This window comes from Nothobranchius furzeri, chromosome 12 (genome assembly GCF_043380555.1).
Source record: "Nothobranchius furzeri strain GRZ-AD chromosome 12, NfurGRZ-RIMD1, whole genome shotgun sequence".
NCBI classification, from domain to species: Eukaryota; Metazoa; Chordata; class Actinopteri; order Cyprinodontiformes; family Nothobranchiidae; genus Nothobranchius; species Nothobranchius furzeri.
The window spans coordinates 5,448,548-5,731,097 of record NC_091752.1 but is presented as its reverse complement, the minus strand read 5'-3'; the positions used below and the strand labels follow the sequence as shown (position 1 = coordinate 5,731,097).

The following is a 282,550-nucleotide window of genomic DNA, read 5'->3' as shown; positions in this document are numbered from 1 at the left end:
TCTAATAAGCCATTTTTTGTCCACTTTGATGTCAGAAACCATTCGTTTATTCTCATGAAAACGGCAGCATTCTGTTTTTCTGTGAATAAATTCGCTCTGCAGTTAAAAAAATACAACATTCATTGCTGGGTTTTTTCTAACTGGAGAGCGCATTTTCAGAGCGGCAGATAAAATTTACAAACGCTTTATTAATTGGGGGCGTTTATTTAATCTGCCGCTCTGAAAATGTGCTCTCCAGTTAGAAAATTAGAATGCAGCTTTTTTTTCTAATTGCACAAGAGCGCATTTTCAGAGCAGATTAAATTTACAAACGCATCCAATTAATATAGTGTTCGTAAATTTCACCTGCCGCTCGAAAAATACGTTCTGTTAGAAAAAAAAGCTGCATTGATGCTGTTTTTCTTTCTTTTCTTTTTTTACTGCAGAACGCTTCTTACAGATAATTAGAACGCTGAGCATTTATCACACTAAAACATTATGAAAGGTTAAAAAAAAGTCGGGCTCAGGTCGGGCCAGAGAATCCTGAAAACCTTTTTGGACCGGGTCGGGCTGGGGCTCCACCTCCTCGGGCCGGGCCGGACATGGGCTCAGATTTTAGGCCCGTGCAGGGCTCTACTATGAAGGAAGTGGTCATGCGTACCTATTGTTCGCTAAAACACCTTCAACACTAGAAGATACACGTGTACACAACACCTCAACAACACCAGAAACAATCATTAATATACATCATAAACATATGAACAATCGCTGACTTTTCCATGAAATCATAAACAAATACAGCCACACAGAAAACCTTCTCCCTCGCTTCTTCGCGGTTCGTTCATCGCGGATTCGCTGCTTCGCGGATTTTTTCTTTGGAGCATTTTTCAGGGGGAATTCGCAGATTCGCGGTATTTTTCACTGATTCGCGGTATTTTTCTATGCGAAATATCAAGAAATTCTTGTTTTTTTTAATCAATTTCATCATAAAATGCACTTTTTCTAATAAAACTAAAAAAAACAAGTAAAAAAATTGTTTTCTTGAGTTTTACCCACAAAAAGAGAATGTGATCATACGATAATTCAATAGGGAGCGTGGTTTCACAGACGCGGAAGTGATAGCTTCGGTGAAACGCCGGCTAATCTAGGAAACCCCCGAGCGTTCGAGCGTCAACGAAGTGACACGGAAATGCCGGGCTTTCCAGAAGTAAGTAAGATAACTTACTATGAGCTGATAGTTCGTTGGATTGATCGGTAGGTTGGAAACTCTGATCATGAATCTGAAGAAACGATGACTGAGTGGTGAGCTGGAAAGGCGACTTTCACAGACGTAGGTGCGACGTGGAGGGAATCCCCACGAGGGGCATGCTGGGAGTCCCTACTTCGCGGATTTTCACCTATCGCGGCCAGGTCTGGAACGCATCTACCGCGATAAACGAGGGATTACTGTATAGTGTTGCAAGGTTAGCTAAAGTTAGCGTTAGCATTTCCAGCGGCCAAACCCTGGACTGCTGCGGCGGTTGAGGGTTGACTCTCTTCATCCAGATCCGTAGGTTTTTGTGGGTCTGAGATCGCTTCCAAAGATTCATTCGTTTCTGACTGAACCCGTGGAAATGTGGGCAACAAAACCCGACCCATTTTACCGCTAGCTCTACATTTCACTCGTTCACAGGTGGAAAAAGAGGTCATAGGTTAACATCAATTTCCTGTTTTGGTTTAAGTTTTTACAATCTATATGATAATTTACTGATTATTTTTGTTTTGTTTGTTAAATATTTTCACATCCACACATTAAATTAAAATTAAAGTGTAAAAAAATATATAATATTTACTTGGGGGTGCTATGGGGGTGCTATGACTTATCCAGGGGTAGCTATAGCGCCCCATGACGCCGCCACTGGACCCGCTGCTCCTCCACATCGAGAGGAGCCAGTTGAGGTGGCTCGGGCATCTGGTCAGGATGCCTCCTGGACGACTCCCTGGTGAGGTTTTCTGCATGTCCAACCAGGAGGAGGCCTAAAGGTAGACCCAGGACACATTGGAGGGACTATGTCTCTCACCTGGCCAGGTAACGCCTTGGGATTCCCCCGGAGGAGCTGGCCCAAGTAGCTGGGGAGAGGGAAGTCTGGGCCTCTCAACTGAGGCTACTGCCCCCGCTACCCGACTCCGGATAAGCGGATGAAAATGAATGGATTCTAAATATTTGGGTTTTGTTTATATATTGTTTTAGTTCTAAATATGTAATTATAACTTTATATGTTTAGAAATGTCTCTATCTTCGTATATTTAGTTTGGTCTTTTTGTTAAAAATTTTATTGTAAATATTTAGATTTGATATTTTCAGTCTCTATTCCAAACAGATAAATTAAATTAAGGCCTTATATTCAGATTTGAGTTGACATTTTTAAATGTCTTTGATTAAAATATTTCACTATAACTTTAATTATTAAATGTTTGTATTTAAAATTTTAGATTAAGCTTAATATACATACCTGTACAGTAGATTGGATTAAAAATATTTAGAATTCACAATAAACTGAATTTACTAAACAATTTCAATTAACTTCATCTAAATGCGTTATGTTAACTGTTACACATTTAGATTGTAGTTTTTAAATGTCTGTGCGTTTATTTTAAATTTGTTTCTAAAAGGTTATATCAAAATGATTCTTTGACTGTAGTCAAACATCGTTTTCGTGTTTTTTGTTGATCCAGACTTCACACATTTAGAGGTAGTTAGTTAGAATACACACCCACCCCCACCTCCTGCTGGCTGTTAATGAGATGACTGGCCTGAGGATAAATGATGCTCTTATTTCCTGTAGATGCTGACCTACCTGCTGCTGCGGAACCAGCGGGCAGAGAGCGGTGGAGCAGCAAACCTCCTCCCTTTTCCTCCCCCTCCTCCTGCCCCCCCCCCCCCCCCCCCCCCCCCCCAGTCAGCCAGCCCCTCAGCAGCCGCAGGAGCTCTTCTGTGGGACGCGGACTCCAGCTGGGCTCCCCGGACGCAGGACGCACACCTTCAATAACGCATTTCTGCGCTTTTCTCTCGGTTTTACAGCTACTCCTTCTTTATTTAGCTCATCTGAGGGGAACTTTTCCAGGAGCGACTGGATTTTCATTGAGAAACTTTCCCTAATGGTTTTCTAATATGGAGTCAAGTTGTGGCTTCTGTCGGGGAAACGTCGCTGCGCTGCAGCTGCTGCTGCTGCTGCTGCTCGGAGGTGAGCTCATCCTCATTTTACTGTTTAACAAATTAAACAACGGAGGAACCTACACATATTTATAGAATTGATGTTTGACTAAAAATCTGAAGGGAAGGCGTCACTTCTTAATAATTAAATAATTATGATTAACCATAAATCTGCAGAACAGTTCCAAATTTAGCCTTTAAGGTGATTTTGGCGACAATAAAATCAGCCAATCAGCTGTTTCCATTACTTTTCCTGTTACAAGAGAAAAATGCGTATTTTTATGTTATTGCAGAATCATAAATTAGTGCCTGTGCCAAACTGATCCAAAAACAAGAGAAGAGGTTTCTGAACTCTAACCTAAAGCTGAACACCTTTTGGAAGCTGGGTGATTTTTTTAAAGCATTTTTTTCCCGGAAGTAACCTGAAACTAGGACCCAGTGGTTTTGTTGTGGAGAACTTGCTCCATAATATTCTAATCCCATCCAATCCCACAGCCCAACTGCACAAACATGTCCTCTCGTGAAGTCTATTTAAAGTGTGGCTCTAAACTCTTGACTGCAAATCTTAGCAAGCACTGTGGTCCTATTAGAGGTCAATGTCAGAACTTTATCAGAGACTTTAAAGAATCTGATGCTTTTATGTGATTGAGACCATTTGGTATCAGAAGCTCTTCCAGTTATTTAATTAGCTGAATTCCTGCAGTCTGTTTGGACTGTTTTGTCTCTGGAGCCGCGTGGTTGCTCCTGATGTGATGGAGATGAAAGGGGCGCTGAGACCTTCAGCCTTCCTAACTCATCACCTGTCTGCTCTAAAAGATCCTCGTTTGCTCCAGGGAGAAGGAGAGGTGAGCTGCAGGCAGGTGTGCAGCAGCTGCGCTTATCTCTGGGCAAACACTGGCTGTTTGTTTTCTGCAGGGAAATATTGCCTGCCCTGTTATATAAGTGCGCACGGTGATCCAACTGCAGGACAGAACCAAACTTCTTGTAAAATGACCCATTAGATTGATCACTTCTGCTGCTTTTTAGTGATTATGATTATTTCACTAAAAGAGACATTTTCTACCAAAGACTTTAGTAAAATGGTAAATTTTACAGTTTAACAGCATGTTTGTGCTTATTTATAAGAGCTCTACGTCTTTAACAGGATCAGTACTTTCTGCAAAAAGGGCTTATTTGAATCCTCTTTGTTTTCGACCATCTGGTGGAGGAAATCAGTACTACAAGTGTTGTTGTTGTTATAAATGCACCTATTCTGGTTTTGAGGAGTTTAAACCAATTTCCGATTTTTTTTTTACAGATCTGACCTGCCATTACCAATTTTGTCTGATTCTGATCCTCAAACTCTCAAACAGTAATAACAGGAAAACTAAAACAATTATTCCAGAATTAAAATGTCTGCATAGAAAATCAGTCATCGCTAATAGGCTAACGCTTGGTAATGATGCGTTCACAGACCAAAACGTTTATTTAAAATCAGATTTTTGAGTTTCGGATTGGTCTTTGCATTTAATTCTGAAACCAATTTCAATGAATGACTCTTTTTAAAATTATTATTGAAGCTCTGGTTGATGTTTTGTCATTAAAAACATAAAATTTGTTTTCATCTATTAAAAATAGAACTTACCTGACTTTTATTTCATGTGTGAGAGCTACAATAATCAGGTTCTGATCCTTTTTTGGACATTTGTGCCGCTGATGTGGATGATTAATGGGAAAATAAGTTAAGTGGAGCAAGTTTTAGTTTCAGGATTCCAGTTTGGTGCTTCTGGTGTATTTTTACTGCAAGAACTTGAAAATTATATTTAAAAACTAACTGAAGCATTTTTTTAATCAAGAGTTTTCAAAGATTTGTGTGTGTGTGTGTGTGTGTGTGTGTGTGTGTGTGTGTGTGTGTGTGTGTGTGTGTGTGTGTGTGTGTGTGTGTGTGTGCGTGTGCTTGTGTGTGTGTGCGTGCGCATGCGTGTGCATGCATGTGTCCGCATGTGTGTGTGCGTGTGCATGTGTGTGTGTGTGTGTGTGCATGCATGCGTGTGTGTGTGTGTGCTTGTGTGTGTGCGCACGCGTGTGCATGCATGTGTCCGCATGTGTGTGTGTGTGTGTGCGTGTGTGTGTGCATGCATGCGTGTGTGTGTGTGTGTGAGAGAAGAGAGAGAAGTTTAATGAGAAATTAATGAGAAATTAAAATCAATAGTGCAATATAATATAACAAAGAAACATTTGCAGGTTTACAAGCAAACACACAACTTACACAATGCTAAGAATGGGCGCGGGCAGAAGCATAAGCTTATAAGCCCAGCCCCCCAAACCCTTTGAACTTAAACAAAATTTTAGAATAGCGTACCGATTCCATAATTTTTACATCATGTTTGAAATGTATGGGAATATATTCAAATCCCCATTCTAGCTTCATAAAAAAAAAAAAGACCTTTAATGTTTTATGCATTTTTTCATTGACTTGATTCATAATATTTAATCACATTTGATTTAAACATACCCTTAAACTTTACCATTGTTGAACAATCTTTTTGCTCCTGGTCTAATTTATTCCACACATCAACCCCAACACAAGAAATACAAAGTTGTTTCATTTTAGTTCTTACTTTAGGCTTTCTAAACATTTTATACCCTCTGAGATCATAAACACTCTCTCTGATCTGGAACAGATCCTGAATTTGTTTTGGCATCAAATTATACATCACTTTATACATAAACTGTGCAGTTCTTAATGTAACTAATTCTCTTAGCTTTAATACTTTTAAATGAATATAAAGTAAATGTGTATGCTCTCTACAAGCTGCTTTATTTACAAGTCGGATTGCTCTCTTTTGAATTATAAACAAAGGCTTTAAGTGGGTTTCGTAGGTATTTCCCCACACTTCAACACAATACATGAAATAAGGCAGAAATAAGGAACAATACAAAAGATATAAAGCTTTTTCATCTAAAAATTCTTTAACTTTATAGAGAACTGCTAATGATTTCAATAACTTTGCTTTAATTGAGTCAATATGCGGTTTCCAACTTAACTTTTTTTCTATGGTTACGCCAAGAAATTTTATTTCATTCGCTCTTTCAATTTCTGTATTATTTATTTTGAGATTTGTATCCACTGTAATTGCTCTATTAGTAAATATGATAAATTTTGTTTTATTTAAATTTAAAGTTAATTTATTTAAGTTAAACCAACACTTTAATGCATTTAATTCTTTCTCAAACTTGTCCATTAATGTTATTAAATCTTTCCCAAAACTTAGAACATTAGTATCATCTGCAAATAGTATGAAATGCAATGTTTTAGAAACTAAACATATGTCATTAATATAAAGAATAAACAACAAGGGACCCAACACTGACCCCTGTGGGATACCGGTGGTCACTGTCAGTAGCTGTGAATCAGTGTTGTTAATGTGGACATATTGGAGTCTGTTCTCTAAATAACTCTTAATCCAGTCATAGGCCACACCCCTGATGCCATATCTACACAATTTTTTTATTAATAAGTCATGATTAACAGTATCAAAAGCTTTGGTCAGGTCTAAGAAGACCCCAACAGCATATTGTTTGTTGTCAATTGCATCAGATATTTTCTCCACTAGATCAACAATTGCCAGAGAAGTTGTCCGATCACGTCTAAAACCATATTGCTGTTCAGAAAGAATATCATGATGCTCAATAAAGTCATACAATCTTTTATGAAATATTGTTTCTAGTATTTTGGAGAACTGAGATAAAATTGAAATTGGTCTATAATTAGAAAAGTCATGTTTGTCTCCAGCCTTATAGATAGGAATGACTTTTGCAACCTTCATCCTTTCAGGAAATCTTCCTGATTGGAGAGACTGGTTACAAATATGTGTAAGTGGTTTGGCTATAATCTCAATGATTTCTTTTACAACCGACATATCAAATCCATGTAAATCTGCTGACTTTTTACTTTTAAATGTTTTAACAACTGTTATAACTTCATTTTCATTTGTGCCTTGAATAAATATGGTTTTGTCTAAATTTGTTATTTTACTCACAGCATCAGCATCTAATTTAGTATTTGATATATCCTTTGCCAAATCTGGCCCAATTTCGGTAAAATACTTATTGAATTCATTTGCTATTTCTTTAGACTGATAAATTTCTTGATTGTCTTTTGTTAGAAAAATATTTGGAAGACTATTGGTTCCACTACCCTTTTTTATTACATCATTTAATATGCGCCACGTATTTTTAATGTTAGATTTATTTCCTTCCAATAATTTGCTATAATAATTTCTTTTACTAGATCTCATAATACTTATTAATTTATTCTTGTATATCTTGTAATTCTGTTCTGCTTCCTCCGTTCTTTTCTTTAAAAAGTCTTTATACAGCTTATTTTTTTTTCCTGCAAGCCTTCTGAATCCCCTTAGTTATCCACGGCTTTTTAGCATATTTATTCTTATCCACCTTATAAAGCAAAGGGCAGTTTTTTTCATAAAGAGAAGTTATAATATTTAAAAATTTTCCATAAGCCATATTTACATCTTCCACATAAACCTCCTCCCAATGTTGTTCCATTAAGTCAGTTTTAAATGAATTTACTGCTTCTTGATTTTTTAGCCTTGTAACAACCACAGATTCACTTTGAGTAGTTACAGTTGTCCTTTGTACGACTGTGAAAACCGGTAAATGATCAGACATATCGGTAATTACAAGACCACTTAACACATCATATTCAAGAATATTTGTAAAAATATTGTCGATCAGTGTCGCACTAGTTTTTGTAATTCGAGTTGGCCGAGTTATTAGTGGATACAGTCCCAAACTAAACATGGAATTAATAAACTCTGTATTTGCATTTTGCATTTGAGGATTCAACAGGTCAATGTTAAAATCCCCACAGACAAAACACATTTTTCTGTTGATTATATCATCATACATATCAACTATTTTTTCTTTAAACATTTCAACACAAGATCCTGGTTTCCTATACATACAACTGACTAACACATTCTTAGACTTTTCTCATTCTTAGACACTGTGTGTGCATGCATGTGTGTTTGTGTGCACATGCATACGATTGTGTGTGTGTGTGCATGCATGAGTGTGTGTATACATGTGTGTGTGTGCATGGATGTGTGTGTGTGTGCATGTGTGCGTGCGTGTGTGTTCATGTGCACATGCATACGTGTGTATACATGTGTGTGTGTGTGTGTGTGCATGCATGTGTGTCCGTGTGCACATGCAGACATGTGTATACATGTGTGTGTGTGTGTGTGTGTGTGTGTGTGTGTGCGTGCATGTGTGTCCGTGTGCACATGCATACGTGTGTGTATACATGTGTGTGTGTGTGCATGCATGTGTGTATACGTGTGTGTGTGTGCGCGTGCATGCATGTGTTCAGGTGCGTGTGTGTGTGTGTGTGCGTGTGTGTCCGTGTGCACATGCATACGTGTGTGTATACATGTGTGTGTGTGTGCATGCATGTGTGTATACGTGTGTGTGTGTGCGCGTGCATGCATGTGTTCAGGTGCGTGTGTGTGCGTGTGTGTCCGTGTGCACATGCATACGTGTGTGTATACATGTGTGTGTGCGCGTGCATGCATGTGTTCAGGTGTGTGTGTGTGTGTGTGTGTGTGTGTGTGCGTGCTGCTAGGTGCTGTTGATTAACTAATAAGCCTGCAGCAGCTTTTGATCAGTTTAATTTGATTTGATTGGTTAAAACTTGATGAAGATCTGTGACAACAATAAAAAACAGGCTGCACCTGGTGGAGATATGAGACCATCTATTATATCCACCAGGAGCCGCAGATGTTTTCTCATACAGGAATTGATGTGTTTGTCTTCTGCTGTGACCTTGCTACAGTATCTCTGACCCGCTGTTGCCCTCTGACCTGTGAAACCGTCTCTCTGAGGCAACCTCCTCCTCCTCGTCCCCAGAGGAGGCTCATAGCCGCATCAGCTGCTCCGCACTTTCTCCCAGATCATTTTCATCAGCCTCCTTAGAGAAAGATCAGACAAAAAATATCCAATTCATGACTTGGTTTGGGTCTTTATTACATTAAATTAGTAACGTAGTAAAGCTTCTGTCTTGTGTTTCTTTTAGAGGCAGAATTTTATTAAATTTTTCTAGTTTTGCAGTCTTTATTAGTTCAAATAGATGACGTATAATATAATGACTCAGCCTGCAGAATGATTAAAAACTTCTTCTAATTTCTCTATTTGTGGAGATCTGTTCTAACATTTTGTGTTTGGATCAGTGGAGTTCCTGATCGTGTCGATTCTCCTACCTGTCGAAGCGTCGCCTCTGATCTTCTTGTCAGTTCAGGGTCACGCTCCCTCTCATGCATGGGCAGAATCTAATTTGCTTTAGTGAAAGGACAAGGAGACACTGATTGAAATCTTTCCCCGGGGGCATTTAGGCCCCTGGTTTCACATGGGTTTTGACAAGTTATTTTCCAGTCGCCTGGCTGGACTCATTGCGTTTGACCCAAAACTTACAACAGCATCAGAAACAAAGTGGGAGCCAGGCTCATGTAGCAGACTTGTGATCTGTATGACGCTGCAGGAATTAACAAGAGAAGTTGAATACAGCGGTCCTGGTTTTTATTCGTGATCATCGGGTTCTTAATTTATCTAATCACAGCCCTGAAGATTGTGTCCTCGTTACATTCAGCTGTGGGATGTGTCATCACTTCTAATTGTTACCAGGATGGCAAATGTTAAATCTGTTAGTCACCATAGCTAAAACATAGATATCACAAGTGAATTCAGCCCAAACAGGCCTAGAAACCTGCGTCACTCTGGTGTTTTTATGGTGAAAAACAAGGTCGTGTTTATTCCCAACTTCTAAATCACCGCAGTTCTGGGAAAACCCCATGAACACCAGGTCTAAACTTCCAGACCCACCCCAAACTGTCACACACGTGTTGCTCTGCCAGCCGACAGAGGGCAAGCTCTGTTCACAGACAACAGGTCCATCACCTAAACGTTTTTAAGAACAGAACCAGGCTCCAAACAGATCGTGGGACACCTTGTTGTGTTCTTTCCATGTTTCTTTTCTATTTTCATTGTTTTTCTGTTCTTATCTGACAGAGAGTAGCAAAGTTTTAACCTTATTTTGTTGACAGTTTCAGCTACTTTCAGTTGCCTTCATCAAAGGAATGGCTGAAACGTTCGACAAAATAAGATAAAAAACATTGCTGCTCTGTATCAGATACGAACAGAAAGCCAATGGAAGAAAATAGGACAGTCAGAGGGCAGTTTGATGGGTGGATCATGATCCAATCGTTAAGAACTGGACGTTCTCAGTGATTGGAAGAGGGTTTTTTGAGGATTGTATGTTTCAGCGGAGATTAAAACTATTACTGGTTGCCATCGGTATAAAAATGCTTCAGTACAACATTTCTCCCTCCACCAATGACTTTCTCTATCTGCTAGCTGCAGCTACAGACATTAGACTGCTCTGTGATTATTTCACTGTAGAATTCGTACATGTTGCTCCTTTAAAGATGAATGTTTGTGAGAAAGCGAGGGATTCCATGTACATAACGGCATTGTGTGAAACAAGCGGTGTGAGAAAGAACATTTAATGGCTCTGCAAGAGCAGCTTTAACATTTTGGAGGTTGGAACTTTTTTTTTTATTTAAACGTACTTCGCTGAACCACAACAGGAAGAGTAAGAGACTCCTCCTGTTGTGCAGTTAACTTTATAGAATTTGCATGAATGATAGGGTGAACGGGGGTTAGAAAGGATTCAATTCATTTTAAAAATGGAGGCAGCAATAATGACTGCAGAACAATAATAATATATCGAACTTATTTAGCGCTTTTTAGGACACTTGATGAAGCTTTCATGCACTCTCACATTCACACACTGCCAGTGATGGTAAGCTACTTTGTAGCCACAGCCGCCCTGGGGAGGTCTGACAGAGGCGAGGCTGCCATTTGGCGACATTGGCCCCTCTGACCACCACCAACACAGGCAAGTTGGGTGAAGTGTCTTGCCCGAGGACACAACAGAATACCCCTGGCAGGAGCTGGAATCGAACCCATGACCCTCTGGTCATGAGGCAACCCGCTCTACCACCTGAGCTACTGCTGCCCCGACAAACTAGAGATAAAATAGTTTAAGACATTTGAGCTCATCAGTCCCTCATTAGGACGAAAACATGATTTCTATGCATAGAGGCCACTCGTGGAAGTTATCTGTGAGTAAAATATTCTTTATTTGCAACATTTGCGCTAAATATTCACAAAATAAAATTCCGTGAAAACATGAACTTATTTAGATGGTAATAAAATATATCTGTTTAACCACATGAAGTACTGGGTTTATCCCTAGCGTGTTGGGGGGGGGGGGGGGGGGGGGCTCATCTGGTGTGATGATGGTCTGAAGCTGAATTTTTAAAGCCACACTCATCCCTGGAGGAATCCATAAACTGAATTTCCCCTCGCCGTTACGCCTTAGGGAGATTTTCTATTAGATTTCTCGATGACTGATGAACATGAATCATTGGATCTCAGCTTCTGTATTCTCTTGTATTCTCTCAGGGGTAATTAGATTACATTACAAGGTAAATGATTATTGTGTTATGGTATGCATCATGGGTAAACGGAGTACCTGCAGCCTGGCTGGCTCCTCCAATGTCCGATCCAGTATCATGTTTCTGTGATGAAAAGATGGATGCTAACAGGAAATGACTTCTGTCTTAATTGCATCTTATTGTTTGGAGATCAAACACATCACGGATGTGATTGTATTGAATGTAACTTCTGAACTGTTAGATATGAGGAGGTGATTGTGCATAATGGCACAGAAAACTGAACATTTTGATCAATAATGGCTTTTGCAGCTTTTTAGTTAATTGGGTTTTCATAATAAGAGCTGCTTGAGTCTCTTTCACAGACAGATTACAGTCTTTGTGGTGTTTGTACCACTGTGCTTGTGTTGCTGGATGTAGCTGATTTGTAATCAATGTAAAGACAGATGAACTTGGTATGCATCTAGCTGTAAACCCATTCTGAAGACCTGATGATGCACCAGATGCCTAAAAAGTGTGCAGCAGAGATGAGGGCACATGCAGCATTCTGCACCCCCCTCCACTCCCCCATCTGTCTAATCAATGGGAAATGGTTGATTAGTACGGTCATTGACTGTTTCGGCTGCCTGATATATCGACTTTCCGATAGAATAGCAGGAGCAGATGAATCTCACATTCACCTTGGGCACGTTGACCAAGCATCTGGATCCTTTTGTTCCGATCTGGAATTCTTTCTGAGGATGTTTTGTTTCATTGACCGGTGGATTAGTAAGCCTGTTTTAGCACATGAGCTCATAGCTGGTAAATCTGTCAGCTGAAGCACACGTCGAGGTAACTGGGTTCCTGTCTTTGTCTGGGACGACTCGTAGAGGGCGTCCTGCTCAGTGTGCCCTTACCGGCTCTAGACACCCTTGGTTTCAGGTCCTCTAACGAAGCTTCTGTCTCTTGTTCAGTTGCTTTTAAAGCAGGACAAAATATGTGGAGAGAGAAAGAAAACGTGGTCATTAACCAGAAGGAGAAGGGCTGTCCTGCACTGTGACACCTAGGTCTCATTGTGGCTGCACAATGGTAGAGAGGTGCAGAGGGGCGGGGTTAAGTTGGTACAGAAGACCATCCGGTGCAGTTCATCCATGACGGAGGTGTACACCACCAGATGCAGGGACAAAGCCACCTGCATCCTCCAGGGGACCACCCCCACCCAGCTCATAAAATCTTGACCTTAAAGGACTCATTCACTAAGAAACTGAGCTTCTTGAAGTAGGATTGGTCACTCTGAGTAGCACATGCGTGGTGATTGTGAACATTTTCTCCAACCCCTATCGGCTGCATCAGCCGCAAGGTGGAAATGGGCGGGAAAATGATCGAATCAGAAAAAGCCAGACTCTTTTATGTCACAGCAAAAATTTGCATCCTGACCCCGCCCACCATGGATTGGGGCCGCCCACCGAAAGGAGGGAGCTGGGCGTGTCTCCGCTAGCAGAAGGTAACTATTAACTCCACAACATGGTGGAACCTGTTCTGGCTTGTGTTATTTGTGGAGATAAAAGAGTGGAAGAGTCACGTTGCTGTTAGCCAATCAAATGTGATACATTTGTATATCTTGAATATTAATGAGTAAGACTTGTGATCATGCCCCCCTTCCTCCCACTCCTCCGACAAACTTCTAACCTCTGAAACAAGAGCGCCAGAGCTTTTTTTATACAGAAAAACTCATTCATGCTACCACAACGAATTTAGTGTGGATGAGACCCTTAATGCCCTCTTGGTCAGGGACGAGGCCCTACCCAACTGGAGGAGTTCAAGTATCTACGTCTTGTTCACAAGAGAGCGAAATCGGTCTGTCGTGGTGAAGAGAGATCTGAGCCGAATGGAAAATCTCTCGATTTAGCAGTAGATCTACGTTCCTACCCTCACCTATGGTCACGAGCTTCGGATAGTGACCAAAAGAACGAGATTGTGGATACAAGCGGCCAAAATGAGATTTCTCCACAGGGTGTCTGGACTCTCCCTTAGAGATAGGGTGAGAAGCTCGGTCATCCAGGACGGGCTCGGAGTAGACCCGCTGCTCCTCCACATCGAGAGGAGCCAGTTGAGGTGGCTCAGGCATCTGCTTCCTGGACGCCTCCCTGGTGAGGTTTTCCGGGCACGTCCAACCGGGAGGAGGCCAAAAGGTAGACCCAGGACATGCTGGAGGGACTAGGTCTCTCACCTGGCCAGGGAACGCTTTGGGATTCCCCCGAAGGAGCTGGCTACAGTGACTGGTGAGAGGGAAGTCTGGGCCTCTCGACTTAGGCTACTGCCCTCGTGACCCAACCCCGAATAAGCGGATGAAAATGGATGGATAGAAACATAACCCAAATAAACATAAAATACAATTTAAAATATTTTTGTTTATTGAGTTAAAAAATCTATCCAGGCTCACCTGGCTCATCGGGCCCTGTTCAGAACACTCTAGGTGATGGCGAGTCTCTCACGTTGTTATTCAGTTTCCTCTTCTTTACAGATGTTTCATAATTCAGCCACATTGGGTCAAAGGTTAGATGTTCTCCTTCAGGATGTTCTGCTATAGAGCAGTAGCCCCAGATCATCACACTACCACCACCATGTATGACTGTTGCTGATGGTTATTGGTGTTAGTTTGATTCCAGAATGCTCTGCTTCATTTTATCAGATTACAGAATAATTAGCCAGAAGTCCTTGTAGATTGTCTCTTTTTTGCTTATTGGCCTCTGACCAGAACAATGAGAGTCCTTCAGAGCTTTGGATGTGTTTCTGGTTTCTTGTGTTCTTGAATTTCTTTGGAACGATGCATACTATGTTGCCTTTTGAGATCTTTTAGCCTGTGTCAGGTTGTGTTGAAGTCATTTCTTACTCCTACAGGTCTGGTAGTGATGCGGTCTGGGTGTGGCTGGTGGGACTGAACTCAGATTAATAAAAAAAAAGGGTTGAACAAAAGAGGAAATTACTTTTCCCCACAGAACTAGATTGGCAAGGATAGATTTAATTCTCCTAATGACTAAAATCATGATTTGAAACCTGCATTTTGTATTTAGTCAGGTTGTCTATCTGATATTTAGTCACTGATATAAAATATTAAAAGGGCAAAAAATAAAAAACGGAAGAGACCATATGAGAACATACTTCAGGGTGTTTTTTGTTGTTGTGTTTTATTTCAGGCAGTCCCACTTTCGTGATACGGATATCTAATTGTTCAAATACTGGCTTTGTTTGTAAAATCTCTTAAAACTCTGCTTGTGGAGCGTCTGCGTCAGATTAACATGTGATTGATGCAGTAAAACGTCTTTTTATGACAGAAGATCGACACTTTGGTCCCTTTCAGGCTAGTTTTGCCCGTGTGTGTCTACGTCATCTTCGTGCTTCAGGTGGAGAAAACAATGCGTCATGCTTTCTTTGCTAAATTATGGCTTCACAAACCGAAGCAGCACAGGGAGGCCTGCTGGATCCATCTAATTAATTAGTTTTGATATAAACGACTCAGTTTCTGTTGGCATCCGTCCTGGAAAGAGATTGAATTTTGAATGATATAAACAAATTGTGTTGCAGGGGTACCGGCCAAGCCCTCCCTGCACAAAATGTTCAGCTCCAACCGGTTAACACGCTGGTGCCTCTAGCTTTTATTTATAGGGCTGCTGTCATCTGCTGGGTCTAATTTATGAGTTCCCAGACTGGCATTAATCTTATTTATTTATTTAATATATACAGGTTTTTAAGCAGAAGTTATAATTTAATACATCTGATCTTCTTAAATGTTTTCAAATAAATAATGAAAAGGTTTCATTTTTGTTTAAGCTGTATTCAAGCGCCTTAATTAGTGGGATCAAAGCGCCCTCTAGTGGGCATTTTGGGAACCCAAACAGGAACAAATTAAAGTAATATTTTTAATTCTCCCAAAAAAAAAACCAAAGGAATAAGTTTCACAAAATTCATTATAACCATTGTTTAAACAAACTTAATTCATTTAGCAGAGACATGTCAGTGTTTTTGTGTGTGTGGACAGATTGGATTGTGACAGTAAATCTTCTCTGGAATATCAGTAATAATAAAACTGATTCTTTCCGCAGTCGAGTGTCCCGATGTTTGTTTCTCGCCTCAGGAAGACTTTTAATCAAAGAAGGTCAGCAGCATCAGGGAGCGTATCTCATCCTTCAGGAAGGACGGTCACATTTTATCCATCAGCTCGCCCTTCTGTCATCTGAGCCCGGCCAAATTGAATCAATGCCTGAAACCAGAGCCGAGGCCTCAACTGCACCAACAGAAATAGAAAATCTAGTTTTGCTTTCTTCTAATGACATTAGTGCATTCCCTAAATGGTTGCCTACGAAAGGAGCATAACAAGGATATAATTACAAGAGGAACACGTCTCCTTTTTCCTGTAAAACACTCAGCCTGCTTTAGTGCTTTATGGATTACTCAGTACACACACACACACACACACACACACCGTCAGGTAATGATTCATCTCTCATCGGTATCATGTTATCTTTTGTAAATAAGCTTCTGGAGGTGAACACAAGGAGAACAGGAAACCACATTATCGACCACAAGAGAAAAAGTAAAGAATAATAAATAATGGCAGCACTAAGTGTCACCAGATCCCTTCTTTTAATTTCCGCTAACAAGCAAAATTATAACAATTTCATCAAAGCAAAAAAATAGGGATTTTCCACCTCGTTCTTCTGTGTGAAAGTCATAAATAACTACGATCCTACCTGTTTTCTGAATGGCTTTTGTTTGGAGACATAGCGATCACATTTGTTTAGATTGATGTGCTATCGGCTAGTCTGAACCAGAGTTGATTCCTAAATCATTGAATCGTTTTCTGCTCATTAACTCTAGGAGAGCACTTTGTTCTGTGTCTGTAAGACTTTTTAAATAAAAGGTGAAAAATAACAGATTTAAACAGTCTTATTAATATGTAACAAAAATGATGAAAAAAACATAATTGTTTATTTATACTAAAAAAACACATTTTCCCCATCAATCTTACAAAACAAAATGTGTACGCAGCCACAAAACCCAATCAAAGTTAAGTCTTTTGTATATGTTTTTTATTTTTACTTGAACAAATTAATAAACTTTTATTAAAGTTGTGTTCAGTGTAACACTGAAAAAACATCTTATTTCTGATTATAATGGGTCACTCTGAGTTTTTCATGCAAACTGAACATGGAAATAGTCTCCTACACCTATCTCCTGCATTAGCTTCTGATAGAAAACAGACGGTGAAACTCTAGGATTAGAAAATCCTGACAGATCTACGTCACACTGTCACTTAACACTCATGGACTCACCCATCTTGACTCACGACGGGGAAGTCCGTTGTGGGTTTAGTGTCCAGGAAACATCAGAGGACATCTCAGCTAGTAGAAGCTAACTGTTAGCATTAGCTACTCCACCACACAGCAGAACTCCGCCAGGATTGTGGTATTTGTGGAGATAAAACCTCAACTAGAGCAGAGTCAGTGGTAGAGTCGTGTTGCTGTTAGCCAATCAGAGGAGAGATGTGCGTATATCCGGAAATAAGACCAAATCCTGTCATCTGAAGCTCAGCTGTGATTTGGCTCACTTCTAGAAGAGAAAGAGAGACTAGTTCTGATCAGACAAATGAGCTAACAGGCTAACAGCTGGCCATGATGAGGCCAGTTAAAAAGTACCCTAAAATGACTAAAACGTCTCAAATTCTTCATCTAAGTGTAGTGGTATCAAATTGTGAAGATTGGGAAAGGAGAACCGTTCCTGCCCGGACCGTTTTAGACTTAACACACTCTGAGCCGAATCATTTTAGCCTGTATATTAAAAAGAAAGCAACCAATGCTGTAATGTTTTTAGCTCTAACCTAATAATGTGACTTAAGTGTGAGCTGAAAATGTTCACACTTACACATCACATTGATGAGCAGCTGTGGAAATATGTTAGCATCACTTGCACATGTTAGCATAAGGCAGCTAATTGTTAATCAGAGCTTTTTACTTTTAAGATTTATTGGACTTTAGCAAAAACGTGTGCTTACAGTATTGAGTGAGAAATGAGTTTAAAAGACACTAACTCTAAATAAATTAATCAGTTAATTATGATTAATTGTGATTTCACTGTAAAAAGTCATGTTTTGATATTTTTGCCACATCACTACATTTATGCTATTTTATGATTAGGCTATGTTGACATTAAATTCACACTTCAGTGTTTTTTTCAGCTACAATAGTTAGCTCCATATATCATTTTTTTACAGCCAACAACTACACAACTATATGTGAATAACCATTTATTGTCATATTTGTTATGGTTTGATTAATTTCTATGGAGGTTTTCAGGTAGCCGTTAGCTTGTATGTCCAGTTAGAGGCTTTCTCCATATCTGGCTCATCCTCCTGCTGCGTTTTCTTATGAATGTCTTCGATGCAGGAGTGGCAGGCCTGTACTTCCCTCAGAAGGAGTACATGGAGACAGTGTATGTTGGCCAGCCAGCCGGGACGTTGGTCCTTCAGGTCCACGCCATGCTGGACAATGACTCCGAGCAGCCTCATTTCACCCTGTGTGGTAGAAAGCAGCGCTACAGCTCCTGGTTCTACATGAATGGGAATACTGGAGAATTATTCCTAGACAAAACACTGGAGGACACAGACCTTGCCTCACTTGGTGAGTGGCTAATGAGATCAACTTTCTGACTTTTATGCACCTTCCATACAAATAGGCTTCAAGCTGTTTGTTCAGGACTTTGCCATTGGTATAGAAATGTGATTACAAATCTGAGAGAAGAGCTCAGTCATCCAAAAGAGCACTGTCTGAGATTAAAATGTTTTTGTTTTGGCTCTTGGTCTAATTAGATCATAATTCCTGGTTGGAGAAGAAGCTGACATTCCAGGTCATGGTTTTGAATGGATTTACCAAGAGGTCCCAATGCATCCCCAGTAAAGCAGCTAAAATCACCCTGGACTTTGTCAACGCCTCAGTGCCACAGTGTTCTCAGATGGATATGAAGGACCTTTGCTTCCCACCCAGGGATGCATCCAGCCCCCACATTATGGAAAATAGGTTCCCGGGAACCTTCAGGCAGCTCCGACGACTCACCAGACTCGGTGTCTGCCCGAACTACACCATCTCTTACAGTGTTGAATCAGGTTAAAAGCTTTTTTTCCAACCAATATTATATTCCTTTTCATGTGCATTTGAATTTATGAGCAATGGAATTGTTTGCTAGCCTAGACCATCCGTTTGGTCTATTGTAGCCTCAGCAGGTCTACCATTGGCCCGAACTGTTTTGTGTCTGGCCAATCACAGCACTCTATGATTTTTGGGTAGGTTTAGCACTAGGGCAGAGACGGAGAAAAACTATGAAGATGGCGTTTGGTCAGGAACGACTCTTGTTTGAAACGGTTTTGGCATCAAATTTGAACGATTTAGACTTGAGCCTTATTAATAGAGGTTCTTAAGTTACACTGAACAAAAGTATAAATGCTACACTTTTGTATTTGCTCCCATTTTTCACAAGCTGAACTCAAACATCTGAAAATATGTCTACATACACAAAAGACACATGACTCAAATATTTTTCTGAAATCTGTCTACATGTGTGTTAGCGAGCACTTTTTCTTTACCAGGATAATCCATCCCACCTCACATGTGTAGCATATCAAGGGGCTGATTAGACAGCATGCATAATGTACAGGTGTGCCTTAGACTGCCCACAATAAAAGGACACCCTGAGAAGTCTACAGTTTAGCTTTATGGGGGTGGTGGAGTGGAAAACCAGTTAGTATCTGGTGTGGCCACCATTTGCCTCACGCAGGGCAACACATCTCCATCATCCAAATATGATGCCAAAGCTGTTTCAAACGAGTCGTTCCTGAGCCAACGCCATCTTTAGTTTTTCTCTGTTTCTGCCCTAGTGCTAAGACAAATTTTTAGATGTTTGAGTTCAGCTCATGAAAAATGGGAGCAAAAACAAAAGCATTTATATTTTTGTTCAGTGTATTTGTTCAGTGTATCTTGAAAAAAGAATTTATTTTCTTCTTAGACGGTGTCATAGTCATACTGCCCCGTTGACTGACATCCGTAGTGATGAATATGGTCACGTTGTTCATTACTCTGATTGGTCCTAGCGCTGTCCAATTGCATGCAAAAACTGTTTGAAAGACAACCGTAGATTTTGCCCCACAACTGGGTTATTTCAATGGCTCGCTTGGCTAATTGTTTGTTGCTTTCTACAGAAATCTCAGCACCATTTGCTGTAGACGGGAACACCACAGAGCTGGTAGTGACCGCTCCGTTGGACCGGGAGGAAGTTGAGTGCTACCGACTCCTAATAGTTTGCACAGTTCGAAGAGAAACTGTCATCACCAAAGTGAAAACGTCGCTGGATGTTTTTGTTGATGACGAGGATGATAACGCACCCTACGTGAATGGAACTGGTTCCACAGATGTCATCATCAGCTTCAATCGGACAAAGGTGGGAATCAAATCAGATCGTTTTGAAGGGATGTCGGATAGATTTGTCTCAAAAGTCTCACCTTTTCTCTTATTTTATTTACAGGGTGCAACTTTTGGCGCCTTGTTTGTGTTTGACAGGGATTTAACCACCATCTTTCCCAAAGACCAGAGTCACAACAGGTATGTGGAGACTTTGCTCAACAATGACACCTGGGTAAAGGAAACGTTTGACATAAAGAGCACCTTTAACGAAAGAAAATCTCCCTATGGTGGTGTTCGAGAGTCTGTTCGTGACTATCGTAAGTAGTAAACTTAATAGGTAATTTTTTTAATAAAAACATGCTTTTTTAATGATCTTTCCTTCTACTTCAGAGCTAGTTTTAAAAAAGAACCTGTGTGTGACGGAGAACCGGAGCGTGTACCTGGACTACCAGGTCAATGATGCCACCTATCCTGGTCTAGACGGAACAGTGTTGCTGCGCTTCAATGTCACCATCTTACCGGTCATCATCCACTTCACCAACATTACTCACAAGTTCACTGTGTCACGCAGGGCTTCAGTTTATGCAAAGGTACTCATCAATACTTCACATATAAAGCTGTTTTTAAACAACTGGTATCTCTAATAACATCCATAAATATCATAAAGCCATTTTAATATCAATAGCAAAGTCTTAAAGTCTTTGCTCCACTGAAGACAATATCAGAAAAGACTTCTACCACAGATCCAGTGGTTATTTATCAGCTAACTGAATCTTGTTTTGTGCTAAATTTATAAATAATAAATATCTTACCTGTTGTAGACATAAACAAGCTATCAAGCACCCCCTAGTGGCCAGTCCCAATAATGAGTCTCCAGTTTCTGTTGCTCTAATCTCAAAATTTCACAGCACTTCTCACAAACTCTAATTTTTGGTGTATGGTAAAATGCTGATGGTGGTCAGAGGGCCCGGTAGAGCCTGTATACAGCAGACTCGCTTCTCCAGGTCCGCTGTGGCTACAATGTGGGGCAGCAGTAGTTCAACAGGTTGAGCGGGTTGTCTAGTAATCGGAAGTTTGCAGGTTTGATCCCGGCTCCAGACAGAGCTGTTATGTCCTTGGGCAAGACACTTAGCCCACCTTGCCTGCTGGTGGTGGTCGGAGGGACCGGTGGCACCTGTGCTCAGCAGCCTCGCCTCTGTCAGTGCGCCCCAGGGCAGCTGTGGCTACATTGTAGCTCATCACCACCAGGGTGTGAATACGTGAATGACCAATTGAGTCCCAGGACTCTAGAAGGTGCTATATCAAATGTAGGCCCTTTACCACCTAATTTTTAAAACATTTGTTCTCAGACAGACGGTTTGGAGTTACTTTCAGGGGACATGTTAAGAATTTCCTGCAGGACTTTGACCCCTGGAAGCACCGGAACTTAAAACTTGTAAATCAACAACCATAAAATAAAAGAAGATGTAAAAAAAATCTGTCAGTTGCATACTATGAATCTATGCCGGTTGCACTCCGTCTGGTCCTCTTGATGGAAATGTAATTACCGTAAATCCTCTAATACAGGCCCAGGCCTGTATTAGAGGATTTACGGTACATACATACATACATACATACATATATATATATATATACCGTAAATCCTCTAATACAGGGGCCTGTATTAGAGGATTTACGGTATATATATAGGTATGTATGTATGTATGTATGTATGTACTGTAAATCCTCTAATACAGGCCCGGGCCTGTATTAGAGGATTTACGGTGATCAGATTTTGTTTTTATGAAGGAAACTCGGTCCTCTAGTTTTCCAGTAAAACGGACATGAAACAGAATTTTAGGAAAACTGTGCTGACGCTCAGACCTTTGTAGCTTTATAAGGACAAAAATAATTACAGAAAAATAAAGCGATAAAAATAATGCATCCACAAAAACATACAAGATTTTGTAAAATGACACGTTAACCCCTACTAACCTATTCTGTCAGGTTGGCAGCATCTGTGTGGAGAACTGCCTGCAGTTTGATGGCTTCAGTGTGACGTACCAGCTGGAGGTGCCGGATAGAAACACGTCAGCCGACCCGCTGTCCTGCTATTCTGCTATAAGCATCACTCAGGCTCCAGACGGAAAGTGGGGAATGCTTTACGTGAACAACACCGAGGCGCTACGCAGCCCCAGCTGCCAGGACCTGCTGTACATTGTTGTAGCCCAGGAGGGGCTCACACAGCAAGAGGCCAGCACTCAGATCCAAATCACGCTAGATGGTGAAGCATTTCACACCCAACATAAAGATGGCTTTTTAGATTGAAGTGCCCTTATTACTGTCTTGCTTTGGATTTTGTTGTGATATTTAAACTTCTTTTTTTGCTCTTTATTATGAAAAGTATGTAAGTTATCCATCCAGGCATTCACTTTTGATCAGGAAAATTGCAATATTGCATTTGGTAGCAGTTTATCACATGATGTAGACAAAATTAGCATAAAAAAACAAAAATGTGTGAAATTTCCCCAAAAACAACATGTTTTGGTAAAACAGAAGCTCCCAACCTCATGCAGACCTCACAAATGACCCTTTGCACGTGACGTCACGCCACTCATGAGACCGCCCCCTTTGCCATGATGGACGGCAAAAAGACCATTTACACCCGTAGAAACTCCAGTGAAGGGAGTCAAAACAAGCCAGTTTGTAGCCTTTTATCGCTTTTAGTTAGTTGATTTGACAGTAAAATGGTTTTAGCTTGCTGCGTGGTCGGCCGCATTAAGAGACAAGGACGTAAACTCAACTCGTTTTTTCTTTTTAATAACTTTGATGGAGACTGAGGACGGAGATGAACTGCAGCGATCAATCAAGCAGACTAGCAGGCCTCAGATTTGCAGCGAACATGTTTTTACCGTGTAAGATTAACGTTCATTTATTTCATGAGGAAGACAGGGACAGGGATACATGTGATGTGTTTATACTAGTTATTGATAATCCTGATGGATGGATGGTATTTCACCACGGAGACTGCACTCCGTCCACTGTAGTGTAAAGTGAGATAATTATTATTAACAATATTAAAGCTCCTATGTATGATTACGTGTGTTAAAATTATGTTATTTATTTATAAGAGCGTCGACGTTCAGAGATCTTCTCATTCCGGTGTGAGAGCAGCAGCTGAACCCGGTAACACCACCAGCAGCAGAAGCTGGTAGGGATCCGGACTTTTTAACAATCAGCTTTGGTGTAAAGTGAAACGCTGTTTACAACATGAAGTTATAAATCCAGAGGGGTGAATTTAGGCAAAGTCAGCAACATGTTTACATCGGTGAACAGCTGCAGGGAGAACGTAAGCTAACGTTGTAAGCTAGTTAGCATACCGCTCTCAATGAGCCCCTGCTAGATGCGCTACTTCTTCTGATAACTGAACTGGGCATGAACTAGTTGAAGGAATGCTGGAGGAGTTTTGTTTTGATCGCAAAAACAATTTCAGGCTCTACTTTCCCCTTTGTTTAGTATTCGTGTCGCTCACTGTTTACATGCTGCCGTCCACCATGGTGGACCCACGTGATTAGGTGACGTTGGTGCAAAGGGTCAATAAGAACATCTCTCAGAATTTAAATGGCTGACAGAAAGTTGAACTTTGTATGACTAAAGAGTTTATATATATATATATATATATATATATATATATATATATATATATATATATATATATATATATATATATATATATATGCTTTTTTTTTTTTAAGATTTTTCCACAATCTCACTTTAAGTTTAAAGAGTTTTGGAGATTTTGGAAAGGCAAATTCACGATTGTGATGATGTCTCACACACAACTTCTTTAAACTCTCCAAACTCTTTTGAACCCCACAAAGACACTTTTATAACAGGTTTCAGATTGAAACATTGGTATTTTTGTCTTCTTTTACATCGCGTTTGTCTGATCAATGTACTTATAGAACTCGTCTCTCAGATTCCTGCAGAGTACAGAGCGTGCACACCAAAGTTCCTAGACTTCCGAAATATTTTTGACTTTTCTTGTCAAAACAGGAAGTGAACAGGAAGTGAAACAGGGGTCTTTTTTAACTCATATCTCATATATGGTAGAAAATAATTTCATGATCTTTTTCAATGCTGCATAGTTTTTGCATAGTGGTTTTTGTTTGTTTGATGTTTAATTTTTATCCAGAAGCATCAACAAAAAAACAAAAGTTGTGCTAATACTTAGTTTCTGTTTGACTGTCGTTTAAAGACCTGCATCTAGGGAGTGAGAGAAACAGATGTGTGGTTACTATGGTGATCCTAATAAGTCACTGGGAGTAGCTTTAACATTTTTATGTCAGATTTGATACATCAAACTCTTGAGTGTTTTGTTTTTCCCTTAGATTTTTACTAGAGTCGGTTCCAAAATTAAAGTTTCTTCTATCCTTACAGACATTTGCTTACATTTCTAAACCAAACACATGTTTTAACATTGTTTTATTTTTTCAGATTATATTTTTATTAAAGAATTAGTGTGTCTTTGGTTGTTTGTACATAGGAAGCATGGAAGAGCTGCAGAGCCAGTCGTTGTTGTCTTGTGCAGAAAACAGACAACAAAAAGAGTGTGAGTCTGCCCGAGGCCTAGGAACAACGATGGGGACCTGTCAGTGGAGGCAAGGCATTGATAAAGGTTAGTTTCATTAAGCAAACACTTCATTTTTAGCAGTTACTCAGAAAAATGTGTTCTGTTCTGTCACAAAATATTCTGCCATTGCTATTTAAAGGCACAATATGTAAGAATTCTACAGTGAAATAATCACAAACAGGGTTTTTCCTGGCTCAAATTGAGGCAGAGGTGGTACCATCCTGACTATGCGCTAGCACATGTGTACTCTGTGCGTTCAACTGCCTCACTTTTTAAAGGCAAACAATTTTTTAGTTAAGCGTTCTAATTAGGGATGCACCATCGGGTGGCGAAACGCTGCAACTGCAGTTAAAATAACATCCATATAGCTGGGGGCAGAGTGAAATCAGGCGGGGGTGACACAAAATTAGCTGGAGGCGACCGCCACGCAAATTTGAACGCAGGAAAAACTGCAAAACTAATGTCTCAATCATGTTGGAAGAAAGGTTATACTGAAACAGATGACTTCTCAGCCAGTTGGGGCCTTGTTCGTTTTTCTCCTATCATAAAAGCTAGAGAGGGACGTAGTAACTGTTTACTATCTGTGATCCAGCAGAGTTGAAGAGTGCTGAGCTAACATTGTAGCACCGGCAAAACGCAGCTGCATTTTTTTAAAGAACTGAGCCAATAAATAGAAGCGACCCTGAAGTTATTTCTTGTACCCCTAAGAAACCACAGCTTCCTTTTGTTTTACTCTAATATTGGGTAAAAAAGGCTTGAGGCTAACGTTGAGCTAACATTGCTAACGGTGAATTAGAATCAGCTGGCTCTAAGAACATCTCAAGCTACTTTTTTCTGTTACCAACAACAACTGGATATAATAGTGAAATGTATTTATCTACTTATCAACTTACTGTGACTCCTTTTCCGTAAATGGCAAGCGCCATGAAACTCACGGGACGGGAGTGAGATAGTGATCAGTTTGTTTATTAAATAAGCAGCAGTAGCCAAATTTGACCACTAGATGTCCTTCTTACTTAATTCTTAAATGTTGCACCTTCAAATGTAGCTCCTGATTTTTCTTCTCCAGTTCCGTCTGACCTTTACGTTTGAATTTCAGGAATATCTGAAAATTATTCGACGTGCTCCCCCGATTTGAAAACTTGTCCAGACAGCTTTTGCGATGCAGTGGAAAGCAAAGATTCATCAATATGTCCGCAGGACTGCACAAGTAAGATCAAAGAGAACCAGCTTAAACACCCTGATGCACATTGAAATATAAAATTTTGTTGAATTTATGTGGTTTTGTTTTGCTCTGCAGCGGGCGATGTAATTGGAGGCTTTGAACGAGGCACGAGTGGGATTGGCATCAAAGCCTGCCATGGAACCTGCTACTGCTTGTCCAGAAATTGCTTTTGTGAAAAAGAAGATTTTGAGGGTAACGTGTTAATGTTACATTTAGAATCAGAAAATGAACGTCTTCCATCTTTCAAGTCTTGAGTTGTAGGTATCAGGACAAAAAGAGTCAAAGATAAATGATAAGTAGATGCCCCTCACACCACAAAGGAGGTTTTATTTTGAAATACATGTACAATTAGCCCACCAATCTCATGATAAATATGGGTCATACTGGACAATACCTGGTGCAGAATGAATTGTATGAATTGAATATTATTTAGGGTATTGTATGTATTATACAATTAAGAGGGCATGTTATGCAAAACTCATATTTTGCACTATTTTGTGTTGCAGTGTGGGTCTTTACTAAATCTATTAACACGCTATTAGCACAAAAACCAGCCATCCGTTTTCTGTCAGTGTTTGGTTGTGCCTAAAACGAGTTGTTTTAAAAAGTCCCAGTTTGTGATGTCACAAACAGGAAAGTTAGAACAGAACCACCTCTCACGCGCAAGAGAGAGCTGGTTTCAGAGGAGCAGCGGCTCTACTCCGAGCCCCTCCAGAATATTAGAGCTGCTTATCTTCTAGCAGCCTGAGCGAGGGATGGGTGGGCGTGGCCAGCAATAGCTTGTTTTCTTAAAGTGACAGAGCCATGAAACAGCTCATTCTGGAAGGTACTGAAACTGCTGAAATTGCTTAATGTGAGAAGTATTATGTGTAAAGAATAAAAATGTTTTGTATTGACCATAAAACTATTAAACCTTAAGAGTAAAAGTCATATGTCCCCTTTAACCTTCACTCAGCCTTTTAAATATGGTGCAAATTGAATATTTTGTACCTGAGTTAAAGGGGCATTTTGTGGCAAAGCAAAACTTGTACATTTACTTGGTGACTAAGGAATTTGTGTAACATTAATGATGTATTTGCAGTTGTGTCACAAATATTTGCAACAATGTAATCTTCCCCATTGGCCAATAACATGGCAGTTAGTGCTCAAGTGTCATACTTGTCAAATCAGTGTGATTTCAGCTGAATATTCCTTGATTTGCTCACAATCCTCACAGTCACCACCCTGTGGGACACTTAGGGTCTTTTCTGAAGTCTTTCTTCCCCCGCATTGAGTCAACACACGCCCGTAGTCTCCGGACCCATAAAAGCAGCTTTTATAGAGGTGTGAAACAGCTCATAAATGAGGACATAGTGGTGTATGTTGTGCATTTTGCAATCCCGAGTTTAGACTTGAACACATTTAGAGTCTGCTGACTCCTTTTCATCCTGCCCTGATACGAAACTCTAGACCTAAAAGAGCTGGGGCGTAATTCTCCCAAATTCCTCCTGTAATAACTGAGATGGTTTTATGCTCTCCTCCAGAGGTGGTGATATGTGACGAGATGTGTAAGACCATCTTCGCCAGCTCCCTGCTCCTCTGCTTCGTGGTTTTCATCATCCTGTCCTCATACCTAATCCGGCTGTACAACAAGAGCTCGCCCAAGCCCCCGATCGCATCGGCTGAAATGACTTTCCGTCGACCGGCTCAGGTCTATCCGATCAGCTTTCCAGGCAACAACGTTCGCCGAGGCTCACAGGAATCTATTGAGACGGACACCTTTAAAATACCTGTAAGGATTTCTCAGCCTTGTGTCCTCTTTGTGCATCACGTTGGATCCTTTGGTAAGTCAAATATTGCTGTAACGTTTCAACAGGAGGATCCAAAATGGGAGTTTCCACGTAAAAACCTTGTCCTTGGCAAGACTTTAGGAGAAGGAGAGTTTGGGAAAGTCGTCAAAGCAACAGCGTTCCGACTGAAAGGAAAAGCCGGTTACACCACAGTGGCTGTGAAAATGCTTAAAGGTAAAACAAACCAGAGAAGGCAGGAAACGTTAACGGGTGTGAGACGAGTGAACTTCTGGCTTCATCCATACCATGTTCTGCTTTTCTCTGCTGCAGAAAATGCTTCTCACAGCGAACTGCGCGACCTTCTGTCTGAATTCACTCTGCTGAAACAAGTCAACCACCCACACGTCATAAAGATGTATGGAGCATGCAGCCAGGATGGTGAGGCCTTTTGACTTCCTCCATTAGGAGCGGTGTGGCGCACAAACAGTCTTAAGTGCTGCGTTTCTCTCAAAAGGTCCATTATATCTCATCGTTGAGTACGCCAAGTATGGGTCTCTTCGTAATTTCCTGCGTGAGAGCCGGAAAGTTGGCCCGAGCTACATGGGCCGGGATGCAAACCGAAACTCCAGCTACCTGGAGAACCCAGATGACAGAGCTCTCACCATGGGAGACCTGATTTCCTTTGCTTGGCAGATATCCAGAGGCATGCAGTATCTGGCTGAAATGAAGGTAATTAAATAACAGAGTGAGAGCTTGACTGTTGGATTTTCCAGCCTGAAGCAAAAGATGCAAGCAAATACACCATTAATCCCCCGTCATATAACGCGCGCGCGCGCGTGCGTGTGTGTGCGTGTGTGTGTGTGTGTGTGTGTGTGTGTGTCAGGAACAGAGATCCTTTGGGTTCCGCGAGGTCTAATGGGCTCGACACACGGGAGGCGACATCGCCTCTCCTCCATTCATTTTCAATGAGACATGTGCGACAAAGCGATAACCGCGGGTCTCTCTCCTACTAAGCGAAACGCGAAAAACGTGCGTGTGAAAGTTTGCACTCGTGCACGTGTCGTGCACGTACGACCCAGCGACGCGATCCCAGAAAGTTGAAACATTTTCAACTTTTCATCGCTGTCGCTCGGGCGAGGACCAATCAACGGAGGTTTCATTCACTGACCAATGAGCGGACAGGATGCTCCGCACATCTCCGAGCAAACATGAAGGAGCAGTTGATTATTATTATGTTTTATAGTAAAATCACAAGTAAGATTTCACATAACTCTAGCAACAACTTGTGAAACATCATATCTACCACTTTATTAACTCTGAACCACTCAAATAACCTTAATTCCCTCCAACCTGACACAGCCAAGCAAAACAACGGAAGTTTCGATTTCGCCATGGAACAGAACGCGTAGACAGGTTTGCCGCCGGCCGCTGCCGCGGATCGCCTCCCGTGTGACAGGTAATAAAAGCGACGGCGAAAAATTTCGCTGATCGCGGTCGTTTGTCGCCTCCCGTGTGTCGAGCCCATTACTGCAAACATGAAGGTTGTGTGTCATAATGATCATCAGGACTTATCCAGATCATTAAAGACCAAGTTCACTAAGAAACCATATTTGTTATTTAGAAATATGATCGGTCACAACGAGTTCAACATGCAGGCTCAACATGAAAATAATCTTCTTTCCCTATTTCCTGCATTAGCCGCCAAAAGAAAATAGACGGGGAAACGCTCAATTAGAAACTCAGTGAGATCCACATCACGCTGAAAATTTGCATTCACGAGAGAGCATAGCACGTTTCAGCTAGTAGAAACTAACCATTAGCATTAGCAACTCCACCACACAGCAGACCTCTCCTCTGGCTCATTTCCAGTTCCTGAAACAGGAGCACAAACACATTCTTCCAACAGAGTTAAACTCACAAGACGTTCGTTCATAATAGAGACCACTATGGGAAAACAAGTGAACTTGGTCTTTAATGCTTTAAAACCCAGGACTGTGGCATATCTTGGTGATGAGTACCTTTACTTCTTCAGGCATGTTCTATTTCGCCAAGTTCCTTTAAGAAGTGTGCCTGTCTAACATTTCCCTTTGCAAGATAATCATTTTTGGAAACATCGGACCCTTTTAGCTTCTGCTCCGGTTTCAGTGGTGCAGATTTATGCTTCCTACCTCAAGTGCAGAATTTTCACGTATCTCAGGGTCTTTTTCACGAGTAAGAGAGCAGGAGTTCAACAAGTGGGTCGGGGAAACATCCGCAGTGATGCGGATGCTAAACCAGTTGATTGTGGTGACGAGGGAGCTACACCGGAAAGCAAAACTCTCAATTTACCAGACGATCTTAATCCCAATCTCAATCCTCACCTACGGTTATGAGCTTTGGGTTGTGACTGAAAGAGGAAGATTGCGATACAAGCGGCTGAAATGAGTTTTCTCCATCAGGTGGCTGAATTCGGTCTTAGAGGTAGAGCTCTGGAGAGACTCGGAGTCGAGCTGCTCCTCCGTGGCGAGAGGAGCCAGCTGAGATGGTCTGTGCGTTTGATGACATTGCCGCTGAACGCCTCCCAGAGGAGGTGTTTCAGGCATGTCCTGCCAGCAGGAGTCCCCCGGGTTGACCCAGGGCACGTTGGCACGGGCGAACACCTGGTGGAGATCGTTGGGAAAGGGAGGTGTGGGCCTCTCACTGGAGCTGCCACCCTTGTAACCCCAACTCAGATGAGCGTGTGAAAACAAAGATTTACGTTTCCCATCGGTGTTGATCTACAGCTCATTTTAGTTCCCTTGTTGCTCCGCGGAGGCAGTATCCTGCTCACTGGGCTGTCAGCGGTCACAGCCGGAGCATACGCACAGGGTTTAACATGAGGCCCAGTCACAATCATGTCATTTAGCCTTCTGCTGCTCTAACCACACCCTTTTTGTCCTCCAGCTCCTCAATATACTTGTCTTTTTATGGATTTGGAGCGCTGCATCATCCTCCACCTTCTCCAAACGGCTTTCTGTTGCTGTTAAAACAGTAAAAGTCAATAAATAAAACAGATGTATGCTCTTCACAGTCGGTAGAATATTATAGCAGGGTATCCGCGGGTCCTTAAAAAGTCTTAAATTAGCTTTTCCTAATTTAAGGCCTTAAAAGTCCTTAAAAATGACAAATAATCCTTAAATCCAGTTTCCAAAGGTCTTAAATTACCAAAGACCCAATAAACAAGATTCTTTTATTTCTATAAAAATTCCGTGAATTTCTAGTTAGTGTTCAGCATTTTTTGTGTGTGATGTTGACGTAAGCGGAACCGTATGCAGTCAGTTGGTTGTGAAAGGGGGCTATTTTTTTTTTTAGATGAGCACATTAGCTGGTTAAGCTAGTGGGAGCTTGCGCCATGGGAAAGGGCAAGTTTAATGGTAACTGGATGGCTAATCCCACATTCGCAATGTGGTTAGCACCGGTTCCAGGCAATAGCTGGAAATTATAGCTTAAATTTAATTTTTAAAATAGCTCAAATTTGGTCAAAGTGGCCTTAAAAAAGGTCTTAAAAAGTCTTAAATTAGCTTTTCCTAATTTAAGGCCTTAAAAGTCCTTAAAAATGACAAATAATCCTTAAATCCAGTTTCCAAAGGTCTTAAATTACCAAAGACCCAATAAACAAGATTCTTTTATTTCTATAAAAATTCCGTGAATTTCTAGTTAGTGTTCAGCATTTTTTGTGTGTGATGTTGACGTAAGCAGAACCGTATGCAGTCAGTTGGTTGTGAAAGGGGGCCATTTTTTTTTAGATGAGCACATTAGCTGGTTAAGCTAGTGGGAGCTTGCGCCATGGGAAGTGCAAGTTTAATGGTAACTGGATGGCTAATCCCACGTTCGCAACGTGGTTAGCACCGGTTCCAGGCAATAGCTGGAAATTATAGCTTAAATTTAATTTTTAAAATAGCTCAAATTTGGTCAAAGTGGCCTTAAAAAAGGTCTTAAAAAGTCTTAAATTAGCTTTTCCTAATTTAAGGCCTTAAAAGTCCTTAAAAATGACAAATAATCCTTAAATCCAGTTTCCAAAGGTCTTAAATTACCAAAGACCCAATAAACAAGATTCTTTTATTTCTATAAAAATTCCGTGAATTTCTAGTTAGTGTTCAGCATTTTTTGTGTGTGATGTTGACGTAAGCAGAACCGTATGCAGTCAGTTGGTTGTGAAAGGGGGCCTTTTTTTTTTAGATCACATTAGCTGGTTAAGCTAGTGGGAGCTTGCGCCATGGGAAGTGCAAGTTTAATGGTAACTGGATGGCTAATCCCACGTTCGCAACGTGGTTAGCACCGGTTCCAGGCAATAGCTGGAAATTATAGCTTAAATTTAATTTTTAAAATAGCTCAAATTTGGTCAAAGTGGCCTTAAAAAAGGTCTTAAAAAGTCTTAAATTTGGCTCCCTTAAATCTGCAGATACCCTGTGTAGGGAAACCTGGTTGACCTCCAGACACTCTACATGCGCCCGTTGGTTAAGGTTTTCTGTTTCCGGGCATTTTAAGACTTAACTGAGCATTTATTTTGTTTGACAGCTTGTACACAGAGACCTTGCAGCTCGAAACGTCCTCGTAGCTGAAGGACGAAAGATGAAAATCTCTGACTTTGGTCTTTCAAGAGATGTTTATGAAGAGGATTCATATGTTAAGAGAAGCAAGGTAAAAAAAAAAAAGAAATTTCATTTGGACATATTGACATTTTTCTCTAAACGAAAACTTGAGTCTTTTTCCTTTCACCAGGGCCGGATCCCTGTTAAATGGATGGCAATCGAGTCCTTGTTTGACCACATTTATACGACACAAAGTGACGTGTGAGTATGATTACATATTTAAAGGTACCCGCGAGATGCAGACCAGTGCACTTCCTTATGGGTTCTCTTCTAGCTCTCTGATTGATGAGTGCATTCAAACGATGGGTTGAATAAAAATAAAATTTCTATTTTCCTTTATTTTCTTCCAGCTGGTCCTTTGGTGTTCTGCTGTGGGAGATAGTAACCCTGGGAGGAAATCCATACCCTGGAATAGCTCCTGAGCGCCTGTTTAACCTCCTTAAGACTGGTTACAGGATGGAGCGGCCGGAGAACTGCTCAGAAGAAATGTGAGCTCTACTCTTTACTTCGTTACGCCCACTCCGCCGTCCAGTCGCTTCTATTAAGTGCTCCGTTAAGCTCCCAGCCTGGGAAGGAGGTCGGCTAGGGGAATGTGCTCCTTTGGGAGGATGTAATGATGCATGTGTCGCCCCCGTAGGTACAACCTCATGCTCCGATGCTGGAAACAAGAATCAGACAAGAGACCAACGTTCTCAGACATCAGCAAAGAACTGGAAAGGATGATGGTGAAAAGTCGGGTACGGAGACGCACGGAATGTTTGTTTCTACACGTGTGTGTGTGTGTGTGTGTGTGTGTGTGTGTGTGTGTGTGTGTGTGTGTGTGTGTGTGTGTGTGTGTCCAGTACTCTATTAAGCTTTATTATAGAAGATTATATATAAATAATATAAATAAATAAAACATAAAATCATGTAAAAAGCTAATATAACGCGTTACCATGTAACAATAACATCAAAAAGACATATTTCGCTGACGGGTGAAGATTATTTTAAAGTTTTAAGATGTGGAACCTTGAAAACCCTTTTTTAAAAGATTATTTCTGATTAGAAACGTTCACTGTGAGTGTTTCATGCAGGCTGAACATGAAAATAGTCTCCTACACCTACCTCCTGCATTAGCTTCTGAAAGAAAAAAAAGACAATGAAACTCTAGGATTAGAAAATCCTGACAGATCTCATCACACTGTCACTTAACATTCATGGACTCACCCATCTTGACTCACGACGGGGAAGGCTGCTGTTGGCTCAGCGTCCAGAAAACAGCGGGGTACGTTTCGGCTAATAGAAGCTAACTGTTAGCATTAGCAACTCCACCACACAGCAGAACTCCTCAAGGCTTGTGTTTTTGTGAATAAAACATCAGCGTTGCATCGTCAGTGGTAGAGTCGTATTGCTGTTAGCCAATCCAGGGCGAGTTTTCCAAATATCAGGAAATAAGACTCCAAAACCTGCCGTCTGAAGCTTCTTTCTCCTCCAGGTGAATTCTCCGTGCTGATACAGGCACTTCTGGGGTTTTTATCCCCTGAGTGCGACTTACAAGGCATTCATTCCTACCAGAGACCACTGCAGGTGTATTGATTAAAATGCGTAAACCACACCTTTAAAGGGTGATGACTACAGAGAGGAGTTGTGGTATGCTTATGTGATGTCTTACTGTGGTAATAGTTATGTTGAGTTAGTTATTGAGGTTGTATTTTATGTTTTATTAACAATCAGATATTAATAATAAAGAAGGGCTGGGGTTTAACTACAGGGAGTGCAGAATTATTAGGCAAATGAGTATTTTGTCCACATCATCCTCTTCATGCATGCTGTCTTACTCCAAGCTGTATAGGCTCGAAAGCCTACTACCAATTAAGCATATTAGGTGATGTGCATCTCTGTAATGAGAAGGGGTGTGGTCTAATGACATCAACACCCTATATCAGGTGTGCATAATTATTAGGCAACTTCCTTTCCTTTGGCAAAATGGGTCAAAAGAAGGACTTGACAGGCTCAGAAAGGTCAAAAATAGTGAGATATCTTGCAGAGGAATGCAGCAGTCTTAAAATTGCAAAGCTTCTGAAGCGTGATCATCGAACAATCAAGCGTTTCATTCAAAATAGTCAACAGGGTCGCAAGAAGCTTGTGGACAAACCAAGGCGCAAAATAACTGCCCATGAACTGAGAAAAGTCAAGCGTGCAGCTGCCAAGATGCCACTTGCCACCAGTTTGGCCATATTTCAGAGCTGCAACATCACTGGAGTGCCCAAAAGCACAAGGTGTGCAATACTCTGAGACATGGCCAAGGTAAGAAAGGCTGAAAGACGACCACCACTGAACAAGACACACAAGCTGAAACGTCAAGACTGGGCCAAGAAATATCTCAAGACTGATATTTCTAAGGTTTTATGGACTGATGAAATGAGAGTGAGTCTTGATGGGCCAGATGGATGGGCCCGTGGCTGGAGTGGTAAAGGGCAGAGAGCTCCAGTCCCACTCAGACGCCAGCAAGGTGGAGGTGGAGTACTGGTTTGGGCTGGTACCATCAAAGATGAGCTTGTGGGGCCTTTTCGGGTTGAGGATGGAGTCAAGCTCAACTCCCAGTCCTACTGCCAGTTTCTGGAAGACACCTTCAAGCAGTGGTACAGGAAGAAGTCTGCATCCTTCAAGAAAAACATGATTTTCACGCAGGACTATGCTCCATCACACGCGTCCAAGTACTCCACAGCGTGACTGGCAAGAAAGGGTATAAAAGAAGAAAAACTAATGACATGGCCTCCTCGTTCACCTGATCTGAACCCCATTGAGAACCTGTGGGCCATCATCAAATGTGAGATTTACAAGGAGGGAAAACGGTACACCTCTCTGAACCGTGTCTGGGAGGCTGTGGTTGCTGCTGCACACAATGTTGATGGTGAACAGATCAAAACACAGACAGAATCCATGGATGGCAGGCTTTTGAGTGTCCTTGCAAAGAAAGGTGGTGTAGAGAAATAGAGTGATGTAACGATCTAGAGTTGTATTTTAATATACCACTGTAGTTAGATCACTTGTTATAATCAGAAGAATAGGATGTTTTTATCATCAGGGAGTTCATTTAACACTCTGTATTGACCTTGAGACAAGAAAAGAGAGAGTTGGGATCGTTTAAGAATTTTATTATAAATTCTACAATCTATCAGGACTAACTCTGTGTTGTTTGGAAATGAATGTGATGTTCGATGTGTGTGTGTGTGTGTGTGTGTGTGTGTGTGTGTGTGTGTGTGTGTGTGGGTGTGGGTGTGGGTGTGGGTGTGTGGGTGTGTGTGGGTGGTTCAGGCTCCTTAGGCTGACGTCATTGAATCTGGTAGTCTTTGTTATGACTAGATATCACGAGGCTTATAAAGTGATGACATGAGCTGCTATTTTGCCGTGTACGTACCCAGTGGGGGCCTCCCAGGTAGATCAGGAAATGCCAGGTCTGAAGACCTCGGATGTGCGCTGGAGCTGGTCGAAACAGCGGTCGCAGCGTTTCAAAGCCCGTCTGAAGGGTCGACCCAGGTAACAATCGGCAGCGTCAGCAGGTGCTCTTATTTTGAAAGGATGTCGTCTGGTTGTTAAACGACGAAAATCTCCAACTTCTCAGTTCTTAGTTTAAAGAAGAAAACACATCTGGCCAGGCTGTGCTTCTCTTTGGGATGACGGTGAATAGAACTGAAGTCAAAATGGAACTGAGCTTAAAATGGCGTTGCCTTGTTTTATATGTCTGAATTGTTGATAAGTTTTAGTAAAGCGGATTGGACACTTTAAGTCAACAAGCCAGATTCTCTTGCGGCAGCCGAAAGCTCTGATTGGTTGGAACAATGTGTCATGCTTTTCTATGGAGATGAGGGTCAGTCTGTCTGTGCAGTAGTCCTGTTTTCATTAAACACATAAATCATGACATCTTTATTCCACAGATCATTCACTTGATTATTATTGATCAACATCTGTTTCGACTAGCTTTAATCACAAATTAAGTACTTTGATTATTGAAAAGTGTTCTTCTTCTCCTTCTGGCTCTTCTCCTGGAATGTAAACAGTCTGAGGAACACCCGACCTTGGCGTTTTCTACACGGGTGTTACTGTGCACAGGGGCAGCTGTGTGGAGCTGAAAATAATGAACTTCATAACGTTACAGTGGCTATGTTGGTCGCTGATTTGTTTTTGTATTGTTTTTGAATGTCAGAAATGTATATTTGGGAATGTGGAGATGTTATATTGGTTTCACTGGTAAAAATAAATAACTGAAATGGGTATATATTTGTTTTTTGTTAAGTTGCCTAATAATTATGCACAGTAATAGTCACCTGCACACACAGATATCCCCCTAAAATAGCTAAAACTACAAACAAACTAAAAACTGCTTCCAAAAACATTCAGCTTTGATATTAATGAGTTGTTTGGGTTCATTGAGAACATGGTTGCTGTCCAATAATAAAATTATTCCTCAAAAATACAACTTGCCTAATAATTCTGCACTCCCTGTAGTGTAGACTTGAACCCACGCCTCTGCGAGCATGGCATCCTATAATCGTGTTTTTTAGTGATCTCTTCTTTATCTTGTGTTTTCTGTAGTTTTATGATGGACTTATATTTTTTAATTCAACTAAACTAAATCTGTAAGGATCACATGATCACAGACAATAGGAGTTAAAGATTAACACACTGAAAAGAGCGCAGGCATCCCAGAATGCATCAGTCTTTTCAAAAGAAGAGTAGTGGATTTAATTACGTGAAGGTTTCTGGACCCGGAGCTGCAGGGTTCTGTAGCCTAGATGCCGCTGACCTTTAGCCCTCCTCCCCCCGTACTAATCACGCCCCTGTCTGCTCTTGTCAGGATTATTTGGACCTGGCGGCGTCCACTCCAGCGGACGCCCTGCTGTATGACGACGCCCTCTCCGAAGAGGACACCCCTCTAGTGGACTGTAATAACACCCCTCTCCCTCGAACCCTCCCCTCCACATGGATTGAAAACAAGCTCTATGGTAGAATCTCCCACGCATTTACTCGATTTTAGAAACAGGACACACAGCATAAGCTCTCTTTTTTTGGCAGGATGTGATTGGCTTTTAGTCAAGTGTGTGTGACTGTGATCTAGGCATGCTTTTGGTGTTTAATTCTAACATATCTCCCATTTCATTGTAAATGAGAGGAGCAGTGAAAAAAGATCCTGTGTCTTTACTTTTGCTTTGTTTTTTTATTTGGACCTGCTTCTAATGTATGCCGACCAAAAATACTACATTTGTAAATACTGACTCTATACCCTTCACTCCTATTTATATTACATTACTCATCATCACACTTCAGTCATTTTGTACATTTAGCTCATTTCCCCACTCACATCCAGATTTGGTTTTCATTGTTTTATTTTGGCGGGAACAGAGTGTAACATTTGAACAGGTCCTCACTGATTCAGTCATTCATTGTCTCAGATGTCCTGTCTTTCTGATGTGTAGTGGTGATTCATCTAGTTTGAATCCACAGTGCTGAGAAACAGTAAGGCTCTTGAACGCAACTCTTACGGTGGAATTGTTTAAGCTAGCCGTCTCGCTGGACAGCGACTGCTGGCGAGGAAGTCTATATTTCCTTGCATAAGCTCGCAAATGAATGTTCTCGTGTCACGGCGTCGTCACGTGGTTCTTATTTTTGTTTCAGAGTCCAAAAGTGTGAGAGATAAGAGACAACTTTGGGAGGGTTTGAGACACGATCGAGACACTTTGCACAAAGTTCAAGCGGCTGTCGTAATTTGTTTTTCCACCTTGCTAGTTCCAAGTTGCCAACTTCTTCGTGGTTGAGGTCTTGGTCCATTCCGACCTGATCGTTCGAATGTTGCAGATGACATTCAGACTCATCAGACCAGGAGGGGCTTTTCCGGTCTCTTCTGGTCCAGGTCTGGTGATCCTGCGGGAATTGTAGCTTCAGGTTCCTGACTGGAGCGAACCCCGCTGTGGGCTTCTGCTGTTGTGGTTCTGCGGACCCTTGTTGGAGCCTGTACTTATTTCAGCTTCTGTTGTATTTCTGTCAGTCTGACCATTCTCCGTAAATGATGGTTGTTGGTGAAAATCCCAGTAGCTCAGCAGTTTCTGAAACACTCAGACAAGTTTGTTTTGTACCAAAAATCATTCAAAGTCTCTTAAAGGCCAAGTTCACAGAGAAATCATTTTTAATTGTTCTTTTTAAAATATGATCGGTCACTCTGAGTTTAACGTGTAGCCTAAATGTGAAAATACTCATCCACCCCTATTTCCTGCATTAGCAACCGATAGACAGTGAACGGGGAACACTTTGATCAGAAAAGCCTGGGACACCAGCACACCGTCAAATCAACATGGTCATTGTGGAGCTAAAGCATCGACGTTGCAGAGCTAACGGAATCCGTGGTAGAGTCTCGTTGCTGTTAGCTTATCAGAGGAGAGATGTCCAGATGTCAGGAAATGAAACTCCAGATCCTGCCGTCTTTTACTCGCCTCTAACGAGGCTCCCTTCTAGTTCCTGAAACGGGAGCGCCAGAGCTTCTTTCCCCACAGAGCATTCATTTTTGCTAGAGGCCCCTGCAGATGTGTTGAAAACAAACAGGGAAGTTGGTTATTAATCATCAGCCAGTAGCTGATGAGTTCCTTCCATCTGTGTGGCTGATGATTTGTGTTTACGAGCTAAAAAAAGTGATCGTTCTCACTGAGAGTGTGTGTTTTCTCACCGTTCTTAATGTCCAACAGTCCGCCCAGTGAGACGCCGTGCAGCTCGTGCTGGAGCAGTTACTAACATCTGCATTTTTCAACAGTTACTGGAAGGCAGCAGGAATAACATTTATAGCCTTCATACATAATAAAAACAAACCCAATCAATAATTAATCTCATTGCACAAACTTTCTACCTCCAGGAGGACCCGTTTTCGCCACCACCGAGTTTGATTTGAGAGCCTTACTGTCTGCACGCTGTCTACCTTTCAATGAGTGCAGAAAAATGATATGTTCTCATTTTTAGGCATGTCATACCCGAACTGGCCTGAGAAGAGTCCGGTACCCCTCCACAGACACGATGCCACTAATCCAGTCTTTACAAGATATGCCAATGATAGTGTTTATGCAAACTGGATGGCTTTGCCCTCACCTGCAAAAACTGTGGACAATCTCGATAGCTAAAGGCAAATCAACACTAGAAAAGCGACTTAACTGGTAGATGTATTTCTAGACGCCTGTACATAATCTGATGGTGAAGTTGGTTCCCCTTTTATTTCTGTTGCACGGGTGCTTTTTAAAACAGGCTTCTTTTAGCTGCAGAATCATCTGGATGAACGTGGGCCAAGCTTCTTTTAGATGTTAATTATTACCCTTAGGTCATGTTGGCTGAACTGTATCACTGCATGACTATTGTACCAGATTGTATGTCAGTGTCAATGTCTTGAAAGTGCCTGTGCTGCTTCTACAAAGCCTCCAACTGACCGTGTGTGTGTGTGTGGCGTTGAAAATCCGTGTCCCAGCCCAGGAATCCAAGGGGACGTCTGTACCATCGGTAGTGGGAGTGAGAAGCACTGAGCTGGGTCTGAGGACCTGAAGTCTCTACCTTACAGGATTGTTCTCCTCAAAAACCTCCAAGACCTGCTTTTTTGTCAATCTTCCGCTACATGTTTAAAAGCTGCCAAAGAAAAGAAATATTTGATGAACTCTTCCTTTTTTTTCCCCGATTTTAATAATATCATCTTGTTATTCCACTGGGAGGGTGTGATACCTCCGCTGTCGGACTACAGTTCATGTTTCCATAAGCTGTAAAGATCATGTACACCAATGAGTGGTATTGCTGTTATGTTATTTGATTTTTGTTATTAATAAAAATGAAAAAGAGTTTGTTCACGGTAATTTGTTCAGTATTTCATATAGTTTGTGTCACAGAAGGGTCTATTTTCTTCTGTGCTCTCACATTTTTAGTCATTTCTACATAAATAAATAACGGTCATCATGACTACAGTGCTGTGAAAAGGTGTTTACTTCCTTTAAAGTAGCCCCAGATTATCACACTTCCACCACCATGCCCAGCTGTTGGTTTGATGCTGTTTTCCTACACAAAGTTTTGTCTCAACAGTCCAAGGAATATTTCCCCAAAAGGCTTTGGATCGACAAGATGGTTTTTGGGAAAATGTGAGTCTGTTTTCATTTTTTGTTTGTTTTTGGGCTAGCAGAGCTGAAACAATAAAGCGTAGAAAAAAAAAATAACAGAAGCATTGTTGAGGGAGCAAATCATTTATGATATCTGATGTCTAAAATAGAATGGAATGGTACACTGTCTGGCCAAAAAAATGTCTCCACCTGGATTTAACTAAGCCTCCTATAGGATAATTACTGCATGAGCAATTATCATGGTATTTAACCCCACTGGTGCAATGAGTTGCTTCTCATTTCTTAACCAGCCATGTGGAAAGTCACATCTGGTGGTTGTGGAAAAGCTGTTTGTGTGAGAAGGGTCAGATCAGTAGCATGCATCAAGCAGAGAAAACATCTAAGGAGGTGCAGAAACGATTAAAACTGGGTCAAGAACTGTCCAACGCTTCGTTAAAACTGGTCTGAGTCCAGGTGGACCCTGTTCCAGCCCAGAGGGTAAGAAGAGATGCAGATGAAGTGATGCACCCATCATGCCTAGTGCCTACTGTACACGCCTGTGGAGGCAGTGCTATGATCTGGGCTCGCTGCAGTTGGTCAGGTCTAGGTTCAGCAACAGGATGTGCACCAAGAATGAGGTCAGCTGACTACCTGAACATCCTGAATGACCAGGTTATTCCATCTTCCCTGATGGCGCGGGCACATTCCCAGATGACAATGGCAGGATTCATCGGGCTCAGATAGTGAGAGTGGTTCAGGGAGCATGAGACATCATTCTCACACATGGATCAGCCACCACAGTCCAGACCTGAGCCCCATTGAGAATCTTTGGGATGTGAGAAGGTTTTTTTTGCAGCGGTCAGACAACCATCATCAATGCAAGATCTCAGTAAAGCATTAATGCAACAGTGGGTGGAAATAAATCTGGTGACGTTGCAGAAGCTCATCGAAACAACGCCACCGCGAATGTGAGTCGTAATCAAGGCTAATGGTGCTCAGACAAATGTTAGAGAGTGATCTTTTTTTTTTGCCCTTGCTGTGTATTAAGTATTAGTTCAATAAAGCATGCTTAACATGAATATAAGCCTTAATTTAACTCTTGTTTGACCTGTAATATGAAAGCTCGCTCATTTTTCCACATAGTCCAATTACTGCTGACTCTACTGCAGCTGTGAGGAATTTGTTATCAAAACATAGCAGATAAGAAAAGAGTGAAGACAAGAAACTGATTAGAAGAATAAAACACAGGATACAAGTGCACGGCCCTGCACCATCTTCCTGGCGCTGGTGATTGACAATGATAACAAAGGAAGGAGCAAACGAATGATTCAATACAGAGCCTCGTGGGAACATTTCCTAGTTTATTTTTGGAGTTGTAACGATAACAGATGATATATCTGAACATTAAACTCGTGATGCATCGCCCCTCTTTAGTGTTAAATCAATTATAACTCGTAAGGCAGTGCACCATCAAAGATAACAACTTTATTTCATTAGTTAGCACAAAAATGACACAAAGCAGAAACAATATTGCAATGACTTCGTGATGTGTTTAACTAAATCCAGGTTGTTTATGCTGCACTTTAGCTTACATAACGTCATTTATGATGTGAAAACAAATACAATCAAAATAAATGTGTTTGATATTGTGGTAAAAACAATAATACGGTTTTCTTTTGCTGAAATTACAACAAAGCTAAGATTTTAATGAAGGCTGTGGTTCTCTTGTTGGCTCTTCCTTCTTCCATCTCAGGAACGTTGCTAAGCTGAGTCCCATTCTGTCCCGCTCTGAACTTGAGACAGTTCTCCACACCTTCATCTCCTCACGCTTAGACTACTGTAACTCTCTTTTCACGTGTCTGAGCAGAACCTCCCTGAACCGTCTACAGGTGGTTCAGAACGCCTGTGCTCGGCTTCTGACCAAGTCCTCCAAACACACCCACATCACCCCACTTCTCCTCCAGCTTCACTGGCTGCCAGTCAACTTCAGGGTTCATTTCAAGATCCTGGTTCTGGTCTATAGGGCCTTACATGGACAAGCACCATCTTACATTGGTGATCTTCTTAGTCCCTACACCCCCAGCAGGTCCCTGAGGTCCAGTGATCAAAGCCTACTGGTTGTGCAGCACCAGGCTAAAGGTCAAAGGTGACAGATCATCTGCTGCTGTGGCCCCCAGACTCTGGACCTCTCTCCCCCTGAGCCTGAGATCAGTGGACTCCTTTAAAAGCAGCTGAAGACTCACCTGTTCAGGCTTTGGTGTGACCTTCACCACCCTCTCCTTGTTCTGCTCTTATCCCGCCTTTCCCCCCATCCACTGATTTCCCTCTTTCCTATTCTTTCTCTCTCTCCCTTTACTTACATTTTCTTACAAATTTTTATTTTCTTTTGTCATTTAAAACCTATGTTCAAAACACATTTTTAATCATTTGAAAAAAATTATATTTTAAATTGTTTTTGTGAAGCACCTCTTGATTTTTTTCTTGAGAGGCGCTATATAAAAGATCATTTTCTTTCTTTCTTTCTTTCTTTCTTTCTTTCTTTTATTATGAATCAGGAGAGGCGGCGTGTTTGTTTGCGTCACAGGACAGATTAGAAATCTGATTGGTTCCTCGCTGACCGGAAGTAGGCAAACACCTACTCTTTTCTCTGTGCTCCGTGGCGTTTATCAGGAGTTGTCCGGCGTCGCTGTGCTTCCGCTAAACCGCAGCCGGAGCTGTGGCCGCGAGAACAAATGGACACCGACATAACAAGGTGGGTAACGCTTTAATCATCACTACTGCTGCGAAATGAGCCGTTTGTCGGCACAAAACAACAGAACGCATCGCCGCGAAGCCCTGAAACGCTGCTAAAGTAGCTGCAGAAGCGTCGGGGCCACATCCGGTGTAGCTTTTTTCAAAATAAATGTAGACGTTTTATCGTGTCTTTTTGTGAGCAGTTTAAATGTGTAAAATATTTTCTGAGATTAATTAGGAATTCAAACCGTTTTTGTAAGACTTTCTTTTGGGGTCTGTCAAATGTTTGTAAAGTTTAATATACATCTATTTTCCTTGATTTAATTTTTTTTACAAGGGTGAAAACTTCTACCTGCTCCATCAGAGTTGGGTTTTGTCCTCCACCCTCCAAATAATTGTTTTGTCCTTTCTCACCACATCCATGAATCTCGTTTTTGTTCTTCCTCTCATCCTCCTGACTGGTGGCTCCAACCTCGGCATTCGACCTGAATCATCGTCTCTTTTTGGAAATGTCCTAACCATCTCAGTCTGGCCTCTCTTGACTTTATCTCCTAAACATCTAACATGCGCTGTCCATCTGATGGACTCATTCCTGATCCTATTTGTCCTTGTTACTCTCAAAGAGGTCCTGAACATCTTGAACTTTGCAACCTCCACATCTGCCTCCTGCCCCTTCCTCATGGACAGTGTCTCCAGAGCTTATCGCATGGCTGGTCTCAGGCTGTCGTTTACACACACCTTTTATCTCATTCTTGCTGAAACTCTTTACCTCTCATCACATCTGACACGTTTAGCTGCTTCACCTCTCGTCCAAGGTTTTATAAACCAGTTGTTTTTGAATCACTATTAGATACTTTTTTTTTACAGAGTATGGGGGAATCATTTCTATTTTAAAACAAATTGAAAAACATTTTTTTTTTACTTTTAAAATTAACAAATAGACTATTAAGTGTTTTAAATGGTTATGTTCGTGTTTGGTTACTGGTAGAAAAATATGAAAATTTGAAAAGGCTTTGCACACAAATATACTGTTTATTTCAAGCCAAATAATTGATATAACACCAATTCACAACATAAGTGATGACAGAAAATTATACCTAATCTATATTGAATCACAACTTAGTTTTTTAGTTCAACAAAAACAATTTGTTAAAAACAAGAAAATGACCAATAAATAAATATGTTGTAACACCCAATATCTATGGTGAACCTCTTGTCTCACCCACCCTCTGGTTGTGCAGCACCAGGCTAAAGGCCAAAGGTGACGGATCATCTGCTGCTGTGGCCCCCAGACTCTGGATCTCTCCCCCTGAGCCTGAGATCAGTGGACTCAGTGGTCTCCCTTAAAAAGCAGCTGACGACTCACCTGTTCAGGCTTTGTTGTGACCATCATCACCACCCGCTCCTTATCCTGTTCTTATTCCACCATTCCCGGGATCCACTGATTTCCCTTTCCTTACATTTATTTAATCACAAGTTCTATTTCTTCTCATTTTGAACATATTTTAATCGAGTAGTTTTTACATTTTGTTTTCGTGAAGCGCCTCGTGATTTTATCTTGACAGGCGCTATTTAAAAGATCTTTTTCTTTCTTTCACCACTTTGCGGGTGTTTTATTTTGAAGAGGAGCCAGGTGAACCGGAAGTGTAGTTTGTGTAAACTCGCTGGTGGAACCACCGGGGTTTTCTCCTGAGCCGTTGTTTGGGGGTGCTGCTAGCTCTCCAGGTGCAGCTAACCCCTCCTGTTCTCTGCTTTTCTGGACTAAACCTTCAAATCGAGATTTTTTTTCTGGAAGCTGGAGATTCTTTGAAAGGTTTTTGAGGAAATCATAATGAAATTGGCAGGCAGGCTGACTTCAAACTAAAGGTTTGCATCATGATATAAAATATTGCTCTCTTCCTGTTTTTTTTTTTTTTTTTTGTCTGAAAGCTCTTGCAGGTTTATTTTTTTGTCTCATATATATTAATATTTTCTGTATTTTCCACAGGTAGAACCAACGTTTGAACACAAGAAACCAGATTTATGCATTTTGATGTTGCTGAAAAGCTATGTGGGAACATTTAGTGAGTGATGTAAGCAGAGGAAACGGGGAATGCAGACATCCTTGCTGGGTTTAGGTTTTATGTGGACGTGATGCCCAGGCGGGGGTTACTGTTCCAAGGCCGGGTTCGCTGGCTCTTCCTGGGCCTCCTCCTGCTGCTGGTGTTGCTGCTCTTCATGTACCTGCTGGAGTGCACTCCACCTGCAGACGTCAGCCTGGTCCTGCCTGGCTTAGCGGGGGAGACCTACGGGAAGGAGTACTACCAGGCTCTGCTGCAGGAACATGAGGAGCGCCACCTTAGCCGTGCTTCCAGCCTCAAGCGGCAGATTGCCCAGCTCAAGCAGGAGCTCCAGGAGATGAGTGAGAAGCTGAAGCTGATGCAGGAGAAGAAGGAGCCTCCGGGGGTGCAGGGTCTGGGGGAGAACAAAGACCAAGAGCCAGGAGACCTGCTGGAGTACCTGCACTCTCAGATCGACAAGGCTGAGGTCAACACGGGAGCACGCCTGCCAAGCGAGTACGCTCTGGTGCCCTTTGAGAGTTTCACCTCGTCTAAGGTCTACCAGCTGGAGATGGGACTGACGCGGCACCCGGAGGAGAAGCCGGTCCGCAAAGACCGCAGGGATGAGCTGGTGGAGGTCATTGAGGCTGCGCTGGACATCATCAACAACCCTGATGAGGAGGATGGTGTGGAGGAGGACATGGCCATGCAGAGGAAGACCTACACAGACGGTCACTTCACAGAAGGTAAGACCTGCAGCATCTCCTGCGTCGCCTGTGCTTCACTCCGTCGTTTTTCTGTTCCTCAGGATTGTACAGGACGGAGCGAGATAAAGGGACGCTTTACGAGCTGTTTTTCTCCAAGGAGGATTCCAGCAGTTTCCGCCACGTCACGCTCTTCCGGCCGTTCGGTCCCGTCATGAAAGTCAGGAGCACATCCGTGGAAACTTCAGGAATGACCATCAACATCATTGTGCCTCTGGCGGGCAGAGTTGAAACTTTCTCACAGTTCTTGCACAACTTCAGGTGAGGCTGAATCACTAATTTCTGTTGGGGAGACATGACCCATCACGTTGTTCTGCTGCCTTTCAGGTTTTACATCAGTCTGGTTTTTATTAGTGTGCCATTTTGAAATGACCTGCTTTTCAGAGAGGTGTGCGTGCAACAGGACAGACAGGTTCATCTCACGGTGGTTTATTTTGGCCACGAAGGTCTGCAGGAGGTCCGATCATCTTTGGACAAAATGTCGAGGTCGGTTCTTGGTGCTCCTCTCACATTTAGACGTTTATAATCCATAGACACGAGGTGTGTTGTTCCACAGGGAGGAGAGTTTCTCCAATTACACCCTCATCCCGGTGGACGAGGAGTTCTCCCGAGGTCGAGGCTTGGATATCGGAGCCCACACGTGGAACAAAGGCGACGTGCTGATGTTTTTCTGTGACGTAGATATTCGCTTTACGTTGGACTTCCTTAACACCTGTCGTCTGCACACTGCACCAAGTAGGCATGGATCCGATTGTTTTTCTCTCGTTTTGGTAACGTCGTTGTTTTCACATCATTTTGCTTGACTTTGTTTTGCAGACAAGAAAGTATTTTACCCGGTGGTGTTCAGCCTGTATAATCCTGCCATCGTTTATGGAAGTTTGGAGCTGGCTCCGCCTATTGAACTCCAGTTGGTAAGAAATGAAACGTTCTTGTGACCCAACCAGGGCCGCTTCACATGAATGTGAGCCCAACTTCCAGCTTCACCTGCTGTTTCTACACTGAAAACCGTAAATAGCAACACTCCTGTTTATAATTGCGTTGGTATGTTTCACAACTGTTAGCAATTAATGAAGATACTCATGAATATCAGACACAAGGTTCTAAGTATGGTTGGTTGAACATGCAGTGGTGCGCCCGAAAAATTTAATGGGGGGGCCAGTAAACATTTTGGGGTGGCACACCAAATGGGTCCCTGTGGTAAATCTGAAAGTTTAGCCTGTAGCTGTTCATTGCATTGTTCCTTCGTTCATTTTCAATAAAAAAAACAAGTCTTACGCGTCCACCCTAACCCTCATCTTTAAGCTGAGAAATACAAACGTTTCAGATCAAAAAGAAATGCAGTGTTTCTCTGACATAGGCGTAGCCGTGGCGGCCCGCCACGGCTGAAATCCTGGCGTCATGCCTACAAGATCCCGTTTTATGGATTTAAAAAAAAAAAAGAAAAAAAATTTGCGCTGTTTCCCGAAGAAGCAGCGGGAACCACTCTGTTGTTGCTTGTGATCACAGCCGGCAGGCAGCAAGGAGGAGGAGGCAGGGCAGGGTGGTTACAGCTAGGGATGAGCCTATCCGGTACGCATAAAGCATTTTTGACGAATACTAGCATGAAACGAGTAAAACTCGTAAATATCTGTAATTGTTCTGAAGAAAAATCCTCATTGGGTAACTGACTGCTTTCACGCTCTGTGATTGGCCAGTCACATAGAGCGCCCGCCCTTCTCTACACACAAAACTCTGCAGCAGTCCCTTGGGAAGACCGTATCGAAGAAGCCAACGAGCGAAAGAGGGAGCTCAGTTCGGCCCACACACACAGTTGCTCACGTTTCTTCAGAACTCCCTAGGTTTTCTTCAGCTCGCCTCTTTTTCGATTTAATATTTAAAGTTACTTTTTTCGTAACGTACGTGGTGCATTTGACAAGACAGAGCTGAAAACGGCTCGTGCTGAGTCGGTCACTGCCTCCGCTCCGGTCGGGTTTTTAAAAAAATATTTTATCTCTCTCTCACACTCACACCTTAATCAACATTGTTTTGTTGAACTTTGTGTGGGAAAAATGCAACAACCTTAGGAAAAGATCAGTTTAATCAAATTCTGGAAATTACTGGGATTAATACTTTTTTTAGCCTCGGCTACAAACAAATTTTCAATTTTATTTATCAAATCAATAAAATACATTCATTGGTTTTAACATTCATGTCTTGATTAAAGATTAATGTATAGTTTTTATTATTTTGAATGTGATTCATCAAGGGGGGGGGGGGGTTGAACTACTTTCCAGGAGTGGCCATGGCCCCCCTAGCCACCTCATAGTTGCGCCACTGGCCAACAGTTTTGAGAACGGCAAAAAAACTTTTTTGATAGTTTCATATTTTAAATAAAATAAAACTAATAAACAACAAACCAACAATCCAAAGGAGGTTCAACAATCTCAAAATTAATTTTGCTTTTGTCAGTCAGATCGTTTTAAAAAATGGTCACCCATGTAGGAAGGGATGAGTAGAAACCCAGGGATTTTTCAGTGTTGCCATGGTAACAGACTTAAAGATTCACCCATTTCCTGAACAGAAAACTCATCAACAGGAATCATCCAGGAAAACCCCTCAGGTTTTCATGTAGAGACCTGATTGTTGCTGGATAAATAATTCAGATTTTTGTGTCTGATTTATATATATTTTCTTTTGAAGATTCACAAAAAAGATGCTGGATTTTGGAGAGACTTTGGATTTGGGATGACGTGTCAGTATCGCTCAGATTTCCTGAATATTGGTAAGAATTTAATTTACTGAAGTTTTCTTCTACATCAACATTTTCAGGAAATTAGATTCCCCCCCCCCCCCCCCCCATTTTCTGCAGGGGGGTTTGATCTGGAGGTCAAAGGTTGGGGTGTGGAAGACGTCCACTTGTACAGGAAGTATCTCCGGAGCGACCTGATCGTGACCCGGACTCCGGTGTCCAGTCTGTTCCACCTGTGGCACGAGAAGCGATGTGCGGACGAGCTGACGCCGGAGCAGTACCGCATGTGCATCCAGTCCAAAGCCATGAACGAGGCCTCCCACTCTCACCTGGGAATGCTGGTTTTCCGAGAGGAGATCGAGACTCATCTCCGCAAGCAGGCCTTCAAGACTCAGAGCAAAACCGAGGACTGAGGCAGCTGCTGGCGTGAAGGCGCCACCGTGAGAACATGTTTGCACGGATCCCGCTGCGTTTTGCTGCACAGCTGTAGACGAGTGAATGTACGAAAATGAGGAACGTGAAACTTTGTTAGAACCAATTTTTGCTGCAGACATGATCCAGTTAGCTGTTTAAATTGAAGGAAGATTTAGAAATGAAAGAAACCAGTCTTGTTCCTTAAAGCATGCAGGTTTTAACCGTGGGAACACCGGTGCTGGTTTCTTCAACGGTTAAAAATGTGAACTTGATGCCAGAATCTCAGCTGTTTGGGAGGATGTTCACTTCCAGAAGGGTGTCAGTGTCGGGACGGGCTTTTCAAATTCTAGCCGAGGTATTTATCGAGTGGAAGAATGAAGAGAAGTAGCAGTTTGTCCACTGATGGGTCTTTCGTTTGCGTGAAACTGGAGGTTTTCTTGGGACGTGTTTTGTTCCGTCAAGTGATTTTTATAAAGGGAGACTTGTGCGGTTTTTGTGACGTCATTAGGTCATTTTTATTCCGTTTCATGACTTTGTGAGTTTAACAGGAAAAATGTTGAAATAGTTTAGAAAGCTGAAGCAACGGTCAGCTTATAGCATGCAGTGCTAACATAGCTAATAACACCTATGCCCAGAGAGCATCGCCCTCAGAAGTATTCTCCTGAAAGCCGGTGTTCCAGTCACACTTGTAAATAGTAAATAATGCTTCTTGCGTTACGTTGAAGTCTCTAAAGTGACATGTTGACTAGGACGTTAAAAGGTGACTTGTTTTCTGACAAATACGGCATCACTGTTGTGTACAATCTGTTTTATTTGCGAATTCTCCCGCTTTTGTACAGTGTGTTGAGGTCCGCCAGCTCTACTGGCAAAAAACACGTCTTCCTCTCAGCAATATGCAGAAATCAAAGCTGGCTCAGAAAAACAAGCAAGGAGATGATTTATTATGACATTCTGGCCATAAATAAAGAGACTCTTCCTATGCTGTTAGTTCCAGTAACCTTTGATCTGCTGATAACTTTTATAAACTTGACAGGTTCTATGTTTTAGCTACAAAATGAAATCTCAACTCGCTCATTTCTTACTTCAACACCAATTGTATAATTCATCTGTGCACACAGAACTAGTCCCTAGATGATGAAAATCGGTGGAAACATGACTCGTGCGTTAATGAGCCATCTGTTCCGGATGGATCCCCATCGTTTTGTAGATTTCTTTAAGAATAAGAAGAGTCGTGTCTTCAGATTGCCTAGAAAACAAACAAAACAGGAATCAGCAGCGGGACTGCAGAAGCACGCAACACCCGATTCTTCAAAGGCAAACAGGAGGAAAGATCATTTCCATCCCAGTAAACGACACTTCATCTGCACCAGAGTTTAAACGTCTGCATAGTCACCAAAAGAAAGATGTGTACCAGTAGCAGAGGTGACTCTGAAGGGCGAACAGATACTCGTTGAAGCTCTCGATGGGCTTCTCCTGCAGCACGTAGTCGATCCGATTCCCTCCATTTAACATCCCAATCTTCACCTGAGGCTCCTCTTCTTTGGGAGGCTCGTGGATTTCTTGGATTTTATGCTCTACAGCGAGAGAGAGAGTTTGTAAACCCACAAAACTAAAGAGTCTCGGATCTCGGGGAAACTCACCCTCTTGCACGTGCTTCTCCTCCTCTGCGATTTGATTGGCCACGATGGCCAACTCTGCCTGCAGAGCGGACGAGGTGTGAGCCCGGGCGAACTCGTTGAGCGTCTGCCAGGCGCTCCTCAGGGAGCTGATGAAACCCTGCTTCAAGTCTGAGCCCATTCTGGAGAGACTCTCCTTCAGCTCTGAAACAACAAAGGTTCAGAAAATGTCTTTTTCTCCAGAAAACAAAGATCGGACACTTCCTACCGAGGTGAAGCCTCTTCCTTCCTTTGTGGTGTGGGATCAAAACAGGCTTCAGGTCCAGGTCTGGCACTATCAGGGGCTCGATCCTGTACGCCACCGGATCCAGCTAAAACAGATGATTAATGGTGGATGAAGTGAGTCGGCGTCCGCCAGCTTCAAATTTGACTTTTTAGCTAGATGGTATCGTTCTGTTAGAAACACTAAATCAGAGCAGAGTTCAAACAGCAGCAGAACTAACGCTAAACCAGATACACACCGGATGGTAGATGTTGAAAAACCCCTTGCATGTGGGCAGCTGGTAGGTCTCCTCGATCTTCTCCAGCCCACGGACCGTCAGAAACATGCCGATGGGAGAACCCAAAGCAAAGAAACTGTCTGGCTTGAAATCCAGTGAACGGTAGGCCACTGAAACCTGCACAGAGGGAAACGAGGAACATCAACGTTCAATAAAAGGTTTGGCAAAAATCTCAAACTACCAGATATCCTTCCATCCATTTTCCTCCTTATCTGGAGCCGGGTTGCGGCCTAAGCAGAGAGGCCCGGACCTCCCAGTCCCCAGCCAACTGGGCCAGCTCTTCCGGTGGAATCCCAAGGTGTTTCCTGGGCAGCTTAGAGACACACGGTCCCTCCAGCTGTGCTTTTAGATCTGCTCCCGGTTGGACGTGGTGATGGAGAGATGAAGTTTCCATCCAACTGGTCGACTCTTGATTCGAGGCACCGTGATGATTCATTTGCTCTATGGCGCCATCACGTGGACGATTCAAGTAAAACTTTAAACTGACTAAATAAATGCTTATGATGGAAATATATTCTTAATATCGTCTTTAACGGTCCTTTTAATATACTCTCTGGTCCAAAAGAGAAAGGGAAGGGTTTCCAAAGCACAATGTGGGGATCAGCAGTGTTTGGCTGCCCCTTCGGCGCAAACCGGCGAGCCAGTTCCTGAATCGGTCACGTGGTACGGACTGCAAACGAGGCCTCAAACGTCACTGCTTACGTAATCAACACAAGCCTCGATGCGTGCTTCACAAAAAATCTTCCTGAATACCCGACACACGCTTGGAAGCCTCGACACATCAGACACATCACTAGTTAGACGTGCCCAGAAAACCTCACCAGGGAGGCGTCCGGACCAGATGCCGGAGCCACCTCAACTGGCTCCTCTTGACGTGGAGGAGCAGCGGGTCTACTCTAAGCTTCTTCCGGATGACCGAGATTCTCACCATCTGCAAGGGAGAGCCCAGCCACCCTGTGGAGGAAACTCATTACAGCCGCTTGTACCCGCAGTCTCGTTCTTTTGGTCACCACCCAAAGCTCATGACCATAGGTGAGGGTAGGAACGTAGAACGTAGCCTTCCGGCTCAGCTCTCTCTCCACCACAAAAGACCGGTACAACACCCGCATCACTGCAGACGCTGCACCGATCTGTGTCGATCCCCCACTCCATCTTTCTTTTATCTGTCAAGAAGACCCTGGGATGCTTGAAGTGCTCCACTTGAGGCAGAAGCTCGTCCCTAACCCAGAGAAATCTATGACAGTCTTCCTCTGTACTGTGATAACCCAATTTGTTTTGCTAAGCCCGCCCCCCCATCCCATAGAGCCCCATGTCATTTTACTTGACCACCATTCAGCATTAACCAATAGCATTAGACATCAGCTGACAGATGTCAATCACAAGCATGTGTGCACGTCTGCAAAGGTGCCTTGTTTAAGCGTCGTCGTCAAGCCGTTTACAATGATGCGGCGAATCACAGAGAGGCTAAAACCGCCACAGAACATCCTGACTGCCTGCTTCTACTTGAGGACAGGAAAAAGTAAAGAAAAGACCACGGACTACATTTGCTGAAAAGTGCCTGAACGATCAACTTGAACATTTTTTTTGGACGCTGGGTGGTGCCCTCAGAAAAAAACTCTGGATTTCTGCTTTGACACATCAAAGTACAGAGGAAGACCATCGTTTGCCGGACAAAAGCTCATTTCTCTCATCCGATTTAGTTTTCTCTCAGAATTTACTCGCTTCACACACGATCAAAGTTTACCGGCAACACGAGAAATAAATGACAAGACGTAGAAAAATGTGTTTGTTTCTAGGGCATCACGCACCCACACCAACGATCTAAAGTTGTCTTACCTGTCCAGTACCAACTTCAAAATAATTGTAGTCGACGTGAATGGAGGAGACGGTATTCCCCACGGGAAGCTTCTTGGTGGTCGGATCAGCAGCTGGTGGAGGCGCCACAACAACCTGACTGTCCTCTTTGGCTTTCTTCTCCTGAGCTGCAGCCTGTAGAAGCCATAAAAATAATGAATCAAGCATGTGGCTCGTCGCCCGTTTCATCAAAGGTACGGAAACAAACTCGCCTGTCGATTCAGTCTTTCTTTAACAAACTTGGCTATTTTCTTCCTGGGACCCAGTGGGATGCCCATCTCCTTCAGGTCCTCCACCGTGCACATGAGCTGGGCGTATGTTAAAGGGGATTAATCAGATAAACGTCTTCAGGAAATTAAAGTGACAAAAACACGACTGAAAGCTCACAAAAGATTCTATGTCAATCTTCTCTTGATCAAAGGTGCTTTTGTACTCGGAGAGGCCCAGATGTTGGAGCATCACTGCGAGATCCTCAAACACCTCCTCCTCTTCCTTCATCTGCTCCTCCACAGCGGGGGAGGCAACGGCGTTGTTTGGCTCCATCACAGGAGCTGCCGGCTAACGTGAGACAGAAGACGTATATTTAATATATGAACTGAAAAATAAAATCAGCAACATTCAACTAAAGACACAGGAGCAGACTTCTGATTTTTGAACTGATTATTTTAAAACGAGTGTTATATTTGACTAAGCTGAATGAGAGCGGTTTGATGTAGCGTCCATTTCTGGCCTAAAAGGCCCTGCTCTACGGCGCGGTATGGAAGCCAACATTAAGACTACTGCCCAGCAGCAGGAGGCTATATAAATTCTGAAGCAAACTACCGACCTGATTAATGATAAGCTGGCGCCGGTAACTGAGAGGCTGGCGCTGCTTACTGAGAAATAGCACCTTTACCGGCGTTATTACTAGATACGCTAGGGACTAGCAGCCCTCAGCTGGTCATTGACTGGTTCACACACTCCCTCTGCTGTCTATTAGCATGGATAGGCTAGCGTTAGCCTGGACGGGCTGGTTTTAGCATTGGAGAGGCTAGCCATTAGCGTGCCTAGGCTGGCCACTAGTTGACTAGTGACTCTCTGAGACATGCTAATGGCTAGCCTCTCCGATGCTAATGCCAGCCTATCCATGCTTAAGGTCCGTCAAGGGGGTAGGAAATCCAGCTAGTGGATTGCCTAGGCACGCTAATGGCTAGTCTCTCCGATGCTAACGCCAGCCTATCCATGCTAATGGTCCGTCGAAGAGGTAGGAAATCCAGCTAGTGGCCAGCCTAGGCACGCTAATGGCTAGCCTCTCCAATGCTAACACCAGCCCGTCCAGGCTAACGCTAGCCTATCCATGCTAATAGACAGCAGAGGGAGTGTGTGAACCAGTCAATGACCAGCCGAGGGCTGCTAGTCCCTAGCGTATCTAGAAGTAACGCCGGTAAAGGTGCTATTCCTCAGTAAGCAGCGCCAGCCTCTCAGTTACCGGCGCCAGTTTATCATCACTTAGGTCGGTAGTTTGCTTCGGAATTTATATAGCCTCCTGCTGCTGGGCAGTAGTCTTAATTTTGGCTTCCATACCGCACCATACGGCTCTGGTTTGCTCTGCTCAAAGCAAAACCAGAAGTTTCTGACCTAATCTTCAAAGATGGGTCAAGGCCGCGCGTGCTTTGCCCTTTTCTAAACTGTTTTCCTTTCCAGCCCAACAGAAGAATGAAGACAAAGAACTCTTTCTTTTAATAAATCAAAGAACTCTATTTTTAATAAGCTAATCAAACAAAGTGTTAGCCAATAATAAAACGTGAACCAATCTGTGAAATGAAAATATTAGTTACTTGATATTATAATCCTACAGAATATAAGTAATGTACCTTTAAATATTTCCACTAGAGACTGATCACACGAAAGCGTTAAGCCACATCACACACTGCTTTTACTGATCCAATCAGAGCCTTCCAGATCTGACGCGAGGCGTGGTTTTGGTGGTGCTTGGTAAACCTGTCATCTTTTCATTCGACCATAAACCAAAACATTTGAAGTGTAAAACTATGCCCACATCATCTTAACTTCAGTTCAAAGCGTTCTAGAGAAGTTGTCGGAGTGGCCAATCCGTAACTTTCCTCTTCAGCCGAAAGAACCGACAAGCTGGATAAAATCTGTTGCTGTTCCACCTGCTGCAACGGTTCCTTTCAGAATAAAAGCTGAACCATCACGACCCCGTTGTGGGTCTTGTTATGGGCCATTCCCATCTGTACCGGGTCGGCCCGGGCCGGGTAGCCCCAGTCGGCCCCAGCCTGGCCCGGTTGATTCCACACATCCTTGCCTTAAGCCCATGTGGGCTGATTCTACCCACCAATCAGAGGCTTGCTCTAATGGAAGGTGTGAATTTGCTGTCAGCAGTGGGTGTGTTGGCCCTGGTCGGCCTGAAGCAGACCCGCTCGAGAAGAGGGCCGAGAATGAGCCTTGGTTGGCCCGGAAAGATACCAGGCCACCCAGATATGTAAACAACCTACGCTACCCGGCCCGGGCCGACCCGGTACAGATGGGAATAGCCCATTAGATGCCAATAAAACTGTCAAGACTGGTTTGAGTCGGCATCCGCTGCTTTTCCTACCGGCTTCGGTGCCAGAGGAGGTCAAGCTGGACCTCGACATTCCTGATCTAACAGAGACTTCCGCAAAGGGTACGTAGGCCGACGGGATGGCGTCTCATTGTGTTATAAATCTCCAAACCAAAAGCTTAGCGCGAAGACATCACCTTCACTCCCATCAGAACTAATCGTTTCTCCAGATTTGCTGGTTCTGAACAACATTCCACACTACACCATCCTCAGTGTTATGTCACCTTAGTTACACCATACATTTAGTGTTTAAAGTTAGTCTAGTTTTAATTTGTTTAGTAATAAATATTTAAACTTTTAAAACTTGACTCTTTTGTCCCCGAGTTAATACAAAGCGGTTACATAATCCCTGCAATAAAAAGTTCCAATCTTCTGGTTTAAATTATCCAAAGGTCCGTAAGATTGATTTCATAGTTCCTATGGAATCTCACATTTTATGGTTGATTAAATAATATGTAAATTTAATCGTTACATTGATAATGACTGTGGTTCAACGTGTATTGCTTTTAGAAAAGCACAATAAAATAACGTGCTTGCTGAGGTGCGACTTTCAGACCAAAAACACTGAACCAATAGTCAAGCATGGCAGTGGTGGCATCATGGTGTGGTTAATCACCGACATACATAAATCACAGCTACCACTGTTAGGGGCGTTTCCATACCTGTAGTTCGATTCCTCGAGTCTGAATCAGTTCATAATTTTGTAGTTTCTTATTTTTCCTGTGGTTTGGTTTCTTTTCATACAGACAGAATTTCATTACAAACCAGGTGTGGCTATGCTGGTTCGTCAGATTGTCTGGGGGCGGGGCAACCTGGGCAGGAAGGTTGTGTATTCTGATCCGGAGCTAGATGATAACACACTAACACTGCCTCCCAGGGCTGTTCTTCAACTTTTTTTTTTTACTCGAGTATTTTTATAAGTCAAAGCTGATAGTTCTGGTCATTACCCAAATTTCAGTCTGGTAACTGATCTTGTTGACTCTCCACATGAGCATCACTTCCTTTTCAGCGAGTTAGGAGCTAGCCAGCAGCTGCTGATGTTTGTGTGTCCTCCTGCCTCCCAGAATGCAACACAAACCTGACTACGGGGGAGGCGTTCAGCTCAAACTTACTGCATACACGGAGTCATCGTGTTGAAGCACTATAAACAAACAGACCACCTCCTCACCGTAGAAGGGTCATCGCAAAGCTCCGACCTCAAATCAGACTGAATTAAACCAAGAGCTGGGTCTTATTCTGACCTATTCTGATGGTATTTATTCCGTACTTTAGTCCACCTAGTAGGACTGGTCATTGAACGTTGAACAGAAAGCTGCTTTTGTGCCCGACCTGTTTGGCGTCTCCATTAGTTGTGGGTATGTTTGGCAGGACCGGCGCTGAAGAGGCAGTCTTCTGATTAGAAAGCAGGTCGAATAGAATCAGGGAGCCTGCAAGTTACAAAGAATAAATACATGAAGATGTAACTTAGAAAGTGGAGAGAAAAACTTATATTTGTAGTGTAGAAGACACAGTTTTAATACCCAAACTGTGTCCGGCTACCGATATTCCCCCTCTATAATCTGGGTTCCTCCTCATAAACAGATCGTGAAGTCGATTCATCTCTAAAGCAACCGTGTCCATGATGGTTTGGCAGTAGGTGGGACTGTTGTAGAAAAGAACGTCTAACAAAGTCTCGTTTGTAAAGTGACGTAGACGCCCAGTGCTGGGCAAGGTGATCTTCTTTATTCTCCTAAAAAGCAAACAAAAATCTAGATTAGGATTTCATCCCGAATCGTTCATTAAACCGAGGTTGTTGTTTTCTAACCTGTTTGGATTTCTATGGTTTCATTAGAACACATTTTTGTTTAGATAATAAAGAGATATGCTAAAGGTTTCATACATCCAAGAAGAATCAGTGTTATTACTCGACATAAAATCTGTTTCATCTGACCTGCGGCCGCATGTCTTGGACACTCGGGTGAAGAGGGGGGCGGAGCTGTCAACTGACCACTACCTGGTGGTGAGTTGGCTCAGATGGTGGGGGAGGATGCTGGTCAGACCAGGCAGGCCCAAACGTATTGTGAGAGTCTGCTGGGAACGTCTGGCAGAGTCTCCCGTTAGAAGGAGCTTCGATTCCCACCTCCGACAGAACTTCCAAAATGTTCCGGGGGAGGCGGGGGACATTGAGTCTGAATGGACCCTGTTCCATGCCTCCATTGTTGAGGCGGCCGACCGGAGCTGTGGTCGCAGGATCGTCGGTGCCTGTCATGGTGGCAACCCCCGAACCCGCTGGTGGACACCGGCGGTTAGGGATGCTGTCAAGCTGAAGAAAGAGTCCCATCAGGTCTTTTTGGCCCGTGGGACTCCAGAGGCAGCTGACGGGTACCGGGAGTCCAAGCGGAACGCGGCTCGGGTGGTCGCCAAGGCAAAAACCCGGGCATGGGAGGAGTTCGGTGAGACCATGGAGCAAAACTTCCGTACGGCTTCGAGGAGATTCTGGTCCACCATCCGGCGCCTCTGGGGGGAAAGCAGTGCACTACCAACATTATCTATAGTGGGGACGGTGTGCTGCTGACCTCTACTCAGGACGTTGTGGATCGGTGGGCAGAAAACTTCGAAGACCTCCTCAATCCCACCAACATGTCTTCCAGTGAGGAAGCAGAGTCTGGGGACTTTGGGTTGGCCTCTCAAATCTCTGGTGCTGAGGTCTCTGAGGTGGTTAAAAAGCTCCTCTGTGGCAAGGCTCCGGGGGTGGATGAGATCCGCCCAGATTTCCTTAAGGCTCTGGATGTTGTGGGGGCTGTATTGGCTGACCCTCCTCTTGGCTGGATCTCCGATCTAGCTCCTAGTGAGGAGGGTCCAGAAAATTCCTGAAGGAGTCGGTCGGAAGCCTGGAGGCCTGGCTTGAGGGGGAGGGGCCTGTAGAAAGGGGGTTGGACTTTCTTTCCTTTTAAATGACGCTTACTGGAACAGCTATTTCCAGAACACCCACCCTACCTTTATTTCCTCAGCAGGAGATACAAAAGATCCCGGTGATCAATTGAAATTTCAGGAATTACTGTCCTCATCCTCTGCCAGCATCACTGATGCAAAGAAAGCTTTCTACACTGACAAAATTCTCAGCTCTACTGACTCTCAGAAACTATTTTCAACATTCAAAACTCTGCTCAACCCTCCGTCTCCACCTCCTACCAACAACCTATCAGCTGACACATTTGCCTCATTCTTCACTGACAAAGTGGCAGCTATAAGCAAACAGTTTACTCAACTGGCCACTCCTGAACATTCGCTACCACAAACTCCATCTAGCCCAACCATCTCAGGCCCTACTGCTTCATTTTCCTCTTTTTCCCCTGTCACTGAGAACTGTGTGTCCAAGCTTCTCACGTGCAGCCGCCCTACTACATGCCCACTGGACCCCATTCCGACTAAGCTGCTCCAAGCTATTGCTCCTACAGTAGCCGCAGCAGTCACACATGTGATCAACGCTTCACTGACATCCGGTACATTTCCCACCTCTCTCAAGCATGCTCAGGTTAAACCGCTGCTAAAAAACCATCTCTTCCTCCAAATCATGTGGAGAACTACCGACCTATCTCTCTCCTCCCTTTTCTGTCCAAAATCATTGAAAGGGTGGCTTTCAAGCAGATCACAGAATACCTCTCACAGAACTGTCTGCTTGACCCTTACCAATCTGGGTTCAAAAAGGGCCACTCCACTGGAACTGCTCTGTTAGCAGTGACGGAATCCTTAAAAGAAGCTAGAGCGACAGGAAAATCCTCAGTGCTTATCCTGCTCGACTTATCGGCTGCATTTGACACTGTCAACCATGGCTTCCTTTTGTCCACACTCTCTAGCATGGGCATCACAGAGAAAGCACACGCCTGGTTTGAATCGTACCTCACAGGACGATCATTCAGTGTATCTTGGCTTGGACAATCCTCTACCGTGCACCATCTTGCCACAGGAGTCCCCCAGGGCTCTGTACTAGGACCTCTTCTCTTTGCCATATACACCACCTCACTGGGTGAGATCATTCGATCACATGGCTTCTCCTACCACTGCTATGCAGACGACACCCAGCTTTATCTGTCATTTCCACTGGACGACCACACTGTCTCTGCACAAATATCAAACTGTCTCTCTGACATATCAAAATGGATGAAATCCCACCATCTCCAACTCAACCTGTCTAAAACTGAACTACTTGTCATCCCAGCAAAACCATCCATACAGCACAATATCTCAATCCAAAATGACTTCCTATCTCTGGCTCCTTCAAAGGCAGTTCAAAATCTGGGTGTTGTGATTGATGAACACCTGACCTTTAAAGATCATGTTGCTTCTGTTGCTCGTTCATGCCGCTTTGCGCTGTATAACATACGAAAGATCAGACCATACCTAACACAACATGCCACCCAGCTCCTGGTGCAATCTACTGTCATCTACCGCCTCGATTACTGCAACACCCTTCTAACTGGTCTTCCAGGCTGTACTGTGAGACCTCTTCAAATGGTCCAGAACGCAGCGGCACGTCTGGTCTTCAATCAGCCAAAAAGAGCACACGTCACCCGGCTAGGGATGGGTACCGAATTCGGTACTTTTTAAGGTACCGACCGAATTCCATAGTACCGACCGAGCACCGATTCACGTCATTTGAAACGGTGCCTCGTTCCGGTGCCCGTCCTTCATAACGAGAACTTGCCAAGACAGCTGCGCATGCGCAAGGGCGTTATGTCGTTGCTCGCTGCGAACCAGTTGTAAACAGAGCAGCATGGTAGAGAGAACGCACGCTAAAGCTTGGGTCCACTTCACTAAATGTGATGGGTAACTGGGTGATGATGAAACCAGCGACAACGATCTAAGTGAGACATCCTCATCTTAAGCTGCTCCGGTAGGTAAATAAAATGTTTAAGATAACGTTAGCTTGATATGTTAGCTTCCGTTTCGCTAATGGTGCGTTCGCTTTCTCCTCTGAATTCCGAATTTCCGACTAGAAGAACATGAACGCGCTCTAAAGTTTGGCTTCACTTTACAACGATCTAAGTGTAGCATCATCGTTTTAATCTGCTCCAGCAGTTAAATAAACTGTTTAAGATAAAGTTAGCTTGATATGTTAGCTTCCATTGCCACCGTTGTTATCAGCTAATGATGCGTTCGCTTTCTCCTTGGAAATTCTAACTTCCCAGTAGGAAAAATCAAATGAAAAAAGACGGTAAAAGGAATGAAGATACTCAGTAAATTTAGTTCACAGTAAAGAAGTTTGCTTCAGTTTAATTATCAGCTTATAAAACTACAAGGACGATGTTAAAATACAAACAGTTGTATGTTATTTATCGTGATATTTATCAAATATGGTTATATATTGAGAAAAATATATATTTAATTATAAAAGAGAATTAAAATAATAAACACTCAAAAGTATCGAAAATTGGTACCGTTAAGTACCGGTATCGATTCGTAGGTACCGAGAATTAGTACCAAATCGATTCAAATGTCAAAGGTACCCATCCCTAGTCACCCCCTCTGTTCATTGAGCTCCACTGGCTACCGCTAGCTGCACGCATCAAATTCAAATTGCTAACACTAGCATACAAAGTCCGAGATGGTACGGCTCCCATCTACCTGCATCCTCTTGCAAAGGCTTACGTCCCGGCCCGGCCGCTCCGGTCAAGCACTACCAGAACAGCGGCTTCCTTTTTGACTTTCAAGAAACTCCTGAAGAGCCTGCTCTTCAGAGAGCATCTTCTAAACTAGCACCCTCCCTGCACCCGTCCCCCCTCTCTACTGTCCACTCCTTTGTTCCTTCCTCTCCATGACAGATGTCAAGTTATTGTTGTTATTGTTGTTGTTAGCCTCAAGGGCAACATGCCGATTATCACTTGTAAGTCGCTTTGGACAAAAGCGTCTGCTAAATACATAAACATAAACAATACCAGATAAACATCAGATGCTTTGATGTGGTAGTTCTACCTGAGCAGACACATCCAGCATGTTAGAGTTGATAGGAAGCAACAGATGTTGAAAAACGAGCGGGTCTCCTCTCACCTGTCCACCCCCGTGGCATCTCCATGCAGAGCCGAGTACCACTGGACGGGCAGAAACTCCACCCGGCTAACGGCGAGGTCGTCCAGCGGTTTCTTAAAGTGGCTGTGCAAGAGCTTCAGCGACACACTACGAAAGTCATCCACTGCAACACCACCAGATGATCTTTTACTCGGGTGAATGAACATTGGTGGAGAGTTCACCAACAAACTACACGGCACTCACCGCACTCGATCATGCTCCTGAACCTCAGGTCGCACACCGGACCGATCCCATGGACCATGAATACCAGATGATCCACTTTGGGGAGCTCACCTGGAACAAAGGTTGCATGCATAACTTCTTCTCTCAATGATAAATGACCCGCACTTGTATAGTGCCTCTCAGAGTAAGGACTCCAAAGTGCTTTACTCTACAGTGTCTCATTCATCCATTCACACACATTCACACACTGGTGGGGATGAGCTACGATGTAGCCACAGCTGCCCCGGGGCGCACTGACAGAGGCGAGGCCTCTAGCTTCAATCTTCAACTGCACAAAGACTCAACATGATGTGAAACTTGAAAATTAAAAAAAAAACTACATGATGTCAAAAAGTCTGGGTAAGGATTTTAGTGGAGTAGACTAAAGATTAAAGATTAAAGTCCCATTTAGTCGTCACACACAGGTGTGTGGTGAAATTTATTCTCTGCATTTGACCCATCCCCTGGGGGAGCGGTGAGCTGCAGACAAGCCGCGCTCGGGAACTATTTGGTGGTTTAACCCCCCAATCCAACCCCTTAATGCTGAGTGTCAAGCAGGGAGGCATTGGGTCCCATTTTTTCTAACCCCGGCTTTCCACAGCAGCCGTCAGCAGCACGTTACTGCAGCAGCACGTCATAGCTGCTGATAGGAACGGCTGTGGTCAACAGAACCTTTTCCACAGGAGCCGTCGGCAGCCGTCAGCAGCGCGAGTCGGCCGCGTCTCAGGAGCAGCATGTCGCGGCCTTTACGCGCCGGTTCTATTTCCTACGCGCGACGCCTCTGAAACGGGTCAAGTTCGACATTTTTGGGGAAGGAAACACAGGAAATCGGACGCGGAAATGGAGAGAAGCTCCCGAGATTTTCAGAATAAAGAACGTACTGCCTTCCGGTCGCTTTACTTTAAAAAAGGTTACTAACTGTGCGGCCCCGTGAGAAGTTATCACCTAGCTAGCGGTCTCCTTTGTTTTTCAGGTCCGTATTGGCGATTATAAAACGGACAGAACATAAAAACACAAACATTTTGGAGCCATGTTGTAGTTTTCTCCTGCTTGTTGTTGTGTTTACTGACGAAGTCACTTGTGAGACTTCGTGCTCTGTCGGTGACCGCTGCTCCCCTGCTGATTCGCGTCTCGTGGGAAGGGCCAAGCAGCAGTTTACGCGAGCAAGACGTGCTGCTGCAGTAACGTGCTGCTGACGGCTCCCGTGGAAACCCGGGATAAGTCTTTGGTATGACCCGACCAGGAATCGAACCCCTGATCTCCCGATCTCAGGGCGGACACTCTACCACTAGGCCACTGAGTCGGTACCTGTAGACAGACGCAACACTGCTTTTTATGACACTCCAACAGTTTCTAAAGGGTTTAGGAACTTTGTGAGGACTTTGGCGTAGATCTTCTCTAAATAAAACTTCCTTCCTTGTGGATATAATTCATCTTTTCAGTAAATCAAAAAAGCAGATAGAACAAGGTCATTGTACCGGACGGCCAACGGCTTTTCAATTGGGAATGTGTATTGGTGAAATTATGACGATATATTGCGATACATTCAGTCAGACGATATTAGCAATTTTTTTAGACTGAATTTGTTGTAGGAAATTTCAATAAACAGTTTAAACTGATGCATAACATGATTAGCATGAGGTATCTGAACCACAATAGAGGGATTTACATTTCAATGGTGGACACAAACCCCACTGCACACTGCTGCCAACTAGCGGCCAGTGTTAGAATTGCACCAAAAGAAAAGGAAAATGCACAAATGTTTGCATGTAAATTCTTCCAAAAATTAGATACAAGGCTTTTGATAATCGATATCATATTGCTAGAATAAATATCACAATATATTGCTATACAAATATTTTCTTACATCCCTAGAAATAAACGTAAAAAAAATTAAACCAGAAAACGGGTCTTTTCCTGATTAACATTAAAAATTAGATAAATAAATAAATGTTCCTTAAAATAAACAGAGAATATAAACATTTATCTCAATTTATTTTCCAAGGCAAAAAAAAAATGTATTCGAAAATCAAAACCAGGAAGTTATTTCTGCTGCGTTTTGACCGTGATTCGGAAATCTCAGCTCACACGCTGTAGGTGGAAGTCTGCTTGATTAAAAAGGCCAAACAAGAGCACGACTGCAAAGACGAATGTGACCAAGTCGGGTTTTTTTTATTTATTGGTTTGACATTTAAATATAGATGCGATAAATTCCACCGTCCTGATGTCTCCTAACAAACTAAATGCATCTAATTAGATTTGATTTTGTAAAACTGATTCCAATGACCAGAACTTCTAGTACTTTTGATGCATACCTCTATTAATTTTTTTATAATTTTAGGTGACTTGAGGAAATGAAAAACTACCATCAGGCACTTCATCATGGTCGTCATCAATCCCTCTCTTCACGACTCTGGGCCTGCTCTGACCATCCGGAGTGGTGCCCCACTCATCTGGTTGGGAGGAGGGCTGAAACTGCACTATCACCTAAAAATAATAAATATAATAATAAATCTTCTTTTTCAGCTTTAAATGAATGAATGAATAAATAAAGTTATGAAAATCAAACCTTTGGATTGTGCATGACGATAGTTTCTCCTGAGGGAAACTCCAACCTCCGATGCCACTGGTTAGTAGACACAGCTTTCTTATATTCTGCCTGAAGGTAAAACATTAACGAATGATTTTAATAGAATAAAATATCAGCTTTGTATTTGCCGATTAACTAGAAACCAGAGCGCCAGCAAATCAACGCACCAGATTTAACACACTGCCCTTAGCGAAGCAGATCTGGAAAGTTTCTGACTAAATCTGGACAAACCTCCAGCTTGTCGCTGAACTCCTCCGAGTACGGGACAAAGCGACTATCCGTGTCCCCTTTGTAGAACCAGCTGCAGCGGCGGACCTCCGTAGGGTCCTCCTCCCAGTACACTGAAGTCCGTGTGCGGTCATAAAGCTGCACATCATAACGCCCTCCATCTGTGCGTACGATCACGTTCTCTGGGTCTGGTTGAACTGGAACAATGACAATTTTAAAAGATCGTTTATATCAAAAGACCTCAAAAGTTTGTTTTTTCCACAACACATTTAAAGCGGTCTCTAGTTTAAACGAATGCCCTTGTGAGTCAAACTCTAAGAAAAAAAAAGCTCTGGCGCTCCCGTTTCAGGAAGTAGAAGTGAGCCAGAGCAGAGGGGAGCAGAAGACGACAAGACTTGGGAGTCTTATTTCCTGATATTTGGACATCTTTCCTCTGATTGGCTAACAGCTACATGACTACCACTGACTCAGTTTGCTTTTGCGATGTTGATGTTTTACATTTTATCTCTACAAATAACACAAGCCTGGAGGAGTTCTGCTGTGTGGTGGAGTTGCTAATGCTACCAGTTAGCTTCTACTAGCAGAGATGTTCTCTGCTCTCTCCTGGACACAAAACCAACAACTGCCTCCCCGTTGTGAGCAAAGATGGTTGAGTCCATGAATGTTAATTGTCAGCGTGACGTAGATTTGTCAGCCTTTTCAAATCTGAGTGTTTCCCTGTCTATTTTCTATCGGCGACTAATGCAGGAAACAGGGGTGGAAGACTACTTTCACCTTCAACCTGCATGTGAAACTCAAGAGTGACCGACCACATTCAAAAAATAAAGTTTAAAATATTAAACATTTCTCAGTGAAATTGCTCAAGAACTAAATTGATAAATAAACAACAACGCTTTTACCTGAGTTATACGTTTCCTCTAGTTGAAGGGAGTCGATAATGCTGAAAGGAAGCCAGACGTTTTTGGATTCTACTTGCTTGCAGTAGAACCAATGAGGCTGAACGGGTTCATAGACATTGTAATTGTGCAGCATCGGACCTGCAGGAACCATAGCTCCAGTAGTGGTGGGTGGAGCTGGAGGTGCTTGAATATGCGTAGGAGGAGGCTGAAAAGGGGGGACATATGTTAACTACTGTATCCATTCAAATCCTTTTATAAACTACAGGACAAACTCAGTCAGCTTTCTCTACCTTCATAAACGCAGGCCCTGGGGGAGGTAACATCTGTGGCGGGGAGTTGAGAGAGTAGGGGTTGTGCTGAGGTGTGTGTGTTGGTGGCAGGATCTCTGGAGCTGGAATGTATGGACTGGCTCTGCTGCTGGTGGGCGTGTGTCGGTACGGGTTATGACTCTGCTGCTGCATGTGAGGAGGTGGAGGGGTCATCGTAGTACGAGGTGGAGTGTGACTCCCCACTGGACTTTGGTAAACAGTGCTACCAAATGCTGCAGGAGGAGGGCTTATTTGGGCGTTCACAGATGGTGGTGAAGCCCCGCTGAAGCTGTTGGGTACAGAAACTGGCCCATGTGTTGTTTGGGCAGCAGAAGGCACCACTGGTGGTGGGCATGGTGACTGACCAATAGATGCAAATGGGTCAGAGGTGGTTATGGGGCTAGAAAAGTAGCTAAATGTAGAGGCTGGCGGTCCATTTCTAGAAGTCTGACCCAGGAAACTGTCTTCTTCTCCAACATCAGTGGAATCATCTGATTAATGACAGACATGAGAAGGGGGAAATTTTCAAATTTTGAACAATAATATCCACCTTTATGAACTTTTAAAACGTACGAATCAGACAAACTGAAAGAATGACAACATAATCTACAATAAAAACCTCAAAACTACATTTCTCCGAATAACAATCTCAACAAATGAAAGAAAAAATCTTTAAGCGAAACAAACATTTGACAACCTGAGCAGGTTACATTACTGTAAACAAAAAAAGAGTAACCAGCAAATAAAGCGCGATGTTTACCTTTTAATTTCTTTTCTGTTTAATCCATTTAACATCCAAATAATAACAGCGGAATGAAGCCCAGAGGGCAGGCTAACTTAGCAAGCTAACAAACTCGCTTATATTTCAGGACATTTTCTCAGTCCCTCCTTGAACTCACCTCCTGACAACACCGCCGGACCAGTGGCCTGACTCACTGGCAGAAAAGGCAAACTGAAGTTAAACTCCGGTTCAGCGCTGAACAATAAATTAGCATTGATGTTAGAAGGGTTATTTTTTCTATCTGCCATTCCCCAAAAATTACACGTAGCCACAGCCGGAGCGGGCTTCCGGTGCAGGGTCCGTTGTCCGAGCAGCTTTTCTTTTATTTCACGGGTTTTACATCAATGAAAAGCAACACAAAGAGTTTTTAGGTTGTGAAACACATTTTCTATTGATTTACTAAAATCACGCAGGAATCATTAGTTTAAGTGTTGATTAAAGAGTAAAGAAAAATAAATACTTTATACTGTTACTGCCCCCTGAAGGCCAGGATGAATAACTACATACAAAAAAAGCAATAGCTGCCCTACAGATAGTTTTTCCATTTACGTCACACTTAAAGGTTTCAGATCAACAAAAATATTTAAAATGGACGAAGATAACGTGAATAAATAAAAAATGTAGTTTTCTAATTAGTATTTATTTATTTAGTTATTATTAATTCAGATAAAATCTACACAAACCCACCTGGCACAATGTTAATGAGATTTTAATACCCAAACGTAACACTCTTAACACTCAAACAACTTAAATCATGTGTTGCTGATGATTAGTAATGAGTCTCTCTTCACTGCAGAGTCTTGTCCAACTTTTCTTTACACAACTGTTTTATTTCATCCACAGTGGAGGGCTTTCCAAAGATCAAAGGCTGGTTTAAGGTCAAATGTCACATATTTTCCATTAGGATTTCTGCTAAAGGGCAGCATCGATGGTTCCATCAAATACAGCAAGATGTCCAGGTCCTGAAGAAGCAGAGCAGACGCAGACCATCGCACTACCACTACCATGCTTGACTTGGAATTATTTTTCTGAAAGTTAGTGATACTTTTACACCAAATGCGAAACATTAACCACATACATACAAAGCATGAGCTGCAGTTTCTCCTAAAAAACTAAAGATTTTTTTCAAATAGTATACTAATTCTTCATTTTCACCAGTCATGATGTCTTTAAAGAGCATGCCACCCCCAAATCTACTTTTTGTGCAGATAAACTATATAAATGAGCATCTAGTCATGCTGTAGACAAGTCATCAATAATTTGGCACTTTAGTGCATCTTAGTTAAAATTTACATATTCTGCCTAAAACTGTCAGTGTTGCGCCGTTGTCAGGTAAAAACTCTGCACTACGTTGGAATTTAAATCTGCCATCGCTATTGGCTAAAAGGTACACTATGATGTTAGCTGGTACATTATGATGTCACAGTGTTGTTGTGAGCCTGTGTGTGTGCATTTGTTAGCGGCTCCGCCCTCTCGGTCTGCCAGGCAACAGCATTTGTTGCATTTTTCAAACATGAAGTGGGAGTGGAGTTAGACTCTGGTAGGGGGCAACTTGGACCAGATTCTTACTCACCTCCCACTTCCTGTTTGAAAAATGCAACAAATGCTGTTGCCTGGCAGACCGAGAGGGCGGAGCCACTAACAAATACACACACTCACGACATTGCGACATCATAATGTACCATCTAACATCATAGTGTACCTCTTAGCCAATAGGATGGCAGATTTAAATTCAAACGCAGTGCTGAGTTTTTGCCTGACGACGGTGCATCGCTGACAGTTTTAGGCAGAAAATTTACATTGTAACTAAGATGCACTAAAGTGCCGAATTATTGACTACATTTGTCTACAGCACGATCAGCTACTCATTTATATAGTTTATCTGCAAAAAAATGTTGATTTGGAGTGACTTGCTCTTTAATTATGCAGTTCAACCAAGTGATACAATGACTTCAAATAAACCACAAATACAATAATGTGTTTCCATAAAGATAACTAAAACAAGTGAGATGAAACTTTTTGATTTTACCAGTTTCTGTTTGAAACCTAAGCTTAAGCCACAGTGGATTCAACATTTTACATGACATCATCATCAGAAGGAACATGGCAGATTATCATTTCCATCAGCACACAGATTAGAGCATTTTACCCTAATCTTGCAACAGACACATAAGCATACACCAGCTCATAATGAAGTTGTAAAGTGAAGCAACACAATTAAAAAAACATCGGCAAAACAATCAGAATACTTCTGACAAATTCATATTTCGTAATTTCTGAACTTCTGCAGCAGGCGGGATGGAGAGTCGGCAGCCCAGCGGAAACGCTGATGGAAGTAATCATCTGAGAATAAAGATGAAAAAGTCTTGAGAGGATTTGCTACAGAGTAAATAACACTAAAGAAGTGGTTTATAACTGCAAATCAGCCCAGCAGAATGCCATCAAACTTTGTTTTTTTTAAATATTTAGTAAAATCATTCATACTTGCAGATGGTGCAGCTTCACATGAAGTGATGTCTGACACTTCCTTCTCACAGCAACAGGCCTCGGCTTGAGAAGCGACATCAGCATCTGATTCGGAGGCCTCCAACATCGGCTCCTTCTTGGTTGTCATGGCCCAGTGCATGGACTACAAAGAGACGAGCAGAGTGCCTTTTGTTCCACAGATTGCTACACTGAAGTCAAATCTACAGTTAGGTTGTGACCTACGGTTTTTACTGAATCGTTCAAAGCCTGCCAATCATGAAACGGAATCGTAACACCGCTTCGTTTCCAAAGGTCGTAGTTTTTCCTTTTGTCTTCATTGCATAACACCTCTTTGGCTTCCTGCAGCTTTTGGAAATCTGCCACTGCCACAAAGAAAACATCAGAAACTAATAACAACAAAAGAAAAATTAAAGGCAAATGTTTCTGGTCTTAATAAAAACTTTAGAGATGTTAAGCTGCAATAGCAAATTTGCAAAACAAATTAGCTTTAAACTTTTTTTTCATGCCTCCTAACAACGTTCTAACGTAGCATGCCCGGCCGCGTGTGCTCCAAGAGGTCTGTTGACTACCTGAATATACTGAATGACCAGGTAATTCCATCAGCTCCACCCATTTTTAATTGTTAGCCTTCCCCCAACATCGTTGACACTGGCTTTTGTATTTTTACCTTCTGTTTTGCATAGCTTTAAAGAGCAAGTCACCCCCAAATAAACATTTTTTGCTGATAAACTAAATAAACGAGTGTCTAATCGTGCTGCAGACGCATGTAGTCAATAATTTGGCACTTCAGTGCATCTTAGTTAAAATTTAAATATTCTGCCTAAAACTGGCAGTGTTGTGCCGTTGTCAGGTAAAAACTCTGCACTGCATTTTAATTTAAATCTGCCACCGCTATTGGCTAAGAGGTATGCTATGATGTAAACTGGTACATTATGATGTCACAATGCTGTCGTGAGCCTGTGTGTGTGTGTATTTGTTAGCAGCTCCGCCCTCTCGGTCTGCCAGGCAACAGCATTTGTTGCATTTTTCAAACATGAAGTGGGAGTGGAGTTAGAATCTGGTAGGGGGTGACTTGCTCTTTAAATTGTGTTTTTCTATTTATTGCTCTTTTGCTATTTTAATCCTCTTACCTGCTACGATGCCTAACCATGTTTTTATATACTGTTCAGCATCTTCAGCTTCGGTTAGGGTGGTAGAAGCTGCTTTATAAATAAATTTGATTTGATTTGATCAATGTTTTTTTTTCTTCTCTGATGGCACGGGCACATTCCAAGATGACAATGCCGGGATTCATCGGGCTCAGATAGTGAAAGAGTGGTTCAGGGAGCATGAGACATCATTCTCACACATGGATTGGCCACCAGAGTCCAGACCTGAGCCCCATTGAGAATCTTTGGGATGTGCTGGAGAAGGCTTTGTGCCGCGGTCAGACTCTACCTTCACCAATGCAAGATCTTGGTGGAACGTTAAAGAGCAAGTCACCCCCTACCAGATTCTTACTCTACTCCCACTTCCTGTTTGAAAAATGCAACAAATGCTGTTGCCTGGCAGACCGAGAGGGCGGAGCCACTAACAAAAACACACACTCACGACATTGTGACATCATAATGTACCATCTAACATCATAGTGTACCTCTTAGCCAATAGCGATGGCAGATTTAAATTCTAATGCAGTGCTGAGTTTTTGCCTGACGACGGTGCATCGCTGACAGTTTAGGCAGATTTTTTTAATTTTTACCAAGATTAAATAAAGTGCCAAATTATTGACTGAACGTGTCTACAGAGCAATTAAGACACTCATTTATATATTTTATCAACAAAAAAAAGTTGATTTGAGGGTGACTTGCTCTTTAATGCAACACTGGATGGAAATAAATCTGGTGACGCTGCAGAAGCTTATCGAAACAACGCCACAGCAAAAGTGTGTCGTAAAGGCGATCCAACAAAATATTATTTATTTTATTTGGTGGTGACTTTTGGTTTGGCTTGGCAGTGTATATTGTAGAGGTTTAAAATAAAAACAAAAAAACTTTATGAAATGGTTTTGTCATACTTGTCTTAAAACCTCCACCAATAACATTTTTTTGATCTATAGCAACTATTTGACCATCCCGCTGTGGGTCTCGCCAAACTGCCACAATTCCCTGGGTCCTCCATTCATTACGCACTTGTGTATTTATCAACAGAGCACCACTGGTGTGAGCGGTTTGCTGCTCAATAATATCTGAAAAGGAGAAACAGCCGGCTGCTACCACTTCAACTTTAGGACAAACTACCAAAGTCCCGAAGTCACGGACAATAAAGATGTTTGGGCCTAAAAAACAGCTACTGGTGTTTAACGCTCTCTCGTTTCCTCTGGCAGTGCTGGTTTTCGGGTCTGGCAGAAGCGTCTCAGGGAAAATACCCGAGGGAGGGGTGAGTGTTCCATGACCGTGCTTGCGTTCAAAACCTAGCTTGTTTGCAGATTTGCTTTAGCAGCTTTAATTCCGACACAGCCCAAATCCAGACCTACCTGCTGTCGGGTTATCCAGGTGTTTGTCTGGGTGACACGCTAAAGCTTTGATCTTGTATTCATTGATGATCTGCTCAATCTTTTGGGGGGAAAAAACAAAAATAATACATTTTTTTGTAAACATTTCACATTTCTTATAGTTTAAAACTGACAATATTGATTTAATGTGAGGCGATCGGGAGTCTTTCTATTGTGTTATTTTACTCCATGATAAAATTAAAATGCCATCACCTCATGTAGTTTATATAATCCAAATCTCACAATCTACTTTTATTAGACTTTACATAATTGGAATTTTTTATTTTTAAGGGTCAAAATGCATTAGAGTAACCTTATTACTATTCTGTTCACATGTAAAAAATATGTGTACTTTTAGTTTTTTACTGAAGAAAATGTAAAAAAACATAATAAATATAAAATAGACTTCAAAACATGCATTTCAAGTGGGTACAGTGTTCTATGATTTTGCAACGCACTGTAACAAGAAACAAGGTGGGTAAGTTTTACCAAAAAAACCAACAACAATAATGGGTTTAAGCTAAACAGGTTTGGAAAAAATCTAGTTCTAGTTTGGAGGTCTGCATGACAGACTTAGGAAAAAAGCATCATTTAAATGTAAAACATGATCACAGAAAGTTTGACTTTACATAACTGAAATGTCATTTTTGATGTTTTTCAGTTTCTGCATAATCTTTATTTTTAGAGATTTTTTCACTAAATGTTCAACTTTGAAACTTTCAAAACAGGAAGTGAAGAGCATATTCAACTGGTCATATCTCCCACATAAAACACTAGAAACCTAATATTTGACATGTGTACTATCAGTTAGAGGGAGGTGACTTTAGCAAAAAAATAATAATTAGACAAATGGCCTGTATTATCACAGAACAGGGTCAGATTATCTCTTTTAATGATTTGTTAAAATTCATACACAAATCTAGCCTAGAAAGCTAGACAAGCCACGCCCCATTGTAGCCTCAGCAGGCCCGAGCAGTGTTGTGTCTGGCCAATCACAGTGCTCTATCGGTTCGGTGGGCGGGATGTTACTTCAGCTAGGCGAAACAACAAAGATGGCAGCAGCTTGTTTGAAATGGCTTTGTCATCAATTTTGGTTTATTTAGACTTTGGCTTTTGTTTGAGTTGAAAGCAGACAGAGGTACTTAAGTCCTTTATTTAGAAAAATGATGTGTTTGCGTCTTCTTCGACGGTGTACGGTGGACTGCCTCATCAACCAAGTCAGGAGATGCTGCTGCCCCAGTTACCTCCCCCTCACACCTATCTGTCTCTAGAAGTCAGGTGAAGAGGCAGCTGGAGAGACTGAACAGGAACAAGGCTGCAGGTCCGGATGGTGTCAGCCCCAGAGTACTGAAGGCTTGTGCAGAGCAGCTCTGTGGGATTCTGCAGCACCTCTTCAACCTGCCTTGTTCCAGTTCCAAAGAAAACTCGCCCATCAGTCAATGATGACTACAGACCGGTTGCCCTGACATCCCACATCATGAAGGTCCTGGAGAGACTCCTGTTGGTCCACCTGAATAAGCAAACTAGAACATATCAGGACCTGCTGCAGTTTGCTTATCGCCATGGAGTTGGAGTTGAAGATGCCATCATCCAGCTGCTTCAACCAACCCACTGTCATCTGGACAAAGCAGGCAGCACTGTGAGGGTCATGTTCTTTGATTTCTCCAGTGCATTTAACACAATCCAGCCTGATGTACTTTGCCAGAAACTCCAGAAGACACAGGTGGGGGCCTCAACTATCGCCTGGATTAAAGACTACCTGACAAACAGACCACAGTTTGTGAGGCTGAAGAACTGCACATCAAACCAGGCGATCAGTAACATTGGAGCACCACAGGGGACTGTACTCTCACCATTCCTTTTCACCCTGTACACCTCAGACTTCCAGTACAAATCAGAGACCTGTCATCTACAGAAATACTCCGATGACTCTGCAGTTGTCGGGTGTATCAGAGATGGACAGGAAGCTGAGTACAGAGAGCTGGTGGAGCGCTTTGTGGCATGGTGTGGAAACAATCATCTGACCTTGAACGTGAACAAAACAAAGGAGATGATTTTAGACTTCAGAGGAAACAGGGTGGAGTCAAACACTGTTTCCATCATGGGAGAAGAAGTGGAGGTGGTTGAGGAATACAAATACCTTGGAGTTCACCTGGACAACAGACTGGACTGGAGAAAGAACAGTGAAGCCGTTTACAAGAAGGGACACAGCAGACTGCTCTTCTTGAGGACGCTTAGGTCCTTCAATGTCTGTAGCAAGATGCTGCAGATCTTCTACAAGTCTGTTGTTGAGACTGTAATCTCTTCAGCCGTCGTCTGTTGGGGTAGCAGCTTCAGAAGCAGGGACCTGAAAAGGCTCAACAGCCTAATAACAAAGGCTGGTTCTGTTCTGGGGACGACTGTGGAACCACTGGAGGAGATAATGCAAAGAAGGATTCTCCAGAGAATCAAGAAAATTATGGACAACCCTGAGCATTCTCTCCACAAGACTGTCCGACAACGGAAGAGTGTCTTCAGTCAGAGGTTTCTTCAGTTTGGCTGCAACACTCACCTTCCTGCCAACAGCCATTGTAATATACAACAACTCTTTGACGACTTGATTATTATTATTATTATTATCCTGAGCTACTACAGCAATCAATTTCCCTCTGGGATTAATAAAGTATTTTTGAATTGAATTGAATTGAACTGACATTCGTAGTGGTGAGTACATTACGTTGTTCAATGCGGAGACAGTTTTAAAGACAACGGTGGATTCTGCCTCATGGCTGAGCTCTCTCTATGGGTTTTGGCCAAACTGCCGGTATATATTCACATCTATAGGATGGCGTGTTGTCGCATGCTGACCGGGTATGAGCAACTGATATTTTACATGTCATAGTTATTTACCAAACACTCTGTGACTAATATGGCTCATTCTCTGAGAAATTGTTTTCAGATTGGAATTGTTTTAAGATCTTTTCTTAATGGTCACACCACGGCTAGCTAACTCTTTTGTTCACATGAGCTAATCTATTCATTTTTTCTCAAAATTTAAACATTTCAAAAAGCAATCCAAAATTATTAATTAATCGATCACCTTTTCACAGAACCCCATTTCAGGAGATTTGAACTGCCCCTTTAATGTGTGTTAAATTAGTGGTCTCTATGGTGACCACTGACAACAGTTTTAACATTTCTTTTCATCTCTATGCTGTACACTTTTTTTGATAGTTTATGCATTAAAAAAGTAGTTATATTGTCTTTGCTTGGGTCACTTAAGTAGCCGTTGGGATTTAGTTATTTTTTTTTAATTATCTAAATTAATAGACACATTTTTCACCACCCCACCCACTGTGTGGCGAATCAACAGGTTGGTTCAATGAACAAATAATAAGTTCTGATTCACTTAATGAACATCATCCGTGTTTATTATTGTCAATGCGTGTCCAATATTTGTTTATAATGCATGATCTTCTCTCTAAATAGATGTTTTGCAAATAGCGAGAGTCAACTGACCACAACTTACCGATGACAGTTCGTCACATCCTAATAACCCGTAATAATCCTCCAAGTCCTCTGGTTTACAACTCAAAAGCGTCTCCATCGGATCCGATCAGATCAGAGAACGTTTGTTTATTTCGATCGGAGCTGTGTGATGCAGTTATCACAGCTGTTCACTTTCTATGGTTTTCGGTGCCCGGACAGTTTGTTTTGCTTTTACTGTTTTTCCTCACCCTGTACTGTTTTTCAAATAAATTGTTCTAAATAAAGTGACTCTGACAAATTTCTAATCTATGAAGATACGAGTCAGTAAAACGTAGCTATCTTTTCCCTCAACATGTGACGCATGCTGCATTAAAGTGTTGTGGTAACAATTCATCTCAGCGCAGTGACTACAGCTACAGAGGCATAAAATACTACTGAAATCTAGCTTAAAAAACTGTGGAAAAAAATAAATTGTGAAGTGAAATAGGGGCAAAATTATTTTCACCCAAACCAATATTTTATGTTGCAAAATGCTACAAAAAAGGGGAATCTTCTCTTTGCCATTATTCTAATACTGTCATTTCCATGCTGACGTCTTGTGCTGTAAGTACCAAAAATATTTATGCAAGTTAGATTATATAGTCATAAAAATACGAGTTATTGAGCATTTTTCCCAAACGTTTTAGGCTTTTATTTTTTGTTATGCGCGTTACTGCAAAGAAACCCAACGACACCTGAAGGCAGCAGTAATTTGTTGTAGTCTTAGGTATTTGCTCTTCCTCATTGGTCGAGAAAGAGTCACGTGTGCTATGTAAATGAGCCAGCTGTCCGAGAGGAAGGCTTTGCGCAGCGGCTCTGGGGTTGAAGATGGCGGATGAAGAGAATAGTCTCGGAACGGCCTTTTCTGGCGCCTTCATAACGGATGAACCTGCGACGAAAATATCAAAAATGGATACGCCGACTAATCATGGGCTTAAACCCACTGAACCGGACCAGCTTTCGCGCGTCTTTGCAGCCACAGAGAGTCGGGAAGCGGCGATAAAACGTTCGCAGCCTTCCGAGAAGGAAGCAAAGCCGGTGATGGAGGTAGAGCAGGCCCCAACAGCGGCGCGGGACGGAGACAACAATGAACGGGGAATTCCGGTCTCCGAGCCACAGAGACCGGCTGGGAAACTGGTCGACAGTGCTGTACTTTGCTCAACCGAAGAAGTCGCAGGTATGAATAACGCTTACCTCTACTAGCTTACAAACGTTGCGGCTGTTTGGTTTACAGCTCACCGGCAAACTTGATGCTTAAGTGACAGCGAAACGGAATAAACCTATCGGTTTGTGTGTTTTCGGTGTAATGCAATTTCCTCTAACCATAAACGCGTCCATAGGTTTTAAAGTCCACATCACTTAAACTGTAAGAAACTTTGAAGCCAACGTAGCGTCATTTAGCCGGTGTAACGACAGAAACGTGTGCACCGTCTTATTGCGCTGGATCGCGATTATTTGCGATACACGGTATCATCAGCATATAATAATATTATAACGGGCGTTACTTTAGTTCTTAATGAAATGCCAAACCTATTATGATTAATGATAAATGACCCGCACTTTTATAGCGCCTTTCAGAGTCGGCGGACTCCAAAGCGCCTTACACTACAGTGTATCATTCATCCACTCACACACCCTTGATGATAAGCTACAATTTAGCCACAGCTGCCCTGGGGTGCACTGACAGAGGTGAGGCCTCTGAATACAGATGTCATCAGTCCCTCCAAGCATCAGCAGGCAAGGTGGGTTAAGTGTCTTGCTCAAAGACACAACAGCAGTCTGCCAGGTTCGAACTTGCAACCTTAGGATTACATGACAACCCGCTCTACCCCCGGAGCTACTGCCAGATTTCTAGGCTATCTTTGTACCACAGCAATAACTCATTTTACTCTTAAGTGGATGCTTACTTTTTATTCATTTGAAATATATTATTTAAAAATTATACGTAATTAATTGGAAAATTACATGTGAACTAAAAGTTGTTGTCATTACATTCTGTTCACAGCAGCCTCACACTTAACTGCATTGAGCATTTTGTTATAATTTGTCTTGTGCCTGGTTTCCACCTTATGCATAAGCAGCGTGTAAGAAGACACAGATAATAAACACCTATAAGCAATGGTTTTTTTTCCACTGGATGTGGAGTGGAGCATCTCAGATGTGTCGTAGGAGTGGTTTGCTGTAAAGTCGCTGACGCTAGTCTGACTCGATGCAATCCGCTGGATTCCCTTATACTGGAAACTTTGAAATTATTGGCATGATTAACTGAACTCGGTTGGAATGTTTACTTGGTGAAGTGCCTTGAGAACAATTCTTGTTGTGATTTGGTGATGTATAAATAAACTGAATTGAATTGGGTATGTTTTTCTAACCCAGCCTTTCCACTGGATGTGTAAGCGGCATGCGACGTGATAGAGGAGTTTTACTTGTGAACTCCCTTCCAACTGGGAGCATTTCAGGCATGAAACGGGAGTGAAAAGGTGAATGCCTCCTCCGGGTCAGGGATGAGGTCCTGCCCCAAGTAGAGGAGTTTGAGTATCTCAGGGTCTTGTTCATGGGTGAGGGAAAGATGGAGGACAAGATTGATGTGTACTGATCTGTCGTGGTGAAGAGAGAGCTGAGCTGGAAGGCAGAGCTCTCGATTTACCGATCATCTACTTTCCTACCCTCACCTATGGCCACGAGCTTTGGGTAGTGACCGAAAGAACAAGATCGTGGATACGAGCGGCCCCCGCACCATGAGAACAAACATCTCGGCTCTAAAGCCGATCTTCATCCGCATACGTCACACGTCACGTGATCAGGAAGCAGAACATCCATGTGTTAGGAGATCGTTTTGGGCCGCTGCTGTAAAAAAAATGAGGCGCGAACGGAAAAAGCTTCTGCCGATCACAATTCAACAACGGATTATGAAAGAACGGATAACGCTCGAAACACGCGGATTCTTCCTGATGTAAGAGCTGAGTCTCCGCTTTGTTTTGGTTGTTTTGGCGTCGACATCATCCTAGCGCGCAACGTTCTGTCACTCTTTAAAAAAACAGTAAAAACGGTGAGAAACGCTGGCAGTGAAGGGCTTTACCGATCTGGAAACGGCTGGCAGTGAATGAGTTAAGCGTCCACCGGAAGGCCCAGGTTAGTTTCTAACTTCTTTCTTTTTATTTGATTTTCTAGGACATGACGATCTGCCCTCCAACGGCCTTGCTGCCTCACCGGAAAACCTCAACGATGAAGACGACAGATCTTCACATGCAAGCTCCAGCGACTGGACTCCTCAACCCCAAATAGGTAACTGGGACGATTTGTCTGGCATTTCCTAAAGAAAAGTGCCTTAAAGACAGATAAAATTCTTGTGGATTTGTTTGAAAATGAAGTTTCTGACTGTTGTTTTGTTTTCTGGCCAGGCTCTTACAGTTTCATCCAACAACACATTAGAGAGACCGATCCGCGAGCCATTCTAAGGGATTTGCTTCCTGAGACTATACTCCCTCCAGATTTAGATGACATGACACTGTGGCAGATCATCATCAACATCTCAGAGCCTCCGAAGAGAAAGAAGCGGAAGGATATAAACACTTTGGAAGATGTGGTCAGGCTGCTTCAGGAAAGCAAAAAGATCCTTGTGCTGACTGGCGCTGGGGTAGGCATTTACAGTTCTACTCGTCTAGGACTGTATTAGAGTAATGCGATCTTAATCTTCTCTTTTTGCTTGTAGGTTTCAGTTTCATGTGGAATACCAGATTTCCGCTCAAGAGATGGGATTTATGCACGACTTGCTGTAGATTTTCCCGACCTCCCAGATCCTCAGTCTATGTTTGATATCGAGTACTTCAGACGGGACCCTAGACCCTTTTTCAAGTTTGCTAAGGTTGGTTTGTGGTGTCTGCTGAGCTTTTCATGCAGGCTGAACATGAAGATAGTCTCCTACACCTGTCTCCTGCTTTAGCTTCTGATAGAAAACAAACGGTGAAACTCTAGGATTAGAAAAGCCTGACAGATCTACGTCACGCTGTCACTTAACATTCATGGACTCGCCCATCCTCACTCACGACGGGGAAGGCTGTTGTTGGTTTAGCGTCAAGGAAAAGGAAGCTAACAATTAGCATTAGCAACTCCACCACACAGCAAAACTCCTTTTAGGATTGTGTTACTTTTGGAGATTAAACATCAACATTGCAGAGCAGAGTCAGTGGTAGAGTCGCTTTGCTGTTAGCCAATCAGAGGCGAGATGTCCTAATATCAGGAGATAAGACTCCAAAACCTGCCATGTTTCTTCTCCTGCCGACTTTTCTGACCCCAGACAGCCGCACCAATTTTTTCCCCAGAGTACGACACTTAAATTCATTCCTACTGGCGACTACTGTAAATGCATTAAAGTACAAGTAGAGTTAACCATACATAAATATAAAAGTATGTATTGCTCTACACCCTCAGGTTTTGGCACAGTAAAAAAAGGTTTCACTGAAAACTTTAAGATGCCTCAAGTAATGAGTCAGAAAAGGGCCGGATGATCAAAAACAGACCCAGACGGGCTCCGTCAACAGGCCTTCCCCTCTCAGCACGTGACTTAAACATGGGAGGTGGAGGTTGTCCCAAATAAAGGTTACGTAGATCACTAGCATGGCAATATTTTAGTTTTTACAAGTTTTACAGAAATAAACAATGGTTGTTTGCAAAATTAGCAGAAAATTGATGAAATACAAGTCTGGTAACACGACTAACTTGTTTATCACAAAGTAATGACTTAAAATGACCAGGGGTCTCATTTATCAAACATTGGTAAATCCGTACTAAAACCGTACTTAAGCTCAACAAAAAAATGTACTTAAGCCAAGCAGGTTTGTGATCTATCAAACATGGAGTACACACAGCTGCACGCAATCTCCGCTTCATAAATCAGAGACTATCTAGAAAGGTTCTCAGCTGCATTTTAGTCACATCTCGCCCTCACCACGCCCACTTACTGCCATAAATGGTCAATGCAAAGTGCCTTGTGGATCTCATGCATATACATGAGCCGTTGCATATACATGAGCCGGCTTGTTGCAGCATTTCGATCATGACCGCAGATCAAGGAGGCGCTATTTCACAAGCAGAAGTTGAGGTACTTGTGGGTGAGGTGGAGAAATGAAAGGAAGTGCTTTTGCAAAACAAATAAGAGAAAATCCACAGAGTGGCACAGCGTTGCTGAAGCCGTCAATGTTGTGAGTTCTTCAGAGAGATCTGTGGCGGATATGAAAGAAATAGTCCAATCAGGATTCGATCCCCAGACTCAGGTGAGTCACGCTAACCAGTCATCCAAACAGAGATCTCCCCTGTTCAAGTAGCCAGGGTGCATGATCAATCGGGTCACAGTGACAGGACACACACACACCGTCACAGACGCATGACATTCTGTCTCAATCTGTCCCCCTGCTGATATTCTGCATTCCGTATTCTGTGCTTCAGGCTGTGTGTGTGCATGCATGTGTGTGCGTGTGTGCGTGTGGGGGGTCTTGTTCTGTGAGAAAACGAAGCAGTACCAGTGATAATGCTGCAGGATTTCATAATTGTATCTTCTCAGCAGCAGCGCTGCAGGTGCTCTCCATGTCCAACATGTGTGTAAGCCAGGTCCTTAGTCAACTTAAAGTTGCGCACATTTTTCTGCCAAGTTTTCTTTCATAAATCCCAAAGTTTGCGTGAAAAGTTGCTTACGCAGTTTTCCGACCCTGTTTCGTGCGTAAGCAAGCTTGATAAATGAGACCCCTGGGCTGCATTTAAAATGAGTGGTTTATTTATAGTTCACAATAATTATTCAAATCAATCAATAAGAATTTTTATTGCTATTCCTTTTTTCTATATCGTCCATTGGTCATCTTCCGTTGGTATTGAGATCAGTTTGGGCTAGGGATGCACCGATACCAGGAATCGATACCAGGAATCGATACCAGTGCAGTTGCTTGAAAACGGCTTTACTGTAAATTGTCGTTTCTGTTCACTTAATATTTTAGTTTTATGATGATTTCCATTCATATAGGTTACTTTTTATCTACCTCACAGTATTTTCCTGTTGAATGCAGAGAAGAAAATTTCATCTGTATTCCAAATCATTGCATTTTTTTGTGTGGGAGGGGTATCGGTATTGGCGAGTACTGAGATCCCAGTATCGGTTTGGAAAAAAGGGGGTATCGTTGCATCCCTAGTCTGGGCTGAACTTTTAAAAACCTGTTAAAGAAGCAAACGTGAATTTGTTTCAACTCTACTGCTAAATAAGTCTTCATTCCTGCAGGAGATCTACCCCGGTCAGTTCCAACCTTCACCCTGCCACAGGTTCATTTCGATGTTAGACAAGCAAGAGAAGCTGCTACGCAATTACACACAAAACATCGACACGTTGGAGCAAGTGGCTGGAGTTCAGAGGATCATCCAGTGTCACGGTGAGTTTTAGTTTGCATTTTGTTGTACATCTACGCCGCTGCCATAGCGCTAAATAATCATGTGTGTGTGTGTGTGTGTTTTATTTCAGGGTCCTTCGCAACTGCGTCCTGTCTTGTTTGTAAACAAAAAGTGGATTGTGAAGCTATAAGGGAAGATGTCTTTAATCAGGTACATTTTAAACTGGACCAACAGAACGTTGATCGCTGCTGCTGTTTTTTTACACCTGTAACCATAATGAGAAACTAAAATGTCTTTGGAGGGGTTCGGGTTGGTGAGGACGTTGGTTGATAAATGTCAAGTCATAACGTATACATGTAACTAATTTCACAGTATACTCTCCTAACCCCGGCTTTCCACGGGAGCCGTCAGCAGCACGTCATAGCTGCTGATAGGAACCGCTGTGGTCAACAGAACCTTTTCCACCGGAGCCGTCAGCAGCGCGAGTCGGCCGCGTCTCAGGAGCAGCATGTCGCGGCCCTTACGCGCCGGTTCTATTTTCTACGCGCGACGCCTCTGAAACGGGTCAAGTTCGACATTTTTGGGGAAGGAAAGACAGGAAATGGGACGCGGAAATGGAGAGAAGCTCCCGAGATTCTCAGAATAAAGAACGTACTGCCTTCCAGTTGCTTTACTTTTAAAAAATGTTACTAACTGTGCGTCCCCGTGAGAAGTTATCACCTAGCTAGCGGTCTCCTTTGTTTTTCAGGTCCGTATTGGCGATTATAAAAGGACAGAACATAAACCATGTTATAGTTTTCTCCTGCTTGTTGGTGTGTTTACTGACGAAGTCACTCGTGTGACTTCGTGCTCTGTCGGTGACAGCTGCTCCCCTGCTGCTTCGCGTCTCGTGGGAAGGGCCAAGCAGCAGCTTGCGCGAGCGAGACGTGCTGCTGCAGTAACGTGCTGCTGACGGCTCCCGTGGAAACCCGGGGTTAGCGTTGTTTCCATTGTCGGGTTTGGCTTTTCCAAGCTTTGTTGTTAGAATATTTTGAAATCTTCAGACTGGTTTTATGTGATGTTCAAAGAAACTTTGGATAAATTAACTTTCACAACATCCGCCTAACGAGTCCGTGCGAAAGACTGATGTAAAAAGGGTGTTTGGTGTTGGGACTAATTCAGGGTTCATACTAGAATCTACTTCAGGAAGTGTATCGGTTTAAATAAATGACAGAGCGTGCTTCTGCGACATGTTCCTCTCTAATGCAACGTCGTCCTGCAGGTTGTTCCTCGTTGTCTGAGGTGTCCGGATATTCCTCTGGCAATCATGAAACCTGACATCGTCTTTTTTGGAGAGAACCTACCAGAAATGTTCCACAGAGCCATGAAGCAGGACAAAGATGAGGTGGACCTCTTGATTGTAATTGGCTCTTCGCTCAAAGTCCGACCAGTGGCCCTCATACCGAGTATGATTTCAAGTGAACGTGCTTCTAGATACTTGCCACTCCTCTGTTGTGTTTGAGGTAAACTCCACCAATAACACCATGGCTTTCCATTTCTCTCAGATTCCATTCCTCACGAAGTGCCTCAGGTTCTGATCAACAGGGAGCCGCTGCCTCATCTGAACTTTGACGTGGAGCTACTCGGAGACTGTGACGGTATCATCAATGAGCTCTGTCACCGGTTGAGTGGAGACTTTGAGCAGCTCTGCTTTAACACTTTAAGACTCAACGAGATCACAGAGAAGCCCCCTCGGTTACAAGAACCACGACCAAGTGAGGCCTTGCCTGCTTTCAGTGATGCGGCTCAGCAGCAGAACGAGCCGTCGCGTACGGACTCTGTAAACAAGCCTTCAGAGGAGGCAGAAAGTCTGACTGTTACAGAAACTGCCGATAAGAACATTACACCTTTGGAGCCTTGTTCGAATGTGCAGTGTCCAAGTGAGGACGGTGCGAAGTCTCCGGAGTTACCAAAAGTGGAGATGGGTGATTTTAAAAGCCAAAACTCCAGCTTTGATTATCGTAAACGGTACTGGGTGAGCAGAATCAGCAGGAGTCCAATAAGCAAACGCCTCAACCGTAAGCTAAGCTAAGCTAATTTATACCAGTTACATGTCATTTGTTCAAATGTGTTCCGTCTTTCCTCTGCATGTATTCCTTCACGTGATCACACCACAACTATTTCAGCAGACGTGTCAAAGACAAACGAGCCGTGTTTCATAGATGCTCTGTTGTTTTCCACAGCGGGCCAGTACTTGTTTCAGTCACCTAACCGCTACCTCTTCCACGGCGCCGAAGTCTACTCGGACTCCGAAGAGGAGACGTCGAGCTCCTGCGGTAGCGACAGTGATGAGTCAGAATGCAGTCCTGGTGGGGTGGAGGATGACAGCGACCCAGAGGACGTCAGTGAAGCGGCGGCGGCGGACGGAGAAACACGCATCAAAGACATGTTTCGAAATTCAGCCAATGAGGAAGAGTCAAGTGTGCAGATCGACAGTTCTTCTGAAAAAGCTCACAGTGCCACGAATCAAGCGTAATAAGACTCCATTTTACAAAGCACTAATTCTTTTTTAGAGTGTACATATAAATAGGTTTCATATATATTTTTGAGTCATCTACTTCCTGTTTATCATAAAGTTGAAGTGTGTGTTTGCAGCAAGACTTTTGTCTTTCAGGTTTGCTCTGTTTTCACACTCACTGTGCTTAAACCCACTAGTTACTTTTCTACTTTAGTTCCCTTTGCTGTTGCAGCCATTGTTGCGTACCAGAAATGCAACATTAAACACCCTGAAACACCGGCGTGGCGTCGGCTGTTTTGGACTTGGTCGCTTAGGAATCATTACATTTTAAAATCTGAAGATTGAAGAGGTTAACGAGTCTGAGACAGATTTTATTTTTGCGCATGCAAATTTAGTTCTACTCCTTGAGTGAAAAACTGCAGAAAGATGGTTTTATTTCAGACCAAAGAGCTCAACATCTGCATACTTCTGTTTCTGGAAAAAGCTTTTTTTTTTATTCGTCTTAAGTTTTTAAATGTACTTTGTGATCCTCCTGACATCAGGCAGCTACTTTCCTGGTGAAGCCTCATATTTTATATTTGGGTGTGAGACATGCTTGTCAAAGGGTATATGCTTGTTTATATTTGTACAAAGTCGTACTTGAGACGAATATGGAGACCGGCTTTGGTTATGTTTATTTGTAAGGTTGAAATACATATTCACGTTGAAAATAGCACTTTTTCTTCTCCATACGAAGCTTGTTGTGTTGCTTGTGTCTTATTTTTTAAGATAATTAGCTCAGTGCCTATACTGTTGATCGTATGTTAACATTCTAGTTGTGTTGGAAATGTGTATGGAAACGTGCCATTTGCAAGTTTTTTTAAAGAAGTATTCTTATGATAGCAGTGTTCTTTGTTTTGGGTTCTGATTTGGAAAAAATAATTCAAAGTGCCAACATAATTGTAGCAAGAGTCCAATTTGTTTAATTGACTTATCACATATTTCTTATCAAGAAACCCCGTAATACTTCTTTTAGAAAAATTCTACCTGCTAAATTTAAAAAATTTCTTACACCCCCAACGCCTTCATTAGCCACAGGAAAATGATGAGGGTAGAAAAAGTCATTCTCTTTTATGGCACAGGGAAAATTAGGATTCATAACTCCGCCCACTGTGTCTTGTGCCTGCCTATGTATTAATTATGCAGCCAGGAGAGAGTAGAGCAGGGGTCTCATTTATAAAACATTGCATAGAATCCTTACTAAAACCGTACTTAAGCTCAGCAAAAAAAAAAAAAAGTACTTGCGTGACGTCAAGTATGTGACCGTATGGAGTGCGCAGAGCTTCACGCAGTCTGCTTTATAAATCACAAACTTCCTAGAAATGTACTCAAGTCTTTTTGGATCACATCCCACCCTCAACACGCCCACCTTCTGCTATAAATGGTCAATGCAAAGTGCCCTGTGGATCTCATGCATATGCATAAGCCGGCTCATTGCAGCGCTCCACCATTAACGATAGCGACCGCAGATCAAGGAAGCGCAATTTCTCCAAAGCAGAGATTGATGATGTACTTGTGGGTGAGGCGGAAAAATGAAAGGAAGTGCTTTTGCAAAACGAGAAAATCCGCACAGTTGCTGAAGCCAGTGCTGTGAGTTCTTCAGAGAGATCTGTGGCGGACAAAACAATGGTCCCATCTGAAGGTGGAGGCAAAAAATAAATAGATGCTTTGCCACCGCCAGAGTGTGTTTGCCACTGGCGGAGGCGCTGGCACCTCTGATCTCCCACCGCTCAGTGTTAGGATCTCAGGCGTAATCAGACCGGCAAGCGTGCGTGGCATCGTGCCGAAGAAGGAGGGTGACACTGACCATGCAGAGGAGACTGGTAACATTTAAGCCTTTTATTAATGCAGATCAAATGTGTCTGACATTAAAATATAAAACAAAACCAAATCTCGTTTCCCCCCAGTGACTGTGGATGAAGCATCCAACGAGGCATCCCGGGCGGCGACCGCAGATGTGGCTGCAGGGTCAGTCTCACCACCAGTGCGGTAGCAGTTGTTCTGTGTGCGCACAAAGCAGTATAAGTGATAATGCTGGAATTCATAATATTATCCTCAGCGGCAACATCGCAGGTGCTCTCCATGTCCAAAATGTGCGTAAGCCGTCCTTAGTCAACTTAAAGTTGTACACATTTTTCGGCTACGTTTTCTTTTATAAATCCCAAAGTTTGCGTGGAAAGTTGCTTACGCAGTTTCCCGACACCGTTTACTGCGTAAGCAAGCTTGATAAACGAGGCCCCTGGTCTCTGGTAATAACGCCGATCTTTAGCAACTCCTCAACATGGTGCAACACATTTGGGCCTGTGTTATTTGTGGAGAAGATAAAACATCAGTGTGCATTTTTTACCCAAGTAAGGAGCAGCGAAAAGGTCACGTTGACCAATCAGAGGCGATAAAGTTTTTATCTCATGAATATTAATGAGTAAGAATCAGGCACGTGCAGAGGGGGGTGCGGAGGGTGCTTGAGACCCTGCCCCTTTTGTCCGAAGTGCCCAAAGTGCCCTTTTTCCGGTCGTTCGTCAGATTTTACCATACAAATCTGTTATACTGTGATACAAATTGGGCACTAGGACCATGCGGAGGCAGCAGCCTCAAGCTGAAGGCTATTTTCCCTTAGACCCGCCTACAAGCTCACTGATTGGCTCTGCCGCATCATACTAACGTGTGATTGGTTATCCTTGCTGTCGCTCTACCTGTGGTTGTAACATCTCTAGATATAAGTCAGCTTTAAAAACTAAAACTATTATTTATGAACTAACATTAACACTAATGACACTAATTTATATATTTTTATTATGTTGTTTGAGCCCAAGGGTCTCATTATCTGAATTTTCTAACTTATTGGATTGCTCTATAAGTGCCCCTTTTTTTACTTTGAGCACCCGCCCCGTCAAAGGTCTCTGCACGGCCCTGGTAAGAATTACCCCCCAACCCCCAATGTTGATTTTTTAAAATCGTAATATAACATTTTAAGTCAATATATTTTAAATAAAGTTATTAATACGACTTCTAGTTTAAGGTAAAGGCAATTTACGCATGTCATACATCATTCTCAGTGGATTTCTTTCCGCCCAACTCCTGGAACTACATTTCCCAGCGTCCTCCTCGGGGCTCATACGACGTGTCGTGAAAACTCATGAACGTAAAGGAGATGTGCATCATCGAAGACGAACGACAGTGCTGTGTGTGTGTTTATTCCTTTATCGCTGGTCTGAAATGTTTATATAGTTCTCAGACTTTGGTCTAAAGGACCAAATGTGAACATGGAGGCCATGGAGGAAGACAGCTTGGACGTTAAAGACGACCACAATCACAACCACTGTAGGAGCGGTGGCGGCAGTAAAGTCCGACCGTGTTTCAGCAGCCAGTCGTTGGATAGAGCAGCTCCGCTGCCCGCCTGTCCGACGGGGTCTGCCGCAGAACCGTGCGATCGTCGCCGCAAATTGTTGTGGCCCGGTGGTTCCGACGGGGCAAAGTTTCTGGACTCGGATACAGGGAGCGAAAGCAGCGAGTCGGATTGCACGGCCACTCCAGCTAACACCGAGGGGCTGCTGAGCCTCGAATCTACTTCCAAGTTTCGTAAGTTGACAACCCGATCCTGTCCTGCATCGCTCAGCTCGGCCTAGCCCGGCTCTGGGGTTGCTGATCACCCCCTCGCATGTGTAGACCTGAGCGTGCTTTTGTGTTTCCTCTCAGTTTTGAACTCGATGGCTGTAGAAGATTACAGGAAGAACCACTGGCCGAACCTGGAGGAGGCAATAGACCGCCTGCTGATCCAGAACTCCTCAGACCACATCTCAGTCTCCTACGCACAGATATACGGGTAAATCCAGACCCGAGCTGGGGCTTTTTGTGGTGGGATTTCTTTGAGGAAGGGGAATTGTGATGCAAAACGTCTCTACTGCCACTATAAACATTCCAAACGTGAATAAAAAACGTTCATCCATTCACTTTCCGTGTTTGGTTTCGGAAATCGTTTACTTAAAAGAATCCCCTGTTGTGACATCACAATAAGGGAAATTAAAACATAACCCCTTCATCTGTCGTGGGCTGTTTCTCAGGCCTAGTCCACACGTAGCCGGGTTTTTTTTAAAAACGAATATCCGCCCCTCCAAAAACTTGCATCCACACCACCTCGTTTTAAAAACAAACTCTGTCCACACGTACCCGGATAAATACGTTGTTAAGGACATGCCAGACCTGTAGGCGGCAGTACTTCCCCCGTTCTTAACCTCGTCCTTCGTCTGTGGTCTTCCGCAAGGAGCAGTAATCCCGCTTGCAAAAACAAACAAGCAGAAAGCGCTTGGACAACTGATGGATCGGGTAGTGACAGAGCGCAGCTCTGAGGGCTTCCATGATGCCGGCTAGTGTAAACACAGGTCGCACACGTGATGTCAGCATTTTTTGTCGTGGAAAGTGACGTTGCGGACCTTAAAACTCCGGTTTTGTCCGTCCACACGCAGACACCCAAAACGGAGAAAACGCAGATCTTCACTTTGGCCGGAGTTTTTAAAAAGATCCGTTTTCGTGTGAAAAAACTCCGTTTTCGTGTGGATGACAGGCCAAAACGTAGAAAAATATCTACGTTTTGGCAGATCCCCGGCTACGTGTGGACAGGGCCTCAAACCCCAAGAACGCTAGTACATAATTGTGTACTTGTCAGCTATGTTCTTGGCAGGTACAGCAGAAAGTTTGTTCTATTTACTATGGGACGAGGACGGCATTTGGGACCGAACCACACACCTTTTCATCATAAAACGACCTGAAATAAAATTAAAAGTCTAGTTAGACCCTTTAAACGACAAAATAATTTATACTTCATATTTGTGTGATCTTTGGTCTACTTTGATCAAAGTTGATCAAATGTCAGCATTTCCTGCTGTAAAGGAAAAAAATGTGTTTCTTTTTCATCAAAACGAAGCTATTTAAGGCAACGCTGCTTTTATTTTGATAGTGGGTTAGCTAATTTTACAGCTCAAACACAATTAAATACAATAACAGACAACGTTTTATGTGTTTTTCCTATAAAAACACAACAGTTATGAACTTTCTCCTCAACAACTGTCAGATTGTATAACGATTTGCAACATTATGGAATACCCTTACCGGCCCAAGTCAGCAGAAGGATGCAGTGATGCATCCTCGACACAGTGGGCAGAGCAAGAACACACCTGGGAACTTTGAGAGTACTTGCCATGATGTGTACTTAGGATTGGAACAGTACTTGGGCCAGCACCGATGATGTTTCACAAGTAATTGAGTACACGAGTTCAGACAAGTGCATGCATATCTATGAGAAACGGCCATGCTGGAGGAGTAGCAGCTGTACTCCCAGCTCCTCCCGCCCCTCTCTCCATAGCAGCTAATCATTGGGTGGATGCGGTCAGCAACAGCTTATTTAATTTAAAGTGAGAGAACCATGAAACGGCTCCTTTTGGAAGGTACTGAAACTCCAAAATAAAGCTTCTGAAACAACTTTATGTGAGAGGGATTTTGGGCTGAGAACTTCCTGAAAATGTTTAGTATAGGGCCCATTCCCAATACTCGCACTTCCACCCTTCAGTTGTGTGTTCCTGTCCAGGGGTGCGAGTGCGCATGGTGTGCCGATCCTCAAGTGTAGAAGTTGGCCACGTCCCTGCATCAATGCTGACTTGGGCAAATGGTATTACCCACAATCCATTGTTGCATGGGAATTTTGAGACAAAGGCAGAATAATTCCTCAAGTGCCTCTTTTGAAAATCCGTATTTTCAAACCAAAGAAGTTCATTTTAAGACTATTGATGATGTTTTTTCACGCTCTGAATGTTTGAGTAAGAGTTAATGTGGACAGCAATGAATGTAAAGTTTGTCAATCGTTTGTTTGAAACTTGTTAACTCGTTTGCTGCCAGCGTTTCTCACCGTTTTTACTGTTTTTTTAAGAGTCACAGAACGTTGTGCGCTAGCATGACGTCGACGCCAAAACAACCAAAACAAAGCAGGGACTCACCTCTTACATCAGGAAGAATCAGCGAGTTTTGAGCGTTATCCGTTCTTCCATAATCCGTTGTTGAATTGTGATCGGCAGACGCTTTTCCGGTTCGCACCTCACTTTTTTTACAGCAGCGGCCCAAAACGATCTCCTAACACATGGATGTTCTGCTTCCTGATCACGTGACGTGTGACGTATGCAAATTAAGATCGGCTTTAGAGCTGAGGTGTTTGTTCTCACGGTGCGGGGGCTCGTCCGACGCCCACACGGTAAAAAAATGCAAACGACGACTTTTGTCGTCATTGGCAGTGAATAAGTTAATAAAGATTTTCTTTAAAAAATTGCTCGTACAGCGACCGGCATCCAGGAATGCGTCGTGGTTGATGACGCAAAGGTCATCGTCCCGATTATTTGCACATTTGCGTACTGCACACTCGAAGCCCTTACCGCACTCCACAGACGCCCGTAGGGCGCGGTGCGAGTATTGGGATTGGGCCTAGATTAGGTTTGTCCAAGCGACAGCCTTGGGGCCATTTGCGGCCCTCGAAGCGAACAGGTACGTCAAGCATGATGAATTTTGTCTCGAGTAAACTGCCAATGTAGATCGACATTTTCTCACAAATTCATGTTGGGAAATTTCTTATTACCAACTATTTTTGACGTATTTTTAGCAGCACAAATAAAAAGATTTGCCATAAAAATGTGCAGATTTAAAATGACTAGGACTTTGAGGTTTTTTGCACCTGTCTTGAATAGTTTGGACACTCCTGGTACAGATCATAGAACGAAAATAACTTCAACAAAAGGCATAACATGTAATATTTGAAGTTAACACAATAACCTTCAGAATAAATAATCTAACAAACATTTTCTCTTGACTTTTTCCTCCAAAGTTACGTCTACAAGTGTGTCTGCCAGCAGCACTCGGAGCTGCTCTACAGCGATTTGACAAAAAAGATAACGAGTCACTTGCTCGAGGTTTCTAGTCGGCTTCAGGTAAATAAAAAGCAACAAAAATCAAAGTTATCATAGACAGAAGTGAAAACTGATCTTTTCTGATTGAATTACAGGCCAGCTCACCTCATAACCTAATCGAGAACTTCAACGTTGCCCTAACGCAGTACACAGCTTCTCTTGAGTGTATAGTTCCAGTTTTTATATACTTGGTAGGTACTTTTTTATTCAAACTCTTATTCAGTTTTCACTTGCTTCTCATTTTTCCCTTTTCAACACTTTTTTAGAACAAGTTCTACATTGAGTCGAAACTCAACAGGGACCTGAAAGAGGACCTGTTGAAGCTGTTTGCTGACCATGTTGCTGAGAAATATTTAAACACACTGATGCGTGAGTTAATCCCTGCTCCCTGTTTGTTGCACAAACCACAAATTACTTTGCAGTGCTTACATTTTTAATACATGTGACCAAGGCATGGACGTAATTTTCACTTTAGAAGTGGGGGGGACTTGGGGGGGGGGGGGTATCTTTACAGTATGTTCTAATGGGAAACCAGCTTCAACACAAACGGTTGTTTTCTGTTTGGTGCTAGAGCTCAACCAGTGTCAATTTAATATAGCGTAATATTATTTTTGGATGGTAAAAAGTGCAGGGGTCAAAACCTGAATTTGGAAAAAGTGGGGGGACATGTCCCCCCTGTCCCCCCCCCCAAAATTACGTCCATGGACCAAGGCTTTAACTTTACCTGTGTGTGTGTGTAGAGGGTTTTTGCCATCTTGAAGTCTGGGAAATCTTTATACGATGATGGAAAAGGAAAGTCCACCTTTTTTGTCTTTGTGTGTTTGTAGGTATCAGGATATAACTGGTCTGGGGCGTACAGGCGTGTGTTAACACAAGGCCAAAAGGAAAGACAGCTGTGATTATTGTTGCCAGTCAAATTAAGAAAGGCTAAAGGTCATTTTCAAGCAGTGTTGAATTCATCTTTCTGTCACGAGAAAGGTTATTTACAAATATAAAATATTTCAGAGTGGAGGTCCCAGCAAGTCAGACTGTAGTGCTCAGTGCAGAAAAAGAGGTTAGCCGGTTTGAGGACGTCGTGAGTCCAGATGGGTGAGTCCATGAATGTTAACTCCTTCGCTGCCAGCATTTCTCACGTTTTTACAGTTTTTTTTTTACCCCCAAATTCCACTACCTCCGCTCCGCCCCCGCCTTCCGCAGCCGCTCGCTTCAGAACTCAATTTTTACTGGTACCCGCTCTACAACGGCTCCGATGCGGAGACCTGAGGTGCGCAAATGAGCATGTGCAGGATTTTTGAGATCTTGCGATACAGTCCGAGCAATAAACGTGGAAGTTAGATCCAAACACCCGTTGTGTGGGAGAAGCATCGAAATGAACTGTTTAATCTGCCCATCATTTGTGTTGAGAGATCAGCAGTGTTTGGATCAACACAGGGTGACTACTTTGATAGTGGAAATAGGGCTGGGGGTAAACGATTATTTTTAAAACGATTATTCTGACGATTATTTTATCGAATAGTCGACTATTCTAATGACTATTTAGACAATTAATCTAATGATTATTTTTCTATTGCACAGTTAATAAAAACCAAAAAATCTCTAATAAATTCCTCCAAAAAATTGATAAATTGTTACTGTAAGAGAATAACCACTACAGGCCTTCCATTTTGTATAACACTGCTTTTATTGTGTTGCGGTTGGTTATGTTCTGGTGACGTGTAGAACTTGGGAGTGCAGGCTGCTGCCTGAGAGGTGGTAGAAGACGGAGTGTCTCCATGCTGCTTTGTTTTGGTCACTTATGTGCGTGAGGCGAGTGGTCTTACGACCCTTCCTGGGGAGTTTGGCTCGTGTGCAAAAAGGAAGGGACAATAACGGGATTTAAAAGTTAAAATGATGATCAGGTTTATTTACAACAACAAAAATCATAAATCTTTCCATCCACAGGTTGGGAATAATAAAACTAATTCTGCCTGTGGGGAATTAAAACAAAGTACAAAGAAGTAGGGATGTCCCACTGGGCAAAGATTACTGGGTTCTGGACCAAAATAATTATCTCCAAAGGTCCAAACTCTAAACTGGGCGGTTAAACCAAACTCAAGGTGATATTTTAAACTAAACCGAAAACCCACAACACTCTAAATGTAATAAAAGGGAGATCTACGCCACAAAAAAGATGAACTCCAAACCAAAACGTAACAGCTTATCCAAACGCAAGAAGCTGTTAGCGAAAATGCTAACAGTAGCTTTACCAACGTTAAGTTCAAGTTACCAAGTTTAAATAAACCAAAAACACCCAGCAGCAAACAGACCAGCACGGAGGAGAGACTGCTACCACCAAAACAGCTCTCCTCATGTCTGAAAGAAGCTCCTTTATGAAGGGAGAAACGCTCCCGGTGATGTTCTACATCTGCGGTAGAGACGAAGCAGCGCATCTGACCCCGGAAGTTGTTGTCCGTTGCCGAGAGATGAAGGCGGGCAAAACAGGAAAATAATCTAGTAGTGGACGGACGTTGTTCCGGGTCTTCGGTTTTTGGTGGAGATGTTAGTGAAGGCGGAGAAGAGGGCGAACTAGAGGAAAAACATGCAGATTCCTTTTCCATTTACAAACTCCTGCGGATGCAACAAGTGGGCGCGGTGCGTCGACTACCGGATCTGACGTCGACAAATTTTTAGAATCGAGCCGTCGACTTCGTCGAGGCGTCGCTACAGCCCTAAGTGGAAACTGTATTTATGGCTTACTTTTGTGCATTTAAAGTTCAGCCGCCATTGATAGTTGTTAAAAGTTGTTAAACCTGTGCATATGAAACAAAAAATGCTTTTTGTTTATCGATTTATTGTGAAATAACGGAAGCTGTGCTTGCTCCCTTTCCTGTTGGGCGGTTGTGATTCCTGTCCATTGACTGCGGAGGTGCTCCGGCGTCCGGCAAAAATAGGAATCGATTCTATTTTTGCCCGACGCCGGAACAGAGGGCGGCGCCCTGCGCTGCACTGCCGCAGCACGGCCGCAGTAGTGGAATTGCTCTGATTGACTACAACGGGACTGATTTTGCTGCGGAGTTCGTGCCGGAGCGGAGCGGAGGTAGTGGAATTTGGGGGTAAGAGTCACAGAACGTTGCGCGCTAGGATGATGTTGACGCCAAAACAACCAAAACAAAGCGGAGACTCACCTCTCACATCAGGAAGAATCCGCGCGTTTCGAGCGTTTTCCGTTCTTTCGTAATCCGTTGTTGAATTGTGATCAGCAGACGCTTTTCCGGTTCGCGCCTCACTTTTTTTACAACAGCAGCCCAAAACGATCTCCTAACACATGGATGTTCTGCTTCCTGATCACATGACGTATAACGTATGCGGATGAAGATCGGCTTTAGAGCTGACATGTTTGTTCTCACGGTGCGGGGGCTCGTCCGACGCCCACACAGTAGAAAAATGCAAATGACAGCAGTGAATTAGTTAAGTGACAGTGTGACGTAGATCTGTCAGGATTTTCTAATCCTAGAGTTTCACCGTCTGTTTTCTATCAGAAGCTGATGCAGTAGATAGGTGTAGGAGACTATCTTCATGTTCAGCCTGCATGAAAAACTCAGAGTGACCGATCAAAATAATAAGTAAAAATGGTTTCTCAGTGAACTTGGGTCTTTAAAGGTCACAACAGTCTGGTTAATGAAAGACTCCGGTATCATGGTTTAAGTTGGTTCCTGACTGGACCACGGGATTTCTGGATCCGTCTCTCGTGAGCAGACCAAAGTAGACGTGCAACGACGGGCCTAAAATCCCGGTTCCGTACGTTCATTTTCAGCACAGTGACGTAACAAAGTGGGAAAACTTAGTTTTTCCTTTTGTGTAAGCGGGTATAGTGTCAATGACATTTATAAAACTTTACTTGCAGTTAATGTTCTTAGGTAACGTCAAAATGTTTAGAATAAATATAAAAGTGAAATTATTTATAACAGCTTAAGTTCTTTTCGGGAAACTGCAACATCAATACTTTGTCTTTCATCAAGAGAGTGAACTGTTGAAAGCAGGAATGCTGTCTTAAGTCGGGCGTACACTGTGCAACTTTTTCACTTTTTTGAGCCGATTTTCCACTCGTGCGAGAATCCACGAGATCGGGTTGAGTTTTGCGCCGAGCGTCGTGTAGTGTACAGGGGGTTACGAGAGGCGATTAACACCACGTGACCAGCTGCCGATCAGCAATCGTGAGCTCGCGCGGACTTCTGGAGTGTTTAATATTTCGCTCGTCCCTCGTGAGGGTATCGCACTGTTGAAGCGGCGCTGCGAGCAGCTGCGACCCAAAAAGTACCAGAACCGCTCACGGTGCATGCGCAATCCTGCATCAACACCGCTCGCCCGCTATTTCCTAATAACACACGCTGTTCGTTTTTGTTTCTACACGTTTTTTTTACTCACAAAGATTGTCAAGAAAGCGTGTTTGTCGTGTTCATGTCAAATTAAACTGATCACAAAACACAGATTTACTTTCTTTATTTGGTTTTCCTCATCCAACCCCCATAAATCCCTGTGTGTCCTCCTGCAGCACTCCCGAAGGACAACAGGCAAAACAAGACAAAAAAGTCTGACGTGTTGAGTAAAAACTGCTATTTTTAGCATATTTTTAGGGCCGACGTGTTGCTACCAGACGTACAGTGTGAGCGCATGGCTCGTGAGATCTGCCCTGCGAGGAAGTCGTACAGTTTGAGCTGAAGCCGAGTGCTACGAGTGAAAAAGTCACACAGTGTCCGCCCGGCTTGAGACAGCAGCAAGGGCCCAAAGTCCTGACCTGAACCACCGAGAGATGCTTTAGACTCTAAAGGAGCTGAGCAGAAATAAATGTCTGCAAACTTTAAAGAACGAAACGACATCTGGAAGAAAAGTGGAGTAAAACTCCTCCACCGTGATGAGAGGCTGATGAAGTCCAACAAAAAGCATTGTTATCCTTCACGACTGATTCCTTACCTGTGCTTTTCTCTCTCAGCTCTGTTGATCAAAGCTCATTCCATGCCCTTCCAAGTTCAGCCCTCAACCATGGCCAGCGTGGTCAAAGGTCTCTACAGCCTCCGGCCAGGTGACGAATGCCTCCCAAACACGTCGCACAATCGCCAACGTGTCTTATTTAATGTCCCTTTAGTTCACTAATGAGTGGCGGTCCTTTTCAGAGTGGGCTCAGCTCGCTCCAGAGCTCTTCTCCGGCTTCATTCCACAAATCAACCCTCCTACCGTGGAGTCCCGACTTCCGGATTATGCCGATCATGACCGGAAGCTTCAAATGGCGCTCTCCATGACCGGATTTTCTCGGTCAGTTTTGTTGCACACGCCTCTTCACACAGCTGCAGGTTGGAGTCTCTAACATAGATGCTTGTTTTGATTTTAGGGGCGACCAGTCTCGCAAACGGGCCAGTGAAGACTCCTGATGGCGGTCGACTGACCTGCTGCTGAACCGTGCCTCTTCATTACGAGATGTCTCCGTCGCGACTCAAGGCCACAAAACACTGTGAAGAAAAAGGAAAGCGCGATGTTCGTGTGTGCTCCACGGAGAACACACGAACAGAGACCTCCATTATTTATAGGTGCTTTCTTCTGGAATAAGGACCCTCAGCTGGCGGAGATGGACTGAACAGCCTGAAAAGGGGAAGATGGATGATGCTTGTGTGGTTTCTGACCTTTAACCTGGAGTCCTGAGTTGTTTTTGATTGGAGACGCTGCTAATAATACTGAAGTCCACAAACGGCTCAGTATGCTTAACGCAGACGTCTGATAAGAAGAGGGAAACAAAGTCTTTTGGTGTGATTGTTTCCTCCGTGATGCCTTTACTGCTCTGGAACACCAAACTGCATTTCCCAGGTAGACCAAAGAGAATTGCATTTGCTTCAAGCTGAAATCGTTAGTTTTGTGAACCACCCTTTCATCCTTTAGTCCGTTTCCACGGCTCAAGTTTCGCCTTAAAAATTATATCACCTTTCCTTTTATTAAGCCTCAGAATGACAGAAAGTGCCAGAAACTCACTTTTCTTTCGTCTTCTTCTCTTTATTTTGGTCGTTGCGTTAAAAGAAAACGTTTCAAACACCAAGAATAACGTCTTGGACAGGCAGAAGCAGTGCTCATCGTTGACCATTACAAAAATATTTGAAGCTTTTCTTTTGTTCCGCCCTGTCAGTCTTTGCTAGACGAATGAAACTAATGATATGCAAATATTATTTGGGGTGCGGTAGTGCATTAAGTGGAGCTAACATGTACAGCCTGGTGAGAATGTAAATAGTGTTTTCCCCTGCATGGCAGCCTGTGCACACTAGCTTTTATCGCAGGTGCATTTTTTTGCTAAAGACTCATTGGATACAAGCTCTTGCACTGTTTTAAGTGTAATCAAAGCCCAGCCTTTCTTTGTGTTTCTGTTGGAATTACATTTTTTTTTTAATTTGTTTGAAAATGAGCGGTGATGGAATCCAGATCAGACCGATTTAAAGTAAAAATATGTGGATGCTGTCTGAAACATACCTTATATGGATGTAGAAGAAGAGCAAAATGGCTGCAGACACTAAACACTGGATGGACTACGTTACTAATTTTGTATAATGCAACATAACAGTTCTGCTTGAATCAACTGTGAATAAAATCAACTTGATGCAAACCATATTTGTGAAAAACGTTAACGGCCAGGTATGTGTGCTGTCTATTCACATATAAATCATCGTCATGTGCTGGGCAGTCCTAAACGCGTAATGAAAAGTGTTTGAATGTTAAGTGTGAAAACTTCAGCCTATTAGTGCAAATATGAAGCGTGGCCCACAGAAAGAGCTCTGTCGTGGGGCGAAATCTGCGGTTGTCTTTTAAACTGTCTCTGCGTGCTAGGACACAAGGACCAATCAACAATGTGATGAGTTCATCGCTATGGAAATCAGTCAACGGGGCAGTCCGCCGTACACCGTCAAAGAAGAAAAAGCAAGTACATCCTCAAAATGCAGGACTTGAGTACCTCTGTCGGCCCACTTCAAACTAGCTCTTCCTGATCCGCCATCTTTTTCTGTTTTTTTCTCAGTCACAGCTCTGGGGCCCGCTCGGTGTTTCTCCACAAATATAATTCAAGTTCAAGTTTATTTATATAGCGCCAAGTCACGACAAGAGTCGTCTCAAGGCACTTCACATAATAAACATTCAAACACAGGTCAGTTCATTAAGCCAATCAGAAAAAAGTGTCCTATATAAGGAACCCAGCAGGTTGCATCGAGTCACTGACTAGTGTCAGTGACTTTACAGCAATCCTCATACTAAGCAAGCATTTAGCGACAGTGGAGAGGAAAACTCCCTTTTAACAGGAAGAAACCTCCAGAGGATCCTGGCTCAGTATAAGCAGCCATCCTCCACGACTCACTGGGGATGGAGAAGACAGAGCGCACACACACACACACACGCACGCACGCACACACACACACACACACACACACACACACACACCAAGTAGTGTTTCTATGGTTATGTGACGGATGGCCGTTTGTTCTCTGAGTGCTGTGCGCTGCCGGTGCTGCGCTCCTCCTCCCTGCGTTATTATGCCGGCTCTTTAAAAGCCCCGATTGTGTCCAGCTGTGCGACAGCGTTTACCTGGCGTCCTGACAGACAGGTGGGGCAGGGTGTCTGAGCTGTACACTGGGTGCATGGAGGAGTATTTTCATGGGTAAGGGATCCTTTTAATTTTTATACAGTTGTTTGGAAAGGCTGGGGCCTATGCTGCGTGTGCGTGCGTGTGTGTATGTGTGTGTGTAAATGCGCTGTAGGATCAGTGGTGGATGTGCCGATTACCCGTTGTCTGCGAGCCCTTCCCATGAGACATAACAGGTAAGCAGGTGCTGATTAATTGAAAAGGAAGGAAATCGGCAGTTTGATAATTATTTCCTTCCTTTGAACAGAAAGCGCTGGCACTGCTGTTTTTGTTCAGTTGGTTATTTTGTTATGCTTATTTTTCCTTTTATGAAACTCCTAATTGTGAGTCACTTTTAGAAAGGGGGTCTGTGACGACTAGAAGGTTGTCTTTGGAGGGCCGCATACATGAGAGGGATCAGCCGTATTACCGGTTGGTGTGGATAATAGTGCATGTTTTTATTCTTGTTTGCTTGATGATTGCCGTGTGTATTAAGTAAATGCATGTAGCCCTGGTTGTTTTGCCTCCCTCCTCCAGCAGACGGTGTCATTAGTCCCCTCTGGGGTTTTTAACTGTCTTGTTCCCTTTTTTATATAGAAGAACGTGTTTCATAAATAAACTATCAAGTTTGGAGGAAGACATTGTCTCAGCCCATTGTTTGATCTAGCGTGATCACTCTCCATACCTAAAATAAGTCGTGGGGCGCTAGGCTCACAGTTACAATGTGATTTCTTAGTAAATATTCTATTTGGTGAGAGATAAACTTTATTGTATGTATCCTAGTGGATCTATAATTAAACGGGTAAACTAGTAGTAGCACATCCAATGTCAAATGGTAAATGGCCTGTATTTGATATAGTGCCTTCTAGAGTCCTGGGACCCCCCAAGGCGCTTTACAACACAATCACCCATTCACACACACATTCACACACTGGTGGGGATGAGCTACGATGTAGCCACAGCTGCCCTGGGGCGCACTGACAGAGGCGAGGCTGCCGAGCACTGGCGCCACCGGTCCCTCCGACCACCACCAGCAGGCAAGGTGGGTTAAGTGTCTTGCCCAAGGACACAACGACAGCGACAGACTGAGCGGGGCTCGAACCTGCAACCTTCCGATTACGGGGTGAGCACTTAACTCCTGTGCCACCGTCGCCCCAAAGACAGTAAAATGATATTATCAGGAGAGGGAGAATGTTTAAGTGGTTAGCAGCAGTGTTCAAGACGATGGCCCCCTCCATGAGGCCACCACAGCTCAGCAGAACATCGTTGTAGCTTCTTCTGGGGAGAAAAACACTTACAGAGAAAATAAAGCTAACAGCTGAAATAGCAGGAAATAATACAGTTAAAGAGCAGATTGTAGAAGAAAGTTGTCGAGTGTGGAAAGTGGTCAGTGTATCCTCCAGCAGTCTAAGCCTATAGCAGCATAACTACAGAGATAATTCTGGATAATCTAGCCTTTTAGATGGAGGCATGTTGGAGGCAGGGCAAGGGAGAGCCGTCTTTACCGACTGTACACTCCACCTCCCTCTACTGCCCCACTGTAGAGCGCTGTGACTGGCCGGGCCAGTTGTAGACCTGCTAAGGCTACAATAAACCATGGCTAGACCGACCTGCAGATCCAGGTCTTTTGCTACTGTTACGGTTTGTCTTGATTTCCAGCTCTCACCCTGGATTCTCATGTCAGTTCTCTTGTTCGCTCGACCTTCTTCCATCCTAAAATGACACAAGGCAGAAACAATATTGCAATGACTTCATGATGTGTTTAACTAAATCCAGGTTGTTTATGCTGCGCTTTAGCTTACATAACTTTATTTATGATGTGGTTCTCTTGTTGGCTCTTCCTTCTTCCATCTCAGGAACGTTGCTAAGCTGAGTCCCATTCTGTCCCGCTCTGAACTTGAGACAGTTCTCCACACCTTCATCTCCTCACGCTTAGACTACTGCAACTCAGCTCAGTGGCCTAGTGGTAGAGTGTCCGCCCTGAGACTGGGAGATCAGGGTTCGATTCCTGGTCGGGTCATACCAAAGACTTTGAAATAAATGGGACCCAATGCCTCCCTGCTTGGCACTCAGCATTAAGGGGTTGGATTGGGGGGTTAAACCACCAAATGGTTCCCAAGCACGGCTGTGTCTGCAGCTCACCGCTCCCCCAAGGGATGGGTCAGATGCGGAGAACAAATTTCGCACACACATCAGTGTGTGTGACAACTAATGGGACTTTAACTTTTAACTTTAACTTTAACTCTCTCTTCACGTGTCTGAGCAGAACCTCCCTGAACCGTCTACAGGTGGTTCAGAACGCCTGTGCTCGGCTTCTGACCAAGTCCTCCAAACACACCCACATCACCCCGCTTCTCCTCCAGCTTCACTGGCTGCCAGTCAACTTCAGGGTTCATTTCAAGATCCTGGTTCTGGTCTATAGGGCCTTACATGGACAAGCACCATCTTACATTGGTGATCTTCTTAGTCCCTACACCCCCAGCAGGTCCAGCAGGCTGTGGTGGCCATCTTGATTTTGGGTGACTCCAAAAATAAAGTTAAAAGTGGTTAATGAAATGTTTACCTTCAATAACTCTTAAGCATCCTGAACTAGAGCAGAGCAAAGTGTGGTCTGCAGGATTTTTTGACCCTCAACAATGATTTTATGAGATCTGCAAAAACAAGAGAATGGGAGAATTTTGTCCTAACCGCACAGGCAGTTTTACTAATACAGGCTCTTTTATTTTAAATTTGTAGTAAAAAAGCACACCTTAAAGAGCAAGTCACCCCCAAATCAACTTTTTTTTCTGATAAACTATATAAATGTGTGTCTAGTCATGCTGCAGACATGTGCAGTAAATAGTTTAGTACTTTAGTGCATTTTAGTTAAAATTTAAATTTTCTGTCTAAAACTGGCAGTGTTGTGCCGTTGTCAGGTAAAAACTCTGCACTGCAGTTGAATTTAAATCTGCCATCGCTATTGGCTAAGAGGTACCCTAGAATGTTAGCTGGTACCATATGATGTCACAATGTCATTGTGAGCCTGTGTGTGTGTGTATTTGTTAGCGGCTCCGCCCTCTCGGTCTGCTAGGCAACAGCATTTGTTGTATTTTTCAAACTGGAAGTGGGAGTGGAGTAATACTCTGGCAGGGGGTGACTTGCTCTTTAAATAAGTTGAACTAAAAAGCAGACTTGTGATTATACCAGTTATAAAATGTGACTAAACACAACAGGAGTAACTAAAACAAGAGTGATCGACCCAAATCTTGCTGCTGATAATAGACTCAATTTAAGTTTTCGGGAAAAAAACAAATCAGTCCAACTGATCTGGGGGATGGGATGATTTTGTTTTACTTTTAATAGTTTGGATCTCAGAGTTTGTTTTTCTTTCTACAATAATCATGATACTTTGTTCTTTTCAACAAGATTTAAAGAGCAAGTCACACCCAAATCAACATGTTTTGCTGATAAACTAAATAAATGTGTGTTTAATCGTGTAGTAGACACGTGTAGTCAATAATTTGGCACTTTAGTGCATCTTTAGTTAAAATTGAGATAATCTGCCTAAAACAGTGTTGGGCCGTCTTCAGGTAAAAACTCTGCACTGCATTTGAATTTTAATCTGCCATCGCTATTGGCTAAGAGGTACACTATGACATTAGCTGGTACATTATGATGCCACAGGGTCGTTGTGAGTCTTTTGTGTGTGTGTGTATTTGTTAGCGGCTCCGCCCTCTCGGTCTGCCGGGCAACAGCGTTTTTTGCATCTTCCAAACAGGAAGTGGGAGTGGAGTAAGACTCTGGCAGGGGGTGACTTGCCCTTAAAGAGCCCTTAAATAACTTGGGTACTTGTAGAAATATTGGACAAACCTCACCTATATTTTTCTGTGGGGCTTATTTGAAGCCAAACGGCTAGTTCTGATTGCACCATCTTGGCCGTGTCACACATCTTGTCACTCCCAGACAATCCAAAAATGAGCAAAGAGGTGGAGCTGAGGGCAGAACTATGAGGATCTGACATCACCATTGTTCCCAGCTAAAAGCTAACCGAAGCTAATGGACATTTGTGGGTGCTTTTAGCCAGAAAAACGCAGCCGAGCGACTCTAACTTGAAGCATCCATCAACTCATGAGCTGTGGTCTTCCTCAGAGAGCTCCATAAGCAGCCAGGACGACTATAGCCTCGCATGGCAGCCAGGTGAAGCTAGGCAGCCCTGCAGCTCTGCTGCCCCAGCACATGGAAGCAGTGATGGGAACTTGGTCCTATCTGGTGTCGGCCCCTAGAGGATGAGGGTGGAACTGCAATCTTTGTCACTTCTGGGTTGGCTTCAGAAAATTCAGACAAAGGCTGCCCCTTGATACTAACACACCAAACTCTGTCTTAGTTTCTGTGAAACGGACTGGGTCGCATCACTGTTTGTGTTTGTAAATGCTGATTGGCTGTGGCAGCCATCTTGGATAGGATGAACTCCAACAGCTATACCTAATGAGGAGTTTCTGAAAATGTCAAAAGACAACAAACATTGAGAGCTGGGAGATAAAAACAATGTCGTAGCATGGAGCACTACTGGTGTGTAAGGTTCAGTGAGGGTTTGGTACTAAAGGGTCCCTTTACAGCACGATTCCTCTGGCCAATGAGGAAGGACGCCACCCAGGCACATAGGTCAGGCCGACCCAAAATAACCTGCAGCCTCTCTGCTGACAAATGTTGTTACTTTTACTGGTGACGGGTTACCGTAGCTACTCGGCCACACATTCTCCGGAAAACTTCAAGGTAACCGTGTGAGAAAAGCTGGGAGGCCCGAGCAGCTGCCCGTGTGCTGGATTTCTCTGTGGCAGCAGCTGGAAAACTGGAATCCTTCCCCTTTCAGCGCAGGTGGACTCCAGTCCTTCACTGGGGCTGGGTGAGCTTTTTCTGAAGGTAAAACAAAATGTCCTTGTGAATTAATTTTGCAGTTCTGAGTAAGCATCAGATAACCTCATATAGATATTTGTGTATCACTAATGTGTTCAGGTAAAGTATTTGAACCTACTGTGTGTTTTCTCTCTCAGCTCCGTCCTGTTTTCTAATCATAATTCTATTGCTGCATGTTAATGTGACTAATCAAAACTGGGCCCACAGGGTGGGATGCACTGCTTTTTTGTAGGTGTGTGTTGATTTCCTTCATGTAAACCGACCCATCTCTATTATTAGATGTGACGCTGTGGGCTAGGAGCCTCTTAGCAAAGTATTAATGCACACAACAGCTGCTGGACTGTTAGAAGGGCATCAACGGGCCTCTTGATTGGGCAGATTTGAGTGTCAGCAGCATGTGTGCGCTCTGTTTCAAGTCTGTGTTCACTGACTCACTCTGTGCAATGTCTAAACGTCACACAGGTGTCAGTCTGAGGCAAACACGAGGTACAAAAGTGTGCCTGGATCCCATCAGGTCAGGTGTCGGGACATGAACTCGATACCATGTCAAATCCAGACGACTGCTATATTCAGAACAAAGATCATATGTTATTTATTTTTATTTACTCATGAGTTTATTGAAACGTGTCAGTTTTGCAGGATTTATAAATTTATCAGACGTAACCCACTCTTAGTCAGGTGGTTAAAAGGAAAGAAATTCTTCTAAAACTCACTTTGAGGACTGAAATGGTAAAGTCTAAAGCACGCACGAATGTTCACACTTAACGTAGAGTGAAAAAGTATTTGGTCCAAAGCAGATTTCTTTGTTTTGTGAATATTTCATCAGCAAAGAAACTGAGAAAATGTGATTTTGTAGTAATCATTTCATTACCTAAAGGTAAAGTAGTTCATTGCAGAACTGTTTGCATTCAGCCACATTGGAGATTTTCCCAGCAGAAATGGCCTATTTAAGGTCAAGTCAGATGTTCTCAATCAGGATGTTCTGCTAAAGAACAGAATTCATGGTTCCATCAGTTACAGCGGTTTGTCCAGGTCCTGAACCAGCCCCAGACCATCACACCACCACCACCATGTCTGACTGTTGCAATGGTAATGTTGTAGTGTTAGTTTGAAGACATGGAATGATAGCCTAGTGAACTAGACCAAATTCTTGCTTTGCAAAGTTTGTAGATGTTTAAAGGAATACATTACCACCCCACCTTGACTCTTTTCTATAGTTGAATCATGACCTCTGACCTGAAATGTCTTTGTCACTGAGAAACTATGTAACACTTTTCTTAAACTTCTCATTAGCCACTGAAAGGAAATATTCATGTGAGAAAAAAACCTGGTCTCTTCTACATCCCTGAGAAAATTAGTATGCATGGCCCCACCCACCTAGGCTTGGGACCGCCCACGGGAATGCTGTATTAATTTTGCAGCCAGGAAAGAGCAGAGCACATCTCAGCTAGTAGAAGCTAACTGTTATCAGCTCCACAACATGGCAGAACATGTTCAGGTTTTTGTTATTTGTGGAGATAAAGCATCAAGTTGGAATTTTTTACCCCAAAAAATATGTTTTATGGTATTCTGAGTTTTGATAACAAAGGCAGCCGAAAAGTTGCTTTGCTGTCAGCCAATCAGAGGCTAGGTGTTTGTATATCATGAATATTAACGAGTACAATGCTGTTGTTTTCTGCCCTCTGCTCCTCCGACTTCTAACCCACTGAAACAATAGCACCCATTTTTTTCTCACAGAAAACCTCTCACGAGGCATTAACTCATACTACTGTAGAGTCCACAGCTAATTTATTGAAATAATGAGTGAATGATGCCTTTAACTAAGTTAGATCTGCAGGGCTTTAGATGTTTTTCTTGGTTCTTTTTTCTCTTGAATTCCTTTAGAACGGATCGTGATGTGTTGCTTTTTAGGATCTTTTAATCAGGTCTGGGTGGGGCTGAACTTTGCATGGCGTAAATTCATGATTTAAAAAAGGACCAGCTACTTTTTCAGACAGACTGGTTGGGGAAACTTTCATTCTTTGAATGGCTCAAATCATGATTTGAAAAATCCATTTCATATTTACTCAGGTTATCTGCAAATGTCACTGACCAGACACCCTTTCTTTTCACTCTTTAAGGTGAGCTGCAAAGGCTCAAATCCAAGGGCATCTCAAAATGAGTCGTTCAGAAGCTCCGCCCTCACGTCTTCAGATTTATGGGTCTCGCAAAGGAGATGAAGCAGTGGGCCACAATGATGCTCAATTCCCAGACCTGTCAGCCTTCCTCAGCCAAGAGGAGCTGGATAAAAGTGTGAATCTAGCCTGCCAAGCCATCGGACATGGCCCTCACGAGGAAAGGGTAGACGTCAAGGTCTCAGTGACAACAATGCCCACCTCTAACATCTCCTCAGCCCCCGTGTCTTTATCTACACTTCCCTCCATTTCATCCTCCAACCACTCTCCGGCTCCTTTTGCCAACCCAGTTGTACCTTTTATTCAGTCCGCTCCCGAGGTGAAAGAACTGCCAGCAGCACACACAGCAGTCACTTTGGACAGAAAGGTGCACAAACCGTCCACACACCAAGACAAAGTAATGAGGAACAGCAGGAACTCTACTGAAGGGTTTGACAACCACAGCAGTCCGGCAAAAAGTGCCCCGTATGGTGTGGAAACCCAGTCCAAGAAGGAGTTCCTTAATAAGGCGGCAGACTTCATCGAAGAGCTCTCGTCCCTTTTCAAGGCCAACAGCTCCAAACGTGTACGACCAAGAGCTTGCAAAACCCACAGGAGTAGACTCCAGAACAAGAACGACCAGATGGAGTTTCCTGGCAGCGCTGATAACAGAGAGCGAGCTGTCCTCCCTCTGGAGGCGGAGAAGGAGATACCTAACCTGGATTTTAGCCAACTCCCAGTGGTCCAACAGGACCCTGGATGCGAACAGGTGGAGTTTCAGGACAACAGGACTTGTGAAGAAGAACAGTTTGATTCAGTATCACAGGATATAAGGGATCAAGCTGGAAGTTTTCCTTCAACAGAAACTTCACATCAAGCAGAATCTGCATGCGAGCCTCCTCATTTCATCCAGAAACTGAAAAGCAGGGAGGTTCCTGAGGGAACCAAGGTCCAGCTAGACTGCATTGTAAGAGGTCATCCATTGCCTGAAGTCCGGTAAGACTATATGTCACTTTATATCTCTCTCCTTTGAATGTTTGAATGTAACATTTGCAGAAGTTTGCTCTGCTTTTCAATGTTTGTGAGAATACCTAAAACAACGCACAGGGATCCATCTTCTGGCCAAACCTCTGAAGGCTGGATACCAAACCCGCCGTTCACCCTAACCCTAACCCTAACCCGAACACCAAAGGTTCCATGCTAATTTACATCACCAGTCCACAAGTATCATGAACATGAAATCTATAAAAGTGCAAAAGAATCAATGTTGTGTTTTCGTTTCGGCTATAAACTGAGAGACAGCAGTAGCCCAGGAGGTAGAGCAGGTTGTCCGATCATCAGAAGGTTGCAGGTTTGATCCCAGCTCTGACCAAATCAGCACAAAATTGAAGATGGCAGAATAAATGAATGAAACACTAACAGTGTATGGCAACTCTTCTCTACTTTTATAGCAGCACTGCCTGTCCAGTGCTCTTCATGTGACTGACTGATAAGGGGAGGTTTCCTCTCCACTGTCACTACATGCTTGCTTAGTATGAGAGATTGCATCAAGTCATTGACACAAATCAGTGACTTGATGCAATCCGATGGGTTTTCATAGGAAACTTTGAACCAACTGGTACAACGAGCTGAACTCAGTGCACTGATAAGTAGATTCAATTGGAATGTTTACTTGAGACGACTTGTTGTTAATTGACCCTATATAAAAAAATGAATTGAATTGATCAAGTAAGAAAAACGTAAATTCAGTTGGTGTCTACGTTTGTTTAGAATTAAAGCTGTTATAGCAAATTTGGAAAACAAATGAGCTCAAAACATTTTTTTCATGCCGCTTAACAACATTTTAACATAGTATAGCTATAAATATATTGTTGAGATAAAAAACATGAAAAAAATGAAAGTGGTTCTCTTGTATTTGTCTAAAAACCTCTACCAAGAACTAGCCTAGCCTGCCAGACTCGCCCTCTGTGTAATTCTGCACAGAGAGAGAGAGAGAGTCTGGTAACTCACAGGCAGAGAGGCTCATGAGGGGCGGGACTAGCCTGCTCAAAAATAACCAATCAGAAAAAAGACGGAAATGCTGACTGTACCGCGCAACGCTGTAGTTTGTTAGCTATTGTCCAAAATGGCGTCTGGCGACAGTGCAAACATCTTCCTTTAGAAGAAATACTTTTAGCGCTTCTACTCGTTTTAAAGACGTGTCCAAATCATTTAGAACAGAGGAAAGAGCCGCAGCGAACTCCGCTTCAGTTGCCATGTTCGACGAACACGGCGTTGTGGTGTGTGACATACGCTGCTCAGCGCTGATTGGCTCGGTTAGAATTCTCACGGAGACGGGTTATTTGAATAGGAGAGTTTCCAGACCATTTCTCTGTGCAGAATTAAACAGGAGTCTGGCAGGCCAGGCTAACTAAAAGTAACTACTGGACCATCCGGTTGTCGGTGTTGTTGGACTTCCGCACTTCCCTGGGCCGTTCATTCATTGTGCATTTGTGGATTTAGCAACAGAACACCACTGGTGTGACAGATTCCCTGTTCAAGAACATCAGAGGAGGAGAAACAGCCGGCTGCTACCACTTCAACTTTAGGACAAACTACCAGAGTCCCAAAAAGAAAAACACCATTTTAGGTCACAGACAACAAAAGACGTTTGGACCTAGAAAACGGTCACTGGTGTTTAGCGCCGTCTTGTTTCCTCCTAAAATTCAATTTTCCAGTTCTGGCATAAGCGTCTTAGGGAAAACACCAGAGGGGAGGGGTGGGTGTTCTGTGACCGTGTTTGTGTTCAAAACCTAGCTTGTTCTGCAGATTTGATATAACAGCTTTAAATATTATATGTTAAACTTAAAGTTTTTTTTTACAAATCAAACTGAATGTTAGGTCTTTGTGTTCGTTTAAACTGGTACCGTCCCCTTATTTTACCCTCCTTTTTAGGTGTCCAAGACCTCTAGTAGATTCATTTTCCATTTATTCCTCACCAATAATCCACTTTCACCGTGATGTAATGCTCACACACGCTTCTCCTCCGTGTCTGTTTTGTTAGACAAGCCTTAAAACAACAGTTAAAATTAGAAATTCCCTTCCAGATCAACGAAAGCGGACTTGAAAGAGAGCAGCTGAGATGTCAGAGTTGGAGGGGAGGGCTTGTTATTCCTTCTGAACATTGTTGAGCCACTAACTTATGCTCGTCTGTGGAGAATGTAGCCCTCTGCCATTTTTAGATGGGACTGGCAAGACGAGCTGTAGTGGTGTCTGATAATGGAGCTGGCTGAGCTCTCGGCTGAAGCATGAGGAGTTCGGTGAGATCATTTTTAGTATTTGAGGCTTTTTACTAACTTTTTTGTGTCCATTTAACAGAACACAAAGTTTTTTCCTCTATTTCCCAATAACTCAGTATATTTTATTACTCCTGAACTCGTGTTCTTATCGTATATGTTAGCTTGTTTTTCGGACGTAGTGATTTACATCAGAAACACCAAACTCAAAGACTCGGGTCCTTTTTGCCAGTATTACAGGGCAGTTCCATCTCTTGTTTTTTTACTGTGTATAGCATTGTGTGTATACTGAGTCTATGTTTAGTGTTGTAGTCAGAGGTCCAATGCTCCAGAGGGAATCTCCTCCATGGACCTCGAGAGGAAAATAACCCAGACAGGTGCAGCAAGCGGGGGCCTTTGCCTCATACCTCCTCCTTGTTACTCGTGTCTGTACTTTAGAGCCTTACTCGTTAAACGTTTGTTTTGGGCAGAACACTGACAGAACATTCCAGCAGCATGGGCTTGAGTCAACAACAAAAGCATTAAAGCTGAGAGGATTTATAGCTTGGACAGTTTCTTTTTTTCTTTTTTTGTGAGATTTACGGCTGGGTGATGATGCTGCCCTGCACATCACTCCCTTCTCCATGGTTTATTGGTTGGACGTGATGAAGTGTTAAGGCCTCATCCTCTCAAAATAGATGTGCACCAACATAGAAGCTGAATGCATGTTGCTGGTTAGGCTGGAGGAGAAATCAGATGCTCGTCATCTGTAAAACAGACTGAGTCATGGCAATTTTTGCATTTGATCATGATTTTAGCGATGGCAGCCATCTTGAATGACGTTTACTCTAATGTACATCCAATGGTTACTTTCTGACATTTTATTTAAAGACCAAGTTCAATGGGACAGTTTTTTTTGTTATTTTTTAAATATGATCGGTCCCTCGGAGTTTAACACGAAGGCTAAATATGAAAATAGTCTTCTAGCCTTATTTCCTGCATAGAGAATAGACGGAGACACGCTCAGATTAGACAAACCAGTCGAATAGCATTCACGGACTCGCCCATCTTGGCACGCGATATAGAGGTAGCTGTTGTTGGTTTAGTGACCAGGAGAGAGCAGAGCACATCTCGGCTAGTAGAAGCGCCGTTAGCGTTAGCGACTCCACCACACAGCAGAACTCCTCCAGGCTTGTGTTATTTGTGGAGATAAAACATCAGCATTGCAGAGTGAACAAAGTCAGTGGTAAAGTTGCATTGCTGTTAGCCAATCAGAGGCAAGATGTCAGATTGTCAGGAAATAAAATTCCAAAACTTCTGCCCACCTCTGCTTTGGTTCACTTCCAGTGTTGCCAACTCAGCGACTTTGTCACTGTTCCTAACGACTTTTTGACCCCCCTCAATGACTTTTTTTCCCAAAAAGCGCCTAGCGACAATTCTCAGGACCCGTTGCTACTTTCTGTAGAACTTTCTTGTAGATATTCCTACAGATTAGCAACAAAGAAACCATTTGCACTCTGAACCGTTCTTCCGGGAGTAAGGAAAGAGAACGATAATCTGCACATGTGCACGAGGACTGACCAATCATAAACCGTTTTCAGCCGGGCTGATTTGCCGAAGACAAAGGTACAGCTGCAGAAAGGTACAGTTGCAGAGCTGGAGACGCTTCTACTAGAGACGGCGCAGGCGTCAACCTGCGATCTCTGGTTCTGCAGCCGCCAGACACTTTGGTTTTTCCTGCATTTGGCAAATAAAGTCAACGGGAGTTTCAACTACCGTCCCGTTTACACACGCAGCTCTGTGGCTCATGTGAATTTCCTTCAGTGACACAGGGATGGTTATACCATGAGACACCCGCTCCCTTTTGCTCGGTGCGCCGTTATTATCACGATGGAGAGAAGTTGGGAAACTATGAGGTGTAAAAAAAAATAGCTTTTTAGGAAAATGGCTGTGAGAATGAGGAGAGCAGGAGGTCTGAGTTATATCCTATAACAGAACTGTTTGGATCACCACACCATATCTGTCTTAATGTCACTTTATTGATACTTTTGGAATTTATTGTACATATCAAAGCAATTTGGGCCATTTTAATCATACTAATTAATAACTTTAACACACAACATAGTTATTATTTTCCTCCCTTTTAGTCATATATATATATATATATATATATATATATATATATATATATATATATATATATATATATATAGCGCATCTAAAAGATGCCATATATATATATATATATATATATATATATATATATATATATAGCGCATCTAAAAGATGCCATATATATATATATATATATATGGCATCTTTTAGATGCCATATATATATATATATATATATATATATATATATATATATGTGTGTGTGTATATATGTATATATAGCATCTTTTAGATGCTATGGGGAAAATGAACGCCAATGTGGCGTGATGACGTCATCAATATGTAAATTCGCACGCAACGTCATCTGGCGACATCTAGCGACTTTGGGGGGTAACTTCAGCTACTCTCAGTCAAAAGCAGTTGGCAACACTGCTCACTTCTAGTTCCTGAAACAGGAGCGCCAGACCTTTTCCCCACACGGGAAAGTCCACTGCAGATCTTGTGCTGAAAAATGTTTATGCCAAAGCTTTGAACAAAGTTCTTGCACAAACTGTTATCACTCAGACTCTGAGTTGTGAACAAGTCTCAGCTGTTAGTAAACCAAGTTTTAGCTCAACATCTGTAACTGTCTGAGTGGTGGCCATCTTGAATCGGTCAGTTATCCGCTGACAGTGAACTACAGATTTTTGTTGAACTGCAGGTGGTTTTGTGAAGGCAAGGAGCTGGAGAACAGTCCTGACATCCAGATCATCACCAGCGGAGAGCTGAACTCTCTGATCATTGCAGAGGCCTTTGAGGAAGACACCGGTCGCTATTCCTGCTTCGCTTCTAACGTCTACGGAACCGACTCCACATCGGCTGAGATCTATGTTGAAGGTGATTTTCACATATTTTAGGTCTTATTTATGGTCACAGCAGATGTTGGTGTCTGAGGAATGCTTGTTTGTTGAATCTTACAGGTGCTACCTCCTCAGATTCGGAGGAAGATCAGCAGCTTGAACATGTAGCGCAGTGAGTTCCTGTCCCGCTGGACACATTTCTTTTGCTTTACTTTTCCTTTTTACATCAAACCAGGTTGGTTTGGTTGGTCTTCATTTCTCTTGAGAAATTAAATAGCCATTTGAAAACTTCTTTTTTCTTTAGTTAGTTTGTCTGACATTAAAATGTGTTGGTGGTTCTGAAACAACACATTATTGCTGAAAAGACAAAAAAAGCCTCTCATTCTGTCCCGATTCTGTTTTTAAAGGCTGCAGAGGAATCAGCTGAAGTCGCATTTACCGCGATCATCCAACCGGACTCAGCCTGCTGGGAAAGAGGACTTGGAGTCATCTCAGGCTGTGACAGCCTCACGGGAACCAGCAGAGGAGCTCTCGTCTCCAAACCTTATCCAGATCTTTTCAGAAGCTCCTGTTGTAGTTCAGACATCTTCCGTCCCAGAACACTTGAATGCCTCTGAGCTGAATCCTTCTCTGGCGGACACCACAGAGTTACCTGTTCAGGTGCTTTCAGACTCACTAAATACTGCAGAACCCATAGAAGCATCCGCCGCAGTCACATCAGCACCACAGCTGGAGCAAACGGTTTCCACAACAGTTACCTCCCAGCAGTTGAATTCACCTGCCCCACCTGACCCATTGACTCCTGCACAAACACACACACTCCAGGTGATAAAACACAGCGGTTTCCTTCTTAATGCTCTCCACTGGATTCTGAGTCATTTAATCTAGTCTTCTGGTGTTTTTCTCCAGAGTCAAACCTCCAATCATAACTTTTCACATGGAGTAAGTGAGCAGTTGGCTGTCACCGCTCCAGCATTCACCAAGGTAGAGTCCTTCTTCATTCATTCACTGGACTGTAAGAGTCTCAATGTAACCATCGGCCCAAACCTGTCCTACCAGAACCTGCAGGACATCACTGCATCAGAAGGCCAGCTGGTGGTGCTGGAGTGTCGTGTGAAGGGGGTGCCATCACCTTGGGTGGACTGGTACAGAGAAGGAAATCTCATAGAGGACTCGCCGGACTTCAGGATCCTGCAGAAAAGTGAGTTAAACACCCGCAGATGATGTACGAGCTCCTAAAGATAAACGCTAAAGCTCACATCCAGCCTAAGAAAATGTAACGTTATGAAGTTCATTATTTTCAGCTCCACACAGCTGCCCCTGTACACAGTAACACCCGTGTAGAAAACGCCAAGGTCGGGTGTTCCTCAGACTGTTTACATTCCAGGAGAAGAGCCAGAAGGAGAAGAAGAACGCTTTTCAATAATCAAAGTACTTAATTTGTGATTAAAGCTAGTCGAAACAGATGTTGATCAATAATAATCAAGTGAATGATCTGTGGAATAAAGATGTCATGATTTATGTGTTTAATGAAAACAGGACTACTGCACAGACAGACTGACCCTCATCTCCATAGAAACGCATGACACATTGTTCCAACCAATCAGAGCTTTCGGCTGCCTGTCTGATGCACAGGAAAGCAGCAACGTTAAGATTTTGTCGGGTTGACCTGAGAGATTAGAACGATGAAGACATCCTACTCAGCAAGTCGACCTTTTTTCTGAGTGCGTTTTGCAATCAGAAGCCAGAATTTAATTCTAAAGTCTAATTATTACTAAAGCACATTGAAGTTGGAAAAAACTCTGAAGCAAACAAGAGATCAGTGAAATCACATCATTTTACTAAAACAGTACAGAATGGAGGACATAATGAAAAAGTTCCAAAGCCGCCTTCGGCTGGGAAGTGAGTTTTACTCTACAGCGACGTTTACGTATTGGGCCATTAGTACGCCAAGCGTTCAATAAAATACCTCGGTTTCTTTTATTTACTCAGTAAAATCAAAAGGCATCGATAGTAAAACAGAACCTTTGGTTGTACTTTAAATACTTTCAAGTTGTTTCCGCGACATTTCAACTTTGATAAAAAAACAAAACCTTGTGATTTCATAATAATAATAATAATACATCAAACTTATATAGCGCTTTTTAGGACACTCAAAGAATCTTTCACGCACTCTCACATTCACACACTGCCAGTGATGGTAAGCTACTTTGTAGCCACAGCCGCCCTGGAGCGGTCTGACGGAGGCGAGGCTGCCATTTGGCGCCGTCGGCCCCTCTGACCACCACCAACAAATGCAAGTTGGGTGAAGTGTCTTGCCCAAGGACACAACAGCAGACTACCCCTGGCAGGAGCTGGAATCGAACCCCTCTGATCAAGAGGCAACCCGCTCTACCTCCTGAGCTACTGCTGCCCCAAATTTGATTTTTCCTAGCAACGATCACCTCTACTTATATTTTTGGTTTGTTGGAAATCTAATAATTCAGACTTAAAGTGGACATGTTGCACAAAACTCACCTTTTGCATTATTTTGCGATGTCATGTGGGTCTCTACTGCATCTATAAACACACCAAATGGGAACAAAAACTGTCCATCTGTATTCTGTCAGAGTTTGGCTTCAGAAATCATGTGGCTAAAAGAGGCATTTGAAAAGGTCTCTTATTGTGATGTCACAATAAGGATTATTAACATAGCCCTCCCCCAATCAACCGTCAACCCTGGAGGAGCAGCAGCTCTATCCCAAGCCCCTCCTGGATGTTCAAGCACCTCGTAAAAGCCTATCAGAGGATTGGTGGGCGTCACCAGCAACAGATTGCTTTCTTAAAGTGACAGAGCCCTTAAACGGCTCATTCTTGAATGTACTGAAAATTTCAAGAATAAAATAGCTGAAATTGCATTATTCAATTCAATTCCATTCAAGTTTATTTATAAAGCGCCAAATCATGACAAGAGTCGTCTCACGGACCTTCACACAGTAAACATTCCAATACAGGTCAGTTCGGTAAGCCAATCAGTAAAAACTTTCCTATATAAGGAACCCAGCAGGTTGCTGACTGGTGTCAGACTCTTTACAGCAATCCTCATGTGAGAGGGAGTTAGTGCAAACAAACTTCATATACGGTTTTGCATCAACCATAGCATTATTAAAACTGTTTCCCCTTTAATTCCATCTTTTAGTTCTTTTTAAAACACAGAAAGGTTTTCTTTACCTGCAACGTTTCGTTCGCGGCTGCAAACTTCCTCAGGCTGACGCTGATGGTGGCGTCACTTCCTACTCCGTTTATCCGCGGCCAGCAGAGGACGTTGTCGCCCTCTGCTGGCCACTCTCCCCTCTCCGATGATGCAGTCCCATGTGCGATCCAACGTTTAGACCCCATTGTCCCTGTTCATGGTCCCACATCCACGTCTCCTTATCTCTATAGCTTCTTTTGTCCATCTTTTGTGTTTCTGTTGTTCGGTGTTCATGATCCTTGTGTTGTCCCAGTCCATTATATAATAATGATAATAACTTTTTGCTTTCCTTGACGTTGGATGTGCTAATACTAATTTATCCGTTTACTTATAGATCCACTAGGACAAATACAATAAAGTTTATCTTTCACCCAAAAGAATATTTACTAAGACATCACAATATAACTATAGACACATTACTTGTCATTGTGTTTGTGCGTGCGTGCGTGTGTGTGTGTGTGTGTGTGTGTGTGTGTGTGTGTGTGTGTGTGTATGTGTGTGTGTGTGTGTGCCTGCTCTGTCTTCTCCATCCCCAGTGAGTCGTGGAGGATGGCTGCTTATACTGAGCCGGGATTCTCTGGAGGTTTCTTCCTGTTAAACGGGAGTTTTCCTCTCCACTGTCGCTACATGCTTGCTTAGTATGAGGATTGCTGTAAAGTCACTGACACTAGTCAGTGACTTGATGCAATTTGCTGGGTTCCTTATATAGGAAACATTATTTCTGATTGGCTTAATGAACTGACCTGTATTGGAATGTTTATTATGTGAAGTGCCATGAGACGACTCCTGTCGTGATTTGGCGCTTTATAAATAAACTTGAATTGAATTGAATTATATGGTTTTCTCTTGTGCACTGATCTGTTACGGCTGACTTCTTTATTGTGCTTTCTGCTTCTTGTTTTGCTGCTCTTGTGTGTTTTCGACTTGTTTCTTTCTCGCACTCCTTTCTATGTTCTGTTGTTCGTGTGTTGAGTTGGCGTCCGGTTTCTCCTACGTATGTTTTATTGCAGAGTTTGCGTGGGATTTCGTAAACGACTCCACATTTAGTCCAGCTGGTATCTTGTCTTTTGGGTGCACTAGTCTGTTTCTAACTGTTGTGTACGGTTTTGTTGGTGTGTTTATGTTGTGTTTTTTCATCGTCGCTCTTATTTTTTCTGTTATGCCTTTGATGTATGGTAGGGTCATCACTGGCTTTGGTTCTTGTCTTTCTGGGTTTCTGGAATTAGAATTTCAACACAGCAAGAACACACCAAAGATGTTTCCCCTTTAAGTGTGATCTGATGCTTGTGTTTCTTAAGCTTTAAACTTTATCCCAACATCAGCTTTTTAATTGAAGTTCGCTAACGGTGTTGGTTCTTGTGTTTGTTTCAGAGCCCAGATCTCCTGCTGAATCAGGTACACGTCTCATTCTGTCAATATGTGTCAAAAACTAAAGCCTGTTTTTAATAGAAGCAGCAGAGTATTACTGCGGTGACGCGTTTAAAGTCTTTGGCCGAGACTTCTGCTGCCTTCTGTACATAAGCCAGGGTTGCTCTTCCCACAAACCTGGTCCTTATAAGGGATTCTCCCTCCCTTAGCCGAACATTATGGCAGACGGGCGCAGTGGCTGCACACAGACTCGGCTCCAATGCTGCAAAAAACAAAAAAGGAAAACTTTACTGAGCACTGGAAAACAAGAGTGATACATCTCTATTTATTATTATTAAATTAAAAAATATCTTTTTAGTTTGGCCTGAATTTTTCCTTCTTCACCTCCAGAGGAAATTTGTTCCTTGGTCATCGCTGAAGTCTTTTCTGTGGATTCAGGAAGGTTCACCTGTACAGCTAGCAACAAGTATGGAACTGTGTCCAGCACTGCTACGCTAAAGGTCAAAGGTAATACTTCTCTTGCATTAAATACAAATCTAAATGATTCTTTCTATATCCATGTGTTGTTTATCCATCTCCTGTTCTTCTCAGGTAACAGCTGCACCACGCAAGTGAGGCATGTGAGCGGTTCAGTGGAAGAGCCCGATCAAACCCAAGAGCTTTTTCCATTACCTCCAGCTGCAAACTCCCAACCAGAAGTTCCAGTGACCAGTAGCATCAAGCCCCACTCCAGCACCATCCACCTAGAACCACTTGTCTGCAGCACGTCACGCCCAAACCCCCTAAGCACCTGCACTCTCCGGCTGGACCCCAACGGGTCCAGCATGTTTCGTCCAGACGCCCTCCGCACCAGCCTGTCTGGTCCGGATCCGTCCAGTCTAACAAGCTGCTCTGGTCGGAATTATTTCAGTGCAAGCACCCCAAAACTGGATCCTCCTTCTGTCTACTTGGATCCTCAGGGATCATCTGGGTCACAAACAGAACCACGGGGCAGCAAAGAAACTCTCTTAAACCAAAAACCCTTCACTTGTTCACCTGCTGACGAGCAGGAAGTCTCCAGACCTTCTGTGACATTGCCGGACTCGAGCTCCAGTCTCAAAGGAAATGGGAGCCCGTGCGTTGTCCCCCTTCCCGATCCTCCTCCCAACTCCTGCCTGAAATCAGGAACCCTGACGAACTACAAAGACTCCCGCTCCGGCTCCAGAGTCGGTCTGCGCGTGCACTTTAAACTGCCCGAGGATGAACAAGAGGATGGGTCCAGTCACTCTGATGAAGACATCGGTCTGGCATCAGGCAGCAAAGAGCCGCCCCCGGTGCTAGCCAAACCCAAACTGTGAGTAAAGATGAAAATAGGCCAACGGGGTGGTCTGTAATTAGAATTAGCCTCACCCCCCCCCCCCCCCCCCAAAGAGCAGTTTTAACCTTGTGGTGTGTAGCGAGACGTCGTAAAGGAGAGGAGGACATTTTGAACGATGAATGCTCCTGTTGTGATTATTAGCCAACAAATAATTTGTAAGCTTTACTTACTTTTTGGATTCATCAATAAGATTCGTAAATATGGAAATATTTACCGATTTATTACGTAATTAGGATATCCGTGGATATCCTCGGGGCACCATCCCCGTTTGACAGGGGAAAACGAATCCAAGCCTCTTATCAATTCGTCTGAAGTTCATAAAATTCTTTTCATGAGCAGCAGTTGTATTTGATAGACCACACAAACAAATCACCTGAGACAAAACTTAATTGGCAATAACATTTATTAACTAATAAGACCACTTCAGCTCCTCCCAAAGCGTTTAGCCAATTGAGTTTTGTCTCAGGTGATTTGGCCACAGCATAACCAAACTTAGATATTAAACAATAACAGAACGGCTTACTATGAGATGATCCGATGGCGGTTTTGGTACGGAGGAGAGAAACCGTTTGTTATTTTAAAGCAGTCACGCGGTCAACCGCTTGTTAGGACCATAAGAGAAAACGAGAGAGAAAGAGAGAGAGAGAGGGGGAGAAACTCTTGTTTGAGCGAACCCGAAGCGTCCCTCGGAGTTCAAACGAACCAGATGGAGGTTCCGTTGCTTCCAGCGGTCAGGCCTCGTGCCTGCGTCCGGAGCCGTAGCAGTGGTCCCTTTCCGCCCAGTTTCATCTGGTGTTGAAGAAACCACTGCTACGGCTCCGGACGCAGGCACGAGGCCTGACCGCTGGAAGCAACGGAACCTCCATCTGGTTCGTTTGAACTCCGAGGGACGCTTCGGGTTCGCTCAAACAAGAGTTTTTTCCCTCTCTCTCTCTCTCTTTCTCTCTCGTTTTCTCTGATGGTCCGAACAAGCGGTCGACTGCGTGACTGCTTTAAAATAACAAACGGTTTCTCTCCTCCGTACCAAAAACGCCATCGGATCATCTCGTAGTAAGCCGTTCTGTTATTGTTTAATATCTAAGTTTGGTTATGCTGTGGTCAGGCTGACAGACTTTAGATCTTTCATTTGCCTTTGATTGATCTTTTGTTGTGTTTCTTGATCTTTGTGAAGCGGTTTTGAAGTGTTTTTAAGTTTTACGGTGAATGTTAAGCCACTGACTGTGTATTTGAGAAGACAAACACACACACACACACTTGTTTCGGTTCCTTGTTCATCCAGACAAAGGAACCGACATTTTGTTTTTCCAAAACTCACTCCATTTTGGTAATCAGCCTATCACTGCTGCTTACGTCATTTCAACCACCTACCGGATCAGATTATTATTTCACATTATCATCTCTCATTGTTTCATTGCTTGTTATTCGTTTGATAAAATAAGTTGGTTGATGTTGATTGGCTAAACGCTTTGGGAGGAGCTGAAGTGGTCATATTAGTTAATAAATGTTATTGCCAATTAAGTTTTGTCTCAAGTAAATTTGTTTGTGTGCTATAAAGACAACTGCTGCTCGTGAAAAGAATTTTTACGAACGTTAGACAGATTGATAAGAGGTGTGGATTCATTTTCCCCTGTTAAAAGGGGATGGTGCCCCGAGGATATCCACGGATATCCTAATTACGTAATAAGTCAGTAAATATTTCCATATTTACGAATTTTATTGATGAATCCAAAAAGTAAGTAAAGCTTACGAATTATTCGTTGGCTAATAATCACAACAGCTCCCATAATGAAAGGAGCTGAGTGGAGTCAACAGAAATAGCTAAAATATTCCAATCTAGCACAAGGTCGAATGCTTCATCGCTTGGCTCCAATACACAAAAATGAATCCTTTTACGTTCCCTTCCCTCCTCTTCTGCAGTTAGCTCAAAGTTTGTGTTAGCATTCTAGCTAGCACCACATTAGCTAACAGTAAGCATGGCATACAAAAATGATCTGCAATGTTATTTATTTTTTTAAGGGTGATGGTGGCGCATGAGCTAAGTGCTCGCCCCGTAATTGGAAGGTTGCAGGTTCGAGCCCCGCTCATTTTTTCGCTGTTGTTGTGTCCTTGGACTAGACACGTAACCCCCCTTGCTTGCTGGTGGTGGTCGGAGGGACCGGTGGCGCTGGTGCTCGGCAGCCTCGCCTCTGTCAATGCGCCCCAGGGCAGCTGTGGCTACATTGTAGCTCATCCCCACCAGCGTGTGAATGTGTGTGTGAATGGGTGAATGACTGATTGTGTTGTAAAGCACCTTGGGGGGTTCTAGGACTAGAAGGCGCTATATCAAATACAGGCCATTTACTATTTTACATTTGAATAAAATTTTGGTAAAATTCATGCAAATACAGTAAATGACTGTCATGTTCTCCGTCCCCCTCGTGTGTCTTTGTGTTCTCCAACCCTCTCCAGGTTCCCCCCATGTGTCCCCTTGTGGTCCCCAGCCCCCTCCAGGTTCTCTCCAGGTTTCCCTCATGTTTCCCTTAGTCACTCCGCTTATCATTAGTTTTCTGTCATTGTAGATTGTCTAGTTCGTTTCTCCTTTTAGGTATCATCCTCCCCTGTCCCCTGGACATTTGGATCTGGGCTTCCTGCCCCTTCTTGGATTTACAAGGCTGAAGTTAGCTTCCGATTCCAGCTTCCGATTCGGGAAACGGCTAAAGGGCCAATACACCCAATTTTTCTCTACTCTTGCCATCTTTAATCTGCTCTAGCTCAAAACCTACAACAGCCACGCTGTTCAAACCTGTTCTAGATTATTCTACTATAATAGCAGATTGCATACAACCTTGTTTGGGATTTGTGAAACCTTTCCCTGATTTGTGAAACTTCAACACAGATTGTATTTTTTCGTGACATGTAGCACAGTTACACAACAGCCACAACTATGCAAAAATAACTTTGTTTGCGTGTCTTAATTAAAAACAAGCATAAATGTTCAGCCTCAAACTTTTTTGTTCTCCACATTCCAGAGAACTTCAGATAATTGAACGTCTCTCCATTTCTGTTTTCAGTTTAAAAGTTCCGCTTTTTTGCTGCAAAAAAAAAAAGAAGAAATTTTCAGGTATTATGTATTTCTCCATTCCCAAAGACACACAACAAATCTTTTCTTGCAGATATCTTTCAGTGACTCAGATTGTCTTGCCTCTCATCCATCTCACCATGCTCATTCTTTTCCACTGCCTCAGCCCTGGTTTCAGAAAGGTGACACTCCGCGCTTTTCAGAGGTGTACGATACATTACGGTAATATGACGGAGTTCCTGTCTGAGAGCCAGCCCGGGAGAAAAAGACTATGCCGTTAGAACAATGGAGGAGCGGAGGAATTGTTTTGGAGGCGTATTTTCAAGATAGTCGGACTATCTGTGCTCGTTGAGGTGCTACTACGGGGCATGCGCAGACTGATTTTTTGAGGCTTTGTTGAAGTTTCACAAATCAGGAAAAGGTTTCACAAATCCCACACTGTGTTTTATTTGATCTGCTATTATAGTAGAATAATCTAGAACAGGTTTGAACAGTGTGGCTGTTGTAGTTTTTGAGCTACAGCTGTTCCATCGCTGGCCACATGATGAAAAAACGCATAAATCATGCTTTGCTGAAGTTTCACAAATCAGGGAAAGGTTTCACAAATCCCAAACAAGGTTGCATGCAATCTGCTATTATAGTAGAATAATCTAGAACAGGTTTGAACAGTGTGGCTGTTGTAGTTTTTGAGCCAGAGCAGATTAAAGATGGTCAGAGTAGAGAAAAATTGGGTGTATTGGCCCTTTAGCCGTTTCCTGAATTGGAAGCTGGAATCGGAAGCTAACTTCAGCCTCGTCTTGGATTTTTGGTTTTTGGACAGTTATTCCTAAATAAAGGATTTTACGTTTAGCTCCGCCCCTGCCTTTGTGTCGTTCTGGGTTTCTGCATCTTGGGTCCTGACCTCCTCCTGGCTCACATCGTGACAATGACTCAGTATTTACCTGTTAGTGATGTGTCGGTCGCGAACGAACCGGCTCTAAGAGCCGACTCTTTGAAGTGAACGACGGGAGCCGGCTCGTCATTGGGAGCCGTCCCCTCCCCTCCCCCCTCCCCCCCCCCCTGCCTTGGTGAAAGCTACAGGCGATTGGTCAACATGTGTATCTGTGTGTCCAGACTGTCCACACACAGAGCAGTAGGGGCGGGGAAGAGGGAGGATCAGACTCAGACACACAGCAGAGCACATGTGGGAGGAGGGAGACGAGAGGGAATGAGGAGGAGGAAAAAGGCGAGCGAGAGGGAGGAGAGCGCGACGAAGACGGTGAGAAAATGAGCGCCAGCAGTCGGAAAGTGGAGATTTCTTAAAGTGTTTAGTTATTAAATCCATAGAAATGATAAATATTTGATATATTGCTTTTTTTACATTTGTAAATTATTTTACATATAGTTTAGCATTATTTTGGTTATAAATGTACTCAACGCAACAGAAAATCTGAGGAGCCACTTGGGAGCCGAAAGAGCCGGCTCTTTTTGGTGAGCTGAGCCAAAAGAACCGGCTCTCTAACAAGAGCTGGAATTCCCATCACTATTACCTGTCCTAAAGAAACTTTGCCAACGCTTCATCGGTTTTGAGCCCTCGTAGACCACAAAGCTTCCTCCATTTTTTATGTAAATGTTATTTGACTGTCGTAAACGTCTTATAGGCGAGCTCTGCTGGACTTTTAAGCTGTTTACGTTTTCTTTGAGAAGTAGAAGGGAGTTGAGGAATTGGTAACTTTGGTATTTGGTTGCTCTATTGCCAGCCTCTTCGTCTTCATCGGTGTGCTAAGCTGAATGTGGCGAGTCACCTCATAGAGCATGTTTGACAGCTCCCTCTTGTGGATAAGGAAATCTATTGGTCAACGCTCCAGGCTAGTGAGAATTAGAGGCCGGGGGAGGGACTTAGGGGATGCATAAGTCATGAAAGATTGCCTACTTCATATCACCGAACAGAGCCACACAGCCAAATGCAAATTACTTTAATATTTGTAAACAACGTTCCAGCTTTAATAGGACGGTAATTGTCTACATTAGCTGTTAGCTCAGTCCTGTTGGCAGGGGCGCAGTGCTGTAGCTTTTGCAGAAGGGGAAAAAATCTCACACAGGTCAAATCTTTGTCGCTGGAGTCTGCTGGTGTGGAGGTGTGTGGATAATAAAAATGACGCTAACATGATAAACTGTGTTAGTTGATTAGTTACCAGCAGTATTAACAGGAGAGGACGTGCGAACGTCACCGCTGCTGCAGCGTTGATGTTCACTAGTCCAGAGCGGGTCAAAACACCTCATTAACTCTACGTTATCGTGTATTTTGTGCCCAAAGGCTTTTGTATGTTCGTAACGCTTCCTCCCTTGATAAAATATCTACTTTGGAGTTATTGCAAGTTGCCCTGTTGTCATGCTTTCTTGTAAAACATAACCAAACTTTCGAGCGTTTGTGCCGCTTAGACGCCATGCTTCCTGCTTCAGTAAGCTACGCAACGTACGTGGGGACGTCATTTGCGCCGACTGGAATTGATGGGGCGAATCGTTTGCAAAAGTAGCAAACAATTCCTAGGAATTGAAACAATGGGAATGATTCCCGACCCTAATGAACACTGGTCTTTCCTTGGGGCGCCACTGCCTGTTGAATGTTAACTTTATTTCTCCAAACAGAGGCCCTTCAGGACGCTTCCGCGCCAGAAAAAACGTGATTATTTATCATTTTAACACAGAGAAACACTTTAAAATGTCGAACTCTCCTTTAACTCGATGGGCTGAGTTCCCGGCAGCAGAGGAGGCAGGAGCTTTCTCCAGCGTTGGCTCACACAGCAGCTGCAATCACGCCGGCTCAGAAACGAACGCATGCGAGCTTCAAATGTGGATCTTCCGTCTTTCTAAAACCAAGGATGGCGTTTTTTATTTGTAAGTTTGCTTCTGTTGACTCATTCTGATCTATGTCAAATGTAAATAACTTTTGCTTAGAGGTTTTAGGGTTTTTTATGTGTCACTAACAACAACGTGTCCATTATCGAATATATTGTTCAGTATAATTTGCTGTATGTGAGCATGGACGGATTTATGGGTAAGTGAACACGATTTGTTGTTTCTTTCTGTGTTTAAACCTTTGATGGAGCCTTTTGTGAGCCACTTGTTTACAGCCCATATAAGGGCAGATATTCCCACTCGGACTCACGCTCATTCCTGCTGAGGTGGCGACACGTTTCATGCTCCTCTCTCTTCACTATGTTTGGTTCTCATCAGCTTTGTGTCCTTTCTGTTTTTGTTTGACTCGCAGGGACCCGGCTCAGCTTCAGCTTTTGCACAGCCAAGTTCTCATGGAGCAGCAGCAGCAGGAAACCGAACCCCAGACCCAAACCCACTCCCAGCCTAAATCCAAGCCTCCATTCCAGGTCGAAGACCCTTCTGAGGTCCACAGCTCCCAGGAAAGGTTTCCCTGGTCTCCCAGGTTCCCCCGTGAACCTCAGGAGCCATCGCCCCAGTCCCATCTCAACACAACGGTGGCCCCACAGCTCACCCCCACACTGACAACCTCGTTCCCTGTTCCTTCTTCATCAGCACTCAGCTCCACCAACACCTCCTCTGCGCCTCCTTTTAGCGTCCCTCCTTCCATTCAACAAATTAAAACTGCGATGACGTCTCCCCCTCTTGCGCCTCTACTGAACACCACTCCCGTTTTTAGTGTGCCACCCATTAGCCAGATCAACACCATCCATGCTTCCCACCTGAACCTCTTCCCTGCAGCTCTTGCCAGAACTTCCTCCAAACCCCCATTTTTTACCTCTCCTGCACCAACGACTCCCACAGTTCCTGCGGACCCACCCCTGACCCTACAGGACATCACATCGCCCACCCCTCAGCTGAAAAGCACTCACGCCTCCCTCCTGAATCTCAGTCTGATCTCCAGCACCTTCAACTACGCCCGGCCCAAAGAGTTCATAACGGCTCAGACCTTCTCACCGGTTAGGAGTCCTTCCCCGACAGAATCACCAGTCCCTCTGCTCCAGGAGCTGGCTGCGGAGCTCAACTCTTCAGAAACCAGCTCTCCCATCCCCCCGCCATTCTCCCCTCCACCCAGGATCTCCCCAACTAGGGTGCTCAAGTCTCCCACCAGCCCTCCGTCCCTGGTGTCCTCGCCCACCCCGGGGTCAGTGCCGTACCTGAACAGCATGCTGGCCTTACGTGCCCAGTCACCCCCACAGGCAGCCTCTCCCACCTCCAGCAGCTCCACCCCTAGCCCCATCCAGAATCCCGTAGCCTTTCTCAGCTCTGTCCTGCCGTCGCTGACCCCGAGTCAGCCCACCAACTCGATGGGCCTTCCCAAAGGAGCTCCAGTTGGGTACGCCTCCTCCGACAGACACAAGCTTGTGAACTGTTGTGTGTTTTACGGCGGCTTTGTCTTGTCTGCCTCTGCAGGGTTCTAAAGAAAACACCCAAGAAGCATTTCCTGTCAGCTGAGAACATCACCGAAAGCAAAGAATTCCTCATCCTTGACATCCAGAAGAAACTTCGACTTAAGGATGACACTCCACAATTTTCTTATCAGCAGGTAGACTTCAGCAACAAAAACAAATTCCAGGGATGTTATGGTGCATGAACGTCATTTGGCTCTCAAAGTGGATCTACTGGCTACTGATGTGTGTGGAAACTGTTCCTGGGACTGCTTATTTTTTATTTTACTGTAGCAGCTGGGGTTTTGTTTTGAAAAGGTTGTCTTTCAACAGATGTTTTAAATATATCTGTCAGGTTGAGCGCAGGAGGTCAGGACCCAGTGATGCAGAACACCAGATCACTCGAGGCAGGAGCGGTTGTTGAAAGTAAATCCTTTATTTAGGATGATGGGTAATTATCCAAAGGTGCAGGAAGCCAAACCGAAAATCCAGAAAACAAACTGAACTACAAAAACAAAGCTCATTCATGAGCAAACACCTGGGGGTTCCTGGGGAGGACAGAACAACGCTGACGAAGACAACGGACCAACAAACGCTGAAGGACAAGACAGGGTTTTTAAACACAGAGGGGAGCAATCAGGGGAACAGGCGACAGGTGTGAGGAGTGAGGTCCGGAGGGAAGACAGGCGCCATTAATATAACTAAATGGGGAAAGAACTTAAGCAGAGGGGGAGATAAACCATAACCTATAACACACTAAATAACTAAACCTAAAGACTAAGGGCAAAGATAATGACTAGAGGGGTGAGGAGGACTAATAACCAATAGGAACTGCACGGGAGTGACATGAGGGAAGCCTAAGCCCCATTCCCACCTGTACCGGGTCGGCCCGGGCCGGGTAGCGTAGGTTGTTTACATATCTGGGTGGCCTGGAATTTTCCCGGGCCAACCAAGGCTCATTCTCAGCCCTCTTCTCGAGGGGGTCTGCTTCAGGCCGACCAGGGCCAACACGCCCACTGCTGACAGCAAATTCACACCTTCCATTAGAGCAAGCCTCTGATTGGTGGGTAGAATCAGCCCACATGGGCTTAAGACAAGGATGTGTGGAATCAACCGGGCCAGGCTGGGGCCGACTGGGGCTACCCGGCCCGGGCCGACCCGGTACAGATGGGAATGGCCCAAAGGAGACGGAGGAGAACCTGGAGAGGGCTGGGGAAGCATAGGGACACACAGAGCACAAGGGGGCACGAGGGGAACGCACAGGAGGGGGCTGGGGACCAAGGGGACACAGAACATGACAATATCACTAAAATGTGAATATACAGGCTTCAGTTGACAGCGATCAGTCATTGTCATTCATCAGTTTGTGTCCACGTGCTGCAACGACATACTATATGCATGCTAACGACATGTGTGTTATTCCCTCAGTGTGAGTTTGTGCCATTTGTGTGTCGTTGGTGTTCATCATTCATCCCTATCCTCTCGTAGAAGCTGAGTAATAAGGGGAAAACAGCGAACATACTTCGTGGACCAAACCAAGCTACAGTCATTAACTATGATGAGGTACAAAGATCTTTCCATCCCAAGCATTGCTCAAGGCTGTAAGAGTTAGAATCACAAAATTTGAATATTCTCATTTACTAATCTTAATCTTATATTTCCCACTAGAGCTTGCTGCTTTTTTCTAAATGTTTGTTGAGGATTTGCCCCAAAGGGGTTTGTGGTTAGTCACATCTCATGCAGGGAAAAAAGGAGAATCTGGTGTCTTTCTAATGCTCAGCAGATGGAAAATGTCCATGGAGATTTTTCATCGGTTGAGAAATGAAAGATTTTGGTCATTTAAGGTGTTTTTAAGACTTTTTTTGTTTCTTTAATTCAGCAGGAGATTTTTCTGTTCTCTGTTTTACCCTGAGCCCTATTTGGATTTGGTTAGATGAGCAAAACCTGGATTGATCTTCTTAGATGTTCATGAATTTGCTTAAAACAAAATTCTATAAACATCAGGTGCTGTGTCAATTGTATGATAGAAACAGAACACAGCAGTCCACACATCTGTTCAACTTAGATTTTATCTGGAATTAGTTCAAAGACAAGAAATCAGTGCTTGAAATTGGAAATAATTTTTTTTCTAGTGAGCAACAAGGCTTCTAGTTTTGTTAAGCTACTTCGAAATGAAACGTTTACCCTAAGTATGAACTGTGTCCGCATCATCGGCTCTAATCGGACTCGTTCCCAGTGCAGGTTGGACCCTTAGCAGGACTCCCATTTGTGGTGTTCATGGATGGAATCTTAGAGTGAAGTTGTAGGAAAGAGAGTCTCTAGTTTGGGGACCTCAGGTCTAGAAATGTCTTCAAATGGTCCCAGGACCCCAAGGAGCTTTACAGCAAAGCAGTCATTCATCCACACACGTACACGATCACGCACCAGCACTGATGAACCACCATGTGGCCACAGCTGCCCTGGGGCTACCTGACAGAGGTGGGACTGCCATACACACAGGCACCACCGGTTCTCTCCAACCACCAGCAGGCAAGGAAGGCAAAGTGTGTTGCTCAAGGGCACCCTTCCAAACCTAAGGGAGTGATTCTCGACCAGACAGAGGTGGAAGGCTCTACCAGGGCTGGACGTGAGTCTTTGAAGTATCTTTGGTTTGAAAGAGATGGGCCAAAGGGCCAAGCTCTCAATTTACTGGCCTGTCCACATTCCAACTCTAATCTTTGGTCAAGAGATTCAGATTACGACCAAACGAATAAGGTCCCAGATACAAACTTCCTTTGTAGGCTGGACGAGTAAAGTTGCTGCTCCTTTACAGCGATATAAATCAGCTGAGGTGGTTTTAGTATCTAAGGAGGATGCATCTTGGTCCCCTTGTTTTGGATGTTTTCCAGGCATTCCTACTTTGAGGAGACACTGGGGAAGACCTAAAACTCACTGATGTCCTCTCTGGCTTGGAAAAAGCCATCAAATCTCCAAGGAGGAGATGGAGTTTCACTTGAGGAAGGGGCGTTGCGACCTCTCTCCTAAATTTGATATCTTCACCACCCAACTTTAGATGCTTAGCCCGGAAGGAAGTAGGACAAGGATCAGTTTCTTCTTTTGCGAGAAACTGAGGATGCCTTGTGTTGTAGTTGACCTTCCTTGCCTCTGTCCTGATGTTAAAAAACTTTATTGTATTAGATTAAAAAAGAGCAAAATCCCAAAAAATCTACAGAAGCTGATCCCTCCAGAGGTTGGCTGCATCACAGATTTTAGGACCCGGCCCTTGGAATGGCCCACAGTGCCGCTAAAACAATTTAATAACAATTCTAAAATGGCAGAGACACTGAACCAAACTCTGGTTTTCAATTCTTGTTTTAATCGACATTTTAAACAGTAATCTGTTTTGGAATTGTTGCAAAATTTACAATCCATCACTTTAACAAAACCCGAGCAACGGATTGTTATTTTGAAGACATTGTTTGCTACAGTAGACGGCAAACGAATGCACATTGTTTTATGTTCCCAGTTATTGCATACCTCTCCTTTCTTGGTGTGTGTGTGTGTGCATGCTACAGCAGACATCAAAAGCCAAGCACCTTTAATGTGAGGATCGCACAAACGGTCGCGGGACTTCAGCCACTATTTTGACATTGCGGCATTCTCGTTTCAGGAGTACAAAATATCCAACTTTGAGCACAGGCTGATGAGTGAAATTGAGTTCCGTTTGGAACGAACGCCGGTGGAGGAATCGGACGATGAGGTGCAGCATGATGACATACCAACGGGCAAGTGCATAGCGCCAATTTTTGAAAAGAAGCTGAAGAATTTCAAAGCGATTGAAGGCGTGCCCGTAACATTCACATGTAAAGTTATGGGCATCCCACCTCCAAAGGTGAGAAGATAAACTTTTGTCTTAACAACAAAAAAATAATCTGTCACTTACAGCCCATATATTATGTCTCTCACCAGGTTTATTGGTTCAAGGATGGCAAGCAGATCCTGAGGAAAAACCTCCATTACAGGAAGATAAGAGAAGGTGATGGGACCTGCGCTCTACACATGGAGTCCACGACCAGTGATGACGATGGCAACTACACCGTCATGGCAGCCAATCCACAGGTACGGCTTCAGCCTTAGTTTCATGCTCTTACTGTTACAGTTACGTCTCAGAAAGCTCTAGCTGGGTTGTGATTTGCTTCACTAATGATCAACAGGGAAGAATGAGCTGCTCTGGACATCTGATAGTCCAATCTGCACCTCCTCGAAACCAGCTGACTCCTATTCAGTCCCAGAGGTGAGCACATCCGAGTTAAAGGGATTTATAAAGGTACACATTGTCCCTCTACAGCACTTCCTGTAGTACATAAAAGTAAATGGCTTAGGCCAATGGAGGGATTGTCATGACCCAGTTGGGAGGTTGAGGGTAGTATCCAAACCCCTTCACCATGGACGTAACTTTAGGGGGGACAGGGGGGACATGTCCCCCCCCCCCACTTTTTCCAAAGTCAAGTTTTGACCCCTGCACTTTTTACCATCCAAAAACAATATTACTTTATATTAAATTGACACTGGTTGAGCTCTAGGACCAAGCAGAAAACAACCTTTTGTGTTGAAGCCTGTTTCCTATTAGAACATACTGTATAGATACCCCTCCCACCGCCACCCCCGTGTCCCCCCCACTTCTAAAGTGAAAATTACGTCCATGCCCTTCACCATGCATCAATGCCCTTGGTCAGGACATTGTTCTAGTTCAATGCAAAGAGAAAGATTGTTTCGCAAGTTCATCTCACCTTCTTGTTTTATCAGGGTGCGAACTCGAGTTCAAGAGGTTGAAGGTGAACAAACTCAGGAGCGTTTTTTTCGGCCTCACTTCCTCCAGGCTCCAGGAGACATGATGGCTAACGAGGGAAAGCTGTGCAGACTAGACTGCAAAGTAGGTATCAGCATCTGAAACCAAATACGAGTACAGCCATGGCCAAACATTTTGAGAATGAAACAAATACCACTACGTTTGCCGCCTTCGTTTTTATGATGAATGTTCTGGAGAGCAGATGAAGGAAAATTAGGCAACAAAGTCCCTCTTAGTCATGAAAATGAACTCATCCCCAAAGACCCATTTCTACTCCACTTGGGGGGAAATTGCCCAAGAATTTCCAGCAAGCACCGAGATCCGGTTGTGGGATTGGGGAACCACTAGAGCAAAGCGTATTGATAAATGGCAGCAGGCAGGTGTGACTTTATCTGCAGCATAGGGCAGCAGTAGCTCAGGAGGTAGAGCGGGTTGTCCAGTAATTGGAAGGCTTGATCCTGTCAGAGAATACTGCTGTTGTGTGCTTGGGAGGGACCGGCAGTCTCGCCTTCGTCAGCATGCCCCAGGGCAGCTGTGGCTACATTGTAGCTCATCACCACCTGTGTTTGAATGTGTGTGTGAATGGGCGGATGGCTGATTGTGTTGTGAAGCGCCTTGAGGGGTTGTGGAATCCTAAGAAGGTGCTATACAGCTAGAAGTCCAGGGATTGGCCTGCTGAGCACTGGAGGGAAGTTGTTTTTTTCTGAAGAGACTTCGAAGCCAAGGAAGTGCACTAACTCAAGTATAGACGAAGAACTGCCATGAATATCAAATGGTTGCTAAACATCTTCCCAGAGGAACTCCTCGTTATCATCCAACAACAATTTGGCAATGTCTTTTCTAGCATGGTGGAGCACCAGGCCAGAAGGCTAAAGTCAAAACCAAGTGGCTAATGAGTAGAAAGCACCAATATTTTGGTACTACATTCAGAAATCTCACAAGAACTTTTTGTCAATCCATAAAAAGCAGCTGGAGGAACTAAATCCTCCATAAATTCAGACAAACACCAAATTTTGATTAGTAAAGATTGGGCTACCATCAGTCAGGACCCAACGCTGGTTGACCACCTTCCAGGGTGAACTGCTGAGGTCTTGAAAGAGAAGGGCCAACACTGCAAAAATTCATTCTATTCTGCATCAACTTGACAAAATTGTCAACAATTCTCTTTGAATCTTATGCAAGGCTTGTTTTGATGCTTAAGTAAAAAATAAAAAGATCTAACAAAAATGTTATAAAATACTGAAGTGAAAAATTACTTGATTTGTTTTTGGCTAAAAATTTCAAAGGGTTTTTGCCTTTACTGACTGTTGTTTGTTTTCAGGTGAGTGGCCTACCCAACCCTGAGCTGATGTGGTTGGTCAATGGGAAGCCAGTCTATCCTGACCTTTGTCATAAGATGCTGGTCCGGGAGAACGGAATCCACTCCCTGGTCATTGACCCCCTGACGCAGAATGATGAAGGCACATACACATGTATCGCAAGCAATAAAGCAGGGCAGAGCTCTTTTAGTCTAGAATTAAAAGTTGTTGGTGAGGACCAGAAAAATAAAAGTAAGTGTTGAAAAAGATGTAAAAAAAACCTGGCAGGTTATACCAGTGGTATCATGTCTACCTCAGAGAAAGAAATGAAGCAACCACCTCGGTTTGTGGAGAAGCTGCAGAACGTGGGGATTCCTGAGGGGACACCAGTAAGGCTGGAGTGTCGCGTGACGGGAATGCCTCATCCAGTCATCTTCTGGAAGAAAGACAACGAGACCATTTCTAAAACTAAAGACAGAATAAGGTTAGTGGGGAGTCTGTCTCACAGAATTCCAATCTGGTGGTTACCATGGTGACCATAATGGGCCACTGGTGGGTACCATTTGTAACCCTAATGAGCCAATGGTGGTTATCATGGTGACCCTAATGAGTGGTCACCATGGTGACCTTAATGGGCTACTGGTGGTTACCATCGTGACCCTAATGAGTGGTCACCATGGTGACCCTAATGGGCTACTGGTGATTACCATAGTGACCCCAATGAGTGGTCACCATGGTGACCCTAATGGGCTACTGGTGGTTACCATAGGGACCCTAATGAGTGGTCAACATGGTGATCCTAATGAGTGGTCACCATGGTGACACTAATGAGCTACTGGTGGTTACCATAGTGACCCTAATGAGTGGTCACCATGGTGACCCTAATGAGCTACTGGTGGTTACCATAGTGACCCTAATGAGTGGTCACCATGGTGACCCTAATGGGCTACTGGTGGTTACCATCGTGACCCTAATGAGTGGTCACCATGGTGACCCTAATGGGCTACTGGTGATTACCATAGTGACCCCAATGAGTGGTCACCATGGTGACCCTAATGGGCTACTGGTGGTTACCATAGTGACCCTAATGAGTGGTCACCATGGTGACCCTAATGAGCTACTGGTGGTTACCATAGTGACCCTAATGAGTGGTCACCATGGTGACTCTAATGAGCTACTGGTGGTTACCATAGTGACCCTAATGAGTGGTCACCATGGTGACCCTAATGAGCTACTGGTGGTTACCATAGTGACCCTAATGAGTGGTCACCATGGTGATCCTAATGAGCTACTGGTGGTTACCATAGTGACCCTAATGAGTGGTCACCATGGTGACCCTAATGAGCTACTGGTGGTTACCATCGTGACCCTAATGAGTGGTCACCATGGTGACCCTAATGGGCTACTGGTGATTACCATCGTGACCCCAATGAGTGGTCACCATGGTGACCCTAATGGGCTACTGGTGGTTACCATAGTGACCCTAATGAGTGGTCACCATGGTGACCCTAATGGGCTACTGGTGGTTACAATAGTGACCCTAATGAGTGGTCACCATGGTGACCCTAATGAGCTACTGGTGGTTACCATAGTGACCCTAATGAGTGGTCACCATGGTGACCCTAATGAGCTACTGGTGGTTACCATAGTGACCCTAATGAGTGGTCACCATGGTGACCCTAATGGGCTACTGGTGGTTACCATCGTGACCCTAATGAGTGGTCACCATGGTGACCCTAATGGGCTACTGGTGATTACCATAGTGACCCCAATGAGTGGTCACCATGGTGACCCTAATGGGCTACTGGTGGTTACCATAGTGACCCTAATGAGTGGTCACCATGGTGACCCTAATGAGCTACTGGTGGTTACCATAGTGACCCTAATGAGTGGTCACCATGGTGACACTAATGAGCTACTGGTGGTTACCATAGTGACCCTAATGAGTGGTCACCATGGTGACTCTAATGAGCTACTGGTGGTTACCATAGTGACCCTAATGAGTGGTCACCATGGTGACCCTAATGGGCTACTGGTGGTTACCATAGTGACCCTAATGAGTGGTCACCATGGTGACCCTAATGAGCTACTGGTGGTTACCATAGTGACCCTAATGAGTGGTCACCATGGTGATCCTAATGAGCTACTGGTGGTTACCATAGTGACCCTAATGAGTGGTCACCATGGTGATCCTAATGAGCTACTGGTGGTTACCATAGTGACCCTAATGAGTGGTCACCATGGTGATCCTAATGAGCTACTGGTGGTTACCATAGTAATCTTAATAGTAACCCAGTGAGATGGAAAAAGTAAGTCCCAGATTATCACCATAGGGATGTCTAAAATAAAGATTATATATATTTTCTTCAAATTTTCCTTAAAATCTCATGAAATTGTCTTGTTGATCAATTGATTTCTATTGCAGTGAAACAGATTTTTTTTTCTTATATATTTTTTTTTAGCATGACCCAAGACACCGCTGGATATGTTTGTCTCCTCATCCAGCCAACAACAAAAGACGATGCTGGCTGGTACACAGTGTCAGCAAAAAATGACGCTGGAATAGTATCTTGCACCTGCAGACTTGATATCTATGGTAAATACTATGTATGACTGTGTAAACTGTCAGGTTTCTAAAGAAAATCCACTCCTTGTGTAGTAATAATAGCTTGCTGCTGCATCTTCAGCACAGTGGCATCAGAGTATCCCAGCACCCATGAGGAAAGCTCAGCGAACGAGCAGCCGCTACGCCGTTCTGACAGGCCAGGGGCTCGACATTAAGTCAGCTTTCCCCACATCAGACACCAGCCCCATCCTGTTCGCCAGCTCGCCTCCTGAGGCCACACTAGAGGGCGAGGAACTGTGAGCAGTCTGCAGCGCGGTGTCTCTCAGAGGCCTTCCAGGATGTCGTGTCACCTCACCGAGGCTCAAACAATACGAGAAAAACAATAAAAATCAGATTTTGTGTGATGAATTTGAAGTGGTGCAATCAGATTAGAGCAGCAAACATTTCATATGATAAAGCTGCCAGCACTGGTAGTGGGGTTGTCACCATTCCTGTTTACTCAGATCCTTTAAAGAAAGTTTAACTTACAGAAAAAAAGTTTTTGAAAAAGGTTCACAAAGTCTTACTTGATGAGCCACAGGTGGGGTTTTGTTTCTGAATGGTTCTCGTGTGTTTTTGACTCCTACTCGGCTGTTATGGTTGCTTAAACTCGATCATGTCTGCTATCCAAATGGTGCCGCTTAATTTTACTGCAAAAAACACACAAGGCTGCACTGGTAGATACTTTTCAACTTTATTTCATTTCCCTGCAGTCAATGTCGCATGGACGTGCAGATCATGTCTGTGAGTCCGTTGGTCCAGAGCACTGTAGGACGTCCAAACTCGGTCTTTGCACAGCGGGTTGTTATTCAACACTGTTTTGATTTTACGTGGAAACAGACTTTTCAGAACATTTTAAATGTTCTGGATTTGATTTCTCAGATTTTAAAACTCTATCGTAACTCACCCTTCTTCATCAACACATAAAAACTTACGAGAATTAAATTAGAAAAAGTAAAACATCCAATTTTTCTAGGGAGTTTCTTGATGTTTTTTTTTTTAAAGATTTGAATTGCTGGAAAAATATGGAATCCAATCGAAATCATGAATGCTGTGGCTGACGGAAATGTAAGTATAACCTTTTAGAAAAACAGCTCGATTCCTGGCTTCTAGTTTAAATGCAGACAAAACTGCTTTTTATCACTTTTATTTCTTTTTGACAAACATTTCTATCCTTCCACGCAGCAAATAAGTCAGTTTGGACTGAAAACCAACGAAAACCCTCCAAGAGTTTGTTTTTAATTCACAAAGCTCACGCAGGGATTGATTTAATAAATTCAAGACAGTTTGGAAACACATCTTTGAGAAAACAAATGTTTTAAATCTCCTATGTAAAGTTGCACATTGTAAGATACGTATGTCCGTCTTAGAATAAAGTTATATTTATGCCAACGAGTGACGCATTTGATCTGCTTTCTGTAACCAGAGCCTTATTAGCTTAAACCGATTCTGAATTCAAAACAAACGGGAAAACTTGGAAATGTCGCTAATGAGCTCGATTGAAGACGATGAGAGTTCAAACAGGCAGAAAATCACATTCACCTTATGTGACCTAATTAGACTCAAAGCCTCATCTAACCAGCTGTCAGCACTACTTAGGAACTAGATGCTGTGGTCAGTGTGTGTGTGTGTGTGTGTGTGGGACTGAATGAAAAGTTCAGACTTTTGTTTCCTACTCTGGCAGGATCTCCTGGGGATTCAGTCATTCTTAAAGACGTCCTTCACTGAGAAACCACTTCTTACTTATTATTTATGAAAACGATCGCTGACTCAGACATCCAGGCTGAACGTAACAATTCTGTCCTACACCTATCTCCTGCATTAGCTTCTTAGATAAAATAGACGGTGAAACCCTGACCACTCTATGTCAGGCTGTCGATTGGACTCACATCTTGTTTGTTTACCTAAATGACGCAACATGCAATCTAAAACTTGTGAGAGCATTTTCAAAGTAATTTCAGCTAAATGTGGGTGCTAACGGCAGCTGGATAGCAGAGAATAAGGCAGAGAAACATCATGCTTTACTAGTGCACCTATAGATAACTAGGATAAATTATTAAATAATGATGATTAGATTATAGTTGATAAAAATTTATAGGGAGCCTAATTCCGCACCACGGGTCCCCGGAGGAACGAAAAAATGAATGCAAGTCAACGGGGCTAAAAACGCTATTTTCTAAATTCGCTTTGTGCCATAGATTTCACATCTGATGTCCTTGAATTTTAAAGACACATTCTGATACCAAGAACGCGCTTATTATCGAACGGGGGGAACGATATTTTAGGTTTTGTGTGAAAATAACTCCAGGACTACAAATGCGCTTCACGAAAGCAACGTCGTCGAACCAGACACGGAGAAAACTGAGGGAAAAGGGCTGTAAGTTCAGCAAAGTTCCCACGGGAGGAAAGAACCACCATAAATCTGGTCATGTGGTAAGTAGCAGCTACGCTAGGGGAGAGGAGATTCTGTGGTGACGTCACATATGCGACGTGCCGATTTCTAGTTTGTAGTCATGCTATTTGCGAAAACACACCCACATCACCCCGCTTCTCCTCCAGCTTCACTGGCTGCCAGTCAACTTCAGGGTTCATTGCAAGATCCTGGTTCTGGTCTATAGGGCCTTACATGGACAAGCACCATCTTACATTGGTGATCTTATAAGTCCCTACACCCCCAGCAGGTCCCTGAGGTCCAGTGATCAAAGCCTACTGGTTGTGCAACACCAGGCTAAAGGTCAAAGGTGACAGATCATCTGCTGCTGTGGCCCCCAGACTCTGGACCTCTCTCCCCCTGAGCCTGAGATCAGTGGACTCAGTGGTCTCCTTTAAAGAGCAGCTGAAGACTCACTTGTTCATGCTTTTGGATGGCTCTCTCTTTATTCTGCTCTCCCTACCGATTCCACCTTCCTCAGGTTCCACTAATTTTCCTCTTTCCTATATTCACTCTCTCTTTCTTTACATTTTTAATCACAATTGTCTATTTTTGCTCATTTTAAATATATATTTTTTAATTTTCTAAATTCTTTTTTATATTTTACTTTTTTTTTTTGCGAAGCGTGATTTTTATCTTGAGAGGCGCTATAGAAAAGATCTTTTCTTCTTCTTTTGCAAGCTAATAAAGCTCAAAGTACGTGACTGGCGTGGTCGAAACACCCATCATTAGTTCTCATTTAAATTGTGTGATCCAGGGCGTAAGGCAACCGGGTTAGAAAGTAGCGTTTTTAGCCCCGCTGACTTGCATTCATTTTTTTTCTTTCTTCCGGACACCCATGATGCAGAAGTGACTTAGGCTCCCTATGGAATATTATGGAATTTTGCGGATTTGAGCAGAGGCAGCTTTCTGTTCGAACTAGCCGTTAGCCCATCAGTCCTGTATGATGTAAACTCCATTTGTCCAAACTCCAAATCCGTTTTCTGCTCTTTTACAGGTGAAGCTCATAAAAATTATAATGTTGTGCAAAAGCCCCCCAACCCTTTGAGCTCTAATGTCCCCGAATTGGACAACTCTGGAGCTTAGCAGCAAGATTCCATCCATCCATTCTCTTCCGCTTATCCAGAGTCGGTTCGCGGGGGCAACAGCCCAAGTCGAGTCGCCCAGACTTCCCTCTATTCAACTACTTGGGCCAGCTCTTCTGGGGGAATCCCAAGGTGTTCCCTGGCCAGGTGAGAGACTTAGTCTCTCCAACGTGTCCTGGGTCTTCCTTTAGGTCTCCTCCTGGTTGGACGTGCCCGGAAAACCTCACCAGGGAGGCGTCCAGGAGGCATCCTGACCAGATGTCCGAGTCACCTCAACTGGCACCTTTCGACATGGAGGAGCAGCAGTTCTACTCCAAGCCCCTCCCGGATGACTGATCTCTAAGAGAGAGCCCAGACACTCTGCAGAGAAAACTCATTTTGGCCGCTTGTATCCATGGTCGCGTTCTTTTGATCACTACCCAAAGCTCGTGACCATAGGTGAGGGCAGGAACGTGGCTCGAACAGCAAAATTCACAACCCAAATATCAATAATTGTTTATGTTCTCCAAACACAATTAAAACTATATTCAAAACAGTTTTGATGGGAAACAAAACCATTTTAAATATTAATAAATGAAGATACAATAAGGCTTGAACTTTATTTTACAAGAGCATCTGGTTCATGGTGTCTGCTGGGAAAATAATCTGACTTAGACCCCTGATCTAACGGCTGAGGAACCCTCTGCAGGAGTTCTGGATTCATCAGCTGCTTAGAGTCCGACACTTTGAGTCTAGATTATTGAACCTTATCGCATTTTCCTAATAGTTTCATCTTTTATGTTTAATTACTGAAATAAAAGAACTTTTTATCCATATTCTAATTTTTTGAGTTTGGCCCATATAGACTCAAATGGGTTTTTAGACTACCTGTGAGACATCCTGTCCGGGTCATGTGTGTGAATGAGAACACGTTCTCAAACTTTTTTTAAAAGCCGAGGCTGCTCAGAAAGCCATCTACAGCGAGTAAGACAGTCATTATTATTTATAACTTTATAAAGATACACATTTTGGACCCCACCTGATGCTTTAATTGTTGTTACAGAAATATTTTCACTTCATCTCACACTGCATAAAAGAACTGAAAACTACACTTGGGTCTGTAAGTAGTGAGTAAATATGCGTGTGTTTCTGCCGTTTGTGTGACTCAATAATGAGATTTATTAAGCCAAACCAGAAATAATCCTCTTATGCACTTTCTCCTGCGCTGAAAACATACGCTTCACTTCTAATCTCCACTCCTCCATACGGAGATCCGGGGCCAAGAGCGAAGGAGTCTGCTGCCGAGCGGCCCGGTCACTCTTATGTTGTGACATATGGCTTTTGACAGAGGGCATGGCTCAGCCATCAGCGCCCAGACAAGCCAATCATGTGAAAGTATTGTGTTTTTTTTCTTCCCTTTTCAAGAAAAGAGGGGACGTCAGGGCCTGGCAAGGCAAGCAGCAGCTGGCAAAGTGCATAAATGAACCAACTGGTGAATAGGATTATATGCCTAACTGCACAGCAAACCAGTCAATCTCAGATTGACCAGCTTGTGTGCATGACCCAATACCAGAGGCAGGCTCTATTTAGATGATTAATCATTCATAACCTGCTTCTCCAGCCAAGCCTGGGATCTGTCGATAAACATCGATGTGAGCTACAAGTTCCTCCTGACAAAAAACACCAGAAGAAAACATCTAAATAAATATAAAAGTGACACGTTTAAACATGAAAGCTGAAGAAAACTGTGGAAATTGCACCGTATAAGTTTGTTTTAGGATTTTCTTCCTACAAATAATTCTTTGTGTGAGGATGCTTGATGGGATTAACACAGTACATTTTTATCTCTATGTGATGCATTAATTAAATCAAAAAGGCAAAAATCTGATGACATTTTTGTGATTTTTTAAAACGTATTTTCTGTCTCTCTTCAACATCAGCAGACAGGACGAGCAGCTTTTCCTCAGACCACTTAGATCAATTATTTATCTGGCTTGTTGTCCAAAGTAGAACCATCAACATGGATTCACCAAGAACCGAGCCCAAAAGCAATTAAAACACCTAATTATGAGTTTCTGTCCTCTAAACGGTAAACTGAGCAGTAATCTTCACACCATACTGAGTGAAAGTTGTAATCCCCTGATGTTCAACTAAATCCCTCAGGTTACAGGCCTCACTTACTCTCCTGTTGCCCGAGGGCTAATCTGAGATTACCAGCAGCCATCACTCGGCGGAGCACTTTGCAGGAGCGGAACGATTCATTCTTGGTGGTTTTACTTTCTAATTGCTCACATCTTCAGATAACCAGTTTTAAACATTTAAGTACATTTTTATACATCAACACGATATTGTCTTTAGAGTGTTACTTAGTATGAGCTAATATTGCAACGCAAATAAAACCGTGGATTAACTTTGATGCATGTTTGTTTGTCCCATCAGCTGGGGTGAGTCGCTCGAGCTACCAGATGGTGGACTTTTGGTGTTTGTGACACATGGCTGCGAGTGAAGCCACGGCCAGCTAGCCCAGCCCGAGATAATTGGAATTTCATTAAGGTCTTGTTTGTGTGTGTGTGTGTGTGTGTGTGTGTTTATGAGTCTGCATCAGGGAGTTTCTCCAAGGACAATGTTGATGAAGAGGATGGGTGTGGGGGTGGAGAGGGTTTAGACTCCACCTGCTGCCACCTGTTCATCCACTCTGTTGTTTTATAAAAGCAGCTGCCTCATCATCTCCAGGACCACAGACACCTTGGACTTTTGACGGTCCAGTATCTGGACTCAGATGTTCTTCACGGAGGACGTTCAGCCGGGACGACACTGAGACCTTAAACCTGAAGGCCCTGTGAGGAACCTCGGAGCGAACACTGGCCGAGTTATCTCTCGTTGCCTTGAGCCTACCCGATCAGAGACCATGAAGTCCCGTCGACCCAGCTGCACCGACTCAGGATCCGAGTCTTCCGAGCTGGACTCCAAGAGCCCAGAGAAGTACGAGAGTGCGGTGAGGAGACGGATGGCTGCCAACGCCAGAGAGAGGAAGAGAATGCAGGGTTTGAACACAGCTTTTGACCGTCTACGCAAAGTGGTGCCACAGTGGGGGCAGGACAAAAAGCTGTCCAAGTACGAGACCCTGCAGATGGCTCTCAGCTACATCATGGCTCTGAACCGGATCCTGACGGACACCAGGTGGCACGCCGCTCCTCACAAGCAGTGGCTGGACCTGCAGCTGGACGTGGAGCCTGAGAACTACTCCTGCCTCATGAGGTACGAGCATCCAGTGGAGCAGGATTACCCGTCCCTCTCCTATCACTTCGATGAGGTCCACGTATGAACTGCTTCCCTTTGGTGGACGATTAGAAGTCTGTAACGACGTGAATATTTTCCCTCTGACCTGGGAAATCGTAAATACATTTGTATTGCTTTATTCCTGTTTTGTATTTATTTGTACGACAATCAGACGCACATCTGATTTTATTTGAAGTATGACTATGGAAAAAAAGTGAGTGCATTTTTGTTCAAGTCAAAGAAGAGAAAGAATCAGAAGGACAAACAAGAACACGGGTTATTTTATTTATATATTTTTATGTTTATTATTATCGCCTAAAAATGTGGTGCAATGCTCAGTGAAAGCTTAGAAAACGATCGAGTCAAGAACTTGTTTGTTTGATGAAAGATAGACGTTATTTTTTTAACAAACTTGTTTAAAATTTTTCATGAAAATAAAAACATTTTGTATGAAAACATATTTTTTGCCTGCTGTGTTGTGTTGAAGTGAACTAAAATATGCTGCGATGACAGTAGTGGACGTATTTAACGTTTTCCTTTTCACTTTTTACATCAACTATACTGAACAGGAATCCTTTTTCAGTTGGATTTCATTTTGTCTTCTTTCAATATGTTTGTATATTGGGGAAAAAGCAGAACATAATTCTTTTATTTCTTTAAAAACTCATGAACAAACTTGAAAAATTATCTAAAGAGGTACATATGAGCACTCTGCTTTTAAAAAGTAAATAACAAAGTAGTTGTAGTAGTAGTAGTAGCAGTAGTTGTAGTAGTAGCAGCATCAGGCCAAATACTTGGTCTATCTCTGGTAGAATTCCAAAGTAGAAAAACTCTCGTAGGACTTCAACCGTCCACGGAACTGCAGAAGTAGAGGGAGACAGCAAGAACCAGCTCTTTTATACAATTTACTATATAGAAAATTGTCACTCAGATCATTTTCCTGGGAAATCAGTCATTAAAGCAGCAGAAATGTCTGATTTCAGATAGTGAGAGAAAGTATTTGTACACTAGCCTAGAAATCTACACCGACAGCAGCCCAAGCTAAATGATTTTGTTCTGCGTGTAGCAGGGGCGGATTTAGGACTGAAGAAGATCTGGGGCTTAACACACACACACACGCGCACACACGTCTAGTCAACATCATATATATATATTATTTATTTATTTAGGAAGAGGGGCAATACATATTAATGAACATTTCAATAAATGTAAATATGCCTCTGCAGACCCTCCGGCAGGTTGATGTTAGACACAAAGTAGTGGAAACATACAGAGATAGTATTTACAAGTCATGTGACAGAGACAAAAACAGTCATCCCATTATACTAACACAAACAAATGTCAAGGAAAGCGGACACAGAGGACGGCATAGATAACAATAACGGAAACACATCAATTGTATTGCACAAACCTCGATACTGCATATGCCCTGACTGTCGTGAGATTACATTCACCCATTACACTAGCAGTTGTTTCCCTTTTAATAATGTACCAACTCTTTTACCGGACAAATAAAAAATATAAGTATTAGACATGATCACATGTTTGTGTGTCCCTCAGCCGCTCTCTTAAGCGACTCTTAAAGATGTTTAGACTGGTACTTTCCCTCACGGAGAGTGGAAGACTGTTCCAGAAGGTCACTCCCTGGTATGACAGAGCAGTCTGTGAAAAGGTAGTCCGCCTGAATGTCAGTTCACAGTCACCTCTAGCAGTGGCTCGAGTCAGTCGAGACCCGGCAACACTGCTAGACTTTTGTTTAATAAAATCACTCATTGGTGGTGGCGCCAGACCATGTATGACTTTATATATTAAACAGGCAGATTTAAATAATTTAAAATTAGTAAAATTTAAAAACTTGTATTTATCTAAAAATTGACAATGGTGATATGAGAGAGGTTTTTTTTATCTAATATTTTCAATGCTCTTTTGTAGCATACTTCAATTGGCCCAATAGCAGCCGAGCTCGTATAGGACCAACTGGTAATACAATATTCTTGTACCACATAATGTTTAATCTGAAGCTACATATTAAGCATTTTCAGGGCAGAGTATTGTTCCTGTTAGTGTTTAGTGTGAGATGATAGTAAATAATCCCTTTCTTTCTCCAACAACTTTACCTGATAGTAAGCTAACTTTAGGCAAACCAGCAGCACAACAAATATTTTCAAATAAGACTCACAAACCTGAGTCAACACCAGTCTCATCAAAGCTGGGGTTCTGTCGTTGTACTTTTGGTCTAAAAACGTCCTTATATCCATCGTCACTCATGCGTTTCAGGCAGAGACTGTAGAAGAAGCCGGCTGCTGAAGGGCTTCTTCTTCAGTGGTGGAGGCTCAGGCAGGCTGTATACAAACTACTGCCAGCTGCTCCCTCTCTGTTGGACTTTGGTACTGCATGTTACTTCCGCGATTTAGATCCGGGGCTTTTCATAAAACATTCGGGGCTTCAGCCCAAGTAGCTGGGCCTAACGCCGCCCCTAGCGTGTAGGTCTAGCCACGCTCCTGGAGCCTCAGCAGGCCCGGACAGCATTGTGTCCTGCCAGTCATAGTTCTCTATTGGTTTGGTGGGCCAATCACAGCTGTCTATTGGTTTGGTGGGCCAATCACAGCATTCTTTTGGTTTGGTGGGCCAATCACAGCTCTCTATTGGTTTGGTGGGCCAATCACAGCATTCTTTTGGTTTGGTGGGCCAATCACAGCTCTCTATTGGTTTGGTGGGCCAATCACAGCATTCTTTTGGTTTGGTGGGCCAATCACAGCTCTCTATTGGTTTGGTGGGCCAATCACAGCATTCTTTTGGTTTGGTGGGCCAATCACAGCTCTCTATTGGTTTGGTGGGCCAATCACAGCTCTCTATTGGTTTGGTGGGCCAATCACAGCGCTCTTTCGGTTTGGTGGGCCAATCACAGCATTCTTTCGGTTTGGTGGGCCAATCACAGCTCTCTATTGGTTTGGTGGGCCAATCACAGCATTCTTTTGGTTTGGTGGGCCAATCACAGCTCTCTATTGGTTTGGTGGGCCAATCACAGTGCTCTTTCGGTTTGGTGGGCCAATCACAGCTCTCTATTGGTTTGGTGGGCCAATCACAGCATTCTTTCGATTTGGTGGGCCAATCACAGCTCTCTTTTGGTTTGGTGGGCCAATCACAGCTCTCTATTGGTTTGGTGGACCAATCACAGCATTCTTTCGATTTGGTGGGCCAATCACAGCTCTCTATTGGTTTGGTGGGCCAATCACAGCATTCTTTCGATTTGGTGGGCCAATCACAGCTCTCTATTGGTTTGGTGGGCCAATCACAGCGCTCTTTTGGTTTGGTGGGCCAATCACAGTGCTCTTTCGGTTTGGTGGGCCAATCACAGCAATCTTTCAGTTTGGTGGGCCAATCACAGCGCTCTTTCGGTTTGGTGGGCCAATCACAGCGCTCTTTCGGTTTGGTGGGCCAATCACAGCAATCTTTCGGTTTGGTGGGCCAATCACAGCTCTCTATTGGTTTGGTGGGCCAATCACAGTGCTCTTTCGGTTTGGTGGGCCAATCACAGCGCTCTTTCGGTTTGGTGGGCCAATCACAGCGCTCTTTCGGTTTGGTGGGCCAATCACAGCAATCTTTCGGTTTGGTGGGCCAATCACAGCTCTCTATTGGTTTGGTGGGCCAATCACAGCGCTCTTTCGATTTTGTGGGCCAATCACAGTGCTCTTTCGGTTTTGTGGGCCAATCACAGCGCTCTTTCGATTTTGTGGGCCAATCACAGTGCTGGGTCACAGTCAGACTATATATTCACATGTATAGGATGTAAGGGGATCTCTTATGTGAATCTGTGTGAGAGGGGTGGGAAACCGACTGCTGTCTGGTTGTTTTTAATATTGTTGAGCTGCAATTCCATGAAAAGCGCTTCAAAAATAAATTTTGGTTTAATTTGATTTTATTCGACTTACCAGGCTACTTACATGCTTGTTCAGAGGTAATAACTACACATAGCAATGTCAGCCTGTCAGAAATGGAACACTATCAGAGGAAAGTGACCAGGTATCAACATGTGGCCTTCCATGTTCTCTTTGTTAGAAATCTATTCTACCTACTGTTGTGTCACTACCTCAGTCCCCCACATATACCAGTTTACTGTGAACAGGTATTTCAAACCACTAAAAAGTGTTCAATAACTTACATTTTCAAAATTTTCAGAACACAAAATTTTTACAAAACAGTCCTAACATTAGAGTCTTCTTCTCATTCATAATAACTAATTCTGCTGACTTAGACATCTGGTTTAAACTGTAAAAAACTGATATTTCATAACCTCATCAGTTGTATGTGTAGTTTGACTGCATCCTGCTCCCTTATGGGGTAACTTGTTCTTTTAATCTGAGTTGTTTTGAGATAAAATTATTTTTACCTCACTAGTGGAGCCAAAAGAAAGTTTAGTTATTGAAACTGATTCAGGGTCTGAATGCATCCATTTAAGTGGTTTACTCTAGACATTTTAGCTAAAAAGTAGTCCCAACTGCACTCATCAGCAACTCAAAAGCAGATCTGAGTAAGTCTGAAGGGTGGCACAAGCCACAACAGATAAAGGAAGCCTGTGTGCCAGATCCCAGCATGGCTTCAGCGGGGGAGCAGAAATTAAACTCTGTTGTGTGATAATGGCTGTGCATAATAGGTCTGTTCAGAGCCACTGAGGCATAAAGCCTCAAAGTCACTCAGTCTGCTCTTGGAGAACATTTACATTAACGCTAGGATCCTCTTAACCCAGCGGTTACAGATGCAGATAAATAACATGAGAATACATGAATATTCTGCCAAATACATCAGATTTCAGCTCACAAATAAAATGCAGGAGCTGCCAAAAGACACGTGACTGATGGACACCAATAATCGTAACGGGTAATAAACCGCATTAAGTGTTTGCATATCTAATGAACACTCTGACAGTTGGCAGAGACCTTCGGTGACACTCCAATTACGCTCCTCATTAATTTAGCCACAAGTGAACAGCTGGTGATGGAGAATATAATTGAAGTGCAATTAATTGATTTCCTAAAGGGAAGCGTGTTACGGGGTGAGTTGTTAATCAGTGGTGACAACGCTGTGCTCGGCCTGGAAGTAACTGAGAGGGTCAAGCGCGGCAACATGCCGTTCAGCTGCTGAATTATTTACACATAAAACTGCTCTTTATCTTTTTTTTTTGGGGGGGGGGGGGTAAATTAAATTTCTGTGAGTGTTTTTGTTCTTTTTTCTGTATTTTTAAAAAAAAATCTCATAAACGACTGGTCAGATTTTAATGAAGTTCTCCGAAAGATTTGATCCAGAGTCAACCGAATTAAAGCACGGAAAGTGCAGCTTGTCTGAAATGGAACACTACACCCGGGGCTGGATTATCACTGCAGAGGCACAAAGCGCTTAAAGCCAGAGGAAATGTTTCTTCCTTAAACTGCTCATGTGGGTCCCTAGTGGGCGTGTCAGAAGCCCAAATGTGATCCTTACTGTGTCAGAGGAAAGTGAAGCTCAACCAGGCATCAAAATATGAGCTCGTACGAAATTCTCAGATAGTCTATTGGAAGCATACGCTGCACGGCCAAAAAGAAGTCGCCACCAAAGGAAAAGATCACACAGTCTAATATTTAGTTGGACCGCCTTTAGCTGCCACCTGGTCATCCACCCTGTTATTTTATGAAAGCAGCTGCTGATTGCATTGTTTGGTTCTTTTTTAAACACAGGAAATAGTTGCTTTACCTTTTTTTCATATTACTTTTGCCCACTCCTGCGGTCTTCTTCAGAGCTGGCCGCTAATGGCGGCGTCACTTCCATCTCTGTTTATCCGCGAGGGGCGACACGTGCTCTGCTGCCCGCGCTCTCTATGCCGATGACAGTCCCATGCGAGATCTAACGTGTAGACTTTATTGTCTCTGTTCATGGTTGTGTGTCCATGTCTCCTTATTAGCTTCCTTAATCCATCTTTTGTATTTTTTGTTGTTCGGTGTAAACCAAACCATGAAGACCCGCAGACCCGGCTGCAGACTCTGGATCTGAGTCTCCCTAGCTGGACTCCCAAGAGCCCAGAGAAGTACGAGAGTGCCTTGAGAAGACGAATGGCTGCCATGCCAGAGAGAGGCCAAAAAAAGTGCACAGATACCAATATTTAGTTGGACCACCTTTAGCTTTGATTACGACTCACATTCGCTGTGGCGTTGTTTCGATAAGCTTCTGCAACGTCACCAGATTTATTTCCATCCAGTGTGGCATTAACGTTCCACCAAGATCTTGCATTGGTGAAGGTAGAGTCTGACCGCGGGACAAAGCCTTCTCCAGCACATCCTAAAGATTCTCAGTGGGGTTAAGGACTCTGGTGGCCAACCCACGTGTGAAAATGATGTCTCATGCTCCCTGAACCACTCTCTCACTATCTGAGCCCGATGAATCCTGGCATTGTCATCATAGAATATGGCCGTGCCATCAGGGAAGATGGAATAACCTGGTCATTCAGGATATTCAGGTAGTCAGCTGACCTCATCCTGTTGCTGAACCTAGACCTGACCAACTGCAGCAAGCCCAGATCATAGCCCTGCCCCCACAGGCTTGTACAGTATAGGCACTAGGCAGGATGGGTGCATCACTTCATTTGCCTCTCTTCTTACCCTGATGCGCCATCATGCTGGACCAGGGTCCATCTGGACTCAGACCAGTTTTAACAAAGCGTTGGACAGTTCTTAACCCAGTTTTACTCATTTCTGCATCTCCTTAGATGTTTTCTCTGCTTGATGCATGCTAACGATTTGACCCCTCTCACACAGACTAACATTTTTTCCACCAGACGTGACTTTCCACATGGTTGTTTAAGAAATGAGAAGCAACTCATTGCACCAGTTGGGATTAAACAAGTCGATAATCGCCTATGCAGTAATTATCCTGTAGAAGGCTTGTACCTATTTGCTTAGTTAAATCCAGGTGGAGACTGTGTTTCTACAACAGGTTCATGTGTGGAATAAGGTGGATTCAAAATAGCTGCCATCCATAGCAAATTAAATTTGGCAAAAAATTAGACAACAAATCAGAAACTTACAGATATGGAACTAAAATCTGACATTGCATTAACGACGAATAATTTACAACATATTGGTGATTTTATTTCCTTTTGTTAAATAAGTTAAAATTTGTCTAATACATGTGCATCCACAGTAGAACATTAATACTCTAAAGCCTTAGTCTATCCACACACCAACATGTTACCTGCTAGGTTTCAGTGTCCAGACAAAAAAAAAAAAAAAAAATAAACCAATCAGCTCCTCCCTCAACATAGCTGAGGTCATCCCCCCTTTAAAAGCACCTCTTCAGCAGTTATTCAAAAAGCCACCAGCTCTGCTCAGAATCACTCCTCAATAGCAGCTCAAACAGGAACCATGAAGTGTCTGAACAACCGAGCTGAGAGCCACCTGACTGGAATAGTGGAGTCGGAGCTGGACAGCATGGGGAACGGGTCCTGGGTAAACCACGGCTACTGTGGAAGCCCGCCACCCATACCCCGGGAAATCAGCACCATCTACAGCCCACAGACGCACTTCCAGGGCTCCATGGATGGCATGTACACACTAGATGCCCGGGGCCTAATCCCAGAGGAACCTTCCTCCTCTGACCAAACATTCAGTAAGAAAAAACGAGGCTGCTGCTCGTTTATTAAAGGTAGGATGACATTTTGCTTACTCTAAAACAGCATCTGTGCTTTAAATAAAAACTGTGGGCCACATTGGTTCAATATGGAAAATACATTTTGATTTTGTTTAACTGGACTTGGTTTTCTTTACAGTTAAGTTTGAAGTCGTCAAAATGATGTTTCATAATTTAAAAGACTCATGAGTAATATTGTCTTTAGGGTTGTGGGGCACCACATGGACCGAAAACACGTCCAACAGCAGGGAGTCGTTTATCCGAACCACTCTACGGGAATTGTTGGTCTATGTGGTGTTTCTGGTGGATGTTTGTCTTTGTGAGTGTTCAAAACACACACACACACACACACACACACACACACACACGCACACACACACACACCTTTATATTTTGTTTGTTGGAAGCCCTCGGTCTGTTTAATTTAATCTGACATTTATTTCTGTAGTTTAGCAGAAATAAGAAGGGTTATGGTTTTAGCCAGATGAGGTTTCTGAAACCATTTGTCAGGATCTGAGGGCACTCTCGTCTGTTCATCTCGACTTTCTCCTTTGTTTTGTTGTTTTTTACCACAGTTGCCCCTCCCATCCCATCTACCTAGAAGCCATTGTCCAGTTGATGCATTAGGACTGAAAGGGACACGAGTGTTGCCCTTTTGGCTTTTAGAGATAAGAGCGTCTTTTGTTGCTTTGTCAAGGTTAGATTTACATTGCCTGATGAGGCTTTTAGCATCAGACCAGCGTGTTCTTTTTCATAAACAAACTACATGTCGTAATCTGGATCCGTGTGATAGCAGCAGAGACTCGGACAAAGCTGACGTGCGGCGTTGCGTGCCTGCCTATTTCGGTTCTCTTATCTCAGTCCCCCTGAATGAAGCAGCGTTTAGAGCTGCACCTGAGCAAACCAAGATAACTTCTAACAATGGGATGATGTTCTTTCAGTGACATACGGGATGACCAGTTCCAGCGCCTATTATTTCACTACAGCCATGACGAACCTGTTTGTGAATTCGCCCGGTGCTAGTGGGGTTGCGTTTCAGTCCATTGGCACCATGGCTGACTTCTGGACGGTGGGTTTCCAATCAATTTTATGTAAACTATTTATTATTTGAATACTGTGAAACTTCACCGATTGTCTTTGTGTGGCCAGTTTGCCCAAGGTCCATTGCTGGATGGTCTCTACTGGACCAAATGGTACAATGACCAGTCCCTCGACAGCGGGAATCAATCTTTCATCTATTACGAGAACATGCTGCTAGGTGTTCCCAGAGTGAGGCAGATCAAGATCAAGAACAACTCCTGCATCATCCCCCAAGACTTTGTGAAAGAGATCTCCGGATGTTATGGTGTCTACAACGAGAAGAAGGAAGATGACATTGGCTTTGGTCTCATCAATGGCACTGCGTAAGCCTGTTAATAAAACCTAATCCATTAAAAGGTCTGGGGTCATTTTCTTTTGTTCTCCTTCAGTTGGACGTATCACACAGAGCAACAGATCAAAGGTTCCTCCTACTGGGGCTTGCTGACTACCTACAGCGGAGCGGGATATTACCAAGATCTAAGTCGGACCAAGGAGGAGAGCGCCGACATCCTGGCTGAACTCATGGACAACCTGTGGCTGGACAGAGGAACCAGAGTTGTCTTTATTGACTTCTCCACATACAACGCCAACATCAACTTGTTCTGCGTCATCACGTGAGAAGCAAGAACAAAGGTGCCAGCTTAACTGTTGATATGCAACAAATACTTGACCGAAATTTGGCATTCCCACTTCAGGTTGGTGGTTGAATTCCCAGCAACCGGTGGCGCGCTCACGTCCTACCAGATCAGAACAGTCAAACTGATTCGCTACATCACCCTCTGGGATTACTTCATCCTTGGCTGTGAACTGGTCTTCTGTGTATTCATCTTCTACTATGTTGTGGAGGAGATCTTAGAGCTGCAGATACACAAATTCTCCTACTTCAAAAGCATTTGGAACATACTGGATATCGTAATTATTCTGGTAAGATAATAAACACTGTTCCAGATTTAAACTTGATCTTTTCACTGGTTGTTGATCTTCCTCCTAAAGAAGTTTTTTTCTTTTCAGCTCGCCATCGTCGCCATCATCTTCAATATTTTCCGAACCGCCAAAGTGAACAACTTGCTTGGTAAACTGCTGGAAAATCCAGACATCTATGCCGATTTTGAATTTCTAGCATTCTGGCAAACACAGTATAACAACATGAATGCAGTGAACTTGTTCTTTGCCTGGATTAAGGTAAGGTAATCGCATCTTCCACAGTCGTCTTGTGTCGTCACACAAATTGACTTTCTTTGTCCTTTTGTAGATTTTCAAGTACATCAGTTTCAACAAGACCATGTCGCAGCTGTCCACCACACTGGGTCGATGTGCCAAAGACATTTTGGGATTCGCCATCATGTTTTTTATTGTTTTTTTCGCTTACGCTCAACTTGGATATTTACTGTTTGGAACACAGGTTGACACGTTCAGCACTTTTGTAAATTGCATGTAAGTGGTGTCAAAAACCAACGTCAGCTGTAACAAACATCAGTTTGTTTACTACCATACTGTCAGAGTCCAAGCCCCCAGGCCCCGGCATGCTGGGTAATGTGGTCCGAGACAGAAGCCGGTCAGCTGGGAGAGCCCGGCCTGGGGGCTTGGACTGTGACACATACCCGCTCCTTGAATGGCCTTAACTTGAAGAAATATAAGCAATTTTAAAGTCTCGTATCAATTTACGCAGAGGATTTCATATACGCCTTTAAATTGTGTCAGGACTTGACCCCTGGACTTGCAGCTGCTGCTGGTTTTCACACTTGGGTCTTGGACGCATCCTGACTAGCTGTTAGCTTGTTACTCCTGTGTAATGGAGTTTTTATAAGGGAACTCGAGGAACCACAAAGCTGTGGCGCTCGTTGGAAAATACCACTAGTTCCCAAACTTTTCAGGGTTTGATCTATAGTAATAATCAGTTTTATTTTTATTGCACTTTATATTCTAACAATCTCAAAGCGCAACAGAAAACAGCATACAATACATTCATCATGGCCCATTAATAATTAAAATAAGTAAAGAGAGAGCCTATGAAATCCTTTTAGCAAAAAGCTAAGTGAATGTCATAGAAACTCATGTGCTGAACAGGTTGAAATTTGCCTTTTACTATTTACAGCTACTGCTTTTATCTCTATGTGACAACATGTGCAATTAATAAATGACCATTTGTAGAGCAGGGGTTGCCAAAATCCTGGTTATTGAGGGCCGGTATCCAGCATGTTTTAGTTGTTTCTCTGTTCCAACACACTTGATTCAGTGTTTAAATCACCCTGCTCATTAAGTGCTTCAAAAGCCTGTTAATCACCTGCTGATTAAATAAGGTGTACGGAAGCAGGGAAACAACAAAAACATGCTGGATACCAGCCCTGCAGAGCTAGGATGACACCTCTGTTCTAGAGCTAATTGGATTGCTCAATGCACCCCAAGTGTGTAGTTTCCCTGGCGACAGGGGGCTGTACATACCTAAATATTTGCAAGCAAGCAGTATTTTTGTGTTCGAGTAAGACTTTACCATCGGATGGTCATTAGGGTCAAAAATCCCTGAGAGCGCAACCTCCAGGAAAATGACAAGCACATCAGACTCTTATCAGTGGCAACAAGCGAAAAGGGAAACATGTAAAACAACATTTATGAATCGGTAAATGTGTTTTGTCCTCACGGGCTCCCATAGACAGAAACATGGCGTCAAAGATGGCGTCGCCCAGAGACTTGGACCCATTCCCGTGTATTTTAGACCCAATTTTTATGGTCACGTTACGAAGTCGCAGATATTTTTCAAAAACTGGGCATCATTTCATTCATTTTCAACATTTCGATGGATATTTCCAGAGATTAACGGTAACAACTACATCGTCTCTTCAATAAAAACAGCCTGTAGGAAAAAAGATCCAAAGCAAAAATATTTAATATTAAAAATACAGAATCTAAAGATCTAAAATCTATTTCTGCAAACTGAGGCCATTCAGTAAGCGTTCAAGTTGTCTGAAGAATCATAGTTTATTTTTCTGTAGTTTCACACAGTTCCGAATCATCCTTGGAGACTTTGATTTTAATGCCATCGATAGCGCAAACAGAATTCTGGGGCCCATCTACTTCGTAACCTTTGTGTTCTTCGTTTTCTTTGTTCTGCTGGTGAGTTGTCTCGCTGATGATGAAAGGTTCTAGGTGGAAATCCCCTTTGATTTTTTCACGAGTATTGTTTTTGTTTTCCATAGAACATGTTTCTGGCCATCATAAATGACACCTATTCAGAGGTTAAGGAGGAACTGTCTTCTGAAGAGGATGAGCTTCAAATATCTGAATTCCTCAAACAGGTAGAGATCAGTTCTGTTCATGTAATCAGTGCTATTTTACAAGAGACAATACCGTGATTTACGCTCAATTTACAGGGCTACATGAAGACCTTTATGAAACTGAAGCTTAAAAACGAGAAAATACGCGATGTTCAGAAGGCTCTGGAGTCTGGATCTGGAGAAATAGAATTCAAGGACTTCAGAGAAACTCTTAAAGAGTAAGAGACAATTTCAATTCAATTCAATTTCACTTCAATTCAATTTCAATTCAGTTTTATTTATAACGCACCAAATCACAACAAGAGTCGTCTCAAGGACCTTCACATAATAAACATTCCAATACAGGTCAGTTCATTAAGCCAATCAGAAATAATGTTTCCTACATAAGGAACCCAGCAAATTGCATCAAGTCACTAACTAGTGTCAGTGACTTTACAGCAATCCTCATACTAAGCAAGCATGCAGCGACAGTGGAGAGGAAAACTCCCTTTTAACAGGAAGAAACCTCCAGAGGATCCTGGCTCAGCAAAAGCAGCCATCCTCCATGACTCACTGGGGATGGAGAAGACAGAGCAGACACACACACACACACACACACACACACAGAGATGTGGACAACAACTATAAATTCATAATTAGCTGCATCTCTCATCAGACTGATACATTTGCAGGATGGGACACTCTGATCATGAAATATCTGCAGCCTTCTCACAGTTTGACCATGATGGAAACAAGATTCTAGACGCAAACGAACAAGAAAGGATGAAAATGGAGCTGAAGGAAAAAAAGGTTGTTTTCATAAGAGAGAAACAAATGTGAGGGGTTGTAAATATATCCATATTAAGGAAAAAGGCTGTTTATGATTAAGGTTTTGGTTTTGTTGTCATCAGGTTGCTCTTAATGCTGAACTTAACAATCTTGGAAAAAACTACGAAAAAGATTTGAGAGAGAGGCCTCCGGTCACATCAAACGAGCAAAAGAGTCAAACCTCTGTGGATGACGATCAGTTCCTTAAGTAAGAAAAGTTTTCACATTCACACAAGCAGATCTCTAAAGAAAAAAAAAGAGATTTATTCAAGACCAAACTAACGGTTTACCTTTGTCTCACCCCAAAAGGCTGGCCAAACAAGTTCTTCAGATTGAAAACTCTGTAGCCGTCGTCACATCTAGGATTGAGATGATCATGGACAAACTGGGAATGCAGGAGCAAACTAAAGGAACTGAAACAACAGAGAAACCGTCGGTGACCAGTAAGAACGTAGGTGTAAGCTTTAGGGAGCCCAAGTCTCCTCCCCTCCCAGTCGGCGTAATATTAACATCTGCTTAAAGAGCAAGTCACCCCCAAATCAACACGTTTTGCTGATTAACTATAGAAATGAGAGTCTAATCGTAACGTAAACACGTGTAGACAATAATTTTGCACTTTAGTGCATCTAAGTTAAAATTTTAAATTTGTGCCTAAAACTGTCAGTGCCGTTGTCAGGTAAAAACTGTGCACTGCGTTTAAATTTAATATGCCATCGCTATTGACCAACGCTATGACGTTAGCTGGTACATTATGAGGTCACAATGTCGTTGTAAGCCTGTGTGTGTGTATTTGTTAGCGGCTCTGCCCTTTCGGTCTGCTAGGCCAGTGGTTCCTAACCTGGGTGTCCCGACCACCACAAGGGGGCGCCAAAGCCTCTCAGTGGGTCGCCCGGACCTCTCCACTTTAAGGGGTTAAAACTTCATCTATTACTTGTTTATAGCCTACATTTTGCTCACATTTTTTCATGAGTGAAAAGTTTACTGATATTAAGACAGAAAATAATTAGTACAGAAAGAGTAACACACTTTTAAGAACATTTTGCTCAGCTCACTGTTTTAATTTCAAGTGTCAAAAGTTCATTCAAGATAGGACTGGTTGATTAATCACAGCCTTTACAGTAAATAATCTAGTATAAACAGTAATATACACATTTAAGTAAATTTTGCTCAGTGTATTTTTTATGTGTCAAATGTTTATTGAAAGGAATGATTGATTTATCAGTGTTTACAAGAAACAATGTGTTCAGAAAAGTAATACAAACTGTCAAGCACATTATGCTGTTTGGTTTTGCTAATGACTTTGTTCTGTACTGGAGCCTACTATTATTGTTATCTATTAAATCAAAGCATATTAAAATGTGCTTGAACAATTTTATCATTTTTTAATACTGTTTGTACTGGAAGAGAGAATGGGAGGGGGTCGTCAAAAATTTTACTGGTAAAAAAAGGGTCCCTTGGGAAAAAGGTTGGGAACCACTGTGCTAGGCAACAGAATTTGTTGCATTTTTCAAACAAGAAGTGTGAGTGGAGTAAGAAAATTACCCTTAATTTAAATAATTAGGTGTGTTTTGACTGTCTGTCTCATATTTGCTTATAAAATGACTACAAATGAGAAGTCTTATATATGACACCGCAACACAATCTCTTTCCAGCGTAGCTGCTACTTCCCACATGGTCAGATTAATGGTGATTTTCTCCATATTTAATGCTGCTCCTTTCATTCAAAGCTTGCCAAACTCAGCCACGGACATTTCATGTGACGAGCAGTTGGGGTCCTCTACATATTTTCATACAAAACCTGAAGTAACTTTTTCCACCTGTCCAGAATAAATGTTTTCTTGGTACCAAAATGTGTCTTTAAAATTTACAGACGTCATATGTGAAATCCATGGCACATATCAAACTGGATCAAAAAATGACTTTCATTGGCTCACAGACTTCTATTCATAAATATTTAGATCAAAATCTAAATATTTAGATCAAAATCTAAATATTTAGATCAAAATCTAAATATTTAGTTACATTTAAATATCTAAATAAAATCAAAATACTTTAAGTTTAATTTAAATATTCAGATCTAAATCTAAACATAGTTTAATCTAAATATTTTAAACAGAATCAGAACAGAACATATGAAGTGAAATATTCAAAATGAAATGTAAACAGCTACACATAACTTTATGTATATATTTGGAATAAAAATTAGTATACAGTAGTTACAGAAAGTATTTAGAGCCCCGTCAATTTTTCACTGTTATGTTGCAGCCATTTATTAAAATCAAGTAATGCAATTTTTTTCCTCATTAATGTACACACAGCACCTCATATTGACAGAACAAACATTTTAGCAATATATGCAGAGTTATTAATTCCTGTCCAGCTCCAGTCCTGAATAAATGTTTGTGCTGCCACCCTTTTGGCTGTGCTTTTTATCTGTTTTTTGAATCAGAAATGAATCTACATTTCTTTGAATTACTGTGTTTGCTGTTTTTGCTTCTGTAAAGCACTTTTAATGCCTTTGTGTTTGAAATGTGCTATACAAATAAAGCTTCCCTGCCTAAGTATTCAGACCCCTTGTTCAGTATTTAGCAGAAGCACCTTTTGAGCTAATACAGCCATGAGTCTTCTTGGTAAAAATGGAACAAGTTTCTTACACCTGGATTTGGCGATCTTCTGCCATTCCTCCATGCAGATCAGTTCTGTCAGGTTGGATGGTGAACGTTGGTGGACGGCCATTTTTAGGTCTCTCCAGAGATGCTCAATTGGGTTTAAGTCAGAGCTCTGGCTGGGCCATTCAAGAACAGTCACAGAGTTGCCGTGAAGCCACTCCTTCGTTATTTTTCCTGTGTGGTTAGGGTCATCGTCATGTTGGAAGGTAAACCTTCGGCCCAGCCTGAGGTCCCGAGCGCTCTGGGGAAGGTTCTTGTCCAGGATATCTCTGTACTTGGCTGCATTCATTGTTCCCTCAATTGCAAGCAGTTGTCCTGTCCCTGCAGCTGAAAAACATCCCCACAGTATGATGCTGCCACCACCATGCTTCACTGTAGGGACTTTATTGGACAAGTGATGAACAGTGCCTGGTTTTCAATACACATATTGCATAAAATGAAGGCCAAAAAGTTCCATCTTGGTCTCTTCAGACCAGAGAAGCTTATTTCTCATCATCTCGGGGTCCTTCAGCTATCTTTTAGCAAACTCCATTGGGGCTTTCATGCGTCTTGCACTGAGGAGAGGCTTCTGACAGGCCGCTCTACCATAAAGCCCAGACTGATAGAGGGCTGCAGTGATGGTTGACTTTCTACAACTTTCTCCATCTCCTGACTGCATCTCTGGAGCTCAGCCACAGTGATCTTTGGGTTCTTCTATACCTTTCTCACCAAGGCTCTTCTCCCCTGGTAGCTCAGTTTGGCCAGATGGCCTGCTCAAGGAATGGTTCTGGTCCTCCCAAACGTCGTCCACTTAAGGATTATGGAGGCCACTGTGCTCTTACTTTAAGTGCAGCAGAGATGTTTTTGTAACCTTGGCCAGATCTGTGCCTTTCTGAGTTCTTCAGGCAGTTCCTTTGACCTCATGATTGTCATTTGCTCTGACATGCATTGTGAGCTGTAAGCTCTTATATAGACAGGCGTGTGGCTTTGCTAATCAAGTCCAATCAGTATAATCACACACAGCTGGACTCCAATGAAGGTGTAGGACCATCTCAAGGATGATCAGAAGAAGTAGAAAGCACACAAGTGTCAAAACAAAGGGTCTGAATACTTAGGACTGTGAGATATTTCAGTTTGTCTTTATTAATAACTGAAGAAATTTTAAAAAATTCTGTGTTTTTCCATCAACATGGGGTGCTGTGTGTACGTTAATGAGGAAAAAGATGAATTTAATTGATTTTAGAAAATGGCTGCAATATAACGAAGAGGGAAAATTTGTTGGGGGTCCAAAAAGTTTCTGTACCTACTATGGCCAAAATGTGTTGAATGAAATTTACAAAGTTAAAACTAATTATTTGAAACAAATCTAAATAATGTCAAACCTAATTATTTAAGTTATAATTTTTATACATAGGCCTAAAAGCATCAATCTAAATATATAAGGGTAAATTAAGTATTTTAAATCAAATACTCAGTTACATCTAAATGTTGAAATCTTAACAAAAATGCTGTGGTTGCAAACTAAATATTTAGCTAACAAGTTATTTCAGACTGCTAAAAATGTAGCATATCAAAATAAAATCAGAGTCAAGCAATAGCCTATATAAAATTTTAAGAGTTCCTTTAAAATTTATTGTTTAACTTATCAATGTGAAAGGACATCCCAGACAGGAGTGCTTAAGAATGCTTCGTGGTTAAAAAGACTTACACCATCAAAGGACTCTCTGTTGTTAGATGCTTTTATTTTGGTAGGGTGCTTCAAATTTGCAGCAATTTAACACGTTAGCTACGTAATTAATTAAAAACCATTACATTTATATTCAAAATTCAGTATTTAAAAGTAAGATTATGTATTTAGATTTAATTCATATCACAGTTAACATAATCTGAAATTGCATTTAAAGATTATAACAAATTGTAATTTATAAAAAATCTAGATAAAAAATTTTCATGTTTTACAATTAGTGCCCCCTTTTCTTGTGTGCATCAAAAGATTATCACAATTAAATTTGTTCGTACAAAATAAAAATATGCAAAACATTTTATTGCAAATAGTTTATTAGAAACATCTTTAAAACACGCCATACTTTGTGAAAATGGTAACATTTATTACTACACGATTAATTTCCAATCACCTTTTTCCAGAGTGATAAAGCTCCTTCTGATGGTGTGGATCGTGCTGAGAGAGGAACAACAGCTGAAAGGTCATCAAGAAAACCTGCGGTCCTCGCCAACTCCAAATTCGACCCTCATATGTGATCAGCATCAAACACACCGCGGATTACCTTGGATCGTTTAATTTTCACTCTATATGGTCTTTTCAGAGACAGAACCCCACATTTACAGTCAGGCCCATGAATATTGAGACATCGGCACAATGCTAACATTGTTGGTCCTATACACCACCACAATGGATATCAAATGAAACGAACAAGATGTGCTTTAACTGCAGACTGTCAGCTTTTATTTGAGGGTATTTACATCCAAATCAGGTGAACGGTGTAGGAATTACAACAGTTTGTATTTGTGCCTCCCACTTGTTAAGGGACCAAAAGTAATGGGACAGAATAAGAACCATAAATCAAACGTATACATTTCAATACTTGGTTGCAAATCCTTTGCATCAATTACAGCCTGAAGTCTGGAACACATAGACACCACCAGACGTTGGGTTTCATCGCTGGTGATGCTCTGCCAGGCCTCTACTGCAACAGTCTTCAGTTCCTGCTTGTTGCTGGGGCATTTTCCCTTCAGTTTTGTCTTCAGCAAGTGAAATGCATGCTCAATCGGATTCAGGTCAGGTGATTGACTTGGCCATTGCAAAACAGTCCACTTCTTTCCCTTCAAAACTCTTTGGTTGCTTTTGCAGTATGCTTTGGGTCATTGTCCGTCTGCACTGTGAAGCGCCGTCCAATGAGTTCTGAGGCATTTGGCTGAATATGAGCAGATAATGTTGCCGAAACACCAGAATTCATCGTGCTGCTTTTGTCAGCAGTCACATCATCAATAAATACAAGAGAACCAGTTCCACTGGCAGCCATACATGCCCACGCCATGACACTTCCAGCACCATGCTTCACTGATGAGGTGGTATGCTTAGGATCATGAGCAGTTCCTTTCCATCTCCATACACTTCTATTCCCATCACTCTGGTACAAGTTGATCTTGGTCTCATCTGTCCGTAGGATGTTGTTCCAGAACTGTGAAGGCTTCTTTAGATGTTGTTTGGCAAACTCTAATCTGGCCTTCCTGTTGTTGGGGCTCACCAATGGTTTACATCTTGTGGTGAACCCTCTGTATTCACACTTGATTGTTGACTTTGACACAGATACACCTACCTCCTGGAGTATGGACATAGAGCCGATTGATGTTCTTGACCTGGCCAACTGTTGTGAAGGGTGTTTTCTTCGATTCTTCGGTCATCCACCACAGTTGTTTTCCGTGGTCTTCCGGGTCTTTTGGTGTTGCCGAGCTCACCGGTGCGTTCCTTCTTTTTGAGAATGTTCCAAACTGTTGTTTTGGCCACGCCTAATGTTTTTGCTATCTCTCTGATAGGTTTCTTTTGTTTTTTTCAGCCTAATGATGGCTTGCTTCACTGATAGTGACAGCTCTTTGGATCTCATCTTGACAGTTGACAGCAACATATTCCAGATGCAAATAGCACACTTGAAATGAACTCTGGACCTTTTATCTGCTCAGTGTAATTGGGATAATGAGGGAATAACACACACCTGGCCATGGAACCGCTGAGAAGCCAATTGTACCGTTACTTTTGGTCCCTTAACAAGTGGGAGGCACATATGCAAACTGTTGTAATTCCTACACCGCTCACCTGATTTGGATGTAAATACCGTCAAATAAAAGCTGACAGTCTGCAGTTAAAGCACATCTTGTTGTTTCATTTGATATCCATTGAGGTGGTGTATAGAGCCAAAAATGTTAGCATTGTGTCGATGTCCCAATATTTATGGACCTGACTGTATGTAACTATAATGATAACCAGCCACAGAAGGGCAACATTTGCATTAAGTTCTGTAAAATCTAATGATCTGCTTATTAGGAGTCTGAACGCACAACTGACTAGAGTTGAAGACAACTATATTTAAAGAGTAGTTATAAGAAGCAATGTAATAATCTAATATTATGTGATGCACTTGTTTTAGTCACTTCATTCTGATGGATGTTAATTTTACATCAGCTCATCTACCTTCAGAATACACTCACTGACACTGATTTGAGAGTAATTTGGCACGTGAAGTTCAGCAATGATTATGTAAATGATTTAATAAGCGAGGTGCATCAGATGGCATCACGAGCGGCGTGGTAGTCGGTCCGCGAGGTTGCTCTAAACGTTCTGGTCACCTTCAAGCAACATTCCCATCATTTGTCCTGGTATTGTTTATACAAGACCAACATTTTCTTCAGCCCTGGTTTGTTGTGTTTCCATTTCCCACCTGTATCTACTCAGTGTGGCGCAACTTTGTTTGGCCCAATTCCAAGGCGCCTCCACTAGTAATGGATACCAGCTTCGAACTGGCATCTGACTTACATGGTTCAGCCTTGCCTCGGTTTTGTAATATGAACATTTTATGGATATTTGTTGGGAATTCTGAGGATACTCAGCCAATCAGAAGTGCTGAGAGTTTCCCCACCCTCCAAAGTGCTACCAGGCCTGTTTTGTAGAATAAACACCCATGCTGGTATTCTATTTTGGCCCTGAGGATTGTTAGATTGTACACCAGTACACGACTGTACACGATCAGCCAGACGATGAGTTTACCGGATTGGTGCTTGGACCTAGCCTGGCAAGCCAGACTAAACTAATATATTATTTAGTCTGGCAATGCTCCATTGACGGCTCTCGGTCAAGAGCCGTTGTCTTTCAAATGATCGCCGCATGCTACTGGACAATGAACGTGAGGTACTCACCGCAACGGATGTCGGTAAACGTGGCAGTCTGCAATTGGGAGGTGAAAATACATCCTTTAAAAAAAATAAAAGAATTTAAATACATCTATCTGCTCCTGATTCTAATAAAGCCCAAGTTCAAATAGTCTAAAATAGATGTAAAGCGGCTTCAAACTAGCTGTTGCCATCTTGTTCCATTTTGTTGCATCATCCCGCCCACCAAACGAATAGAGAACCCTGATTGGCCCACAAAGCGAATAAAGAGCTGTGATTGAACCACAACTGTGGACCAATCATCCCTATAGAGAGCTGTGATTGGCCAGCCAGAATGCTGCTAGGGGCGACAGAGGTTCCAATGGAGCAGTCCTAGACCAAACTTTGCAAAGCCAGAATTTGGTCTAATTCACTAGGCTAGCTTGGACCTGGTGGCACGGAGAGCTGATTGGTGAACCTCATAGCACAGCGCAACATCAGTGACCTTCTGCATCTACCGTATTTTCCGGACTATAAGCCGCTACTTTTTCCCACGCTTTGAACCATGCGGCTTATAACGAGGTGCGGCTTTAGTCAACCAGAAAAGATGGATGCTGGAAAGTCTAATGAAGGAATGGTTAAAGGAGCGCTACGGAAAGCGCCCAGGAGGATTTTTTTCACAGTAAAACGGCGCTGCTTGTTTTCCCAGCTTCTCCCCGGGATGATGACAGCAACACGGAGAGCGACACTGACATCGCCACAGAAAAGGTGTGTGACGAAGCTCTTCTGAGGCTGTTCAACTGCGACACTGAAGAAGATGACTTCAGTGGTTTCAGTGCGCAGGAGGACGATGAATAAACTAATCAATAACTTTTCTGTTTTGTTTGATACTGATCAGTTCAGTCACGTTCAGTTAAACTACGTTTTCAATTCAGTAGATATCTGCGGCTTTTAGCCCGGTGTGGCTTAAACTGAGGTGCGCTCTATAGTCCGGAAATTACGGTACTAGTCTGCCCCATCTGAGACGGTACCCATCCAAGCTTCACGCTGAGGGCTCACTGTAGACCAGATCCTTCGATCTTTCCCCAATCAAACCTAAACGGGAGTGGTTTGAATGTTAACTCTGACCCAGTTCTGATCTGAGAAACCTTAAGGGCTGGTTCCAAAAGTTGAGTTGAGCCCGGAGTGAACAGGAAGTCATAAGGTCTACCACATTGTGTCTTTTTGTCAAAGAGCTTAACCCTCCCACTGTCTTCATGGGTGACCCCGCAAAGACAGTTGACCATTGAGCAGGATTGATGGTTTATCCCTCGAGATCCACGTGGCAGGGGTGAGGAGTGAGCACCACCTCACCCCTGCCACGTGCTGTCTTTGTGGGGTCACCCATGAAGACAGTGGGAGGGTTAATAGTTAAAGAGTTCGTGGTGAATTCTTACATCATTTATCCTGAATGAAGAAGGCAAACTGGGGTGATGTTATTTTGGGTTAAACATTACAAGATTTACAGCGTTTGAATGAAGCAATTTCATTTACAGAAATGCTAAAGAAGTTATTTATTGTGTCATGTTCCATAAAACTGCTGTACATTAAGTGTAGGCTTTGCTGTTGAAACTCTTGCATAGAGCAGCATTTATCGCTACCAAATAAAAATACTGAACCATGAAATACAAATGTTTATTTGAAGTGACTTGAGTTTTTCTTTTCCTCCATCAAATGCAAAATTCTGACAATAATTATAATTAAACATTACTTCTGTTGTTACATTGGACATAAATTGAAGTTGCCTTTACATTCAACACCTTAAGCAACAGAAGTGTGCAGCTCAGGCGAGTTCCTGCTACACAAAGAAAACGGTACAAAAAAGGAGAAATTCTCTTAAGATTTAAAATTAAAAATTGAGCTTTTTCAAATACCTTTGTATTTACCCCCAAGAAAGAGTGTTAAGGCTTGTTTATAACTTAAAATGCTGAAATTAAATGATGACATTTAATTTTCTAACATTCTACCTAATGTATGTACATTTTTAGGCTTTTATGGAGGTTCCAGGTCAAGCTTTATATTTACACTCTAGAAAACACATTTTATTCCTTGAATTTTCCCAAAAAGATAAAGAGCCTTCAGGACCCAAGAAGTATAGCCCAAATCTCATATCCCAGTTTATTTTACAACTTTCCTGGGATGCAAGAAAATTCTAAATGAACTAAAGAAAAAGAGACGTCTGCCGGTTACCAAACCAATGCCATAATTAAGAAATATTTTATCAATGTTTTCAACTTAAAACAAACAATAACAGTAAGTTCATTTTAGCAATAAAACCTTCTATCAAACAAACCCATTGGCTAAATTCAGCGAAGAGGAGGAAAACATGCAGGATCCAAAATTCCTTTTGGGAAACCAAAACCCAGAATAGCTAAAATAAAGTAAAATAGAAAACATGTTGTTACCTCAAACAGGTTTTGGGATTCAACAGGTTGGTTGTTCAGATTGTTGAAGTGAGGTTTTGTAGAAAGGTTATAAACAATTGCTCTCTGAACGGCCACAGTTTGGAGAAAAAGAGATTAATTCTGGCGGGATTAAGAAGTTAAAGAGCAAGTCACCCCCAAATCAACTATTTTTTTCTGATAAACTATATAAATGTGTGTCTAATCGTGCTGCAGACACAAGTAGTCAATAGTTTTGCACTTTAGTGCATTTTAGTTAAAATTTAAATTTTCTGCCTGAAACTGTCAGTGTTGTGCCGTTGTCAGGTAAAAACTCTGCACTGCATTTGAATTTAAATCTGCCACCGCTATTGGCTAAGAGGTATTTTATGATGTAAACTGGTACATTATGATGTCACAATTTCATGAGTGTGTGTATATTTGTTAGTGGCTCCACCCTCTCAGTCTGCTAGGCAACAGCATTTGTTGCATTTTTCAAACATGAAGTGGGAGTGAAGTACGCTTCTTGTTAGGGGTGACTTGCTCTTTAACAGCTAGTCCCAACAGGGCCAGTTACAAAATCTCCTCAGCTCAAAAATACAAAAGGTATTGTCTCTTAAGTCTTTACGCTGTACCGCATGGGTTGTTTACAAAGAATTCTAGTTTTTTACAGAAAAAAATTTCAGACAATCTGATACTTCCAATCATAATTTTATAATTCTGAAAGAATTATCACATAATATGAATTAAAGCTGTTATAACAAATCTACAGAACAAGCTAGGTTTGGAACGCAAACCCCGTCACCTTGGGTATCTTCCCTGAGACTCTTATGCCAGAACCAGAAACCCGCAATGCCAGAGGAAACGAGACAGTGCTCAGCACCAGTCGCCGTTTTCTAGGTCCGGATGCCTTTTGGTGTCCATGACTTCAAAAGGTGTTTTTCTTTTTGAGGTTAGGGCTATCCCTGGTTAGAGTTATCCCTGGGACCGCCACCTCCAGCCAAATGACAAGCACATAAAATTCCTTTTCATCACTGGAAACGAGCGAATAGGAAAACATGTAAAACAACGTTTATGAGTGGTGAAAGTTTTGTAACCGCTTGTTACGAATCAGTAAATGTGTTTTGTCCTAACGGGCTCCAGTAGAAGGAAATACAGCATCAAAGATGGCGTCACTCAGTGACTTAGACCCACCCCTGTGTATTTTAGACCTGATTTTTATGGTTATAGGTTTACGAAGCCACCAATATTTTTCAACAACTGGTCATTTTATTCATTTTCAACATTTTAATGGATATTTCCAGAGATGAAAGGTCAAAATTACACATTGTCGCTTTAAAGGCAGAGTGAAGATTTTTTGATAGTGTAAAAAAATAAAAAGCCTTTGCATGAACAGGTAAAACATGTTATTTTAGATTCAAGGGCTATTTCTCTTTAAAGGTGATTTAAAGTCAGACACAGGAAGACAATCCATCTCAGAGATGAGGGTCTGTAGCTATGGTGCTGCTGCTACGTCGGGAACATTAAAAGGTTTCACTTACAGTTTACATGGGGATATGAAGAATTAGTAGTAAAATACAAAGAGATTTAATGCAGTTTAGATATTGGTGCTATTGCGTCTTTAACAATATATTTATTTAGTTAGCTTTTACATTTTGTTTGATACTTTTCAGCTAGATTTTTTATTTAACACTGAGCAGTGTATAAAATTAAGATTAAAGAATTGGTTAAATTCAGAGTTTAAAAAACGAATACAGGCTCAGAAATGTTGTGCATCAGCTGCTGTTGTTCAGGACATTTCAACAAGCAAATAAGGCCGGACAACTTTAGATGTTGGCCATGAATAGCAGCTCAACCAACAAAAGGCTAACTACGACCTCTACATATCGGCGTCTGCAGTAGAAACACCCACATCAGTCATCTCTAGTCGATAAAAGAGCAACCGCTTCATAATCTTTCTACAGAAACTCACTTTTAAAGATCTGCATTATCCCTTTAATCAGGGGTGCTCAACCCACGTCCTCAAAGGCTTCTCTGCTCCAACACACCTGATTCAACTATCTCATCACCTGCCGACTGAAATCGGGTATGTTGGAGCGGAGAAACCTCGAACGACCAGGGTTGAGATGTCTTTCCTTTAGGATACAGGATCATAAACCAAAGGATTTTACAGAACCGACAATGTTCTCTTGGTTCTTCATTCACGCAGCTCTCGTTCTCACACACACACACACACACTCATATGGGGGCTTCTGTTACATATTTTCATTCTGAATACAGAGGTTATTTGTACTCATACACAGATAAGCATATTAACGCCAGTCGGGGGAACAGTGCCTTGCCCATAGACAGTTTGGAGGGCACTAGGGGCCGGTGTTTAAACCCCACCCAACCACGAGGCTAAGGATGTCCTCTTTACTCAGATTATGTAAATTAAACTCTAGAAAAACCCTAAATGACATGCATATCACAGCAATAACATTTTATTTTTTTGTTTTTGAGCCTTGAAGATAAACTTTGTACAAAAAAATTGTATTCTGGAGGTTCTACGTCCCGCTCAAGTCCCACTTAAAGCCACAGTTGTTTATACAAATAATCTTTTTGTGTGAATTTAAAAAGTAAACTCCTGTTCCAGCGCGTTGACACTCAAATGTCTCAGATCTGATCCAGACAGATGTGTAGGCAGAGGTGTGTGCGGTTGGGGAACAGGCAAGATGAGTGAATATTCAAAAACTTATTAAAAAAAACAACAAAAGCTGCTAAATGAATATTGCTGTAGTTTTATAAGATGCCGTGACGTTTCCAGGAAGTCGTGTCCACATCTGAATCCGGTGAAAAGCAGGAGACATGATGGCTTTCAGCTCTGATTAACTTTGTGCATTTCTTTTCTTTTACCCCCACAAACATTTGGCCTTTTTTTTAGTGTGACTTGTTTCTTATTGTACGAAACAAAACTATAAGCTAGATATACGTTTTAGTCAGGCAGCAAACGATAAAAACCACCAGTTTTTTCTTCTTAAACAAAAAGACAACTGCTTTGGCTTTCGTTCCGAAGTCCAAGACCTCTTTTCTATATTGTGAGGTATTAACAAACCAATGCAAAGGAATTGTGAATCTAAAGGAGGGTGATTTATTAAACATTTAACTACTTGTTTAGGGACCACCTGTTTCCTGATTCCTGGGATCTCTCCGGGCTGTCCAGGTCAAACGGTACCAAACTCCCTTGGTGATACGCTTCGGCTAGAGCCGCCTGTCTCACTGCATCTGATAGCCACTCATGTTGAAGTTGGACATGACCGTATCGGGGGTTGCTGGTGCAGATCCGGGGCCACCGATCCAAGCTGGTGACTGTGACTGCCTGTAAAAAAAAAAAAAAAAAAAAAAAAAAAAAAAAAATGCAGATACTTGGTTATTTTGAGCTGTACGGTAGAATTAAGTGTGAAGAATTTCACTCCCCAGAGCCAAACTCACTCCGCTCCAAATCCCTGCTGGTTCCACGTTTGTCCGTACATGTTGTAAGAAGGAACTTGCCACCCGTTGGTGACGTACGGCTGCTGTGGGCTCCCGTAGACCTGGTTCCACTGCCTCCATGGGCTGTAGTCAACCTGAGCAAAGAGCATAAACATGCAAAAGCGTCATACTTTTACTTAACTTGTGTTCCACAGAAAGTCTTCTCTTAACCTGATGTGGGTTCTTTGCTGGGTCGGGAGACTCTTTGCCCCAGTAGCACTTCACCACCTGCCCCTCGATGACCGTGCCGTTCACTGAAACGATGGCGTGTGCAGCGCTGTCATGGGAGGAAAACCTTCAAAACAACACATCAGAATTCCATCAGATAAATCCCAAAATACAAGTATGAAGGAAAATAAGTGTTCTGTAAACGACTTCAGTGTGTCTGTGCTGACACCTGGAGGCCTAATGCTGCTAAGACACTACCTGATGAACGAATATCCCTTTTCTGGGAAAACCCGGACTTCCATTATTTGACCAAATGGTGAGAAAGTTTGTCGAATTAGATGCTCTAAAAAGACAAACAGGAAAGGATGAGTCTGGTTGGGTCTCAGCTGAAGCAGAAACGTTAACCTAAGACTGCTACTGCAGCAGCGTGACCACAGCGTGGAACTATGGCATTCTGACAACGTGACACTTGCCTGATAGTCCTGACTGGATCCCACCACAGTACACGGTACAGTTCTGGGGACTGGACTGGGTCACGACATCATCAAACTTCAGCTGCTTTGATCCATCTGAGACAAAAACCCATAAACAGCACATTTGTGAACACTGAGGAGATACAGTTCCAGTCAGGTCAGACATCCTCATGCGTATGAATGTCAAATATTTGAACAGATGATGAAAAGACTTTCCAACCATGTGCAAATCTCCTTGTGGATTTTTACATGTGGATTTCATGTTTTTGTTGTTTCCCTGCTTCAATCAGCAGGCTATTAAAATGCTTCTGCAGAGCTCGATGCGCTGCTTAACAGGGGGTTTAACTACTGAGTGAGTGTTGGAGCAGGGAAACTACTAAAACATACTGAATACCGGCGCTCGATGACCAGGGTTCCCCACCCCTGCTCAAGAAGCTTCAACTTCACTTTGAATAATTCTGACCCAGAGCAGGAAAGAGCCCCTCTACTGAGCCTTCTTCAGCTGAACCAGGGATAGACGGCTGTTTCTGTCCTGTTTATAACCTCTGCGCTACTTTTAAAGGTTGCATGAGGCCCATTTCCACCATCAGAACTTACAGGTACTTTCAGTGCAACTGTATGGGATTTATGGGTCTCCATTTCACTGGGCCGGGTCAAAAGGACCCCTTTCTGGGCAATTTCATGAACCAAATGAGCACCTCCAAATCTGAGACCATGGTTCTCGACCGGAAAAGGGTGGCTTGCCAACTCCGGGTCGGGGGAGAGGTCCTACCTCAAGTGGAGGAGTTTGAGTATCTCGGGGTCTTGTTCACGAGTGAGGGTAGGAGGGATCGGGAGATCGACAGGCGGATTGGTTCGGCGTCTGCAGTGATGCGGACGCTGAGCCGATCTGTCGTGGTGAAGAGGGAGCTGAGCCAGAAAGCCAGGCTCTCGATTTACCGGTCGATCTACGTCCCAATCCTCACCTATGGTCATGAGCTTTGGGTAATGACCGAAAGAATGAGATCGCGGATACAAGCGGCCGAAATGAGTTTCCTCCGTAGGGTGGCCGGGCTCAGCCTTAGAGATAGGGTGAGGAGCTCGGACATTCGGGAGGGACTCGGAGTAGAACCGCTGCTCCTCCGGATCGAAAGGAGTCAGTTGAGGTGGTTTGGGTATCTGGTCAGGACGCCTCCTGGACGCCTCCCTGGGGAGGTGTTTCGGGCATGTCCTGCCGGCAGGAGCCCCCCCGGGTCGACCCAGGACACGTTGGAGAGGTTACATCTCCAATCTGGTCCGGGAACACCTAGGGGTCCTGCCGGAGGACCTGGTGGAGGTGGCCGGGAAGAGGACGGTCTGGAGCTCCCTAGTTGGGATGCTGCCCCTGCGACCCGGACCCGGATAAGCGGAGGAAGATGACGACGACGACAAATGAGTACCTGTCTTGGGGCACATACTCTGAAAAGACAAAGTAGAATCGCTGGATGAGACTTGTAGTTTACTCATGCTGATTGTTGTAACTCAGTAGGAAATTACATCAGCAGACATCGCCAAACAACCAGCATTTGTAAAATAGTAAGAATTGCTGTGAAGACTCTGACACTAGTCAGTGACTCGATGCAACCTGCTGGGTTCCTTATACAGGAAACTACTGATTGGCTTAATGAACTGACCTGTACTGGAATGTTTACTGTGTGAAGGTCCTTGAGACGACTCTTGTCGTGATTTGGAGCTTTATAAATAACCTTGAATTGAAGGTAAAGCAGAATGGAAGGAGAATAAAATAGGTGGCACTGAAGCTGCTGTTTTTAAACTCCCTCCGCTTTTTTGACGCGTCCCCAGAACATCATGAAAAATGTAATAGTAGGGAGAGATGCTCCGATCCAATCACAAGATTTTCAGCAAATCGGGTGGGAAAAATTGGAATTTAACCACATAAAACAAATAACATTCCTTTTTAAATTAATCCTGAGAAAGAGATTTTCTAACGGAAAAACAACGGCTCAGTTAAATCCAACAACATCAGTCATAACAATCAAAGACTACCAGATTCAATGACGTCAGCCTAAGGAGTCTGAACCAACCACACACACACACACACACACACACACACACACACACACACACATCGAACATCACATTCATTTCCAAACAACACAGAGTTAGTCCTGATAGATTGTAGAATTTATAATAAAATTCTTAAACGATCCCAACTCTCTCTTTTCTTGTCTCAAGGTCAATACAGAGTGTTAAATGAACTCCCTGATGATAAAAACATCCTATTCTTCTGATTATAACAAGTGATCTACTTACAGTATATTAAAATACAACTCTAGATCGTTACATCACTCTATTTCTCTACAAGTATCTTCATCAGTTTTCTTTGTTTCACAGGAAACGCCATAAGTCCCACAATTTAAGGTAGGCCGGGATTTTACACACCATAACATGTAGCAGTTAGCTAACACAGAGCATACTTGTCACCTCAGAGAGAAAATATCTGTAATTTGGATGTTTTTTTTAAACGAACAGCAAAGAAAGAGTAATAAACATGTGTAATGTGTGCAAATTGGTAGTGCTGCGTTCAACACTGATGCGCCACCTTAAAAAAACTGACCCTGCTCATTTCATTGCAGCTGAGCAGTCGACACTAAAACATACATTAGTGTACGCACATCAGAAATGCCAAGATAGCAGCATATTTATCACACTGGATGAGCCTCTGTGGACGCAAAGTCGGGTTCTGCAGTCTCCTTGGGTCGCGCATGATCTGCTTTCTCTTCCTACCTTTACAGATGTAGCAGCTCTACAGGTGTTTTGTAGAAAGAAGAGACCCTGCTGCTGACCGTCATGTACCATGCAATTCCTGTAGCTGAAAACAGCCGCACACGGAGTAAACGGTTTAAAACACGAACGAAGAGGCTACTTTTACATTTATTCTTAATATTAACACGTTTCTTACATTTATTCTTAATATTAACACGTTTCTTATTAATGTAATTCATAAACAAGTGACGTTTTATGGCAAAACAACTAAAGAAATGCCATACAGAAGGAAAGAAATGCATCAATTAGGGCTGCAACAACGAATCGATGAATTCGATGAAAATCGATTACTAAAAGCGTTGGCAACGAATTGCGTCATCGATTCGTTGTGTCGCACAACTCTTCCAAAAGCGCCGACCCCCCCCCCCCCGCCGCCCACCGTTGCGCGCAGACCAGAGCAAGTCAGATCAGCGCGAGGGAGAGCCGCAGATCAGCGCGAGGGAGAGCCTGCAGACTTGCGCTGCTGCGAACCGGTTCCGCATTGTTGCACAGCGATCCAGGCAGCTGCTTCCAGCGCACGGTCCATTCTCAAAGTGGCGCAACCAAAACACTATAATTAGCACACGATCGTTCATGTCTGCACATGTTCTCTATTTTCTGTCTTATTTGTGCCTGAAGCGCTCTGCTGCGGAGCTCATCACCTGTGCTGTGGTGATTTCACCTCACGCAGCATCGAAAACGCGCTCTCCGCTTTGCGGTCAGGAGATCTCTTTGATCTGCTCAAAAGTAACTGATGAGGTGAAAAAGTAAGAATCCAGGCAACAGATTTTCTGGAGAATTATGAGGAGATGCAGGAAGATGAGAGACAGACAGGACAGGAAAATAGTTAAATAAAAACAAGAAAACAAAGTAAAATGTAGGTAGATTTATCTCCACTACACGTTTTTACAAGTAAAAAACAATAAGTTATACACATGTCATAGTTATACATCTGATACAATTCAGATCACCTTCAAAACTCAGTCACACACCCAGGGCCGTTTCAAGACATTTTGGGGGCCAAGGCAAAATGTCCCCCCCCCCCCCCCCCCATAACTGGGCTCCCCAGAAGCCTCTGTGTAATTCATACCCTCTCCAGTAGTGTTAGTTATATGGTGTTTATAAAAGCCCCTCAGACATTACTGACATGTTCTAATATATCAGATGAAAAACTAAATTATCAGACATGCTGTCTCATCAGCTTCTTTTCTAAACTTGCAAAAAGTAACAAAACCATTTGAAAGCCACTATTTGTGGATTATCTGAAAGTTTCCATGGAGTGTGTGACAACTTATTTTATCATTGATCCTATCGTCTAATCTCACAGCTGAAACAAGCATCCTTAATAATCTGTGCACAGGAAGCTTACCGATGCTGTAGTAAAACAAAAGGTATAATAATTTATTATTAATAAAACCTTGTTGCAGCACTAAAGCATAAAAATGAGATTTTGCATTAAATATGCAAAATATTTACATATGAATTGTTTTAGAGCCCTTTTATTGGCAGAATCTGATATTAATTTAGTTCTTACAAAAAATGGGTCCCAACATGGTTTGTGTGGTGTTGCCATAGTGTGACATCATAGGCACAGATCCCCTGTCCTCTTGTTTGGAAATGGAAATATGGTCACCCTACATTAAACAAACTGTCCACCCGGGCTTTTGCGCTGCACAGAGACGCTTTGCTGCCTATGACTTCGAATGTCAGTTGAGAGTCAGTCTCATGCAGACTGACCAATGAAGAGAGGGCCTCAAGTTAAGACCCTCTCCTAATTGGTCAGTCCACACGAGGTGGGTCAAAGGTTACTCTGGGCGGGTTACGTGTTGTCAGGCATTCAAGTATTGAGTATATTTACTGCATATTACAGTAAAATATTCTGTATGTGACCACATTATGGTGATCCTCGGGTCGTGATGATGGAGCCCTTGAATATTGTTGCCCAGGGTACAACAAAGTGTTAATTTGGCCCTGGTTCCGCCGTCACATTCCCGCAGAAACTGGTTGATCACACCGGGGCCAGACTACTAGCATGTGGTTTTACAACCACAATGTCCTCGGAAGCAAAAACGCTTTTAAAAGGGAGGGAGGAGTCCTAACTGTTGCTGCAGGCGTGTTGTGTGAGAGTGCAGTTATATACTGGTTAATATATTTTTGGTTCAGTTGCTTTCATGTGGCCTAATGTGAGTCTATTTGGGATCATTGGAATGATCAGCAGCATTTCTTGATGTGACTTTATGGCAGTTGCCCAGGGCATCATCGCAAGGAGAATGGCATTCATTTACTTTTGTTTTATTTGGTATTTTTTCAGTCATTTTTGGAAATAGTGATCAATTTTGATTAATTCACAGCCTATGTTTAATTACATTTAAAATAAATGTCAACAGATGAGATCAAACAAAACAGATGAGAATTGCCCTTAAGCTGTTTAACTTGGACCAAGCATTTTAGGTCACAGATAGATGTAGCTTAGGGTCTCTGTCTATACACCTTATAAGACAATTTAGGTGATGGCATGTTGTTTTTCTGCTATTGAACTGTTTTCTAATAATGTTGTGTTAAATAAAGTGAAGGAAGGAGAGAAATAACGTTTCCCTAGCAGTTTTTAAAAATTTCCCCATGTAATCCGATTAATCGATTAATCGTGTCGAGACCCCATCCGATTAATCGATTATCCAAATAATCGTTTGTTGCAGCCCTAGCATCAATGATTAAAAAAAACTTAAAAGGACAATTCTACTGTGTTCTCCTTTTTTCTTAATGCATTCTTAAGTATCGGATCAGGACTCGGTATCGGCAGAGTCTTAAAATCAAGTGACTCGGAATCTGATCGGGAGAAAAAAAATACACGATCGGAACATTCCTACGTAATACTAAAACATTAGTCTGTCCATTTTCCTCCGCTTATCCGGGATCACTTCTTAATCTGCATTTTCCGTGCTCAGCCAACAGGTTTTTTCTTGGACCTGAACCCGAGCGGTCAGCTCGGTGCCGAGCCGACCTAACACACCAAGCTGAACTTCACACCTACCTACTAGAGCAAGGGAGCAAGGGTATTCAATTCCGGGCCTGGAGGTCCGGTATCCAGCACGTTTTAGTTTTAACTCTGTTTCAAAACACCTGATTTCAATCAGCAGGCGATTAACAGGCTTCTGCAGAGTCTGATGAGCTGCTGCACAGGTGAATCAAGTGTGTTGAATCAGAGAAACCACTAAAACGTGCTGGATACCGGAGCTTCAGGCCCGGACTTGAATACACCTGTACTAGAGGGAGCCTCTGACTGGCGAGTAGAATCAGCCAGCGGCAGCTTCCCGCATGCATGATTCATGGTCTGGATGCAGTGGCGTGAACATCTTCTCTGACTGAAGCTCGGACCTGCTGCTCCAGCCACAGGAGCGCGAGGACGCACTGCTGTGAGAGGAGCCCACAACAGCAGCACCGCTCCTCACTGAGAGTAGGAAGCTGTGTGCTTCATGTCAGAGTCTCCAAAAGCATTACTGCTCATGGCCTCCTTTGTTCACCAAATTAAGGACTTCTATATGCGTCTTTTGCCTCGCCCACATGCTTGGAGAAATCCGCGTTTCTGGGAAGGCTATGTGGACAAAACCTGGCCGCGTGAGGGCGGGTCGACCCAAAATGAGCCAATAGTCCCTCCAGCGTGTCCTGTGTCTCACGCCGGGGACACACCGGCCGCGGAAGCGCCGCGAAGCGAATCGCTCATGAAATTCGGCCGCTGCTCGCCGCTCCTCAGTTCAGATCAGACGCGCCCCAGTCGAGGCGCGCCTCGACTCAGCTGTAGTTTTTCTTTTAAACACTTGATGTCCTCCATTTCCTCTCTGCCTTTTCTCAGCTCTTTTCCTCTACGTTTGAGTGTGTGTGTGTGTGTGTGTGTGTGTGTGAGAACCTGGTGTGAACCTATGGTATGAGTTGTTTCTGCCAGTTGAAGCTCTTGGAACCCGCTCCAATTCTGCAGCTGTATCCTAGCAGTTTCTTCCGTAATGGGTACGTAAATAACCGTGTTTTTCGGGGGTCGTACAGCTCCTTGTGTTTCTCAACTTCCATAATTAATTTAAAGTCATCCATCTTAACTGCTTGCCTCAGATTTTCTGCCTCTCTGTCCTGTTTGCTCCGGTGAAAAGACGCCCAAAACCACACACCCCTTCACGTGGTCACACACGCACACAAGTTCGATGTGTGTGCGTGTTCGTGTGGTTTTTCTGCAGTGTCTGATTACGAACACATTTGACTATTGCGGAATTTTATTTTGAAATGCTTTATTTTGTTAACTTTACCGGCCTGCCTCTTATGTCTAGGTTTGACTTCCTGCCAGAGTTGACGCGATTCACCCGCGGCTCGCGAAAAAAATAGAGCCGACGCCGAAATGAGCGCTGCACGGAGCGGGCTGGCGCGCGCCGGCGCGAGGCGATTCGCGGCACTTCGGCGGCCCATGTGGTCTATAGAATAGCTTAACAAGGGCGCCGAATGAAGGCGGTCCCCTTTTCGTGGCGCTTTGCGGCGCTTCCGCGGCCGGTGTGTCCCCGGCGTCACTCTAGGTCTCCAAACGGTTGGATGCGCCCGGAAAACCTTACCAGGGAGGAGTCCAGGAGGATGCATTCTTTAAAGTTATTAATGTTTTTGGATGCCTTTTGGCGCTGATCAGTGACATCACTCACAGCAGAATCGGTATTCTGACGTCTTAGCAAAGTCCTTAGAGGGCTGATTTTGTATGGAGACACAGCGGCTGAGAAGACTGAGTCAGCGTATTTCCCTCCCAGAAATGTTTTCATTAAGTGGAAACTTGGGTTGTCACGGTAACCGGTGTAGCGGTAAACCCCGGTAAAAAAGTTGACAATAATAATAACCGTCTTGTTTTTAAAAAAAACTATATTATCTCGGTGGGTTTACCGTGGCTGCGGTGTAGGCGCGGTGACCCTTACCAGCCACCGTATCATCTGCTGAAGTTGCCGGCGGCACATACACACTTTGTTGTTTACAACCAAAACTTTCTTGAAGCTAAAGCTGAAATAATGGCCAAAGGAGGAGACGGCAGCGCTCAGGACATTTATTATCCCTCAAAGAAGACAAAGTGGGAAGTACGGGCATCTTTTGGATATTTGAAGAATGCCGAGGGACAGCTGATAGAAGACGGCTATCCTGTTTGCAGCACGTGCAGAAAAAGTGTCTGTGAAAGGCAGCAACGCTTCAAATCTCATGACACATCTGCGTGACCATCACCCAAACTCTACAGTCAACGCAAGGCAAGCTAACGTTAGCGTTTTAGCTAAAATGCGTGATCTGGGGATTTGGGTTGAGGGAGAACGCAACGAGTGGCTATATAAAGCAGCCGCAGCGCCGCTACCTGCATATAAACCGTGTCGCGGACACCGCCATGTTGAAATGACGCTATGCATTACGGGGCTCCCAGGGGCAGATAAGAGTTGGTCTCTCTCCGTTAATAATTATGAATTTAACAACGATTACTGCCTGATGACATTTTCCCACATCTGCAAAGCTCACTGGAAGGACACAAACCGAGGACGATATTTTCCTGATATAGGGTTTATTACTCAAGTAAGGGTAAAAAAGTATCTGATTAGAAGGCTACTTGAGTACTGAGTATCATCTGATCTAATATTTTTAAATGATCACATCAAACAGACAATAAATAAGTTATGGGCAAATATTGGTATTTTAAACTCTAAAGGGGAAAAATGTAAACAAATAAACAACATAATTACAAAATAACACATTTTAGGCTAAATTTAGACACAAACTGAGGACAATATTTTCCTGATATACAGGGTTTATTTAGTTGTCTGAAAATGTAACACGTTTAAAAAAATACCGCGATAATACCGAAAACCGTGATGTTATATTTTCACACTGTGACAACACTAGAGGAAACAGGAATTTCTAAGCCAATACTCACTGTCCTGGACACTTTTGGGGGCCGGGGGTTTACGTGTTGCCCAGTTAGTCCTGATCTGCCTTCCTCCGAGCCACTGTCCCGTCATGTTAACGATGGCATTCTCGGCATCCTATAAATAGAAATTGAACAAGGTTACTTTTCTGAATTTCCTTCATCTGTTTGCACCCAAATATATTTAGCTAACAAATATTGTTGTTTATAAAACAACATGTAACCTGACATAAACGGAACCAAGAATTTGGTTATTATGACCGTATTATTAGCTAAATAATAAAGGAAAAACACACAACCTTTCGTCTGTGTTCTTGCACTGGAGTCTTACCAGTTTATTGTAGAAGGACACAAATCCATACCCTTTTGATTTGCCAGTCGTCATGTCCTTCACAACACGAGCATCTCTGGAAGAAAAGGCACAAAACGCAACTTCAGGACACTTCACAGTCCTCACCTGTCAGCTAAAAGGAACCACGCAAAACACACTGAGTTGTGAATCCTCTACTCTGACCCACATTTAGCTATCAAAGCTTGGTGCTAAGCACCGACTCATTAACTCGAAAGCAACAGTTGAAAAAGAAAACAAACAACAAGCACATAAACATGCAGCCTACGTTATGATCATTTATTTATTGATGGTTCTTTATCGCTAGAGCACCACATTTTGCTGAATCCTCACAAGAGCAGGCAAGTCATTAAAGTCACAAAGGAACAAATGTGGATTACCATGCATTCCTAAAATCTGCTCTTGGTGCTCTTCCTACAGATAGAAATATATATAGAGAATATCAGAGGAGAAAAAAGGAATTAAATGGCATACATGGCCTGTTAACAGATTTCTTTATATTTCCTGGTCAATTCTTTACCACCAATATGGAGTATGGAGTTTGGGCAGCTGTGAATTTTGAGAAATTGACATTTTCAGACATTTAAGAAGGAAAAAAAATCATTGTTCTACAAACAACACTTTCCATATAAAAATGAGACATAGATTTAGAGGAATGGACTGAGTGTTGGCTTCTCTGAGCTCTTGTATATCATGGTAAAGCAGGAAAAGTAAATAACTAAATAAACTATATCTGAGTCTCCAGAGGGAGCAGTTCTTGCCTGTCAACCATCCAGCTCCTGACGACTTCACTGAGATGAACTAAAGGAGGTTCAGATTCATTCACAAAGCTTCCTGTGAAACGGGAGTTGACTTACCGCGTGGACAAAAGAAATACAGCAGATACACAAACCACAGAAGTTCACTGAAATTGTGTTAATATTTTACAAAGAGGTGTTAAATAGTTTTAAAAATCTAAGACAAAAAGCTTTTAATGTTGGTCTTTTACAAACTACGTTTACATGCATGGATGCAGGATTATGTGTGGTAGTAGAAGATGATTGAAACACTTGGGCTGCAGTAGCTCAACAGGGTTGTCCAGTAATCGGAAAGTTGCAGGTTCGATCCCGCTCCGGACAGAGAATTCTGCTGTTGTGTCCTTGGGCAAGGCACTTAACCCACGTTGCCTGCTGGTGGTGGTCGGAGGGACCGGTGGCGCCTGCGCTCGGCAGCCTCGCCTCCGTCAGTGCGCCCCAGGGCAGCTGTAGCTACATCGTAGCTCATCATCACCAGTGTGTGAATGTGTGTGTGTGAATGGATGAATGATACACTGTAGTGTAAAGCACTTTGGAGTCCTTACTCTGAGAGGCACTATACAAGTGTGGGTCAATTATCATTTAAAAACTGTACGAAAACACTAAAATCTGCTGTATATGCAAAAAAGATGTATTTTTATGAAAGAAGGTTTATTCAGTAAAAGATCATTAAATTAATGAAGTCAATAGCAGGAAAACAAACAAGGTTTAAGGTCTCATTCACTTGTTTTATCAATACATTTCTATGGTCTCTGATACAAATAGTAGAGGTGCTGAAAAAAAATCGATTCAAGTCTGAATCGGGATTCTTATTTATAAATGTTCAGAATCGATTCCAAGAACTGAAATATTTGGCATGTTACAGGTTTGAGATGCACTTTGTTGATCTTCGTTAGGAGGGTCAGTACTCCGTTTACTTCTGTGGTCACATAAATTGAGATGATTTATGTTTGAATCTGCTGATAAGAGGGCACTTGAATGTCATTTTTTCCATACTCAGAAATTTGAGATATTCTCATATTTATTTTCTAAGTTGATAAATGAGTACTCAGGATTACTCATGTAACTTGTTTCTACACATACTTGAAAAGTATTTGACCATATTACAGCTTTGTTATATTTTACAAGGTAAGCAAAAATAAATGTTACCTTTTGGTCAAAAGATTGTTTCTGTTTACAGTTTTAGAATCACTTAATTTTACCTTGTAAATCTGCTTTTTTGGAGCATGACCAGTTTAAAGTCAAATAAAAATGTCCCATAGCTTCTTTAACTAACTTGTACAACAAAGGAGTTCATCCTGGAGCTGACACGCTTTGTTAGCACTGATTGTGAATCGATTTAAATTGAGAATCGATTCTGAATCGAATCTGCACCCCGAGAATCGGAATCAAATCAAATCTTGAGTTGCTCTAAGATTCACATCCCTAACAAATAGGTCATTTAATCTGGGGGGAAAAGCTCTCCACGACTCTAGAAGGCACTATACCAAATACAGGCCATTTACCATTAATATTCATGATGTGTAAATGTGTCACCTCTGACTGGCCAATAACAAAACAACGCTTCCACATACTTTGCTCTTTTTTCTTGGATAAAAATGCAACATTGATGTTTTATCTCCACAAATAGCTCAAGTCTGAACATGATCTGCCATCTTGTGGGATTGCTAATGGTTAGCTTCTACTAGCCAAGACGCTGTCTGCTCTCTCCTTCCCATGAGCAGACCTGAGCCAAGGTGGGCAGAGCCACAAATACTTATTTTCCTGGGACGTAGAAGAGACTGGCTTCTCCTGACCCAACTGTTTTCCTGTCTATTTCCTTTCTGCGGCTAACGCAGGCAATCGGATTTAAAGAAAACATTCATGATCAGCATGCATATGCAACTCAGAATGACCCATTTTATTTTATTTATTTCCATAATTACAAGTTTTCTCAGTGAACAAGACATTAAAATTAATTTTTATGCCAAATATAGATTTAACAAGTTCCAGTAAACTCGTCTGATCACTCATTCTGGAGTTTGTGCCATCACAGCATACTTCGTGATGATTAATATTTGTGTCATTCTCTAAGCTAAAATGTGCATGCATGCGCTACTTATGGTGCAAAACTAGAATTGATATGGATCTCTTCCGTGTATTCATTGAGAATAAGACCTACTCATTTGCACAACTGATCATGAAATAAAACACAATACACAAGAGATTTTTAAATAAAAAAAAAAACTATTTTCTTAATTTTCTAATTAGGAATATCTGATTGCCAAAACACTTGCACACTTCATTATGACTGAACTGACATTTAGCCGCAAATGTGCACTTAGTTGGAAAATCTTGTTTTAAAAGTGTTTGCCTAACACGACTAGTAGGTTTGAAGGAAGTTCTGATAAAGGACTGGTGACAGCAGCAGCTCAGGGTTTCTGTGTTCAGTGAGTCGTTAGTGAGGGGACAGCCGAGTGTGTTTGTCTGCAGCGCTGTTGTGTAGGGATGCACCGATCAGGTTTTTTGCTGCCGATCACAGATACCGATATCAAAGAATGCTGATCACCGATACCAATACCGATCACGTGGATTGGCCAGAAATTTTCTACAACATTATAATGAGTGCTACAAACTACATAATCTGGGAATAAAGGAAATGTAACCTAATCTAAAATGGTGTGTATTAGGGTTGTCACGTTGTGAAAATTTAACCTCACGGTTATTGTGACCAAAATTACCACGATTTTCGGTATTATCGTGGTATTTTTTTTAAACGTGCTACATTTTCACACAATTAAATAAACCCTGTATGTCAAGAAATATTGTCCTCAGTTTGTGTCTAAATTTTGCCTAAAATGTGTTATTTTGTAATTATGTTGTTTATTTGTTTACATTTTCCCCCTTTAGTCTTTAAAATACCAATATTTGCCCATAACTTCTTATTTTATGTCTGTTTGATGTCATCATTTTAAAAATATTAGATCAGATGATACTCAGTACTCAAGTAGCCTTCTACTCAGATACTTTTTTACCCTTACTTGAGTAATAAACCCTATATCAGGAAAATATCGTCCTCGGTTTGTGTCCTTCCAGTGAGCTTTGCAGATGTGGGAAAATGTCATCAGGCAGTAATCATTGTTAAATTCATAATTATTCTCGGAGAGAGACCAACTCTTATCTGCCCCTGGGAGCCCCGTAATGCATAGCGTCATTTCAACATGGGGGTGTCCGCGACACGGTTTATATGCAGGTAGCGGCGCTGCGGCTGCTTTATATAGCGATTCGTTGCATTCTCCCTCAACCCAAATCCTCGGATCACGCATTTTAGCTAAAACGCTAACGTTAGCTTGCCTTGCGTTGACTGTAGAGTTGTGGGTGATGGTCACGCAGATGTGTCATGAGATTTGAAGCGTTGCTGCCTTTCACAGACACTTTTTCTGCACGTGCTGCAAACAGGATAGCCGTCTTCTATCAGCTGTCCCTCGGCATTCTTCAAATATCTAAAATATGCCCGTACTTCCCACTTTGTCTTCTTTGAGGGATAATAAATGTCCTCCTGAGCGCTGCCGTCTCCTCCTTTGGCCATCATTTCAGCTTTAGCTTCAAGAAAGTTTTGGTTGTAAACAACAAAGCGCGCAACTTCAGCAGATGATACGGTGGCTGGTAAGGGTCATCGCGCCTACACCGCAGCCACGGCAAACCCACCAAGATAATATAGTTTTTTTAAAAACAAGACGGTTATTATTATTGTCAACTTTTTTTTTACCGGGGTTTACCGCTACACTGGTTACCGTGACAACCCTACAATCGGTCTGCTTTGATCTATTTTGAAAACTCCGATCAAAACCGATAGGGGCGCTATCGGCCGATTACGATCAAATGCCGATCCATCGGTGCATCCCTACTGTTGTGAAGCTAGATAACAAATGGAAGAGCCAAAGACTCGTACGATTATATTATATCCAACATGTCTGATTAGACGCCAAACTTTAGATTTTATTAGTCTGACAGGTTTTTACATCTTAAGTGAGCCCATTTTTCTAAATGTGTTTTTTTAAATATATTTGGGTAATTTATCATATATTAATTCTAGAGTGTTCTTTGTTGAGATGATTTAAATAATTTTCAAGCGTGTAGTGGGATGTTTCAGCAAACAGTACAGGGAAAGAAGAAGGGGAAAGAAATTGTGGGGCAAAATGTTTGCCTCTGCAAACATGACCTAGATTTACTTTATACCACACTTTAATTTTCAAATACTTGGAATCTATTTCTTTCATTTTTATGAGTTGTCCTAGTTTTTATTGGTTTTAAAGGGCAAGTCACCCCCTACCAGAGTCTTGCTCCACTACTACTTCCTGTTTGAAAAACGCAACAAATGCTGTTGCCTGGCAGACCGAGAGGACGGAGCCGCTAACAAACACACACACAGGCTCACAACAACAATGTGACATCATAATGTACCAGCTAACGTCATAGTGTACCTCTTGGCCAATAGCGATCGCAGATTTAAATTTAAATGCAGTGCAGAGTTTTTACCCGAAGACGGCGCACCACTGAAAGTTTAAGGCAGAATATTTAAACTTTAACTAAGATGCACTAAAGTTCCAAATTATTGACTACACGTGTCTTCAGCATGATTAGAAACTAGTTTATACAGTTTATCAGCAAAATAAAGTAGTTTTGGGGGTGACTTGCTCTTTAAATGTGTACATTTTACTTGTGGGGGCAGCAGTAGCTCAGGAAGTAGAACGGACTATCCAGCAATCAGAAGGTTGCATGTTTGATCCCGGCTCTGGACAGAGAATTCTGTTGCCCCTGCAGCGGCCGGCGGTGACAGTGTTCAGCAGGCCTCACCTTGCCTGCTGGTGGTGGTTGGAGGGACTGGTGGCGTCTGAGCTCAACAGCCTCACCTCTGTCAGAGAGCCCCAGGGCAGCTGTGGCTACAATGTAGCTCATCCCTACTAGTGTAAGAATGTGTGTGTGAACGGATGAATGATACACTGCAGTGTAAAGCACTTTGGAGTCTTCAGACTCTGAAAGGCGCTATGCAAGTGCAGGTCATTTATCATTCATTTACTTGTTTTTATTGTTTTGAGTGAGACTTTTTTGCCCTGATGAAGAAAACTCTTTTATTATTTGAAAACAGAAAATAAAGTCGGTCCATCTTTCACAGCTAAGTCAATAACCCTAAAAAAATGCATGTAAACATAGTTGTAAGTGAATGTGATGAGAATGGGCTATTAGATGAGGATCAGCCTATTACAAGGCTAAAATAAATAAATATAACACTGAAGAAGATTTATTTTTATACTGTATTTGAACAGCAACAATGACAATAATATGAAAAACTCACGAGATTTTCCCAAAGGGTGAAAATGCAGCTCTGACGTCTTCGGTGGTAATCTCAGGATTCAAATCACCCACAAAAACATGGAAGTGATCTAAAACAAATTTTTAAAACGTAAAAATTAAAAAATGCTTACAATCCTTGTTTAACTTTTTAATTAGATTAAAATAAACCAGTGAAATTGTGAAGGCTTACTGGATGTGTCTTTCTTCTGGCTACTAGGTGTTGTGGCCCAATTAACCTTAACCTCCTATTTAAAAACAGTGACAAGCAATTAATATACAGAAACATATTAAAACTATGGGGGGGAGAAAATGACGGGAACTCTTACCTTTCCAAGGATTTTTCTCCCATTCATGGCTGCAAGGGCAGCAGCAGCATCTTTGTGCTCGAAAAACTCCACAAAACAATACGGGTCATTGCTTGTGTGCTGCAGCAACATGAAACAGTTTAGTGATGGATTTGTTTTTAGGGCTAGGATATACATTACCATAAAAGATAACGGGTAGTTTTACCTCTGTGATCATTTTGCAGCTTTTACACGGTCCAATCTGGGAGAAGAGTTGTAAAATCAAAACCTCTGTAACGTCCCAGGAGAGGTTTCCCACGTACCTGCAATGAAGAGGAAGTTTAAAATGTAGACGAGGTTTAATTCAGATTCAGACCTACAGTAATTTATGATTTATATATCACAGATCATGATGTAGAGGACACTACCAGCTAACGTTATATAAATATCCTCGTTTCCAATGTGAAACTGTTTAAGGTAATCCCTCATCTGAACTAACGTTTTTTTTAATCGTCGAAATATACGTGTTTTTGAACGCCTACTAATTAAAAACGTAAATTAACACTTAATATTGAACGTTGTCTACACTTGTTTTTTGGACATGTAGCTCAGTTAGCCGCTGCGTATGAGAAACCAAACGAAAGCTAGCTACCACGAAAACACTAAAAATACTTACAGGGTTCTGGGGTAACTTTCGTCGTCCATGACCAACACTGAACGTGACGTCGTAGAAAAAATATAAACTATTTGGTAATTAAAGGACGTAGACTGAGAGATAAACGCTGTAAACAACGAGCTAACTAGCTTAGAAAGCTAACCGGGCAACGTTTCTTACGTCACGCTGAGTGTGCTAACTGCGCCTGCGCATGAGCACCGAAAGGTCAACCCAAAGGGTCTGGGTCAACCTTTAGTTCGAAGCTATAAATGGCTTAATTTTATTCTGTAAGTTGAATTCACCGTGTGTAAATAGAAATTAATTGAATAAAACAGTTGATTCAGAGAATATAATGACTTATTTCCCTCTTGCTTTTCGAAAGCAACGCAATTTACGTAAAAGGCTTTTATTTTGAAGTCCATTACATGGGTACGCTCGTTTTGTATTTCGAGGTTTTCACGATTTGGACTCGAACAAAACAAGCATCGGTACTCATTTTTCACAAGGTTTTCCGAATTTTTAAACTTGATAATAGAAACAAGATGGGGTTCTTTTCCTCACAAAAATGACACACATTTTATAACAGACTAGATGACATACATATTTCTAATTTTAATCTCAGAAAGGAGCCAATATTCTACCCTTTCTCATAATTCTTACAATCTAAGAAATCTGAGAAAATAACTTTTTATCAGTGGCCTTAATTCTCCTCCGTAGATATTTATCAGAACGATAAATCATATTTGTTTCAAGTTCCTGGCGTTTTGTGTCTCCGCACCGATGCAGACGCATAAACAGGTTTAGCAGTTGCATCTCTAAGCAAATTGGATTGAGGGGAAAAACTGCTGTTCAAACCCCAGGTCTAATAGATTTGCGCATGCGTGAGTGAGAAGGTTTCAGGGTTATTACGTGATTCTGGGGTTGTTATTAAAGTAGAGCTGGTAATAGCTGCTCTCTGTAAACACCAACTATAACTAAATTAATGTAGTGTCTTTTGTTGGGGGGTGTCTGCGACACAAGAAGTAGCCGCCATGCCGCTGCTTCCAGCGCGGTCCGCCGCCCCCGACATTAACCCCGCTATTTCGAGAAACTTCCAGCCCACTTTCCTACGTCACTCGCAGGAATCTTTAAAGGGACCGCCGCCCATAAAAAATGTCTCAGTACTCGCCATGAACGCAGTGAAGACGCACTCTCCGACACTTGTGATGGCTGATAATGACATCGACCAGCTCCCCCTCGGATGGGAAGTCAAAATCGACCCTCACACTGGATGGCCCTTTTTCGTGGATCACAACAACCGGACGACAACCTGGAATGACCCGAGACACGACACCAAAAAGGTAACGGAGGCGGGATAAAGTTGTTTCAACGGGTTTCCGTAGGGTGCTGCGTCGGTTACGGATTGTGTTAAGCTGCTGGAGTCGCTACGCTACATGGCTGTTTTGTGTTAATCTTGTTGACTGTAGGCCTTGTTAGGTCCCGTCGCCTCCCCCTCACTGACTGCTCATAAGCCTAATAAAACGGGTGATCAGCCCCGTTATGTTCCCGAGTCATGATCTAACACTATTATTACCCGATGACTCACTGCCGAGTGTCAAGGCTTTCTGATACCAGCGTTAATTTAGGTGGAAAACTCATTATAAACTTTTTTACCCACAAAATAAAATGCAGTTGGGTCCCATTCCATTTAGGATATTGAATCTGGTTGTTTAGATGTGGAAATGTAGAAATCTACAGGTCTGTAATCAAATCCGTGGGCTGACGTGAGCTCCACAGGCTGCCAGCTGGGTAATCTTTCTTCATAGGGACAGACACTGTTTTCCAAAGTTAGTGTCCTGAGGAATCTGCTAGAAAGACACAGCTGTTGAGGGATAAAATTGGTGCATTGGACCAGGCAGAGGGCAAAGGGTCGTTCACGGCTATTTCTCAACTTTTGCTGGAGGATTATCAATAGTTCACACATTAATGCCCTGCTTGTAGTTGTATTTTATTTATTTTTTATTATCTCAGCTGCATGGGGCACTTTCAGTGTTGGTGTTTGATCATTCTGAGGCTTATGTAAAAAAAGTATTTGCACCTTTACAGATTTCTTCTGCTTTTGTTCTTTTTGTTGTCACGCATAAATGTTTCAGATCAGCAAAGACAAAATGCAGTTTTCAGATGAAGACTTCAAGTTCTCTTAACCAATAACTCTGAACACTCTTGGACAGAGGCGGCACCAGGACATTTTCATGGGGGACAAGATTGGGGGGCCAAGGAAAATTTAAGGGTGGCACATCAAACTAGTTCTCTTGGTAACTCTTGAGTTTTTTAGCCTGTAGCTGTGCTCTGCATCCTCATCCATTCTTAAAAAATATGCAGCAGAAATGTTATATTTGAGAAAATAAGAAACTTCAAATATTTAATTTATTCATACTTTAACATTTACTTTTTAGTAGTTTAGAACAGCTGGATGTATCTGTCGCTGTCTTAATGAATGCATTTTACAAAACAGATTGATATTTGTACTTCTTCTTGAAAATGGTGCACAGCAGCAACATATTAATTTGTTTACTTATTTCTATATTTGTAAGGTTTTACATTTTATTAAAGAAGACTAATGTATAGTTTTGTGAACATAAATATTGAACATAAATATGATTTATTAAAGGAGGTTGGAGAGTGGAAGTGCTCTGAGGTGGCCAGCAATTTTCCAGGATTGGTCAAGGCCCCCCTCTGGCCACCACTTGGGGGCGCCACTGTTCTTGAAGGCAACAACTGCAATTAAAGAGACGGTGTGTATTTTTCCTGGCGATAGGGGGCAGTAGATACATAAATCGTTGCAAGCAAGCAGTATTTTTGTGTTTGAGTAACCCCAAAATTCCACTATCTCCGCTCCGGCACGAACTCTGCAGCAAAAACGGTCCCGTTGTAGTCAATCAGAGCTGTTCCACTACTGCGGCCGTGCGGCGCAGTGAGCCGTTCCGCCATCCGGCAAAAATGGATTGATTCTATTTTTGCCGGACGCCGGAGCACCTCCGCAGTCAAAGGACAGAAATCACAATCGCCCAACAGGAAAGGGAGCAAGCACAACTTCCGTTATTTCACAATAAATCGATAAACAAAAAACGTTTTTTGTTTCATATGCACATGTTTAACAACTTTTAACAACTATCAATGGCGGTTGAACTTTAAATGCACAACATAAGCCATAAATACAGTTTCTACTATCAAAGTAGTCACACTTTGTTGATCCAAACACTGCTGATCTCTCAACACAAATGATGGGCAGATTAAACAGTTCATTTCGATGCTTCCCCCACACAACGGGTGTTTGGATCTAACTTCCAACGAGCATTTATTGCTCGGACTGTATCGCAAGATCTCGAAAATCCAGCGCATGCCTGTTTGCGCACCTCAGGTCTCTGCACCGGAGCGGAGCCGTTGTAGAGCGGGTACCAGTAAAAATTGAGTTCGGAAGCGAGCGGCTGCGGAAAGCGACAGATGCTCATTAGGGTCAAAAAGCCCTGGGGAGTGCAAACTTTAGTAAAATGACAAGCACATCAGACTCCCTTTAATCAGTGGCAACAAGTGAAGAGGTAAATGTGTAAAACAACATTTAAGAATGACAAAAGTTTTGTAACTGTTTGTTACAAATCAGTAAATGCAATTTGTCCTCACGGGCTCCCTTAGAAGGAAACTTGACATCTAATATGGAGTCACCCAGAGACTTAGACCCACTCCCATGTATTTTAGACCTGATTTTTATGGTTATTATACAAAGCCGTCAATCATTTTCAACAACTGGGCATCATTCCATTAATTTAACGACATTTTGATGGATATTTCCAGAAATGAATGATTAAAAACTACACATTGTCTCTTTAAGCTCAAGAACAACGAGTCAATCTCTTTAAGAGTCTCACTTGGAAATCACCTATACGTTATATAAAGGGGAAAGTTGCCAAAGCCATAGCAGTATTCTATAGAGTCATGTTTCTACTAAGTTGGTCTGGGTTATTAATGTTGTATCACTCACTGATTGAACCATATTTAATTTATTGTTTGGAAATTTGGGGAGCCACATGCAAAACTTTTACTCAACCTTTGTTCATTTTACAAAAAGCGCATTGAGAATCATAACAGTAACTATAGAGATCCCTCTAATCCATTATCCATTAGAAATAAAATACTGAAATTTCCTGACTTGAAAATATTGTAAATAATGTACAGAGCGAATACGAGTAATTTACCAACTAATATTCCGAAAATGTTTCATAAGAGAGTAAGTGGGTACGTGTTAAAAGGGACTGATGTCTGATGTAAACCTGAATTCAGAATGTAATATTTCTGTAAATGGTGTAAGATTGTGGAACGCCCTTAACAGAGAAATTAAAGAATCAAACTCACATGCTATAAATATTTAAAAATGTATAAAATCAAATGTATTAAGTAATTATGAAAAGGTAAACTAAAATGTCAATGATTATATATAAACAGTAGAACGGGACTAAGGTTATATTGTGAATGTTATGTGCTCGTTTTCATTCAAATGTTTTTTTTTCATTACGTTTATGTATTTGTTTGTGTTTATTTTATAAATTTTGAATGAAATAAAAAGAGTTTTAAAAAAGCATTTGTGACTGGTCTCATCACTGTGGAGGATTTTTTTGACGCACTCATAATTCAGCCTCATTGGAGAGTTTTTTTTTTTTTTGCATGAGTGGTCTCTAAGGTCAAAGGTCAGAATTTCTCCTTCAGGATGTTCTGCTAGAGAGCAGAATTCACGGTTCCACCAGTTGCAGCAAGATGTCTACTTCATGTTGTCACACAGGTTGTATTGAACTGATTTATTAATCCTGCAGGTCTGGGTGTTGCTGGTGGAACTGAACTAAGATTTGGACTGATTAGTTCCCTTAATGAATGAAATTATAATATAATAGTAATACATAATATTATGTATTTGTTCATTTTAACTTTCTCTGATGTTGAAATGTGTTTGTTGTTCTGAAACATTTAACTGTTCGAAAAAACAAGAAATCTGTAAACGGGTCAATTCTTTTTTTCACAGCTCAGTTGATTAGCTTCTAAAAATTTCTACTTTTATTGTGTTTATTTTGTTTTCCAAATGCATCCTGGAATTAATTTAGCGTTTTTAGATCAGCCCCAAATGTTTAGAAACAACAATCTATAACCGCCGTGTGGCGTAAGTCTAATTCAAGATGGCTGCTGGAAAAAGGTTTTTAACCGGGTCAGTTACAAAATCATGATGGTAACAGATTACAAATGCTCGTGTGATGTTGAGTGGAAAAAAATCAGGCAATATTTAAAATTCAGCATTTCACCAAAAAGATTCCAACTTTATCAGAGACAAATAATTTTAGTGCCCTCCATTTTTATTATGAACGGCCCTGAATTAGTAAAATGTTAGCCTAGAAATCCACACAAACCGGAGCGGTAGCTAAAGATTTAGCTCTGCAGGTCAGTTTAGCCACACCAAGCCTCAGCAGGTCTACCACTGGCCTGATCAGTTTTGAGTCTAGCCAATCACAGCGTTCTACATTTGTAGACACGTTGGGCGGGCTTAGCACCAGAGCGGTGACGAAGAAACTTTAGGGGTCGGCTCAGGAACTTTGGACGATTTAGATGTGGGCTTTTCTTAGAGTCAAGAGCAGATAGAGGTACTTAAGTCATTTAATTTGAAAAGGATGTATTTGCCTGTTCTACTTTGACGGAATGTCAGACTGGTTACCGTGGTGATGAATATGTCACGTTGTTCTGATTGGTCCTAGCAAGTTGGGCGCAGATTGTTTGAAAGACAACCGTAGATCAGAATCAGAATGGTTTTATTGCCATATATGCGAGAAATCACAACATTAGGAAACCGCTGCGGCACTTGGTGCAAAAAAGAAAGATAAAAATGAGAGAATATAGGAAGTAAGAATATAATCATGATAAAATAATAATATAAAGTGGCAATAATTAGAGAAATGGCTACTATGTACAAGACGGTGCAGGTACTGATCAGAGCAGATCAGTTCAAGAACGAACACAACACAGGGTCATGTGACTGAAACCAAGCGACTGGAGTGGGCAGCCCTAGGATTGTCATGAGTCGGGGAAGAAACTGTTCTTCTCTCCTGGCAGATGGTAGCGAGTCAAAAAGACCGTGTCCACGGTGACATGTCAGCTGTGATCCGACCTGCACGCCTCGGTGTCCTGGAGGTGTACAGGTCCTGTATGGGGGGGGAGTTTGCAGCCAGTGAGCTTCTCAGTAGAGCGTACAACACGCTGCAGCTTCTTCTTGTTCCTGCTGGTAGCTCCAGCATACCACACTGAAGAGGTACCGTGTGCTCCTAAAGCCCACAGCAACCTCCGCTGTCGTCTGTGCATTTAGCACCGGGTTGTTGGAGCTGCACCAGGACACCAGCCACTCGACCTCCATTCTGTAGGCAGACTCATCCCCATCACAGATGAGTCCTGTGACAGTGATGTCATCTGCAAACTTGATAGGTGCAGCCGTTGGTGTAGTTACTACCCCACGACTGAGTTTTGTCTGTGGGTTGTGGCCAGACTTTATATTTACATATACAGGAGGGTTTGCAAGGCTTGCACGTAGGACTTTTTCTTAAAAAAGGTAAACAATAACAGCTGAAATTCACTAAGTCTTGTCCATTCAACTTTGGGTTTCAGTGTCGAGAAGTGTCAGCGAATGGGCCCACCGTTCCAGCAGAACCAACTCCTCAGGAGCCTCCGAAGACCTTTGTGAGGGAGATGAAGCACCCCATTCTTCGTCCCGGTTATATACCCATCCCAATCGTCCATGAGGGATCAGACGTGAGGCAACCGCAGCATCCGTGTTACTCTTACATCCAGCCATCATTTGCACAGAACATCGGGACGGATGTGCAGACTCCGGCGTCTGGGCTCCACCACGGCAGACCCAGATCGCCTTTACACGGACCTTCAGACAGCTGCACCACTGAGCCTGGAAAGGCCAGCTCACCAGCTTCACCAGTCACAGAGGTAGGTTATGAATGTAGTTCCACCACTAATCTAGCAATATTACAAACATTTAGCCTTTTATTTAAATGTTACTGCTCTGTTGTTTTCAAGATTTACCCTGCCTCCCATCACCAACCGCCACGGTCCAGCAGCACCGGCCTGCAGCTCGGTTACATCCCCATCCCGGTGATCCACGAGGGTGGGGGGGGCCAAACGCAGCCTCAGTTAAACTCCTCGGTCTATTCTCAGCGCATTCCCTTCTCGGACCACCGTCACCAGACAGAAGACTGGCCCGGCTTCTCTGCTGCTATGCAGCCCCCCAGGGAGAGGGCTTCTCCAACAATATTCACCCCCCATCGCGACTCTGCCTCTGTTCACCTCCCACCTCACGTCAGAAGTCACTCTCCTATTAAAACGCAAGTGATGGGAGAAAGACCACCGGTACGTTTAATGTTTCCGCTTGCCTCTTGTTTCTCTAACTGAATTAGAACATACATGAGGCCACTCAGAAGTATTATCATAGGCAATGTTCATCTTTATTTATATAGTCTTTGCATTTACGACAGTTGAGTTTAGTTTAGACTTTTTACTTTGATCAGGACATGAATTCGGAAAACATTTGACCTTTTTCCATCACTATTTCCTCTTTTGACTTTTTCACTGCAAACATTTTTTACCTTTTCCGGAAGTAATATTTACAGTTACAGTTTTTTTCATCAACGTTTTGAAGTTAAAGGGAGAGGTTCTAGAACAACTCTTCGAGAACTATCTTTGAGTGTCTGCATAACATATGGAACTTTGTTGGGGCTCAAAATGACACAGGAGCCCTGATAAACTGACACATTTCAGAATAAAGCCTTACAATGGTAAGATTGGTTTGCTCCACCCACTCAGCCAGGAGATGAATATTCAATGAGCTGCATGCTGATTGGCCTGTTTAGCCTGATGGCTCTATGACGCTGCATAATCCGGGTAACTCAATAGGCAAGCTACGGATCTATCGGGCATTCATCCAAAGTCTGGATATGCCCAGAACATCCTGGAGTGTTAGATGCCTGCTCTGACATTTTTCATTGTTGTTTTCCTCTCATCCAATAAGGAAATCAGCAGTAGGTCAGGCTAGCATTGTTCTACGGTTAGCATTACCACCACCACCATGTATTTACTGCTGACATGGAACTGGGTTAGGAGACGCTGATTTAAGAGGTGTTAAACCAACTTTTCTCAGAAAAACAAGTTTCTCCATGACTACGTTTACATGCAGCCAATATCCGGGTTATGATCGGGTTAAGGTCGGGATTCGGGTTTCTGAGTTGATCAGAATAACCCGTTTACAAGCATAAATAAAAAGAGATACCTCTAACTTGCATAACCCGATTTAAATGCGGACGTTGGGGTAGCGTCAGGACGTATGGACTACGTCCAGACGCAGTGTGCGTCATTTCCGGTTCTTCTTGTTCCGGTATCCGTGAAAACAACAACATGTTTCCCAGTTCGGAAGAGATAGCGACCGCGCTTGTTTGCGCTTTAGTTTCCTCGTCACTCCAAAAGTGTGGTGCTGTGCCGCGACTCGCCATGTTGCTCCCAACTTGTTGTTTACTTCCGGTGTTCTGGCGCATACAAGACGTCTCGCTACTCAAAAGACCAAGATTCCTTGCTAACAGAGCATGTGCAGAACACACGCTTTGATGGGGATATCCCGATATGCGTTTACACGACCAAACATTCGGGTTAGAAAAGGGTTACCCCAGGTGTAGTAACCGGGTTTTTAAAAACCCGGTTATGAGCATATCCGGGTTTCTGGCGGTGTTTACATGGACCTGCGGAACTTGTGAATGTTTGGGTTTTAAAAGGGTTACTGGCTGCATGTAAACGCACTCCATGACCATTACAACATTACTAATTTGCATTGCAAAGCAGACTCCCCAAGCTGCCTGTATTCAACAACAAGGAAACAGCGGTTCTGAATTCTAGGACCCCTTTAATCTCTAAACTAGAAAGCAGTAAAACTCTTTCTGTTTCTCAAAAGCTTTTTTTTTCCTTCCGAGTTGCCCTAATATCCCCCATAAGTTACACATGGATCACAAAAACGTAGTTTTGTTTTTGCTTTTAAGGCTCCACAGCGTGTGCTCTCAAAAGACCCGCCGCAGAAAATGGAGCAGGAGCAACAAAGCACGCAGCAGAAACCTGAGAACACGTCATCTCCTCAAATGCTACACACCAAGGCCGACATCCAAAAGCCTCAGCCGTTCCAGCAGGCACCGCCTCAGACTCCGCCTCCACAGCAAGAACAGTCGCAGCAACAGAAGCACCAAAAGCCGGAGTTTCCTCAACATCACGTGGCGGACATTACAGTTCAAATACCTCCAAAACCGGAGTCCCAGGACGGGATGACCACACCCCCAGAGGTGCCGCCTGTTCAGGCAGAGGCTGAACATGCCGGCCAGTGTGCTGTCCACCCAGGCTTGGCTAAGGTGCAGCAGATCGTTGAAAGGGTGGCTAAACTGGAGCAGGAGGTGAAAAGTTTTAGCGGAAAGAAGAACGATAAGAAGTATTTGTTATTAGAGGAGCTTCTGACCAAAGAGCTCCTAGCTCTTGACTCTGTTGACCCCGAGGGCCGTGCAGACGTACGGCAAGCAAGACGGGATGGAGTCCGACGAGTGCAGAACATACTGGAAGAACTGGAGCAACTGGAGGAGCAGCCCATGGGACCCGCCAGTGACGTGGAGGGACACGGCCTGACTCAGAAAGGAGAGGCCGGCATGATCACTCATAAGAATGTTGAGACGGCGAAGGAGATATCCTAGTGACTGCACCGATTTTCTAATGTACCAGGAGAAATGGATCATGTGCTGTGTATCTGAGCAAGTTGCATGCATTGATTAAAGGTGTCAGTTCAGCACACAATTACCGATCGCTCAGTGGATTCGTGTTGTTCAAGCCATCGTTGTTGCCTTCTATGTTGCGCCAATGTCTTCACAAAAAGATCATCGTCAGTGAGATGTTGACAACAAGCACTAAGTGAGCTGAAGTTTAAAAAAAAACGAGGCCTTTACCAAACAGACGGAAGACAAACAAAAGTATTTTCCTAAGAGCTCTTATTTGTGGTCGTCTTTTGTCTGATTAAATGTTGTTCGGAGCTTTTCTTTTTCAGTCAGCAGAACGTCACTTGGTACACGAGTAGAAGCGGTGGGACTTTAAACCCGTCAACAGACGAAGATGTTCTTCAGAGTTGGAACCGCTTTGTCTAAAATGAAGAGAAAAGCTTTTTTAAAGAGTGGAACTAGTTTACCAGATGCTGCTTTTGGGTGCATTGCTGATTCAGCCGTTTTTGCACTTTGCCATAACAGAAAATAGATCCTGCTGATAATCGGCAGCACGTCGTTTTGAACCACGTCACTTAGACACGTTTTGTTTTTGAGTGTTTGTATGTGAATCAGTCTACTTGCAAATTATGATATCACTATTTATATCACTGAGTATTTTGGTACATTTATGTGTGTGTGGACAAGCGGGGTGAGATGCACAGCTACTCGATGCGAGACAATCGGCACCTGCTGCTAAGCTGGAGTCCTGTTTAAGACTGTCAGAATGTCCTTGTACAACTACCAAAGCCACAATCTTTAGTCCCACAATAACGGCCTCAAAGCTTTAAAACCCCTGCGATCGCGCCCTTGCTCAGACACCACAGTTTCAGGTTTTTAGAAAACAAAACCGCTTTTGTGATTATCTTAAAGCTCTGAACCATGTTATGATAACACTAACCGTGTATGTTGTGGGTTTTTTGTCACTAAGATAAGATTGTAAGCCAGCTGAGAGATCACAAAGTTTGGATTATAGTTACTACCTAGTTCACTAATGTTATTATTGTTGTATCCATTTTTCCTTGTTGGCAAACATCAGCAAAATCTGTGGTTTTTAGTTTAGTTTTTTAAGGACGTTTTTGTCGTTTTGTGTTCAGTGAGAAGTGAATTGCCACAGAATAAACTACAGAGTATACGGTCCACCATGTTTACTCCCTGATTAAAAAAAAATCTATATTTTACTAACGGAGTATGTGCTTTCTTTTCCCTTCCATGGGTCTGGATTAGTTTTCTCCTGCAGACGTTTCAGTGATGAAACAAATGGTGAGCTGCATCTCGCCCTTCCTCCCTCAGGACCCTCTGAGTCAGGACCAGCTACGGTTTTGGCTGCTTATTCTTAGCTGGAAAGGGGCAAACAACACATTTATTTGTGAAAATTATCTTTTAAAGTTATTTTTAATAGAAAACTGATGGCGTATAGCCTTTTCATTAAATATTACTGTTTTCTACATTTATTAAAGAATAACAATCATAAATTAGGCGAACTTTTCATTTGCCTACATTAAATTGTAAATGCTAAATGTCCTGTATTCATATTGCACCTTCTTTAGTCCTAGAACCCCCCCAAGGCACTTTATAACACAACAGTCTTTCACCCATTCACACACCCTTTCGCACGCTTGTGGTGATGAGCTACAATGCAGCCATGGATGTTCTGGGGCGCACTGACAGAGGCGAGGCAGCCAAACACCGGCCCCTCCGACCACTTCCAGCAGGCAAGAAGGATTAAGTGTTTAGCCCAAGGACACAACAGCAGCATTCTCTACCGGGATCGATCCGACAACCTGTAGCCCCTTTGCTACATCATTGCTGATGGATGTAACTGCAGCAACCCTGCGGCTAACTGACAAAAGGTGAGGCTGCCATAAGCAGCACAGGTTCCCTCCGACCACCACCAGCGGGCAAGGCAAATGAGTGTCTTGCCCAAGAACACAATGACGTGCGCATCCTCAGACAGCCCGGTGCTGTTGCAGAATTTAATGAATTTTTTTACTCACTAATAACCTCTCCATAATGAATTCTGTAAATTAACTTTATTTATGTGTCTGACTTTAACACTGACGTCTTAACGTCTAAATATCGACCTTGAAAATCGGCAGTACATATCGGCCATCGGCTTACCGTGTCTCGTATCGGCATCGGCAATAGAACAACCATATCGGTTGTCCTCTAGTAAAAATGTACTTCTTCTGCAGCCTTATTGTTCAGCGAAATGTTGCATGCAGAAGTGAGATTCATAAAAAAAAATCATCAATATATTTGAGACCAAACAAATAGATCACAGATTATTTAAAAAAAAATCACAGCTTGTATTTTTACATTTAGGTGTTTTTGCAGGTTGTGTGCAAGTTTAAACCAAACCGACCCAAAACGTGTGAAATGTCACCTGCAGATGATGGGAATGAGGATGATGATGACGGTGGTACGTCACGTGTTATTGTTTGGAGCAGGAAACGACTGCTACGTCCTGAAGGGGCGAACAGCAGCGGCTTCAGCCTGACACTTCTCTTTACCGACACGCTGTCTCGGAGAATGGATGCTCCTCCGGCACAGAAGACGCCCGAGTGTCAGCATGAGTAGAGGAGGAACAAGATTCGCCCCGACACGCATCCAGCTGCCGCTGTTAGCCCGGGCTAGGAGGAGGGAAACGAGCTAACCGTGGCTAGGCTAGCTGCTGTTAACCGCCAGGACGAGGAATCCCCGCACCTGGTCGCGCGCGGCAGACTCGGTACTTCTCGGTGAAACGGTAAAGCAGGGGAAAATGGAGCTGTTCCAGGCGAAGGACGAGTACATCCTCCAGAGCGGGGACCGGGCTCTGTGGTGTAGCCGAAAGGACGGGACCATTACTGTCAGACGCGGTAGGTACAGGATGACGGCTCCCTGCCTCCTCTAACGTCAAACTAGCAGCCGGTGTCGAACTTAAACGATTCAGACATGTTGTTTTATGTTCAGGTGTTACGTAGAAAAATGTGTCTCCTGGTTCTGGTCTGCTGTCCCGACAGTTTAAAGCAAATTAGAAAAAGGTTGTTCGATGTCTAAAAATCTCAATTAAAGGTAGTTGTTAATTGAAAAGCATGCCTGATGCACACAAGCCAACTAACTGATTTTTATCCTTAATGTTAAAACTGTGTGCATTTCTGAGCTTTGGGGGAAGCAGTTTTCTATGGGGTAACATATCCCAACAGAACACCTGTCAGAGGTTGACAGCATATGTTCATCTTCTTGACAGTCTTTCGTTTTGGTGCCGCCTGTCACTTGTGAGTTTCGGTAAGAATAAAATCTCACCGTCAACTCTAAATAAACAATCCGTCAGTTAAAACAAACAAGTTCGGCAAGGAATTAACAGAATTTAAAGGTTTGGATGGGTCACCAAATTGCATTCCAAGATTTTGACTCAGACACATTCCAGACTTCAGTGTTCAAACCCGAACTGACTATTGGAGCATTCAGGTGTTCATCATTTATTCATGTGAATCAAACCAGAACATTAGGATATTTTCAGCTGCAGGTGACCGCAGCAGCACCACCTGACATTACTGAAACGGGTTTCATATTAAATAAAGACCTCAGGCTGCGAGAGGTAGCTATACATTCCTGATTGCAGTTTCAGAATGGCTAAACTTGGAATGAAAAATTCATTGAAGTCACCAGAAGGCATTGCACGTTGCCCTCTCTGTGCGTCTGTTGAAGTTGTGTAGCTGTGCAGCCATCCTGAACAGGGTTTTAGTTGCACTGCTGTTTCATTATTTAATTGGAAAAAGGGTTTCCACTCCACTGAGTTTCCACTGCTCTCTGTGGTCGACGGCGAAGGTTTTCTATGATATTACTCATTCTTGGTGAAATTGCTGTGCCTTCTTTTTGGAGAACTCCCCTGTGGGGCCCTCAGCTGGTTTCTCTGAACATGTAGTTCTCTGGCATGTGGAACAGGAAGAGTCATTGTCTTAGACTGCGTACAGTCCTCAAACTGTAACCACACCCTTCATGATTTTCCATTTTCCACACCAACATTTAATCCATCTCCAAGCTTTCCTGTTTTTTGTTTATTGATGGTCTACACAGAGGAGTTAGAACTAAACGAGACACTAAACCATGACTCTTGCTTCTACTTGGGTCAAGTGGAGTAGCGGTGTGAGACATGGCGTTATAAAATTGCAAAGTGTTTGTATGCGTTGACGATCTGCCAAAGCAGAAAGATCGTGGGATTGTCACGTTGAGAACAGGGAAATGTTTCCGCTTGGACCATTTTAGACGTAACACTCTGAGCCTTAGCTTAATGTGTATACATTAAAAAACAGGTAATGCTAAAGATGCGATTCTGGGTGAGGAGGATTATTAGCTTTTAGCCAACATGTCATCAGTGAGTTTCAGACTTGCACCGTGATTAGGCTACTTGTCATTTATGGCAAATACATTAGCATCAATAGCAATTAAACATTTTTGGAGCTATGAGTTTGGGAAATCAATCAATCAATCAAAGCTTTATTTATAAAGCGCCTTCCGCAACCCTGTCAGGAAGCCCAAGGCGCTGAACACGGTACAGTAGAAGTACAAATATAGTGAATAAATAAAAAATAAAAGCAATTCAGAAATTAAAGCAATTCAAATTACAAAATACAAATTACACAAAAAGGTGCAACATTCTAGTACAGGAGAGATGGGTAAAACAAGGGATAGAGTGAACCAATGAAAACTGTGAAAAAAATTCAACTGGTGTTATGTTGTTCATTAACAAATTTGGTTAAAACACACCCAATAATAAAGTCAACACGGTTGTGGTGTTAATGATGTTTTTACCTGTCGCTGTGTGCTACCGACCACATTTTAATTAAACCTTTAGAAAATAATCACTACCTCGATCTACAATGGATGCAAGATGTAACAGCATCAGTACCATTGTTGGACAATGTCAGTGATTTTTTTAACATATCGGCATCGATCCGATAACAAAACTGGTTTGATTTCAGCCATGTGACAACTGTTTGGTTATATGACCGTGATAATAATGCAGAGCAGGACTGTAGGGGTGTTTAACTGAAGCATAGAAGCAATGCAGGTGGTATCGTCACTTTTTACAGTGTCAAAGGTGTCGGGATATATATGTATATAATATCAGTAAATATTGGTAATTGACCATAACAGCTGTATTAGCCAAGATTTTCATACTGGTGACGCTGTTTTCTAGGTCCAAACGTCTTGTTGTCCTAGACTTCAAATGGTGTTTTTCTTTTTGGGACTCTGGTAGTTTGTCCTAAAGCTGAAGTGGTAGCAGCGGCTGTTTCTCCTTCTCTGATATTAATGAGCCGAGAACCACACCACTGGTGTTCTGTTGCTGAAAACGCAAGTGCACAATGAGTGGAGGACCCGGGCAAGTGTGGCGGTTCAGTGAGACGGAACAACTGGATGGTCCAACGGTTGCTTTATGTCCGAGTCGAGTTATTGGTGGAGATTTTTAGACAAATGCAAGAGATTTCACTTGAAGTTTTTCACAAAATATTTATAGTTATACGTTAGAAGCTGAGGCATGAAAAATGTTTTAAGCTAACTTGTTTTGAAAATTTGCTATTGCAGCTTTTAAACACCAGCATGATTTCATTAGAACACCTATGAAGCCATTATTTCTGAACATGAAGTGCTCTTTAAATGAATGGTAAACGATAAATGACCCACACTTGCATAGCGCCTTTCAGAGTCAGAGGACTCCAAAGCGCTTTACACTACAGTGTACCGTTGATCCAATCACACACACACATTCACACACTGATGGTGATGCACTACAGTGTAGCCACAGCTGCCCTGGGGCACACTGACAGAGGTGAGGCTGCTGAGCACAGGCGCCACCGGTCCCTATGACCACCATCAGCAGGCAAGTTGGGTTAAGTGTCTTGCCCAAGGACACAACCGCAGAATTCTCTTTCGAACCCGCAACCTTCCGATTACAGGACAACCTGCTCTACCTCCTGAGCTACTGCTGGTCTAATTGTAAATCCCTGGCATGGAAGGAAGTGGATAATATGCATTCATTCAGTAAATTATAGGCATTGAATTTAAATAAAGGACTTGCGCTAGGATTAGGGATGCACCGATACCGATAAAAGTTAACCGATACCGGGAACCGGTACCAATGCATTTGCTTGAAAATGGCTTCGCTGTAACTTGTCATTTCTCTTCACCTAATATTTTAGTTTTGTGATGATTTCTATTCATATAGTTTACTTTTTTTATCTACCTCATAGTTTTTTCCTGTTGAAAACAAAGAAGAAAATAAAATCTGTATTCCAAATCATTGCATTTTTTTGTGTGGTAGAAGTATCGGTATTGGTAATCGGTATCGGCGAATATTCAGATTAGGGATGGGTACCGAATTCGGTACTTTTAAGGTACCGACCGAATTCCATAGTACCGACCGAGCACCGATTCACGTCATTTCAAACGGTGCCTCGTTTCGGTACCCGTCCTTCATAACGAGAACTTGCCAAGACAGCTGCGCATGCGCAGGAGCGTTTTGTCGTCGCTTGCTGTGAACCAGTTGTAAACAGAGCAGTATGGTAGAGAGAACGCACGCTAAAGCTTGGGTCCACTTCACTAAATGTGATGGGTAACTGGGTGATGATGAAACCAGCGACAACGATCTAAGTGAGACATCCTCATCTTAATCTGCTCCGGTAGGTAAATATAATTAGCTTGATATGTTAGCTTCCGTTTCGCTAACGGTGCGTTCGCTTTCTCCTCGGAACTCTGAATTTCCGACTAGAAGAACATGAACGCGCTCTAAAGTTTGGCTTCACTTTACTAAATGCGACGGGTGATTGGGTGAAGATGAAACCAGTGACAACGATCTAAGTGTGAGGCATCATCGTTTTAATCTGCTCCAGCAGCTAAATAAACTGTTTAAGATAACGTTAGCTTGAAATGTTAGCTTCCATTGCTACCATTGTTATCAGCTAATGGTGCATTCGCTTTCTCCTTGGAAATTCTAACTTCCCAGTAGGAAAAATCAAATGAAAAAAGACGGCAAAAGGAATGAAGATACACAGTAAATTTAGTTCACAGTAAAGATGTTTGCTTCAGTTTAATTATCAACTTATAAAACTACAAGGACGATGTTAAAATACAAACAGTTGAATGTTATTTATCTTGATATTTATCAAATACTGTTATATATTGAGAAAAATATATATTTAATTATAAAAGAGAATTAAAATATCAAACACTCAAAAGTATCGAAAATTGGTACCGTTAAGTACCGGTATCGATTCGTAGGTACCGGGAATTAGTACCGGATCGATTCAAATGTCAAAGGTACCCATCCCTAATTCAGATCCAAGTATCGGTATTGTATCGGTTTGGAAAAAAGTGGTATCGTTGCGTCCCTAGCTAGGATTATTTTTGTATTGCTGTTGATCCGCTGTGGTCGGTTCTGTCTCCTGACACCCTTTTCCACCCGTTTGTTTCAGCAACAGACCTGTTGTTGGCTTGGAACCCAGTGTGTTTGGGTTTGGTGGAAGGCGTCATTGGAAAGATTCAGCTTCACACAGGTAGGTGGAGAACAAAAACCCTTCAGGCGTTCGTAACCCAAGCTGGTTTTGACTCTTTCACAGGGCAGACACATTCTCGCCTGCGAGAGCTGGACGCTCAAGTCCCCAGTGCTTTGCATGTTTGTTATTCATGAGTAAAGGTGTGAAAAAAAGTGTCCATGTGCTTTGAAATGAGTGTACTCATGAAGAGGAGTGAGCTGATGGCGAGGCCTGATTCTTGGCTGTGTGGGCCTCTAAATTTCATGTATTTTTCTGACGTACCAGTCAATATAAACGGGATATAACGGATTTCATTGGTCGTTTTATACATCCTTCGTATTAAAAACACCTTCAGCTGCTCACATAACGCCTTTTACAAAGCCACTCGTCTTCTTTCTCTTTTCGGCAGACCTTCCACTCGGTCTCGTATTAATCCGCCAGAAAGCGCTTGTGGGCAATTTACCAGGAAATCACAAAGTTTACAAGATCACCAAAATAGCTGTCATTCCCCTGTCTGACGAGGAGCCCCAGGAGCTGGAGCTGGAGGTATGCACAACCATCATCACATCAAATCCCCAACAGGAATAATAATAATACCCTCTAACTCCACTTGTGAGAATCCTAATTATTTAGTTTTCTAAATAAATGTGTCCAAGAATAGTCTGTATGAGTCAGTGAATGCCTCATGCCAGAAGAGGAGCTGAAGTGAGTAGTAGCTGTGGTTGAAATGACAGATAGGTGAATGTTGCTAAGATTTCAGTTTTTCAGGGATGCTTCATGGATGGTGAGACTGAATATTTCCAAGTGAGTAACAAGAGGATGAGACCTGTAGAGACCTGTAGAGCATGTCCTTTATGTTGTCTTTGTACTGCAGAATGACCCTCTGTTTTCCTTAGAAACCCCACATAATAAAGTAGATGTTAAATATTTAATACTAGAACTGCAGAACTGTGGAAAAGTGATTTGTTGCCTTACTGATTTCTTCTCTTTGCCTCTCGTATGTGTTTCAGGTCAGAAAACACATTTCAATCAGACAAAGATAACCGGAGAAAATACAAAGTATAGACTTCAACTGACATCTGACAAAATAAATCAAAACCAACCTGGTGGAAAAAGTCAATGCGTCCTCAATAAACCACGAGTCGCTTAATAAGTTTCTCCTCTTCTCCCTCCTACTGGTTGAAAGTGGAATATAAACAGTCGTAAACAAACCTGCTGTATCTAGCGCTAACAACGAGCTAATGCTAACACAAGCCAACTGATACTACATAAGTCACAAAGTAAAAAGATCCACACGGTTGGACAAAAAATATTACCTACAAGGCCAGGTCACCATCAGTCTGGGATTTCATTGCCTCCTTTAGCTCCCTGAAACTAGTGCAGGTCGCGCCGATGTTCTCTGGTTTTAGCTCTTTGCTTCTCCTCAAAAGATGTTACCCTTTTACTTTTACTTCCTGACTCTGCCATGATGCTATCTTAAAGCAAAATTATTATTCTTCTTAGGCATTTTATTGACTGTTGGCAAACAAAAAAAGCTAACCGCTAACCTTTAAATGAGCTACTGGAACAGTAAACAGCTATTGCTATAAAGCGAGCAGTGGCTTCCCACTAGTTTTCCTTCTCGATCTACAAAACTAGGTGCAGTTTCTGGTCAGCAGAGGGCAGCGGAGTGCTGTCCAGTGTAAAGCGGCTCAAGAACCACTGAAACCAGTTTGAAAGCAATAGCTTAAATATTAAGAACTCTTTAGTGTTGCTTTAAAGTGACAATGTGTATTTTCCTTGGTGATGGGGAGCAGTACATACCTAAATCATTGCAAGCAATGTGTTCAAGTAAGACCTTACCAACGAATGGCCATTAGGGTCAAAACTCCCTGGCAACGAGCGAAGAGGTAAACATGTAAAACAACTTTTATGAATGGTGAAAGTTTTGTAACTGCTTGTTAGGGCTGTCGCGGTAACCGCAAAAATGAAATATCGCAATATGAAGAAGCCCACCGCGCTGCATCATGGGCCACCGCGATTACTGAACTTGGTTCAATTCAATGATGCATGTTGAGAAGGATGGCTGCACTGGTATCAAAACGAAACGTTACTTCGCCGGTTTTCAGTACGTCAGCTGCCAGAGTCCTTGGCCGAGACAGAGCTGCCACCAGCGGCAATAAATAAATAAATAAACAAACGCTCGGAGACCTGCTGAAGTCCCGGACAAGCACTGCTTCTGCAACCGTCCCGAAGAGAGTTTGAGCCGAGCTGGAGCTCACTCGCTACCTGCAGGAGGAATGCATCCACCCTAAAGAAACCCCCCTGACATGGTGGAGCAACAACCGGGAGAGATTCCCTTTGCTCGCCAGAGTCGCACGTAGGTACGTGTGCGTTAGTGCAACGAGCGCACCATCCGAGAGGGTTTTCAGTGTTGCTGGAAATGTTACCACCCCTCTCAGATCCTCTCTCAAACCGTATATGGTTAACATGCTGGTTTTCCTTGTATGTAACAAGGACGTGACCAAGATATAAATCACCGTCATTCGTGTGTGTGAAAGTGAAATGATAGTGCCCCCCCCCCCCCCCCCCCGGCGCGCGCGCGCCCGGTACATGTAATTTTTTATGCTTGATTTTAAACAACTAAACAAAATGGGGACTTGTTTCTTATTTGTTAGATGCTGCAGCCAAATTTGCATTTAAAAGTTTAACCTCCTGAATTTTGTTGTTTTTAAGTTCAGTCGGACTCCGACTGTCGGAGAAACAATTCGTTACTGCGATCTGTGTTGTTACTGCCCTTTGATCTGCATTCAGTAAAGTGTTATTAAAGAAGGCACGGCAATTTTTTACCTTTTTTAAATGTGTAAACATTATATTTAGATAGTACTGCAATAAAAAAAAGTGCTGCAATAATATCGCACACCGCAATATTAAGCCACCCTGAATCACCGCAGGGGGAATTCCTCAACCGCGACAGCCCTACCGCTTGTTACAAATCAGTAAATGTGTTTTATCCTAACGGGCTCCAGTAGAGGGAAATATGGCGTCGCCCAGAGACTTAGACCCACTTTTGTGCATTTTAGACTGCTGCCAATATTTTTCAACAACTGGGCATCGTTTCATTCATTTTCAACAACATTTCGATGGAGATTTCCAGAGATTAATAGTAAAAACTACATATAGTCTCTTTAGCTGTGTGACTTCATATTTGGAAAGCCGAGTTCAGTATCGCTAACCTCACACCCAAACCTGATCACTGCCAGACCTGTAGGATTCGACTCCCTTCAACAGAACCTATCTGACAACATGAAGAAGGCTTAACAATCTCAAAAAGCAACACGACAGGAAAGAGTTCCAAGACCGAAAAACAACACAAAGCCAAAACACATCTTGATTATCCCAAATAAATATTCTGTGGACTCATGAGAAAAAAGCGTAACTTTCTGGCTGTTGTGTGTCCCGTTCCATCTGGAGTCAAACCAACACTAAAACATCGCCATAGCAACAGTCAGACATGGAGGTGGTAGTGTCATGACCTTGGGCTGCGCTGCTGCTTCGGGACCTGGACCACTTGGTGTAACATGAATTCTGCTCTGTAGCAGAACATCCTGAAGGAAAGCATCTGACCTATGACCTTAAACAGGTCGTTACTGCTGGAAGACCCTCTAATTTGGCTGAATTCAGACAATTTTGTAAATAAGAGTTGATGTGAGAGACTCGGTTATTACATTTTGGGTCACTTACTTTCCCACATAGAACCAGGCAAGTTCTAAGAGCTTTAGGAATAAGAATACATTTTTGTTGGATTAGTATTCACTCAGGTTTTCTTTGTCTGACAATGATATCGGTTTGCTGATCCGAGACATTTAGGTGGAGCAGGAAGGCAAACAGAATAAATCTGTAAGCAACAGAAAACCTTCACAGCTCTGCGGGTAGCGTACCGCAGTGAACGAGGATAAAACGTTTAGGTGAATTAAACATTTTATAATGTTTTCGGCCTAAATTTAACATTTACATAATTTCTGTACAGCTTTGCAAAAAGCATCACTTTGGAATCGACAAGCCGGAGAAACTGGCTCAGTCTCCAGATGAGTCCAAGTTTTTGATGAAGACTTTGAGCCAGATCAAATCCAACGTGGCCGTACCCATGAAGAAAAAGGTGTGATTGTTCTGTGTGTGTCCTTCAAACCATTTCTTTAATTATTTATGGCAGCTGTAAGATTTCACTATCCTTGCTTACTCACACTGACGGTTTTCTTTCTACCCGCCCAATCCAGTATTCCCCTGCCTTCCAGGTTAAAGAGAACAAAGAGAAGGAGCGTCTGGAGAGGCGGCTGCTGGAGGAGCTGTACAAGGTCTTCATGGACTCCGACTCTTTCTACTACAGCATGACCTACGACCTGACCAACAGCGTGCAGCGCCAGGGAGACTCTGACAAGTCCGGCTTACCTCTGTGGAAGCAGGTGGATAGAGAAATCTGTTTTATTTTTCCTTCAGTGGCAGAACTTCATTCTGACTAGTTGTTTTTATCCCTCCAAAAGGTGGATGATCGTTTCTTCTGGAACAAACACATGATTCAAGATATCATTAACCTTCAGGTAACATTTGTGCATACTCATCATCATCATCATCAACCTTTATTTATAAAGCACATTTAAACGGCGACAACGCTAACCAAAGTGCTGTACAAAACAATACGTCACCCAACTAGATGAAACAAATAAAAACTATTAAAAAAAAGAAAAAAAACAGGAAAGCACAAGGGTTAAACGGTCTCAGCCGGGAAGGCCAGGGAATAGAAATAAGTCTTCAAACGTTCTTTAAAAGTAGGAAGGGAGGGGGCAGGTCGGACCGTCAGGGGGAGTTGGTTCCAAAGTTTAGGCGCACAAACTGAAAAAGCCAGTTCGCCACGGGCCACATAGCGGGCAGGAGGGACAAGCAGAAGGTGCTGGTCAGAGGACCTCAGGGATCGCGCCGGAACATAGGGACTCAAAAGATGTGCCAAATAGGAGGGGGGCATTTCATGAATAGATTTGTAAACCAACAGGAGAATTTTGAACTTAATCCGAAACCGAACTGGAAGCCAGTGTAAATGTGCCAAAACAGGGGTGATATGCTGCCGTCGGTCTATGCCCGCAAGAAACCTTGCGGCAGCATTCTGAACCAATTGGAGGCGTACCGCTGAAGAGGAGGGAATACCATATAAAAGAGAGTTGGCGTAGTCCAGACGTGACGTTACAAAGGCATGAACAACCGACTGAAGATCTTTTTTGTTCAGGACAGATTTTAGTTTGGCCAGCTGGCGAAGATGAAAGAAACACGACCTGACTACCTGATTTATCTGAGCATCCATTTAAAAAAAAAGCGTCCCCAAATTTATATTTGTCGGCTTCAGCAAAACTGACAATGACGGGGGCAGAGATGGCTCCACAGCAGAGGGGGAACAGGGGCCAAAGAGAATAGCCTCCAGTTTCGAGCTGTTAAGATGAAGAAAATTAGCCGAGAGCCAGGACCTGACTTCACTCAGGCAGTCAGTCAGTGGTTGCACAGGGTCAGCAGATTTTAGGGCCATATGAAGCTGACAATCGTCAGCGTAGAGATGAAAATGTACCCGTAATTTTCTAAAAATGGCTGCCAAAGGTAAAATATATAGATTAAAAAGAAGTGGACCTAAAACGGACCCCTGGGGGACCCCACAAAAAAGAGGTGCCACTCTTGAGGCGCAGTTCCCCAGGGCAACATTAAAACATCTGCCATTGAAATAGGAACGGAACCACTCTAAAGCTGTTCCACGAATGCCAATTAACTGCTCCAGTCGCTGTGATAGGATTGCGTGGTCGACAGTGTCAAAGGCGGCAGATAAGTCTAAAAGCACCAACAACACATGAGAACCAGAATCAGAGGCAAGCAAAATATTGTTAAAAACACGAATAAGAGCAGTCTCAGTGCTGTGGTGAGGACGAAAACCAGACATAAAAATATCTAAAACAACATTGTTGGATTTAAGAAAATTAAAAATCTGGATAAAAACCATCTTCTCCAACAATTTGGAGCCTGAGTTTTATCAGAGAAGTACGTAAAGAATCACAGAAACTGCTCCAAGCTGCCATCTTCTTTGCATTCTAGGTCAGTTTTTCCCAACCCTGCTCCTCAGGGCACACTGGTCTGCATGTTTTCCATGTTTCCCTTTTAAACACCAGTGTTTCCCTGCTGCCAGACACCTGACTTAAATTAATGAGTGATTAACGGGCATCTGCAGCACGTGATGTCCTCCTGAGGAGGAAATGTAAGTCAGGTGTGCTGAAGTAGAGACGTGGAAAACATGCAGGACAGCGTGGCCTGAGGACCAGGGGTGCGAAACATTGTTCTATGCCAATGCAAAGTACTTCTGCATAAACCTTTTCTGTTTTTTTTATGCTTCAGGTACCAGAGGCAGATTTCTGGGTCACACCAATCATCCAGGGGTTCGTTCAGGTGGAGGAGCTGGTGGTGAACTACAACGAGGCATCTGACGAGGACCGGAGCAGCCCCGACACTCCACCCAAGGAGGTAACCTGCGTTGACGACATCCATCCTCGATTCACCGTGGCGCTAATCTCCAGACGTAGCCGGCACCGTGCAGGTAGAACTAAAGCCCACCTTCCGCGCCGTATAAAAACGTACAAAGGCTTTGGATTCATTCTTCTTCTTGTTTAAAGGGATGCGCTACAAACGCAGAGGGGTGGATGCAGAAGGCCATGTGGCTAACTACGTGGAGACGGAGCAGCTGATCCATGTGCACAGCCACACGCTGTCCTTTGTGCAGACTCGTGGGTCAGTGCCGGTCTTCTGGAGTCAGGCAGGGTACCGCTACAACCCCAGGCCTCGCATAGAGAAAGGTCTGACAGTTTTATTTCTGAATAACATTTCTGATCAGATGGTATTTGTTGCTCTTTTACCAGAAAACAGTCTTGCATGAAAATATTCCGCTCATTCAGTAATGGTGCGCTACAAACACACATCAATGGGATTTTGGCAACCCAGTTCATAAAACGCTGCGATTTCCTAAAGCTCTGCAATACCTCACAGAAACGGTAATGAAACTCTGCGATTCGCAGGAGTTTAAATGTGAAAATAGCCTTCTATCCCTATTTTCTGCAGTAGCCGCTGATAGCAAATAGACGGGGAAACGCGAATGTTACCAATGCCAGTCAGATCTAGGTCACACTGTCACTAACATTCATGGACTCGCCCATCTTGGCTCGCGACTGGGAAGGCTGTTGTTGGTTTAGCGTCCAAGAAACATCAGAGAACGTCTCTACAAGTAGAAGCTAACCGTTAGCGTTAGCATCTCCACCACATGGCAGAACTCCTCCAGGCTTGTGTTGTTCGTGGAGGTAAAACACCAACGTTGCTGAGAAAACAGAGTCAGCGGTAGAGTCGTGTTGCTGTTGCCAATCAGAGGAGAGATGTCCGAACACCAGGAACTAATGGGCCATTCCCATCTGTACCGAGTCGGCCCGGGCCGGGTAGCGTAGGTTGTTTACATATCTGGGTGGCCTGGTATTTTTCCGGGCCAACCAAGGCTCATTCTCAGCCCTCTTCTCGAGGGGGTCTGCTTCAGGCCGACCAGGGCCAACACACCCACTGCTGACAGCAAATTCACACCTTCCATTAGAGCAAGCCTCTGATTGGTGGGTAGAATCAGCCCACATGGGCTTAAGACAAGGATGTGTGGAATCAACCGGGCCAGGCTGGGGCCGACTGAGGCTACCCGGCCCGGGCCGACCCGGTACAGATGGAAATGGCCCATTAGTGTCGGCTCTGGCTCACTTCTAGTTCCTGAAACAGGAACTAGAAGAACAGCTTTTTCTTCACAGAGATTGATTTAAACTAGAGACCACTGATATTGTGTTGAGTGAACTTGGTCTTTAAACAGATCCTGGGAAAATGGACTTTGTGTGACTGAACTGGTATTTTTAAACAGTTTTACATTTTCATGATTTTTGTTCAGCTGAACGATGACATCATGCACTCAAAGCTTCTCCTCGTTAACTGGGAGTAAGAAATACAGGTTTGGTGTTACCACGGTGACAAATGAGCCACTGGCAGCAGCTTTAACACTTTGATCTTGATTTTATTTTTTTTACACTTCTTGTAAAGTTTTATTTTTATCTACTAGTTTATTACAGAAGGAAGGTTTAAACTATTTGGGCTTCAGACTGTAGCCTCAAAGTGTCTTCCTAAACATCCCTTTGGGTTCTTTATTACAAAATACATTCACCTTGTTGGTATGGGGTTTGTGTTTTACCACTTTGTTTTGTTTTAAAGAGCAAGTAACGTCTAAATTAACTTTTTTTGCATATGAACTGTATAAATGAGTGTCTAATAGTGTTTTAAATGTGTGTATTCATTATTTTAGCATTTTAGTGCTTTTTCTTTAAAAATTAAAAATTCTGCCTAAATACCACAGCATAGCGCCACCTTCAGCTTAAAACATAGAATTTGACTCATTTTGAATAAATTTTAGCCAATGGCTAAAAAGTAAGATACTACGTAAACCAGTAGAGTACTACGTAGCAGCTCTGTGTCAAAGTTATAAAAGCAACGAGCGTCTCGGCCACGCCTTGTGGCGAGTTGGGAGTTGGATTTGCAAGCGAGTGTAGGAGGTTAGCATATAGCGTTAGCATATCCTAGTCTTTAGCATAGCTTTTAGTGTTATACATACTTATTTATTGTTAGTTTGGCTGTTGGATATTGTAGTTTAGTTAGTGTTTGGCTGTGAGTGTAATTAGGAAAGTAGTTTGGGTTTAGTGCTCCATATCGTGTTAGTATGGTGAGAAGGTGTAGTGTAGTATGGTTGCGGTGGCTCTGTGGGGTTGCACTCCTTTCCGCTGGACTTAGAAATTAGGTGCCAGTGGTTGCGCGCAATCGGTATAAATTGTTAACATTTCATAAAACATTGCTCTTCAACTGCCTGTAGACATTCAAAGGAAGTGTCACTTCTGTCTTTGAGGATATGAAATTAAAAACACTGTAGATCTCTTCATCTTTCACCGTGTGAATTCTTGTACTTTTCTGGTGTTGCAGGAGAGAAGGAGACCATGTCATACTTTGCTGCTCACTTTGAAAAGCAGCTCAAACTCTACAAGAAGCAGGTCAGTGTGATTCATGGTTTTTACAGCTGTAGGTGCATCTGGTTTGAATGTTCCAAAGATAATCGAGTTAAACTTTGTTCTCAGAGGCAAATTTAATGCTGAAGAGTCATTGTGATAACAGCAGAACCGGCTGATGGCACCTGTTGTTGGATTTGACAGGTCATCATTAACTTGGTGGATCAAAGTGGACGGGAGAAGATGATCGGTGACGCGTATCTGAAGCAGGTCCTGCTTTACAACAACCCAGATCTGACTTACGTCTCGTTCGACTTCCACGAGCACTGGTGAGAGAAATGCAGACCTCAGCGGTCATGAATGATCCGTTTTACACCACTTCTGCTTTCTAATTTCTGTGTCATGTTTCCTAGCCGCGGTATGAAGTTCGAGAATGTGCAAGTACTGACCGATGCCATTTCTGACATCATCACTGACATGAAGTGGGCCTGGTAGGAGTTAGGCTCTAAATGGAACTGCATGCACCTGACAAAGCTGGCGATTGTTTTTGATTCTGAGTGCATCTCGCCTCGTTAGGGTGGACCAAGCTGGAGTCATCTGCAAGCAGGAGGGAATTTTCAGGGTTAATTGCATGGACTGTCTCGACAGGACCAACGTGGTTCAAGCTGCCATTGCTCGAGTGGTGATGGAGCAGCAGGTGACTTCTGTTCCTGGGTGCTGCTTTTGCTTTTTTGGAATGCGATTAAATTGATCCTGCGTTCGTTCTGCAGCTGAAGAAGCTGGGTGTGATGCCTCCGGAGCAGCCTCTGCCTCTCAAGTGCTACAGGATTTATCAGGTCATGTGGGCCAACAACGGCGACACAATCAGCAAACAGTACGCAGGAACCGCAGCTCTCAAGGTAACATCCTTGACCATACGCGTCTATTTAAATCAGTTTCCTGGATCTCACCCGGCCGTCAAATTCACAAGAAGTTTCCAAAACGTCTCAAAACATTTGTGTTCTCGATTTCCTTACCAGTCACAAGTGTTTATCTGGAATCTCTGCCAGTTTAGTTGAAAAGTGTCAAAGTGCAGGAAGGACGAGACAACTTAAGCCGGGCGTACACTGTGCGACTTTTTCACTTTTTTGAGCCGATTTTCCACTCGTGCGAGAATCCACAAGATCGGGGCGAGTTTTGCGCCGAGCGGTCGTGTAGTGTGCAGGGGGTTACGAGAGGCGATTAACACCACGTGACCAGCTGCCGATCAGCAGTCGTGAGCTCGCACGGACTTATGGCGTGTTTAATATTTCGCTCATCCCTCGTGAGGGTATCGCACTGTTGAAGCGGCGCTGCGAGCAGCTGCGACCCAAAAAGTACCAGAACCGCTCACGGCGCATGCGCAATCCTGCATCAACGCCGCTCGCCCGCTATTTCCCTAACACCACACGCTGTTCGTTTTTGTTTCTACGCGGGTTTTTACTCACAAAGATTGTCAAGAAAGCGTGTTTGTCGTGTTCATGTCAAATTAAACTGATCACAAAACACAGATTTACTTTCTTTATTTCGTTTTCCTCATCCAACCCCCATAAATCCCTGTGTGTCCTCCTGCAGCACTCCCGAAGGACAACAGGCAAAACAAGACCAAAAAAGTCTGACGTGTTGAGTAAAAACTGCTATTTTTAGCATATTTTTAGGGCCGACGTGTTTCTACCAGACGTACAGTGTGAGCAGTCAGGTCGCATACGAGAACCGGGTCGTACAGTGTGAGCGCATGACTCGTGAGATCTGCCCTGCGAGGAAGTGGTACAGATTGAGCTGAAGCTGAGTGCTACGAGTGAAAAAGTCACACAGTGTCCGCCCGGCTTTAGGAAAAGGTTTGCAACCAAACTGCAACAAGACACTTTTGATTGTTGCAATTTGTTTGCAGATATTCTCCACGTGACCTGGTCTCGTATGAATCTTTTGCCAATTCTGTGTGATTCCAGTTAGCAATGCGCATATCTTCTCAAAAAGTCGCAGCCCAGTAAGATACCGACTTAAAGGGGCAATATGTAAGAATTCTACAGTGAAATAATCACACAACAGTCTAATGTCTCAATCGTGTTGGAAGGAAGGTTATACTGAAACAGATTCTACTCTCAGCCCGCTGGAGGTTTGTCAGTTTTTCTCCTTTCAAAGAAACTAAACAGGGACATAGTTACTGTTTACAATCAAGGTGAGTTTTCCGAGTCTGCGCAGAGCTAACGCTGCAGCGGCGGCATTGATAATTCAACACCAGCAGGCAAAAACCTCCAGGAGCGACCCAGAAGTTGTGTCTTGTACCCCTAAGAAGTACTTTTTGCACCTTTAATCACAAATTAGCTAAAGGTTGTCTGACTCAAAAAGTGTTTTTACAGACTTTTGTTCTTCAAGTCAGGAGTAAGATCGGAGTATCAGTAAACCCACGGTTTGTTTTGCTTCAGGGAGACTTCACTAGAACAGGGGAGAGGAAACTGGCCGGTGTGATGAAGGATGGCGTGAACTCCGCCAACCGCTACTACCTTAACCGCTTTAGAGATGCATACAGACAAGCGGTCATTGGTACGGAAACGTTGGTGTTGCATCTCCTTCTCTGACCGGCTGGCTCAGACTAACCCAGCGTCTCTGTGCAGATCTCATGATGGGCTTACCGGTGACAGAGGACCTCTACTCCATCTTCAGCAAAGAGAAGGAGCATGAAGAAAAGGAGAAGGAGCACCAAAGAGGAGCCCAGGAGCAGGTCAGCCTCCTGTTGCAGACGTACATGCAGCTTTTGCTGCCGGATGATGAGAAGTTTCATGGCGGTTGGGCCCTCATCAGTTGTGACATGAGGTTAGTGATCAAGCCTTTCTGTCTGGGTGATCGGAGTCAACCAGATATAACTATTTATATAAATAAGGGATAGCTTGCTTGTTTGGTCACTGCTGTGGCTAGAGCTTGTGAGTTTGCATCCACTTAATAAAACTGCTTAGAATATTTGGATTATAGAGTCCGACTTCCACTTTTATTGTCCTGATGGTCTCATTTGCTCTGAGCTGAGGCCCGTCTCCACTATCAGAACGTCCGGGTAATTTTTACCAGACTTTCACAGCGCGTGTGTGTCCATTTCACCAGGCCGGCCCCAAAGGACCGCTTTCTGGGACATTTCAGAAACCAACAGGGGTGTGAACTCAAAAAGGCCCCATAGAGGTGCTGGGTGGGACTTGTGGTTAACTCATCCTAACTGGTCATGATTCAGCAGGAAACGATATCGGCAGACGTCGCTAAACTGGCATCCGTAAAACCAACAGAGCTGCTGGTGAAGCCAAATGTAAGAAGTATATAAACGGTTTGTGCGGCTTTAAAATCGCTGGTTTAAATTCCCAACGGCAAAAAATGCAGCAGAAATCCAGCCCCTCAACTCTAATATATGCCCCTTTGGAGTCTTCTATGGAGCGGCAGAAAAAACTGCTTTTGTAGTGGTCATTGAATGCTGCTTTTTACAGCCGCATCCCCTGAACGGGTAAAATATGATGTTCTTTGACAGAATGAAGTGTCTTTAAAGCCGTTATAGCAAATCTGCAAGCAAGCTAAGTTTTTGAATGCAAACACGGTCACGGAACACTCAGCCCTCCCCTCGGGTATCTTCCCTGGATCGGGAACTGGAAATCCAAGTTGCCAGAGGTAACGAGATAGCGCTAAACACAAGCCACCATTTTCTAGGTCCAAACGTCTTTTGTGGTCCGTGACTTCTGGTGGCGTTTTTCTATGTGGGACTCCGGTAGCTGGTCCTAAAGTTGAAGTGGTAGCAGCTGTTTCTCCTCCTCTGACGTCATTGAGCGGAGAAGCTCTCACACCGGTGTTGTTCTGTTGCTGAAAACGTGTAATGAGCGGAGGACCCAGGAAAGTGCGCCGGTTTGGCAAGACCAACAACCGTGTTATTGCTGGAGGTTTGTAGACAAATGCGAGAGAACCACTTTATTATTTGTTCATTTATTTTTTTTATCTCCACAAAATATTTATAGCTATACTGGGTAGTGTTGTCAAAAAATCGATACCTAGATATAAATCGATGCTAAAAGTGGTATCTAAATTAGATATTCCATCCCTGTGGAATCGATATTATGGACTATTATGCACAGCCTTCTTTAAGTACACCGACACGCACGACAGCCAGATGCCGTAAAGCAGCCTCCGCCTCCCAGACAAACAGAAGAAGAAGACGCCGCATGGCTACATTGCAATTTCCCACGCGAGTTGTCTCCGATCCAAGTTTTGTCTGCCAAATAAATAAACAAAAACATAAACAGCGAATTTGGGAGGTGCTTCACAGCCCAACTTAATTAGCATACCAAGTCCGACACGTAGTTGTATATTCACGCTTATGTGCTTAAAGGAAAACTCCCGTTTATTGCAACCCGGACTTAATTTCTAGCATGCAGTACGTTTGTTTACTCACGCTGACAACTTTGGTGCTACTTGGATTCCCCGGGGTATTTAGATCCATCGGCGAATCGCCATCAGTGTATATCCATATAACGGGTACGGACGGGCACCCATGGTGCAGCCTCGAAATAAGACATTATCTGCACCAAAACATCTTCATGTCGAAAGGTTTTGTTAGGAATCATTAACATGATTCCCCCGTTCGTTTGGAGCGGGTCTGGGATTTCTAGGCGTAAACAGACTAGCCGCGGCTAATCTAACCGGCGCTTTTAATGACGTCACTGCCGTGCGCCAATCTGTTTTTATTAAGATTACCGGTAGATGTACCTTTGTCCTACTGTGGAGAAATTCATTTTCTCCCTTTATTGACCAACAGAGTTGTTCAAAAGTACAGAACAAAACATATGGCATTACATCTTATGACAAAAATGCACCTTAAACAGAGTTTAAGCAGCAAAACATCACTCTGCAAATAGTGTATATATAGTGAGACAATTCATGATTTAAAGTGTTAACTTTCGCCAGTTTTTGTATGCACGCTTTAAAAAATGCTGATACTTGAAAGGTTTAAGCACTTAATACACTTAATTCTTAACATTTAATTTTTGCAATATAAATTGAGGAATGTTATTTTTTGAATAAACTTGTTCAATAAATTGGTGTTTTTAAATAGTATCGAAATCAAGTATCGAGTTTTATTTTCCAGTATCGAATTGAGTTTGAAATTTTAGTATCGTGACAACCCTAATACTGGGTTAGAACGATAAGATAAGATAAGATAAGATAACCCTTATTAGTCCCACAAGTGGGAAATTTGTTTCGTTTACAGCCAAGTAACAGTAAAGTAAAAGTTATGCAGCAGAGGGAGAAAACACTAAAATACAATAAGTTCGATCGTAATGAGATAAAATAATCTCAATATAATAGACAATTTATACCTTAAGAATAGGTTAAAAAATAAAAACCATACTATATGCAGCTTAGAAATACAGAGTAAACTTCATCCAACAGATTTGTTGTAAAGTGTGACAGCAGTGGGGAGGAAAGACCTCCGGAATCTCTCTGTCCCACACCTTGGGTGGCATGAAAAACTTGTTTTTCGAATTAGCTTTTGCAGCTCTAATGTTAAAAATGTTTGTCTGTGGGCGCCTTTTAGCTCTGATCAGTGACATCACTCATGATACGCTGACGTCTTGGCAAAGTTTCGAAAGGCTGACTAAACCAGCGCGTTTTCCCTGTCACCTCCCCCCCCCCCCCCCCCTTTCCAGAAATATCCCAGAACTCCTATAATGGAAACGTAGAGCTAACTTCCTTTAAGGGCCCTTCACATTAAGAGTTTAGAGCAAACACGTGCACTTCACTCGAAAAACAAAAACACGCACAAAATTTGAAGGTCCTCAAAGTAACGTGCAGTCACCTCTCGGTAAGATGCAGCCAAATCCATGCATCATGTTTCCGTCCTGCACACTAAAACCACAGCGACACATTTGGACAAGTGGAAAACCCAGTAATACTGCAGGATCTAGTTTGTCCAGTAGTTTGTTTTTCAGAGCAACACATTTTTGAAATACTGGTTTTCCACCAGCCTCATCGATGCAACCAACAAAGACGTGGATGCGCTGCTGCTGCTGTCAGACAAAGCCTACTACATCGCTTAGTGAGTCAGACTCTCGGTCAAACTCTCATCTTTGGGAAGTTTTAAGCAGCTCATGTCATTGGACTCATTTCCTTCCAGCTATGATGAAGAGGCTGATAAAGTCGACCAGTACCAACGCCTCAACTTAGCAGGGTTGGAAAAGATTGAAATCGGTGAGTTGAACTTGAAGGAGAAGTTCTTGTACACTTGCCAAGTCACCCAACACTTCCTGGAAGTGCTTTACACGTTCTCACCAACCTTTTCAGCGATGTCCTCACGTTTTGTGAGTCAGGCAGGAGAAGCGAATCCCTAAAATGGCTTTTGTTTGGTCTGCAGGTCCTGAGCCCACTCTGTTTGGTAAGCCCAAGTTCTGCTGTATGCGCTTGCACTACAGGAACGAGGAAACAAGCGGGTACTTCCACACGCTGAGAGCTGCAACACGAAATCCCGATGATGATGGAAAAGGTAGGATGGGGTTTGTTCTTTCGACAAAAAGAGAATTAAACCTGAGGAACGGAGATACTTGACTTGCATTGTGGCACATTTCAGATACACTCCAGTGCATAGCAGAGATGCTTCGCATAACTAAGGAGGCCATGGGACTGGATCTGCTTGTAGTTGAGAAGAAGTTGGAAAGGTGAGCTCTGATTTGTGTTTACAGTAATCCCTCGCTACTTCGCGGTTCGTTCATCGCGGATTTGCGGATTTTTTTCTTTGGAGCATTTTTCAGGGGGAATTCGCAGATTTGCGGTATTTTTCACTGATTCGCGGTATTTTTCTATGCGAAATATCAAGAAATTCTTGTTTTTTTCTTCATCAATTTCATCATAAAATGCACTTTTTGTAATAAAACTAAAAAAAAAACAAGTATAAAATTTTTTTTCTTGAGTTTTACCCACAAAAAGAGAATGTGATCATACTATATGATAATTCAATAGGGAGCGTGGTTTCACAGAAGCGGAAGTGATAGCGTCGGTGAAACGCCGGCTGAGCTAGGAAACCCCCGAGCGTTCGAGCGTCAACGAAGTGACACGGAAATGCCGAGCTTTCCAGAAGTAAGTAAGATAACTTACTATGAGCTGATAGTTCGTTGGATTGATCGGTAGGTTGGAAACTCTGATCATGAATCTGAAGAAACGATGACTGAGTGGTGAGCTGGAAAGGCGACTTCCGTTTATAGCCGCGGTTTGTGACGTAGGTGCGACGTGGAGGGAATCCCCGCGAGGGGCATGCTGGGAGTCCCTACTTCGCGGATTTTCACCTATCGCGGCCAGGTCTGGAACGCATCTACCGCGATAAACGAGGGATTACTGTACTGTCATTGCAAGTGAGAGGAAATGACTGGAGGTATGGATGAGTTCCTTGTTTCTGTGTTCTAGGCGGCAGAGTAAGCCTCACGAGGACATCGTGGGGATCCAGAACAAACCAGCCGACCAGGTTCAGGGCAGCTCCGGTCTGGCGCAGGGAAAAAGTTTCCTCCTCAACAAATTCTCGTCCCTCAACCAGAAGGTGAAACAGACCAAGACAAACGTAAACATCGGTCCCTTCAAGCCTCTCGGTAAGCTGGGCAACTTCTCAAAGCCCGATGTGACCGTGAATTTCCTCAAACCAACTATGCACGTTAACCTCTGGAAGTCCGACAGCAGCTTGGAGACATCGGACAACAACCCCGGCTCAGGAGTCCCAAAGGATATCACTGACAAACGTTACGAAAACTCCTCAGACTCCGATTCCTATACTTCAGACCCCGACCACCCATGCTCTGGTTCCTTTGAAAAAGTGGATTATGTTCTGCCCAGCTGTGGCATTGTAGCATCAAACCCCCGTCTGGGGAGCCGCTCCCAGTCCATAGGTAGTGGGGATCTGAATATTCCCTCTGTGATCCGAGTCACTGGCTGTGGAGAAACACAGGAAAGCTTGTCTGAAATAAATGATAAGTCACCTGGAGCTGCTTCGGTTGCAGAAGAAGCCCTTCTGATTGACTTTGGCACTCCCATTGATGCCTACTGCCACCAGTTCATCCACGACACACAGACTAAACCCGTTGAAGTGTTTGGGGAGCAGCCGCCTGTCGCTGTTCCTCCACTAAGCTCTGCAGTTCAGAAGAACACCCCAGCAGACTCAGACAAGCAGCCAAGCTCAAATCAGCAGAATCGTCACGCGGAGCCCCAGCTCCCCAGGCCGTCCCAGCTAGACGTCCGAACCTCTACCTCCAGTTCCAACCTCCTCTTCGTCCAGAAGCCCAACTCTGCAGTCTCGGGCGGCTCTCAGAAGAGCCTGAGCTCGCACATGGAGGGCAGCCTCGGACCTTCACCCACCGACAGCAACGGCAGCCGAGTGGTGTCTCCCTTTGCCAAGATCAAGAGCTCCATGGTCCAGGTGGCCAGCCTCACCCAGGCAGGACTCACCCAGGGCATCAACTATGCTGTCGCAAAGGTCCAGAAGAGCCCCGAGCCCGACGCTGTCAACGAGGCCCAAGAGAACGAGCTGAAGGCAATGTTTACTCAGTGCCAGACGAGGATCATTCAGATCTAGTGCTTTCCTTGTAGCAGGATTTTGTAGTTCTCTAGAAGCGTCCTTAATGGTAGCATCAGCGGAAACTTGCACAGAGTATCAATATTAGGCCAAGAAACGTGCTCATGGACCCCCTAAAAAACGCCCACTCAGCAGAGACTTTTGTACTGAACTGACGAATCCGCCCCACCTGTGTGACTTGTTTACGTGCACGTTGTGGTGGGTTTCCCTTCTTTTCAGAGCACTGACCGTTTTTTGTTTTCTTTTGCCATGCGACGTTGCACACCTGATAAATGACATAAATATTTAAGTTCTACTTTAATAGATCAGTTGTTCCTCTCTGTGCAAACTGCAATGATGGCGACGCGGTTTCTGACAGCCTTCGCGGATCAGTTTGTGGCTCTTCGGCTGGTTTTAAAAGTAGAAACGATTAAACGTTGGGACTGATCTCGACTTGAATTGGCTCGCTCTCCAACCAAACCGCAGGTTACTCCATAAACAATGTTACTGTCGAGTTAAGTTGCTTCGGTAGACGCCGGTCTTGTTACGAGTAGCCGAGTACTCCCGGAGGGAACTATTTTTTTTACTTTTGTAAACGCGACGCCACCCGTTCAGTTTGTTTAATGGTAACCACCAGTTAGCATTAGCAGCGTGTATAAAGACCATTTCTGACAAAGTACCTTATCTCATCCTGTATATGCAGCACGCTTGTGACGTAGACCTCAATTTGCCGTACCACTGGTAGTGATCAACCAAACATGTTTTTTTGTGAATCGTAACATCGTAATGGTGTGGAATACTACCCTCTGTTTATCTGTCCGACAGACACAACAAGCTGTTGGTAGTTACTTTAGCTAATCTCCGTGTTGTCAAGCGTAATTAGGCGAGATATCGACTACGTCCGACCGCCGTAGTATTCTGGTCGTCAGTATGTACAGTGAGTATTGTCCATCCCTACATGAGCACAGCTTTTCCTCAGTTTAAAAACAAGGTTTTATTTTATTTTTTTCAATTTCCATTTTGTGAAAGCTCATGAAAGGAAACCGGCCAGATCGATATTTCGTCGGAATCGGAGAAACGGTTCCGTTCTAGTTAGCGTATTTGTTTGAACTTATCCTCGGCCAGCTTTAGCAGTTTGACTAAAACGAGTGGAGCATATAGTTAGCATATATGCTGTTATTTATTAGGAATGCCGACGCTTTATGCACTCCCCAAAACCAGAGTATATATTTATGCCTTAACCGGGAACTTAAGTGGGATTATTTCTATCAGGTATTTAAAGAAAAATCTACCTTTTAAAGTCTGTTGTTACGTGTTTCATTTAGCATACTGTTGGAAATGTGTTCCGGGGCGTGATTGGCATGTTTCACGGCAGAGACGTCGTTGGAGGATGTAAATAGTCGGTACGTTTGCTCCAACATCCCCTCTGCCGCCTCGGTTTAAAACCTCAGCTGTAAACTGTATATTTTATCCTTAAGTACAGGTTTTCCCTGGCTTCTTGTTGTTGATCAACACAAATGATGAGGATTAGCTTTGTGGCTAAGTGTCCCAAGATGAAAGGGGTCCCATCTTTGTAGTCCTCACTCCCGTTGGCTCACCAGCAGGTAACGCGTGGATTTGTTTGTCTGGTTCGTGTGACACGAGACTTCAGTCTTGGCTGCTTTGCAGGTGCTGCTTTTAGTACGTGGTGCTGCCAAAGCTGCAGCTGTAGCGCAGTTTTAACGCTTACGGGAATTTTAATCAGGTTCAACACTGGAGCGGTTCGTTTTATCTTGTGCTAAAAAGCATTCCTCCTGATGCTGTCAGCTTTTTTACTTTGACACATTTGCTGGCTGTTTTGTCTCCTTTTGTTTTCACACCAAGTGCATTTTTTGTGTCCTTTCGTTTCGACCCGAGACACAAATATCAGGTTTTTTCTGTTGGCGCTGCTGAAGCACATTTCCCCGATGTCACGTCTCCTCTTCTGTACCAACCTGACCGATGACATTGTTCTCCACCGTGTACTCAGATGTGTTGTATATTAAAGGATCCTATTTATTATCTTTGGGTGTTAATAAAAAGAACATTTTACACTTTTTGGTCTGGAATGAAAAGATGACACATGAGCTGCACAAGTTTTATTAAATCTATTTACTCGTGAGACAAACTGTTAAATGCACCGTGCTGAATGTAAACAGGAAGTTGGCTCTGCAGTTACACATTATAAACAGTCGGCTGTTATTGAGTCATACCTTTAATTCTAGTTGGAATATATAAATCTTTAGTTTACAAAAAGGTGAAAAAACTTTATTAAACTGTTCTAACAAAAGGAAAACCGTTGAGCTGTCCCGCGCGTGAGCTCACGGCTCGTTGCCGTTCACGCTCTTGTGTTGCTCTATTCGGCTCCTTCGCAGTGTCTCGATGTGTTTGGCTCTCAGCCAGCTGTCTCTGGACAGGGACGTGTGTCCCAGGCTCAGGGACAGCAACCTGCGGACGGAGACGCACACACACTCAGTCGGGTTTCAGCTTTTCACTCATCTTGAACAGGAAATCTAGATGCCGACGGTCAGAAGGCATCGTTCGGCGCTCAGTTAACCTTCACGAGGAGCCGCAGTCTGGACAAACGGCTTTTATGACCGCACCGATGAGCTAACGGCTAGGCTGAACACAACACCAGTTACTGATCTGTCATAACGGTTCACGCTCAGGTTTCTACAATAAATGCTTATTTATGTGGAACTTATGGAGTAAGTGTCACCAGCAGCGGCCAGATATGGCAAATAAAAACAGATTTTAGAGCATTTGTTGTGCAGATGTTATTCAGGAACATAAATGTACATTTTGGTCAACTTTACTCATTTTTTTATATTTTTGCAGTGGAATAAATGCCTTTTAAGTCGTACTCCGGGGACAAAAACTCACAGAAGGCTGCCAGAGAAAAAAAAAGTTACAGACGACAGGATTTGGATTCCTGATATTTGGACAGCTCTGATTGGCTAACAACAACACGACTCTACCACTGACTGCTCTGCAACGTTGATGTTTCATCTCCACAAATAACACAAGCCTGGAGAAGTTCTGCTGTGTGGTGGAGTTGCTAATGCTAACAGTTAGCTTCTACTAGCTGAGACGTTCTTTGCTGTTTCCTGGACGCTAAACCAACAACAGCCTTCCCCGTCGTGAGCCAACATGGGCGAGTCGATGAATGTTAGTGACAGTGTGACTTAGATCTGTCAGGATTTTCTAATCCTAGAGTTTCACCGTCTGTTTTCTATCAGAAGCTAAAGCTTGGTTTATGCTTGACGCATTTACTTTCCACGCGGTGATGCGGCTCGCGGATGGAACGCGCTTCACAACTCGCAGCGTTTATGGTTCGTGCGGCTTGTCTCTGCGGTGAGCCAATATTCTCCCAAACTGTAGGGGGCAGCATGGAGCTCTATGGCATGCATCCAACACTACACCATAGTAGAAGTAGAAATTACTGTTTACAACATGGCATTTCAGCATTTTTAACAGCGTTCTCGTCTTTTCCGACAGTGCGAGCTATTTCTCTCCAAGAATTATTAACAACATGTTGATCACGGTGATCTCTGAGAGCTGAATCATACAAATGTCTGTATTTACGAACCTCTGCCATACTAGATCTTGCCGGTCCGCCATGTTTTCCCGCGTCCGTCCGTCCGCGTGGTTAGAAATTTTCCGAGGTGTGCGTTGCGGAAATTCTGGGCCGTGCGGAGGTGCGGTGGAGGGGCGTGGTTGTTAAAATGACGCAACTTTTCCGTGCGGCCCTCGCGGACGCGTCAAGCATAAACCAACCTTAATGCAGGAGATAGGTGTAGGAGACTATCATCATGTTCAGCCTGCATGAAAAACCTCAGAGTGAACTGTTAAAATCAGAAATAATTAGTTAAAAAATAAATGGTTCCTAGAAGAACCTAGTCTTCAACAGCCTTGTAAGCTAATAAAACTCAGTTCTACTTTGGAGGAGAACCTAGTCTGAGCTCACCTGGCCACTACAAGCAGCCTGTGGAGATCTTCTGCAGAAACGCCCTGGGGGTCGTCCTTCCTCATCTCCACAAAGTCCTCCTCCACTGACTTGACGGGCAGAAAGCAGAGATGTAAAAACAACCAAAAGGCTCTTTAACCGTGTCCTGGCACACGTCCAGCCTCACCTTGGTCACGTCGTCTGAGATGCTGTAGTCGAGCAGACGTGCCACGCCCAGATAAACTCTGAACTTGTTCAGCTGCGAGGACACCTGCGGGTGGACGTGGACGCTCCTGATGTACTCCTCTACGTGGGACGAAGACACTTGCGGTTGCAGATGTATGTGACAGTCGGACTGTAGGAATAGAAGCGTCAGGACTTCACCCAGGAGCCAGAGAAAGCCTCGAGCCTGAGCCCACGGTTCAGCATAAACAGTCTGACGTAAACGCTGCCATGTACAGGTTTGTTTACAGCGCTCGGGGTGAGCATATCGCCCCATGTGACGCCACTCCCTGGATTGTTCCTGTAGCACGCAGCTGCCAACACGGCAACTCATTAGAGCAGCATCCAGGAATAGCACATGGCGCATTCCTCGTGCTGCCGGCAGCAGCGCGTCACCCCGGCTAAGGCTGCGGCACGGAGGGGGGTCTGCAGCTGGCCAGTGGCAGCTGTTAGCACAACCTCCAGCTTCTGACGCGGCTGCGTCTCATGAGAAACTAGTGGAAACCCAACCGGGGTGCGCGTCTTAAATAGACAGGAGAGAGTTTACAGTCTGCAGCAGCACCTGATTGGCTCTTACCGGCAGCAGTGAGCGACCCTCGGATGCGACGAGCACGTTAATATTGCAGGGGAACTCCATCTGATGGTAGTTGAAGTCATAATCAACCTTCTGCCACGAGATCAGGTTCCCCATGGCCGTGACATTACGCACACCTACAACACAGGAGAGAAGATTGCTTACCAGATCATTAGGATGATCAGTGCTGCCCCCTTGTGGCTAGCAGAGGTCCCACCTGTTGTGTCCAACTGTCCCTGCTCTAGCTGGGTTTCATCCAGGAAGAGGGAGGTGTTTTGGGACAGCTGCAGGGTTCCGCTCGTCAGGCGGTTTGCGATGTAGTCCTTCTTAGGCACCAGCCGCAGCTGGTTCATGTTCTGGAGGCTCATGCCCAGGTAATGGGACTGCAGGTAAAATCATTTAAGGCCCATTAGCAGACGAACGCACGGAAACGGAAACCTCTGGGTCTGGACTCACCGAAGGCACAAGCTGCTGGATGATCTGGTAAAGGCGCTCGGCGTACGGGGGCGCGGTCGGACAGCCGCTCAGGTTCAAGGTGAACTTTCCCAGGGGGAGAACATCCCTTCTGGCATATCTGGGAGGGAGGAATCAAACTCAGGCGAAAGCATCCCCAAAGCCACAAAACGGGAACTTACTGAGCTCTGGAGGGGGCGTGGGAAAAATAAGAGACATTTTTGGATCCTGGCTTTGTTTTGGTACATGGTCTGTATTTGAATAGCACCTTCTTAGGGTTCTACAGCCCCCCAAGTCACTTTACAACACACCCATTCACACTCTGGTGGGGATGAGCTACAGGGTAGCCACAGCTGCCCTGGGGCACACTGACAGAGGCGAGGCCTGCCCAACACCGGCGCCACCGGTCCCTCAGACCACCATCAGCAGACAAGGTGGGTTAAGTGGCTTGCCCAAAGCGCTGGGATCGAACCCGCAACCTTCCGATTACTGGACAACCCGCTCTACCTCCCGAGCTACTGCTGCCCCTTGTTTTGAGGGTTTCTGAGATTAGTTCCTCTTTCCTTGGGAGGTTCTGCTCCCCTCAGCCGTGAGACGGGTAAACGGGGGCGAGCGCAGACAATGTGACGTTCTATCTCAGGGTTCCTCAAAACAAAGTCAGGATCCAATGTTCTGCCCCTCCAGGGCTCCGAGTCTGAGCAGGATGACGTAAACTTGACGTACACGGTAGAAATGAGATGCAGAATGAGGTACTCGGCAGCCAGAGCGTCCCCCAGACAAACATGAGTAAAATATGAAAGCAGCTCCTCCCTGACGGCGGCCATCTCGCTCAGAGTCGACGATAAAACTGTAGATGAAGGAAAATACGTAAAGACACATAAACACTAAACATTTACTTCACGCTTCGGTTTTTCTGAATAATTCAGATTTTTTTTTCCTGCTGCAAATTCCTCAGAAAAAAAGCAGGAAAAGGAAATTTTGCGTCTCCTCACAGGCCCCGTTGTCCTCCAGGCGTGTGCAGGGCAGCAGGGGGTTGTTGTGCGACAGCGGCTTGGCGTAGAGCACATGGAGGCGGGGGACGAGAGACGCCGGCGGGCTGCGGACCCTCTGCTCTTCTGCCGTCTCCATACACTCTGTGGGGTCAATGAGGTCGTCTCTGTAGAGGAGCGGAGGATGAGTTCCCAGACGGGCGGCCGGAGGATAAACTCAAACGTTTTCTTACTTTTCATCCACCAGAGCGCTGAGAGCAGGACTGACGGAGAGGATCCCGTAGACTTCTAGTGTGTCGTTCAGTTTAAAGCCGTCCCAGTTCTCATAAACCTGGACAACAACAGGCACCTTTCAGCCCCCGCGCCGCACGCCACTGCAGGGAAAACGGAGGCAGAACGCACCTTGACAAGGCAGGAGGGTCCTTTCTCTCCAGGAAGTGGGAAGTTCAGGTCAAGGTGGGAGGAAGTAGCTGCCTGGCTGGAAGGAGCTTCAGTCTCCTGGCGTTTACAGTCGCTGCTTGGTTCTGTCGGACTCTGAGAAGCTGCAGCGGAAATCACAAAAGTCTAAAAACACTGAGATGTCCTGAGCTGCAGCTACGATGGCGAGGCACAACATAAAGATCTAAACAGCAGCTAATACCAGAATGTCCTTCCCGTTGCTTCTGAGGCTGGACGTCCATGTCCTCGTCTTCTTCGTAGCTCCGTTTCTGTCTGCTCGGGACGTACGAGGTGGAGGGGAGTTGTCGCGCTTGGCTAGCGCCCGCATATCTGTGCAGCAGGGTTAAGGAACGCTCCACAGTGTCTTTCAGGAAGTGTTTAAGCATCGGATTGGGTAAATAACACAAAAAAGTGTGTTTTCATCAAACCTCGGGCGGGATTAGGATATTTCCTTGACCCACTGGTTCTCTCCGGGAATTGGAACACAGTAGAAGGTTTGCCTCTCCGCAGTCACGATGTTCCTGGAGTTAAAGTCCACCTGGAGACGATACAGATCGGCTTATTCGTGTTGCAGAACTTCACCAACAGCCTGAACGGACGTAAACTCACCCCACACTCGGCCACGTCTCTATACTTTCCACAATGCAGCATCTGGGGAGCAGCAGACAGAAAACAGGACATAACATAAAAACAGGACATAACAGAACATAAAAAAACAAGCAGCCACAGGCGGGAGGACGGGGACACACGCACTTTGGCGTTGGTGGATGGATCAACGGTCTCGTACACGCCCATGTAGAACTCGGGATCAAACATGTCCTGGACCAGGCAGCGAAACTTCACCAGGCTGTTGGGCTTCAGGTAGTGCAGAGGGACGTCGTTCAGAGACGGCACCTGAAAATAAACACAGGAGACAAATCTGAGACAGGAACGGATGTTTGTTGTCTCCAGAAACCTTCCTGAGACGGCGAAGACATTACTGTGGCCTGGACGTCCTCCTTCAGTTGCTCTTTAAAAAATTCCAACGCCTTGGCCTCCCATCCAGTGGCTGGACCGCTCTGAGATGCTGCTACAATAAAAACATTAATAAACACACATCAGAAGTATTTTAACAAGTTAAAAAGCCTTTTCTTGAAGTTTCACAAACATAATAAAAGTTCCATTAAAGACCACGTAAGTTTTAAATACTCTGAATTTAGTGAATCCAGTCCAACTGTTGCAGGATTTTAATTAAAGCGGAAAACTGTTTAGTTGTCGGACTTTCCCTTTTAACAAAATGCTAATCGGAACCGATTTCGGACGCTAGCTACGATTTATTTGCACTTTTTTCCCCAGCAAAAACTAGGATATAGGCCACGGCCTGATAAGGGGGGTGGGTTTGTTACTGGTTGATAATAATTCATCAAGTTTATTAAGTGACAAAAGCAAAGCGACAACATGTGATGAGCTCATGTTTTAGCCTTTTAGCTAACTAGCTAGTCTCACGCTTGAACAGTTCAGCTAATATCTCACCAAACATCTCCTGAACGACACCCAGAGGGTCGTTCATCCAGTCGTGAGTAGCAGGCATCCCGAAGTGGCAACAAGGGTTGGAGGAATATGAAATATGTGCCTGTAAAACGGGAGTGAAACAACTACGTTGTTGACTTGCACAGGACTTGCAGAAACGAGGGCGGGAAATTTGCGTCACCGGCAGCAGAGGCTAATTCGTTCGTTTTGGTGACCGGGACAGACCGGCGAACGGAGCTAACGCAGTGTCCTGCTGCTGGACAGTCCTGAAATAGATTTATCTATATCTTATCTTTACAGTTTTATTTTAAGAATAAAACCAGCTCGTTCAGGATATGTTTTACTAAAAATGACACATTATATCACAAACATGGTGATTTTGGAGCCGTTTAGGTTTCGACATATCTTCGGTGAACAAAACTGTATTTTGATGAACTTCGTGTTTTTGTTTCAGACTCTTATTGTGAAGGACTGAAATTATTATTTCTTTGTTCCGCTGTGGACTCTGCAGGAAGCAAGAAAGTCTCCCCCGTTCAGGATGAAAACAAGAAAATACACATTTTTTGTAATTTATTCAATAAAACAAAACCGTGCATTATAGCCTATGAAGGATTCTTCCCGCATACATAAATATGCGTAGAAAAAATAAATACATGTTATCAGAAAATGGATGGATGTTTGATTAGATTTTTTCAGATACAAATTAAGAAAACAGCGAGAATTTTCATTTTATCTTCAGATTTTTTTCAAATATAGGTTAAAAAAAGTGATTTATTTTATATTTTGACCATAACACACAAACAAGTTTGTTATTATACTAAATAGCCTCAAGAGGGCGACATTGTTCAGCTGAATCAGAAAGCAGCACACCAAATTTACAATTTCTTATGTTGCAAACGCTGGAAATGATCCGCTAATGTATGAAGACGTTTCACCTGAAGTACTTACCGATGGTACTTACCAAACTTGGGCAAACTGTAAGTATATTAGTACTTGCTGATGACAACATCTGATGTAAGAAAAGAGTAGGCGGACTTATTGTTTGTTTTGGTTTTTGTTTGCCAGTGATCTAAAATTGTTCAAGGTTCTTTCACACAAAAATGACACAATGCATATTTTTTAATTTTAAAACAAAATCAAACAACTACCTTTTTATTACTAGTTTCTGTTGAAGAAAATAAAATTACTATCAACCGTCGTGTATGTAAGTAAATTAAACGACGGTATCTTATAGTCAACTATTTTTACTTAAAACGCCCGCTTTATTAAAATAAGTTAAGATCTTAATGCTATTTTCTCACCACCTGCTTATTTATTGCACTTCACCCCCGAAATTCTATTGGCCACCTTAAGCCAAAGCCGCCTTCTCATTGGTTCTCACCGCCCGTCACTCAGACGGCCGTGATTGGTTCATGTCGGTCACACTCGGGTCACTCCGCTACCTGCCCGTCACCAGAATGGCTGCTAGGCTCCTTCTCCGAGCTTGTGCGCTGAACTCACAGCAGCTGAGACGAAATGTGGCGGTTCGACCGTTCCATCGAGCTATGGGCTCAGCCGGAGGTAGGAGTCTTTTATTTACAGCCGCTAAATGTAATCATTAGGACCGAGAGATACAAACCGTGCGACCAAAGCTCGGGTCTTCAGGCGGAGACAAGTTTGTGACGCAGTTTTCTTTCTAAAGCAGTTTTTTTTAAGAATCTGCCGTTTAATGATCACACACCTGTTTTTATTTTGTGCGCGGAGTTTTCTGTGGCGACACGTAAAACAAATGAAGGTCATTTGGACTTGTGGAAAGACCTCTTTAGACCCTCCTCCTTGGCTCTGGTGTCCTCATGGATTCGTGCCATCAACCAAGTAGAGGAGAGGGGGTGCAGGTGTGGGAGGTGTCATGTGTCAAACGTCCAGTCTGATTGGCATTTACCCTCAACCCTCATGTAATATTCACAAGCTGTTTGCCACATATCGCGAGACTTCACAAACACCTACACCTGCTGTTCCTCAGGAATACCTACAGATGATGAGCAGGCCACTGGATTGGAGAGACGCACCCTGGAGGCTCTCAAACAGGGAAAGGTAAGCTGCTACTCAGACAGGTGTAAATGGGTATAAATCACCTAAAACCTGAGGTTTTATTAACGTTAAACCACGTCTCAGGATCCCTACAGCATCCTGAAACCCAAACACTACACTGGTACCAAGGAAGACCCTCACATCGTGCCAAGCATCAATAACAAAAGGCTGGTGGGCTGCCTCTGTGAGTTCTCCTGGATGTCTTGAATTCTGAATGTGAGAATAAAAGTCTAATTAATTAAAGTTTTATTTGCAGGCGAGGAAGACAACACGGCCATTGTTTGGTTCTGGCTCCATGACGGCGACGCCCAGCGCTGCCCTTCATGTGGGTCTCACTACAAGCTGGTCCATCATGAGCTACCCCACTGAGGACACCAGAATTATTTCAGCTCATGACTGCTGTTTTCCTCCTCTAAGGCCTTTAAATGCAGTTTTTGCTCAACGTGTACAGTTAATCATTAAAATGTGAACTTAATTGATGATTTGTGTTGAGTGGAACTAACGAGTGCACAGGTGTCACGTCGTTTTGTGACGAACAAAAATTACAATTTGATTTAAGTAAATTGTTTTCATTCTGTTATAAAACTGGGAAAGCTGCTGGTGAAGGTTCTCAGTCATCCAGGTCACGGGTGCTCCATGAGCTCCCCAGTATCACCTGGCGCCGCCAACATTTACATGAAGGAAGTGGAAACCAGAGCTTTGAACAAGGGAACGCCAAGCCGCTGGTTCAGGTGTGTGGATGACTGAAGGGTCAAAATTCTCACGCAGGAAGTAGAAGACTTCACCGAGCACATTAATGACCAAGAACATCAAGTTCACCAGGGAGGACGCCCACAACACCCAACTGCCCTTCGTGGACTTTGCTGTGCAAATTGAACAAGATGGAAGTCTCAGCATGGAAGTCCACAGGAAACCAACTCACACAGAGCAGTATTTGCATTTCACCCACTGGAGCACAACGCGTCAAGTCATCAGGACTTCTCACCATCGGGTCGAGAACATTCCTACAAAAACTGAAGGAAAGGAAAAGGGCGAGAAACACATGCAGAAAGCTCTCCAAAACTGCAGATACCCTAACTGGCCTTTGTGATTTCTACTAAGTCTGGAAAAGCATCCCCAGCAGCAGCCAGCAAAGAACAGGTGCAAAGGTACCATCGTCCCATAGGTGGCAGGAGTCTCAGAGAAACTTAGCAGAATCTCCTCCAGACACAATGTCCCAGTACGTCCCAGTGGCGACCTTTTTGCAGTCCAACGCAGCGAGGACTGTCCAGATCTTTGCACCAGGGAAACTAAACAACAATTACACAAACGCATGGCGCAACACAGGAGAGCCACCTCTTCAGGTCACGACTCTGCAGTCCACCTACACCTGAAGGACAAGGGACACATTCTGGACAGAGAAGACAGATGAGACAGAGAGAGAGGGGTAAAAGAAGCTATCTATAGCAAACGTGAAAAGCCCACTTTAAATAGGGGTGGGGCTTATGGGCCATTCCCATCTGTACCGGGTCGGCCCGGGCCGGGTAGCCCCAGTCGGCCCCAGCCTGGCCCGGTTGATTCCACACATCCTTGCCTTAAGCCCATGTGGGCTGATTCTACCCACCAATCAGAGGCTTGCTCTAATGGAAGATGTGAATTTGCTGTCAGCAGTGGGTGTGTTGGCCCTGGTCGACCTGAAGCAGACCCCCTCGGGAAGAGGGCCGAGAATGAGCCTTGGTTGGCCCGGAAAAATACCAGGCCACCCAGATATGTAAGCCCCATTCCCACCTGTACCGGGTCGGCCCGGGCCGGGTAGCGTAGGTTGTTTACATATCTGGGTGGCCTGGAATTTTCCCGGGCCAACCAAGGCTCATTCTCGGCCCTCTTCCCGAGGGGGTCTGCTTCAGGCCGACCAGGGCCAACACGCCCACTGCTGACAGCAAATTCACACCTTCCATTAGAGCAAGCCTCTGATTGGTGGGTAGAATCAGCCCATTCACACCTTCCATTAGAGCAAGCCTCTGATTGGTGGGTAGAATCAGCCCACATGGGCTTAAGACAAGGATGTGCGGAATCAACCGGGCCAGGCTGGGGCCGACTGGGGCTACCCGGCCCGGGCTGACCCGGTACAGGTGGGAATGGCCCATTTGAATCTCATTCCTAAGCAGTTTCAGTCTAGGTCACACCTTCCTGCATCTAAACATGACTATCAACATAGAGGCTAACGACTAATCGGGGGTAGAGAGGAGGGGTACTCAGAGTAGTTTCTGCTCATTACATTTTAATAATGGGTTGGATTTATATAGCGCTTTTCAAGACACCCAAAGCACTTCCCATTATTCATGCATTCTCACATTCACACACTGCCAAATAACAGTTGATAAGCTAGACACTCCCATATTCCAGTCAAAACTAGCAAAGCTCCTCGGATGAGAAGCAAAACGTCTTCAAAGAAGTCCAGTTGCCTTTATTTGAACTCTTTTGGATTAGAAATAAGAAACTTTAATTTCATTGATCATCTGGAGACCCGTAAAACCTTAAGATTGGATTTTTGCTGGACCTCACTGGCCAATTTTGTAAAATAAAGACGAACGGCCAGTTTAACCATCCCACTGTCCTTCCGAGTAACCCCTCCAGGTTGATGGTTGATCCCTGGGAGTGCATGTGGCAGGGGCGAGGTGGTGCTCACTCCTCAAAAGTAGAAAAACACCTGGGGTCCACTGGGTCACATTAGGAACATGGGTGAGTTGAAAATAAGTCGGAGTGTGCTTACAAGAGAGCTTCCTGCAGCGGGATCAGTCAAGAAACAGAACAGCAATTAAATCTAAAAAATATTGGCACACGGGGGTGTCCATTGGACCCCACTGGAACTGCGAGGGACAGAATTCGGACAAAGACCCTGGAAAGGCTCACTGGAGGAAAGATAAAAATAAAAAAAAAACACTTGGGGTCCACGGGACCCCTTTAGGAACATGGAAAGGTTATAAAGGTGTTTCAGGTTTTTTTGTTTTTAGATGAAACGGTATTAAGTACAGATTACACTTATAAAACGATTTAGGATGTCTTAACAAAGAAGAACCATGTTCCAGTGTTTGTCTTGAAATTGCTGAAAACCAATATTTGGTATTTATATTTGAAGATATAAACTTGCAGTTCAGGTTTAGTTGAAACAAAACATAATCTAAACCAATGGTTCCCAACCTGGGGTCTGTGACCCCCTTAAGGTTCTGAGGTCACCAACATTTACATTTATTAAATCCAGATAACACATCCTATAGTTATAATCAAAGCTATGCAAGTGGCATGTCTCTATATGCAAGGCCGGATTATAATATGGGCAAACTGGGCACAGGCCCAGGGGCCCACGCGAGCAGCAGTCTTTATTTTATTTATTTTTTTGTGCAGCAGTCTTAACGTTGGAGAAAAAAGTTGACAAGTAACAAAAATTGCGCCCACATTTTCAAAGTTAACACACATTTCTTCTAACAACGGTAGTTTTTGCATCTTTACTGTCCCCTGCTTCAGCCCTCTCCCCCCTCCCACTGCGCAGCGGCCGCAAACTCACTGATGCGCCTGCAGCCTCTCAGAGTTCCTGCTGCTCTAAACATTAAAATAATTATTTCATTTTCTGTTCCTCACTTCTGATTACCTTCAATGGTGTCTGTTTGTTGCAACCACCAGGTACAAAAACTAACTTGTTTTCATTTGACTATTTTTCTGTCCTGCCTGTTTATTATCTTCCTGCATCGCCTCTCAATCCTAAAGAGAAACTGCTACCTGGGTTCATATATATTCACCTCATGAGTTACCTTTGAACTGCAGTTCTAAAAGATCTACCGACCGCAAAAACAGCGGAGTGCTCGCTGATCTCATCAGTGAGGTGAAGTCACCGGAGGACAAAACAGGTGATGCGTCCCGCTCTGCAGCAGCGAAACGCATCAGGAACAAATAAAAGACGTAAATAATAAAAGAATATGAGCCAACACAAACGATCGCGTGTTAACTTTGTTTTTGAGGTGGCGACACCTAGATAATGTTACTGTGGACGTGCTCAGGACGCATCTGTCTGGAGCACAACGATCAGAGCTCTGCACCTCTCCGCTCAAAATTATCCCCAGAGAGGCCACATAGATAATTTAATATAAGCAGTACCAGGATCGTTTTTGGGCTAAAAAATAGTCTACAGTCCATCTTCCCTAATGTGTTTGTGGCCCTGCGGATTTTTCTAACTCTACCAGTTACAAATTGTGAAGGGGAACAATCATTTTCACAAATGGCAAGAATAAAAAATGAACTGAGAACACAAACTCAACAGCGCCTCAATGTACTGTCACTGATGGCTATTGAATCTCAGCTTGTCGGGAATCTGGACTTTGATGACATTGTAAATGAATTTACTAATAGAAAGGCCAGAAAGCAGTTTTTCTGAAGGCAGGAGAGGAGACAAAAAGAGGAGAAAGGAGCCAGGAGGAGGAAGGAGAAAAGAGGAGAAAGGAGACAGGAGTCAAGAGGAGGAAGGAGACAGGAGACAAGAGGAGGAAGGAAACAGGAGAAAAGATGAAAAAGACAGGAGACAAGAGGAGGAAGGAGACAGGTGTCAAGATGAAGAAGGAGACAGGAGACAAACAAAAAACATGCAGATATTTCATCTTTGCAAACTTTTCAATAACTGTATAATCTTTTATATAATCTGCATTACTTTCTGTTGTGGTGTGACACTAGGATCTCTTTTACAGCAGACTCTTGCCGCCACTGTCCCACAGATTGACAACATTTTTGTTATTACAGACAGAAGACAGGAGCGCTGTGAGGAAGAGAGAGACAGAAAAAGAGGAGAAAAGAGAGAGGACAGAGAAAGAAAGACATATGAGTGAGGCACAACAGGAAAATCATCAGGTATGAGTGTTTGTGATTAGGTTATGAAACTATTTTGACCTGGAGGTAAATGTTTTGTATCAACTTAAGTAAGCAATTTTTAATATTGACAATGTCATGAAATGTCTAAAAAGTGCTACTGGGTGACAGTAATGTTGGGGGAGGCCAGGTGGGGTGGGGGGGCCCTAAGCACATTGTGCCCAGGGGCCCCTGCAATGATAATCCGGCCCTGTCTATATGTCTTAATAAAGTTTAAAATTGTTACTTATAATTGTGTGCATGTGCATATGGGTTGGGGGCCCTGGCTTGTCTTGGATACAGGAAAGGGGGTCCTGGTGAAAAAAGGTTGGGAACCACTGATCTACACAATCCAATGACCTCATCATCCTCAGAGCAGTCTTTTTCCCAGTGGTTGATCTTTATTTTGATTTGTGAATCGTTTAATGCGTACAGCCAACCCAGCCTTCAGACCCTTCTCACAGCATCTACGCAGACGTGACAACAGAAACACCAAAAAAGGTCAAACACCGTCTAGACACCACGCCTGTAGAACAGCGACTGCAGGTTTCAGTTCTCCGCTACCGATCGGTTTAAAGTTTTCTGGATCAACAGTGTTCAAGCTGTGTTCTGTTCTTGAGTCAGTAACCTGTCAATCGTTATAAACATCTCACTATGACGTTCAGTTGCATTTCAGAGTACAAGTTAGTGTATGGGAGTCCTGTAATCAAGTACTGCAAAAAACACAAATCAACATGGAGTCCCTTCTCCAACAAGAGTCTGGTTTTGAGGAGTATTTGAAATGATGTGGGAACGTGGCACCATAACCCGTGTCACCTCCATCAGGCCAGATTAAAGCCTTGATTATGATCTATCGCTTGTAAAAGCTTCTCGCGGAGCATTTCTACACTCGTGTACTTGGGTAGGTCCAGCAGGTTGAAGCAGGTGTGGGCGACTGGCAGGTAATGCTCGCCTCCGCCGGTAGGCTGGATCACCAGTTTGAGACTTTTCATGCCCAAGATGGGAATGCGGTCACTTCCTGTGAGGAACACTGCAGAGACGGAACAAAATGGAGCTGAATTAACAGAAACGTTGGGGGGGTTTGAACGTACCTCACCTACATTCAGCCAAACTCACAGAGAAACTGTTTCTTTTTCTCTAGAGGAAGGTCGTGGAACACCTCCCAGAAGAGCCTAATGGTCGGGTGCTCAGCCCAGTACTCCCCTTTGTACTCGGTACTCTGCACAGTAAGAACCAAAGTATTTATCGTGCCCTAACAGACAGACTTAGGCGTATTTCACTGAAACCAGTATGACCTTTTGGAGCTCCGCCCAGTCATAGTTGGTGTTGCCGATGATCATGGCTTGCAGCTCGCTGGGCTGGAACAGATCCAGAACTTTCCCACCACAGACTTTATGGAAGCCTGTGTAGAAACCCTCAAACAGCAGCGCTACTGATGAATTAAAGACGTAGTCTACGTAGGCACTGACAAAGTCCTGCCTGGAAGGAAAGGCATCGAAAAAAGTCAGAAACTTTGTTGGTTGCAGGTAACAGCTGCCTCAGAAATCTTTACCTGTTGGATTTGTTGACACTGACGTTCTCTCCGTTTGGCACCAGTTCTAAGACCTCCGTGGCCCCGTAGTTGTCTTCTGTCACCTGAAAACAGTTGTTAGGACTTGCGAATAATATTCAATTAACTTAGCCTAGAAATCTAGATCAGCAGGTTGGTCTAGCCACGGTCCATTCTCGGCAGGTCTACCACTGGATGGAATCATTTTGTGTCTAGCCAATCATAGCACTCTATGTTTGTAGAGAGATGTTGTGAGGGCCTAGCACTCGAGCTGTGAAGGAGAAAAAGGGCAAAGATGCCACTGATGCTGAGACAGCTTTGGCGTCAACTTTGGACAATTTACACTCGGTCTTTTCTTTGTTCTTTGCTCCGATTGGTCCTAGCACTGCAGAGACCGTTTTAAAAGACAACCACAGATTTCACCCAACGACCACCCTATCGGCCCATGGCCAGACCATATGTTCACATATACAAGATGGCTGGCCAGGCTACAATTAACTCACACCTAGAGAATTTAAGGTCGTCAGCTAGCTTGACATTCGTGTTTTAGGTCTGTGGGAAGAAACCGGAGTGCCCAGAGAAAATCTACACATGCATGAGCAGAAAATGCCAACTTCACACAGAAAGGCCGCATTCGAACCGTAAGATTTAACGAAAGACTAAAAATTCTTACAGTGAAATTCAAGCAGAAGACTTCCTCAATGTCGTCCTCGGTGTAGTCCAGCAGCTCCTGCAGACTCCTGATTTAAAGGCACAGCAGGACGCTTCATGAGCCATCGGGTGAATAATGTTTCTGTGGAATCGTTCAGAACTCGGACTCGTACCTTCCCACATCTGGTGTCAGCTCTTTCAGGTCATCCAGTGTCGGTTTCCTCTTCAGAAGCTTTTTGTAAAGAGCCAAAGGGAAGTTGAGCTCCACTATGGTGAAGTTGTAGATGGCCAGACCACAGATGACCCCGATCAGGTTGAACAAGTCAAAGTCCTCAAAGGTCTGCGGGGAAGAAACATCGAGGATGACGATGTTGCAGGCAGCATTCAGACATCATCGTGTGCCGGTACCTTGTGTGAGAACCAGATGAGCCTGGACTCCTCGTAGTACCGAAACATCCCGTATTTGGGATCAAGCAGCTCTTTCATAATCAGGAGGAAAAACTCTTTTCTAACACCTCCGGCATCGACTGCGTCTTCTCCCACAAAAATCACCTGAAGAGCAAAAATGTCAAAAGTGAGGTGAGTAACCGTTCCCATCAACTCTTGCTGCTGGCTCAGAACTGTGTGGCTGTGCACCTTCAGTACTTAACAAAGATGGATGTTTGTTTTCAGAATCTGGAGCGTAACGTGGAAGACGCATTTAACGGACTCTGGGCAGATGTCATCCACCCCAGGTACCTTGCCACCGAGGAGTTTTTGACCACCTCAGTGACCTCAGGCATCAAGATGGGGGACAACAAGTGTGCCCACCCCTGCTCGGCTCCTCTCAGTAGGAGCAACTCCAGAGCGAGGAAACTGGATCCGGAATCAGAGACATGCGTTGAGGGGAGTCCGGAACCTCTCAACCTCTTTCCCCACCAGGGAGGTGACATTTCACATACCGAGAGTTAGCTTTCGTAGCTGAGGGTCGGACCGCCAAGGTCCCTGCCTTCAGCTACCACCCGACACACAAAGCACCCGACCCCTTTGGCCCCTCCCACAAGCGGTGAGCTCATGGAAAGGGGGACCCATGTCTTCGGGCTGTGCCCGGCCGGGCTCCATGGGAAAAGCCTCGTCACCAGGTGTTCGCCAACGTGCCCCAACTCGAGGCCCTGGATCCAGAGGGGGGCCCCGGCTGAGCCGCGTCCGGACGAGGTTTCCATTTATGTTTTTCCTCATAAGCGGCCTGTGGGTCTCTAGTAGGAATGATAAAAGCCAGAGAAAAACGTTCTGGCGCGCCTGTCTGAGGAGATAGAACTCAGCTGGAGGAGAAAGTAGCTTCAGACGACAGGATCTGGAGTCTTGTTTACTGATATTCAAACATCTCTGCTCTGATTGGCTAACAGCAACGAGACTCTACCACTGACTCTGTTTGCTCTGCAACGTTGATGTTTCATCTCCACAAATAACACAAGCCTGGAGGAGTTCTGCTGTGTGGTGGAGTTGCTAATGCTAACAGTTAGCTTCTACTAGCCAAGACGTTCTCTGCCGTTTCCTGGACGCTGAACCAACAACAGCCTTCCCCGTCGTGAGTCCAGATTGGTGAGTCTATGAGTGACAGTGTGACGTAGATCTGTCAGGCTTTTCTGATCCTAGAGTTTCACCGTCTGTTTTCTATCAGAAGCTACTGCAGGAGGTAGGTGTAGGAGACTATTTTCATGTTCAGCCTGCATGAAACACTCAGCGTGACCCGTTAGAATCAGAAATAATAGCATAACAGTTTTTTTCTGTGAAGTTTACCCTTACTCAGGGCGACGGTGGCACAGGAGTTACGCGCTCGCTCCGTAATAAGGTTGCAGGTTCGAGCCCTGCTCAGTCTGTCGCTGTCGTTGTGTCCTTGGGCAAGACACTTAACCCCTCTCGCCTGCTAGTGGTGGTCGGAGGGACTGGTGCCGTCTGTGTACGGCAGCCTTGCCTCTGTCAGTGCGCCCCAGGGCAGCTGTGGCTACATCGTAGCTCATCCCCACCAGAGTGTGAATGTGTGTGTGAATGGGTGAAGGACTGACGGTGTTGTAAAGCATCTTGGGGGGTTCCAGGACTCTAGAAGATGCTCAAATACAGGCCATTTACCATTTAAGCAACTGACAATCTGCTCTATTTTATTTTGAAAGTGTCTGGGTGTTTTGCACTGCTTTGTGTTTGACTTCCTGTCTGACCTGATCCGAATCGTTGAGCTTGACGCATTCTGGAGGCATAGACTCAAAGCATAAATTAAGCGAAACGACGTATCACTACTGCTTCACTGGCTGCCAGTCAACTTCAGGGTTCATTTCAAGATCCTGGTTCTGGTCTATAGGGCCTTACATGGACAAGCACCATCTTACATTGGTGATCTTATAAGTCCCTACACCCCCAGCAGGTCCCTGAGGTCCAGTGATCAAAGCCTACTGGTTGTGCAGCACCAGGCTAAAGGTCAAAGGTGACAGATCATCTGCTGCTGTGGCCCCCAGACTCTGGACCTCTCTCCCCCTGAGCCTGAGATCAGTGGACTCAGTGGTCTCCTTTAAAAAGCAGCTGAAGACTCACTTGTTCAAGCTGGCTTTTGTATGACCTTCTTCACCTCTCTCTCTTTATTGTGCTCTCCCCACCTATTCCACCTTCCTCAGGATCCACTGATTTCCCTCTTTCCTGTTCACTCTCTCTTTCTTAACATTTTTTCTTTTAAATCCCAATCGTCTATTTTTGCTCATTTTAAATATATTTTTAAACATTTTCTAAATGCTTTTTTATATTTTTACAATTTTTTTGTTTTTCTGAAGCGCCTCGTGATTTTTATCTTGAGAGGCGCTTTAGAAATGATATTTTCTTCTTCTTCTTCTTCTGGGACGTGTCCAAAACGCAACACTCATGCTTCCGGTGGAAAGTAAGGGTCAGTGTGGGAAGAACATGGTGAGAAAACGCTCCACACGAACATCTCCTATCCCACCATCACAGAAAGCTTTCACCTTGAGTGGTTTCTTGTAGTCAACATTCTTGGATTTCCTGAGGACCTCCATTGTGTCTCCCACAATATTGTCCCTTCGAACGACGAGGATGAGACACGGGTTGACAGATTCAACAGCCGGCAGGAACATGGAGCTGTAGTTCTGCAACTGCGCCTGATCCACTGCCATCTGTTTAGGAAACACAAGAGTGACTAATGACCGGCTGAAGAAGAAATCTTCACCGGTTTGACTTCGGGTGTTACCTGCATCTGCATGACAGCATCCGTCTGAAGCAGAGCAGTTTTTGCCTGGGCATCGAACACAAACGGGTACTTGCACAGAGTCACGATGCCGTCCCGGCCCTGATCAGGAGCAGGAAGCAGAAACGATTCAGATGCACGCTGGTGGGATCACGGAGGAGCAGACAACCGTGCTCACCATCGGGTACATCTGCCTCTGACTCCAGGTGATGTAGTCGTTTCTGATGTCCACCAGCTCATCCAGCTCATGAATGTAGAACTTATCGTACTGAATGTTTCCTGCTTTCTCGTTCACCTGATGAGACGGAGGGGAATACAGACCAGTGACGGGAGGACGTACAGCTGATGCAACAGATGCACAAAGGATATTTTCTGACCTGGTGCAGGATCTCCAGGAATCGAAGGGACGTGTCCACGAAGCAGGAGAAAATTCTCTGCTCCATTTCAGGAATGCCCATCTTGCTCAGCTGCAGCAGATACACCACCACGTTTTTGTACACATCCACCAGGCGCTGGAAGACCGGCGGTTCAAACGTGGACCACCAGTTTCCTGAAGCAAAGGCAAAACTTCTTTTATTACAAACGTCGTATAAAATAAGAAACCAGTTTAAAAACACACACCATCCTACCTAAAACCCTCCGAGCTGCCTCTTTCAGGCTGATGATGCATTTGGCAAACGGGATGGTGATTGTGATGTAATTGCTTCTGTCGCTGAACAGAGGGCATTCTGGGAGAGTCAGGTAGAGTCTCAGGACTTCAATGTCTGGAGGAGAGTTACTTAGCCAGGGTATCAGGGTCTTCTCCAGACTAGCAGCAACCTGAGAGTAAACATCTCTTTAGGTTGCAGTCATTCCTGCTGAATCATCTCTAAATCGCTCCCAGCACCGGGCCAGAGCAGCTCGAGTCCAGCGACGAGCTGCTTCTGCTGCAGCACCAGTTCTGCAGGTACGGAGTCATTGCCTTGGGAGGCGAAACTGAAAGAATTGGTTATTGGCGAAGCTCTGAGACCAGTCTGGTGGGTCAACCCATTTCGCATTTTTCACCACGGCATACTGAGTCTACCAAGCCAACTCTGGGTTGAACCATCACTTTGCAGAATCTTTTTATTTTTATCATTGACAAAACAGAATAGAAAGAAAAATAAGTCTAAAAAATAAACTTTTTTTTTCTCTTTTACAGACACGAGAAAATATTCAATGTTACACTTTTCAAGCCTGCAGGTAAACGCATGTGAGCTATTTTAAATCCACTTTACTGGTGCTCAGAGGACAAAGGTGCAGCTTGAAAACAGACAGACGTCATGTGTGAGCGCTGACCTGCTGGGAAACCTCAGGGTGCTGTTGCTGAATGACTCTGTGAAGGAGGAGTCGAGCCGTGTTCATGTCTACTCCTGGGTACTTGCTGCTGGTACTGTAGTGATCTGGAGGACTGCAACGGAAGCTCATGTTAGGGCGATCAACCGCAGCGATGCCAACGCATCGCCCCAGTTAAAACACGGCTACCTTGTCGACAGGAAGGATCCGTTGAGGCAGCTTGCTGAGGAGAACACAAGTTCAATCTCACTAAAAAAAACAAAGACCAAGTGATTAGTGCAAAGACTTAAAACAACGAACACCAAAGGTTGTCTGAGGTGAACTGAAATGAGAAGAAAGGGACTTGGAGAGACGTTTACTTGGATATTTCCAGCGGGAGTCTTCCTGGGGAGTAAGTCAGCCATTTTTGTACAAGATCCTCGGTCAGGGTGCAAATCTTCCTTTGGGGATCTTGGATGCTCGCGTCGTTTATGTTCTGGAGATTCTGCAGATGATAAATATTTAAACATGAAAAAAAAATAATAAAAAAAGTCTCCACCTGGATTTAATTAAGCAGACGTGTAGGAGCCTCCTATTGGATAATTACTGCATGGGCGATAACCAAGTTATTTAACCCGACTGGTACAACGAGCTGCTTCTCATTTCTTAAACAACCATGAGCAAAGACACATCTGGCGGTGGAAAAGATGTTAGTCTGTGTGAGAAGGGTCAGACCATTGGCATCAAGCAGAGAAAACATCTAAGGAGATGCAGAAACGACTAAAACGGGGTTAAGAACTGTCCAGCGCTTGATTAAAAACTGGAAGGACAGTGGGGACCCGTCGTCTTCGAGGAAGAAATGTGGCTGGAGAAAGGCGATCACTTCAACGTTTGGTGAAACCAAAACAACAGTAGAACTCAGGGTTATGTTTAATGGTGAATAAGAGCATTTCCACATGCACACACAACTGGTAAGCATGCACGGCCGCCAAAAAGCATCCAATTCGTAGGAATAAAACTGAAAACAAGCATTTATGAAAAATATAGAACTTTACGGCTAAAGATCACGTGGCATAAGGCGCCCCATGCTGTACAACCCTGATGCTCTACAAGATCTCAGTTTACATTTGAAGTTATTTGTTCAAATGCTCTAAAAATGCACACGTGCAATTGTTGTCAGAACTACCAACAGATGGGAAAGACTGGATCAAGTGAGCTGTAAACTGAGGACAATGAGCCACCTCAACCACACAGTTACGTATCCGACTTTAACACACGTGCACACACTGACCGTGCAAAAGTGAGCAAAGCTCTGATCTCCTCCAGCATAAATCCTCTTGACAAAACAGGTCCGCGCTGCGTCTGAATGGTAGAAAAGAAAAAAACCAGAGGATACTTAACGGCGGTCGCGTTATCTTGTCTGTCTGATGTAACTTTGTTTAAAGAGTCTCACTCGGCTCTGCGTCTCCATTAGCAGCGCCCCAGGGACCTCTGACGGCTGACGGGCTTTTCCTGTTGCAGGTGGAGTTGGTCCCGAGCTGCCCGTTACCTCCCAGCCCAAATGAATTCATCTTTCCAGAGGAGGGTGTGAAAGCCAGCGTGTGCTGCCTGATAAATATTTAAAACAGACTTGTTTTTAGGGATGCAAGAAATGATCGATATGGCAATGTGTCGTGATATTTTTTCCTGCGATATTACATCGATATTCAAAAGCCGTGTATCAAATTTTTGGAAGAATTTACATGCAAACATCTGTCGTTTCGTTTCTTTTGGTGCAATTCAAACGCCGACCACTAGTTGGCAGCAGTGTGCAGTGGGTTTTGTTTCCACCACTGAAATGTAAATCCCTCTATTGTGGTTCAGGTACCTCATCTTAAACATGTTACGCATCAGTTTGGACTGTTTACTGAATTTCCCTACAATAAATTCAGTCTAAATAAATCACTAATACCGTCTGGATGAGTGTATCGCAATATATCGTATCGTCTCCCCGTATCATGATATATTGTATTGTCTCCCCGTATCATGATATATCGTATCGTCTCCCTGTATCATGATATATCGTATCGTCTCCCCGTATCGTGATATATCGTATCGTCTCCCCGTATCGTGATATATCGTATCGTCTCCCTGTATCATGATATATCGTATCATCTCCCTGTATCATGATATATCGTATCATCTCCCTGTATCATGATATATCGTATCGTCTCCCTGTATCATGATATATCGTATCGTCTCCCCGTATCGTGATATATCGTATCGTCTCCCCGTATCGTGATATATCGTATCATCTCCCTGTATCGTGATATAACGTATCGCCTCCCTGTATCGTGATATATCGTATCGTCTCCCCGTATCGTGATATATCGTATCGTCTCCCCGTATCGTGATATATCGTATCGTCTCCCTGTATCGTGTAGGAGTTTGTAAATAGAGGAGGAATCTGCCTGTTTTTCCTCTAGTTCGCCCTCTTCTCCGCCTTCACCAACATCTCCGCCAAATACCGAAGACCCGGAATAACGTCCGTCCACTACTAGATTATTTTCCTGTTTTGCCCGCCTTCGTCTCCCGGCAACGGACAACAACTTCCGGGGTCAGATGCGCTGCTTCGTGTCTACCGCAGATGTAGAAAATCACCGGGAGCGTTTCTCCCTTCATTAAGGAGCTTCTTTCAGACATGAGGAGAGCTGTTTTGGTGGTAGCAGTCTCTCCTCCGTGCTGGTCTGTTTGCTGCTGGGTGTTTTTGGTTTATTTAAACTTGGTAACTTGAACTTAATGTTGGTAAAGCTACTGTTAGCATCTTCGCTAACAGCTGTTACGTTTTGGTTTAGAGTTAATCTTTTTTGTGGTGTAGATCTCCCTTTTTATTACATTTAGAGTGTTGTGGGTTTTCGGTTTAGTTTAAAATATCACCTTGAGTTTGGTTTAACCCGTAAGACAACTTGCCTCACGCACATAAGTGACCAAAACAAAGCAGCATGGAGACACTCCATCTTCTACCACCTCTCAGGCAGCAGCCTGCACTCCCAAGTTCTACACGTCACCAGAACATAACCAACCGCAACACAATAAAAGCAGTGTTATACAAAATGGAAGGCCTGTAGTGTTTATTCTCTTACAGTAAGAATTTATCAATTTTTTTGAGGAATTTATTTGAGATTTTCTGGTTTTTGTTAATTGTGCAATAGAAAAATAATCATTAGATTAATTTTCTAAATAGTCATTAGAATAGTCGACTATTCGATAAAATAATCATCAGAATAATCGTTTTAAAAATAATCGTTTACCCCCAGCCCTAGTCTCCCCGTATCGTGATATATCGTATCGTCTCCCTGTATCATGATATATCGTATCGTCTCCCCGTATCGTGATATATCGTATCGCCAGAATTTCACCAATACACACCCCGACTTGTTTTGGTGTCGTTTGTATTAAATTCCATCAACAAAACCCGTTTATGCAACCTGTAAATATACGTAAAAGTGGCTGTAAATGCACCTTCCACACGCAATCTGCGTGACCACACTTCCCATGAGCTCAAACACCTTCCTTGGATTGATTTCATGATTTGTGGAGTTGTGTCCCAGTTGTCCGTATCCTCCTGCTCCGAATGTAAACACGCCTCCCTCCTGTGGAATATGCGGTTGGGACAGGCAGTTAAAAGGCAACACGAGAGTAAAAAGTGCATGCAGGCACTAACAGGAAGCTAGAAAACGTCTTCACCCAATCAACATTAAAAACATGAAAAACTGATGGGATGAAATAAAAACGCACATTTAAGCGCATTTGAATTAAACATTTCATAATATCGAGCTTAGATTTTTACACAAGATTCCATTATTTCTACATTTTATTGTCAGATTACACAATTGTCTCGTATTTATTTATGTATAGCTATTTCATAATGTATAATTTACTTTATTTTGAATGCTTTAGAGTTCCATATATGAGCTGTTTTTATCCAATCATAATAAGAAACTGAGCAGCCGACCTTTGTCAGTGCAGCAGTGTGATCTTCTCCACAGGAGATATAAATCACTTTCTGGGATCTGAGGGACTTCAGGAGCGCCGGGCAACACCGATCTGTAACAACCAACAAAAAAAAACAACAACTGAGGATCCACCGGCGTCTGAATGCTTCAGGGTTTTGGACCACCCACCGCTTGTGTCATTCAGACCCAGCTGGCCAAACTTGTTGCACCCCCAACCGAAAATGGCTCCTGAGAAAGTGAGGGCGAAGCTGTGAGCACCACCAGCTGATATCTGAGCAAAAGGGATTCCCTGCAGAGACGGGAGGATCTGTGGCGTGGAAATGCCCGGCCCGTTTATCCCCAGCCCAAGTTGACCGTACCGATTCTGGCCCCAGCAGAAGATGTGACCCCCTGAACATGTAGAAGCAAATCATTATGAAACAAACCAGAACTAAAGTTACAAAGGTACCAATTAGGGATGCACCGATGGATCGGCATTTGATCGTAATTGGCCGATAGCGCCCCTATCGGTTTTGATCGGAATTTTCAAAATAGATCAAAGCAAAAAGATCAGGCAGGGTTGTCACGGTAACCAGTGTAGCGGTAAACCCCGGTAAAAAAAAAAAAAAAAGTTGACAATAATAACCGTCTTGTTTGAAAAAAAAAAACTATATTATCTTGGTGGGTTTACCGTGGCTGCGGTGTAGGCGCGGTGACCCTTACCAGCCACCGTAGCATCGGCTGAAGTTGCTGGCGGCACATGCGCACTTTGTTGTTTACAACCAAAACTTTCTTGAAGCTAAAGCTGAAATAATGGTCAAAGGAGGAGATGGCAGCGCTCAGGAGGACATTTTTTATCCCTCAAAGAAGACAAAGTCGGAAGTACGGGCATATTTTAGATATTTGAAGAATGCCGAGGGCCATTTTATAGAAGACGGCTATCCTGTTTGCAGCACCTGCAGAAAAAGTGTCTGAAAGGCAGCAACGCTTCAAATCTCATGACACATCTGCGTGACCATCACCCACAACTCTACAGTCAACGCAAGGCAAGCTAACGTTAGCGTTTTAGCTAAAATGCGTGATCCGAGAATTTGGGTTGAGGGAGAACGCAACGAGTCGCTATATAAAGCAGCCGCAGCGCCGCTACCTGCATATAAACCGTGTCGCGGACACCTCCATGTTGAAATGACGCTATGCATTACGGGGCTCCCAGCGGCAGATAAGAGTTGGTCTCTCTCCGAGAATAATTATGAATTTAACAATGATTACTGCCTGATGACATTTTCCCACATCTGCAAAGCTCACTGGAAGGACACAAACCGAGGACAATATTTTCCTGATATACGGATTACTCAAGTAAGGGTAAAAAAAAAAAAAAAAGTATCTGATTAGAAGGCTACTTGAGTACTGAGTATCATCTGATCTAATATTTTTAAATGATGACATCAAACAGACATAAAATAAGAAGTTATGGGCAAATATTGGTATTTTAAAGACTAAAGGGGAAAAATCTAAACAAATAAACAACATAATTACAAAATAACACATTTTAGGCAAAATTTAGACACAAACTGAAGACAATATTTCCTGACATACAGGGTTTATTTAATTGTGTGAAAATGTAGCACGTTTAAAAAAAATACCGCGATAATACCGAAAACCGTGGTAATTTTGGTCACAATAACTGTGAGGTTAAATTTTCACACCGTGACAACCCTAATACAGACCATTTTAGATTAGGTTACATTTCCTTTATTCCCAGATTATGAAGTTTGTAGCACTCATTATAATGTTGTAGAAAATTTCTGGCCAATCCACGTGATCGGTATCGGCGATCGGCATTCTTTGATATCGGTATCGGTGATCGGCAGCAAAAAACCTGATCGGTGCATCCCTAGTACCAATCACTCTCACCTCTGGAAAGTGCGATGGAGTGCCAGTTCCCACAGGTCACCTGGGCGATTTGGATATAAGACAAACTTTTGATGTTTCTGGGAATTTTTAAAGGATGGGAAAAGAAAAGCTGAATATAACTGATCTAAGGAAACGTTGTGTTACGTGAAAGATGCTGTTGAGTTTACCGAGGGACTCGAACACATTCCTCAAAGTTATTTAAGCCCAGTTGTCCGTCTGAACCCAGACCCCAGGAGAACACCTGTCCTTTGTCGTTCAGGGCGAGTGTGTGCGACTCGCCACACGACACGGCCACAATGATCTGTGCATCCAAGGCCACGACCTGTTCTAATGAACAAAAATAAAAAGCTTTACGAGTGATGGGTGATGCCAGCAGATGTTAATGCATCAAAGGATCAAAGGCACCAACCTGGTCTCTTCCTGGACTTCTCATGTCCCAGTTGGCCCAGATCATTGCAGCCGCAGGTGTACACCGTCCCATCCTCCAGTAGGAAAGCCGTGTGTTTGCGACCACACCCTACATCTCTCACCAGCTTCCCGTGAAAGAAGTCACATTTACACGGCTCAACCACGATCTCTTCGTCAATCCCGCCCAAGCCGAGCTGTCCGTAGGAGGCGTTTCCCCAGCACAGCATGGTCACGGTCACTGCTGGTCACACACACACACAGCAGCAGGACCTTCCGACCCTGCAAAAAGACACATTTTAGGCCTCTAATAGCCTCGTGAAAAGCAGCAAAAACAATACATCACTAATGGTTTTTATAGAACCTAATTTACACAAAGAATTGTCACTGCTTGCATGGAGGTTATGGAAATAGTCAATTATTTACATGTAAATTAAATGTTTAAAGAAATAATTAGAACAATAGTTTTTAGGCAGATTATTTTTCTATGTAAATCTGAAATAATGTGTGAAAATTTTTATTTATTTTGCTCACAGGAAGCCAGATTTTCCATTCAAACTTTTTTCTGTTTGCTTTTGCATCTATTTGCCGTCCTTGAGCATTTTCAGGATGATTTTCTTTTGTTTGAGACAATAAACTAAATCATCTCTTCCCTGGAAAATCATCGTGTTCCTTTCATGATTGTGTGATCGATGAATCCTAAAAGGGTGTTGTGACTGATACTGAAGTAGCTCAGTGGTCTAGTGGTAGAGTGTCCGCCCTGAGACTGGGAGATCGGGGTTCGATTCCTGGTCGGGTCATACCAAAGACTTTGGAAAAATGGGACCCAACGCCTCCCTGCTTGACACTCAGCATTAAGGGGTTGGATTGGGGGGTTGAACCACCAAATGGTTCCCGAGCGCGGCTGTGTCTGCAGCTCACCGCTCCCCCAGGGGATGGGTCAAATGTGGAGAACAAATTTCGCACACACACCTGTGTGTGTGACAACTAATGGGACTTTAACTTTTTTAACTTTTTAAAACTCAAATCGCAGTCCTTCATCGATATTGCATCGTATCATAATCAGTTGATACCCAGAACATTTGGAACAACCTAGACCAAAGCAAAACTCACCTGAACTCTTGGTCTCAGAGGGACATTTCAATCATAGGATGAACGTTCTTACAAAAACGGAATGCATCTTTCGATTTACCTACCCAGCGTACTCATTATCATTTCCTAAAGAAGCTATCAAAGCCATAAATCAAGCAGATTTCAACTCTATCTGCAAAGGGAAAACACACTATACTAAAAAAAAGACGTTGGTTCAAGATTATAATGAAGGAGGTATCAAGGCAATAGGCTTTGAATGTATTAATAGCACAATCCAAATAAATTGGTTAAGACACCATCTAAAACACCAAAAAGAGTTCTGGTTTTATATTCCTAATGAAATTATTATGAAATTAGGGAGCACTGAATTTTTCCTAAAATGTGATAATGACCTAAAAACAGGTTTTACCATATTGGAAGATGACTTTCAAACACAATCAGCCCTCACACTACCCCGATACGGGATTGTAGATATGTTATGTGTAACAACAAATCAATGTTTTTACAAAATTGGCTAGATAAAGGCATTTGGTCTGTAATGCACTTGCTAGATGATGCAGGAAATACTATTTCATTTGAAATTTTTCATTCAAATTTAATCTAACGGATAAAAAACAATATAAAAAATTTATGAAGAATGCAATACCTCTAGAAATCTTATCAATGACATCTAACTTAAATCCAAATTACGCACACCCAATTCTCCCCTCACTTTTAATGAGTAGTGGAAATTTAACATTTTAAGTCTGTTTAGATTGCTTGTACATATTATATATGAGAACAGTCCTTTATCTTTATGTCTAATTGTTTTATCTTATTTCTATCTTGTATGTTTTTATCTTATCTGTTTTCTTTGATGTAAAGCTAACTATGTGTCTGTTGCTGCTGCCTCTGGGCCAGATCATTGTCATGAATGAGAATGAGTTCCCAATTGACTCATCTGGTTAAATAAAGGTTAAATTAAATAAATGAATTTACTAGAACCTAAACTAACCAATTTTGCTATTTGACATACATTTAACAAAGAACTTTACCCATTTTTGTATTCTTGAAACTCAATTGTAAGTTTCTTCTCTAGAAAAGATGGTGAGTCACCCCCAAATCAACTTTTTTTCCTGATAAAACTATAAATGCATGTCTAATCGTGCTGCAGACACTTGTAGTCAATAGTTTTGCACTTTAGTGCATTTTAGTTAAAATTGTAATTTTCTGCCAAAAACTGTGAGCGTTGTGTCGTCAGGTAAAAACTCGGCACTGCATTTGAATTTAAATCTGCCATCGTTATTGGCTAAGAGGTACCCTAGAACATTAGCTGGTACCATATGATGTCACAATGTGTGTGTGTGTGTGTGTGTTTGTTTGTTTGTTTGTTAGTGGCTCTGCCCTCTCAGTGTGTTAGGCAACAGCATTTGTTGCATTTTTCAAACAGGAAGTGGGAGTGGAATAATACTCTGGTAGGGGTGACTTGCTCTTTAAGGTCAAAATACTTCAAATGTCCAATTCCACCAAAAGCAAAAGGGATTTAGTTTAAGGTCATCAATAGAATATACCCTTCTGCTGAATTCCTACACAATCGATTTGGTTTTTACTGCAGTGATTGTATATTCTGTAATGAACATATCGATTCTACAAACCACATATTCGATGAATGTATGTACACTAATGCCTTTAAGGATGGTCTACATCACTGGCTAGCTAAATATGTACCAATTTCAGACTTGAAAACGTTATGTACGGTTGTATTGTACACTACTTTTCAACATGATTTGACAATCAACTCCATTGTTATGTTAGGGATTTTTTTATACACATTCCTACAATCTAGACCAAACTTTGTTGCTTTTCACAAAAACCAGTTATTTTTCTTCTCACCAACGTGAGGAAAAAAACTGCTGTGAAACTCTTCAACATGACAGAGGATCTCAAACTAATGGAAAACCTCTAGTTACTCACAAAACTTGAAATTGTGAAAATTACAAAGGCATTAATTTTTGTTAGTCTATCCATTATTTATTGTTTTCCTTCTTTTATTCGTTTATTTTTCATGTTGTTCGTGCTTATTTGTACGTCATTTGATCTGACTGTAAAGAAGTTGACTTTAATAATAAATAAAATTAGCAGACGCTAATCTTGGTGGTAGCACGTAAACCAACAAATCAAGCTAATTAACGGTTATGGGAAGCTAGCTACATTAGGTTAGCTACAAACATTACTTTAATTTTAAAAGTCTGGGCTAACATTAATTTCTAATGGAGTTTACATGAAACATTTCATTATGCCCTGTATGAATTCACAGGACCAGCTTTGATAAAACAACAAAACGGTTGAGTCTATCTGAGATTTTGTGTTTAATGTCCTATTAGCATGGAGATTAGCTAAGCAGATCAGCGTCGACTGACGCAACCTGTCAACTTTAAGTGTGCTAAACTTAATATCTCAGCGCTGACACGAAACCCTTCAAAGATCAGTTTTAGTAAAAATGTTCGACACGTGTCTGGGGATGTCTTTATCCCCTCTTGTAGTGCAGTTAGCAAGCTATAGCATTATAATGCAACTACTAGAATGGTTGGATTTGTTTTTAATGGGCACCACAACATAACCGAGTATCTTCTGAGTAGGAACACTTCCCGTTTAGCTAAAGCTGCTAGTTTAATAAGTTTGGGGACATTTCAGTAGGTGGCCGTTAAACCAAGCAGCAAGCCTGAGCTCTTACCAATACTTCCAGATGTAACAACGTTACTGCCTTCCAGTTTCCTCTCAGAATGCTGCTTCAATCGTCAAACACGTAAAGGCCAACGCCTTTCCATCGGTTAATGTCAAAAGGTTAAATTCTAGCTAAAATAAAACTAAAAAAAAGTCCCTCAATTCCTCCACTACAGAGATGTGTCAACAACTGCTGTGCTCATCTTAAAGAAATGTGTTAATTTTGTTGCGTCGCAATTCACATTTCCGTTTGCTTTTAAAAATAAAAGTCGTTTTAGAGAGTCACGGTAACTAGTCGGACAAAAAGCACTAACAAGCATTACACGTTCACTGAACGATATATGAAACATTATTAAATGTAGGTGGGAAAAAAAAACTTCACTCTACAAGTAATATTTAGCCATGCACTTGAAGACATTTATTTTGAAAGGAAAATAATTCTCCGGAAGACTAACTGCGTGTCGGTGTTGGACGTTCTCAGTGAAGATTCGTCGCGAACGGTCGCGAAGCATCAGAAATGTTCTAGATGACGCGTGTACGCATGCGCATTCTTGATGTGGTGTTCAGCGTCATTTCGTGAACTCGGTAAATCTGAAAACGAAAACCAATAAAGCATGTTGCGCTCTCTAACCGATGTCTAACCCTATCTAACCCACCCGTTTTAAGTGAAACGAAATATATTATTTTCACAAATTAAACAAGACAGAACTTATTTGAATATGTGTGTGAAATTTTTATAATTTTATGATAAAATATTAGGTAAATAAATACTTGTATGTAGTGAGGTATGTGTAAATAGGCTTAGTAATGTACTGAGGTCGTGTAAAATGATGTATTGATGTCACACATTTTATTTATCTGAACATATAAAGCCTTTTTTGCAGAGCACACTTTACCTCATTTTCTACTGGAAATGATCTGGTACCGGAGCGTGAGCCTGTTTCACGATAAAGCCAACTAAACAGTGTAATTATTTAGTTTTTGAGACATTTGGCCCCCCTGGTGGAATGAAAACAAGTCAATTATGTCCCACCACATAAAAAGACAATTAAATCCTGAACAAGAGTCAAGTGATCATACAAAACCTACAACTCACAGCAATAACCTGTTCATAACTTCAAAATACCTAAAAGTTAATTGAATTTGTAACTCCTGTGGGTTTCTTTGCCATCTTTGTTCTTTGTTTAAAGATAATTCAAGTTCATTTTTACACTGACGTTTATTTCTAATCATGCATGATTTTGTACCGTGCACATGCATGATGGGGAGTTTTCATGTAACACCTCCAGACTGACCTGTCACACATTTCCCTCCACTGCAGGTCACAGTATGACATCATCCAGCTTGTAGCAGAGTGAGCAAACTATGTGCATCCCAGTTGTTTCTTGTACTTTTCCATCATGGTTTCTTGTGCTTTTGAACAGTTTTCCTTCCAGGATTTGTAAAGGCTGCTTCATAAAAAGCGGCGAGTTTGGAAAAAATTCAAGTTTTCAACATTATGTGACCAAAACTGAGTCCTGTTTTCCCAATGTTAATTATTTGTTTTAAATGATTGCCTCAGTTGGGTGGGAGCTGGCGTTTATCTCCAGTGGTAGTCACCTGCTCAGAGGTGGAGCACATCGGTTAGGTCTCAAGTCCATCTCGGGGACACATAGACGAACCAACATTTACACAAAACTAGGAATCAGAGTCACCAGTTAAACTTAAATGCATATTTTTAGTCTGCAGAAAGAAACCGGAGCACCTGGAGAGAGTCCATGCATGCTAGCTCCATGTAGAAAGGTCACATCTAGGATTCAAATCTGTGACCTTCTGCCCCGATCGTCAGTCACACCCATTTGAAGAGTTTAGACGGGTTAGGGTTGAATCTGGGTGTGAAGATTCAAACTCCTTTTATCTTGCCATTTTTCTTGTGGGCGTGCACGTCTTTGCAGATTCGACCCACTAAGCCCACGCACACGGAGACATAATTACAGCAGAAACAGCAAGAAGACAGAACTTGTCACATCACTGTTGATAAATTTGGTTTGTCTGGGCGAGAGTCATGCTAATCCACTGAAACGAGGCTGGTTGCAGGGATTTATGATGAAAGCAGCATTGTAGTTTAATCTGTACATCATCCACTCGCAGAAATGCTTCATCACTGTTTCACACCTTCTCCATCATCACACCTCTAAAGCGCGTTCATCTTCCTGGAATTCAGTGACGGCAAAGCCGCTGATTAATGGCATCTCCATCCTGAAGTAAACACCTCTGATCATTTCTGTGACGTCATCCTGTCAACCAGTCAAAAACAGCTCTCTTCTTACATCAAGGGCCTTTTCAATTGCTAATCATTTAGGTCACAGCCCACTCGTCTCATCAGCTGTGTTTTTTTCGGTTTTGCTTTGTTTTTGTTAAAATCACGTGCTTTCCTAGTTATGCTGTTTCTCTCGTTGCGCGGGTTTGATCTGGGAGTTTCCTCCCTGCCACCGAGTGTCAGACCAGCAGGATTTTTAAACGCACAGATAAACTCCGCGCACAGGAAGGACTGAAAGACAATCATGCTATACCTGTTGGGAGTAAGTAAAGATAATTTTGAATATTTTCATTTATTTCTGTTGAGATTTATTTATTTACTTACTCTTCTCTGAGAGGACCAACATTAATCCTGTATCTTTTCTGTGCTCAGATTGTGATTGGACTGCTACTTGTGGTCATTTTCTTTTCAAAAGGACTCAGAGAGGTAAGCAAACGTTTGCAGCGTTTTCTATCTAAAGTGGAGGATTCTCCATTTTTGACCAGAACACTTAAAAATCAAGTATTCCTTGAAGGAATGTGTGTCAACTGTAAGCTTTTAAAACAAGATCATCATTGTTTGAACTTAGTTTAGTTTTGGTCTAATCTTGAAAGCGGTGCCTTAAGTGATGTCACACAAAAATTGTGAGCACTCTGTTAACACCAGTTTGTGTCGTGAATGACTCTGAGCCACTCGCAGCAAATCCAAATCCTTATCTGTAAACCGGAGTTGTAGCCATTCTTGTGATGGCTACGTCTGAGTACGATTGGACACCTTGGATTTGGAGATGGCCACCTTGGTTATGGTTTATTCCACAAATCAATTGACTGGGTGATCTTTGGCCCAGTCCCCACCGATGATCATGAGCTTGAGAAAAACATTGCAAACAGAAGTGGCTGAAAGGACAGCCACCGCTTCTCCACATCTGGAGGAGCCAGCTGAAGTGGTTCAGGCATTTGGTCAGAACGCCTCCAGGATGCCTTCCAGGGGAGATGTTTCAGGCATGTTCTGGTGCCAGGAGTCCCCCGGGTTCACCCAGGACTCACAGAACAAATTACATCTCCACGAGTGGTCTTGGAGTGCCTTGGGACTGTTGCTCACTTATAAACCTTTTCCAGTCACTAAGTACTTGAGCATGTGATCAGGACCTACCAAAACACCAAAAGTTGCTAAACATTTGTAAAATTGAACCATTTTAGTGCGTTCTAATTAATACAGTGATCTACATCGATCATATGGTCATTAATCCAACATGCAAAAATAGAATACCTATCACACGCTTTTTTTCTGAAAATTGCTTTATTTTGAAGTTCTACCTTATGTCATTTTCCACCTGTACTTCACCAAATGTGACATGAAGCCAGTGGTGTCACGGTGAACTGAGAAATTGAAGAAATCATCTCTCACCTAGAATGGTTTAAATTATTGTAAATTACTTTGATCAAAAAAATCCCTAAAATCAAATCAAATAAGTGTATTGTGACTAAATTTACTGTATTGTTATAATACGATCCATCCATCAAACTAGTATCTGACAGTGTTGATGCTTTTGCTCTGTGATGGCAGGTGATTAAAATCTTCACCATCAAAATAAAGAACATGACCTGCACGATAACTTGTGTGATTATTATTTTCAGCAGAAGAAGAAGCCTTTTAAGTCCCAGTTCCCTGAATCCAACACAAACAGCAAGATGGTGAATACCCAGCACAACACATAGACTATTACAGTGGTGTGAAAAACTATTTGCCCCCTTCCTGATTTCTTATTCTTTTGCATGTTTGTCACACAAAATGTTTCTGATCATAAACACATTTAACCGTTAGTCAAAGAACACAAGTAAACACAAAATGCAGTTTTGTAATGATGGTTTTTATTATTTAGGGAGAGAAAAAAAATCCAAACCTACATTGCCCTGTGTGAAAAAGTTATTGCCCCCTGAACCTAATAACTGGTTGGGCCTCCCTTAGCAGCAATAACTGCAATCAAGCGTTTGCGATAACTTGCTACGAGTCTTTTACAGCGCTCTGGAGGAATTTTGGCCCCCTCATCTTTGCAGAATTGTTGTAATTCAGCTTTATTTGAGGGTTTTCCAGCATGAACCGCCTTTTTAAGGTCATGCCATAGCATCTCAATAGGATTCAGGTCAGGACTTTGACTAGGCCACTCCAAAGTCTTCATTTTGTTGTTCTTCAGCCATTCAGAGGTGGATTTGCTGGTGTGTTTTGGGTCATTGTCCTGCTGCAGCACCCAAGATGGCTTCAGCTTTAGTTGACCAACAGATGGCCGGACATTCTCCTTCAGGATGTTTTGGTAGACAGTAGAATTCATGGTTCCATTATCACAGCAAGCCTTCCAGTTCCTGAAGCAGCAAAACAACCCCAGACCATCACACTACCACCACCATATTTTACTGTTGTATGATGCTCTCTGTCTGAAATGCTGTGTTACTTCTACACCAGATGTAACGGGACATTTGTCTTCCAAAAAGTTCAACTTTTGTCTCATCAGTCCACGAGGTGTTTTCCCAAAAGTCTTGGCAATCATTGAGATGTTTCTTAGCTAAACTGAGACGAGCCCTAATGTTCCTTTTGCTTAACAGTGGTTTGTGTCTTGGAAATCTGCCATGCAGGCCATTTTTGCCCAGTCTCTTTCTTATGGTGGAGTCGTGAACACTGACCTTAATTGAGGCAAGTGAGGCCTGCAGTTCTTTAGAAGTTGTCCTGGGACCTTTTGTGACCTCTCGGATGAGTTGTCTCTGCGCTCTTGGGGTAATTTTGGTCGGCCGCCCACTCCTGGGAAGGTTCACCACTGTTCCATGTTGTTGCCATTTGTGGATAATGGCTCTCACTGTGGTTCGCTGGAGTCCCAAAGCTTTAGAAACGGCTTTATAACCTTTACCAGACTGACAGATCTCAATGACTTTTGTTCTCATTTGTTCTTGAATTTCTTTGGATCTTGGCATGATGCCTAGCTTTTGGTCCACTTCTCTGTGTCAGGCAGCTCATATTTAAGTGATTTCTTGATTGAAACATGTGTGGCAGTAATCAGGCTTGGGGGTGGCTACAGAAATTGAACTCAGGTGTGAAACACCACAGTTGGGTCAGTGGCGGCTCCAGAAATGTTTTTCTGCAGGTGCTATGAAGGAGCTAGTCTTTTTATTGAGTGTGCGATGAAGGAAGTGGTCATGCGTACCTGTTGTTCTCTAAAACACCTTCAGCACTAGCAGATACACATGCGTGCACAACACCTCAACAACACCTGAAACAATCAACCCTCGACCGCCGCAGTGAAGACTGATGACTCTCTTCATCCAGATCCGTAGGGTTTTGTTGGTCTGAGATCACTTCCAAAGATTCATTCATTCCTGACTGAACCCGTGGAAATGTGGGCAACAAAACCCGATCCATTTTACCACTAGCTCTACCTTTCACTCGTTCGCAGGTGGAAAATGAGGTCAAAGGTTAACATCAATTTCCTGTTTTGGTTTAAGTTTTTACTATCTATATGATCATTTACTGATTATTTTTGTTTTGTATGTTAAATATTATCACATCCACACATTAAATTAAAATTAAATTATAAAAATAAAAATCTAATATTTACTTGGGGGTGCAATGACTAATCCAGGGGGAGCTATAGCGCCCCCTAGCGCCGCAACTGAGTTGGGTTATTTTTTAACAAGGGGGGCAATAACTTTTTCACACAGGGCAATGTAGGTTTGGATTTAGTTCTCTCCCTAAATAATAAAAACCATCATTTCAAAACTGCATTTTGTGTTTACTTGTGTTATCTTTGACTAACGGTTAAATGTGTTTGATGATCAGAAACATTTTGTGTGACAATTCCATGCAAAAGAATAAGAATTCAGGAAGGGGGCAAAGAGTTTTTCACACCACTGTATATGTAAACAAATGAGTGTAAACTAACATTATTGTCTTCAACAGAAGGATCTGAGTGAAGAAGATGTTCATCTGCTGGCAAAGATCCTTTCAGTTGGGCTGGTGGATGCCGACCCAAACTACCTCCAGCATCTGAAAGGCTACAGAGATTTAAAAGGTACTTGATCTCCTCCAAGGGAGCCAGAAGTCCGCTCAAAAGCAGGAGACAAGACAAAAATACTCTTGGGCAGTTGTGTGGACTTGTAGTGAGATCAAGGAGATGCTGAAGATGACAAAGTTCTAAACCTCTCCACGACGAGTTCTGCCACCACTGGAATGATCTGTACAAAAGTGTTCAACTGGAGCAAGCGGCTGTTTATTAGTTGGTATTTTGTGAACAAAAATCAGCGTCTGGATCCAGAAGCTGCTGAAGCCAAACGAAGAACACAATATGATGCTGTGTCGAAGAACCTTTATTATGTTTGTGGCACCGAAGACAGAGTTTCTGTGAAATGGATCACATCGGGGTATACGTGTCTCCGCGTGTTGCAGCTGCTTTAAGGACAGAAGTGAATTTATTTGATGAAATCCTTAAATTGCTTTAGACAGGCAAATGACTGCGTTTGACTCCACACGTAACTGTTGAGCTGGTCTCCGAGCTGGTAGAGGAGGCTCACCACTGACATGTTAAAACAGAAGAAGCCCAGCAGACCAGCAGGGCTGAAGTACCGTAGGAGGGGGTACACCCAGATGCCCACTGACAAGTACACCCACACAATCCTAAAGGACAAACAAAAAGGTTTTAGACTCATTTGTGTTATCCTGTCTTCAGTTTGGTACCATGTTAAAAGGATGAATCATGGAAACCGTATCACTGTTTTTGGTCTTATTTTGCCACAACAACAAAATAATAAAAAAAATTTATCGAAATTTCCAGGTTTATTTATTTAAGAAAGAACTATTATTGGTTCAAAGGAACCGTTAACCCCAGAGCTGTCTGCATTCAGCGATTAAACACACCAGTCTGGACTAGTTACAGCAGAAATGCACAAGTTGAAGCCTTCGGCCTTCCTGTTATGAAAAGTCTAGATTAATTCGAAACACTTACTTTTAAAGCTACAGTACCACGCAAAAAAGAGCTTAAACCATTTCGTCACAATTTGCTTCCAAAGAGCCAGACTTGTAGCTTTTGTTTTTATTTAAACGATGAAAATCAGCAGTAAATGACTATATGAACAAAAATAAAGCAACTTATAACACAATGTTAATTTCAAATATAAATTTATAAACCAACTAAAACAAAAGAGGAATAAAGTGTTTGAAACTAAAAAATTTAAATAACTTTTAGTCCTTGTGGCTTCCGGGTTATTTAAAGAGCAAGCCACCCCCTACCAGAGTCTTACTCCACTCCCACTTCCAGTTTGAAAAATGCAACAAATGCTGTTGCCTAGCAGACCGAGAGGGCGGAGCCGCTAACAAATACACACACACACAGGCTCACAACGACATTGACCTCATAATGTACCATCTAACATCATAGAGTACCTCAGCCAATAGCTATGGTGGATTACCTGAAGAGGGCGCAACACTGACAGTTTCAGGCAGAATATTTAAATTTTAACTAAGATGCACTAACGTGCCAAAGTATTGACTACTAGTCTACAACACAATTAGAGACTCATTTATATAGTTTGTCAGCAAAAAATGTTGATTTGGGGTACTTTGCTCTTTAAAGCTTCTTTAGCAAATCTGCAAACAAGCTAAGTTTTGAACACAAACATGTAGGGGGTCCAACCCTCATGTAACCATCTGATCTCTATTAAGGTAGCGTGACTCGGGGTTGCGGATGACCACAGTTACCAGTTCTTGTCATGTGTCTTTGCCCATGTATGTCTGATCTCGGAATTGTGTGCACTGAAACTCTAATTTCCCTCTGGGATTAATAAAGTATTGATTGATTGTAGTCAATAGTTTTGCACTTTAGGGCATTTTAGTAAAAATTGTATTTTCTGCCTAAAACTGTCAATGTTGTGCCGTTGTCAGGTAAAAACTCTGCACTGCATTTTTCAATCTGCCATTGCTATTGGATAAGAGGTACCCTAGAACATTAGCTGGTACCATATGATGTCACAATGTCGTTGTGAGCCTGTGTGTGTGTGTATTTGTTAGTGGCTCGCCCTCTCGGTCTGCTAGGCAACAGCATTTTTTGCATTTTTCAAACTGGAAGTGGGAGTTGAGTAATACTCTGGTAGGGGGTGACTTGATCTTTAAGAGGCATGAAAATAATTTAAGCTGATTTGTTTTCCAAATTTGCTATAGCAGCTTTAAACAAATTCAGCTGTTGGGTATTGTTAGATCATTTATATTTATGAATATAATTTTTTATAAATGGTAACAAAAACTTTTTTTTATATAAAAAAAAGAGTTTTTAGCAAATCTTTTTCCTCATAAAAGTAAATTATGTCTTTACATTGTGACTTGATCATTATGCTATCATGCTAAATGTTCAGTTCTGGTTCAGAAACATAAATACATTCATAAAAAAGGTGTGAAATTGCATCTATTGCTGTTTTACAAATCGTACATAATTCCTTGAAGTCTTTCTAATAAATGGGTCTGTTGGATAAACCTGGACTTGTAGCTTAAAGTGGCTTTGAAAAGGAATTATAAAAGAATAAAAGAAACTCAAGGAAAGATTAAAATGTCTCTGGAAGCAAAAAGCGGATATTTATTTTTCAAGAATTTTAAAACAGACTTTATATAAAATGAAGCTCACAGCTTTACACAATAACGTCTGACTCAGCACTTACCACGACAGATAAGCCAAGCCCACAACTCCCAGTGCTGCCAGTGCATGTTGGGTTTGTGGGAAGGTGTGAGGCTGCACCAGCACTTCTCCCAGTAAAACAGGAAGGACGAAGGTGTGCTGTGAATGCGATGTACAAGAAGTGCAGTAAGTATAAGAGGACCAGTGAAGCAGGATAATTTAGATTTTTATGAAACAAATTAGCCTGAACAGTAAAAAGTGAGACCATAGCGTGGTTTGTCCAAGGAGGGAAGAATGCGTCGATGGTAGCTGGGTAGACTAATTCTCTGTCGTAGGCGAAGATCATCCAAAAAAGGAGGACAACAAACTAAAAACAAAGAAAGCCACCAGAGAACTGAGCTCAATGCGTAATTATTGTTCTACGTAAAACTGAGCAAAACCATTTTCTCACCGTGCCAACAGGGAAAGCAAAGACAGCGAAAAGGCGGTCCTTCCATCTGCTCAGACTGCTCTCTGTCTCTTTTCCTAGTTGGAGATCAGCTACTGTTGCCAGTCCAAAGAAGGTCATCTGCAGTAACTGAAAATATTCCCAACAAATTACAATTCCATTTGTCCTTCTTCACAAACACATAGACCATGATAGAAGGGCGTTCCACAGATGCGCTCACCAAATTTAGAAAAGTAAGATACTTCCATGGTCCTCCATAAACAAAGATTCCCTTTGGCAACTCCTCTCCATCCTTTGCTGCGAGATACTGAACTACAAAAGCGTACCAGCAGAACGCTGACATGTGGAAAGCTGTCCTCGGGGTGGTGGTCATTCTCAACGCTAGATCTCGAAGGAGAAAGGGGAAATGTTCTACATGTACCCCTAGTATTCCTTCAGGCTTCGGATTGTGCGGCTCTTTAAAGATTATGCGATTCAGTATAAGCTCCTTACGATGTTTTACGTAGCGAAGGCAAAGTGACATTTTCAGACAAGAGGCCCTCTGTTGATTATGGAACACTGAAAATCTTCTTTAATAATCTACTTGGACTGTGGCATGAGACTGAACCAAGAGGCACTTCACATTCAATGTGTTTTACAAGAGAACCCCTCAGAGAACAGCTGCACTAAATGGCTTCATTTTCACACCTCCTTTGAAGCAATAGAACTGATAAACTCATTTTCCAGAGTTTCAGATTACTCTATAAACTGGTTAAAATCCACAGTTCTACCAATTAATTTCTCATTTGTCAATTTGCTTAATACACAATTGAAGAGGTCTAAATCCAAGGTTGTCTGAAACGTTCTTGCATGTGAGACCTAACTATAGAAAATATATTATTTAACTACAACCTTTGGACCAGGGGATACCAGCTCCAGTCCTTGTGAGCAACCATGCTTCACGAAACCATTGACTCAGGCGAGTTGAAGTAGGGAGACAACCATAACATGCTGGATGGAAACCCTTAAAATAAATAAGGCTTTCATACTTTACCTTATTCAGGTGTCTATATTTCAGTGGGTACATTCAAGAGAAAACGAACATGTTTGAACTCCTGCTGCAGCTTTTGAACACCACTCAGCCACCCTTTTTCTCAATTTTTTGTTTATCAGCAATAAAGAAGTTCAGTGTAGTGAAATAATTTGGCCTGAGGATGGCGCTAAAGGGCAGATTGTGATTTAAAACAAAGTTTTTCTAAAAACAACTGAAAACAATTTTATATGCTGGTGCAGTTACAACTATTAAACCTTAATCCATGGAGACGCTTTCACATACAACAAAGGAAGGTAGTCCAATTTAAAATGGAGTAGGTAAATAAATCATTGGATGAGTTTTTCTATAGACAAAGTTTTAAATATGGGAGATAAAATGAATGAATTAGAACCATATAATTTAGTTTCCTGTTTGGGTTAAACAATCTCAGCAACTCTCTTCAGCAGCAGAAAGCCAAAGCCAATAAACCACCCAAAAATATTTAGAAACATTTATTTTTCAAACAGTAAAGTCTAAAGACAGACGCCGAAACAACTGTGATTTCTTTTTTGTTTAGCCGTGAAAGCAGGTTGTTATTAAAATACTCTAGACTCAAGGGAACCATTTTTAGCTAATTATGCAAATCACCTAAAAATTTTAAGTAAGCTTTTAATTTGCAAGGTCAGTGGGTGGGTGGCGGGGTGTCCACGTGTGTGTGTATATTCTTGCATCCAATTTGACTTAAGCTAATTTTTAAAATCAAATTTCCACCATTTTTTTTAATAAGTTTTATTTTTACACAAGCAGGGATATAAATCTACACATCCACCAGCTTAAAAATGACTATTTTTTCTATGTAAAACAGTATAATACAGTTAACAGTTTTAAAAAACTCGTAACTTCAGATTTGTTTTCATGACGTCACGTGTGAATACAACAGCTGACCTTGTTGTCACGGTTGTAATAAAAAAGGCGAGGCCAGGCCTCATGACATAAACGACCCATTGCACACATTGCACTTTACCCCATGCAGTCAGTAAAATCCTGTTGAGCGCACACATTCATGCCGTGCGTTTCATACCGCCAGTACGTTTGTGATGCAACCACACCTACGTCCTGGGTTGAACGTCGCACATGCGTCTGAGACAGCCTTGCATCGTTTTTGTTCAGCTGGCAGTTTTACCCGGTAAAGTTCAACAAGTCTGATGCAAGTCCTCCTGACCCCTCTGAGTAACGAGCCTCATTTGAAGAGAGGAAAAGTGAAATTTAAAAAAGGAATGTCTCTGCATTCTCTCAGATTTCTCTCAATCCCATCTAAGATGTCATCTGTTGAAGCAACAAGGAGAAAAACAAATATTGTCCACAAAGGCAAAGAAATGTTTTCCGTACACTGGCAAAGTCAGCCAAGCAGGTAACACTTTCATACCTCAAAACGACTGTAAACCCTCCTCTCCTTCCTCATGCTCTGAATCCTCTCTATCAGCTTCTCTTGCTCCTGAGTGGGAGGCTGCGCTCGGTTAAAGCCCCTGAACCTTCTACCTATGTTTTTAGCATTTTTCTCAGCCTTGTCCTCTTTCTCATCGTCCGTGACAGCAGGCGACTCCTTGGTGGCCTCATTTCTGCTTTGGCAGTTGGCTGAAATCTGCTCCAGGAGCAGCTTAGTGTCATCTCGAAGGTTGCTGCTCGAGAGCACGTTGGCAGTTGATGAGTGGTAGCGAGACTGATTGACTTTGGGCTGCTTGGGAGCCGTCTCTGAGGATTCGGAGTAGTTGTTTTGGTGTTTTTCACTATTTACAGAGTCTTGAGTCCCACTGATTGTGCTCTTTTTAGTGTCCTCTGGATTATCAGGCATTTTCTCATCTACGCTCGGCTGTTTTTCACTCCTCTCTTCAGCTGGTTCACATGATTGGCTTTCAGACGTTTTGCAAGGCAAATCGGCGTCTGCTGAGTGTTTTGAGGCAAACTCAGATGAGCAGCTCTCTGACTGTGTTGACTGGTGAACCGGAGACTTCTCTGTTCTGGACTCGGTTTCACTGGTAGCAGAGTTCGTGTCCAAAGTAGGGAGGACGGTTTCTGCCTCTTTAACCTCAGGGGATGAGACCGATTTGTCTGGCTCAGACAGAGGAGAACCCATTTCTGCTCCAGCAGGACTGCGTGCATCCGAGTCTGTCAGGTTAAGGTTGAGGGTTAGAGCAATTTGTGCTGGTGTTCCCTGAGGAGACAAAGTCATCTCTGATGGTGAGGCAGCAGGGTCGATGTCTGTGTTTTCAACTGATTCTGATGGTGAATGTTTCAGTGGAAGGTCTTGAGTAACAATCTCTTCTAAATTATGTTTGGAAGAGGAGCTTTCTAGATCAGACACATCTTGGCTTGAGTCTGGTAAAGAGAGGCCAACAGCTAGAGATGTGCAATCAGCCGTGACACCCTGAGAAGATCCAGGGACCACACATTCTTCTGCAAAAACAGCCATCTCTGATCCTTCCATAGAAGGTGTAGCAGCAGGAAGCTCCTCAAGAATCCTGATGCGATTTAAAATGTTTGTCTCTGGAAGTGATGGAGAAACATCCGACTCAACACTTACAGAGTCAGCAGCTGAAACGTTCTCGAGGGACGCCAGTTGGTTAACGGGATCCAGATAAGTTTGATAGCTCGGATCATCTGGCTTTTCTAGACATTCATTAGTAGATTGCAAGGACTCTAGTGATGAAAGAATGAGGGATTTCTGTGCCCTTTGGGATGTGTCAGGAGCATGGGTGGAGCTTGAAACATCTGGGCTATGACCAGAAGATATAATATCGTCTGCAATGGAAGGGCTATTCGGAGAGTCAGAATTTAGCATAGGGGGATCAGAGGAAGAACTTTGCACTAATGACTGAGAGGAGCTCAGTTCTGATCTGGTTTCTGGTTCAGAGGGCAGAGAAGGACCGGGCTCTAACTGGATTGATTCCAAATTTCCAGGGTCAGTAGGCAACGCTGGAGAAAAGGTAGACTCCTCTGAGTTGGAAAGGGCTGAAATGAAGTCCTTCGAGGTAGACTTAGGAGTTGGACTTTGTCTTTCATCTGTACCTTGTAAGAAACAAGAAACATCAGCAGGAGTGACCTTTTGTGTGAAATTCTCATTCTCTTTTGCAAAAGGACTTGACACAACTTGCTCTTCTGGTGATTTGCTAAAACATGACTCTGGCATTGCAGAAATGGAGCGTTGGGTTTCTTGTTCGCTGTTGACAGCTGAGTCCTTGGAGTTTGTGTCTTCCCTGGTCATCGTCTCCTCTGCAGCCGTCTCTGCAACTAAAGGTTCAGTTGTTGAACTTTCCGTGCTATTTGGGGTTTCTTTAGCCGGAGCCTTCAGAACAGTGGGAGAGTTTTTAGATTCAATTTGTGGTTTGATCGGAACTTTGTCCTTCTCTTTTACAGCCTCTGCAGCTCTAGCATCTTTGCGTTTTGCTGCTAACTCTTTAAAAAACACGAGCCTGCTGTCAGGATCACTCATGTCCATGTATAATGGACTTTTGATTTTAGGTTTTGCTGGCTGATTGACTGCACTGGTTGTTGGTGGTACTGGTTGGTCAATTTCGGGGGACTCGGGTTTCAAAGACTTGGATTGAGGCAGTGAATCTTTTATAAACGCTGGTGTGTCTTGCAGCGATTTTCTTCGCCCCGATTTTGTTTCTGCAAGATTAGAAAGGTCCAACACTGACTTCATGTCCAACTTTAGTTTCCCTGGGATTTTGGTTTCTTCTTCAACACCAGTATAGGAGAGATTAGAATCTCTGTTGGTAACCGAGTCCTTTGTGTTTGCATGTTTACTATCATCTACAGAAAGAGAAGCCGACTCTGATGTGTTGGTGGTTACTGCCTTTCCTGCACTGTTTGAGGCCGTATTTGGGACAATTAAACCCTCAGATGTCACACCTGTAATGTTTTCGGAGGTATTTTTGGGAAGAGATTCTTCTTTCTGGGTAATGGGAGTGGTGTTGGAATCTGCTCCTGGTTTAATTTCAGCTTTCTCCTTTTCAGCTTTGCGTTTTGCTGCTAGCTCTTTAAAAAACACGAGCCTGCTGTCGGGATCACTCATGTCCATGTATAATGGACTTTTGATTTTAGGTTTTGCTGGCTGATTGGTTGCACTGGTTATTTGTTGTATTGACTGATCGGTTTGGGGGGGCTTTAGTTCTGAGGGCTTTGATCGGGGCACAGATGGTGAACTTTTAATTAACACTGGTGATTCTTGCAGCGATTTTCTCTGCTCTGGTTCCGTTTCTGCAAGATTAGGAAGGTCCTCCACCGACTTCATGTCCAACTTTACTTTCTCTAAGAGTTTGGTTTCTTTTTTATCACCGGTATTGGAGATATTAGGATCCCTGTTGGGAATAGAGTCTTTTATGTTTGCATTTTTATTACCATCTACAGAAAGAGATGGTGATTCAGATGCTTCTGTAGGTACTGCTTTCTCTGCACTCTTTGAAGCAGGCTTTGGGACAACTGAACCCTCAGATGTCAAATCTTTATTGCTTTCTGAGGTCTTTTTAGGAAGAGATTCTTCTTTCTGGGTAACGGGGCCGGTGTGACAATTTCCTTCTGGTTTTGGTTGAGCTTTCTCCTTTTCCTTTTCAGCTTTACGTTTCGCCGCTAGCTCTTTGAAAAACATGAACCTCATATCAGGATCGTTCATGTCTACATAAGGTAGACCGATTTGCAAAGATTTGATTGGTGGTGCAGGTTGATCCGTTTTGGAAAACTCAACCTCTGAGGGCTTGAACTGAGGCAGCGACGGGGAAGGGGTATCTCTGCCTAACTCTGGAAGTTTTATCGACTCTTTAAGTTTTTCTGAGGCATCTTTTGAATCATCCTTTGATGAATCTTTATCATCTGCTTTGCTGCTGCCATCAACTGTTTTGGGTGCTTCAGTAGCGGACTTTAAGTAACGACTCCATTCAAAAGGTTCCCTCATAGCAGATTTCCTCTGTCCCAACATGTGAGCTACAAAGGGGAGTTTTGTCTGTTCTGTTTGGTTTTTGTCACTTTCTTCTTCATGCTGACTTGCAGTAGTTGTTTCTTGGGGAGCTGGCTGTTGCTCTAATGAGCTGTATATTAGAGAGGACCTTAGCCTGGAGCTTCTCTGCATGGCAGAACTGTATTTCCTCCTGAAGGAATCGTCCCTTCGAAGCAGAGGGTTAGCGGTCTCTTTTTGTTCTGCCTCCTCCATCTTTTCCCCTTCATGGGTAGACGAACATTCAGATGGTGTTGGTGTTACTCTGATCTCTACTACCCCTGGAACAGGTTCCTCCAGATATTTCTTTGGCTTTTCTTGAGCAGTTGCTTTGGCGTAACTTGGCATCTGGCTGATCCTGTGTGCTGCAGGAACTTTAAAATTAGCTTTTTTGGGAACTGACACACCCATGCCCTGCATGCTTTGATGTATGGGATTTGGGGGCTCTTCAAAAGCGTCTGGTGCCTGAGATGGCTCAGAAGATGGACCTTCTTCTTCTGGATTATCACATGTGCTCAAGTATGAGCTAATCCTCCAGTCCCTCAGTCCCTGCTTCACATTAGGATCCTTGCGATTAGCCGTAGCATCTTGAAGAAACGGCTTCTGTTCGGCTGAGTTTGAAGGGGTGGGAGAGGTTTGATGGACATATGGCTGAACTAAATTCAGTCTTTTTGGGTGAGATGGTTGTAGGAAGTGCTCTGAGTTCTGGTCAAAGTCCCGATTTCTTGTCGACGATAGATAGTTCAGAACAGGGTCAAAATTATCATGTGGTGGCTCACCTTGTGGTAAACCAGGTTCTACATATTGATCTGTAGACAAAAAGTCTTGGTTCCAGAACTTGTCATAGCCACTGTAATCAGATTCTTGGCCCGGCCCCGAATATGGCTGCTGACCCCTGTGAAAAGGCTTCCCCTTAAGCTCGGGCTCCGGCATTCCCTGTTGCTGCATGAATGGGAAATTGTATCTACCTTGAGCACCTTCAGCATAAGAATGGCGTTTTAAGGCAGGATTTTCTGTCATTAAAATCCGGGGCGGACCCTGATCAAAACTGGGCTCCATGCGTGACTGTGGGGTGGCAAACCTACTATGCATATCACCAGGACCACGAAGAGAATCCTGGTTTTTTAGTTCAATCATCCTCCAATCCCCTTCCATTCGCTCTTCGTTTGAATGTCTTCGCCATTCATCAGGATGGCCGCTGTCCGGTGACAGAAACTTTCTTGGCTCTCTATACATTGAAGAGCTTTCATTTGGGTACTGGGGCTTATGCATAATGTTTAAATCATCCATTGGAGCAAGCACATCTTCAACGATCAACGGCTGTGACTGAGCGTACAGAATCCGAAACTCTTCATCAAAGGTTGTCACAAACTGTCCAAGGAACAGGTGAGCCATGCAGCGATGCAGCTTCTCAAAAGACCACATGAAGCTGCAAAAACACAAGAAGTCGAAACTCAGTTTGAATGCATAAAGAAATATATTTCATTTAAAATTGTAATGATTTAGGAAATGCCACCTGTAATTTCCACTCAGAACAGCCCTGCAGTCTGTCAACAAGAAGCGATCCAACATCTGACCTTTGAAGGATTTCCCTGAGCGGCACTGGTATGTGATCCCAGACACGGTTCTCACACGTAAAAACTGTAAAATACAAAAAATCACTCTAAATAGTATCATAAATAATTAGGATCATACATCTAGTGGTTTTAAAGTTAGGTGGTAAAGGTGTATTAGTATCAGTGTTGTCAAAAAAATCGATACCTAGATATAAATCGATACTAAAAGTGGTATCTAAATGAGATATTCCATCCCTGTGGTATCGATATTATGGACTATTATGCACAGCCTTCTTCAAGTACACCGACACGCACGACAGCCAGATGCCGTAAAGCAGCCTCCGCCTCCCAGACAAACAGAAGAAGAAGACGCCGCATGGCTACATTGCAATTTCCCACGCGAGTTGTCTCGGATCCAAGTTTTGTCTGCCAAATAAATAAACAAAAACATAAACAGCGAATTTGGGAGGTGCTTCACAGCCCAACTTAATTAGCATACCAAGTCCGACACGTAGTTGTATATTCACGCTTATGTGCTTAAAGGAAAACTCCCGTTTATTGCAACCCGGACTTAATTTCTAGCATGCAGTACGTTTGTTTACTCACGCTGACAACTTTGGTGCTACTTGGATTCCCCGGGGTATTTAGATCCATCGGCGAATCGCCGTCAGTGTATATCCATATAACGGGTGCGGACGGGCACCCATGGTGCAGCCTCGAAATAAGACATTATCTGCACCAAAACATCTTCATGTCGAAAGGTTTTGTTAGGAATCATTAACATGATTTCCCGTTCGTTTGGAGCGGGTCTGGGATTTCTAGGCGTGAACAGACTAGCCGCGGCTAATCTAACCGGCGCTTTTAATGACGTCACTGCCGTGCGCCAGTCTGTTTTTATTAAGATTACCGGTAGATGTACCTTTGTCCTACTGTGGAGAAATTCATTTTCTCCCTTTATTGACCAACAGAGTTGTTCAAAAGTACAGAACAAAACATATGGCATTACATCTTATGACAAAAATGCACCTTAAACAGAGTTTAAGCAGCAAAACATCACTCTGCAAATAGTGTGTATATAGTGAGACAATTCATGATTTAAAGTGTTAACTTTCGCCAGTTTTTATGTGCACGTTTTAAAAAATGCTGATACTTGAAAGGTTTAAGCACTTAATACACTTAATTCTTAACATTTAATTTTTGCAATATAAATTGAGGAATGTTATTTTTTGAATAAACTTGTTCAATAAATTGGTGTTTTTAAATAGTATCGAAATCGAGTTTTTTTTCCAAGCATCGAATCGAGTTTGAAATTTTAGTATCGTGACAACTAGGGCTGCTCAATTAATCGAATTTTAATCACGATTACGATCCGAGTTTTGAACGATTATAAAAACAAAACAAGCCGATTATTTGCTCCTCCCGCTTGCGCTGCCCTGAGTTGCAAATGAAGCGCTCCTCCCACAGTGTTACCAACTTAGTGACTTTGACGCTATTTCTAACAGCTTTTCAGACCCCCTTCTTGACTTTTTAATCCTAAAAGTACCTAGCGAACACCTCAGAAACATCTCTGGTAACCCTTAGCTACTTTCTGGATAACTGTCGTCGACATTTCCTGCAGGTTAGCTAAACACTCCGCCTGTGCTCCGGACCGAATTAGGACATTAGGAAAGGGAATGATGTAGTGACGTATCAGTCGCTAAAGAAACAGCTCTCCGAGCCGGCTCCCTGTTGGAGTAACCAGAGTGAGTGACACACACACCGCACCTGCGGACTCCTGAGCCACTAAAAATGGCTAAATGTGCGCGTGCGGCGCGCTAAACACACGTGCAGCTTGCCCCGGATTTTTGAGACCGGGTTGGGGGGTGGGGGGTGCAGCTGTGGTTGGGACAATTATTACATTAACTTGTGGACTTGTAAATAAATAGTTTATAAATAAGGTAGAAATAAGTTCCTCACGCTGATAAATAATAACTAACCTCTCTGAGGACACGGTGCTAGTGCACGCTCCTACAGCACCTTGACATGACTCAATAAATGTTATGCAACATTTTGTGAACATCAATTTATTTGTATTTATTTGTTATAAATGCCACTGCATACTTCTTGCTGTCAGTATTTGCAAGATATCGGTATTTGGGTCTGTACTGGTTAGACTTACATGAGTTAAACCAAGGTCTATAGCCCTTGGGTCATAGACTATGAGCTATAAGTATATTGGTCTTTTTATACTGGGAACCAGGAGTTATTTTAGTGATCATCTTGTTTCTTATTTTTGTCCTGATTGTGCCCTGAGCAATTTTATGACTGAATAAAAATAAATAAAATCAACATAAATTGAAAAATCGTCCTAAATAATCGAGATCTCAATTTCGGTCACCATAATCGTGATTATTATTTTTGCCATAATCGAGCAGCCCTAGTGACAACCCTAATTAGTATTGACACTTGTAAAAATGCCAAGATGAGCTGTAAATGGTATTTCCATCTTTCATCAAATTTTAACGTTACCAAAGAAAAACTGCACAAAATTCCCACATAAATCAATTTACCTGAGTGGTTATTTGGAATAATCCAAGTTAAAACAAAAAGCCAACATCCTGTTGTATAAACTGTACAAGAAGTTTTGTGAGAACCAAGACCACCCAAAAAGTTAAAAGCTGCCAACAATGACTCATCAGTCACCATGGAAACAGCACACATGTGAGATACAGGCACACAGGAGCAACAGGTTTATTAACAAAACAAATCAGGCCTCATACAAAAACGGTCTAAATTAGGAATATTCCAATCATGTGATTTGCATTGTTGATGCCCAAAGGGAAATGCGACAAAGCGCAGATAGCTTGTTTGTTGAAGGCAGCGAATCGTGGAGCTGTGCCCTTTCCAGCATGTTGAATACCCAGTTTGGATACATTACAAGTGTCTGTAGCTCTGCCTTTGCCGTACTGTTTAAAATACCACCAAGCTGCAGGGATTTTAGCGCTCCCGATTAGACACGTTAGCTGTGTTAGCAGGCTTGCTGACAGCGATACTTGGTGTCTGAGTCCTTGCCTCCCGTAAATTGTTTGACGTTACAAGTTGGTTTTTTGTACAAGAAACAAATATCACTGATGTAGAGGAACTTATTGAAATTAAAACTAAGCTATTTTTATTCTATTTGAAATTTTCCATGTCAGGATGAATTTAAAGAGCAAGTCACCCCCAAATCAACTATTTTTTCCTGATAAACTACATAAATGCGTGTCTAATAGTGCTGCAGACACGTGTAATCAATAGTTTTGCACTTTAGTGCATTTTAGTTAAAATTATGATTTTCTGTCTAAAACTGTCAGGGCTGTGCCGTTGTCAGGTAAAAACTCTGCACTGCAGTTGAATTTAAATCTGCCATCGCTATTGGCTAAGAGGTACCCTAGAACGTTAGCTGGTACCATATGATGTCACAATGTTGTTGTGAGCCTGTGTGTGTGTGTGTGTGTATTTGTTAGCGGCTCCGCCCTCTCGGTCTGCTAGGCAACAGCATTTGTTGCATTTTTCAAACAGGAAGTGGGAGTGGAGTAATACTCTGGTAGGGGGTGACTTGCTCTTTAAAAAGTCATGTTTGTTGTTTTAAAAGGTTAAATCCGATTCATTTCTCCTGATTCCGATCCTTTGTAAAACACATGATCGGGCCCAATTTCCAATCACGTGATCAGATCAGAGCACAAAGATCTGATGACTCCACGTTCAAATGTTTCTGTCTACATTGTTTTATATAGGAGAAATGATGTTACGTTAGAAACACCCTTCACTTTCTGTTTGCAAGAGAAAACAATGAGCTTTGATATCATGAATTCCTACATGAGCTGAACTGAGAACTTTTTCCGCTCCAGAGAGATTAAAGAGAAAGAGACAGCAGTAGCTCAGGAGGTAGAGCAGGTTGTCTAGTAATCGGAGGGTTGTAGGATTGATCCCGGCTCTAGGGCAGAGAGAGCTGCTTGCGTCCTTGGGCAAGACACCTAACCCACCTTGCCTGCTGGTGGTGGTCGAAGGGACCGGTGGCATCTGTGCTTGTCTCACCTCTGTCAGTGAGCCCCAGGGCAGCTGTGGCTACACAGTAGGTCATCACCACCAGGGTGTGAGTGTGTGTGAATGGATGAATGACTGATTGTGTTGTAAAGCACCTTGTGAGGGGTTCTAGGAGTCTAGAAGATGCTATATCAAATATATTTTTACCATTTACCAAAACTTTAAGTCATGCACAGAGGAGTTGTTTTTCAGTTCCATTTTTTTGGCAAGTTTTGGGTCCTTTGCACAATAAACTGCAATAAAATGCCAAAGCACACTGTTCCCAACCAAAGCAAATGCTGCGATGTGATGTAAGGGTTTTTCCAACGCAGTGGGAGGAGAGATGAGTGACAAGGACAGAAATGAGAGAACAACAAACAAATACCAATAAGGGTGATTCGGTGCTCAGTTCTTATCTGAATCTGGTGCCCTTGAGCCTGTGAGGCTGAAACGAATACCCCCTCCCCCCCAAAGAAATGTGGAATGCTGCCGTCGGCATCTCAACTCTGTCTCCCTATCCCGGCCCGGACTGCGAGCTGTGAAGGCCGCTGAATCGTTCCAGGAGTCACTGTGCTCTGTAAACCCAACTACCTCCCACCCCTTTCCAGACTGAGGTGAAGAGCGCTGCTTATCGCGGCTGCATGCACTGACGTTAGGAGAGTCCCATAACCCTACCACCCCACCTAGTGGACACTTATGTTGTGTGGTGTCTGAAGTCTGTTGCATTTCTGTCTGAGGTGTTTTTTGCATAGCAAAGCTGCCCTCCCTGTAGAGGGTAGCTCTGAAGTGCCTTTTTTCCCTCCACCTGATCCAATCCTCATTTATAAACCCTCTGATCCCTATTAAGGTAGCGCAACTCGGGTTACGAATGACCACAGTCACCAATTCTTGTCATGTGTCTATGCCTATGTATGCATGTCTGATCTCAGAATTGTGTGTACTGAAACTCTAATTTCTCTCTGGGATTAATAAAGTAATTTTGAATTGAACTGAATTGAATGCACTGGCACCTTTCATAATAGACATCAATGTGATTTAGATCAAACTGGGCTTTTACGAAATAAATATATCCAAACAATGAAATATTTGCAAAAAATGAGGCAGATTTTTGCAGTATAGAACTACTTATATCTGCAGCTACAGTACATAAAGTAGTTCTGCTTTTTTGGTTCAATATTTTGGAAAACAAAAGTAAACAATAAAGCTGGTGATGCACAGAATTTATGATTCTGTCAAGAAACTCCATAAAAATACACAAATCAACTGTGTGCTTGTCTCTCAGTATGCTCCTGCCTCCACACCCTGTCTGCAGCCGGCTGAGTCAAGCCTCTACATTCCAACTTAACGTCAAACACAAACTACTTTTAAATACTTAAATCTTAACTTTAAAACAAGCATTTTGGGCTGTTTTGAGGCATAATATTACTAATGTTTGTTTTTTTACTGAGCAAACAGAATATACCTCTGTTATAGTGCAATAAGACATGTACTCACATGGAAATCCTGCAGATTTACTCTACAGTTAACAACCATATTAACAAAGTGATGTGCGTTGACTTCATCCAGCAGGACGTAGACGGCCACTCTCCTTGATGACGCAGTGAGAACTTCCAAAAACATGTCAACATCTGTAAACATATCCATCACTACGGCAACGACCTACGGGGCCAGAAACAAGATAAATGTAAAAGAAAACTAAACTACCAGGAATACGGGGCTTGTGAGAAACTAAATGAAGGAGAAAATAAACCTGCTGAGCATTCCTGATAAGTCGTCGAGCGTGCTCCTTGATACTCGGCATGTCCGGCTCAGGGGGGTTAAGAAGAGTTGTGATTTCTGTGGGTTCAATGAAAGCATGCACCTGAGGCCAGCCAAGGTCCAAACCGGGGACATCCAGGTCTGAGTGAACAGGCCAGTAAGTGTCTGAGGAGCCATCTCCTCCGGTCCCCAGGAAATACTGCTCAGGCTGGCTGATGTGCTTGGGAATCTGGACATAGTTCTCAATATACTTGATTTCCGTTGTGGAAAGAAAGTCCACCACATCTGCTTTGTGGAGGAATTCATAGTAGCCATCCAAACTGTTCTCGACCAGTGCGTCGATGGCCAGGCGGTACTCTTCCCGATAGTGTGGCGGGAGGTAGTTGGGGTTGAGGGGGTTATCCCCAGCTGAGGAACACTGCGAGCGACGGGCCATACTGTGATTTAGGAAAAGAAAGACAAAAGTCAATGTTACAGCATAAAAACAAGACCATTACAGGCAAAAATGTTGTTTTGATGCAGGTTGTTTCATGTCCTAGAGCAGGGGGGCCCAAATTTATCAAGGCAGGGCCAAAACTGTCAAGTTCATTGTCCTCTCTGGCCACAAAAATACTATAATTTTAATGCAAAAATATTTAACGATGATCTTTATCTTCCAAAATCAGTAGCACAAAAATGTTAGAAACAACAGGGGGCCACACAAAATCACCCAGAGGCGCGCAGATGGCCCCTGTGCCGCATTTTGGACATGCATGTCCCAAAGGAATATCATTATTATATATAAAACAGTGTAATTGTTCTTCCAAATAAACTAATTAATGTACAAAAAAGCGACCAAAGTAAAAACAGTGGTGGGAAAAATGAAAAACACTTGTAATTGGATGAATGTGTAAAAAAAACACTATATAACTAAACATCCGTGTGTTGGTGTAACGATAAAACTAGGATTTGTGCTTCTAAAGAGTGGCTGTCGCCGGTTCGAGTAGTTGGATTAAAGTACGCAGCGGAATAAAGAGGAATGAAATCAAACCACAGCATGAAAGGGTGGGGCTCCTCCCTCTGGCCACAAGTCTCAATTTCTAAGTTCACGGTGAAAACGGTGCAGAATGCGGTAACAGACGGCTAGTTACGGCGAAATAAGACGTTCAAAGTTAACACCGAGGGACTACTTTAAAGTATGAACATCACAGTAAAGAACTGGCGCTGCTTGCCTGTGTTTTCCACCTCAAAACGGTTCACGCGACCGACCGCAGAAAACTCGAGAACACTTAAAAAGACACACTTTAGGTACATGTAACCGTAAATCTGTATTTTTGATAAGAGCCTTCAAAATCGTTCGTGCTTATTTGGGGGGGGGGGACTTACTTCTTTTATTTCTTCAGGCGTCGTGTTGGTAAAAATTTCCAGTCACATTTTCTTCTGCTCAGCAGCGTCGCGCTCCACGTCCCAGGTGGGACTCGATTAAAAAGTTCTCTGCTGCTTTGCTAACCCCCTCCTCCTCTACCCAGAGAAACCAGTTTACTTTCATGCTTGAGGCACGTAGGCTTGAACCTCTGAAACAAAAAATACACGACGGGGAAAAAGAAAAAAAAAACTGCTGTCGACTAATCTGAAGCTCCGCCTCGAGTGGAGATTCACAGTTTGCTAATTTTGTGCTTCTCGCTGCGGTGTTCGCTGAACTCTGTCCGTCTGTTATCCGACTTCTGCTATTTACAGCTGCTGTCATCGATTAGTCGGTGGCTAATTGACGGATTATCAGTACATAAAACCCCACACACCCCATCTTACTTATTTCCTTCCCATCCCCTTTTCAAACTGCCTGGTGCTTGTCTTCAAAATCAATAAATCTGATTTGGAGTTTTGCTGCCCGAAAGACCGATTTAATAACTATTTCCTGAAGTTATTAGCTGTTAATAAGACTTTCCTGAAATTGAATTAAATTGCTGATTATTATGAAAAAGAAAGAAATTGAGGTGTCTGGACATAGTTTTAGAACACTTAAAAGTACTTTAGTGTTGCGCAGTTTTATACTGTCTGAAGTAAAAATGTAAAGGTGATATATATTTGGAGGTTCAGTGGAAAAGTTATAAGCAGTAAGTTACTACTGAATGGCCTCAGTTTGGAGAAGTAGCCCCCTTTTTCCAGTGTTTCCTCTGTGGGTGCCCTCTGCCCCGGGCGGTGGTCAGCTGTGGCGGCCTGGGTGCTTTCCAGGTGTGACTGGGTGGAGGTGGGGGGGTCTCCACCCTCCCTGCCCTGGGCGCCCTGTGTCGGTGCCTCGGCTGCTGCTGTTGATCTGCTGCTGTTGGGGCAGATGACTCCCCTGATGGTGTTTCCTTATCCTTATCTCAGTCCATCGTGTTTTTTCCGGGGGAAGCGTGTGTGTGTGTGTGTGTGTGTGTGTGTGTGTGTGTTGTGACGGGGTTTTTATTGTCAGACTGTTGTTAAAATTCTGGGGATGGGAGGGAATGTGGGTATGCCGGGCCTTTTTAATTTAATAAGCACTTTGAGTTGCATGCATTGCATGATTCAGTGCTTTATAAATAAAGTTTGATTGATTGAAGTTTGAAGTAAAGTTTGGTGTGGCGGGCGTACAGGAAGCAATGAAAAGTAAGCAAACACATTGCAAAAACAACTAAAACTTCTGGTTCACACATACTCACATCCGATACACATGACTTCAATTAGACACACACAAAAACAGAAAAAAATGCACCAAGTCTGCTAATTCACAATCAAAAGGATTTGTGTTTACATTTTCTTTGTTTTGTTTGTGTGTTTCTTTCTTTTTAGACAGCCTCCTATAGCAGGACTGCAGTGTTTCCAACTTAGCATCTTTGTGGCTTTACATGCAGATCTGGCTACCTGAGCACTTTAAATGTAACTTCTGCCATGTATCCAGACCAGCCAAAATCCAGCCAATCATGGAGTGAGATGTCATCAGAGGCAGGGCCACGAGCTCATCTGGTACCCAGTCCAGACCCACATAATTGGATGAAAACGAACAGAACATATTTAGGGCATTTTGTTTTCCTCTTTTGTTGTTCTGTTGTGTCCAGTGGAATTGAACACACATTGCCAAATAAATTATTTATTATTATTTATTATTTAATAAATAATTATTTATATTTATTACGACTCATTTGGCAACTTCTCACTTCCCTTACTGAGGAGTTGGCAGCACTTGCTGAACCAAAGTGGGCTGTTGCCATCTTAGAACAACTCAAATTTAAAACTATTTCACAGAAACACATATATTAACTTTACACTACAGTTATTTTCACAGTGCATGTTTTTTCCTGCAGAAATGTTACAATTCTGCAGAAAGCACGTGACAATCGTGATACAAGCTGATGCTGGTGTTTGTGCTAGCAGAATCATAGAATTCTGTAGAAACAGACATCAGTGCAAATGCGTCCCAAATAGTATTTATTTAAAACTTGGTCTATTTCAGGGGTGTCAAATATGCGGCTCGCGGGCCGGATCCGGCCCGCAAGCGGGTTAAATCCGGCCCCCGAGATGGTTGTGTAAACTTTATTTTCATACTTTACAATGTAGAGTTAAAATAAACTTATCATTGTGAGCAAGTTTTCTCTGTAATGAGTATAAATAAAACAAAGCTGCACTCAAGGCTCACACAAGAATTTGAATCACATCCTGAAGTTGGCCGCCACTCAGGATGTGACTTCTGATGTTGATGTGCTGGTGAAAGCTAAAAGATGTAAAGTAAAATGAGTCAAATATACTTTAAGTGCTGCATGAAACTGATCTAGCCATGTGATCTGTAAGCTCTGAATCACTAAGGAATGTTTTTTTATTTATAGATTTTTTTTATTCAAATTTTCAAGTACACTTCAGGTGTTGTACTTGTACTACACTGTCCTCAGGCTCCAGCCTTGTTTTATATTGATTGTATTAAAACAAAGAAAACAATCTGAAGTTTTTTTTTTTATTTACCGGTCCGGCCCACTTGGGACTAGATTTCCCTCAATGTGGCCCCTGAGCTAAAATGAGTTTGACACCCCTGGTCTATTTGGACCAGCCAGTGGCTTGTCAGTCTGTTCAGAACTAATTTCTATTTCTCCAAATGAAGGTAGTTTGACTACATGGCTACAAAATGTGCCTTTTTGGTGCATATAATTTTAAAATAATGTTAAATCGTACAATAACTTGTTATATAATAATGCTACAGTAGCTAACCTTTCAGTTGTCTTGTTCCTGACACTAAAACTATATATATATATATATATATATATATATATATATATATATATTATGATCTTTTCATGTGTTTTATTTATGGTGTGTGCTTTGGTAAATGCTACCTAAGATCAACTAAATATTGTGACATTAGCACATGATTCAATGGTGTGTGATCTGTAGAGGTCTATTCCCATTTTTTTATTTTAGTTTTTGCTCGAGGCCTTTATACTGGGCCAGCCCTACTCATTAACTCATTCTAGTGATTTATGTACTTGTGGCAGGGTGGGGGCAGGATCATAATAATCATATGCATGAAAATATCAGCTCTAATCATAAATATCTTCATAGTGAGTCACTCATTGTAATTCTTAAGAGTTATTCTTGCTTTTTGGTTGTGATTTAGTAGTGGCATGGGCTTTTCAGAGCAAAGATGTAAAAGATGCACAGAAATATGAGACCTTGAGCTTTTCTAAACAATAAATAAAAATAGGTTTTCATTAAAGCCGAGAGGATTAACATAAACAAGAAAATCTTTGTGGGTTAACCTCAAATTACATCTTTCATGAGGACATCAACAAACAACTGAAGCACTAAGAGAGGATTGCAATGCTTTGTTATCTCACTGAAACTTCAACCGAGTCTTTCCACATGTTGCCGTTTCTTTATATTAGGGTTTGCAACATATGACCTCACCAGAAAGGCGGTCTGAGGAGGAAACTGGTGTTGAGGATGTGGGTTTTGGGACTCTTAAGAACACAAACCTGTAGCTCAGGATTAGTTAAACACTGAAGGGAAGGAATGAAGGACAAAAAGCACAGCACGCTCCACTCTCGGACCTAAAATAGCTGTGTCAAGAAGAAATGTGCTGCAGCCAAGCCAGAGGAAGTGTGGCAATGCAGCTGCTCAAGTGAAGACTTGAAGACAATCTCTCATTGTTCGCTTTAGGCAACACCCAAGGCACATAGAAGAGGGGTGGGAAAATAAACATCAATATTCATGCTCACTGTGTTCATAGATAGTTGCTACACAACATACCACATTCACTCTGCTCTCCTGTAACCCGCGAAGATCAGAAAAACACAAACTGGTGGGCCTGCCGTTGCTTCTGACTGACAGCTTGGATTGTGAAACATGAACTTGGCCAAATACGTCATCAAACTTTGCCTTCCCCTTCACAAAACACGAACCAAACACACAATGCAGAACAAAACAGCTTGTGTTGAATTAGGTTAGATCAAAAGGGAAGTGAGGACAGAAAATGCCAAGCAGAATAAGTCTGCTCTCTATTCAACACACGCCGAAACCCCCCGGTGTCGGATTTAAAATATTTCAGCAGACTACCAAGCTCGTTTCGTTACCTGGCTCGATGCGTTAACAAACAACACACAGATAACTTTTGATGTCTAACCAGCTGGTGCTGATTTGAGCAACAAGCCTGAGAGGCTTTGGTTTGAACAGCTCTACGTGCGTCAGGTGTCATAACCTGACAAGCAGACAAAGACGTTTTCCGTAGAGTGCTGGATAAGTCAGGTAACATCTGAAAACAGAAGCAGTCGATGATTGCTGCTCTTTTAGCACTTAAACAAGCTGAATCCAAAAGAGTTTGGATGTACTGAAATTGTTTTTCATTACCTGGAGCAATAGCTGACCACAAAACACTTCAAAGGTTTGAAAAAGCACACAACTTTAAGTGTTGGGTGGAGTAAGATTTAATAGGTGCATTCTTTTCAAGTCTAAACCAAAAGTAGTTTTAGAGAAAATTTGTGACATCACACTTGCTATGTCAGTGCTAGTCCAAACCAGATATATTATAGACCAGGGGTTGACGTTGAAGTAGAATTTTATTTGGAAAGGAACAGAGAATACTTTTTACATATGTAGCGGAATATATTTGCTATATTCTTACACTTTTATTAAAGAGCAAGTCACCCCCAAATCAACAATTTTTTTCTGATAAACTATATAAATGAGTGTCTAATCGTGCTGCAGACACGTGTAGTCAATAGTTTTGCACTTTAGTGCGTTTTAGTTAAAATTTAAATATTCTGCATGAAACTGTCAGTGTTGTGCCGTTGTCAGGTAAAAACTCTGCACTACATTTGAATTTAAATCTGCCATCGCTATTGGCTAAGAGGTATGCTATGATGTAAACTGGTACATTATGATGTCACAATGTCGTGAGTGTGTGTGTGTGTGTATTTGTTAGCGGCTCCGCCCTCTCGGTTTGCTAGGCAACAGCATTTGTTGCATTTTTCAAACATGAAGTGGGAGAGAAGTACGCTTCTTGTAGGGGGTAACTTGCTCTTTAAGGTCCAGAGATATCACTGATCCAAACCTGAGCTGGATCATTCATCTTTGGACCGGGCCCTTAGAATCAAAAGAGGTTGTTTTTACCACAGGGAATTTTATTCAAATACCTTGTATTGAATTAGAGACAAGAAAAGAGAGAGAGAGATGGGATGTTTAAGAATATTTATTTTATAATTATTCGAAACAATCACCAGGACTAACTCTCTAATGATGGATGCAGATGAATGTAATGCTGAAGTGTTGGTGTGTGTGTCAGTTCAGAATCTCCATCTGGTGGAGGCGAGTCTGAGTGCGAGGTGTTGTTTGCTCCTAACTGACCGACGATGGACTTCAGGAGGAAGACATGAGACGCTATCTATGCCGATCTACGTACCGTGCGGAGACTTCCGTGTTAGATCCGGATGCCAGGTCCTCGGACCCTCCTTGGTGCTGGAACTGGTGAAACGGCGTCGGCAGCACGACAAACCAGCCTATGGATCATCTCCTGGTACAACGGCAGGTTTTCAGCGTCACGTAGAGACCCCCCCTTTTTGGGTCAGAGAGTTCAGCTTTTATTCTGAAGGAACCGTCGTCTTGTTGATAAAACGACAGAATTTTCCAGCTTGACAGTTCTCAGCTTAAAAGTAGAAAATACAGCTGGCCAGTCTGTACTTCACTTAGCGATGATGGACTTCAGATGGATTTGAGAGCTGGTTGAATACTTAGTTGGAACCTAGTTGGAACTCCGTTGGAACTGTGTTGAACTAAATTAATATGGCGTTGTTATGTTTTATTAAGCTTAGTTGTTTATGATTCTTAGCCAATCGGAGTGGACAGATTAACTAAACACCACAGAGCTCTGCCACGCATCAGAAAGGAAGTTCTGAGTGGATGAGTGAACAATGTGTCATGTGTTTATCTTATGTGAATCAGAATGTCTAGCTCAGTTAGTCCAAAGTCCTGTTATTCATTAAACACATAAATCATAACATTGTGATTTCACAGATCAGTCCTCTGATTATTATTGACCAACAGTTGTTTTGATTAGCTTTATTAAAAGTAAAGTTCTTTGATTAACTAATGAAAAGCATTCTTCGTCCTTCTTCTGTCTTCTTTGCTGGAATGTAAACATCAGAAGCAAGCGCACGACCTTGGCAATTTATGCACACTGTCACTGTGTCAAAGGGCAGCTGTTAAGGGCAGGAATGGCATATTCATAACGCTACACATACATGCGTAAATACGTGAGATTATAGCCAGGGCTAATTTGCCTCTCCTGGCTGGATGGGTGACATTTACAATCCAAAAAGTAAACGTTTCCTCATTGTACCCTGGAATGAAACTTCTTTGACTGTTACAGGTGCTTTTGAAAAAAAAAACACAATTTATATTTCTGAGAAATATCTGCGCACGAGGTCAGCCACGAACAAAATAAATAAATAATTCCAGAATTCTGAGATTAAAATCAGAAATTTTTTTTAATTCTTCTGTAAACATCTACTGTAAGACATTCACAGTCATTTTTAATAAATGACCATTTTGTTTCTACTGTCAGATTTTAAAACTAAGAAAAAATATTTTGCAAAAACTGCATGGATTTCCCATAGGATGTTGATGTTTACAAAGAATAAATAAAAACATGAATATATGTGGCCTTCCATCAGTCTATGATCTGCACACCTTCAGGGCTCTGAGGTGTTAGCCTGGCCTGCCAGACTCCTCCTCTGTTTAATTCTGCACCTTGATCTCTGATGATTGTCTGGGTGAAATCCCGTAATTCGAAGAGTTTGTGAAAAGCCACACCGACATAATTCATGATGTGAGTGGAAATGTCAAAATATGGACGTTGGCCCTATATAAAGGGTTACTAGCATTATACTCAAAAACACATGTTATTTTTCTTTCAATCAACCCCCTGTCAACCAATCAAATGTCCTGACTAAAAATGAAAAGCATAATTCAGTAATAATTTCACTCCTGATTATTGTGTTTCTTTCTGTTGCACTTTCTAACTAAAGACTTTAGAGAATATTTGCTTCTTTTTCCATAACAATCTCTATATGGGTACTGCCATGTTGATATAGCGCTATAGAGTCCTGGAAACCCCCCAAGGTGCTTTACAACACGATCAGTCATTCACCCATTCACCCACACATTCACACCTTGGTGGTGACGAGCTACATCATAGCCACAGCTGCCCTGGGGCACACTGACAGAGGTGAGTCTGCAGTACACAGGCGCCACCAGTCTCTCCGACCACCACCAGCAGGAAAGGTAGGTTAAGTGTCTTGCCCAAGGACACAACAACAGTGACAGACTGAGCAGGGCTTGCACCTACAACCTTCCAATTACGGGGCGAGCACTTGTGTCGTTGTAGTTTTAGAACCAGTCTGAGCACTCGGAGATCCACCACTCATATTTTTAGTACGTTTGCATTGGTCTCTAGTA

The 282,550-nt window shown here is 43.0% G+C and overlaps 17 protein-coding genes across 26 annotated transcripts; 10 read left to right on the top strand and 7 right to left on the bottom strand.

The window, feature by feature from the left end:
- The first annotated feature begins 2,925 nt into the window (after positions 1-2,925).
- ret (ret proto-oncogene receptor tyrosine kinase) lies at positions 2,926-40,171 on the top strand. Its single transcript, XM_054749872.2, has 20 exons — positions 2,926-3,203; positions 18,108-18,341; positions 18,530-18,823; positions 19,913-20,151; positions 20,236-20,431; positions 20,505-20,704; positions 22,101-22,377; positions 24,640-24,771; positions 25,826-25,936; positions 26,027-26,143; positions 27,475-27,722; positions 27,807-27,954; positions 28,051-28,158; positions 28,235-28,449; positions 32,257-32,379; positions 32,461-32,531; positions 32,681-32,818; positions 32,968-33,067; positions 37,168-37,315; positions 39,315-40,171. The coding sequence occupies exons 1-20, from the start codon at positions 3,131-3,133 to the stop codon at positions 39,470-39,472; spliced, it is 3,330 nt and encodes a 1,109-aa protein (XP_054605847.1). The 5' UTR covers positions 2,926-3,130; the 3' UTR covers positions 39,473-40,171.
- A 2,869-nt stretch (positions 40,172-43,040) lies between these two features.
- csgalnact2 (chondroitin sulfate N-acetylgalactosaminyltransferase 2) lies at positions 43,041-49,307 on the top strand. Of its 2 annotated transcripts, none has more exons than XM_015943844.3 (8): positions 43,041-43,175; positions 45,144-45,941; positions 46,004-46,220; positions 46,344-46,445; positions 46,516-46,694; positions 46,776-46,870; positions 48,639-48,720; positions 48,808-49,307. In XM_015943844.3, exons 2-8 carry the CDS (start codon positions 45,290-45,292, stop codon positions 49,098-49,100), a joined length of 1,620 nt encoding a protein of 539 aa, XP_015799330.1. In that variant the 5' UTR covers positions 43,041-43,175; positions 45,144-45,289; the 3' UTR covers positions 49,101-49,307. The 2 variants fall into 2 exon arrangements, with proteins under 2 accessions (XP_015799330.1, XP_015799331.1); XM_015943845.3 differs by lacking the exon at positions 43,041-43,175 and adding an exon at positions 44,861-45,022.
- Positions 49,308-49,892: 585 nt separating this feature from the next.
- Positions 49,893-67,133, bottom strand: sec23ip (SEC23 interacting protein). Of its 2 annotated transcripts, XM_015943843.3 has the most exons (18): positions 66,925-67,131; positions 66,008-66,516; positions 65,718-65,922; positions 64,822-65,015; positions 64,570-64,659; positions 64,367-64,487; positions 61,983-62,072; positions 61,761-61,902; positions 57,254-57,462; positions 57,063-57,160; positions 53,519-53,689; positions 53,344-53,439; positions 53,114-53,266; positions 51,239-51,394; positions 50,986-51,088; positions 50,742-50,921; positions 50,513-50,675; positions 49,893-50,347 (listed from the first exon to the last, which is right to left on the bottom strand). In XM_015943843.3, the coding sequence occupies exons 1-18, from the start codon at positions 67,052-67,054 to the stop codon at positions 50,266-50,268; spliced, it is 2,892 nt and encodes a 963-aa protein (XP_015799329.1). In that variant the 5' UTR covers positions 67,055-67,131; the 3' UTR covers positions 49,893-50,265. The 2 variants fall into 2 exon arrangements, with proteins under 2 accessions (XP_015799329.1, XP_054605848.1); XM_054749873.2 differs by having other exon boundaries at positions 50,513-50,921; positions 66,925-67,133.
- Positions 67,134-68,873: 1,740 nt separating this feature from the next.
- On the bottom strand, positions 68,874-75,551 carry dnajc12 (DnaJ (Hsp40) homolog, subfamily C, member 12). Of its 2 annotated transcripts, none has more exons than XM_015943846.3 (5): positions 75,332-75,551; positions 71,806-71,884; positions 69,516-69,679; positions 69,291-69,435; positions 68,874-69,149 (listed from the first exon to the last, which is right to left on the bottom strand). In XM_015943846.3, exons 1-5 carry the CDS (start codon positions 75,407-75,409, stop codon positions 69,067-69,069), a joined length of 549 nt encoding a protein of 182 aa, XP_015799332.1. In that variant the 5' UTR covers positions 75,410-75,551; the 3' UTR covers positions 68,874-69,066. The 2 variants fall into 2 exon arrangements, with proteins under 2 accessions (XP_015799332.1, XP_015799333.1); XM_015943847.3 differs by having other exon boundaries at positions 69,516-69,655.
- A 600-nt stretch (positions 75,552-76,151) lies between these two features.
- Positions 76,152-84,226, top strand: sirt1 (sirtuin 1). The gene is made up of 9 exons (NM_001323797.1): positions 76,152-76,507; positions 78,502-78,615; positions 78,732-78,967; positions 79,043-79,195; positions 81,596-81,743; positions 81,833-81,912; positions 82,964-83,147; positions 83,247-83,759; positions 83,925-84,226. Exons 1-9 carry the CDS (start codon positions 76,159-76,161, stop codon positions 84,215-84,217), a joined length of 2,070 nt encoding a protein of 689 aa, NP_001310726.1. The 5' UTR covers positions 76,152-76,158; the 3' UTR covers positions 84,218-84,226.
- Positions 84,227-87,366: 3,140 nt separating this feature from the next.
- cacul1 (CDK2 associated cullin domain 1) lies at positions 87,367-96,817 on the top strand. The gene is made up of 8 exons (XM_015943849.3): positions 87,367-87,817; positions 87,935-88,061; positions 91,101-91,203; positions 91,278-91,373; positions 91,449-91,551; positions 96,152-96,241; positions 96,333-96,471; positions 96,548-96,817. The coding sequence occupies exons 1-8, from the start codon at positions 87,502-87,504 to the stop codon at positions 96,585-96,587; spliced, it is 1,014 nt and encodes a 337-aa protein (XP_015799335.1). The 5' UTR covers positions 87,367-87,501; the 3' UTR covers positions 96,588-96,817.
- A 6,727-nt stretch (positions 96,818-103,544) lies between these two features.
- mypn (myopalladin) lies at positions 103,545-134,538 on the top strand. Of its 4 annotated transcripts, none has more exons than XM_015943852.3 (21): positions 103,545-103,705; positions 105,820-106,848; positions 111,921-112,096; positions 112,180-112,231; positions 112,467-112,884; positions 112,969-113,043; positions 113,119-113,260; positions 116,663-116,686; positions 117,050-117,166; positions 117,251-117,992; positions 124,325-125,386; positions 125,464-125,596; positions 126,927-127,001; positions 129,088-129,309; positions 129,387-129,536; positions 129,632-129,711; positions 130,224-130,350; positions 131,588-131,795; positions 131,883-132,048; positions 134,027-134,160; positions 134,252-134,538. In XM_015943852.3, exons 2-21 carry the CDS (start codon positions 105,857-105,859, stop codon positions 134,428-134,430), a joined length of 5,274 nt encoding a protein of 1,757 aa, XP_015799338.1. In that variant the 5' UTR covers positions 103,545-103,705; positions 105,820-105,856; the 3' UTR covers positions 134,431-134,538. The 4 variants fall into 4 exon arrangements, with proteins under 4 accessions (XP_015799338.1, XP_015799337.1, XP_015799340.1 ...); XM_015943851.3 differs by having other exon boundaries at positions 131,588-131,816; XM_015943854.3 differs by lacking the exon at positions 126,927-127,001.
- Positions 134,539-140,103: 5,565 nt separating this feature from the next.
- On the top strand, positions 140,104-141,116 carry atoh7 (atonal bHLH transcription factor 7). The gene is made up of 2 exons (XM_054749877.2): positions 140,104-140,217; positions 140,380-141,116. The coding sequence occupies exon 2, from the start codon at positions 140,573-140,575 to the stop codon at positions 140,987-140,989; it is 417 nt and encodes a 138-aa protein (XP_054605852.1). The 5' UTR covers positions 140,104-140,217; positions 140,380-140,572; the 3' UTR covers positions 140,990-141,116.
- A 7,118-nt stretch (positions 141,117-148,234) lies between these two features.
- pkd2l1 (polycystic kidney disease 2-like 1) lies at positions 148,235-158,796 on the top strand. Its single transcript, XM_015943856.3, has 15 exons — positions 148,235-148,614; positions 148,805-148,918; positions 149,541-149,668; positions 149,749-150,002; positions 150,069-150,293; positions 150,375-150,603; positions 150,691-150,861; positions 150,932-151,113; positions 152,670-152,790; positions 152,874-152,972; positions 153,048-153,169; positions 153,623-153,740; positions 153,842-153,966; positions 154,068-154,209; positions 158,552-158,796. Exons 1-15 carry the CDS (start codon positions 148,335-148,337, stop codon positions 158,663-158,665), a joined length of 2,424 nt encoding a protein of 807 aa, XP_015799342.1. The 5' UTR covers positions 148,235-148,334; the 3' UTR covers positions 158,666-158,796.
- Positions 158,797-166,814: 8,018 nt separating this feature from the next.
- Positions 166,815-196,300, bottom strand: tial1 (TIA1 cytotoxic granule-associated RNA binding protein-like 1). 3 transcript variants are annotated; one of them, XM_070542167.1, is made up of 12 exons: positions 196,213-196,300; positions 183,550-183,646; positions 183,366-183,464; positions 183,230-183,284; positions 183,041-183,128; positions 176,894-176,969; positions 176,572-176,680; positions 167,859-167,954; positions 167,644-167,728; positions 167,389-167,512; positions 167,179-167,312; positions 166,815-167,065 (listed from the first exon to the last, which is right to left on the bottom strand). In XM_070542167.1, the coding sequence occupies exons 2-12, from the start codon at positions 183,559-183,561 to the stop codon at positions 166,963-166,965; spliced, it is 981 nt and encodes a 326-aa protein (XP_070398268.1). In that variant the 5' UTR covers positions 183,562-183,646; positions 196,213-196,300; the 3' UTR covers positions 166,815-166,962. The 3 variants fall into 3 exon arrangements, with proteins under 3 accessions (XP_070398268.1, XP_054605851.1, XP_015799344.1); XM_054749876.2 differs by lacking the exon at positions 196,213-196,300 and adding an exon at positions 185,147-185,273; XM_015943858.3 differs by lacking the exon at positions 196,213-196,300 and adding an exon at positions 184,000-184,206.
- bag3 (BCL2 associated athanogene 3) lies at positions 185,120-194,015 on the top strand. The gene is made up of 4 exons (XM_015943857.3): positions 185,120-185,318; positions 190,651-190,983; positions 191,074-191,403; positions 193,077-194,015. Exons 1-4 carry the CDS (start codon positions 185,148-185,150, stop codon positions 193,767-193,769), a joined length of 1,527 nt encoding a protein of 508 aa, XP_015799343.1. The 5' UTR covers positions 185,120-185,147; the 3' UTR covers positions 193,770-194,015.
- A 59-nt stretch (positions 196,301-196,359) lies between the features above and the next one.
- On the top strand, positions 196,360-219,193 carry inpp5f (inositol polyphosphate-5-phosphatase F). Of its 2 annotated transcripts, none has more exons than XM_015943861.3 (20): positions 196,360-196,684; positions 201,281-201,361; positions 201,750-201,886; positions 205,350-205,478; positions 205,615-205,782; positions 205,861-205,917; positions 207,743-207,941; positions 208,018-208,197; positions 210,389-210,456; positions 210,616-210,740; positions 210,825-210,902; positions 210,988-211,108; positions 211,182-211,310; positions 212,856-212,973; positions 213,045-213,243; positions 216,422-216,493; positions 216,572-216,645; positions 216,809-216,937; positions 217,022-217,109; positions 217,852-219,193. In XM_015943861.3, exons 1-20 carry the CDS (start codon positions 196,588-196,590, stop codon positions 219,005-219,007), a joined length of 3,405 nt encoding a protein of 1,134 aa, XP_015799347.1. In that variant the 5' UTR covers positions 196,360-196,587; the 3' UTR covers positions 219,008-219,193. The 2 variants fall into 2 exon arrangements, with proteins under 2 accessions (XP_015799347.1, XP_015799346.1); XM_015943860.3 differs by having other exon boundaries at positions 205,597-205,782.
- Positions 219,194-221,088: 1,895 nt separating this feature from the next.
- mcmbp (minichromosome maintenance complex binding protein) lies at positions 221,089-227,317 on the bottom strand. Its single transcript, XM_015943862.3, has 16 exons — positions 227,139-227,317; positions 226,607-226,695; positions 226,380-226,520; positions 226,236-226,277; positions 226,075-226,164; positions 225,829-225,958; positions 225,591-225,730; positions 225,422-225,519; positions 225,192-225,355; positions 224,923-225,046; positions 224,203-224,320; positions 223,964-224,129; positions 223,750-223,883; positions 223,138-223,305; positions 222,972-223,060; positions 221,089-221,452 (listed from the first exon to the last, which is right to left on the bottom strand). The coding sequence occupies exons 1-16, from the start codon at positions 227,194-227,196 to the stop codon at positions 221,326-221,328; spliced, it is 1,878 nt and encodes a 625-aa protein (XP_015799348.1). The 5' UTR covers positions 227,197-227,317; the 3' UTR covers positions 221,089-221,325.
- A 1,210-nt stretch (positions 227,318-228,527) lies between these two features.
- Positions 228,528-229,680, top strand: cox5b2 (cytochrome c oxidase subunit 5B2). The gene is made up of 4 exons (XM_015943864.3): positions 228,528-228,695; positions 229,138-229,208; positions 229,290-229,389; positions 229,462-229,680. Exons 1-4 carry the CDS (start codon positions 228,548-228,550, stop codon positions 229,572-229,574), a joined length of 432 nt encoding a protein of 143 aa, XP_015799350.1. The 5' UTR covers positions 228,528-228,547; the 3' UTR covers positions 229,575-229,680.
- Positions 229,681-234,456: 4,776 nt separating this feature from the next.
- On the bottom strand, positions 234,457-251,086 carry herc4 (HECT and RLD domain containing E3 ubiquitin protein ligase 4). The gene is made up of 24 exons (XM_015943865.3): positions 250,892-251,086; positions 247,091-247,368; positions 246,849-247,008; positions 246,682-246,758; positions 244,957-245,178; positions 244,788-244,879; positions 244,295-244,425; positions 242,247-242,401; positions 242,085-242,155; positions 241,174-241,298; positions 241,004-241,063; positions 240,818-240,929; positions 240,130-240,319; positions 239,878-240,050; positions 239,679-239,795; positions 239,504-239,602; positions 239,262-239,429; positions 236,686-236,829; positions 236,451-236,617; positions 236,300-236,366; positions 235,630-235,712; positions 235,373-235,556; positions 235,194-235,296; positions 234,457-235,107 (listed from the first exon to the last, which is right to left on the bottom strand). Exons 2-24 carry the CDS (start codon positions 247,314-247,316, stop codon positions 234,899-234,901), a joined length of 3,135 nt encoding a protein of 1,044 aa, XP_015799351.1. The 5' UTR covers positions 247,317-247,368; positions 250,892-251,086; the 3' UTR covers positions 234,457-234,898.
- A 6,409-nt stretch (positions 251,087-257,495) lies between these two features.
- On the bottom strand, positions 257,496-261,553 carry LOC107375385 (androgen-dependent TFPI-regulating protein). The gene is made up of 5 exons (XM_015943866.3): positions 260,474-261,553; positions 260,257-260,382; positions 260,071-260,172; positions 259,849-259,964; positions 257,496-257,818 (listed from the first exon to the last, which is right to left on the bottom strand). The coding sequence occupies exons 1-5, from the start codon at positions 260,774-260,776 to the stop codon at positions 257,614-257,616; spliced, it is 852 nt and encodes a 283-aa protein (XP_015799352.1). The 5' UTR covers positions 260,777-261,553; the 3' UTR covers positions 257,496-257,613.
- Positions 261,554-261,764: 211 nt separating this feature from the next.
- Positions 261,765-275,264, bottom strand: fam83ha (family with sequence similarity 83 member Ha). Its single transcript, XM_054749870.2, has 5 exons — positions 274,979-275,264; positions 273,606-274,050; positions 273,350-273,514; positions 267,772-267,896; positions 261,765-267,684 (listed from the first exon to the last, which is right to left on the bottom strand). Exons 2-5 carry the CDS (start codon positions 274,047-274,049, stop codon positions 262,686-262,688), a joined length of 5,733 nt encoding a protein of 1,910 aa, XP_054605845.1. The 5' UTR covers position 274,050; positions 274,979-275,264; the 3' UTR covers positions 261,765-262,685.
- Positions 275,265-282,550: the final 7,286 nt, after the last annotated feature.

Coding starts and splice junctions, on each gene's coding strand:
- ret (XM_054749872.2), top strand. CDS start 3,131: ATGGAGTCAAGTTGTGGCTTCTGTCGGGGAAACGTCGCTGCGCTGCAG. Junction 28,450..32,256: donor AGTATCTGGCTGAAATGAAG/GTAATTAAATAA, acceptor TTTGTTTGACAG/CTTGTACACAGAGACCTTGC. Junction 32,380..32,460: donor CATATGTTAAGAGAAGCAAG/GTAAAAAAAAAA, acceptor TCCTTTCACCAG/GGCCGGATCCCTGTTAAATG.
- csgalnact2 (XM_015943844.3), top strand. CDS start 45,290: ATGCCCAGGCGGGGGTTACTGTTCCAAGGCCGGGTTCGCTGGCTCTTC. Junction 45,942..46,003: donor AGACGGTCACTTCACAGAAG/GTAAGACCTGCA, acceptor TCTGTTCCTCAG/GATTGTACAGGACGGAGCGA. Junction 46,446..46,515: donor TCTTTGGACAAAATGTCGAG/GTCGGTTCTTGG, acceptor GTTGTTCCACAG/GGAGGAGAGTTTCTCCAATT.
- sec23ip (XM_054749873.2), bottom strand. CDS start 67,054: ATGGCAGATAGAAAAAATAACCCTTCTAACATCAATGCTAATTTATTG. Junction 64,660..64,821: donor AGTTCAGCGACAAGCTGGAG/GTTTGTCCAGAT, acceptor TTTTACCTTCAG/GCAGAATATAAGAAAGCTGT. Junction 53,267..53,343: donor AAGAAAGACTGAATCGACAG/GCGAGTTTGTTT, acceptor TGGCTTCTACAG/GCTGCAGCTCAGGAGAAGAA.
- dnajc12 (XM_015943846.3), bottom strand. CDS start 75,409: ATGGAGACGCTTTTGAGTTGTAAACCAGAGGACTTGGAGGATTATTAC. Junction 69,436..69,515: donor TGAACGATTCAGTAAAAACC/GTAGGTCACAAC, acceptor GTCTCTTTGTAG/TCCATGCACTGGGCCATGAC. Junction 69,150..69,290: donor TGAAGCTGCACCATCTGCAA/GTATGAATGATT, acceptor CTTTATTCTCAG/ATGATTACTTCCATCAGCGT.
- sirt1 (NM_001323797.1), top strand. CDS start 76,159: ATGGCGGATGAAGAGAATAGTCTCGGAACGGCCTTTTCTGGCGCCTTC. Junction 76,508..78,501: donor CTCAACCGAAGAAGTCGCAG/GTATGAATAACG, acceptor TTGATTTTCTAG/GACATGACGATCTGCCCTCC. Junction 83,148..83,246: donor ACCAGTGGCCCTCATACCGA/GTATGATTTCAA, acceptor CATTTCTCTCAG/ATTCCATTCCTCACGAAGTG.
- cacul1 (XM_015943849.3), top strand. CDS start 87,502: ATGGAGGCCATGGAGGAAGACAGCTTGGACGTTAAAGACGACCACAAT. Junction 91,204..91,277: donor AGGTTTCTAGTCGGCTTCAG/GTAAATAAAAAG, acceptor ATTGAATTACAG/GCCAGCTCACCTCATAACCT. Junction 91,552..96,151: donor ATATTTAAACACACTGATGC/GTGAGTTAATCC, acceptor TTTCTCTCTCAG/CTCTGTTGATCAAAGCTCAT.
- mypn (XM_015943851.3), top strand. CDS start 105,857: ATGAGTCGTTCAGAAGCTCCGCCCTCACGTCTTCAGATTTATGGGTCT. Junction 112,232..112,466: donor CAGCTTGAACATGTAGCGCA/GTGAGTTCCTGT, acceptor CTGTTTTTAAAG/GCTGCAGAGGAATCAGCTGA. Junction 130,351..131,587: donor TGTGCAGACTAGACTGCAAA/GTAGGTATCAGC, acceptor GTTTGTTTTCAG/GTGAGTGGCCTACCCAACCC.
- atoh7 (XM_054749877.2), top strand. CDS start 140,573: ATGAAGTCCCGTCGACCCAGCTGCACCGACTCAGGATCCGAGTCTTCC.
- pkd2l1 (XM_015943856.3), top strand. CDS start 148,335: ATGAAGTGTCTGAACAACCGAGCTGAGAGCCACCTGACTGGAATAGTG. Junction 152,791..152,873: donor TCGTTTTCTTTGTTCTGCTG/GTGAGTTGTCTC, acceptor TGTTTTCCATAG/AACATGTTTCTGGCCATCAT. Junction 153,967..154,067: donor GATGACGATCAGTTCCTTAA/GTAAGAAAAGTT, acceptor TCACCCCAAAAG/GCTGGCCAAACAAGTTCTTC.
- tial1 (XM_015943858.3), bottom strand. CDS start 184,028: ATGGACGACGAAAGTTACCCCAGAACCCT. Junction 167,513..167,643: donor AAGGGATATTCGTTCATCAG/GTAGTGTCTTAG, acceptor GTTGTTTTGAAG/GTTTTCCTCCCATGACAGCG. Junction 167,066..167,178: donor CAGCAGGGATTTGGAGCGGA/GTGAGTTTGGCT, acceptor TTTTTTTTACAG/GCAGTCACAGTCACCAGCTT.
- bag3 (XM_015943857.3), top strand. CDS start 185,148: ATGAACGCAGTGAAGACGCACTCTCCGACACTTGTGATGGCTGATAAT. Junction 190,984..191,073: donor CAGCTTCACCAGTCACAGAG/GTAGGTTATGAA, acceptor GTTGTTTTCAAG/ATTTACCCTGCCTCCCATCA. Junction 191,404..193,076: donor TGATGGGAGAAAGACCACCG/GTACGTTTAATG, acceptor TTTGCTTTTAAG/GCTCCACAGCGTGTGCTCTC.
- inpp5f (XM_015943860.3), top strand. CDS start 196,588: ATGGAGCTGTTCCAGGCGAAGGACGAGTACATCCTCCAGAGCGGGGAC. Junction 201,887..205,349: donor CCCAGGAGCTGGAGCTGGAG/GTATGCACAACC, acceptor ATTTCTGTACAG/CTTTGCAAAAAGCATCACTT. Junction 205,479..205,596: donor CCGTACCCATGAAGAAAAAG/GTGTGATTGTTC, acceptor CGCCCAATCCAG/TATTCCCCTGCCTTCCAGGT.
- mcmbp (XM_015943862.3), bottom strand. CDS start 227,196: ATGCCTGCTACTCACGACTGGATGAACGACCCTCTGGGTGTCGTTCAG. Junction 224,321..224,922: donor CTGCATCTCATTTCTACCGT/GTACGTCAAGTT, acceptor CCTCCCTCCCAG/ATATGCCAGAAGGGATGTTC. Junction 223,306..223,749: donor AGGGTCGCTCACTGCTGCCG/GTAAGAGCCAAT, acceptor CTATTCCTACAG/TCCGACTGTCACATACATCT.
- cox5b2 (XM_015943864.3), top strand. CDS start 228,548: ATGTCGGTCACACTCGGGTCACTCCGCTACCTGCCCGTCACCAGAATG. Junction 228,696..229,137: donor AGCTATGGGCTCAGCCGGAG/GTAGGAGTCTTT, acceptor GCTGTTCCTCAG/GAATACCTACAGATGATGAG. Junction 229,390..229,461: donor AAGGCTGGTGGGCTGCCTCT/GTGAGTTCTCCT, acceptor TTTTATTTGCAG/GCGAGGAAGACAACACGGCC.
- herc4 (XM_015943865.3), bottom strand. CDS start 247,316: ATGCTGTGCTGGGGAAACGCCTCCTACGGACAGCTCGGCTTGGGCGGG. Junction 244,880..244,956: donor GGGTCTGAATGACACAAGCG/GTGGGTGGTCCA, acceptor TGGTTGTTACAG/ATCGGTGTTGCCCGGCGCTC. Junction 240,930..241,003: donor GGATCCTTCCTGTCGACAAG/GTAGCCGTGTTT, acceptor CTTCCGTTGCAG/TCCTCCAGATCACTACAGTA.
- LOC107375385 (XM_015943866.3), bottom strand. CDS start 260,776: ATGTCACTTTGCCTTCGCTACGTAAAACATCGTAAGGAGCTTATACTG. Junction 260,173..260,256: donor TTGCTTTCCCTGTTGGCACG/GTGAGAAAATGG, acceptor CTTTGTTTTTAG/TTTGTTGTCCTCCTTTTTTG. Junction 257,819..259,848: donor GGCTTGGCTTATCTGTCGTG/GTAAGTGCTGAG, acceptor TTTGTCCTTTAG/GATTGTGTGGGTGTACTTGT.
- fam83ha (XM_054749870.2), bottom strand. CDS start 274,049: ATGGCCCGTCGCTCGCAGTGTTCCTCAGCTGGGGATAACCCCCTCAAC. Junction 267,897..273,349: donor TAAATCTGCAGGATTTCCAT/GTGAGTACATGT, acceptor TGTATTTTACAG/TTTTTACGTGTGAGAACCGT. Junction 267,685..267,771: donor GTTCTGAGTGGAAATTACAG/GTGGCATTTCCT, acceptor GTGTTTTTGCAG/CTTCATGTGGTCTTTTGAGA.